Source organism: Ursus arctos, unplaced genomic scaffold, assembly GCF_023065955.2.
Source record: "Ursus arctos isolate Adak ecotype North America unplaced genomic scaffold, UrsArc2.0 scaffold_18, whole genome shotgun sequence".
Lineage (NCBI taxonomy): Eukaryota > Metazoa > Chordata > Mammalia > Carnivora > Ursidae > Ursus > Ursus arctos.
Window position 1 is genome coordinate 58,115,111 of NW_026622852.1, and position 242,133 is coordinate 58,357,243.

The 242,133-nt window shown below is 61.1% G+C and overlaps 1 protein-coding gene and 1 long non-coding RNA gene across 12 annotated transcripts; one reads left to right on the forward strand and one right to left on the reverse strand.

The window, feature by feature from the left end:
- Positions 1-17,419: 17,419 nt before the first annotated feature.
- RXRA (retinoid X receptor alpha) lies at positions 17,420-117,243 on the forward strand. 11 transcript variants are annotated; one of them, XM_048223074.2, is made up of 11 exons: positions 17,420-17,531; positions 89,329-89,573; positions 95,080-95,230; positions 95,386-95,565; positions 103,587-103,756; positions 105,601-105,756; positions 106,448-106,577; positions 108,218-108,350; positions 110,103-110,194; positions 111,810-111,915; positions 113,540-117,243. In XM_048223074.2, the coding sequence occupies exons 1-11, from the start codon at positions 17,504-17,506 to the stop codon at positions 113,685-113,687; spliced, it is 1,539 nt and encodes a 512-aa protein (XP_048079031.1). In that variant the 5' UTR covers positions 17,420-17,503; the 3' UTR covers positions 113,688-117,243. The 11 variants fall into 11 exon arrangements, with proteins under 11 accessions (XP_048079031.1, XP_048079035.1, XP_044245644.1 ...); XM_044389709.3 differs by lacking the exon at positions 17,420-17,531 and adding an exon at positions 19,111-19,279; XM_044389710.3 differs by lacking the exon at positions 17,420-17,531 and adding an exon at positions 20,809-21,835.
- A 9,616-nt stretch (positions 117,244-126,859) lies between these two features.
- On the reverse strand, positions 126,860-130,018 carry LOC130544061 (uncharacterized). Its single transcript, XR_008960007.1, has 2 exons — positions 129,557-130,018; positions 126,860-127,510 (listed from the first exon to the last, which is right to left on the reverse strand). It is a non-coding gene; the product is annotated as an uncharacterized LOC130544061 (long non-coding RNA).
- Positions 130,019-242,133: the final 112,115 nt, after the last annotated feature.

The window sequence follows — 242,133 nt, forward strand, 5'->3', positions numbered from 1 at the left end:
TGCTAGAAAATGGGACCTGCTGCCCCTGTCCTGGGAGAGCAGGAGGCCCGACCTGCCATCCAGGGGAGACTCCTGGGAGGCTCAGAGGAAAGCTTCTGTGAAAAACCAAGTTCAAGGTTGTGTCAACACCAAGCACCATGAAGTGGCAATTATCCAATTAACTTGATTAGTGTAGACAGAACTGCCAGCGTCTGCTCTGCATACCCACTTCCTCCTGTCTCCCAGGCTCGGACAGCTGCAGCAGAACGAGAACGAATATTGGAAAGGAGAGCCTGGGCCTCCAGCCACACCCTGACTGTCCCTCTCTGTGCCTTGATCTCCCTGACTCTGGTTGGAGGTGGGGGGTGATAAAGCCTCCCTGGCAAGTGCATGGTGAGGATTTATGGGCTCCCTGCAGTGAGAGTTCTGGGGAGACCAGGGGAGCAGATGCTTAAAAGGAGGGCACAAGGGCAGGGTGTGGGTAGACCCACTGGCATCCAGGGCCTGACGCTTCCATCAGGGTCAGTATGGGCAAGCTAACCTGTGCCTCGGTTTCTTCATCTGTTACATAGGGATTCTAATAGCCTTGGTCTCAGAGATGCACAGCACAGGGTGAAGGTGCTGACAGTGACGGCAGTGGTGATGGTGGTGATGAGGGTGCTGTTGATGGTGATGGTTGTGGTGATGGTGATGGTGATAGTTGTGATGATGGTGATGATGGTAATGACGATGGTGATAATGATGATGATGGTCATGCTGGTGATAGTGGTGATGCTGGTCATGATGATGATGATGGTGGTGATGATGATGGTGATGATGTTGATGGTGATGGTTGTGGTGATGGTGATGGTGGTGATGATGGTGATGATGATGATGGTGATGATGGTGGTGGTGGTGATGGTGATTGATGGTGCTGTTGATGGTGATGGTTGTGGTGATGGTGGTAGTGATGGTGGTAATGATGCTGTTGATGGTGATGATGGTGACGGTGATGATGCTGGTGGTGATGATAATGGTGGTAGTAGTGATGGTGTTGATGGTGGTGATAATGACAGTGATGTTGGTAATCATGATGATGGTGGTGATGGTCATGATGATGGTGATGACGATGGTGATGATGATGATGATGGTGGTGATGATGATGGTGGTGATGATGATGATGATGTTGATGGTGATGGTGATGATGGTGATGGTGGTGGTGATGATGGTGATGATGTTGATGGTGATGGTGGTGATGGTGATGATGATGGTGATGATGTTGATGGTGATGGTGGTGATGATGATGGTGATGATGTTGATGGTGATGGTGGTGATGATGATGGTGATGTTGATGGTGATGATGGTGATGCTGGTGATGATGATGATGATGGTGGTGATGATGATGGTGATGATGTTGATGTTGATGGTGATGGTGATGGTGGTGGTGATGGTGATGGTGATGGTGATGGTGGTGGTGATGATGGTGGTCGTGGTGGTGGTGATGATGCTATTGATGGTGATGCTGGTGACGGTGATGATGCTGTTGGTGATGATGATGGTGGTAGTAGTGATGGTGTTGGTGGTGGTGATAATGACAGCGAAGTTGGTAATCATGATGATGGAGCTTGTGATGGTAAAGATGATGATGATGATGTTGCTGGAGATGATAAAACCCCTTTCTCGTGGGCTCTCTGTATGGCCAACCAAAGAAACAGCCTTGCCAAACAGCCCCTCCAGAGTGATCCATCCCCCACTGAAAGGCGGAGGCTAATTCCTCTCCCCTTGAATTTGGGCTGGCTCCACAGCTTGCTTGACCAATAGGACCTAGTGAAAATAATGTCACGTGACTTCCAAGTCTAGGTCACATGAAATCTTGCAGCCTTCTTGACCCACAGGCCTCTTAGGACATTCTGAGCACCCTAAGTTTTGACATAAGGTGTCCCTCTGTCCTGAGACACCATCCTGGAGAGGCCACATGTAGGCAATCTGAGTGACAGTCCCAGCTGAGCCTAGCCTTTGAGTTATGCTGCCTAAGAACCACACGTGGGAGTAAAGCCATCTTAGACTCTGCCTGGCTGTCAGCTCAATGCCACCAAGTGAACCCAGCCAATGCCACGTGGAACAGAAGGGTTGCCGAGTGGGACCCCCAATGGCCTACCTGACCCATGCATTGTGAAAGATAGTGAGACACTACGTTCGGGGGTAGTGCAGCAATAGCCAGCTGGAGCGAAGGGTCTGGATGGTTCTGGTGTGAGTCACATTCCAGAGGAGCACGTGTCTACAGGTGTCACAGACCTAGGTCCCCTGTCCTTGTCCTGATATGGGGTCCACTTTAGACGAAGAGCAGTTCAGCCCTCTGACTTCTCAGCAAGGGGGCAGGCAGGTGTATTTTGAAGCTGGTGGTCACAGAGCTGTAAAATGTCACAGAAGGAAGGCCCCGTATGGGCCTGGAAAGAGCTCAGCTCAGTGCGAAACAGGAATGGCCCCCAGGCCCTAGGGGGGCACCACCAGTGACCCCAAGCACGCCCACTCAAGAGCAGGGCAGCCCTGGAGGACATGCCGAAGGGTGCCACCCCAGAAGCCCCTGGTGGGCCCCCATGCTGACCACAGCCTGGCACTTTCTCCTGCCGGGCCCTGTGAAAGAGGGAGCCCCTGGGTGGTCCTGGGTTTGCTGCCTGGGAGGAAAAAGGGAGAGGGTAGTGAGGAGGGAGCAGGACTATGTGCCAGGACAGAGGGGAGGAGGTGCCAACACCCACGAACACAGACCATGGTCAGCCCTGTGCTTGCAGAGCCTCAGAACTGGCTTGGGGGAGGCGACTTCCTTTCCCACCCGTTTAATAGATGAGAGTTTCAGGGGCTGTACCAAAGTCACAGTCCTGGGTCAGGATTTGATCTGGGTCTACCTGACCCCCAGCCCGTGTCCCTTTCCCCAGGGCCAGCTTACCACAAGTCCGAGGGTTTACACATTAAGGGCGAGGGGGCTATTTCTGAGATTTTCTTCCATGGAAGGCCCCAGGTTTTGGCCACAGTGAGGAAATAAGCAAAAGCCCACCCCTTAGGTAAAGTTCGGAGTCCTCTGATCAGATAGGCCCAGCACGCATCAGTAACGGTATTTTATTTTGGGGGCTTGGGGAGAAAACGCAGCCAAGTGCTAGGTGGCCAGTAGAGCCCGCGGCTTGCTGTTTGGGAATGAGGGTATCTTTTTAACACGTACAACCCCCTGCTTGTTCCTGACCTCAGGAGGATGCAAGTCTGTTTTTACTGTTAGGGTGATGTTGGCTATACATCGGTTATTTTTTCTGTATCGTTTAAAAGGAAGCTCTACACCCAAGGTGGGGCTTGAACTCACGGCCCTGAGATCAAGAGCCACGTGGTCCACCAACGGAGCCAGCCACGGGCCCCATTCGTTGCTAATTTTTTACAGATTCTCTTTTGCAATTTGAGAAACTTTGCTTCTATAATTTGCTACCTAATTTTCTGAGAGTTTCCATCACGAATGGATGACGAATTTTGTTAAATGCTTTTCTGAATCTTTTGAAATAATCATATTTTTATATGAGTTTTCTCCTTTCATCTGTTAATAGCATGAGTTCTGTTGGCTGTCTCTCAAATGTTAAACCAACTTTGTGCTCCTGAGTTACAGTTCAGTTGGTCGCTGGGTATCCCTTTTCTATATCGTTGGATTTAATTTGTTAAAAATTTGAAAAGAATTTATATAAAATCTCTGAAAAAACATTTTTAATAAAATCTTTGATAAAAGATTTGAATGACGGAATTCTTCAGTGAAACCGTCTGGCCTGGGGTTTTGAGAGGATATTTTATAATAAATTCGATTTCTTTTATAGCTATAGGGCTGATCAGATTTTCTATTCCTTCTTGTGTCAATTCCATAAGGTCTCTCTTCCAAGAAATGTGTTGATTTTGTCCACATTGTCCTATTTCTTGGCATAACGTTGTCTACAGCACTCTCTCATTAGTATTGGTAGGGCCTGTGCTGATAACCTCTCTCTAATCCTCACACTGGTGATTTTTGCACTTTTAATTTTTTTCCTGATGATCCTCCCCAGGGGTCTGTCAATTTCTTTGATATTCTCAAAGACCCGGTTTTTGGCTTTGTTCATTTTCTCTGTGGTCTGTTTCTATGTCATTGACTTCTGCTCTTTATTTCCTTCCTTTTTACTTACTTTGGATTTAGTTTGCTTTTTTTTCTTTCTTTTTTTTTTTTTTAAGATTTTATTTATTTATTCGACAGAGATAGAGACAGCCAGCGAGAGAGGGAACACAAGCAGGGGGAGTGGGAGAGGAAGAAGCAGGCTCATAGCAGAGGAGCCTGATGTGGGGCTCGATCCCATCACGCGGGGATCACGCCCTGAGCCGAAGGCAGATGCTTAACCGCTGTGCCACCCAGGCGCCCCTGCTTTTTTTTGTTTTTCTTAAATCATCTTAACATGAAACCTTTGGTTGCTGATTTTAGGCCTTTCTTTTTTCCAAAATAAGCATTTAGAGCTATAAGTTTCCCTCCCAGCACTGCTTTAGCTGCATCCATGAATTTGGATGTGTGGGGTCATTTTGGGATTATAAATGTATTGCCTGCAGCCTGGACCCAGGAGTCCCACCCGTGATCCTAGTTCCAGGCTCTGGGAAAGAAGTCGGCCATGATGCCGTGAGTTCTTTGGGCCACTGTGGAGAGGACGGGGTCACCTGCTAGGTGTCTCTCATGTGTGCATTTTTACACCCACCCCACCCATCTCAGACCTCACCACCCTCCTCCTCAGAAGCCGTCCTGCCACCTCTGCTGTGGCCACTGTCACCACCGGCCGCATGACTCCGTTCATGTCATTGTTTCAGGTCACTGGTCACGCCGCCTTGTGCCTGAGTCTGTTCCTCTCTCTGGACCTGTCTCCTCGTGGGTCAAGGCAATGTCTTGGCCTTCCTGGTTGCCATCAGTCTGTTCTTCTTTGACCTCAGAAGTCTGTCTTGCCTCCTCACCTAGGCTGTGGGTCATTACTGTGGCCTGATAATCAGGAAAACGGACTCCTCTTGTCCTCAGAGCCAGCCTTGCAGAGGCCCTAATGTCCCATTTCACAGATGAGGAGTGGAGGCTCAGACAGGCGGGGGGTCTCGTCCAAGCTCCCAGGCACAGGGCTCAGGGGGAGCGGGAAATCCAACAGAGACCTCTCTGCTGCCACAAGCTGTGACATCCCCCACGGACTGGACGCGCTCTTGGTGACCTTCCGCGCCGTTGGCTTGCGGCAGCTGTGGAAGCGGCACGTGTCCTCTCGTTCCAGCTGGGGATGCCGGCGGGGGCAGGCGCGGGCCCTCTGCGTCAGAGGGGATGTCTCCTCCAGAAGAGTCCCCAACAAGGGCTGCGAGCCAGCTGCCGAGGTAGCTGAGAGGTGTGGGCGCCCGGCTCACCAGAGAAGAGCTGGCCTCCTGCCTCCCACACAGGTGATCTGGGGGGTCTCCGGGAGTTCCCGGGTCCTCTTCCAACAGTCGAGTTTTATTTTTATTTAAAGCAAGATGTATGAAGTGTGTGTTCGGTATGTGCACCGTGCCAGGGTCTTTGGCGCTACGACCGCCCTGGAGGGGTACCGCTGCCCCCCTTCTCAGGCGAGGAGACCGGGGCTCAGAGCCAGGACGCAGAGCCAGGCCTGCCAGGCCTCTCAGGACGAGCCACAGCTCCCTGCAGCCCGGAGAGTGTGGGTAACTACCGCACAGAGGTGCTGCCCTTTGGGTTCCATGTTGGGGGGAAGAAGCCAAAAGGGACCTGCGGGTGTCGCCCTGGGCCAGCGGAGGCCAGCCACAGCCCCGTGGGGACACCAGAGGCCAGCCCAGGACTTCCTGGCAGCCCCAGGCAAAGACCCTGGAACGCCCCGGGGCGGGGGGGCACGGCTACAGTACTTTCAGGCACCTTTCATCCCGGGACCCAGCACACCCAGTGCCCATCGCAGGGTCTGCTTTCACAAGACGTGAGGCTCAGATCTGCACCCTCAGTGAGCACCACTGATCCAGGCACAGCAGCGATACTCAGTGGGTAGCACGTACCTACTGTGCGCCGGACCCCTGCGCTGCGGCTCTGAGCTCACACGCGCTCCCAGAAGGGTCGTGAGGCCCTCGATTTGAGGGGGAGGAAACAGGGTCAGGGTGGCCAAGGTGCTCGCCTGAGCCCCGGCGGCCTGTGAGTTGGCAGAACAGGGATTCAACCACGGGCCCAGCTCTCTCTGTGCCCCCCACCGGGGGCCCCCCAACAACAGGGTGGAGGGCTGCCTGACCCACAGGAGAGCTGCCGTCTGTCCGGGCACCTTTGCCTGCCTCCAGGTCAGAGAGGCCCGAAAGCCGGCTTAGCTCTGAGCTTGGCTGTAAATGCAGACGTCCCGGGAGCCGCTCGGGGCTGGGGGTCTGGCCGGAGGGAGGAGAGCCAGCACTGATTCCCCTTCAGAGGGCCGAAGGGGGTAATCGCAGGAGCGACACGGCTGAGAAATCCTGTTAGTCCCTTGCTTAGCTCCCTCGTGTGGAATGGCTCCTAGACAAAGCCGCTCCTGGGGCGGCCGTGCGACGAAGAGCTCAGGCGTTCAGGGAGGGCAGGCGGCTTGGACCCCAACAGGCACTAATCCCCTGCAAGCTCGCAAGAAGGGGAGTTAAAGGCAGCGGGGGCGGAGGGGGGGCAGCCTCACTCAACTCCAGCATCTGCTGGAAGCTTCTGGCCTTGGGCAAACCCCTCCTTTCTTCTGGGCCTCAAGTTCCACTTTCAGTGGTCTGGGGGCATCTTGCTCGCTAGTTCTCTGGAAGGCGGTCTGGGCAAGGTGAGGCCACAGGCTCTTCTTGGGGCTCAGGCTGGTGGGGGCCCAGCCCCTGAGCTACGCTGGGGTGGAGTTGGGGGTGGGGTATGCAGCAGTCCCCCAACCTCCTGCACGGGCCAGCTCAGCCCGGCTTTGCCCCTGGGCACCAGGCTCCCGACAGCGCCCTAGCAGAGCTATGGTGTAAGGCAAGGTCCCTGCCGTCTCGAAGCCTGGCTCCTCCTTGCCAAATGGGGCCAACAATGGCATTTATCTCTGCGAGGGTAGTAGCAGCCAGGCCCCTGCCACCTGAGGGCCGGTGCCCCTGGGCTCAGACTCACCAGACTCCCTGGCCCCTTTCCACAGCACCTTGGCTGGGTGCGCAAAGCCCTTCCAAACCTGAGCCACCCCATGACTCCCTACGGAGCATCTGCTGCCACCATCCCCTGCAATTGTCCCCACCCCACCCACCCAAGTGCGGTCTGACCTCCCTACCCGGAGGCTTTGCCCTCCCATGTCCCCTGGCCAGACCTGGCCTACCTCCAGGCCCTTGGAGCACTGCGCCTGGACACCCGGCCAGAGGGCCCGAGAATGCCTTCTGGGTGTCTCTGACCCTCATCTCTTTCTCCTTGATCTTGGGTCCTGCCCCCTCCCTGGGTGGCCACGGGCTGGTACCGTGGGATCTGGCTCATGGGGCATGTGTCACACCTGGGTGTCACCTGGAGCTGGAGGGAAGAGGGTCCTGGGCTGTGTTCTCCCTCGTTGCCCCCCACCCCACTCACAGGAGGCCCTGCTGAGGGAGGGTGGCATTTGCGGGGTGCTGGGGTCCAGGGCGCCGTCCTGTGGCTCAGAACTTCTGGCCGAGCCCAACCATTCACTGTGTTGGCAACACACAGCTGGGAACAAAAGCCAAGTGCCTCTGCGTCAGCTTTGAAAACCACTGAAATGATCTCACTTGTCGTTCTGTGGTCCAAATATTTTGGCCATTTAGACACAATCTTCCGTGCTTGTGAAATTAAGTGTGTTATTAATCCTGCCTGGCCCAGTGACAGGTGGGCAGATCAGATAAATACGCTCGCAGCCAATCAAGGGGAGGGTAATCGTGTTCTTATCCGTACAAAGTCGACACGGATGAGGCCGTGAGGCTGTCACATGGGGGCCACGGGGGTGGGGGCGGGCTGGGGGCTCTGAGGGGGGGACACAGGACCCGCGCTGGGGTTTCAGACACGTTTCAGACAGGCCTTTGTTGACCCTACTTTTTTCTGATTGTAAAGAAATAAAGGGTCATGACAGAACAGGAGGAAAAGTACAAAGGAGGCTGTGAACACTCCCCAGCTCCATCACTAGGCTCAGAGCTGTGAGCAGGCGCGGAGGCTGGGGGGTTCCTTCCCGACTTCTGTGTTTGCGTTTATAACTGGGGTCCTTCCGTATGGAACTTTAAACTGCTGTTTTTCACTTGGCAATACGTTACTTCGAGCACACGTGTGTAATTAGCAGGTCAACCCCAAGGCTGTGAGGCAGCATGCCACCTCCCCTCGACCCCTGGCCTTCCTCTGAGACTACGTCCTTAGGACCCCGCACGGCCTGGGGGACACCGGGCTCGGCCTCGGGCAAGGTTCCTGCTCTGCTCCAGGTCCCGCCCAGGTGCTGATGACCGGGGCATCCCCAGGAGAGAGTTCTGGAACCCCACACCGGTGGGGAGGCGGGCTTATTTTACGGAGGAGGGAAGCGAGGTTGGGGGAGCGGAACGATGGGACACCTCACTGAGTCTGAACCCCGGGAAGCGACACCAGTCAGACTCTCAGGGTGATAGCATTCCCGCCAGCTAATGTTTCTCTGATCAGTGAGCTGAGAGGACCAGCAGCTGGGCTGTGGCGTGCCAGCCAGCAACTTGGGACCGGCAGTCCCGGGCGTGGGTCATGTGGTGCAGGGACAGCCAGCTCCCCCAGGAGCTCTCAGCCACACTGTCTGCGCACGGGTGTTGCGGTGTGCGGTCGGCAAGAGCTCGCCTCACTGCTGCTGTCCCTGTGCCCTCCAGCCGGCTCGGAACGGCCCCAAGGGCTCATGGGGAGGCCCTTCAGTCTGTCCCCTCCTGCCTTTCCTGGAGTCAGGCTTCTCTAGAGCTGAGACCCAGGAGCCCAGCCAGCAAGGCACAGCTGGTGGGGAAAAGCCCTGAACCAGCTCAGCTCGAAGGGGCCCGAGCCCCATCCATGGGCAGACTCCACTAGAATGGACCTGGAATACCAGGGACCAGCATATAAACTGTGTCACAATCTGGAAATTTCTGCCACGTGGCTTCCACTGGGCAATGCTGCGGCCTGGCCTTGGGCACGTTGCCTTTCCAGACAACTGCTGGGCTCTCGGCTGAGAGGTGCCCTGACCGAAGGTGTGTGGGGAACTGCGCCCCAGCCAGGCCTGATAATCCTATTCGCTGCCCCGTTTATTCAGTGCTAGCCCGGGGCAGGCCTGGACTGGTGGCTTTCCAGACATTATCTCCTTTGACCCACGCTTGAACCCCACAGGGCCAGTCCTATCACCCCCCCCCCTCAGCTGGGGTTCCCTCCTGTTTCAGGTGTCTGTGACTCTGCCGTGACGGGGTGGCCCCTCAGGAGTAGGGGGTGGTGGGCAGGTTCGGGGGCCCCCAGCTGGCCCTACCTGGGGTGTGGCCCCTTCCCTGTCTTCCACCTACCCTCCCACACCAGGGTTGTTGAGGAAATGTAACTGAGCAAAATGTTAGACTCCATCCTTTCTGCAGGTTTCTCTTGGTTCCAGCTGCTGTATTCATCTCTCCAGTCTCCAGCAGTGGGAGTGGGGGTGAGGGTGAGGAGATGGTCCTTTCCAGAGGCACGTTAGAGTGTGTGTTGGCTGGCTTACTTCTCCATGAAAATACTTTATGACGGTAAAGAAAATCTTTTTAGGGGGAAAAAATAGTCAAATGTCATTCAGTGCATCTGAAGCCTGCTGGTCCCGGGCAGCTGTCCAGCCTGTGCATGGGACCGGTGACCCCCTGGGTCTCCATTTCCATCCCTCCTGAGGTTCCATTGCCCCAAGGTGGGTGGGGACCCTGCTGCTTACATCCTGGGGAAGAGGGTGAGGAAAGGGGGCCAGGGCGGCACCAGGGGAGGGCAGCCAGCCCATTCCATGAGTGCCCACTGGGTGCGGGGCACTGGCAGGGTCTGTGGATGAAGTGGAAGGAGCCCGAAGTACAGGGGTCCACTGCTTGAGAGAGGCCCGGGGACTCACCACGTGGACAGCAGGGACTCCTGTCCAGTCCGGTATTTATTGGTGGAGATAGGAGCCCCACACATGACCAGCACTGCTTACAAAGCAGGAGGCTGGGAATATCAGGGGCAGGGGGGCCTTAGCAGGAGCCAGGTCTCCCCGAAAGGGGTAAAGTGAAGGTCTGTGCCAGCAGCGGGGGAAACACGTGCTGTGTGTCCTGCGGCTCATCAGCGATGCTCAGGCCTGCTGCTTACCTTTCCCGTCCTCAGTCCAGCCTCCTCTCCCTGGGTGGCGGGGTGCTAAGGCCAGGTGCAGACCCCAGGCACTGCAAGCAGTTGGGTCTGGGCCCCTCCTCCTGGGCGACCTCATTTCCAGGACAGCCCTGCCCCTCCCGCCAGTGTCTCAGCTCGGAAGCTCCTCCTCCGGGGAGCTGGGACCCTCATTAGTGGGACAAAGGCCAATTGTCACCATGAGCCGGTAAGGGTAATTCGTAGGCCTGGGGACGGGGCTCCCTGACGAGGCTGGGGGCTGCCCTCGGGACCAGGTCGGGTAGGGTGAGGGAGGGTGGTGGTGGAGGGGGGTAATCCTCTTTTGGGCATTTCCCAAAGCAAACCCTAAAAAGCTTCCTGTGAATAAATGCCTCTGGGTATTCGAGGGGCCTTGACTCCCCCAACCCCCATGCTGAAGGCGCATTGCTGGGGTAGATAAGCTGACGTCCTGGGAGGAGAGGATGCTTCTCTGAGTCTAGAAGGACCAGGCCTGGAGACAGAAATGGGGATCCTGAGAACCCACCCCCAGGGCTAGGAGGGGGTGCTTTTTCCTTCCCTCCCTCCCTCCCTTCCTCCCTCTCTCTGTGACCATTTCCAGCTCCCACGGGAGGGGGCGGGAATAGAAAGCTGGTGATCCTGGGTCCCTGGCCTTGGGAACATCAAAGACATAGACACATGGAGGCACATGGGGTACAGGTTGCCATGGGGCACAGAGAAGCCCTAGCTAGACTTGGGGGGCTGTGCTGGGGGAGGGTGGTCGTCAAACTGCCCAGAGGGGCCCCTCGGAGTGGGGCCTTCATTTGTACTATGGGCTGGCCAGCTGTGGGCCACGGTCCAGAAGAGCCGTCCTGCCCTGCCGGCTGGCCTGGGGGGTGTGGCTTGTGGGAAGGGCTGGGTGCTGGCCCGCTGGAGGAGGGGAGGGCCTGGCCGGTTTTCTTAGGAGTTTGGACTTTATCCCTTGGCAGTGGGGAGCATGAAAGAGTTTTGAAGCAGGGAGTGACTGACTTGGGGGCGGCGGACAGAGGGTGCTGCTCTCTGCTGGGTGGAGGCTGGGGACAGGCTGACAAGTCGGGGTCTCCAGCCAGAGAGCGTGGGGCCCGGGCCTGCGGTGGCCTCCTCCGCGGAGACCCTGAGCCTCAGCCTGAAGCCAGGCCGGGCCCCCCAACGCCCCCCCTCCCCGCCGACGTATGCCATGAGCCAAGGGCCCGTCTTTGCCCCCACGTGCTGGCAGTCTGAGGGCGGGAGCCTCGGCTCTCGGCACAGTGTCTCTGGATGCGAGCACCAAGGAGCATTAGGGCAAACTCCTTGGTTACTTTTCCCATTCTTCAGTGCAAAACGACTCCTTTTTATGGCCGCTATCAATAAGGCTCCCGCTCCCTGTTGCCGCAGTGGCCACATATATAATATTTAAACCACATTGGTGGGTGACAGAGACGTACGGATATTTTTAATCCCAACAGGCTATTACGGTTCATATCATGTCTGTCAAATAAATATTATGAATCATTCCCCGTTATCTTTATGTGGGCAAGTTGACTCCATCAGTGAGATTGGGCACGGCGGCTCTCCCTGAATATTTATCCGCCTCTTCTGTATACGTATGTGTGTAGAGGGAGATTCATGGAGCAATTGTCGATAATGAATGCCCCCGATAAAACACACTGCCTTCTTGCGGATGGGCGGCGTCTGGAGAGGGCACGGGGGGGCGGAGCCGGGGAGGGGGTGCTGGCCTCCGGCAGGCGGTCAAGGCTGGCACCGGGCTGGGATTCTGGGCGCGGGCCCCTCCTCGGCTCCCGTGGCAGATTCCTGTGGCTCCCGTGATCGATTTTGCTGCGCACAGGTTCTCCTCATGTGCCAGGAAGGGTCCGTGGCTGGCGGTTCTTCTCTTCCACTTTATCAGGGACCACAGATCAGAGAGGGTCACGTGAGGGCTGGTGGCCCAGCCAGGCGGTGGCCTCCCCTCCCGGGACCCAACCTAGCACCCAGTCTTCCCGTTTTGCTGTCTGGCCCTTCGCTCTGGAGTCTGGCCTTGCCTGGCCTCCGCCCTGCCCAGCTGACCCCCCACACTGTGTGGAGCGGGGTGCTGGAGCCGTTTGCTCAAGGCGGGGTCCAAGGCCAGTGGTTGTCCCGAGGCTTCCCCTATGAGTCTTGGGCCCCTGGTGCCAAAGCCACCGCACAGCCCAGAGCCAGTCACTGCTCCCTCAGCCTCAGTGTCTCCGTCTGTGAGATGGGGAAACAGAGTCTCCGTCTGCTGGGTCAGGTGGTTGGAAGGAGGGCAGTGCCTGGCAGTGCGAACAGACCTGGCACCAAGAGGCTCCTAGGAAGCATCCGTGTTCTCTCCTGACTCGGAACTCTTGGAAGCACGGGCCCCCTCCAGCCTCCTGGCTGCCCCCCTCCCCCCAGGCAGCTCCTTCCAGGAGCATCTCTTCGGAGGGCCCTGGAGGGAACCCGCCGTTCTCCGACATCCTGGTCCTTCTCCACTAGCTGGCCCCTATCCCCTTAGGCCTTAGGCTCACTTGAATGGCTTCGCCCAAACTGCCCTTAGCTTCCTGGAGGTCTGGAACTGGGCTCCCTCCCGTGATGGAAGTAAGTGGCTGCCTGCAGGACTGGGTGCACAGGGCCGGCTGACCTCTGAGGCCAGGAGCTGCTAACAGGTGTGGTGGGGGCACTGCAGAGCTGCAGGCATTTCACAGGGGGCCAGAGCCAGCCTCTTTTCCTCTCCCATGCCCCTTCCTCTCCCCTCCCCTCCCCTCCCCTCCCCTTCCCTTCCCTTCCTTCCATCTCCCCTCCTCTCCCCTTTCCTCTTCCCCCCTGCTGTCCCCTCCCCTCTCTGCTTTTCTCCCATCCCTGCTCCTTCCCTCCACTAAGCAGAACACGCTGGAGGCCGGGTGTGGACAAGCAGCTTTCCCGTGTTCTCCAGACTGATGGAAGGACAGGATATCACCAGGGGTAGCTCCATCAGGCCTCACTGTGATTTTGGGCAAGCCCTTGCCTCTCTGGGCTTCGTCCTCACCTCCCAGCTTGGGTCATCTGTCACCACAGACAGAAAGTGTTCCCCCCAGAGGAGCCATAGAGTCGGTAAGAAAGGGCCCTCTGGCTTGGGTGTTTGGGGACAGAAGCAGGCCACGCACTCATGAGGATAGGTGTGGGTGCCCAAGCCCCAGCTCTGCTTGCTGGGGGGCCAAGGGCCCTGAGCCCCTATGAGGTCCTGCTGGTCCCCCACTCTGGATCACATGGACCCTCTTTAGGGGAAGGAACCAAAAGCAGCCGAGGTACCCCTTGGTGTCCCAGGAACTGCTGGGAGCCGTCCACCCAGACACCAGCCTCAGGGGCCCCTGCCCCGCAGACGTGGGCCTTGAAAAATATTATTCACCGAGTGATTCCCGAGAGTGTTTACAAGACTGTGCCGAGACAGGCACATGAAATAGGCCAAAGTACCTTAAAAAGCATCCCTCAGGGATGGTTTAAAAGAAAAAAAAAGCCCCAAACAAAAAACAAAACCCTCTTAGATCTCAGGTTGTAAATAGATGAATATTACTATAAAAACATTTTTGGCTGCAGAAGCACATGGCAGGAAGGCCGGGGGCGGTTTTTTCCATGGTTAGCTGAGACCTGGCCACTCCAAATGGGGCAGCCACCGTCCCGGGCGGTGTCTTGTGGGAGCATTTCCACAAAGAGCCCCGGCTTCAGGGGAGAGTGAAAAATAGAAATAACAAGCAGCACGGGCATTTTCCATCAAGGAGCTGAGTTTGCCGAGGCCCCCCTGGCCGCCGGCGGTGGCTCTAGGGCGCCCTGCACCCCGCACCCCTGACCAGAAGGCGAGGCTGCGGGCACCTGTGGCCAGTCTGGCGTCTGTGGGCCCTGAGGCTGGATTTTAAGCGGGTCTGTGGTCTCGGACCCCGCATTTCCTCCGCTGTCCATATGAAGGCAGGAGCCCCGGAGAGAGGCAGGGGGCTGGGTGACGGCTCCTTGAATCTCTCTTAGGAACAGAGGGCCCTTCACCCCCTTGCCTCGTCGCCTGTGTGCCTTCCCTGGGGGCCGGGAGCCCATGTGGAAATTGGCCTGCGTGTGGCTCCGTCTCCAGGCCCCGATGATTCCAGAGTTTTCCGTGGAGGGGTGGGGCTGGGGAGGGGCTGGAGCCCCCGGTGCCAGGCTGCCCACTGTCAGAGGTGACTTCAGATGCTTGAGCCCAGCCTTCCAGGCCTCCAGGACCGGCTTTCCTACAGGCGCCCAGCGAGTTCCGACCTGCCCTCCAAGCGGGCTGCCTGCTATTCCTTCCAGAAGCTGAGTAACTCCCACCTCCCGGCCAGTGCTCACACCGGTCCTGCTGCCTGCCCTCTGCCCAATGAAAACTCCCTCCTTCAAAATCCAACTCGAGGACCAGCAGTACCCGGAAGTGCCTGGGGCCCCCGGCTGCTTGTGGCCTGGTGTCCGCACCACTTCCTGTGTGCCCACGGCGCTGTGCCTCCAACCAGAGGCCCCTGTAGACATGTCCTGTCTCTGGTTGGGCGGGGGCTCCCGGAGGGCCTCAGTCATCAGCTGGTAATAATAGTAGCAGTGGTAGACGGAGGAGCTGAGCTCACCGAGGCCCTCCCACGTGGTGCCAGACTCTCCTGTGTTATCTCACTTCATCCGCACAGTGACTCAGGGAGGAGGGCGTGTCATCCCCACTTCGCAAGTGAGGAAACTGAGGCCCAGTGAGGGCATCGACCTGGCCCGGCTACAGGGCTGGAGAGGGGCAGAGCTGGGATCTGGCCTATGCCTGTCCACCTGGGACCTCACCTCCCCCTGAGTTAGGGCTCCACAGATGTTTGTTGAATGACTGAATGATCCACAAGATTACTCACCTCTCTCCTGCCCCTCCCCACCCAGCCTCACCCCCATTCTCTCTGTCCCCAGACCCAGGGCCTTGGATTATGGATAGGCTGTCCTTACAGGACGGTAGGAATGCAGCTTCACTGATGGTCACCAGCCTGTGCAGGCTTGCACCCTTGGTGGCCCAGAAGGTCCAAGCACAGGACCTGGGTTCAAATCCTGCCCTCCCCCTCACTGCTGTGTGACATGTTCCTCTACGTCACCTCTCAGCCTGTGTGTCCTCCCCAGTCAGGTGGCTTGTAGTGTCCACGGCCATGGGTTGTTGGGTGACTCTGTCAAACAAAGGAGTGGGCACTGGGGTCCTGGGGGGCTCTTCTTCCCTGTCAGTTGTGTCCAGTCGGGGCCCTGCACAAAAAGGGCATCTGGCCTCTTCTGTAGTTGGAGGGCAAGGTGTGATGACGGTGCCCAGTAGGCCCGGCTCCAGAAGGGGCACTGATGGCCTACCATAGCCACGGGCACACCGGGGTCTACGGAGGCGGGCCTGAGACCTGGGGCTAGCACTGGGTAGGCTCTCCGTGCACACGCGTCGCTGCTCGTTTCTGCTCCTCGTCAGAACTTTCCCTGTGTGCTTCCCTGCCCCCAGCCCCTGCAGGAGGAAATCAGTTTTCGAAGCTGTGCCCTGGGGAGTGAGGAAGGGTGTGATGATAGTGGCTGAGGGCTGCAGTTAAACAGGCTGGGCTGGAGAGAAGGCAGGGAGCTGCATGGGGGGGGCGGGGGGACGGTCATTAGGGGGCCCAAGAGCCAGCGAAGGGGAGGTGTTGTACAGCAGCGGAGGGGACGGTGGATCAAGCAGAAGCCAGGGGGGACAGTGCAAGCCAGGGCCATGGCTTATGGTTGTGCTGGCTGCGGGTGGTGTGGGGGGTAGCTCTCCAACCAGGCCTTGTTCCTGCCCAACCCCCATGCCCCTGCCCCACGTGGAATGACAGCCTCCCTCCAGGACAGTTCACAGTGGCCCTCCTGCGATCCAGCTCCTGGCCGTCAGGTGGAAGGTGGGTCCTGCTACTCCCCATTTCCCAGACTAGAAAGTGAAGCCCAGATGTGTGGCAAGGCTTACCCAGGGTCACACAGGTGGCAGCCAGGCAGTAGGACTCCCTTCCTTGTCAAGGGCCTCAGCCTCTGGGGGTCTCTGGGCATTAAGGCCATCCACATTCAGTCTTCACCTCCCTCTACGACATCGCCCCTCTGGCCCCAGGACCACCATGTGCAGCCGGCGTGACCGGCTAAGGCCCTCCACCACCTGGAGCCTGGGTCTCCACGCTGAAGACGGGTGCAGCAGAGCACCAGCTTCGTGGGGGCTGGTGGGGAGGGGGCGCCCCTGGGCTACATCTGCTCAGCAAGGCTCACCCCACGCAGGTAACTCATGAAACCCAACTCCTGCCGCGGAGCGGTCCCGGGGCCAGCGTGCTTCCTTTCGGTTTTAAACAAACGAATCAGGAATCTAAAAGTCAGGGGAGAGAAGTAGCCACCGGCCCCCAAAGTCAGCGCCCAACTCACGGCAGCTCCTCCCCAGCCCAGTGCTGCTAAAGAGAGGTCCCCAAAGTCGGGCCAGCATGCAGTGAGCTCGAGCCACCCCCCCACTCCCGCCCCTCCGGGCTGGCCAGTGGGGCCGGCCACTGGGCAGGGCAGAGTGTGTCAGGGGACCGCGGGTTCCCCTGGGCGTGAAAGTGGGGGACGGCCAGGGGACATGTCCAGAAACTAGAGGGCTCGCTGGCGGAGGCCTAGCCCGTGCCCCCGCGCGAGCCCGGGCCCCCGCGGGCCTCAGTTTCCCCACGTGGCGGCGGGCGGGGGCCGCGCGCAGCGCAGCCGGCCGGCCGCTTTGTGTGGCCGCCCAGACAATGGCCCGGCCGCGTAGGACTCCGCCGCCCGCCCGCCTCCCCCTCCGAGCGGAGGGCTGGGGACAGCGGGGAGGGAACCCCGCGCCCGCCCCTCCCCCGCCGCCCCCGCGCGGCTCCCTGGAAGCCCCGCCGAGGCCAACTCGCAAGTTTGCGCGGCGCCCGATCCGCGCTCGCGCTCCGGCGCGCGCGCACTCGCGGGGGCGGGGGGGGGGGGGGCGCGGGGTCCGCGGGGGGCGCGCGCCGGGCGGGGCGGTCGGGCCGGGCGGGGCGGCGGCGGCGGCGCTGCGCCGAGTCCGCGCCCGTCGCGGGCCCCCCGCCGCCCCCCCGCCGGCGCCGCCGCGGTCGGAGCGGAGCGGGCGCGGGCGCGCGCGGCGGGCGCGCGGCGGCGGCGCGCAGCGCAAGTAGTTTACATTGTTGGGCGACTTTTGCAACAACTCGCCGCGCCGCGGCCTCCGCGCGCCGCCGCCGCCCCGCCGCCGCCGGCTCCCGCCGCCCGGGCCCGGCCGGCCGCGCCGGGGGCCGCCGCGGTCGCCCCGCCGTCCCGCTGCCGGCCGCAGTCGCCGCCGACATGGACACCAAACATTTCCTGCCGCTCGGTGAGTGCTCGCGGGCCGGGCCGGTGGGGCGGCGGGGCGGCGGGGCGCGTTCCCGGCGCGCGGGGCGCCCGGCCCGGCCCGCTCGGCCCCGCGCCCTCCGCGCGGCCCTCGCCGAGTTGGGGCGCCGGCCCGGGGCGGGCGGCCGGGCAACTTTTCCCGGGCCGGCCGGGGCGGGGGGCGCGGGTGCCGGGCCGCCCCTCGGTCGCGAGGCGGGAGCGGGCAGCGGGCCGGCGGCGGAGGCGGCAGGGCGGGGGTGGGGGCGGCGGTCGGCTGCGGACGGGGGTCCCGCCCCGGCTTACCCCCCACCCCCACCCCCCCTCCTCGGTTACGCTGGTCCGCCTGCGGCCCCGGGCGCGCAGCTCCCGCCGGGCTGCGCAGGGACCGGGCCGGGGCGGGCGGAGCAACTTGTGCGCTCCTAGCCTGCGGCCGCCCTAGCACCAGGACGGCCTGTGCGCCGCCGCCCGGGCTGCCGAGGCTAGCAGGCCGCCGGCCCTGGAACGCGCGGGACCCCTCCTCCCCTAGAGCAGCCCAGGCGCGGGTGGGCAGGGTCACCCAGGGGCCGTAGCAACGGGAACATCAGACCCGGGGAGGCCCCATCCCAGAAACGGGGGCCCCTCACTCTGGCTCACCGGGGTGTTGTGCGGGGCGTTCTGGGCGGGGGGGGGGGGTGCTGGCCCTGCACTTGGGGGAAGGACACCCTAGAGGCGCGGAGGCTCCGTTTTCCAGTCCTCCTAGTGCTATCCCGCCCAGGGGCTTCCCTGTCCCAGACTGCCCCCCGACTCCAGGCCCCGACCTACGTAGGAGGAGGAAGGGGCTTGGCCAGGGGCCCCCAGTCGCTGCCCTCCCTAGGCTTTGGGAGCCAGTGAGAGGCAGGGAAGGGGGAGGGGGTGGGGAGACTTTATGAACGAGCGCCGGGAAGGATATTAATTTGGTGGTGGGGCCGGCAGCCAGGCTGTCAGGCTGGGTGAAGGATCTGTGCTGAATGGAAATTAAAACAGCTGATTATGAATGAAACCCCTCGGTCAGTCGTCCGTCCCCCCCCCCCCCCCCCCCCCCCGCCTGCCCACCTCCCTGCAGCCTGGGGCGCAGTTTGGCCACCAGGTTGGCAGTCAGGACCCAGCAGAGCTGCAGGGACGTTTGCTGAGATTGGGAGGTGGAGGGCAGCCAGCGTCGAGCTGCCCTCCACCCCCCCAGGGGTCAGGGTGAGGATCTGAGCACCCGCAGACACCCCGCAGCCCACTCACAAACGGGGGTGCCAAAGGGAGACTGGAACAAGGTTCGTCAGGTTTGTGAGATCTAGGAAAACCCCCTCTCTGATTCTGTAAGATGAAGACCTCCAAAGGCCACGCTCAGTGCCCTCCTTGCATGAGCCCGGTCCTCCCCAAGGCCTCCAGGGGTGGGCACTCACGCCCATTTTGCAGATGAGAAAACTGGCTGGGAGAAGCTGAAGCCACAGAATGCAAAGTGGTGGATTTTGGTTTGAACCTCCAGTCCGTGGGTGCCAGTGTGTGTGGAAGAGAAAAGAGACCTAAGTTGTTTCTCCTTACCCCCCCCCCCCCGAGGCTTTGCGCATTCATAGGCACACACGCATGTGGAGCTGGGCTCTCCCAGAGGATGCCTTCTGGATCAAGAATGCGCCGCTCTGTCTTTGACCCCCGCCCCCGACGTGGCAGGGCCCTGGCTGGGTACCGGGGGCAGGAAGAGTCTCTGTCTCTGACGTCCTGGGAGCGTCCTGGGAGACGGCACAGGTACGGCCGGGGCTGCAGGCTGGCGGTGCTGAAGTCCCTGTGGAAAGGAGAGGTCCTGCCTCTGAGCCAGTGTCCCAGGGACCTGGATGGGTCCCTCAGAGACTCAGAGGCTTTTGCTGTGCCAGTCTGGTGGCCTCCCAGCAGCCCAAGCCCCGGGCTTGAGTGGAGAGTCCTGGGCTCTGATGACATTTTATTTTTTTCTGAGCTTGTGACCGGCTCTGAAGTGCAGTAGAATTGAAGGTCCGATTAAGCAGCTACTTGACCAAGCTCTTTTGTAAACACAGCCTAATCCCTCATGGGGGTGAGTGTTGGAAGGCCCGCTCACTCGTCCGGGGCCCGGCTGGCAGCGCAGGCCAGCCCTGGCGCTGCTGGGAAGGCCGCACCGCCCGCCTCTTGGGCTCGCGGGGCCTTGGGCAGAGAGGGCCTCCTCCCCCAGCACCCACTGCCTCAGGGCTTGGTGGATCTGGGCGCTTGCTCTCGCCCACCTGAGAGTCTCCCTACCGCTGCCCGTTGAGCCGCCTGGTGAGGGGCAGGGACGAGCCCAGGGTATAGATCTAGGGGCTGAATATGTGGCCCAAGGCACCCCCTGCTTCCTGCCCCTCCTCCCCAGTACTCCCCACACCAATAGGGGAGGCCTGCATTGGCACCCATCTGGGTGGTGGGGCCAGAAGGCTGGGGCTGCAAGGGAGGCCTGGAGGTCTCAGGCCTGGCCAGACCCCGCTGGGCTGGCAGTGGCTCACTTGCCTGGGGGGAAGGGCGGCCAGTAGCAGAGTGATAGCTCCATTGGCCGTCCTCTGGGGGACTCTCTGGGACCTGAGTGAGCTTGGAAACCTGGTGAGGGGCTTCTGGTAACATCAGAGCCCTGAGGGACCCAAAATAGAGCACATTCCGGGGCCTCCCGAAATAACAGGGTCACATGACTCATGGGAGGCCGGGCTTGGAGTCTGGGCTTGGAGTCCGGCCTGCTGAGGCAGTTCTGTCTCGGCCTGGGCACTGCCGACTGTTGGGGCGTTTGTTTTGGTAAACTCCGGAGGGGGCTCTGTTTGTTGACAGGAGAAGTGTCGGGGCGAGAAAAACAGCCCTCGCTGCGGCCTGACCGTGGCCGAGGCCTTGCAGCCTGCAGGCTTGCCTGGACCGGGCTGCCGTGCCTGGGCCCAGCGTGCAGCCCTGACCCGCTCTGCCCAGACATGGGTGGAATGAGCTGGCCCCAGGAAGAGCCGTGCTGGGAGGGCTGGCGGCTGGGAGCTAGGGTTAGGCAGAGTTGAGCCAGCCGCCCTGCTCACCCAGGGGCGGCTGCCGGGGAGTTCGGGCTGTGCCTCCAGCGGTGTCTGTCCTTCAGGGCCTATGGGGAACTGTGCCTCCTCCAGGAGGCCCTCTGCCTGCTTTCCCTGGCCCCCACCTCCCCCCCACCAATGTCCTCTCCTGGGAAAGGAGGAGAGGGTAGCTGTGGAGTTGTGCAGGCACAGAATGGGTGATCTGGGTGGGTCGCCTGCCTGGGAGGGGCTGGCTGTGCATGCCTGGGACCCTGGCATCAGGAGAGCGGCTCCGCGCTGATTCTAGGTGGCACAGACTTTGGCTGCACAGAGGTTGGCCTGGCAAAAGCCTTAAATGCCCGGAGCCCACGGGAGCCGCCTGCAGAGTTCCGTTTTCTTGGGTGGCACGGGCTCTTTCCACCGTCGGTGTGTTTCAGGGCTGAGGTCTCGAGTGGCAAATGAGGCCCATTCTCTGGGAGAGGAGGCCCCGGGCCAGCTCAGCCACTCTCCACCGGACACGGAGCCGGGGCTGCAGAGCTGGCTCTGGGGCTGCAGAGCTGGCTCCGGCCGGGCCCTGTCATCGGGCTGAGGCTTTGTAAGCCAAGACCTTCCCTTCTCCACTGGCTTCAAGCTCGTCCAAGTTTGTCTTTTTTGTCTTTTGTAGCGGGCCTTGGAGGCCAGGGCTTTGAGGTGTCCATTCCCTTGGGAACTGGCCATCGGCGGTGCTAGGGATGGGGCAGGGGTCCAGGCCTTCGGGACTCTGGGTGTGTGGACTCAGAGCCTTGGTGGCTGGTGAGGCTGGTGCCCGTTTGGGGATCACCTTCGAGACCTTTGTCCTGACGCTCATTAAGCGGATTGATTTGAGGGATGCTACGGAAGGGTGGGGGAGAGGCCTAGTCCCTCCTGTCCAGCCCCTCCCCTGCACTGCCCTGTGCGTGACGTTTATGTTCTGGGAGATGCGGTTCCAGCTTTCTCCCTCCCCTCCGCCCCCTCCAGTCACGCCCCTTCGTCACTTGCTCCCCACACCCCCCGCCTCTGGAATGACCCTGCCATCCCTGGGGTGGAGGGATGGGGGGACGAGCACGAGGAGTGGCACCTTCGTGCAGGGCTGTGTTCTGTTGCTGGGCTGGTGGTCCCGTGCCGGAGGTCCAGTGTCAGGGGTCCAGTCCTTTCCTTGCTGCCGTGTGGGGCCTGCCTGTCTCTCAGAGCCTCAGCTGTGCCTCCGTCAAATGGACTCGGGGGTTGGCTCCTGCCGGGTGCTGGGGAGGACAGTCGGTTTTCTTCTGGCGGCCGCTCTTTGGAGGTGAGGTCTGTGGCCGAGGGCTCCCTGTCCCTCCTGCCTGGGTCGGGGCGTGGCCCGGGTCTGGCGTGCTGGACGGACCCGGACCCTGAAGCAGAGAGGATGGCTGGGGCGCTGACGCGGAAGGGAGGGCGCCCCCAGCCTCTGTGAGCTGAGAGAGCACTGAGGTGGCCCCTCCGCAGGTGCCCTCACCCCTCCTGGGTCTGCACTGCAAGTCCTCTCCCTGAGGCCCAAGACAGGCGGGCGGGACAAGGGGCTCGCTTGCGCCCCCCTTCCCCCAGCCCGGTGCGAGGTGTGCTGAGCCTTGCAGCTGTGCCCCAGCACCTCGCAGACGGGGACGTTGCACCCCGGAGTTACAAAGCAGTTGCGGCGCTCGGCAGCGGAATGAGCGCGAAATGGGGCAGAAAGCAGCTAACTGAAATTGGCAGGGCCGGTGCAGGGGAGAGTGGGGGCGTGCACACGAGTGTGCAGGGCCTGGGTGCATGCACCCTCACACTCTCCCTCTCAGACAGCGTTGGCCGCACCGAGCTCTGGCCCCTGCCGTCAGGCCCTGCCTGGCGCTCTACCCAGAGGTGTTGGTTACGTGTCCCTGTGTCTGTGTCTTCTTGTCCCGGAGACCTGCTTCCCAGTGTCCCCGCATCGCCGTGTCTCTGTGCCTCTGGGTGAGTGAGGGGGCCTCCTGGGGCCTGATTTCCTCATCTTCAGAATCAAGGCGGGCCCCCGTGGTCCTTGCCCACCCCGTTTGTCTAAGCCTCTCCCAGCCTGCTCTGGGCTCTGCTTTGCCCTCCTTGAGGGCGCCAATGGCTGCGGGCTTTGGGCGCCTGCCGTGGCCTTGCTTTGCAAGACCTCACGAGGCTTAACGGAGGCAGGCTCACTGAGCGGATGGGGAAACGGAGCCCTTCTGCGAGGCCTGTCACGGCCTTCGCGGAGCCTCTGGGTCAGAACTGTCCCCCTAGGATGGGAGTGCTGTTTCCCCCAGGCCTGTTGACCCTCCGGGAGCACCGTCAGAAGCCACTTGCCTCCTGGGGCCTGGATCTGTGCCCTGTCCTGGCTCCCTGGGAGCCCTGTATGGATCTTGGGCCCACGGGTGAATGAGTGTTCTGTTCTGTAGGACTCAGTGGAGGCTTGAAGTTTCACTGTGTCCCTTCTGTCCCCTTTTACCCACTGGAGGGCTTCTGGGGAGTGGAGACCCTGATCCTTATCCAGGGTTGTCTTTGGTGTGGGGGGGGAGGGTGGGGGCTGCTGATGTCTGGAAAGCCATGGGCTGGGTCAGCAGCCAGAGGCCCAGCCTGAGGACCCCTGTGGCCTGGTGCGCACCTCCTCCCCCACCAGGACTGTGTGTTTGGCAGCAAATTCCTGAGGGAACTAGGTGACAGGTGGCTAGAATGGCCACACCAGGTCTCCAGGGCAGGGCGGGGCCTTGTCTCTGTGCTCATCTTTCCCAGCTCTCACATGAACGTATGCACACACAGGTGCACGTGTGCACACGTGCACAGACGAACCCCCACATACACGCATGCGTGCGCACACGTGCACACACCCACACCCACGTGTACACACATGTGCGCGCACACACACACACACACACACACACACACACTTGCGAGTGCAGGCACAGATGCACACGCCTGGTCTTCCCAGCCTATCCTAATGCAGCCTTGACAAGCGTTTCCTCAGGAGGACCCAGGCCTGGGGGCATCTAGGATACAGCTGCTGGGTGCTGGCCTGGTCCTGCCGCCCCACGGAGGTCGGTCTGAGGAGCGGAGGGCTGGAGAACCTTCCCGTTGGAGCTGCTTCTGTCATGGGCTCTGAAGGAGAGGCAGGGCTGCAACAGGTGGTGGGGGGAGGGGTCCTCCGGTGGCAGGGACAGTGGAGACAAAGGCCCCAAGGTCCGGAGGCCCGGCTCTAGGCCCGCGTGGCTGCAGCTGGGAGAGGCGGTGGTGTGTGAGAGGAGGCCCGCTATAAGGCAGAGTGCAGTGTGTCTGCGTGAGTGCCTGGGGTGCAGGTCAGGTGTGTGGGGGCCCGGGGGCCACGGGGGGCCGTGCGCGGGGTGGTGTCCCTAGTGGGAGTTAGGCCTCCAGCTCTGTGCAGCGGGTGGGCTCGAGGCAGGCAGGAGCTGGAAGGAGGAGGGGTCCCAGGTGGGCCTGGAACCCGACTTGGTAGGTGTCACTCTGGGCTGCTGGGCCAGTCAGTGCAGCAGCCTCCTGGGGCTGGGGTGGGGGGTCAGGCCAGGCCCTGGGGGCCAAACCACGGATCACTGCTGTCCCTGATCATGGAGATGGGAGAGTAGTCTTTTCCCTCCCAGCCCCTGGATTTCCTCCTGTCACCTTCTCCCTTCCTGGTCCTCGGGCCCTTGACCTGTCCTAGGGGGGGAGATGCTGTCCAGCCTGTGCACCCCTCCTGTCGGTAACTGAGTTATTCTAGGGCCTGGGGTGCTAGTGGGGCTCTGGGAACGATGACGAAACAATCTGGTGATCAAAGGGGCTCAAGCCCAGGTCTAGGAAGATGAGTCCTAGACCCAGGGCACCCGATCAAGTTGGGGGGACAGGCTGTCCATAGGGGGCAGGGAGGCTGGGCGTCCTGGGGTCAGAGCAGGGAGCTGAGGGCCCTGTTGGGACTGGCCTTGGGCCTGGAACCACAGGGCCTCAGTGTGAGGCATGAACTCGAGTTCCTCCCCTCTGGGACGTTCACAACTGGCCCTAGGCTCCGAGTTCATAGGTGACTCTAAGCTCTGTTAGCTGGGGCTGGGGACGAACAGGGGAACTCTTGGTCTGAGACCCTGCTTCTGGGTTGACCCAGGGCCTGGCCTCCCTGCACCTCCGTGCACCCATCTGAGCAGCAGTGGTTTCCAGCCGTGTCTCAGTTTTCCTGCTGTGCTTGGGGCGCAGGGCCGGTGAGGATGGGTCTGAGCAGGGGGAGCCTCCAGCGTGCAGGGGAGGGGAGGGGAGGGGAGTGCGGAGCTGGGCCTGAGCCAGGCGGTGTGTAAGTCCTCTAGCACAGTGGATAGACCCCGTGGAGTTCAAAGCCAGCCCCGGGTGTGGCCTCCTGGCTGTAATGAGGTTACTGATTCAACAGGCTTCCTGGTGCTATGGCCCAGAACCGAGGGAGGCTGGGAAGCCCCGGGGAAGGATCTAAGTATCCCATAATTGACCAATTTAGCTTAAGTGTCCGCACCGGCCCCGGGCAGAGGTCAGGCAGTGACAGCCCAGGTGGCCAGAGTCGCCGCGCTCACGGGCTCCCCATGGACGACCGCCTTGTCCCGAGCTCTCTGGAGAAGCTGCCCACGGGGCCTGGAACCCCCTCTCTCCCCTCCCCACTGTCCGTGGCATCGGTTCTAAAGCTCTGTCCGTAGCCACGTCCTTCTGGGGGCCTGGCTCCCTTCCCCAGCTGGAGCGGGTTCGGCTGGCCACGGCCGTTTGTGTGCAGTGCACGGCACGGGGCGGTGGGCGCAGTTTGGACTCGGTGCCAGGCGCCGCTGTCAGATCCGCCGGCCCTTTGCCTTGCTGTGCCCTCGTGCACCCATAGGGTCATTGTGCTGCCTTGTGGGGACCAGTGCGGATTCGCTGAGGCTAGCTTGGTGGGGCGGGGGCTTGGCCCGTGCGCGCGTCTGATGTGCTGGCCGCCCACCTGCCTCCCTCGCTCCGAGGTTTCCTAGGGCGCGGCCCATTTCAAGAGTGTGCGATCGTGCAGCACCCAGCACAGGGGTCCAGGCCATGCTTGGCTGAGTCAGGACTGGGATGGAGAAGACCCCACGCCCGGCTGTGCGCTGTCAGTGACAGCTGGATACCCGCACTGTGGACGGTGCACCCAGTGCCCCAGTAGGGGGCTGGAGGGTTGGCCCAGTCCCTGCTCCCCAGGAACCCAGGCCCTGTGTCTGGAGGACCCACTTTGCTCATCGTTTGCCCCTCAGAGGCAGGGCCCGGCATTGGGCGGCACTGGTCAGTGACCGTCGAGGTGACCGTGTCGGCCACAGTGGTAGCCATGTACTGAGCTGTCCCCAAGCCGAGCTCCCTGTGTGGACAGGCCCACAAGTGGGGCTGTTTTGGCCACAGTTTTGGGATGAAGGCTTCGGGCTCAGGGAGGTTGAATGACGTGCCCAAGGTGCTCTGGCTGGTGAAGGCCCTGAAGGCTACCTCTGGAATCTAAGCCGAGGTGGGGTCCTTCCTGGAGACAGTTGGTGCCTCCTGTGCACCGCCCTGGGGATTGGCTTTGTCCGGAGTGGCCTTGGGGGGCTCTCAGCAGACGCTGTTGCTGCTGCTCCTGGGAGAGGCTTGTACAGTTGAGCTCTGGGTGGGGGGCGTCCCTTGGGCCCCTTGTCTTGCCCTGTTTGGGTGCAGGGCAGAAGAGCTGCTTCTGTGTGGAGGTGCAGGCCAGGGTGGGTGGTCGGCCCAGGTGTGCTCTCTGACTAGCTTGCTGCACTCCTGGGCAGGCGCCTCCTTTCCTGGCCTCGGTTTCCCTGGGGTTCTCTGGCTGCCAGAGGTCTCTGCCCTTCCCTCCTGGTACCTTGGCCTGGTGCCCATAAGCTGGTGGCTGTCTGATTGGGGTGTCACAGCTGGGGACCAGCTTCTCGGGAAATGGCTCTGTGCCATCCCTGGGTTGAGGGGGACAGGCCCTGGGCTGGAGGTGAGGTGCCTATGTGCTAGGAAGCCACGGGCTCTGAGTCGGCTCGGGTGGGGCATGGGGTCTCTCTGGCGGGGCCTAGCTCTGGGTCTGACCTGGGAGTGTTAGGGTAATGGGGAAATCGTGAACCTTATGGATGGGGGCCTGGCATTGTAGGTGGCAGTGGGGGCATGCTGCCATCACCCAAGGCCAAGCCAGCCTCCTCTCTCCTTGGGCTCTGACCTCCCCCGCCTGGAACTCTCCGTCGTTTTCCATCACCCCCAGTGTGGAGGCCAGGCCTCTGCTCTGTGTCACATGGCCCTGGAGCCTCTCCTGCCTCACGAGGCACCACTTACTGTTCTTCCTTGCCTTCTCGTGTTCACGGGAGAGGTGAGGAGTGAGTGCTGGCTCTGAGTAGGAATCTGTGTGGCCCTGGGTTGGCAGACTCACCTGTCTGGCTTTCAGTTTCCTGTAAATAGCCTGGGGAGGCTTCGCGGGAGAGTTGTTTTGGCAGTTGGGTTTTGAGGCATGAATAGGAGTTTGTTGGGTGGGCTGTGGAAAGGGAATCAAGGTAGAAAGAATGGGTGGACCCTTCCCAGGGATTTCTGGCCCCAGCCAAGGATTTGGAGGGGAATGCCCGTGTGGGTATCGGTAGGGGTCCTCCCTGGAGGATTGTAGAAGAATCTGACAGCATGGCCAGGCTACCATGGCTTGCCTCGCTGGCTGGGTATAGGTCTGTGCTGGTGAGGAAGCATGTGAGCCCTGGCCGGCGGTGGTGGTGGTGGTGTGTGTAGTCAGCTGGTCTGGGAATAATTAACCCTGTGAGGAGTTAGAGTGGCAGAAGGCCTGGCTCTGACCTGGCGGACCCCATCCGAGCTGGTTGCCTGCTGGCCTGATGTCCCCTCTACTTCTCAGGCCCTGAGATGTCCTGGTCTGGAGTATGACCCATACGGGCCCCCCACCTGTCAGACTAGCTCAGAGCTCTGGTTCCTGGGGTGAGTGGCCATTGCTGGGTCCCTCTCTGGGTGGAGCAGCCGGGGTGGGGGGTCCGTTCTTCACCCTGCTTCTCTGTCCCCATATCCTTGGTCCATCCCTGCAGTGCCCCCTGCTGCAGCCCCTGTCCCTTTCCCGGTGGCAGCTAGGTGTCATTTGCCCTGGGGCCTCCTGTGTGAGCCCTGGGCTGTCTCCTCCCTGCACTGAGGAAAAAGCTGATGAGGCCAGAGTCCACGGGAGCTGGTGGAGCCGCCCCCACCCCACCCCTGCCCCTGGACTTTCTGCCCAGGACCAAGGTCGGAAGGAGGGCTGAGAGGTGGGGACCATAGGCATCGGGTGCTAGGCCGTGACCCCTGGGGCAGTGCAGTGCCGGCTTTGGCCTTCCTGGGCCCACATGGAGGGGAGGGACAGCAGGAGAGCAGCCAGGGCCTTCCTCTTCCTTTTTCTGTCTCTGGGGGCACAAGGTCAGGGCTCCAGCCCTCCTGGCCAGCCGGGCGCGAAGGCTGGAACCCCAGGGAGCCTTCCGTGCCAGAGGCCGACCCCTCCAGACTGTGGGCCTGGGAGAGCAGTGGCACGCTTAGGGCCCCCTGACTGTCCCATTGCGGCTCTGCCACGTGAACTTTGCCACTTGGAGCACGTTACTTCCTCCCCCTTTACCGGTTTCCTCGTTGGTCAAGTGGAAGGAAGGATGTTGGAGGAGCTGGAGGTGGGAAGCACGGCGGCGTGTGGCTGCTCCTGGCCAGGACCCTTGGCAGGCATGGCTGCTGGGGCGCGGCTCTGTCCCCCGTGGGTCCCTGAGACCGCAGCCGCCCCTCCCCCGCCTTGGGGTGGCTCCGAGGTCTTGTTTGCGGCCGAAGCCACGGTGCCAGGCGCTGCCCCGGCCTTGCGAAATGTTTGTTGATTGAATTAGTGCACCCTGCAGATGCTCTCCTGCCCTCTGCACTTCAGAGGGGCCGTGGGGGGAGCCTACCCCTCGCCAAGCTGGCTTTTACAGCTGTTACCCGTGTGCAGAATCACCCTTCTTCTGGGGGTCTGCCGACCTCCGAGGGAGGGGAGTCCCTTAGTGTGCAGCCTGGTGCTGGTTCCTGGGAGCAGAGCAGGGAAAGTCCGGGACGATGGGCCGGGAGCCCGCCCTGGAGGGTCCCCCGGGGCCTGTGAGGGTGCCTGGGGCAGTGTGAGTTCCTGCCCACGGGGCGAGCCCCCCGCCGCCCCCCCCCCGCTTGCTTTAGATGCCGCTGCCCCCCCCCCCCCCCCCCCGCTGCTGGAGAGATCTGGCGTCCCTTGGACTCAGACGCCCAGGTGCACAGGGGGCGGAGCCTCAGCCCCAGAGGACCACCCATGTCAGGACCTGGTTCCTTCCTCTGCCGCTGAGCACATCTGTTGAGTGTGGGTCGGAGGGGGTGGCGGGGATCAAGGCCTGGCCAAGAGGTTCAGAGCAAACATCTCGCCTGCCTGTTTGTTGTTCATCCATCCATCTGTCCATCTGACTGGCTGTGTGTCCGTAGACATCTGGCTCTGCTGGGGTGGCAGAGTTGAGTGAGGCCCAGCCCCCAAGGGGGTGAGTGGGGTTTAGAGTCAGAGAGCAGAGCTGGACCCAGTGCTGCGAACTGACAGTGGGTCACCTTGGGCCAGATTTTTAAAACCTTTCTGGGCCTCGGTTTTCTTATGTATAAAGTGGGGCCGATGGCGTATCAGGGCGGTCACGCGTAGTGAGTGTGGAGCTGAGGTTGGCTAGTCTGATGTCATCCCTGCTCTCACTCTGGGGGAGGAGACAGTGTGAATGTGGTGGGAGGAGGGCATACTGAAGGCCGGCAGGGCATAGGAGTGTTACCAGCTTGCCCTGGTGTTTGGTGGGTTGGGCCTTCTGCACTGGGTCCTGAGGGATGCATAGGAGTTTGTCTGGGAGAGGTCAGTGTCTGTATGCTCGGACTGGTGTGTAAGCTTTGTCTGGTCAGGGGCCACCCCAGAGCAGAGCTCCTTGCCTCTGGGTAGAGGGGACAGCTGGAGCTCCAGGAGCTTGGAGCGGTTGTTGCTGCTGTGTGGGAAGCAGGGCTGGAGGGCAGGGTGGGAGAGTGGTAACCAGATGGACATGGCCTCAGTGCCTGAAAGAATGATGTGCCTTTCACCCAATGCAGAGAGCTGTAGAGGGGCAGTTTTGGGGGTGATCGGGACTTTGGTGTGGGATGCGTTCTGACCCCCCAGGAGAGGTCTGGTGGGCAGTGGCCGTGTGGGGCTGGAGGGCAGGGGAGAGGTCAGGGCTGAATGTGCGGCTGGGATGTGCAGCGGGGGAGGCAGGAATGCCTGGCAGCGGGAGGAGGTCACCCCTCCGGCCCCACAGAGGGCAGAGGTAGAAGCAGGCCAGGGCCCCGGCCCGGTCAGTGGGATCCTTGCAGGCTGTGCCCATAGGGTGGTGGAGCTGGGCTTTGGAGGCAAGACCCCCCCTCACCTTCCCTTTTCATTTCTCGGTGCTGCTTTTTGTGGTGGGGACTGCTGGCCTGGGGCTCCCGTGGATGGTTCCCACTGTGCCCCTGGCCCCCGGCTCTTGGATGGTCTGTGGGAAGATGTTTTTGGCAGCCGATGGAAGAGGTTCCTTCCACCTCCGGCCCCCTGCTGCAGCTGGGGGACAGCCGGGGGTGGCGTGTCCTAGATCGCCAGCCTGGAGACTGGGCCCCCCCGCCGCCTGCGCCCGGAACGCTCCTCCCTGGGCACCTGCCTGGTGCACGCTGGGAGGCACCTCAGGCACGGGAGGCTGGTCCTGGGCTCCTGCCGCCTGCTCCCTGTGCCCAGGGAGCCAGGCAGTGCGGAGCACGTGACCTGGCCGAGCAGTCTGGTCGTGGGTCCCAGCTCAGTGTCCGCACCTACCAATCTGGCTCATAGTAGCTCTGGGGTGCCTGAGGATCGCGGGAGGTAGGGAACGGCCTGGATGTGCAGGGCCTCTCTGGGCCTCCCTCCTCGGGCTGGAAGGGTGGGCCGGTATGCAGGCATGGCCCTCGGCCTGGAAGCCCCCACCGCCAGGCGTTTGATTCCTGCCGACTTTTTCTGGCTGCAGTGGGATGGAATTTACGAAGAGAACATGCCGCAGCCTTCAGACGGCCGCCTCGCATCAGGGCGCGGTCTGAGTCCTCCCAGCCGCGGGCCCGTGGGCAGCTCTGCTTCCAGGCTGACTGGCGCCCGCACCCAGGGACTAGGGATGCCTGGGCCCTCTGACCAGTCCCGGGGTCACGGCACAAGGTCACGTCTCCCAGTGCCTTTGGCGGCTGTAGCTCTTGGGGGAGGCGTGCTCCCCGCGAGCGCAGCCTGCAGCCCGAGCCTGAGACTTATCCGCCTGCGGGCAGTTACTGTGTCTCCCGCACTGGGCAGCAGGGCCGGCGGATGGGAGCGGGGAGGGGCCGGCTCCAGAGCCCACGCTGGCCCTGGACGCAGCTGATAAGCCGCAGAGCTCATTATCAGAGGGGCCGCCAGTGCCCCTCACCCCTTCGGCCAGCACTTCAGTCCAGCCCCAAGCCGGGCCCCGTGCTGTGTCCAGCCCTGTGGGCGGGGGGGGGGGGGCAGGCAGATCATGGCCTTGGGGGAGTGATCAGGCCTTGTGGCGGGGTGTCTCAGGGACCCCAGAGTGCGGAGCTGGCCTGCCCTGGGCCTGGGCCTCTCTGCCCTGCTGACTCTTCACCTCTTGGTGTCCCATTCTCTCACACCCCGCCTCCCCTCAGTTTCACAGAACTAGGGGACTGTAGTCACCAGGTCACTGTTGTCCCTCTGGCGGCCTGGACTCATGCTTGGTGCCTGGCAGCCCCCACCAGCCTGAACCCGGGGCTGCGAACTGCGATCCGGGCCAGCGGCCCTGTGCCTGTGGCAGGTGGGCTGCTGGAGTCTCTGACCTCAGGCTTGGCCCCAGGACCTGGAGGTCAGGGGGCCCAGAGTCTCCCTCTTGTCCTCGGCTCCCAGCCACGGGGACCCCCACCTCATGCTTTCTGGCAGGCTCTGAGGGTCTGTCAGCTGGAGGGTGCTGGGCAGAAAGGACCAGGACTGGGTGGTGGGCACGTGGCCCACTGCTCCTGTGTTTTCCCCTGCCCCCACCCTCGGGGCCCCGTCCTCCCCAGACTCTCCTCGGGGGCTTGGAGCCAGACGCACACCGGGCAAGGGACCTGGCAGCCTCACTCCTGTCTGGAGCCAGAGTGCACTGTATGAGTGTGTGAGAGAGCGTGTGAGCCTGTGTGAGCCTGTGAATGTGAGTGTTTGTGAGTATGTGTGAGCACGTGAGCCTGTGTGAGCGTGTGTGCCTGGGAATGTGTGAGTGTGCAAGCCTGTGTGAGCATGTGTGCCTGGGCATGTGTGAGCCTGTGTGAGCGTGCAAGCCTTTGGGAGTGTATGTGCCTGGGCCTGTGTGAGCCTGTGTGAGTGTATGCGAGTGTGCAAGCCTGTGTGAGCCTGTGTGAGTGTGTGTGTGTGTGTGTGAGCGTGCGAGCCTGTGGGAGTGTACGTGCCTGGGCATGTGTGAGCCTGTGTGAGTGTGTGTGAGCGTGTGAGCCAGTGTATGTGTGAGTGTGTGTGAGCCTGTGAGCCTGTGTGAGCGTGCAAGCCTGGGTGTGTGTATGCACGTGTGTTCTGTATGCCCTGGCCAGCACAGTCATGTCCAGGTTGCAGATGGGCCTGCTGTCTTGTGGGCTGGCTCCCTCAGTGAGGGCCGAGCTGACCATGCAGGTGTGTGTGTGTGCGGGGGTGGGGGGACCATGCAGATGGGTGTGTGCGGGGGGGGTGGGACCGTGCAGGTGAGTATGTGTGCGGTGGGGACCGTGCAGATGGGTGTGTGCGCAGGGGGGACCGTGCAGATGGGTGTGTGCACAGACAGGCCTGGACAGGTCTGGGCCAGGCAGTGCTAAGGAAAGCAGCAGGGGCTGGCGGGCAGGTGAGTTACATGAGGAACTGAGGTTTTCTTGTGAGGGCCAGGGGATGGAGAAGGCTGGGAGCCGATGTGTGTTCTAGGAAGACAGCCGGCTGTCATGGGGAGGGTGGTTTGTGGCCGACTGGTGCCGGGTCAGACCGGTTATGTCATCCCCAGACTTCCCTGGCCAACCCCTATAGCCCACTCCAGTTCCCTGGGGAGGGGCCGTGAGCGTCAGATCCAGGGGTGGCCTGCGAAGGCTCCTGGGGTGACAGGGCACTCTGCTGTAGCACATGGGGGCTGCTGGGGCCCACCCACAACACACGCCCACTGCTCCAGGCCCAGGCTGAGTGCTGACCCAGCAGGTGCCTTACTGAACGGGGCCAGAAGTGGAGGGTCCTCATGCTGCAGAGGGTAGGGAGGGGATGGCACGCATGCTTGGGCCCATGTGGACCTTCCTTGCCCTTGGTCTGGGTGTCTCAGCTCCAGGATCAGCTCACTCTCTTCTGCACAATTCTACACCCTGGAGAATGAGCCAGACCTGAAGCCAGGGTCAGTCATGCACACTTTAGTATGAATGAGCCTAGTGCTAATCCTGGACAGGCCCAACAGGAAAGGATAGGAAGGAAGGCTTCCTCTGATTGTTCCATGAGGAAGTTCAGGTCTGATTGCCTCACAGAGAGCTGGGGCCAGCCGGGAGCCAGATCCTGTCTCTCGCTGTAGTCCGGTGCTTTTATTTTCTGACTTCCCATCTTGGGTGGCAGAGTGAGCATACGGATGGGGCACTGGCAGAGGGGAACGTGCCCGGAGGGGAACCTGGCAGACAGGCATGTGGGGGCACCAGAAGCCTTGTGTGGGCTGAGGGGTTGCACCCCTCCCTCCCTCCCTCTGTACCCAGGAGGTGGGTTTGTACCCCATCGATGGGGGAGGGGCTCAGCTCCTTGCCCAGGGTCACCTGGCTGGTTGGCGGCAGAGCTGGGATTCGACCCAGGTCCTTGGGATTCCTCTTTGAGGCTCCGCTGTGTAGTTGAGGTCTTGGTGGCAGCTGGGGGGGGGGACATTCCTCATCTGGGAGGGGCCCGGGGCGAGCCCGCCTTGGGGCGTTAGATGCCTTGTTTCCTACACAAACAACCAGGGCTGGCTGGAGCAATTTTATTTTTATTTCCTATTTTTACTTCCCCGTTGGCTCTTTTTAGCAACTCTGGGTCAGATAGGCCCCCGCCCTCCAGTCTCCACCCGGCTTCCTGGCCCAGGCCTGGGGCCTCAGAGAAGATGAGTATATGTGACTCCAGGGAGGACCCGGCAGCTTGGCTTGCACTCACTTGGCGACGGGGAGCTCACTCCCTCACCAGATAGTTCTGCAGTGGCCTCTTTTCATCCTCTGGGACCAGCCGGGGGGGCGGGGTGTTGGTAGTGGGTGTGTCTTGGTGCATGACTCCGTTTCCTCACACCGCTCCCTGGTTCTCAGCTGGAGGCTGAGGCTTGGGGTGGCATGGCAGAGGAGAAAGGGTGACTGGTAGAGGCGTAGGTGCTGGGTGGGGTGGGCCGTGGCCATGCACGTAGATAAATATGCAGTGTTCCTGCCTTGGACCTGGCTGGACAGGGTGTGTCGAGGGCAGGGCTGGACTTGGCCTTGTTTAGACCATGGCCACCAAGGGCCCTGGGCCAAGCCCCTGAGAGACTGGCTCTGCTGTGGGGTCAGCAAAGCCCACCCCCAGGGCGGGAGTCATTGGAGTGGCTGGCCAGCTGGGGTCTTCCCGATGGGTGCTGCTGGCTGTGGGGCATGTGGAGACCCCAGGTTGGGGGAGACTCCCTAAGGGCTCATGGCCCAGCCCGGGGTGAGGGGTCTTGGGGACCTGGTCTGCCTGTGTGAGCACAGCTAGGCAGCGTGCCGGCATCTGGTCCTGAACTGTGAAAGCAGGCTGGAGAAAGCACCAGACCCCCGGTACTCCTGGGCTCTAGTGGGGTTGGGGTGCCGGATGAGCTCACCGCAGTCTGCCAGGTCCCCGGTGTGGCCTCTGCCAAACCGAGGCAATCCATGTACAGACGAGGCCTGGGCTCAGAGAGGCCAGGCAGATCTTCAAGGTCACACAGCTTGGGGTATGGGGTGGCTGATGCTACACCCTCTCCCTGTCTTTCATGGACGGGGAAACTGAGTCACTGAAAGCCAGAATACTGTTGCCAAGGCCCCACAGGTGGCAACGTGGGACTTTGCCCTGTGCTGCCCTTTCCAGGCCTTCAGTGGAAAGGGGCGGGGCAGAACAGGGTCGGGGGGAGCCTGTAGCGAGGGGGGCAGGGTTTATTCAGGACCCGCCGTGGGCCCTGCACAGGGTGGGGGGCTGCAGTGTCCGGATGGAAGGCCTGGATGGCTTGGATGTCAGGGAGCTGCTTGCCTTGATGGGGCCATGGGATACAGATGGGCCCACCCTGCCAATACTTACGGCGCATGCTGTGTGCCGGATGGCCAACGACCGGAGCGTGGACGGGTGGGTCTGGATGCGGGCTCAGCGGGTCGGGAGGGCTGCCAGGGTGACTGAGGACAGATGAAGGACGCAGACTTGGTGAGGGGGTCTGGGCCTGGCCTGCCCCACTCCGCGCTGGCGAGGCCCACTTTGTGTCTGTCTGTCATTGGCGGTAATGGCAGGTGCCAAGCAGCCATTGATCCTGAACCCATGCTGCCGAGCCCCACTGGTACCTGGGACCCTCTGCCATCCTGGAGGTGCTGGGTGGGCTTCCCAGGTACAGCCTGCAGGACCCCGTTTCCTGCAGGGCAGCAGATGTGGTCTCCCGGGCTGACATGGGCAGCCCTGGCAGCGCTCAGGTCTGTCTGGTGAGGATGGGGGCTTCTGGCCCTAGGACGTGGTGGACAGCACTGGGGGACGAACCCGCCCGGCCTCCCTCCTGGCTCTTCCGGCCCTGGCTGGCCCAGGTGAGCAGGGCAGGCAGCCGTAGTCCCCTGCCAGAGTCCTGCGGTGGGAGTGAGGCGGTTGGCGCATGTGTGCACGTGTGGGCACCGGGATTGTTGGTAATCCCTTGATTACAGGCCAGGAAACCGAATCCCGCAGCCGAGGTGGGTGGGGGGCCACCTCCTCCCTGGAGAGGCCCAGAGCTTACGGGATTTGTCCCCGCCCCTTGGGAGGTGGCGTATGTGGGCAGGGGGCATCTGGCCGGTGGGGCTGCCTTGTTAGCACAGGGTGGAGGGGCTCCTCTTTGTAGCCGAGGAAGCCACGTGTGGGTTGGGTGGCTCTGGGGTGCTGGGGCAGCTGGACTCACAGTCAGGCCTTCACAGCTGTGTGGCCTGGGCCAGCGTCTCCCTCTCGGAGCCCACACTTTGTTTTCTGTGAAGTGGGGTGATGACACTTGCTCTTTGGTGGGTGTGAAGGTGAACCCAAGTAGGGCCAGACCTTCAGTTCTGGCCTGGGAGCAGGGAGGAGTGGTGGCTTGGGGCCCCTCTGAACCTCAGTGTCTTCATCTGCCCAGTGGGGAGAGGAGTTTCTTGCTCTGGTGCTAGGACATGGGGAAGATTGCCCGTCAGCGCCCAGTGGCGCCTGGAAGGTGGGGAGTACTCAGTGCTGGGCTGGGCAGTGTGGAGAGGATATGAGAGTTCTGCTCTCCTGGGAGGGGTGGCTTCGGGGCAGCTGGCTCCAGAACCATCCTGGGGACCAGGAATCCAGGGTCAGGAAGTGGGACCTGTTGCCAGGTGTGGCCTTGGCGTGGACTGGGGGGTTGCGTGGACTGGGGGGTTACGTTTCCTGTCTGGTCCCCGCGGGCCTCTCCCTGGGTTGGGTAGGGATGGGTGTCTGGGTGGGTGGGCTCTATCTGGGAGGGATCCCTGGGTCTCAGGGACCAGCCCCCAACTTGAGTGAGCGAACACTGAGCCCTGGAGTAGAATGACTCTGGGTTCCCCTTCTTCCTTCAAGCAAAGAGGATCTTTCGTAACTGTGGGAAAGAGCATTTCTCCCAGAAGGCGGTGGGGGCGGGGGCTTGGTCAGCAGATATGACGTCCCCCCGCCCTCTTGCTCTCTGCCCTCCTGCCTGCAATGTCCTCCGGCCCTTTGCCAGCCCTCTTGGCCCCAGCAGGGTGGGGTGGGCATGCCCAAGCAGCTCTCATCCCAGACCTGGCAGTCTCCCGTGGGGGTCCCCACGGGCAGAGTGGGGCCTCCAGACGATCCTGGCGTTCCTGGCGTGCCCTGTGTGTTCCCATCTCTGAGCCTGCGTGTGGACGGTGCCCTCTGCCTGGTGCACCCTCCTCGCCGCTGCTCTTCCATCCCTGCAGCCTGATTCCACTGGGCCTCTGTCCCCTTGAAGCTGGTCCCCAGGCCTGAGCTGGGTGTCCCTGTCCTCTGAGGGTCCCTTCCACCCCCATCTGCTCCATACCCCAGGAGGGGATTGGGACAAACACAGACAAGTCCACTTTCACATGCCTGGGCCCTCTTTTCCCCAGCTCCAAGGGGGTCCCTTCCAGCGCTGGGGAGTGAGGGTGGTGTGGCTTATGGTCCTGGGAGGGGCTGCTGCGGTGGCAGGGGGCCAGGAGCTGGCTCACTCTGCCAGGATCTGGCTGGTATGCAGTAGGCGCTTGGCAGGGCTTGGGGCCAGCGGACTTGGCTTCCTGCCCATGCTGCTGCAAGGGTCTGTGATTCGGGTCCCACCCCTGTGTTCCTGACTCAGCAGCCACAGGGTGGGGGAAACCAGAGGTTTCTCCACAAAACCCCAACCCTGGGCATCTGCCACAGGGCCCAGATTTCTCTCCAAGGTGGGAAGTAGAGCCTTGCTTCCTGCCCCTGGGTTCCCAGCAGGACCTTGGGGATGGGGCTCGATCCAGGGCTCTGGGCTCAGCCTGGGGGTGTCTCCCCATCCCCTACCCCAGACTGCACTCCCCCAGTGCACCGCCTTCTGTAGCTCCCCAGTGCCTCCTGGCTTGGCTTTCCTTCTGCCCCCCTGCCCCTCCTGCCACTACACGGGACACCCCCCAGTTCTCAGGAGCCGGGCTGACTTCTGCCTCTGGTTCCCATCCACGCTGCTTATTCACCTGCCAGCTTCCTGCTCTGTCCACACTTCACATTTGCGGCCTCCACCAAGGGCTCTCCTGGCTTGGGTCCCCACCACCCCTTGGCGGCAGTGCCTGGTGTCCCATCGCCCTTGCGGCGGTGGCAGGACGGGGTTCGGAGCCTCGCTCCGTGTCACTGTGGGCCTGACAGTTGGGTGTGGTCGTGGAAGGGAGCACTGAAGCCCTCCGGCAGGGGCCAGCCCTCTGGGGGCTGGGGGCTGCCTGGCGGGGTGTCAGGGCTGGCACTCACAGGGCCTTTGCTCGAGCTCCTTGGATAGGCGCCTCCAGCCCTCTGAGGCTCCGGCTGCCCTAGTGCAGAGGGCCTGTGGAGGAGATGGAAGGGGCTGCACCCCAGAGGCCGTCAGGGAGCACCTGGTAGGGGGCGGTTTGGGGCAAGGGCCTCAGTTTCCACACGGTCAGGTGGGGAGACCAGCCCCCACTGGGTGTCTCGGGGCGATGTCTGCACTGCCTGAGGCCGCCCCTGCTTCCTGGGGGCGGAGGTGCTGGGGAGGGGGTTGAAAGTTTGGGTCGAACGCAGAGATGGGGTTTCGCGTCCCCTTGGCTGCAAGCGGTGGGCGCATGTGGTGGGCTTGTGGCCCTCCGGGGCCAGCGTGCAGGCAGCTGGGCCGGGGTGTGGAGCCTGGGGTCGAGAAGCTTCTGTTGGGTCTGGGTGGCCTCGGGACAGCAGGGACCACCACCATGCGCTGGGGTCTGGGGGGTACACGTTGTTGTCACTCGGACCTTGTGTTCTTGGCCCGGTCCCTCCTGCCGGGTCTCAGTTCAGCGTCTAATGTGCCCCCCCCCCAACCAGGTGCCAGCTGCCTGCTTGAACCCTAAAGGTATTTGTGAAACACGAGCTAAAAAAGGTGCTTCCCCAGGGGGTGGGGGGAGCGCGAGGACAGAGAGAACAATTGAAGCTGAAATTAATTCTGCCGCGCGGTTTTCCTCTTGCCCCCCCACTCACCGTGGATGCATAATGCATGACCAGGGAAAGTGAAAAGTAATTAGAGTCTCGACTCACCCGCTTCATTCATGACTAAATCTGGGTCAGCTCCTGGCACAGATAAGCGCATGTGGGTGCCGCGCGGTGGGACAACGGCAGTGCTACTGCACCCGCATTGAGTGCTGTGCCCAGATGCCCCCCCCACAGGAAGCCCTCCTACATGCCCCCCCCCCACCTTGGGAGGCTCTTTCCCATGCCTGAGGCCCAGTGTCTTCTGTGTCTGATGTTGTCTTTTCCCCACCTTCCCTGTAGGGACCATGTTGGGGGCTGGCAGCAGCTTTTGGGGTGGGGCACGTGGGGGCATGGGTGACAGCCCAGTGGGATCTGCTGTCAGGGACCACTGTTTGCAGCACTCACTTGTTCCAGAACGCTCGACCCCGATCGTGCTGTCCTTTTTAGATCTCTCCCACGCTGGCATGGTCCTTGGGGTGAAGTCCCAACTCTGGCCCTGGCACTGGTCCCTGCAGGGGAGGTGGACCAGCTGTGCCAATCTGCTTCCTGTTGCTAGAATGTTCCCAGCCCTCTCCCTGCTCATAGCCTTTGCACGTGCTGTGCCTCTTGAATGCTCTTCCTCATATCGCCCCGTGGCCCCCGTTTTCTTCCTTCTGATCTCACTTGGGTGTCACCCTCATGGACCCACTAACTGCTGGTGGCCTCTCCCCCACGGTCACCCTCGGCTACCTCAGCCTGCTTGTTTTCCTCTGAGGGTTTGTTGCTGGGGCTCCTGTCTGCCCCCTGACTGGGGTGTGAGCTCTGGGACTGTGGGTGCCCCAGGGACTGCTGGCATCCTCATGTCTTCAGCACAGGGGGTGCAGGAAGAATGTGGCTGAGCCCCCACTTCTGGGGTCTGAGGCTGCCCGTGCCCTCTGTCTCCTCCCATTGATAACCTTGCAGAGACAGTAGGGTACCCTTAGGGAGGGGTGAGGAAAGGTGCTGCCTCTTGGGGACGGTCCTTGCAGCATGGCTGGACTCTGCATAGTGAGAGCTCTTGGGGGGCCCTGGGTGCTTGGGGCAGTGTCTGGGTAGGGGGGCGACAGTGGGGGTTCTGGCCAAGGCTCCACCACCTTCTGACTCTTCTCATCTTACAGGAAGGGAAAACAGGTCTGAGGGCAGCTGTTCTTCCTGACTCAAGGCCGCTGGGGAAGGTTGGGGGGTTATTGGGCTAGACCTGGTCCTTGGGGGAGGATCCTAGGCCTTGGTGGGAGGGCCCCTCTGGCCCTGAGGGTGGACCCTTGGGGGAGGGCCCTGGGTGGTCACTATGGAGGTGACAGGCAGAGGTGAGGTGGGAGCCGAGAAATCACCCTTGGACAGATGGCACGGGCAGCTGGGGGCAGAGCCTGGCAGATAAAGGGTTACAGATCGAGGGAAGTCATAATGTTTCTAATTTTCCCTTGTGATTTAATAAAAATGTAAATCTTGGGCTGGAGGACAACCTACCTCACCACGGTGTTGACCGAGATTAATCGCGGGCTCCTGGTGGTCAGCCTGCCTTTGTCTCCGCGCGCCTGAGCCTGGTGCCTCCGTCGGCTGGATAGCGTGGGGCAGACGCGGCGCCCTCCGCCTGGCCGGATGGGGAGCTGGAATGCGGGGGGCCGCCGCCGCAGAGGTGTCAGGGTGTCTGCTGAGGAGGAAGGCCCGGGAGGAGGCTCCCCTCTGACTCCTGCACCCCCATCTCTGGAGGAGCTCAGGGGCTAGGCTTGGATGACCTGGCGCCTGCGGTGACCATGGTCAAGTCCCGGGTACGTGGGGCTGACGTTTGAGGTGAGGTAGCAGGCAGAGCCTTGGAGGAAGAGCGTTCCTGGCTGAGGGGCGGCGTGTGCAAAGGCCCTGACTCGGGAGTGACCTCGGCCTGCGAGGGTCTGGCCACGAGGTGGGGGCAGGAGTCGGGGCCGGCAGGAGGAAAAGCCAGGTGGGCTGCAGCTGGGCTGGGGTTGCGGGGCCTGTCCTGACAGCCGTGGGAAGCCCTTATGGGGCTCAGTGAGGAGCATGGCCTCTGGTGGCGTCTGGGAGACCCTGGTCACGGGTGAGAACGGTCCAGAAGCCGTGAGGAGGTGGGGGCGTGCTGGTGGACCTGGGCGTAGTCAGAGCCACAAGCGACAGGCCAGGCTGGGGTTCCAGGAGCTCGGGCTGCCTGGGACGTTTGGGCCTGGGGGGTCGTGCTGTTTGTGGGGTGTGGCAGGGGCAGAGTCCAGAGTTCTGGGTGGGCGGTTAGGATGGCGGGGCGGCACAGGGCTGCGTGGAGACTGGACTGATGTCCGGGCTTGAGGGAGAAGCTTGGGTCTCTGGGGTCGATGGTCAGAGCGCGGAATGTTCTAGGGGCAGCATTTTGTCAGCTGACGGGGGCTTGAGGGTGAGGACAGTGGCTTTTGCTGGTGTGGTGAGCACAGGGCCCGAGGGGCATGGGGATGCGGCAGTAGCTCGAGGAGGGCGAGGGTGGCAGGGCTGCCCTCGGAGCTCGGGACTGTCGGGGGGCACCCTGCTGCAGGTTGGTGCGGGTCACGGCTGGCGGAGCCGCACGCAATGGATCCAGGTTCAGCCGAGTTCAGAGGCCGTGGGGACTCTTTCTCAGATGGTCACCTCCCTTCCTGAGAGAGGTCACTCCCACGTATGAGACCCATACCCGGCCCTAGGGTCCGCTGTGAGGGATGCCTCCTGGGATGCTAGACACGGAGGGAGGCAGCTGGGCCCTGGGGGGTTCACGGGCCCGAGTGAGAGTGGCGCTGTCCCCTGACGCCAGCTTGGCCACGTGCGAGGGCAGCGACGCTGTCTCACCACGGAGAGAGGCTCCGGCAAGGGCATAGGCACGGTGGAGACTCAGTGAAGGGAGGCCTGGTGCGGAGGCGGGGGTGCCGGGCCGTGCCCCGCTGCCCTGGCAGAGACCCGCAGTGCCTCTGGGCTCACGGTTGGCGGTGGGGTGTGGGGTGTCCCTGAGCACCGCCCCTGCCTCACGAGCACCCTTGTGGAGGCTTTGCCGGGAGGGGGGATGTGTGGCCAGAGCTGCAGCCCCCAGCGTCCTGCCCCAGCCGGGCCTGAAGCTACCGCCCCGTACGCCGGTGACTTGGGGCCTTTCTCCCCCCGCCGGCCCGGCTTGTGCTCGGTCGCCTGTGCGCCGTTGGTGGTCCTGCTGAGGCCAGCTCTGGGCAGGGGGCACCTTGGCCTGGGCTCAGGGCGTGGCCAGGTTTGGTGCAAGGGGAGCAGTAGGGTGTGGACAGGGCCTCCGGCGGGCTCTGGAGGAGGGGACTGGTGTCTGGGAGCCAGTGAAGGAAAGCAGGCTGCTTGGGCGGGCTGTGTGTGGGTGGACCTCAGTGGGTGGGCTGGGACCTGCCCCTGCGGCCAGGGGGGTGCCAGTGTGCTGGTGAGGTTCAAAGGTTCTGTGGAACTGAGCGAGCTGTGCCCCTGGGGGCAAAGTCCCTGCCCCTGGTGGCGGTGACCAGAGGGATGGGGCTGGGGGCAGGGGTCTCTCAGCCCCTAACGCCCTTCATGTGCCGGGAGTATGCGTGGATCGACGCTGGCGTCTGGTGGGCATGGGTGGGTCAGGGCCAGCAACGTCAGGAGAGCGCGAGCTGGGTCAGATCTCTTGGGCCCACCATCTGGGCTCACGGGGTTGGGGGTCTGTCGTTCTGTCCAGGGCTGCACCCTGGGATTTGAGTGTGTATTTGGCTCCAGTAGACCCCAGAATTACAGCTGCATGGCCATGAATCCCTGGGGCCGAGCCCGTGGGTATCGCCCACTGGGGAAGGCCGCTCCCAGGGGGGGCTGTGGAGGGGGCAGGGGGGCGGGCAGACTGCCCGTGACGCAGCTGCGTGGATAGTGCACGCCATCGCTTTCTGCCCTCAGCCCTCCCCTCTCCTTCCGGCCAGGCCTGCCTGGAGGTCCCTGGCCCTGCTGAGCCCCCTTCGCCATGCCCTGGACCCTCATTCACCCCTCTGTGCAGAGCATGCGCAGGCCTGGGGTCAGGACGAGCAGGCTCTGGGCCGGGCGGGCTTCTCGGCCCAAAGATACCGGGAGGCGTCCTGCCTGCCACGCGCTTTGATTGAACAACCTGTCCGGGGCGACTGGGCAGCTGGTCAGTGTCAGGCTCGCACGGCAGGACGCGCGGAAGCCGCCCAGTGCTCCGCGGGGAGGGAGCGAGGCGGTGAGGGAGGGGACGGGCCACGGGGGGTCCCCGGGGACTGGTGCTGCGGAGCAGAGCGCTAAGCCCAGCTCCGGCCTCGGAGCCCCTGGCCCCACTTGCAGCTGGGGCTCCAAGGGGCCCTCTGCGCCTTTGCCCCTCAGTTCCCTCGTGTGTAAAGGAGGGTGCAGGTCGGTGTGGACAGTGCGCGGGCGGCTGGAGGCTCCCTGGGGCTGCCTGCAAAGAGACTCGTGCTTTCTCGGAGGCCTGTAGTTTCTGCCCTGCAGTGGGCACCTGGCGATGGCACCGGAAGGATGGTGCCCGTGGCCCTGGCTCACTGCATACCTGTGTGGGAAGTGGAAGGCACCTGCAGGCTGGGGAGCCCTGCTCTCGGTGCCCAGCCTGGCTGAGGCCGGGGCCTTGCTCCGCCTGTCCTTCCCCTCCTTCTCCTCGGGCGGGAGTCTCCTGGCCACCCTCGGGGGCTGCTCCTTTGGGATGGTTTTCTTCTCTGTTCAGAGGCGGAGGTGGGAGGGAGGTGGGCCAGGCGTCCTGGCCCCGCTCTCACTGCACGTGGGGACACTTTCCAGGGAACTGGGGGTCCTGGGCCCCTGCTGGCAGTTGAAGCACCTCCCCTCCCCGGCTCTGCGTCCTCGTCTGGACCTCCGCTGGCATCAGCACCTCCGGCTGTGGCTCCGTGACAGGCCGAGGGTGCGCGTGCCAGAGGCCAGGTGTCACATGCCTTTCTCACCTGGCCACGCTCCAATTCTTTGGGGTGGGTGGGCAGAGCTTCTCCTCTCCTGGTCAGTGTCCCCTCCTGGGACACAGGGGCAGCCCACTCAGCCTTCAAGAGAAGCCTTTGTAGCCTTGAGTGTGACTGCCCACGTGCGAGGCAGTCCTGGCCTTAGGGGCCGGGCGCCCAGACATTTTGCTCAAGAAACGTGGTGCTGGGGACAGGGCTGGTCCTTCTGGAGGGTTGGACCAGCATTGGAGGTCCTGCCGTGACAGGACTGGGGCCAGGGGGTCATGGCTGTTGACCTTGGGCCCCAGCATCCTTCTGCCGGGACTCACCCACTGGAGGCCCCCTGACCAGCAGCAGGGTTCCCGAGGCACCCAGAGCAGGGACACAGGGAAGGGAGGAGCCCGTGGCCCCGGGGACATGCAGGGTGCTGGCTGTGGGGCAGGCAGGTGTCCGGCCCCTGCTCCGTGGGCTCTGCTCCTCCAGACTGCCCTGACTTTGTCAACCCAAACTCGTGTCCTCCTGGCTCGGGGAGGCCCTGGAGAGGGTAGGGATTCTACACCTCAGGAAACGTGACCCCCTCCCCGGCTTGTGAATATTTCATCAACGATTAAAAATTGAAGCTGAACTGTCCGCTGCTCGGGGAGGGCAGAGGGGGGGCGCTGCTTCCGTGTCAGGCCTGTTTGAGCATTCTTCTTGGTGACGGAGCCATGTCAATTAGAAATGGCATTGCAGTTTAAAAATGCTGTTCTGTGGCCTTCTTTAATTAAGGCCGAGACGTAATCACCCATCAGCTGCCGTGAATGAATTTTTGACCATCAGAATGAGAGGTGAACGGGGCACAGCACGGTCAGAGTGGGTGTGCAGGGGGCCTCGGAGACATTGGTGGGGGCCACGCAGAGGCTGTGGCCGGGCCTGGGGGTTGCAGTGGGCATGTGAGTTGGTGTGGGCGCTCTGGTCGTGCATATGTGTAGGGTTGGGTGGGGGAGCCTGGTCTCTGTGCGCGTGTGCGTGTGTGCGCGCCCCCCCCCCTCCCCCCGTGCGGGGCTGGGCGGGGCCCGGATGGCTGAGGTCTGGCTTCCCGCTCATCAGGAGACCTGCCGTGCTTGCCGTCCCTGGTACCTGGGGAGCTGGAGCCCTGAGGTCACACAGGCAGCTTGGGGCTCGCCAGGGCCCCAGGAGTGGTGTGTGAAGGATAGGCAGGTCTTGGGTGCAGCAGGGGGACAGTGTTCTGGGCCCTGGGGCGGAGGAAAACAGGGCCCTTTCCCAGGGCTGCACAGGTGGGTGGTTGGATGGCTGGCAAGACAAGACGGGCAGGCCAGCTGACACCGGGCTTCCAGGCCTGTGGGAGCCTGGGCTGGGATGGACAGTGTCACTCCAGGTGGGCGTGTGGGGATCCCTGGCGGGCGCACTGGGTCAGAAGGACAGGGTGGTGGTGGCATCCGGCCAGGCCTGGTGGCTGCTTGCCAGGGCCCTCCAGGGTCTGAGAGGCCACATCAGGGCCCCTGGGTGCATCACAGGCACCAGGGAGGGTGCAGGGGCCCTGCTCTGGGCCCCTAGGCAGGCAGCGCAGGGCTTGGCAGTGCTGCCCTGCCCCTCCCAGCCTCGCTCCTGCCCAGCAGCGGGCAGAAGTGGCCACTCGCCAGGCAGCAGACTGCCCAAGGCTGAGTGTCTGGACCACCCAGCCTCCAGCCACTCTCCTGCTGGGCCTCTCTTGTTTTCCTTTGGCGGATCGGAGCTGATCCCGGCTGCTGGCGGGTGCTGAGCAGCTGCTTGGCAGGCTGGCTGGACTCGGGGCGTCCCTTCCCCCAGGCGCAGGTGCCGCGGAGTTGGCTGGGGGGCCAGTGTGCAGCGCCAGCACGGGGGGCGGCTCCGCGCTCTGTTCTTGCTGTCCCCGTGCCTGTCCCGCAGGGGCGCAGAGAGGGTCCTGCTCGCTGTTGGGTACAGTCAGCTGCGAGAGCAGGGGTGCTCCACTCCCTTTGGGGATGCTGAGGTGAGGCCTCAGCTGGCCTCTCTGGGGTGGGGGGAGCTGAGGGCTGAGTCTCCCGAGGTGGGGGCCCATATGTTCTCTCTCCGCATCTTCCTTGGGCGTGTGGCTGTGGTCTGCAGTGCCGTCTTCTCCCTGCTTTTTTGTCTCTCGTTGGAGACTCCACCGCGCTCCCTGCACGGGCATCACTGGGCAGTGTCCACCTGGCTGGACCCTGCGGCCGTGGGTGGCCGAGTGCGGTGCTTCTGGCCATGTTGTGCGGGCTGGGAGGGGCAGGCCCGTAGCTGGGGGTCCTGGGGGCCGGGGACCCACTGAACTGGCTCAGCTGGGGAGGAGGTGGGCTCGTTTTCTTCATGGGGTAGAGGGCTTCTGGAGGCGTGTTCTCAAATTTCCCCCGAAGGTGGAGTTTCTGGCGGCCCTTTGTGGGGGACCCCGGAGTCTGGTGGCCCGGGCTATGCGCCTGCACACGTGCCTGTGTGTGCATACATCTGTCTGCGTGCAGGTGTGCTCACACCTGTGCACGTTGGGCTGGTCTCCCTCCAGGCATTCCTGGCTTTAAGCAGAGCTTCACTGGCTTTCAAGAGTCCTGACTGCCCAGGGATTCACCATCAGCTTCTTGGAGTCTGTCTGTCCCCGGCGCGCACCGAGCCTTCCTGTCCTCCTCCAGGTGGTGCCTGGCTTACCCCTCCCCTGAGTCAGCGGACAGTCTGTTCAGTCCACCTCTGGGCAGGAGGCTCGGGGTACCCTCTGTGTGGTGATGCCAGGCCTTGGGAAGGGAAGGGGGTGCCTTTGGAACGTGATTCGTTTATAGGGCTGGGTGTACCCTTTTGGGAAGTCAAGCCTCCTGCGATCTGAGTTTCCTGACCTCTGTTGGTCAAGGTGATGTTGGCAAGACCCTGGGACAGCTCGGAACCTATCCCCAAGCCAGGCTGAGGGTGAGTGCAGAGGCTTGGTCTGCGGTTGGGGGAAAGTGTGCCAGAGGCGCTGGTTCAGGTGGGGGCAGGGTGAACGTGAGGTGCTGCCTCAGAGAGCAGTGCTCCCGGGCCCCTGGAGAAAGGGGGCCAGGACTCACACCATGACCGCTCTTGTCCGGGAAGAGACCTCTCCCACCCCTACCCTGGAAGGCAGAGGTGTGTGCAGCCGGCGTTCCTGCTCCAGTTGGCGGAATGGATGGGGCTCAGCGGCGAGGAGTCTGGGCCCCGAGAGTGTGGTGTGCTGTGCTGGCTGGGCGACGTCCGCCAGGGAGGACGGGACAGGAAGACGCACGTGCCGTGTGGGGTGGCCGAGGTCTGCCACCTGCCGCTGCTGCTTCACTTGGACTCCTCCACCCAGAGCTGAACGATGGGGCCTGTTTTTGTCGAAACTTGTGCAGAATTTTGCACCGCGTGTGCCCGGGTTACTCTGCGTGCTCTCTCCATGAGCAGCCTGGTGCAGAAGGCCTGTGGGGTCTGCCGAGTGCTGGGGTGAACGCGTCGACCCCGTTGACTGTAGCCTTGCATCGACCCGGCTGCCGTTCAGGGTCTTGCGCCCGGGCCGCACCCCAGACCAACTAGATCAGCAGCCCTGGGGGCGGTGCCTGGGCGCTGGGGCCTCTCTGCGGCTCCCTGGCGATCCTAATGTGTGATCAGGTGAAGACGCACGGGCTAGGCGCGTGGGGGCCGCATCAGCGGGGGCCCTCCCCCTGGCTCCATGCATGCGCACATGTTCGCGTGTGTTGGGCGTCGCGTGAGGTTTAAGTCTTCAGGAGCTCTGTTGTTGCTTTAAGTCTCAGATCTGGGTCAGACCTCCCTCCTGGGCCCCAGGCCCTCCGTATTCCTCAGGCGGCGCTTATCTGAGTTCTCCATCAGCGGCTTCCCTCCGTAGACCTGTGCACTCAGACTTTCCTTGCCGGCTCCCATGGCCTTGGGTGGCCTCAGGGGCTGAAGGAGGTCTCACTGGGGAGTTTGGCAGCCTGCCCCAGAGTTCTGGGGTGTTTGGACCAGAGGGACCCCCAGAGACTGGCTCTGCTGCTCGCAGGAGGCTGCATGAGTGGGGTCTCCGTTGTAGAAAGGCCCAGGAGACATGATTCCAGGAAGAACGTGCATTCCTCTCTCATCTGCCCAGGTTGGCCTTGGGGTCCGGATGGGGCTGTGGCTGGGCATCCGTGAGCCCTTCTCTGTGTCTGGCTCCCCTTTGCGCACTGGCAGGTCCTCGGGCTTGCGTCTGACTCTTTTCTCCTCCGGCGTCCATCCTCCCCCGGAAGAGGTGTGGGCCCAGGCCCCAGGATCTGTGATGTGGGCTTCCTGGGTTGGTGTGAGCAGCGCTGGGGGGGCCGGGTGGTCTGAGCTCCCCAGCAGGGCCCTGTGGCTGGTCCACCTTGGAGGGGGCAAGAGCCCTTGTCCAGCAGGTCCGGGCCGGCCGGCACTATTAGCCGAACCAGCCCCACCCTCAATGTGGGTCCCAGACGCATCAGGGAACACTCCTGCCCCCACCCCCTCCTAGCCTCAGCCTCCTGGTTTGCCATCGGGAGGGCTGGACTGGTGAGCGGTGCTCAGGGCTCAGCCAGGCCTGGTGGGGGTGACGGTTCCTTGCTTGTCAGTTTCTCAGTGGGGCTTCACTGTCTTGGGTGGGGTTGTGGGGAAGGAGAGTCATGGGCCGAGATTGAGGGGGGCGGTGGAGCCCAAAAGGAGAGATAAGACAGCATGTGTCTGTGGCCAGGGCCCGGTGAGGGCTGCTGAGGGTGGGGGAGGTACCCAGCTTCTGCCCTCTGTGTTCTTCTGCCCGGAAGGCTGCCGGGTCCTGGCAACACCACAGAGACAGGTAGGGACCCAGCCGTCATGCGGCCTGCAGTGCTGCTGGGGACTTTCTCCCAGGGCCCTGGGCTCTGCCTGCCCTGGGCTCTGCATGTCCTGGCATGCTTTGTGGCACCTTGGTCCCAGGGGAGTGGAGGGTTTGAGGCTGGCCTGCTCTCTGGTGTCAGACAAGCCCTGGGTGGGGGAGGCTTGACCATGGCCAGGTTTGGGGACAGCCACCTGCCCTCTGGGATGGCTGCTGGGCCTCGATGTCCCCCCCCCCCAGAGTGGCAGGGCTGTGCTGCCCATGGGGAGCTGGCTGGGAGAGCGTGAACCCTGCTGGGCTTGGTTTCTTCCCTCCCACCCTGGGGGGCTGGGGCAGGCAGGGGTCTTTCTTGGGAAGCGGTCGTGCCCCCAACCGACTTCCCAGCCCCCAACCGTGTGGACTGTGTCAGGCTGTTGTGGGTGACCCCCACAGGGGAGCAGGGGCCCTGGGCAAGTTACTCAGCCAGCCACTCTGAGCCTGGCTTTCCTCCATAGTGAAACCCAGAGAAAAAGTCCTACCTTGGGTTTTTGTAAAGTGGAAAAGAATCGTCTAGCTCACACCCAGAACACACACAGGGCGTGGCAGTCGGGCTGGGCTCATGAGAAAGGTTCCTGATGGATGGCCTGGCCAAGGGGGCTGAGGGATCCCACTGTGCGCGCCCCGCGTACCCGCCACAGAGCCCCGCACGTGAGGGCGGCTGGGCCGACCACCCTCTACCCAGGGAAGGCTGGGGGAGAGTTAGTGCCTCACCCAAGGGCGCGTGTCCCTCTCCCCCTCTCCCCCAGTGAAGGGCCTAAGAGCCCTGGGTGCCAGCCACATGGCGGTGATGATCCTGGTTAGGGGCTCTCGGACTGGGACACCCAGCCGCGGACGGGGAATGGTGGACTCTGTCATCGCGGTCCTGCTGGAAGGACAGGTCACAGTGTGGCTGGTAGCAGGTTTGTTCTGCAGTTGGGAAAGAGCGGCTTTGTCAGGGGGTACGGCCACCCCGCCCCAGCCTCACCCTGCCCCGCGGACGGCTCAGCCCCCACCCTGTGACAGAGGGCGTCTCCCTGGGGCCCTGCTGGCCGGCCTCCTCTCAGCCTGGCACCCAGCAGGCAGGTGGCCCAGAGCCCCAGCGGCCAGGCCCCTGCAGGGTGCCCCCAGGAAGCCTCGGGCCCTGCACAGGGCTGGAGAGCAGTGGAGGCACAGCGAGGGCAGAAACAAAACAAAACAAGAACCCACCCCCAGCCCTCAGCGCACACCCCGTGTCTCCTTATCTGTCCCACAGCCTGTTGCAATCGCTTGCTTGGTGCAGCGGAGAAATGCGATGCAACAGATAGTGTCTGGGCCAGTCCGACGGGTTTGGTTCCTGCCCCAGATGGAGGGGAGAACCTGGCTGGAGGTCACTGCCTAGGAGCGGGCGGCAGCCTCTTGCCTGCTCAGCTGGGCTCCTGGCAGGTCCCAGGAAAGGGGCCTTTGCACCGAGCTGGGTCTGGCCTCGGCCCCGCTCTTGTAGCTGTGATGTCAGGTGCTTCCCTGGAGGGTTGGCGGTGGAGGGTGAAAGAGCTTGCCTGTCTGCTAGGACCATTCACAGCGAGTGCAGACAGGTGAGGCGCAGGCCCGGGGACAGCTGTGTCAGTGGGGAGGGTGGCAGCTTCTGAGGCCCCAGTGACCATCGCCCCCAGCTGTGGCCCTGGCGTCCAGGGGACTGGCTGTGGTGGACATAATCAAGAGCAGATTTTAGGTAGAAAATGCTTTACCTAACCAGAAGTCAGATTTCTGTGAGCCAGAATCTTCTGGAACACAGACATGGGCCAGAAGTAGGCGGAAAGGGCTTCCATCAGCTCAGAGTCTATGTTGTAAGAAACTTGTATGTAAATCATGGTTTCTTAATAAGTTTATCGGTTTTGCCCTGGTGACCTTTGACTTATCTTATCGTAGGACAAGACCTTGGGGACAGTTTGTAGCAAACCCGAGTTTAGCAGGGAGAAGTGACAGCCAAGGAGGAGGCAGAAAATACCAATTGTGACCTGAGCCACCCAGTGGAAAGCTGGGGATGCCTCAGTTGTCCACGGTGCCCCGGGGAGCACGGGGATGTGGCCCGGAAACCGAGCGTGGGTGGCCCTGGGATCTTTCTGACACTCTGGGGCATGGTTGGAATGAGGTGTGATGCTCCTGTGTGTTTTCATGGACAGACCCTGGTTGTCATCTCCTTCACAGCGGTCCCCACGGGAGGCCCTGAGTCGCTGCTGTGAGTACCACCCCAGTGCACTGCCCTGGCCCCCGGCCCCTGGCCCCTGGCCAAGCGTGAGCTCTTTCCCTGGTCAGAGCTGAAATGGTAGGCCCTGCCCAGCAGCCCAGCCTGGGTGTCCTGGCCTCATGAGAATCGTGGCCTAATGAGCCCTGAGCTGGGCAGGAGGCCAGTCAGACTGTCCAGTGGCCACATTCAGGCAGGAGGTAGGTGAGCGTGCAGGGTATAGTTGGGGTGAGGAGCAGGATATGGACAGTTGCAGTCCTGAGAAAAGGCCTCCATTAACTTGGGCTGGGGTGGAGCTTTCAGGAAGGCTTCCTGGAAGAAGCGACAGTCTGCATGTCCAGACAAGGGAACAGCATATGCAGAGGCCCAAAGCTGAGAGAGAAATTCTGGGTTTGTGTGGGGAGATCAAGAGCTGGGGCCAGGCGGGTCTCAAGAGGCCCTGTCTGAGGTCTGGACTGGACCCTGTGGGAACCGTGGGAGCACTGTGTGCGGGAACCAGAAGGTCCAGTTCCAGAGAATTCTCCAGGAATCCAGGAATCTGGCTTTCCAGGCTTCTGTTTGGGTGTGGTTCCAGCAGAGCAGTGCTGCCTCAGGCTGTTCCCCGCCCGGCTCCTGGCCCAGGCTGTCAGCAGGACCGGGCAGGGCGCTCAGCCCTGCCAGAGACAGGCCGTTCCCGGTGCGGGCCTGGGCCAGGGCTGGGGTCTCCGGGAGATGGCAGCGGCCGCCTTGGGAGTGTTGGCAGGTCTGAGCGTGGCCTGCGTGTGAAAGCACGCTGCGCAGGCGGGCGGAGGGCCAGGAGCCCTGCGATTTGCCATGGTGAGCTCAGGGAAGGGTGTGTGTGGGGGGGTCCCAGGAGGGAAGGAAGGAAGAGGTGTCGGTGGTGCCCTTGTGGGCCAAGCCTCCCCCTCACCCCCCGCCACGGCAGAGGGGCCCGTTCAGTTCAGGGAGCATTTATTGAGCACTCCTGGGTATAGAAGCTTGGGGTGAGGCCCAGGAGGAGACCGGGTCTGCAGCTAGAGGGTGGGGGGCTGGGCGGAGGCCAGGCGAGGACCGGGGTGCAGAAATGGCCTTGAAGAGCTGTCCTTGGCTGCCTGGGGTGAGAGCGAGGGGGTGAGTGTGCCTTTTGGGTTGGGCTCTGGGGGTCCCTGCTCCATCCGAGGGTGCCTTAGGGCCAGATTTGAAAGCCACTGATCTCACTGTGTAACTGGGGGAGACTGAGGCCCGGCAGTGGACACCCAAGGGTGTGCGGAGCCTGATAAGGGCGTGCGGGGCTCAGTGGCTTTAACGGGGCTGCCCCGGGGCCTCTTATGTTTTGGAGCATGCCCTGACATAATTATCCGGCAGTAATGAGCCAATTAGTTGCTGTGGTTGCCCCCCCCAACCCCCACCGGGCACTTTACTCTCCTGCCTTCACTTTCCCTCCTCCTGCCTCTACTCTCTCTCTAGTGCTCCTGCCCGGGCATCCGCCCTCCTCCCAGCCCCCCAGCCCCTTATCCTCCTCTCAGGGGACACTGAGCATGGCTTTGTCTGCTGGAGGTGCTGGGCTGCGGGGTGGGACCCTGGAGGAGGTGGCTAACACCCCTTTCCCCATCAGCGGGCCTGGATTGATTTTTCCTGAAGATTGATAAAGATCCCTCACTCACTCTGCTAATAACCCAGTCAAAAACCTAGTAGTCATCTGTGGCCCGCATCCCAGGAGAGGGCAGGGTCCACGTGGTCCTAGGGTCCAGAACCAGCTAGGGTCGAGCCCTGGTGTGAGTAGGTGGCAGGCTGTACCCCCACTCCCACTGGGGTTTGGAAGGTCCCGTGACAGCTTTCGTGCTCGGGCTGCGCCCCAGGCTGCCCTGTCTGTGTCCCTCTTGGGCAGGGCAGCCCGGAAGGGGCTCTGGGTAGGCCTGGCCTGTGAAGGGAAGGAGCTCACATAGCTGAGGCTCCTTGTCACCCCACCGAAGGGCAGGGGAGGGCTCTGGAGCCGCCCGGGGTCCCAGGGCTGGCAAGGGGGCAGGGAGCCAGGCAGGGCAGTGTCGCAGTGACGTCATCCCCAGGGCTGGTTTCCTCTCGGCCCCTCCGAGGAGGCCTTTTCCTGAGGCCTTCCTTTCTCTGTGTCTTGCCTGAGGGCGTCCCAGGGTCCCTGGGCTGGACTGGGAGCTGCTGGGAGCTGCAGGCCTTGCCGACCCGGCCACGGGGTGCTGTGCCGGCGCCTGGCTGCCGCCTGAGCTGTGACACGCTGCACATTCGCTTGTCGCCAGGGGTGGGGGCAGAGCAGGCAGGAAGCAGCTGCTCCTTCCCGCTCCCACCCCTGCTGATCATGGGATCGTGCCCCGTGGGCCTGCACCAGCCCCGGGTTCGAGGGTGGCCCCCCTGAGTCGGCTTCCTTTCCCGAAGGACTGGCGCGGAGACAGTGTGGGCCCCAGGTGCCTCTCCAGATGCTGCCGCTGCGGCTCACAGCGGTGCCCGGGTCTGCCGAAGGCTCTTTAGCAACAGGTCGTGGGCAGGGAAGAGGTGCTTTGGGCCCTGGGCACAGTGTGGGGCCAGGCCTGGGATTGGGGCCACTGAGAGAGGAGTGCTGGCTCGAATCCAGGTCCTGGGGCCCTGTGAGTGGGGGCTGCCCCCAGTAGGGCCACGGCCTGGGACCTCTGCCTGGGCTGGAGGGTAGACACGGGACTGACGGGGGCACACCTCAGGGGGGCTGGGCTCTCAGGAAGTCAGAGCCCCCCAGGACTGCTGTCTGTAGCAGGGAGGGCTGTGGGGAGGGGGTTCCTTCTCTGGTGGCTGTCAGAGTCCCTGCTGAGCCCTGTCTTCCTGGTCTGGGGTCTGGGAGCCCCCTCTGGTGGTCTTGGAATCCAGGAAGCCTGGCAGGGTTTCTGGGGTGCCTCCTGCCAGAGAAGCCCCACACTGTGTCTGGCTGGGCCCACAACTCCCTTTGGTAAGCGCGTCCTCTCCCTGCTTCTGCTCGGCTCTTATCTGATGGGAGAGAGTGGGCCTTTTAGTGTCAGACTTGACTTTCCCACATGCCCTGCCATCTGACTCATCAAATTAATGTAGTAACCATTTTGCTGATTTGTTTATCAGCTAGTGATTCTGGAACTTTCTCTGGGTTAGGCTCCTGGTCCCGGAGCTAGAGGGGAACTTGGAGATCCTGTTTAATGTTCTCATTTCACAGATGGGGAAACTGAGGCCTCCCTCCAGGTGAGTGGCTGCCTCTATGGTGTTCCCATCCCCTCCTGGACACTGCCCTGGGTTCCATGACCAGCTCGAGCTGAGGGTCCACTGTGTGCAGGGGCCTGTTTGAGGACCTGCCCCACTGTCCTGTGTGTCCCACTCTGTCCTTCTCTCCCTGCCCCGTCCAGCCCCAGTCCATCCGATGGGGGGCGGGCAGGTGCGGGTGATACCTTGGGCTGAGGGCACGGAGGTGTTGGGGCTTCTGGGGACCCAACACTTCTTCAGGGACCCCGTGCCCTCAGTGGCAGTGCCATCAACTGTTGGTGACAAGCTTTTTCATGCTGTGATGTGTGTTTCCCAGCTGCCAGGCAAGCGCCTCATGGATCTGATTCAAACCAAAGGGGCTCTGGAGGTTCCTTGTTTGGGAACAGGCCTGTGACTCTCAGGGCTGCCCTCCATCTGCCTAAGTGACCAGGTGGTGGTAGAAAGTGCTGGAACAAGAGCTCAGAGCCTGAGTACCTTGGGTGTCCTCCCGGTCTGACCCGGGTCAGAGATTTCCCCTGCCAGTCTGCAGACTGGGGACAATAGTGTCTGTCCCCTGCAGCGAGCACCCTCGGGAGCCAGGATAGTCCCGCTGCCTTGCTGGGCTGGCGGCTCAGCTCCTGTGGGGACAGCCCCTGCAGTGTGGCCATTGAGCTTGGCCGGCTTCCTGCTGGTGGGAGGAGCTCCAGCTGTGGCCCTCTCCCAGCCTGAGCTCGCCCCTGGCTTGCACCGCCTCTCCTGGCTTTTGTCCCATCTCCCCTGTCGGTCGGCTAGGGAAGGAACATGGTTCGGAAGGGTAAGCTGTGCTTGCCTTCAGTGGGTCCCCATCACTGCTGGGCTAACCCTGCGTCCCTCAGCCCCTGCCCGGCCTGGAGCCTCAGCGCAGGTGCAGGCGTCCCCCAGCCCAGACCACCCCCACAGGGGGCTCCTGCTCCTCTCATGTGTCTCGGGCAGAGGTCTCTGCCTGGGATGCGAACCTCTCCCGGACCCCTTCCCCCAGCTGGGGTCCCCATTGGATGCTCCTGCAGCCCGCAGCATTTCTTCTTTGTGCCTCAAGCTCCATGATTTGGGTGGCTTGTCCCCGCCTGACCGTGAGCTTGGAGAGCGCAGAAGCCGAGCTGGCTTCGTGGCCACCGTGCGCCCAGCAGCCTCCCTGGGGCACACCGGGTGAATGCACTCCGGAGCTCCTGAGCACCTGCCCCGAGCCAGGTGCTGGGCTGGGCATGGATGCATCTGCAGCCAGTTCCTCCGAGGAGGAGAGACGGTGGCGGGGTGGCGGGGGCCGGGCGCTGCTGGAGTGAGACTCAGGGTCTGCCTTGGAGCCGAGCCCACCACCGCTTTTCGTGTGTCCCTTGTCATCTGTGGCTGAGCCAGGCTGGCGGGGCTTCGCTTCACTTCGCTGCACACCTGAGCCCTCGCCCTCCCTCCCTCCCGCACCACTCTCTTCCCATGGAGCTGGTGAAGCGGGTGCCCCTCCCTCCCCCCTTCCCGGGAACTCCTGGGGCTGCTGCAGTGCTCTGCCCAGGGACACAGACCCTCCTGGGGTCACTGTGTCTGGTGATGGATGGACCCCGAGTGGTGGCTGTGGGCCCGTGGGCAGTGGGACCTCATCGCTCTCTGTCCCCACACATGCCGCCGCGGCAGGGCTGCTTTGGTGGCGTCCCCTCCCCTGCAGAGCTGACAGGCCGCGCACCCACCCCTTCCCTGCCAGGAGCAGGGAGGAAGGCGTCCATTTAGAGGATCAACTAATTTCACACCTCACTGGTTTCCCATCTGAGCACCCATCCCTGGTGGGCCTGGGCTGGACCCCGCACTCAGGCTCTCGACTGAGGGCCTGCTGGCCTGCTTCTCGCCCCTCACCCCTGCACGGGCGCCTGTGTCTGTGGCTCTTTGCTGCTGTCTGGCTTGTGGGACGTGCTGGTGCCATTGCCGGCAGGGCCCCAGGTGGTACGCATGGCCAGAGGGCCGTATGACGTGCTGGCGAGGACGCCGCCAGGAGCCCTGTGTCCGAGCCGTGCCGGGTACTCCGAGCAGTCTGCACTTGGCCGATATGATAGTGCCGCTGCCCGTCCTCCCCAGCACGGTCGGCGCTGCGCCTTTCTGACACCCAGAGCGCCCCACATCCGGGGCAGTGCTGATGGCTGGGGCAGGGGGATGGCTTTCGGGCAGGTGCGGCCCTGTGACTTGTGAGTGGGCCTTGGGTCCCCGACTTTTGTCATCTGCACTTGTTTTAGCCGTGTGGGGAGAGCCTTCTATCAGAACTTTCCAGCTAGAAAAACCCAGCTCATCCTGAGAGAGGGTGGCTTTCTCCTCTTCCCATGCTTCTCCTCCTGCCCCCTCTTCTGGACTCTCCCACGGTGGTGACGGGACTGTTCTTGTTTTCCCTCCAAATCTCAAGGTGAATTAAGACAGCTCGTTGAGCCAAGCTTCTGAGGTCCACAGTGTCTTGTTCGTGAAGTCCAGGTGATCAAGGACAGGGTACAGAAGCCCTGGGGTGGGCAGGGCAGAAAGTAGGGTGAGTGTCCGACGTGTGGGCACCGGGAGGCCCAGCCGATCTGCTCAGAGGCTCCAGGAAAGGCCTGGCACTGGTGTCTTTGTTGACAGTAATGACAGCAGCCCCTTTTGGGTCCCTACCTGTCACGGGTCGCAACAGCCTAACAGGGCAGTTTACAGCTTGGAAGCTGTGGCCCACCTGGACCTGGCCTCCTCCAGACCCTCTGGGTGGCTTCTTGCTGGAGGTGACCTGGGCTGGGGTCTGCCGGGCAGGGGCAGGGAGGTGGTGGCCGTAGGGTGGTCTGGGAGTTTGGGGAAGACCATCTGTGGGACCGTGCTTTGCCCAGTTCTGCTTGTGGTGACTGCGGGGCTGTCTGGGACCCAGCCGGGGCCCCTGGTGTTGGTGGGTCAGGAGAGAGGAGCTGGGCGTGTAGGCTCCGATGCCCAAGGCAGGGCTAGCCTCTTGGCCCTGGCTGGTGGCCCTGGCCTTTTGATTGTTACAGATGAGGACATCTATCCCTTCCCCTCTGTGTACCCTGCGTTCTACAGAGGAGGAGACAGGCTGGAGAGGGCCGTGCCCTGTCCCCGTCACCCTGTGTGCAAGGGGATCAGTCCTGCAGTGTCCGGGGGCGTCTCCTACGGTGATGGCTGTGCAGGTTTGGGTGGGGAACGTGATCGGGTTCGGGATACCGGTTGCGCACCAGGCCTTGGGAAAGCATCCGTGTGTGCTGTCTTGTGGGGTCCTCTCAAGAACCCCCTTTAAAGATGAAGAGATGGAGACCCAGGCCACACCCCAGCAGCCCAGCAGCACCTGGCCAAAGCCCCTCTGCCTGTGTGCTGTTTCCTTTGGGGGCAGTGGTGCCCAGGTGGGCGAGCCAAGGAGGCAGTTGGGTCCCAGGCCCTGGGTGTACCCGGAGCGTGGGCTGCCCCTGCCCGTGTGGACGGAACTTGGCAGGTACGCCTGCCCCTAAGAAAAGCAGCTGCACCATTGCTCCCGCGTGAGACCTGAGTGTTCTTGGCTTATCTGTGGCTTTGCACACAGCGGCCTTGGTGCGGACAGGGGGCCCTGGTGCCGTGTGCGGCCAGGCCCCCTGCTCCTCCGGCCTTAGCCATTGCTAGCCGGACGAGGCGGGGGTGCCAATCCCAGTGGCTTGGGCTGTGTGTGGACTGGGTCCTCACTGTCCCTCAGTGGGCCAGTTGGGCTGGTTTTATGTCTGTCCATGGTGGCTGCAGACCCTGGCTGGGGCTGGCTCCGAGGGGCCAGGCAGACTCGTGGAGGGGCACTTGGCACGCTCCATAGAAGGAAGGGAAGATGTGTCAGGCAGAAAGCGTCCCCCCATCCCCGTCATCCTGCCCAGCTCAGGCCCGATTTGGGAGAAGGGTTCCATGTGGGGTGGGGGGCTTGGCCAGCCGTGGAGGTGCGTACAAACACCAGCAGTGAAGCTGGGCCCTCTGTGAGTTGGAAGGTCGGGGTGGGGGGTCAGGCGAGTGCTTTCTAGGAGCATGTCTGTCTTGGCTGGAGACTTAAGACCGTGGGGTTTTTGTCTGGCGCTGCTTGCGGCCCTTCCTTTCTGCCACTTCCTCAGCATTTCAGGCCAGCCCCCGAGAGCTTCAGCGGCAGCCTTGTAGAGGTGCCTTGCCAGCCCCAGAGGGGAGATCGAGGCTCGGAGATGCTGGGGCCCCCGCGGAGTGGCCGTGGTCCTGGGGGGGGGGGGCGTCTCCAGCATCGTGCTGCCTGGGTGGTCTGCGACGTGTGGGGAGGGGGAGCGGCCTCTCCTCTCCCACTGCACGGCTCGCCGCCCCTCCCGGGGCCACGGGCCTTGGCACGAGCTCAGGAATCCCACATTATCTCAGCCGCTTCCAGCTTCCTCAGCAGGGCGCGGGGCTGCTCCCCTCCCGCACCGGCCACATCTGGAACCCATTACCTCGGGGTGTCGGCGCGGCGGGCTTCCGGGGCCGTGCAGGCAGCACTCTCCCCGGCATCAGCCACAGCTGTGCCCCTGGCCCGGCCCCCTCGGACAGGAGAGGCTGGCCTGGGGCCAGCGTGGCCGTGGGAGGGCAGGGAGAAGTGTCCCTCCCCAGTGGGCGTGGGCCTCCCCGTGAGGAGCCAGGTGGGGCTGGAGAATGTCTCTGGCTGGCCTGGTCTTCCAGCTTCCAGAACCAGCACCTGGAAATTCAGTGTCAGGGTCTGAAGGGCCCGGAGGGACGGTCCCCGGTGTGTGGGGAACTGAGGGCCAGAGAGGCGGGTCCCTTGCCTGAGTCCTTGCAGTGCCCTGGGACCAAGGACTGAGCCCTGCCTCCTAGACGGCGGCCCCTGCGCGCTGTGGAGACTGTGCTCCTAGGAGGGGCGGCCGGGGTGGCGGTCTTGGGCCTCAGTGGGCAGGTGGCACAGAGAGTGGTCCAGGAACCCGCCGCCTGGGGACGGGATGTGAACCCAGGCGGACTCTCAGCCTTTGGCCAAGCTGTTGGGCCATGCGGGGAGTGTGTGCTGGGCTTCTCTCAGCGGGGCCTTCGAGGGGCGTCCTGGGCATGGAGTTTGCCCCGAATGCCGCCTTCAGGCCTTCATCGCCCATCAGTGCGGCGAGCGTGTGGGGGCAGATGCACCCGCGGGGGGCACGGAGCCGTCCTCAGTACCTGCAGATGGAGAACTGCGCGGGGCGCTGTGCCATCCTGTCCCTCGGCGGGTGCCACCGAGGACCCGCCCCGCTTGTCCCTGGCAGCCACGCTGGTTCTGGGCCCGGGCTCAGCCCACAGTTTTTGCTGACCCTGCAGGAACTGCTAATTAAGCTAATAGTTCCCAGAGCTCCCTGACATCAGTTGACGGGATCAGCCTTGCTGGAGAGACTCAGTGATAAGACGCTCCCCGCCTGCTTGGTGTAATTTGTTATTAAACAAACACTGCTCGGTTCATTATGAAGCCATCTCTGTCCTCCTCGAGGTGCCGCTGGCGTCGTCGTGCTCCAGGCCTGGGATGCCTGGCCAGGGCACCTGGCTTCCGGGATCCCTGGGAGCTGCAGCGGGTACGGACTGGGGCCTCCCTGGGCCCTGGGGTTTCCTCCCACTCTTTGAGGGGTGAAGCCAGGGGCTTCCCCAGCCTGGGCCAAGGGGTCCGGGGGAATAGCAGCTTGCAGAAGATAAACAGCATGGGGGTGGTCACATTAAAGCTCCATCTTTGGGGCCCCGTCTGAGCGAGCCCAGGTCCCTGGATGGGCCTCCTCCCGGTGAAGGAGGACACGCCTGGCTGTATGGCCCTGCCTGCTTCCGGCTTTGGCTCCTGCAGTGCCCGGTGTCCCCACAGGCTCAGCAGAGGGCTGGTCTGGGTGTGACAGGGGTGTGACCAGGCCTCCACGAGCAGCTGAGGCCCCTTCCAGAAAGGACAGCAGCTACCCTCACTCTGGCGTCCCAGGGCTCGGTGAGGATGCCCTGTGGGCCTGGGGTTTCCCTTCCAGGGCCAGCTAGCCCCTGCCATGTGGGACAGATGCTCCCTGTGGAGTGACAAGGCCTGGGCGGCGGAAGTTTCTGGAGAGCTGGTTGTCCTGCTTTGAGTGAGAGATCAGGTGTGCCATTCTGTGGGTGGTGCACGCGTGTGTGTGTCTGTGCATGTGTGAGTGTGAGGGCCTTTTGGGCCCCGTCGTCCCTGCGAGCTCCCCACAACCTGGCCCTGTCCGGGGCCTCCTTGCTCCCCAGGTGCTTCCTGGGTTTGGGAGTCCTGGGCCCGGTTCAGGATTCCACCTGGGCATCTGGGTGACCTCTGGAAAGCCCCTTCCCCTCTTGGGCCAGGTGGGCACCCATCCCCCAGCTGTACCATCGCCTCCTGCAGCCTCGTGGTTCAGGGGGGAGGGGGAGGCTGAGTTGGGAGGCCCCTTTTCCCAGCACCTGCAACCTTGCTTGTGTCCGCTGCATTCAGCCACACACACGCGCGTGCATGTGAACTCGTGCCAGACCCCCGACTCGAGTGGATGAGCACGGAGTCAGCTGTGCCTCACGGCGCAAGGCAAGGTCCTTTTCCCTCTCAAGTGTTGGATCTTCCTGGGCTGAAGATGTGGCAGGTCGCTGGGCATGTGGTGGGGGCACCTCGTGGCCGGACCCCCTGCGACACGGCCTGGGCCTGGCACTTGGTCTCCCGATGAGGGGGCAGGAAGGAGGATGGTCTGTCCTCACCAGGGGATGACTGCGGGGGCCTCAGCGGGCCATGTGGGGTGACGGGTTTGAATGTCCTCACACTGAGCTTAAACCCTGGTTCCACTGCCGCCTGGCAGAGCCCACCCTGTCCCCTGCAGGCTCCCCTCGGGGCGGCTGCTCCCACTGCCTGGACCACTGGGCCCCCTCCGGCCTGGCTGGCTCCTCTTGGGCCGGGTTCTCCATGAGGCCTTTCCGGGCCGCCAGGACCACCCTGGGCCTCCCTGCCTTTCCACCCCCAGTTCCCTCTCTTATTTGCATACAGGTTCGCCCTGTGTCTCCCCCAGTGGGCTCTCTGCCGTGTCCCTACATCTGGCGTGAGAAGGCAGGCCGGTCTGCGTCTGACAAAGAGCGCGTGGTCACCCCTCCTTTGATATTCGGTGTCCATGTTGGTGCGGCCGGGCTGTGCGGAGCCTTTGGGGTGTCAGAGTGCCCGCTGCAGCGTGACGGCCCAGTCGTCCTTCTTTGTCACCCTGAGCTGTCCCCAGCAGTCGGCTGGGCGTGGTGCTGAACTCCTGGGTGGGGACACCTGGACAGAAGTGTGGCCCCTGGGAGCCCGTGGTGTGGTAGAGCCCCGGGTGAGGCTGCGGGGTGGCTGGGGCCAGCAGTGGCAGGCCCTGGGGGCCTTGTGCGTCACGGAGCTCGGACCATGGAGGGGTGGGCCAGAGGGAGCCCTGATGCCTCCTGACGCACACGTGCTAGGGGCGGTGGTGGCCGCGTGGCTGGCGTCCGGGGGTACCATAGTCATGGAGGGAGGCAGTGGCAGCGCAGTGGCCAGCGCAGTGTCCCCTCTGCTAGCTCATTTGGGATGACTCCCAAGGGCCTGGGGTGAGGCTGCGTCATGCTGGCCGGGGGGTGCCCATGCCGGGACCTTTCTCCCCAGGAGCTGGTGATAGAGCTGGGGTGGGGGGTCAGTTGGCGCTGGGGCTCCTGGGTGGACTCTGGGGTCGGCAGGTGGTAGGGCCCCGGGCGAGTAGACAGTCCCTATTCCCAGGGACCCCATCAGACCCCCACCCCAACTAGAACTCTTCCCCCCTGCTGGCCCCGTGGAGGCAGCGGGGCATGGGGTCAGAGTGGGGGCCCGGCTGCCCTGCTCCTTCAGGTGAGGCCTTGGGTGAGTCCCTTGTCCTCATGGGGCCTCTGTTTCCCCTTCTGTGGGGTGGGACTGCCCTGAGAGCTTAGTGGGACCATGTTACTGGAGCAGGGGGTCCCCCGGAGTAGCAGCTGCTGTCCTCGGCCCTGCTGTTCAAGTTGAATGAAGGCACATGGGCTGCAGGCTGGCTCCGGGCTCGCTGGGCGGTGCCGTGGGGCACGTGTGCACCCGGTTTGAGCGGGCCGTGTGAGCAGTGAGGGGAGCCCATGCTGGCAGCGTGCCCAAGGGCACCAGGCTGTGGGCGAGGTCCACAGAGAACTCTTGTGCTCATAGCATGGCCATGGCACGTGGGCCTGGAGCAGAGCCGGGTGGCTGATTTTAGGCCCGGTACCCCCTGGCTCACTGGGCCTGCAGCCCGGCCCTGGGGTGTGCGACAACAGGCTTGGGGGTGGCCTTTGGCACCTTTGAAATGATCCGACCCTGTCTCTGCATGTTCCTGAGGACAGGGGACGTCACCCAAGTTGGGGGACAGCAAGGGGAGCTGAGAGCGCTGTGCCCGAGGCCAGTTTCTCCCCTGCATGGCACGGCATGGTGGGCGGGCAGGCCGACGGGAGGGCCGTGGCCCTTTCCTGGGTGCTGCTGCGTGTCGAAACTAGTCGCTGACGTGGCCAGGGGTGTTGAAATCCAAGTGCTCATGGGTTTCCCAACATCCTGCCAGCCCGTCATAGGACCCAGTGGTAGGAGCCTGGGTGCCAGGCCCAGCCTAGGCCTCCCTGTCCGAGTGCCCAGCTCCCTGCTTCCTCCCTGGGGAGATGAGGAGAGGCCATTCTCCCCCCACTGCTGCCCAGGCTGATGGTGGTGGTTGTGGCATTAGGACAGGGTGACATGACCCTGGGCCCACGTAGTGTTTGTGACTTGCCCATTTTATGTAGATCACTCGGCTTTGGAGTGGGGGGGGTAGGATTTGAACCCAGGGCTTGGAGTCTGTGCCGTTGCTGCCCTCAGGGCAGGAAGGAGCAGGGAGGGGAAAGGAGGAGCGGAGGCGGTCAGGGACATGGCGCGGTGTGCCTGCACTGGTCTTGTGGCAGATGGCGCAGCCAAGGGCCCTAGCCCCTGTGCCCTCTGACGGCCTGCCCTGGCCGGGCATGGGCCCCTTTCCTGACTGACCCCCTAGCGAGGAGACCATGGGAAGTGGGGAGCCTGAGGCAACCCTGGGAGGGGCGCTCCTCTCCCTTCACCTGGAGCAGGGCCTGGTCCTGGACTGCCCTGCAAGAGGACAGATGGCCACTGTGGCTGCAGTCACTGATCGTCCACTGTGCTCCAGGCACCTGACCTTGGGGGGATCAAGCAGTCTTCCTGTAACCCCTGGGGTTCGCGTTCTGATGCTTGGTGTTCAGAGGTAGAAACAGGTTAGAGAGCCGGCTGACCTGCTGGGGTCGCATAGCCAGTGTGCAGCGAACCGGTGCCCAGGTGTCCAGCGAACCGTTGTCCCTGGGATTCCTCTGGGTCAGACTTGGGGGGACACGGTCCAGCAGGAGAGTGCTCTCTTGGGGGCACATCCCAGCTCTGCTCTTCTGAGCGGGCCCACCTTGGACAGGTGGCCCAGGGTCCCCAGGGGGACACTGCTGGCCTGGGCCTGGAGCTGGTTGAGAACACTTCCAGTACCTGGTTCTGTGGGTGAAGGGGAGCAGGACAGGGGCCCACAGGACAGTGAGGCCCCCTGCTGCGGGGCGGGGGGGCTGGGCTTCTAGGAAACCTGTGGTCAGGCCTCGCCCTGGCTGTGGCGTCTGATTGTCGCTCGTCAGCAGGGGAGGGGCGCTGGAGACCGTCTCTTACGGAGGAGGAAGCAGGTGCCCAGAGAGGATGAGGGGCCGGGCCTGGGCCACACAGCGAGGCAACCGCCAAGCCGGGGGCCGTGGAGAAGGGGGCCTCGGGAGACCCGCGCTCTGGTGAGGTGGACATCTCCGTGGTCGGGGTGGGGAGGACGCTGTGGGTTACCCTCGGGCTGGGAGTGACCCAGCGGGAACTCCCGTGACCCCCGAAGTGGCTCTTGGTTATTGAGCACCTGCCCTGTGCCCGGGCTGTGGTTGATGCCGCCTGCTCCTGTGGGTCTGCCGGGCACCGGGCAACCACTTACGTCCTCACACAACTGCGTCTGGAGGGCTCATCTTCCAGATGAGAGCATCGTAGCCCAGAGGGGTGATGTCGTTTCCTGTAGTCTTGGGCCACGAGAGGGTGGGACTGGACATGGGCCCTCGTCTCAGTGCTTCCTGCTGCCAAGGGTCCCCCTCATCTGTCTGCCACCCTCCCTGTGGCCGTGGCCCGGGGGTCTGTCCCGTCCTCACAGAGTGCAGGGGTCGTTTTGCGGGGCGATGTAGGAAACTACTGTGTTGTAGCTGGAGGAAGATGAGTGGTGCCTCCTACAGAAAGCCCTCCCTGATGTCCGCTCCCAGACAGCATGCCTTTCCTGCTGCTGTGCGTCAGTGATAGCTCTGTGGGCTCCTGGGACAGTCTGTCTTTGGACAGCTCTCCCTGGGCAGGGCCCAGCCTTGGTGATCTGCCTACTCCTGGCACAGGGGCAGTGGAGGAACAGGTGTCCTACTGGTGAGCGCTCCATGACCCGTGCAGGGAGCTGAGCCTTTCCGAGGACCTGAGCCCTCGGACCCAGCGGGGTTGAGTCCCATGCCTGCGGCCCTTCCCGGCCTGGAGTCCGAGTCGGAGTCGTACAGCCAGGAGTGGAGCCCAGGCCTGCTGGCCGTGGGCCACCTGCTGCTTACCACCTGTGGGGAAGGGTGAGGAAAGGCCAGCTTCATGGTCCCTAGTCCACTTCCACTGCCTCCTCCTGGCCACTTTCTTCATATGTGACGGCGTCCCTTTGCTCAGAGAGGTGGCTTAACTGCTTGACTTGCACAGCTTGCCAATGCCTTGGGATCTCTTTAAAACTTGGTGCTTGCTCCGCTGCTTCTTAAGGACCATGGTGAATCCTGCAGTCTGTACTGGCCCGTACCTCCCTTTCTCACCTGCACCCTATGCGTGGATTTGCTAAGTCTACGTGGGACCTCTCTATGCCAGGTCCTAGGCTAGGCTCCAGGCCAGGCCCCAGGGATGCCTGATGAACCAGTTGGGGCTCCTGCCCTCTGGAGCCCCCAGACTTTAGCAGCCTCAGACAAGCTGGCTTGGGGCTCTCTCGGGGCTGTGTGGTAGAGGAGGTCCCTACTCTGGGTGAGAGGATCAGGAAGGCATCCTGGAGGAGGTGTTTAAATTGGGTTGGAGTGAGCCAGGAGACACGTAGGGGAAGTTTCGGCCCAGGGAACAGCCTGTCCAAGCCGAGAGGCCCAAGAGCTGGTGTGTTCCTGGAATGACCTGGTTCCAAGGCTGGGGGTGGAGAGTGGGCAAGCCCGGAGAACACGGGCGAGGGGAGGGCGGGAGGTGGCCGCTGTGGCTGTGGTTGGCCCAGGCACTGCAGGAAACCTTCCCCCCTCCAGAATGGCCCCTGGGCCCTCGCTCAGCTGCACAGTCAGGGTCTGGGAGATGAGGGAGCTTCTTGGACGGAGACTGGGGGGGTTCCCTGGGGGGACCTTGGCCCTTTCTGGAGTTCTGGGGTGTTGCTGGGGGTGTTGGTTCTGGGCAGCTGGTGGAGGCTCCCAGCAGGCCCCGGCCCAGAGTAAACCCTGGTTCATGTCTGGGTCAGCCCAGGGACTGTTCGGATGGGCTGGCGTTTGAGTTCGCCAAGCGGCCTCTTGTCGAGGTCAGACCTCTCATCTTACAGCCGAGGACACAGGCTGGAGGCAGATGGGTGGCGGGGGGGTTGGTGCTGGGCAGGGAGCTCCTGCCCCCCCCCCCCCGCCCCCGCTCCTTCCAGCTCACCTGGGGGCAATGGAGGGGCTCTGGGGGGTGGGTGGAGTTTTGGAGAAAATCAGATCTGCGTTGGCGTGGAGGGGGCTTTAGGTGGGGAAGTTTGTATAAGGGGCTGACAGGGAGATGCTGAGATTCTGTAACCCCCCTCCCCCCGAAACCCCCAAACCAAGCACCCTGTAGCTCTGTCATCAAAGCCAAAGAAACGTGGGAGCCAGCCACGGCGTCCCACCCAGCCACGGCGTCCCACCCAGCCCCGGCTGGTGCTCCTGTCCTCTTGCTGCGGGACGGCCTTTTTCTCGAGTGCAGGTAGATAGTGGCCTGTCTCACTATTTAATTTTAAACAAAAATGCAGTATGGGTTTTTGGTTTCTGTCAAAGTTGGGATCTCCTGTAGGAAGGGACCTGCCCTCTTGGGACTGGCCAGACCTTCTCATGGCCAGCGGAGGACAGGACCAGAGCACTCCTGGAGAGGACCCGGGACCCCAGGGGTCCTGTGCTGGTCAGTGCCCTCCTGTTACCCTGGGGGCATTCCCCGGGGCTGGGGCGTCATAGTGGCTGCTGGGCCCCCCAGGGCGTGCATGCGGGCGTGTGCTGCGTGCCCTGGTGTGCGTCCAGCTGCGCTCCCCTGCCTGAGTGGTCCCCACCCCGCTGCGGGGGTGCCGGTTCCCGCCAGGGCCCCTGATGTCAGCATCCCTGCTGCCCCGCTCTGCTGCCCCTCCTTCTCCAGCTGCCTCCTCCCCTCTCCCCCCCGCACCTTGTGCCCAGGCAGCCTCGGCCTCACTGTCCGGCTTCCGCTGACCAGCTGTGTGGCCTTGGGCAGGTTGAACTGCGTGTGATGGGGCCTCACTTTCCCTGTCTGTAAAAAGACGGTGACCTTGATGAGCTGTGTGCTGTGAAGTGCCCTGTGCTGGGTCTCACGTGTCGGGGGTGTCAGAGGACACTGGCAGCGCCCCTCCCCGGCTGGCGTTTACAGCCCTTGGGCACCGGGCAGGGGCCTTCTGCTGTCTGTAGATGCACGGCCTTTGGGAGGGACTTGCCCAGCTTCCTGCACCAGAGACCGAAGGGTCTGGGCTCTGAGTCCGTATGGGCTGCGGGGTTTGAGGGAGGCAGGAAGCCACAGTGGGGGCCAATGGCACTGGATTTGGGGAGCCCGGGCAGGGCTGCAGTGGGTGGGTGCAGGACGCGCGCTCTTCGCCGGGCTCACTGCGCGGGTGGGCTGGGCTGAGCTTACCTCCAGGCTGGGCCTGGTCTGTGTGTCCTGGCCCCACACCCTCCCTTCCTCCCAGGCACACTTTCTGCTGCCATTCCGGATGGGCCAGCAGCTCCCCCTGGAAGCCCTGAGACCCCTGGCCGAGGGGTGAGCCTAGTGCGGGGCTGGCACTGGGGAGCAGGGACCCTGGCCGGCCTTGCTTAGCGTCTGGGACCTCATGGGAGACAGGACTCCAGGCTCGTTGCTTCTGAGCTGTGAGGCCAGGGGAGCCCTCCCTCTGTTCCTGGGGCCCCTAGGCAGTGTTGGCGGTGACTGCTCTTGGCCAGCACCAGGGGTCATTAGGTCACGGATGGGCTGAGCTGGGTACCCCCCAGTCACCCTGTGCCATCTCCTAGTGCAGGGGTGGTGACCCGAGTTCCTGACTGTCTGACCAAGGAGCCCACTCGCTCTGGGGCTGTCTGTCCGGGTGGGGCCCAGCTGAGCGGGGGGGCCCCCATTGTGTGGCCCCCTGGCAGGAGGCCCCTGTGTGGCACTGCCTTGGGCTTCGAGGCAGAACGTGCTGGCCATAAACGGAATCTCCCATTCGTGTGCAGCTCTGTGGACCTCGGCCTGGGGACCCCACGTGGCTCCATCAACCCCATCACCTGTCTTGACGGCTGTTGCTCCGTCTCTCTGGTTTTTCTTGGATGTCATGTCAAGGGTCACTCGAGTGACCCGTCCTTCCCGAAGCCTTGCCTGTGTGGTGTATGAGCGTTTTGGTAATGAAGCAGGACCGTGCCCGGTGAGGCCCGCTGGGTGCCAGCTGGGTCACCCAGGGTCCAGGCACCGCCACCACCTTCTCCAGCACAGGTGTCTGCGGGAGCACGGGGTGGTGGGGGCCTTGCCCCCAGTGTCACCACCACCAGAGGAAGCAGGGTCCCACGTGGTCCGGTCCACACACACCGTCTCCCCCTGTGTTGGATTTTGGTAGCAAGCAGTGCCCTGTTCTGAGGGTTTAGAGTTTCTGTTCGGGGCTCTGCTTCCTCCCTTCTTTCCGCTCCCGTGTGCGAGTGTTGTGTTGGTCACAGCTTCACTTCTGGGGGGGCGATGGGGCGCTGAGCACGGTGAGCACGGGGCTGGGGCAATGCCAGGGTGGTGGGGCCGGGGTGTTGTGCTGACTGCCTTTGGGGATTAGGGGTGCCTTCAGCTGGAAGTGGGCAGGGGCCATGCGGGCGAGGCCGGGGCGGGGAGGAGGGGAGAGTGCGAGTGAGGAGGGCTGAGCTCCCGGGGGTGCCCGGCCACCACGGGTGTTGCGTGTGATGGTTGTGCACAGGGCCCAGCACCAGGACCCTGCCCCCCCCCCCCCGGTAGGTGGCACTGTCCTATCTTCTCAAGCTGGAGAAGGAAGAGGGAGCCTGCCCTCGGGGGATCCGTGGCCTCGAGGGAATGAGGATGCTTGCTGGCTGGTTTGCGTGGAGCCAGACTCTGGGGCGCGTTCCCTGTGCCTGTGGTGCCGTCTTCTGGGAGGGTGGTAGGTGCCCGGCCAGACTGTGGCAGCGCCCCGTGGCTCCCTCCGCCGCCCCTTCCAGCTCCGGGCTGTGGTTCACCAAGTTCGGCCGACAGCTTGGTCACAGGCAGGGAGCGGGGGCCTCTGACCCCCGGGGGCTTGCCCTGCCCAGCCGCTCCGCTCAGAGTTGGGGTTTGCCGAGGGAGGTCGGTTCTCTGTACCCCGAGGGCTCTGGAGCCCGGAGGTGGCCCGGCCTGGAGTCCCTGGACGTCCTGCACACTGGCAGCCCTCCTGGCCCCCGGCCCGCGCGGTCTGTGTGAGCCCCTCAAGCGGAGCGTAGGGTGGGAGCCAGGCTGCCCTTGGCTGTGACTTTGTTTTGTTTCCTCGAGTCAGATTGTCCTACTCCATCCTGTGACCGGAAGAGAGGCCTGCTTCTGTCCTTGCGCCGGGCTGCGAGCCCCTGGCCTCCCCTCCGTGCTGCCAGTGCTTACCTCCTAGCTCTCCTGCTGACATGGCTCCAGGGACCTGGGGCCAGACCCCTGGGCCCCTCCGACTTCATTGGCCCTACCCTGCACACCTCCGTGCAGCGGGACTGGACGTCACGTGTTCCCTGTCCTACCTGCTTGTCCTTGCTGTACTCTTTCCCGGACCTTTTTCTTTATTTCTCCTTCAGGCTCTGCCCCTGTTCACTTGCACTAAGGGAGGCCCCTTGCCTCCAACATCTCTGCCCACTTCTGTGGGCTCCCCGAGGGCGAAGCCCAGGCCATCTTGGGGCACCTTTGTGACCCGTGCATGGGAGACGTGGGTACCCAGCACTCTGTGCTCCCAGAGGCATCCTGGGACGGGGACTCCCTTGCTCGCTGGCCATCTGTGGGGATGGCCTCTGGGACCTGTGGTCCGGGGGGCGCCAGTGGGGGTGTCTGAGGAGGCCCCTGCCCTCGGGGTGCTGGGGTGGGGCGGTGGATGTTGCTGCCAGGGGCCGCTCTGTGTCACAGGGCAGCTCCGGCCCTTTGAGCCAAGATGGAGCTGCCCCTTTGGAGGCGTTTCCCACGCTCCCCTGACGGCTGGCGGGGCCTTGCCCTCCTGTCTCTTGCCCCCTTCTCAGCACCCCTTATTTGTGGGAGGTGACAAGACACAGACACCCCCAATGGACAGCTGAGACCTTGGTCTGGCCCGAGCAGAAGGCCCGTGCAGGGACTGGGGCCTGTTGACCTGCCCAGCCCCAGGGTGAAGCTCGGCCTTGTGGGGAGAGGCGGCGGCCCCTGAACCTGGATTTGGTGGGTCCAGGACCCTCCCTGGTCGGTCCGCATGCTGGCCTTTGGGTCGTGTTCGTTAAGGAGGCTGCGACCCCATCCGAGTTCTGAGGCCTTTCTCCGAGCTGCTCCACTGGGCCCTTGGGGCCTTTGGGATGGGGGCCCCAGCCCTATAGGGTTGCATTTCCTGAGCCATCTGCCCGAGAATGACCTTCCTGGGTCCCTCCTGGGAGCTCCTCCGAGGCACAGTGCTTGGCTGGCCCCACGGTCTTGGGGACACCCAGTTCCCAGGCCCTCTTGACGTCTGCCAGCATCAAGTCTGGACAGGTGTGTGTGTTCGGGGCGGCTGCCCGTGGTGGGGGCCGGGCGGCATTCCGGCCCTGTGAGTCACACCGATCCTCGGAGCGGGGGTGGCAGGGGCCTGGCTGTGGGGTGGCATGCCAAGACATGCCATTGGCCTGGTACTGGGGAGTAGGAGCGGGATGGGTTGGGGGCCTGCTTGGGGCCTCCTGGAGAAGCTGGGACATAGACTGGATCTATGAGACCCAGCTTCCTACCGGCCTGTGCTGTGCGAGGTGGGGGGCTCTCTCTTTGGGGCCCAGCCCTATAGAGCTAGGGAGGCTGGGTGGCTATGAGAAGCTGGTGCCTCCCCAGGTCAGTGCTCCCCAAGGAGCAGCTGCTGCCTCAGTGCCCACCTTACAAGTGGACAGCACACCCGTGGGGGAAGGGAGAAGGCCAGGCAGGAAGGCTGAAGGACGTGGAGTCCTACCCCTGCATGGCCAGGGGGCAGGTATGGCAGTGTGGTGGGCTGGAAGGGGCAGCCTCTGGTGCTCGAGCCCCCACAGCTGCCAGCCCCGTGCTGGCCCACTCCTGTTCCTGTGCCTGGCAGGCTAGAACTGGCCACCTAGCCTCACCCGGTGCTGGGGGTCAGAGGCCAGAGGAAGGGCCTCCGCAGGGCTGGGGGGCCACCAGTCCCTGGATCAGGGGGCTTAGAGCGGCAGGTGTCCCGAGGTAGATGGTAGCCACACCTCCTGCTGAAGGCCCACTTTGCTGCAGAGACAGCAGAGCCCCGGGAGTGGGGGGTGGGGGGCGGGGGGCTCTGCTCCCCACTGTGAGGAGTGCTTACAGACTGGTGTGGGCAGAGTCAGAGCCGGAGTCTGAGCCTGGCAGAGCCTCTTGCCTGCTGTGACCTGGGCACAGCTTTTCAGGGCAAACCCCCAGACCTTCGGAGGGCCATCTGGGTACCACTGTAAAGAAGGACAGAAGTGGGCTGGGCTGGTGGAGCGAGGTCCTGGGGGAGACGGGGGCGGCCAGAGCAGGTCTGAGGCTCAGAGGCTTTGAAGAGGTAGCATGGCTGGGAGTGGTGACCGAAGGGCCTAGCTTGGGCCGAGGGCTGGGGTCCAGGGATGACCCTGTCAGCCATCAGAGCCTATGGTCTGGGCTGGTGGGCTCAGACTAGCAACTGCAGGGCTGGGGTTGAGTGCTCTGGGAGGGTCTTTTGGGGCTGGGGCTCTGTCTGGCAGGGGCAGAGAGGGCTTCCTGGAGGAGGAGTTCCTGGCAGAAAAACCCAGAGTGAATGACCGTGCCTACTCTGAAGGCCAGGGCTGGGGCTAAGAGGGGTGGATGAGCAGACTGACTGGAGAGGGCTGGGGGGCTGGGCAGGGCCGGACGCCGAGGCCGGCGTGGGGGCAGGTGAGCCCCCTGTGGCCACAGGACCCCTCAGAGAGAGGGAGGTAGGCCGGCCTTGGGGGAGTAATGGACGGAGCCCCCTGGGTAGATTGGAGGTTTCCCAAGCTCTTGGTTATGGGTCTTCAGCGGCCCTGGGCAGGGCTCGGAGGGCAGCTTCCCCACCCATCAGCCCCCGGGCTCACGGGGGTCCTCGGCGGGGACTGCTCTGGGGGCGCCGTTGGGGGGGCCTGTCCCCGGACCCGGGAGGGTGGCGGAGGCCAGCCGGCCTCCACGTCGGCCGCCCCTCCTGCCCGGCCCTCGGCCTGCCCGCCGCCCCCTCGCCGCCGCGGCGTGCGGGGAGGAAGGAAGCTGAGGTCGGGCGGTGTGTGTGTGCTCCGCACGGGGCTCCGGCGCCTCGGCTGGGAGGGGAGGCCGGGGTGCAGCGGGGGCCGCAGGGACCCGGAGCTGGGGGCCGGGCGGGCCGGGCCGTGGGCGGGAGAGGGAGGCCGGGGCGCGGGCGCAGGGGGCGGAAGGCCTCCCGCGCCCCCCAGGCCTCCAGGCCGCCATCTTGGACGTGGCCGGACCGGCCGGGCGGACCAGAGGCGGGGGATGACTTGGAAGGCACAGTAGGTCTGTGGGGCTGGGGGCTGCCGGGGGGAGAGGAGGGGCCTTTCTGGTCCCGCCAGCCCGCCTCCCGGTAGAGATGGGGAAGCTGAGGCCGGGAGGGGGCATCCCCGCGGCTCCGGGCGGGTGTGGCGGGGGAGCTCCGGTGGGTGGGGGTTCCCGGTTTCCGCGCTGTGAATGCTCTGGCCACGGCCAGCCTCTGGCTACTGGGGATGGCGTTCAGGGCCGATTGCAAAGGGATTCGTGTGAGCCAGCCCCCCGAGCAGGTGCAACACCCCCTGGGTGATGCCCCCCCCACCCCTGCCGCGTTTCTGCCCACCCAGAGGGGGCACACACTGCTGCTCTCCATTCTGCTTAGCGCCTGGCACATTCTTGGCACCTGCTAAGTATTTGAGTGTCTTTGGATGGGCCCGCTCAGGGCAGGGCCTGTTGGTGAGACCTCCCCCAGGGGCCAGGAGGCACCTGGCCATGCCCAGGGCCAGCGCTGTGCTGGTAGGACTCTCGGACCCTGTGACCAACATGGATGTGCCTCGTGTGCATATGTGACGGGGTGGGAGGAGGTCTGGCCTCCCCGGGTCTCAGGTGGGCCGTGGTGGGGACTGGTGCCCAGGTTGCACCACCCGAGGCCACCAGTCGGGACAGGCCCCGTGCCTGGTCAGCTGGGCTTGATCTTTGTCCTGCAGGGGCAGGAATAAATCTGTTGGCTCTGGGGGGTGGCCCTGCAGTCCTAGACCCCGCCTGTCACCTGTGGCTTTGAGGGCGAGCCGGGCGTGGCACTGAGCACCTTTCCTCCCTGGCTACCCAAAACAGCGAGCGTTAGCTTTCTGGTGAGGAGACGCTAACTGACCCAGTGGGATGGGGGCCAGGGGTCTTACAGGGACCACACCTCCCTGCCCTGCCCTGGGAGTGCAGCCCGGCCAACCGGCCAGGCCACAGGCAGCTGAGGAGGAGCTGGGGGCACGGCCGACCACAAGCCGCAGCTGAGCTGGCGTTGCCTCTTGGGAAGAAAGCCTCCCGTGGACTGGCTTGCAGTGCCCGTTCCAGACAGGACCTCGCCCCACCTGTCCATCGGGTGAGCTTATCTAGGTGTGGTCACGGCCCTGAACCAGACGGGCAGGCGCTGGGAGGCGTGCAGAGGACTGCATGAGGGATTGCAGCCAACACAGAGGATGGGCGGCAGCAGCCTGGCCCTGTCCGGCCGGGGCCTTGCTAAAGTCAGGCTGCCCCACAGGTGGTTTGTGTCATTATTATGAAAACGACATGTGCATACGGTATAAACCCCAAACCAGATAAAGATGCAGAAGTGCCATCTCTCACTCCGCAGTTGGGAGGCCCGGGCCCCTCCACTCTGCAGTGTGACTGCTGGGGCCTTCCCTCATGACCCCAGAACCCCAGTTGGGCAGAAATGCTGGCGAGGGTGCAGAGGGGGCTGAGATGTGACGTGGGTCCCTGGTGACAGGATTGAGTTGGGGGATGTGAGCACCAGGAGAGCCTTTTGCAGGGGGAGGCCAGGAATCAGGAGTTTGGTGGGCTTTCCGTGGGCAGAGGGAAGGGACTGTCGCAGTCCCACAGCTGGCTGGGTTTCAGGTGGAGGGCGGTATGAGCGGATGGGTGGATAGGTGTGGGGTGCACTGGCACGGCCTGGGTGCAGGGGACTGTCTGGGCCCAGGCTTGAGGACTTTGGCCCCTCTGTAAGAGTCTTGCGGGAGGCACGGCGGGTGCCCAGGGTTCCACATGCTCAAGTGAGGGCAGTGGCACCTTGGGTGCAGGTGCATGGACCATGCCATGGAGCGCTGCCTGCAGAGGGCTTCCGGATGGCGTGGGCCTGAGTGTGGGGCTGCTGCAGGAGACCTCGTGGCCCTCCAGCCCCGGCCACATCTTGGTGGCCCATCCCCAGTACCAGTGATAGGCACGGGGGTTGTGCGGGCAGCATGCGGGGGTGGGTGTGTGTGCTGCTCAGAGCCGCCCACGTAGCCTTGGCCCCTGCCTTCTGGGCAGCGCAGCCCAGCGTGGATAGACCTGGTCGGGCCTCGGGCTCCTTGTCTGGCAGGGACTGGTGGAGCTGAAGGCTGGTGCTGTGGTCCCCATGCCCCCACTCCCACTGCCCGCCCGGGGCCGTTGGCTGATGGGCCACAAAAGGCATTCTGTGCCCTAGAAGAATGACCCGTTGTGTGGCTGCAGAGTGGCTGGGGGCCCGTGAAAGCTTCCTTCCTCCTGCTTCCTGAAGACCCTCTCCCCTCAGAGGCTGAGTTCCTGTGGCCCCCAGAGGCGGGGCCCATCCTGGCCGCTCAGGTCCTGCTTCCCTGGCTGTGGGGCTCTTCGAGGCTCCCCTACGCCTCCTGCAGTCAGGCTTTACCCTGGCCTCCCTCTGTCCTGCCTGGGACTCTCGGCCTCTGGGCCTGCACCTTTGCTGCCCCCTCCTCCTGCGGGACCCTTGCCTTCCAGGGCTCCGTGCAGTGTCTCCTGCCGGGGACGAGGGAGGACACAGCATCGCAGGCCAGGCTGGGACAAGCACCGCGTGTCTGGACCACGGAGCCCTTGCTGGAGGGCATGCCGGCTGTCAGCTTGCGGGGAGCGCGCCCCGTCTTCACAGCAGTGAGCAGCTGGGGAAGGGGGCTGGCCGGGTCACCTGAGCTGCCTGCAGCCAGGGCGCTGGCTGGCAGGGGAGCGGGTTGAACTCAGGTCTACTCGCCCTGGCTGTTCCTCTGTCCCAGGCTCTGGCCAGGCGGCGTGCCCATCTGGTGCACCAGCTGCAGGCTGGCCCGTTGTGTCTCAGATTGAGGAAACAAGGCCGGGGTCCCTGTCCTCTTCCAAGAAGTGCTGGTTTCAGCCAATGGGAGCTGCCTGTGGTCACAGGTGTCTGGGTGAGGGTGGTGGGCCGGGCGGGCCCTGGGAAAGGGGAACTCGCCCGCTGGGCCAGCATGAGCACCACTTGCTCCTGACGCTGGCGGCTGCCTCGTGGAGACGCCGGTCCTCCTGTGTGCCTCCTTCCCCTCCCGGCCCCCCCGCTCCGCTGCTTGGGTACCGCCACGCTGCATCCCCGGAGGCCGTGGGACCCCGAGCCGGTGGGCCGGGGGCTGATGGGGCCGCCCCCGTGGTGGGACCTGTCGCCCACACTCGCCATGAGGCTGCAGCTCCTGGCCTCTCTTTCAGGAGGGGGCCTGGCCTGGCGGGCAGGGGACCACAGGTGGCTGGCAGGTGAGAGCTGGGATTGGTGGGCCTGGGGGCAGCCTGGCCTGGGTGTGGGCTCTGGGTTCTGGGGTGGGGTGAGGAGGGCGGCCAGCTCTGGGGAGGGCCTCTTGGGATCTGGCTCACTCCCCTTTCGCACTGGGAAACCTGAGGTGGGGGCCGTGGGACTAGTCTAATTGGAGAGGGGCTGTGGACAGGGAGGAGGCCGGCGGGGGGTGGGGGGCGGCTTGTAATCCCGCTCTGCTGAGAGGCGAGAGGCTGGAGTAACCCCTTGTGCTGGTGGGGGGCACGTCCCCGCCTGTCCCGGCCCTTGGCATTTCCAGCTTGGAGCAGGGGTGCCCGTGTGGTCAGCACTTGCCCGCGCCAGGGCCCGTGTAGCTGGCTGACTTGCCTTCATAGATGCCCCTGGGGGGACGTGGTCTCCTGTGCCTGGGTTCAGGGGAAACTGAGGCCCCCATGTGCAGTGGCTTTCCCAGGGCCACAGAGGCTCAGGGGAAGGACTCAAACAGACCTGGCCGGCTGAGGTGGAGCTCGGACCACCTTGTTCCACTGGGCCTTTTAAAGTCCTCTGGCCATTTGTGGATGTTTACCCTTAATGTCTCAGGCTCCTGCTTGTGTCTCTGTGTTGGGAGCCGTGGCCCGGCCTGTTGTGTGCCGTGTGGACAGCGCAGGGAACCGTGGGGTTCTGGCCCTGGAATGCGCAGCTGGGCACCTTGCTGTCCTGACTGGGGGCCGCCTGCCCCTAACATGCCCTTGGCAAGCCTTTCCCACACTCCGCGATGTCAGGAACTAAGGGAGGGGCCCGGGGCGCACTTGCCCTGCACCCTCGTCCTGGGGCCGGCCATCGCATGCTGGTGACCCGAGCCCACCCTGGGCATCTCTGCACCCAGCTTTGCCCTCGGTGCTGGGCAGTCCTGGCCGAGTGACTGTGAAGGCCCACTCGAGGTAGGCCCTGTCCTCCTATAGCAAAGAACCTTCTGGTATGTGTCTTGGAACCAGGGGCTCGGTCTTTCTGGTGTTGGAGTTGTCAGTGGGGGTGGGTTCACGCCCCCCTGGCAGCTCTTCCTTGAGGGTAAGAACCGTGTGTCTCTTGTCTGCCTCCACACTTGACCCCGGACTGTCCCTTTTAGTTCTTGGCTCTGGTTTCCACATCTGTAAAATGGACGCATAGAGGATTTTCCAGGTCAGCTTATCTCTTGTCATGACAGACGTTTAAAATCATATAAAATGACTTACACAGAAAGTATCGTGAGCTGTGAGGCCCCTTTCTGGGCTCCTGAACCGGGGCTGGGGGGCCCGTTCCATCTGGCTGGGCGGCTTGCAGCTGGACGTGGCGGGGGTGTGAGATGTGAGCGGGGTACTGGGTTGTGCGTGGCAGGCGGTCATCGTGGGCATTTGGTGACCGGGCCAGGCTTCCTGAGCGTGCGGCAGGGCATGCCGACCGTGTCCCCTGCGGATGGCATGGGCACGTTGCTCTGGCCGCTTGCGGAGGAGCGCAGGTCTGCCTGGAATGTGGACCTGGCGGCTGGGCGTTTGTCTCCTTTTTATTTATTTATTTTTATTTATTTTTTTTTTTAAAGATTTTATTTATTTATTCGACAGAGATAGAGACAGCCAGCGAGAGAGGGAACACAAGCAGGGGGAGTGGGAGAGGAAGAAGCAGGCTCACAGCAGAAGAGCCTGATGTGGGGCTCGATCCCATCACGCTGGGCTCACGCCCTGAGCCGAAGGCAGACGCTTAACCGCTGTGCCACCCAGGCGCCCCGTTTGTCTCCTTTTTAGACTCGTCCCACCGTCCCCTACTTGTCAGCCCTTGCTACCGCGTGTAGCTCCTCCCGAGTCTTCCTTGGAGTCGTCCCCACAGTCAGCGCTGTGTGTGATGCCGCGTCAGTAGGCTCTGAGCGAGGACGGCTTCTGCGAGTCAGATGCATGAAGCTTTAGCCTCTGGATCCGTGCAGCTGTTTTGAGCCCGTCAGGCTTTTGTCCTGGTGTCTGGGCTCTTTCTGCACCTGGACCTGCGGTCTTCGGCTTCTGGGTAGGAGAGGGCATTGTTCCCGAGGCCTCTGACGGAGGGAGGTGGATCCATGCAGTACAGCCGGGTGCTCTTGGGGCCAGGCCGTGAGGGTCCCCAGGCACCCGGCAAGTGGTGTGTTTTCTGCTGGGGGGTCCACGCCCTTTTTCCCACTTGGCAGGGGCTGCTGCCCCATGCACTGTGTGTGGGTTTTGGGAATTGGGGTGGGTCTGAAGTCTTAGAAGGCATGTTTCTGGGCCCCTGCTTCTCTCTCTCGGATGCTGAGGGGGTGTCCCCACTCTCTCTGGATGGAGTGAGAGCTGGACGCTGCAGTCTGCTGCGCTGGCCTCCCCCAGGCCTCTAGACTTGGCCTTAACTGCTGGCTCCCCCCCCCCCAAGACTGGGCCTCACTGAGCCCCAGCTCCTCAGGGGAGGGGGCCGGTCGCCTAGGCCTCTCAGCACGGCCCTGCCACCGGCCGCACACGCTGGTCACCTGACTGGTCCTGTGGTGGCTGGCCCCCAGCCCTGTTGCCCTCCACACCCCTACCCCCCGCCCTAGGCCTTCCAAACTGTATGTCATTTGTAGCTCACGGGAGTTATTTGCTGATGTTCCCAAGGACAGGGACGAACAGCGGAGACATACTTTCCCCAGATTTCCTCCCCCATGTTGACTCTGGCCTCGGCTACCCCGGGGGTTGCTCATGAGACTCAGAGACGTGGACCTTAGTGAGCCAGAGAGGGCAAGGAAAGGGAACGGGGGCAGGGACTGCAAGGGCAGAGGCCCCGGCCCCACTCGGCCAGCGTGGAGGAGGCAGGAGTGCTGGGGTGCAAGGGAGCCTCACTCGGGGCTTGGGGGGTGTTAATGGGGAGCCATGGCAGGTGCTAGCATGGCCAGTCCTGTCCAGTGATCAGCAGGGATGGCCACGGACAGGGCACATGGAAACAGCAATGGCCTGGCTATGGCCAGATCTGGGCGTGGCTACTTGCAGCTCTCAGTCCCAAGGGGGCTGCTGGGACATTTGCGGGGGGCGGGGTGCAGTGCGGTGTGGAGGGAGGTCGTGATCACCCAGAGCCCAGAAGGAGGCTCTCCCGGGCCGTCTGTCCGTCCACCCCCATTCTGCCCAGAGACCCTGTGGGCTGAGAGCAAGTGTGGGTGCTCCCTGCGGTCCCGTCCTGGGTTCTTGGGGCAGCAGGCTGCAGGGGATGGATGCTGCCTCTCTCCCTCCGTGGCCACACCCCTACCCCCCATGGCTGTCAGGAGTCGGCATCCTGGCAACATGGTTTGATGTTTGTGAGGACAGGGCAGAAGTGCTAGGCTCAGCCGGGCCGGGCCCCATGCTTGCACGGCCCCCTCTGGGCCTCTGTTTCCCCTCTCCCTGCTCTGGCTGGCAGCCCAAGGGAGGAAGTGGAGGGTACGGGCTGGCACACGGCAGGTCCCCAGTGGGTGGCTGGGTGGGCAGTTGGATCTCAGCGTGGGATCCAGCCCAGGCCATCAGCATCGCAGACTGAGCCCGTACGGCCAGGGATGCGGCGGGTGGTGGGGTGGGGGTCACACGTCTGTCTGTGCAGGCCCCAGAGGGGGCCCTTCGGGGCGGTTTCTTGCCCAGAGCCGTGAAGAGCTGGCCGGGCTTTCAGCCGGGTGGGGCAGGGGTGCCAAGCCAAGGGCGGACTGTGAAGAGGCCGCTCTGGGTTTGGTCGGGTCCGACGTGTGGGGAGGCGAGGCTGGACGGCTGTGCTGTCCAGGTGAGCACCGTGGAGGCCCCCACCCCTGTGGAGGGGAGGCACCGCTGTGACAGCTGACGCGGGGAAGCCCCACTCTGGCAGGCAGACGTCCTGTTCTCGGTCTGTCTCACGGGTGAGGCCCCGTCTCCGGTCTGCACAGCTCTGCCAGCTGGGCCCCCCACATGACTGGCAGCCTGGGGCTGCCAAGGGGAGGATGCTGTGTGGCCAGGGCTCACGGCACGTGGCGGTGGGGCTCTTGGGGAGCCCTCCGTGAACCCCTCAGAAACTGAGAAGACGCCCTGTTCTCCAGGGACACCTGGCTTGGCCCTGCCCTGCCCCTGCCTGCCGTGTGGCCCCGGGCAACCACATCCTGGGGGCTTTGAGCATTCATGCCAGCATCCGTGGAACGGGGGTGCTCCGTGTGCAGAGGGGAGCCTTGGGGTTGCCCCCAGGTGAGACCTGCGCATGCCGGCCTAGAGGAGTTTCACCCAGAGCATCCCCTGTCCCTGACCATCCCAGAAAGCTCTGACTTGCCGGCCACCTGCCCGGAGGCCCCGACCCTCCTCCGTAGCTGGGTGGGCTGTGGGCAGGCTGAGCCTGGGCATCTGAGCGAGTGTGTCTCGGAAGCCAACGGGGATGCAAATGAAAATGAGAAAAACAGCTGGAGCGGGTAGAGAGCACAGGCGTTCCACGACAGAGCAGGGCCTCCGAGCCAGCCGGGGCAACACAGCTCAAAATGAAACAAGGATCATCTCTTTTCCTGTTGAAGAGAAACTGGCTCAAGCCGCCGGCGGGCTCGGGGGCCCCTCCCGCCTCGAGGTGCCACGCTGCAGGCGGGCTTTCACCAGGAATTCCCCCCTTCCCACCCACCTTCCTCCGCCGTCTGGGCAGCTCCCCGCAGGGGTGGGGGAGAGTTGAGGGGACAGCGGGGAGGGGAGGCCTCGGCGCGTGGGAGCCCCTGCTGGCTTCGGAGAGGTGAGCGTGCTTCCCGCTCCCGGCCCTCCGTCCCCACAGTGGGCATCGCCGTCAGCCACCGGATCCTGGGGTACCTGCAGCTTGGTGCCCGGCCACGCTGCTGGCCACAGGGGGTCCTCGTGGGGGTGGAGGGTCCTGACCGGCTCTCGCTCAGGCTTGGGAAGAGCCTCGCCCCCTGAGCCCTCTCCCTGCCTGCAGAATGGGCGGAGGGGGGCCCGGAGAGCTCCTGCTACGACACTTGCGTGGGGTAGGTGTGCGCTGGAGGCCTGGCTAGGCTCCGCGTGTGCGATACACGGCGTCTGTCTGCAGGGGGCTTCAGAGCCCCCCGGCGGTGTCACGTGGCTGGCTCGTGGATATGGGGAGCTCCGTTTTGCAGTGCCCTGGGTGGTGGCAGTATTGATGCAGGTTAATCATGGTGGCTGCCAGCTCCTCTGTGTTCCTTTTGTCACCCCCTTTCTGTGCCGGTGCCTCCCCCCTCCTGCGGGCTCCCAGCAGGTCCAGGGATGACAACTGCAGCTGCTTCTCGGCCTCTCCGGCGGGCAGCCGAGCCGGGTACTGCCACCGAGCGGGAGGTGTGGCCTAGCTGCCAGGCAGAAGTGTGGGGCGGTCTGCCTGCTGTGCCTAGGGACACGGCTACCCCGGCCCGCCTGCTGAGGGCTCTCTGGCCACAGGTCTGGAGACCAGCTCTGGGGACTCTACGGGACCCTTTGGCATCTTTCTGGGCAGGGAACACAGCATCGTTGGTTGGGGCCCGAGCCGGCTATTGCCAATCACTGCGTTCTCCTGACCCCCCCTCGGTGCTGGCTGGGTTGTCCTCACCTCGGGGTCCCTGGGATGGGTGGGTAGCCCCATCGATGAGGCCCCGTGAAGCCTTGTTGACCTCCCCCACAAGCCACCTCTGGGGTAGAAGGGTGGCGTACCTCTTGGTAAAGTCTGTGCCTTAGAGCGTTCCTCAGAGGACTGGTCTCAAGATTTGGGGGCCCTAGGTGGCGGCTGTGTGGCTTGCACTCCGGGGCTGGCAGCCTTTGAGGTTTCTGCCTGTTGGATGGATGGAGAAATAGCACCCGGAACACGAACCCAGTGGAGCACTCAGGATGGGACTCCCATCCCACAGCCGCTGACCCTATACCACCAGTCCTGACCACTGCTCTTCACAGCCCTGGGCCTCTGGGGCCAGGCCTGCCTGCTGGTTCTCACTAGGTGTGGTCACGTAACTTCTCCTAGAAAGACTCCTCTGCCCGGAGCTCTGGGAGACCCTGGAGTCACAGGGAAGAGGGAGGGGAAGGTGGGGAGTTGGCATTTCCTGAGCCAGTGTTTGGGGGCGTCTGTGTGGTGTGCAGGTCCAGGAGGGTGGTGTCTGTGCCGAAGGCCATGTTACCCGTTACCCTGAAGCCGTGAGCGGCCTCTGGGGTCTTCTCCCTGCAACACCCAGGCACCCAGGGTGGCCTGGTGAGGATGCAGTGGGCCAGAGAGGCAGGGCCCTGGGGGGGAGTCTGGCCCCACCACCCAGGTGCCAGGCCAGGGTATGCCGTGTGCCCCCACTGTGCTCCTCTCCTTGTGCGTGTCTCTGAGCTATGAAGACTTAGGGGGTGCCTGCTGCTCTGGGACCCACAGTGCTCCTCTGCGCCGTGATGGTTTGAACAGTGCTCCCCCAGGTTGAGCATGCAGCTCAGCCCCCAAGGTACCCCAGAGAGTGCCCACCACAGGCCTCCATCAGAGTGCTGCCAGCCTGGTGGGTGATGACCGCGCCTGCTGCAGGAGTTGAGGGGAAAGGGGCAGGTCAGTTGGTTGACTCTGTAGCTGGGCCTGGTGTGGGGGCTGTGGCCACAAGAACCAGGGGCACAGAGGGCAGCCTCCAGCAAAGACCCTGGCCCTTTTGCCCCTGGGCATCAGTGCTGCCACTCCTCAGCTCTTTTTTGAGCGCCTTCCAGGCCCAGGCACTGGCTGGCTGCACATAGGGACCCTCTCCTGGCCACCACCTTATCCTATCGGTGCTCTCTACTTCCCCCGCAGTGGCTGGACTCTGGCTGCACCTGCTGCCACTGGGCCCAACTGCAGCACCCCTTCTGTACGGTTGGCTGGGCAAGGATGGCTGCCCCACTGCTGTTCTTCCACTGCACCTCACCAGCCCCGGCCTGCTGAGTATGGCCGGCAGAACCCCAAAACATGGTCCCTTTCACTACTTGTGGCAAAACCCATTTAGCATCAGTCTCTCTGGGCTTTAGACTTTCATGTGTGCGGTGGGGCAGGATAGGGGTTTGCTTGGGTAGTGAGGGTGAGGATGGTGCTGATGGTGGTGATGATGGTGATGATGGTGGTGATGATGGTGATGATGGTGGTGGTGATGATGGTGATGATGGTGGTGGTGATGATGGTGATTCTGATGGTGACGATGATGGTGGTGATGGTGATGATGGTGGTGATGATGATGATGGTGACGATGATGGTGGTGATGGTGGTGATTCTGATGGTGATGATGATGGTGATGGTGCTGATGGTGATGATGGTGGTGGCGATGGTGGTGATTCTGATGGTGACGATGACGGTGGTGATGGTGATGATGGTGATGATGATGGTGGTGATTCTGATGGTGATGATGATGGTGGTGATGCTGGTGACGATGATTGTTGTGACTGCGATGGTGATGATGGTGCTAGTAATAGTATAGATGTATTTGTCATTGAGTGCTCACTGGATATCAGCACAGATGTTGTCCTACCCCAAGCTTTATTATGGAGAGTGGTTTTCCCTATTAGACCCTTTGGGCCTTGATGGGGCCCATGTCCATGAGGGGCATTGCAAGGGGTGTTCCCTCTGCCCTGGGGAGTTTGACGTTCAGTACCGAGAGCTTTAGGTTGCTCTCTCCTGGCTGGGACCCAGAGGTCCAAATCTTGTGTTACTATTCCTATCCTCACACCCTGGGAGGCCATGAGGGGCCCTGGGGGAGGGGCCTGCCTGGGGCCCTATAGATCTGGGTTGCCGATCCATCCTGTCCCTGCCTTTGTATCGGTTTCCCCCGGGGGGGGGGGGTCCAAGCACCTGACCAGTCGTGTGTCATGCTGTGCGCCCTCCTGAGTCAGGGCCCAGGCCCCCTTGCCTTCGACTTGGAGCTCTTCACTTCCTCTCACTTCCTCCTGTCTCCTGTGCCCCCACTCTGAACCAGCCCTGGATCATATGTCGGGGGCCAGGGTGGCTCCAGGGGGAGCGGGACAAGGTCGGGCCGAGGACTGGCTGTGAGTTCCAGGATCAAGAGCCCAGCTGCATGGCTGCTTCTGGGGTGTGGGACAGGAGCCGAGCCCCCGGGTTTCCTGATCTGAGTGGGGGTTAGTGACCGCAAAGATGGGTTTGACATTTTTGAGTCCTTGAGGTGGCCTGGTTCCCAGGGGCCCTGAGCTCACAGAGGCAGTGGTCAGACCAGAGTCCAGGGGCCCGAGCTGGCCCAGCCCACCCTGGGTCACTCTAAGGCATGGACGCCTGAAGCTCCCAGGGAAGCCCCAGACCCTTCCTGAGTTTTGGGTGGCGCCTCTGCCTGCTAGATCCACAGTCTCTGGTCCGTCGGGGCCCCCACAAGGCCTTGGGGGCTGGGGGGGTCATGGTGTCTATCCCTTACCTAGCAGAGTGTCCTGCCTGTCCCTTGGCCTTTAGTGTCCACGCTGCCTGCTCCCCTCCTCACCCCTTTGCTCCCAGGCCCCTGGGCCTCCCCGTCTGTTGCAGAGGGCCGGGTGGGGCAGTGCCAGGAAGCAGTACTTTGGAGAGGCCGGCCGGTGGTCTCCATGGGACCTGTGGGGGTGAAGTCCCTGTTGGGTGCCCAGGGACCAAAAGCCCTTGGAAGCCACTTCCCGTGCACAGGCGGGGGCAGATGAAGGAACGCGTGTCTTGACTCACTGTGCTCACCCTCTCTCCTCTGGGGTCTGGGTGGATCTGGGCCACCATGGGCTCTGTGTAGAGCTAGGCAGGTCCCGAGTTCTGGCCCCTGTGGGCCCACGGGCTCGCTGAGCCTAGCAGAGGGTGGGTCCCTAAGGCTGCCTGCCTGGTGCACTGCCCACCCATCCTGCTTTGAGGTCCCCAGTGCTTGGGATGCAGGGCAGGAGCAGACGGGGGTTTCTCTTGACCCCCTGTGAAGGCCCAGCTGACCTGTGTCCTCCCCAGCAGGGGCTGAGGTTTGGAGCTGGGACCATTGGTTTGGGAGAGGGCAGGGTGACCCCAGCGGAGCTGTAATTTCAGCCCCAGCCACCTGAGCCGTAAGCTGACACTGGGCGGGGCGGCCATGGGGGGCTGTGCTCCCTGGGGTTGGAGGTGGCAGGACCTTTCCAGGGTAGAGAGCAGGCACAGGGCAGAAGGGGCACCATGGTAGCCTCTTGCCTTGGGGGGAAACAGGCCAGGCAGCGCTGGGCCCCTTGGCCCTGGAGGGCAGGCAGAAGTCTGCTCTTACCAGGGAGGGTGCCTCTCCCTGCACGTCTGCCTGCCCAGCCCCAGCTCCTGAAGGCCCCTCACCCTGGAGGGCCAGTGGAAACTTCCTGCCTCCCCCTCCTTCTGTTCCAGCCACCCTCAGCTTCCCCCAAACCCAGACGCGCCGTGGTCCCCACCACAGTCCTTGCCAGGCGGCCACTTCTCCCTCCCCCGGCGGTGGCAGGGGAAGCAGTCCTTCCGGAAGGCGGGGGCCGAAGGTGGGTGTCCCGGGAAGCTCCTGAAGCCTGTCTTCTCCTTGACGTGTGGTTTCGGTTCCAGGGGGGCGGTGGAGGGGTGGTCTCCAGGCAGAGGCACAGAATTGCAGGGGTGGGGGGAGCTTGTACTCCGAGCCAAGTCTTGTTCTTACAGGGTTCTTCCTTACTCTTTGTTGCCCCTCTTCCTCCTGGGCACCTCCTCTCCTACCCCTGTGCAGTCCTTACGGGCCCTCTTGAAGCTTCTGGCCTATGCTAGCCCTTGGGACCCCTCCCCACGCTCCCTCAGTTGCACCACCCGTCCCTCCCCACCTCTGAGGTTCCTGCTTGGCTGGCCCAGTGCCCTCTTCTTTTCCTCGGGACATGCAGCCCCAGCCTGTGGCCCGCTTGGACCCTACCCTGGTTGGTCCTGCAAAGTAGGGCCTTGGAGGAGCCCTGGCTGCCCAGGAGGGGGTGGAGTCCCGAGGGTGCACCCCCACCCCACCGCAGTGGGGCTGGCATTTCCTGCCACCTGCCCCTGTCTGCCATGTGGGGACCGGAAAGGAGTTGGTGGGGGTTCCCCAGCTTCCTGCTGTGGGGTCCCTCCAAAACCCCATTCCAGAGGAAGCCCATGCAGCTCAGGAATTTTGGAGTGGTGGAGAGAGTCCCTCTCTCAAAGGTCATCTGCTCAGCCATTCCTGAATGGTGGATGTAGTTTCTGCTTGTATGCAGCTGTGACGGGGAGCTCACCACCCCAAGAAGCAGCCCCTGCCGTTGTCAGTCACCAGGAGTGCCTTCTTTACTCTCAACTTCACCCAGTGTAGCTCTTCACCCTCAGGCTCTGGGGCTCAGGGAGGTACTGGGGCTGAGATCCCAGGGCATCCCCTCTCTGGTCCGTGGCTGATACTGGCCTCCAGATATTGGCAGTTTTGAGGCAGTTTTGTGGCCTGAAGTGCTTTTTGTGCCAAAAGAGAGATCTGTCCAGCACTTCTCCCATGTAGCCTTCCTGGACTGAATCTGGCAGCCCTTCAAGGTCTCTTCGCCTGTGTTGGGGCTGCTGGGCATCCCCTCTGGACAGGGGCCTGTCCTTCTTGGAGGTCCCTCTGAGCTCCCCAGCCATGGCCTCCTTCCCCGGTCTCACTGATTCCTCATAGTCCCAAAGGGGGTGTGCGTGTGTGCGTGCGTGCGTGTGTGCATGCGTGTATGTGCGTGTGTGCATGCGTGCTTGTGTGTGCGTGCGTGTGTGCGTGCGTGTGTGCGTGCTTGTCTGTGTCCACGCATTCATGTGCATGTGTGTGCCCGTGTGTGCGTGTGTGTACGTGTGTGCGTGTGTGTGCGTGTGTGCTTGTCTGTGTCTGCACATTCATGTGCACGTGTGTGCATGCGTGCTTGTGTGCGTGCACGTGTGTGCGTGCTTGTCTGTGTTCGCGCATTCATGTGCATGTGTGTGCGTGCATGCTTGTGTGTGCGCGCGTGTGTGCGTGCTTGTCTGTGTCCGCGCATTCATGTGCACGTGTGTGCGTGCGTGCTTGTGTGCGCGCACGTGTGTGCGTGCTTGTCTGTGTCCGCGCATTCATGTGCATGTGTGTGCGTGCATGCTTGTGTGTGCGCGCGTGTGTGCGTGCTTGTCTGTGTCCACGCATTCATGTGCATGTGTGTGCGTGCATGCTTGTGTGTGCGTGCGTGTGTGCGTGCGTGTGTGCGTGCTTGTCTGTGTCCACGCATTCATGTGCATGTGTGTGCCCGTGTGTGCGTGTGTGTACGTGTGTGCGTGTGTGTGCGTGTGTGCTTGTCTGTGTCCGCGCATTCATGTGCACGTGTGTGCGTGCGTGCTTGTGTGTGCGTGCTTGTGTGTGCGTGCTTGTCTGTGTCCGCGCATTCATGTGCATGTGTGTGTGCGTGCTTGTGCGTGCGTGTGTGCGTGCTTGTGTATGTCCGCGCATTCATGTGCACGTGTGTGTGCGCGTGTGTGCACGTGTGTGCATGTGTGCACGTGCATGTACGTGTGTGTGCATGCACAGTGTAGGGCGTAAGGTGCTGGGGTGCTGAGGGTGTGAGACTCAGTGTTAGGGCTTTGCCCCTCACAAGCCCCTCTGCACCCCCCTTGGGCAGGGAGCCTGCTGTCCTGCAGCCCCGGCAGCCCCGCCCGGCGAGGATCAGATAAGTGTGGTGACCAGCCCGTGACAAGGCCCCAGCAGGTCCAAAGTATGACTTTTAAAGAATAAGGCTGATCACTGCCTCTGCTTATCAGTGGGTGGGGGCCGCGGAATGGCCTGGCAGCTCGAGCTTGCAGCACGTGGGGTGGGGGTGGGCAGGCCCTCTGCGGGTGGAGGATGTTTGGGCATTTTTTTGCCTTTTCTTTCTAACGTTCCCTTCCTGGCCAGAGTGTCTCTCTCCAGAAGACTCCAGAAAACACAGCCAGCCCATTGTCACCCAGGCTCCGGGAAAGTGTCTGCTGTAGATGTTCTGTGTAAACAGGAAGCGCCCAGAGCGGGGGGCCTGGGGACAGCAGGGGTCCCGGGGAGGCACGCACTGGGTGGGGGGGGTGGAGTAGCCGCCCCGTCTGGACCCAGCAGCCCCAGGGGGCGCCCACCAGTTAGGAGCGGTTGCTGAACACTTGAGCCTGTGCCGTTGGGGCGGGGTCGGCGTGGGGCTGCTGCAGAGCCGGGATGCCTCCCCCTGCTCCTGGGTCTCAGACTTGGGCTGGGTGCAGGCGGTGCCTTGGGGGGCTGGGAGCTTTGGGGTGCAGCCTGGCGGCTGGCAGTCAAACAGGCCTCCTCCCTCCCTCCTTCCTTCCTTCCGGCCAGGCTTTCTCCTGCCTCTCCCTCTCCTTCCTGGGGGGAGCAGCAAACAAACAAGCAGCCGCTCAGGCCCGTGGGGAGCAGAGTGGGCACCAGCCCCGGCAGCTGTGCACTGGCAGCCGAGGAGGCCCCTCCCAGCGGCTGTGGCTGCTGGCTGCACCCCGCCCCTTGAGGAGAGCCGCCCCTGAGAAGCCCCGCAATGCCCCGCTCTGATTCAGGGCTCCCCGGGCCCCCAGGAGTAGCTGGGCAGGGGGTGGAGTCTAGGAGTGGCTTCTTGGCTTGGCCCTGGCATCCCGATCTCCTTCCCACTTCTGAGAAGAAAGGGGTGTGGGGGTGCAGGGCTGCCCTCCTGAGCCTGGGAAGCCTGGCTGCCCTGGCTGCCTGGCCCCTGTCTTTGCGCTCGCCCGCGGAGGTGTCCGCTGGAGCTGTTCCGCAGAGTCCCTCTTGCTTCCTCCCCGAGGTCAGAGAGGCGCTTCTCCGACTGCGTGGAGGGGGCAGCCCTGGCTGGTCAGGGCCATGGCCCGCTCCTGCAGAGCCGGTGTGCACAGATACGGAAGCCCAGGCTCGGGCAGGAGTGAAGCCGGCGCTGGTCTCTCGTCCAGGGCTGGCTGCAGGCTGGAGAGGCAGGCCACAATGGGTCCCTGCTTGCCTGGAGCGGGGCAGCTGTGGATTTCTGCGCTCAGGCCTTTGAGCGAGTCTCAGGCCAGTGCTCTGTGTCTCCATCTCCGTGTCTGTCTCGGGTGGACAGGGCCATAGGAGCTCCGTGGATCAAGGACCTGCAGCTGGGCCTGGGTCTGCCGTACTCAGACACCTCTCCCTGCCTGTCCTCTCGCGTCAGCCCTGGCTGCTCCCCTAGGCTTCTTGGGGAAGTTACGGGGTTACGGACCTCCAGGCACACGGCGTTCAGGGCACTTCATGACCAACGGGGCGGATCTGCGATACCCACCGACCCTCCAGCGCTGCTGGGATTCCCCGAGTTTTCATTTTCAAGTTCAGTGAAGTGGTTGATCCCCAATTTTGTGAATGGCTAGAGTTTCAGATGGTCCGGAGGAGGCTGCTCGCCAGTGGAGTTAGGGTACAGGCAGGCTCCCCCAGCCCTGGCTGGACTGCGGGATTCCAGGCCGGCTTCCTGTGCCCCTGGTCCCGTGGAGCGGGGAGGAGGAGGAAGTGCCCAGCGGGCGGGGGGCTGCGAGATGGAAGCGGGTAAATGCTCCCAGGGGAGGGCGTTGGCAGGGTGGCATGTCCCTCCAGCACCACCCCACCCTTTGGGCTGGCCACCCCCAGCATCTCCAGGTCCTAAGTCCCTGGGTAAGGGTTTGGCCAGAGTGACGTGTGTCAAGTCCTAACTGGGCCGCTTGGCAGTGCTGTGCCCCACGTGATGGTGTCTGTCCCCCGAGACTTAGGGGGGGCCTTTGGAACACAGCTGCTCTCAAGGTTCAGGCAAGCAAGTGGTCCTGGGGGCCTCAAGGAGCGAAGCCGGGGTGGGCCCCCTGACCTGGGGTGTCTGCGGTCAGAGGCCAGTCCCTTGTGTGAGAGAATAGTGCAGATGGGAGGCCGAGGCCCAAGGAGGGGCCCGGGCTTGCCCAGGGCATTCCGCTGGGTGGAGGTGGAGCTCTCTGGCCTCTGGGCTCCTCCAGTTCCTGCTGGTGTGCCAGTGTGTTCCGCCCGCCCGTGGGCAGTGCATTCACCACCTGAGAGCCTTCCTCCTGGGGAGGCTTCTTCCTCCTGAGCCCTCAGGGTGGGGTGGGAAGGCCTAATTAGCTCTCGTTGGGGCTTTGAAATCGCTGAGATGAAAGCCGGTGTGTGGGAGGTCCCCACCTCTCCCCACAGCCTCTGTGGGCTGGCGCACACCCTGGCCCTGTCCACGAGGCCCACTCGGAAGCAGGCATCTCTCTGGGGCCTCGCGGGTCTAAGGGCCGTGGTCGCCGGGGCGCCGAGCAGGCTTGGGCAGGGGGGCTGTTGGGTTGAGGCCACAGAGCTCAGAGAGAGGGTCAGCCTCCTGGTGGCCGACGGGCTATGCCCCGGGCATCTGCAGGAACACAGGGCCTCGGTTCCTGTCGGTAAAACGGGGCAGTAAGATAACCTGCCACGTAGCTCTCAGCCCCATGTGTGAATATACACCGAGGACACGGTGGGCACTCAGAAAACATCAGCCTCGTGGTTTTTACTGGTATCCCCACACCTTCACCTCCGTCCCTTGAGTGCACGGGCAGAGGGACTGGCGGCCCGTGGTGAGCAGGTCCTCCAGGTGGACAGGCGGCTGTCCGGCCTCCCTGCCTGGCTGGGCATCGGAGAGCCTGCTGATGGGAGCCGTCGGTCTGCTTGTCCTGCATCTGCCTCCCCGGCCCGGCCCAAGCCTCGCGGCTGGGGCCGGCCGCTGTCGGAGGGTGCCTCCTTGGAGGGGGAGCTCCCGGTGCTCTGGCCTTGTGTTGGTGGGAATCTGCAGCATGCACTGTTAGGATCACCGTGGGGGCGCCGGGGCCTGGCTGTCGGAGGGTGCCTCCTTGGAGGGGGAGCTCCCGGTGCTCTGGCCTTGTGTTGGTGGGAATCTGCAGCATGCACTGTTAGGATCACCGTGGGGGCGCCGGGGCCTGGCCTCGCTGTGGTCTCTGTGCCCTGCGGGGAGCAGGCCGGGCAGTGTGGGTTCTTGAACGCCTTCCTCTGGGTTCTTGTCTTGCAGACTTCTCCACCCAGGTGAACTCCTCGTCCCTCAACTCCCCCACGGGGCGTGGCTCCATGGCTGCCCCCTCCCTGCACCCCTCTCTGGGGCCCGGCATCGGCTCCTCGCTTGGCTCCCCGGGACAGCTGCACTCGCCCATCAACGGCATGGGCCCACCCTTCTCGGTCATCAGCTCCCCCATGGGCCCCCACTCCATGTCAGTGCCCACCACGCCTACCCTGGGCTTCGGCACCGGCAGCCCTCAGGTAAGTACAGAGGTGGGGCCCCTCCCGTGGACCCTGGGGGGCAGGTGCTATCATTTCCACCCTTTATCTCTGGGAATCAGAGCCTGGGTTTGAGTCCAGCTCTGGCCGACTCCCCAGCCCTTGACCCACAGAGGTTATCAGCCAAGCTCTCTGCAGCTGGTCATCTACCCCAGGGGGGCCCCTCCTCTCCGGGGACTTCCTGCTCCCGTGGCCTGGCTCTGTAGGTGGGGGGAGCTCTGTGTTTCTCAGGTTTAAACCCACCTCCCTGGAGCCCCTGCTCCTTGTGAGCCCTTCCCTCCTGGCCTCTGCTCAGCCCACGCCAGATGGTTTCAGTGCCCCTGGGCCCAGATCCCAGGGGGATGCGTCCAGGCATCATGCGGATGCACGCTCCTTGGGCCAGGCCCCGGGCCACATGGTGGCCCCAGCTCATCTACTGGGCTTGGTGGTCTTTTCCACAGTTATGTGTTTGGAACGTCAGGCTTTTGGGGTTGTCTCTGAATCGGGAAGCAGCTGGGGCCCGGTAGGGCCTGGCTCGGTCCAGTTCTTGTGATGGGAATCCTGGAGGCCCGGTCCGCCCTCTCCTGGGCACCTCTCGTCCAAACCCCTGCAGAGATGTCCTGAGCTCTTCTGAAGATCCCTGCGTTGTGAAGGGGCCCCCAGGCCCAGCTGGGCCTCGCCCTCCCAGCTCCGTGGAGTCCCCAGTGGATTTCTTGCTGGGTGGACGGGAGACCTACCTGAATCCTACCTGAATCCTAGCTGGGTGGACGGGAGACCTACCTGGGTGGACGGGAGACCTACCTGAATCCCCTTCCTCTCTCTGGGGTTGAGCTGCCCTTCCTGAAATAGGCAGGGCTCCATTACTGGTCTGAGTGCAAGTCTGGCTTCAGCCGTTCCTCCCCCCGGGAGATGAAGGCCCTGTGGTGGGGAGCGTGGTGCACCGTCTCCACGGAGCCTCAGGACAGCCTGCTGGAGAGAGACTCGAAGTGCAGGATTCCCTGCCGAGAGCCGCGCATCTAGTTGTGTCGGGCACGTCCCATGGGCTCCCAAGCCTCCTGTTGCTGTGCCCCCTGCAGGGCAGCCTGCCTGACTCCTGGTGCAGGAGGACTGGGTGTCACTGAGCTGGAGTCAGCCCCTTGCCCATCTGGCTGGGCCTCTAGAGCTGGCCTTGGTGGAAGATCTTTCTGGCTTTTCCAGAGTCACCGTGTCAGCCCTTGGCTGCGGGAGGGGGGCAGAAGAGCCAAGACCTCGGGCATTAGCGCAGAGCTCCTGGGACCTGGGCCCCAGAGCGGGCAGGAGGCTGAGGTGCTGGCATCGGGGAGGCTCGGCTGCCCTCCTGGGCCTGGCTGGATTATTTTTAGCACTGTCACCCCACCCCCATTCTTGCTGGCTGCACAACTCCGTGCAGGGAGCGAGAGAGTCAATGAGGACGTGAGGCCGGAGGCTGTACCTGCCCCCTGGGGACCATGACAGACGCAGGCACCTGCTGACCCTCAGCCCCACGAGGCTCCTTGCCGGTCTCGGGCCGGCCCCCTGTCCCGGACACCCTGAGGGCTCGCGCACAGCAGAGTCTGGGTGTGGCAGCGACGGCCCTCACACCTTGGGGGCGCCTGCCCCTTGGTACTGTTCACCCATCTGGGGGCAGGGGCGGGGCGGTACTGGGAGGGGTTTTTGGGACCACATCTGTCCCGTTCTCTGTTATTCTCTGCACACGGCCAGGTTCCTGGCACTTGGTGCTGATCGAACCCAGGTTGTGTGTGAAAAGCTGATGAGGGGGTCAGGGCAGGAGTTGGGCCCCGGGGGGAGCAAACCCCGGGAGTTCCAGATGGTCATTACTGCCCTGTGGTCAGTCGCCCGTCTGTCCATGTGTCCATCGGTCAGTTGGGTCACAGTGTGTTTTGCCGCAGTCTGAGCCCCCCGTGCTTGGCCTCCCTCTGGCCGCCCTTCCCCGGGTAGGCCTCAGTCTCTCGTGAACCCCGCCGCCACCCCCACACCCCTGTAGCTCCTTCCTGGAGTGAGTGCTTCTGGGCTTCAGCTTGTCTTGGAAACCTGGGGTTCCCCATATTCACGGGGGTGTGGGTGGAGTTCAAAGGGGGGCATGCCCCACCCCTTGCCCCAAAACCACAACCGCGAAGTCCTGGTTGCCGGAACGAGCGAGGTTTTCCGACTTCTGCTGTTGTTGGGGAAGGCCTGGCGCCCTGCTGAGCACTGCCTGCTCGAATCCACACAGCCAGAGAGGGCCATCAGCAGCCGAGTCCACCCCACTTGACCCTGCTCGGAAGTGGTTGCCTGGGGATCTGGGCTGAGCCAAGCTAGATCCCAGGTGCTGACACCCGAACTGCCCCGCGTCTCTTCCTGGTCTGGGGGACCCGTCAGTGCAGGGCCTGGGAGCGTCCCTAGCTCGTCCCCGAGCCTGCTCGCCACGCTGGCCTGCCGTGGGCACACAGCATCCAGGCCTCCCCAGCCCAGCAAAGCTTCCCCGGTACGGGGTTGGCTCAGGGCAGCGGGGCTGCCGGCACTGCCTACTCTTTGTTGGGGCCCGCGGCTGTGAGGCCTCTGGGACGGGGCGCAGGGATGCGAATGCGTGTCACCGAGTTTGCCCCTGCCTTGATGGCAGCGTGAGGCCGGCGAGGCCAAGGACCTGCTCTTGTGTGTGGCGGGCCTGAGCCTTCAACCCCAGTTCTGGTCGTGGGTGATGCCCCCCTCGTGGGTTGGTGGAGGGGGCCTGCTGTGCGCTCAGGAGGAAGGGCGTGATGGGTGCGGAAGAGAGGAGCCACGAGGTGGCAGGAGACCCTGGCGGGACATCGAGGAGGCCGGTGGTTATTTCAGTAAGTCCCGTAGGCTCCGGCGGGAACCGAAATAAATACCAAGGATATGAAAGGGGAAATGGGACCAGGCCCCCACCCTGGCCACAGCACGTGGTCATCAGGCTCCAGCGAAGGGCTGCTGGGGCAATGGGTCTCCCCAGAGGTGGGGTGGGGTGGGGTACAGGTGGGGAGCAGTCCCCCGTAGGTGGGGCGCCACAGAGCTCACTGGGGAGGGGTGTGTGCAAGGCAGAACGAGGCCCCAGGGGTCACTCCGTGCTCTGTTCTGGGAGCTGTGAACCCAGCCCAAGGCCCATCAGCTTGGAGCTGGAGAGGGGGGAAGAGCGACCCCTGACCCCAACAGCCTTGTCCTGGTGGCCCTGTGGGGACCATCTACTAGTTGAGGCACAGAAGCAGAGTGGGTGGTCCCAGGCCCGTGGCAAGTGGGGTCTCCAGCCCAGCCTTTGCCTTCCCATACGTGCAGGGTCTCCTATGCCAGTGTGACTACTCTGCTCATGGGAAGCCTGGGCCCGGGAGGGCAGGGATGCCCCTGGCACATGGCTGGGAGCCACAGCACTGACTGTCCATCCTGCCTGTGGCTCCTTCCCATGTGGGGCACTGGCCATCCGTCCTCACTGCTGGGGCCCTGCCTCAGTTTACCTAGGGCAGGCACCAGTCCCAAGGGCCTGCATGCACACGGGAGGCTGGGAGGGCAGGTGGCCCGCTAGCCGCCCAGCATGGTGTGGGCAAGCATGAAAGAGGAAATGCCCAGGTTCCTCTCCCTGGTGCTTCCAAGTGGACCCAGCCACGTGGAGTCCTGGCTGGGCTCCCACAGCGTGGGGACAGGCCTCCTGCTCCCGTGTACTGGGCGGCTCCCCGCAGTTGGGCCCCTGGGGACCCACCCCTGTCCCCAGCCACACCCCTCTGGTGCCCTTTTCCAAGCAGTCCTTCGGTTTCCCCACCTGCACACTGCGGCTCGGCGGCCCCTCTGTCTGGGACTGGCTGGCGGCACCTCCTCGTGGAGGCCAAGTGTGGAGGCGGCTGCCCCAGTGTCTGCCCCATTATCCTGACGGCAGCCCTCAGTCCTGCTCACGAGGGACCTCAGGCGCAGAGTTACTGAGTGATTTCCCCGGAGTGTCACAGTGAATGGAGGAGGTGTGATCTGGAGGCCCTGCCGTAGCCACACTGCCACCCCCCCCCCCCCCCCCCCCGCTGCATCCCGCCACCCCTTTCCTCCCCGTCCCCACCCGGCCCATGAGCAAGCGCTGTCTCTGAGCACCTGGCTGGGCACCTAGTGAACCGAGTCTGCTGGCTGGGGTCACCGAGTGGCTCTGGGCAAGCTGTCCTCTTGGGGCCTCGGTTTCCCCTTCTGCAGCATGCAGGGGCCCCCTCGGTGCTCACCACCTGCTACTCGGAGGCCCAGCTTGGCCTGCTGTTCTGCCAGGGCCCTGACCTCCTGAGCCTCTAGGTCCGCACCTGGGAAACAGGGAGGGGCTTTCCGCGCTCTGAGGGGCGCACACGCAGGCCAAGCCCGGGCGCAGAGCACTTAGCTGTCCGTGCCCCTTCTCAGTTCCCTGTCTTCCCCGGGGAGCGCTCCTGGGGCGCTGCTCTCTTCTGCACTGGCACCCCACCTGAGTCCCACGGGGGTTAAGTCCTCACAGAGCCACATGGCCTACCCGAGGACTGGCCGGGGGCCGCACAGAGGCCAGTGTGGAAGGAGGCTTTGGGTGGTTTCTGCTTCATGTGCTGTGAGCACGAGCTCTTCCTGCCCCGTGAGAAAAGGGGCGGGGAGGGGGTGTTGGGGGCCGTGGGGAAGGAAGGAGGCGAGGTTCCCGCTGGCAGGAGGGGCCCGGGGCTACCAGGGGGCAGCGTGGCGCCTGCTGCCCTTCCCCAGGGATGTCCGCACCACCCGGTTTCCGCCTCTGGCAGGGGTTTGCAGAAGTGGGGGTGCGGGGGGCTGTGCGGCCGGGGTCCCGGCGCCTGCGGAGACAGGCCGGCCCGCGGGTGGCAGCGGGAAGCACCTCTGGGCCCCGGCGCTGACAGGAGCGCTGGGCTGGACGCAGCAGAACCAAAACTGCTGTGTCACTGCCGCGGCTGTTGCCGGGGTGACTGGTGAGTTTCCCACGCTTCCTCCTGGCTTCGGCTGCAGGCGGGGCGGGGCCTTGTGTGCGCCTGGGGCCATGGGGCCACGTGACCACAGACCCCCACCCTGCCCTCTGAGGCCCCGGCGGGGTGGCCTGCTGACATGGACCCCAACTCCCTTTCCTTGTTTGCTGTGACCGGGCCTCAGTGCCCATCTGTGGGTTGGAGTCCCCAAAGTGCCTGCCTCGCGGGGAGGGTCGCGAGTTCCCACGGTCCTGCCCAGGGCATGCTCGGCAATGGGAGGTGGTTCTTAGCTGAGCTAGGAGCAGGGGGCGTGAGCAGGGCCTGGGGGGGATCCTCCCCCGAGGCCTGGGGTCGGCCATGGGAGGCCATGGGAGGGTGGAGCGCTGAGGGCACAGCAGCCTCCAGCAGCCCGCCCGCCGCTCAGCGGGGCCGGGCCCTGCCCCTCCTGAGCTGTGTGGCCTGTGGCGGGCAGGGCCCCTCTCTGAGCCTCAGTTTCCCTCTCTGTAAAGTGGGGGTACGTCAGCACCTTGCTTACCGTAGAGCTGGTGGGGGGGATGCTGGCTCGTGCCCCCTGGACACCCCTGCTTTCCCCTCCCCAGCTCAGCTCACCCATGAACCCCGTCAGCAGCAGCGAGGACATCAAGCCCCCGCTGGGCCTCAATGGTGTCCTCAAAGTCCCGGCCCACCCCTCAGGGAACATGGCGTCCTTCACCAAGCACATCTGTGCCATCTGTGGGGACCGCTCCTCAGGTAGGCCGCCGCGGGGCTGTGGGACCCCCACAGGCAGGGGGCAGGGGTGCGGGGAGGTGGGAGGCTGGCCGGGCCAAGGAGGGGGCCTCTCACGCTGGACCTCCTGGTGTGTTGAGGAGGGGACGGGGCGGCGTGCTCACGGGGCTTCCCCGCAGGCAAGCACTACGGGGTGTACAGCTGCGAGGGCTGCAAGGGCTTCTTCAAGCGGACGGTGCGCAAGGACCTGACCTACACGTGCCGGGACAACAAGGACTGCCTGATCGACAAGCGCCAGCGCAACCGCTGCCAGTACTGCCGCTACCAGAAGTGCCTGGCCATGGGCATGAAGCGGGAAGGTAGGCGGGGGAGGCGGGGGGGCGGCGCCCCTGTGTCCCACCTGCTGGACAGCGGCACCGAGGTGCTCACTCCCTGCAGAGCCGCTGCTGCACGGTGGGCCTCGCCTGACCCTCGCTGCGCACCTGCTGTAGGCCAGGCCCCGGGATCACAGAGGGGCCCGCGTCCATGCTTCCAGCCCTGTGGCCCACACGCGATGATCAAACCCTCCTCAAGGTCGTGGTGGCCCAGCGCGTGGTCTCTGGGCCCCGGGCAAGGGTGGAGGCACAGTGAGGGCCGACGAGGCTGGAGGAGGTGGGAGACCGGCTGGAGCAGCCCAGGAGCATGTGAGCTGCTTCCGGCTGTCTGGTGAGGGGTGGTTGAGGAGGCCAGGACAGGGATGGCGCTGACGGGGGCGGGGCGGGGGGAGTGGAGTGGAGCAGGGAGCTCCAGAGACCACTGGGATGCGCCCTGCCGGGGGCGCCCTGGGCCCTGCTTCCTCCTGTGGACCTGGCCGAGGTACCCTGCAGCACCCAGGCCCTCAGAGCAGCCAGACTCTTGGGCTTGGATTTGGGTGCCCGTTTTATCGTTTGCTAGGGGCAGGGTGGGGCGATAGCTGGCATGAAAGGTCACACCCCTGAGGCCATTGAACTCTCAAGCGATTCAGCCAGATTTGGGTCTGAGCCCCAGGCCCCAACTTGGCAGTGGGACCTCCGCCCAGCCCCTCACTGTCTGTGGGCCTCAGTTTCCCCATCTCCGGGTTTGGTGACTCCTGCATCCAGTTGATTTGCTGGCTTACAGTCTGCCCTGTGCTGGAATGCAGCGGGCCGGTGGCGGCCCATCTCGCTGGCTCTTGTGCCCGGGGCCTCATGGGGCTGGGGAGGTGCTGTCTGGGTGCTCTGTGTCTGCTCCCATCTGTGCCACCACTGCTCCTGACGGGGTCCCCGGGCACTTCATCCCCAAGGACTGTCCCCTGCGGTGCCTGCGGTTCTCGTCTCATTTCCTGTTTTAGCCCCAGTTATTCTTGTGGCGAAACGGAGACCCCAGCTGGGCCATGCGGTCCTGCAGGATTTCTTGCTCGAGGCTACAAGGGCCAGCAGGACATGGGACGTCCTGCCGTTGGCACCGCTCCCGGCCAGGGGAGCCTCAGGCTCTGGCGCTGCAGGGGCTGGCCTGGGCTGTGCGGACTGTGTGCCCCCAGGCCTCCCGGATCGGGGTGCCTGTTTCCTGTAGTGCTTGCTTCACCCGCTCATGCTCGTGCAGGTGGAGACACTGAGGCCCAGAGGGTCCACGGCTCGTCCAAGGCCACATGCCAGGTGGGACCCAGGCCTCTGGGTCCTAGTGCTGTCCTCGTTCCTTTGGGCCATCATGGGGCAGAGGAGGCGTGCGCCTGGCCCTGGTTCTCTGGATGTCTCTGTAATCGGAGGGTTACTGGAGATGGTCGGTGCAGCGTTGTTGCTGGGATGGGAACTCAGGGCGAGCGTGTGGTGGGCAGCAGACCGCTGTGTGCCCAGGGCCGGGTGCCAGTGTGCTGGGGGAGTCTCGGGCTCCCTGGAGGACACCCTAGCACAGAGCGGGCTTGGGTTCGTGCCTGAGACCGCTCACTTGCCAAGCTCAGCACTCCTGGTGCCAGGCACCCTGCTGGGCACTGGGCACGCGGTAGTGAGCTGTAGGCATGCGTCCACTGAAAGTGATTGTCACACTACCAGGCAGGGCCCCCAGGTGTGGTCAGGGTCGATCGGGGAACCCAGCTGGGGGCAGATGTCCAGCCTTATGCCTAAAGAATGGGAGGGTGTCAGCAGACCGTGAGCCCAGCCGGAAGGCCCAGCATATGCAGAGCCCGAGGACATCGCAGAGAGAGCACCTGCGAGGCCTGGATGCCATTCCGAGCCTCAGAGTGACCGTCCGCGGGTCCCTGGACGGTCCAGTCAATGCTGATCTCTTCCTCAGGCCCCCTCAGCCTGGCCGCTTGGAGCCTGGGCACCCTCAGACTCCAGCTGCCTGACCTCCTCCCCTGCCCCCAGGCCTGGGAGAGAGCGGGTGACGGCCCCGTGCTGTCCCAGTGGGGCTGCAGAGTCCCAGGGCTGGGGAGGCCTGGTCTGGCCCCCGCCCCGGTGCCCACAGTGACAGGGTCTTGTAATGAGTGGCTGTTAGAAGCACCTGCTATGTGCGGGTCCTCACTGGGCACCCCGTCCCATCGGCACACTCACCCTGGCTGCCTTGCCCGTGGTGCTGTGATTGCTGCCCTAAACTTCACAGACAGACAGATGGGCTGCAGAGGTGGGCACTTGGGGGAGGGGGGTTGGTTCAGAGTCACGACAGCCCGTGTGTCTCTGTGGCCTCGCTCTCTTGTCTGATGAATGAGTCTGGTGCTTTGGGCGCGTTCCCGAGGCAGCGCACAGCCCTCGAGACCTGATTTATGGGCCGTTAGATAAATACCTGATCCCGTCAGGACCCACCTCCCCTTTGCCTCGTACTGGATTTATAAGTCACGAACGTGCACTAAAAACCGTCCCACGGAGCGCTCTCGTGCCTTGGACACAGCACGTGAAGCCGGGCCTCTTACCTGTACACGCCCCGGTGTGCGGTTCTGCGGCACGTTTCCTGATGTATGGGGCCCAGTGCACAGCCTCAGTCTTGGGCAGAGGGACCAGTGGCCCCCGTGTGACTCTGGTGCCGGCCCCGCAGGGAGCTGCGCAGTCTCTGAGGCCCAGAGGCCTGTGGCTGGGTGCCGGGAACTGCCCCGTCCCCCCAGAGCCGGTCCTGAAACCGCTCCTTTCCTCTCTGTTGTCTTGGAGACGAGGTGGGGCCCCTGGCAGCCACGGGACAGCATGGCAGCCCGGGGGAATGGGGGCCGGGCGTGCCAAGCCGGTCTTGGCCTGGAGCACACGGCTGTGAGGTGCTAGCTTCCAGGCTGGCCTGGTGCTCACACCCCTGGTACCGGCGAGGAAGCGAGCTCGCACCCGGACGGCGTCGCCCAGCGCAGTGCGTGAAGGAGCAGCACGGGGTTGGCACCTGGACGGCTGACCGCAGGGAGGGCTCAGGAGGGGCTCGCTGTGACTCAGAGCTGACGGGGACCCCTTCTTGGTGCCGGCTGCTGAGGGATGCTGCAGGCAGATAGCATCTCTGTTGGGCAACGCAGGGGCCTGTGCTCACAAGCACCACCCGGGACTTGCTCCGCAGCATTCCCGGGGGAGAGGGTGGGAAGTGCCAGCTGTCTGCCAGGCTGAGCCCAGGCCTGTCTGCTGGAACGTGCGGTGGCAGGGCTGGGGGGTGGGTGCTGCTGGTCTGATGGGGGGATCTGGCCCCCACCTGGGGTGACGCTGACTGGCTGGAGTGTCGCCCCAATGCCCGCCTCTCTGCTTCCTTCTTTCCCCTCCAGGAAGGCCTCCCTGCTTCCTTCCTGCAACCCTTTGCTTTCCGAGCACCGTCTCCTGACCACGCGTGTGTGTGTGTGTGTGTGTGTGCACGTGCGTGTGCATACGCAATCGCCCCACACATTCCTACTGTGGAGAAAGAGCCCAGCTGGGTTCCCGCGCTGCCCTGTCAACATTGAGCAAGTGACAGCCTCTCTGACAGTGGGGGCGGCCGCGGGCTCCCCGTGGGCTCCTTGGGAGGAACAGGGCAGTGGCCACCCTGTGCCTGGCGGTGTGGGGTTGGGGCACGGACAGAGTGTGCGAGTGTGTGCGGTCGCTCCCCGTACCGCCTCCGTGTCCTGGATTGAGTGCCCTGAGGGCAGGAGGGATATGTCCTCAGAGCTAGAGAGCCCGGTCGGCAGGATACCGCTTCCCTGGGTCTGAAGAAGGGGCGCTGGGCCAGGGCCTTTCGGTGACCATCAGTCCTGCCTGTCCTGGCAGCTGCACAAGGGACAGACGAAGGGCCCAGCTGGCTGGCGGTGCCCAAAGCAGAGGCGGCAGCAGGCTGGGGTGCTGCCTCCCAGACTCCCACTTCCCAGCTCCTGGCTTCCTGCCCAGCCCCGGCAGCCTGGAGGGGTGACAGTGGGCACTGCAGCAGGTCGGGGGTTGCCTGCTCTGGCCGAGGGGTGGCTGCCCCCCAGCCCCCACGTCAGCACCTCCCCTGATGCTGGGGACCCCGGTCTCGCTGGGCATGGAGCCCCCCCCTCCCCGCCTGTGCCTCTCCGGTCTTCCCGGGGTCCCGCGGCGCTCAGGCCTAGAGGGATAATGAGGCCCTGTGTTCCCAGACGCCTCCTGCCTGAGGCTTCCCGGCGCCGGCAGAACGTAAGTCAAACATGACTACTTCTAAGAGGTGATTGAGCTGGCAACACATAAATCCCTGGCCTCCCTCCTGCTCCCTCCGCTGTCTATAAATAAAACCATCATATTTATAATGATGCCGCTCGGAGCTGCTGGCCCTCTGTGGCTTCAGAGTGCTTCACAAAGCATTGGCTGATTAATTCGTGCCGCCCCCACGGAGCAGACAGGTGCTGGGGACCCCCACCCGCCGTGGCCCCGGGCACTGCCCCCACCTCGGGGCCACCCCGTCCATACCGTCCGTGCAGCGGGAGGAGATCTGGGACTGGCTGCGTGTGCGGAGCGTGTGAGTGGGAGGCACAGAGGTGTGACTGCCTCGTGGGTCCGGCCCAGGGCCAGTGCGGCGATTCCCCCTGCAGGGCCAAGGAAGCGGGGCCACTCGGCTGTCCAGGGCGGGGCGGGGCCCAGGAGCCCGGGCTGTGTGACCCCAGAGCTTGCGGCTCTGAGCCGCCCACTGTCCTGTGAGCTCAGCCGTGCCCCTCTGCTGCTCTGGACCTGCTACCCCAGCTGATAAGACGAGGCGCCTCTCTGCTGTGTCCTGGCTCTGCCCAGAGCACAGGCCCCGGGGACCACCCCATCCTCAGGGTCTCAGGGACAGGGGCCCGCCGGATGCAGGGATCCGTCACCCTGGCTGCCGTGCCTTGCTGGGGTGGCTCTCCTGGCCTGCCATCCCTGCACTGTGGCTGAGGGGACGACAGGAGGTGCCCTGCCCCCGCCCGGCCCCCCCACCCCATGTTGGGGTCTGGAAGCCTGGCTGGAGAGGGGCCGAATGGTGCCCGGCTGCAGCCATGCCAGCTTCCTGCCACCTGCCTGCCGCCTCGAGTTCCCCCTGCAGAACCCCCTGCAGTCAGAATGTCTGGAAGAGCCAGGCTTGCAAGAACTCTGACTTGGGGCCTCCTGCCGGGCTCCTTGGCCCAGCTGGTGTGGTGTGAAGGCGTTGGCCGGCCCCTGTCCTTGAGACTTGCTACGTGGATGGCGAGTCCCTTGCTTGAGTCAGTGCTCTGGGTCTCAGAGAGTGTGACCTCTGGCACGGGGTTGGCTCTAAGCGGCCACTCAGTGCAAGAGGGACCTGGGGCCTGCCCCCTTCAGGGGGTCCCACGGGTGGTCGATAGGTGTTCGTGTGAACTGTTAAGGAGCTGTGGGCCCTGTTATGGGAACCAGGCAGGTTTGGGGGACCCTGGGGCCAGCACCATTGAGGAGCCCTCCCACCCCTGGTCTGGAGGAGGGAGGGGAGTGAGGGCTTTTGCGGCCCCGGGAGAGGACTGCTCCCCAGGAGCTGTGGGCTTAGGAGGAAGTGGCAGCTGAGAGGACCCTCAGAGTCAGAACGGGGGTTCAGGGAGGGGGTCCCGTGACAGCTGGCATCTGCGAGAATGGGGAACTGTGTGTCACCCCCTAGAGAGGAGGCCGAGCCCCATCCGAGGCCCAGGGGCCATAGCACTTGGGAAGTGCCGGGAGGGGCTGCACCCGTCCGCTGTCCGGAAGGTGCTGCCCCAGGACATTGGATCAGGAAAGAGAGCACTGAGCGTGGAGTCCCACGAGAGTGTGAGGGGGGGAGGGCGGGGTGCCAGGCTGAGGCTCTGTAAGGACGGGGGCGCCGATCTGGCTTTGGGGATGGGTCAGAAATAGGGAGCGCGAGATGGCCTAAGGAAGGCCTGGTGGAGGGAGAGAGGTACCAGCATCTGGCCGGCAGCCTTGGGAGGGCCTTGAAGCCCCTTGGCTGAGCCCGCACCTCCAGGCTGGCCGGAAGCTGGGCCGTGGGCCAGAGGCCCTGCAGCTGTCAGAGTCAGCCAACCTGAGCTGGCTGCCGTGTGGGAGCGTGCCCTGGGCAGGTTCAGCTTCCCGCAGACGTCACTGTGTTCTCTTCATGCTCTGCCCTTGCATCCCCCAGCAGTGGGCTGGGTACCAGGCCTTCTCCATGGTGCAGCTCGGGGTGCAGTCCGGGAGTGGGGTGGTGAGGGTCCAGGAGGTGGTGTGAGCGGCTGCCACGTGGCCTGAGCTCGGGTTGGGTGGTCTGGGCCTCTGTCCAGGTGAAGGTTCTGCGGGGCCCTGGAGGTCTCTTGGGTGCTTGGCTCAGCAGAATGGCCTGCTGGGTGTGGTCTTTGGAGTAGGAGGCTGCCCGGGGCTGCCTCCTGAGGACTGGCTGCTGCCAGCACCCGCCCAGCTCTCAAAGCGCTGGGGTTTCCCGTAAGGGAGTGAGCAGCCCGTGCCACTTGGGGTTCTGTGAGGGACCCGGGCCTGGCCTGTGGATAATCTCCCAGCTCTTGCAAGGAGCCTCTGGACCCAGCGTGGGCCCAGCCCCGTTAGTGCCCAGATCCTCCCCAGGGGTCTCTGGCCTCTGGGCTCTGGAGAGTGGGGCCATTTCCAGGCCCTTCCTCTCCGCTTGGATGGGCTTGTGGACAGAGGTCTCAGGGCTACACTCTGAAGTCACCTCACCAAGCTCCCACTCTTTGATGGGGTTTCCAGGGGCTCCAAGAAGCCGAGGGCCTTGTCTGGTGTAGGGGCTGAGGAGCTGGCCCTTCGGAGGCCATGGCCCCCTCAGGGGTCTGGTGGAGGGGAATGTCTAAACGTCTCTGGCTTGGGAGAGCAGGACCACAGGAGGGTGGGCTTGGGCGGGCTCGGGGGAGGCCTGCGTCCTGGTGCTGCTGTGATGGCTCTGGGGGCCCCTGACATACCGAGCTAGTTCAGGCTATAACAGGGCCATGTAGACAGCCCTTCCCGGCCCCGCACCAGGCCACAGGCCGTGACTTCTCCCCGCTGCTGACACATCTCCCCTGGTCCAGGGCCCTTGCTGCTCCTACCAGAGCAGAGGGGGTGGAGGTAGGGGTCGGCCTGGGAGGCCACAGCAGCCTCAGGAGCCGTGTTGGGTGCTTGTGGGGCTCTTGCGAGGGGCAGCTTGAGCCGCATGGGCTCTGAAGTCTGAGGTCTGTAAACGCCCAGCCACAGGGGTGCCCTGGCCTCCTCCCTTCTGTCCACGTGCGTCTCCATGCGGCAGTGTGGAAGTGAATGCCTCCCTGTCCACCTCCTTCTGTCAGCTTCTCTCCCTGGGCTCCCAGGGACTGGGCCACCCCCTGACCACCCCCGCGCTGAGCCCTCCAGCCCCAGTGCTGCCCCCACACCCACCGGGCCAGCCCAGATCATCCTCGCTCACACTAGGGATTGGCTTCCAGCTTCTGTTCTCCCCTGGACCCCCTCTTCTTTCTGCAGCTGGAGACGTGTGTGCTATCCTGTCTGTCTCCTGTGGCATGTCAGACCCTGTCCAGGAACTCGCCCCCTGCCCCCACTTGAACCCCTTGCAGTGGCTCTCCAGACGGCATGAGAGGTCCATTCATCAGGAGTGGCTCTGCTCTGGCTCTGGGCCTTTGCACATGCTGCCCCCTCTGCCTGAATTGTCACCCTTGTCTTTTCTTGCCACTTCTTCCAGGAAGCCTTCCTGGTTTTGTCTGAGTCCATAGTCCATTGAAACCTTTCTCACTTCATATTGGGACCCCTGCTGAACCGTCAGCTCCATGAGACCTTGTGTGCTCTGGCCGATGTACTTCTGGCCCTGGATAGGGGCTGGTGTGGACATTAGTTGGGTGAATTAATGAGGGGCGGGTGTGCTCTGTGTTCTGGGCGTGCCCAGCTGCTGGAGGCCAGACCTGGGGCAGAGACAGGGTGGGGGTTCGGCCAGCTCTGAGCAGCGCCTCCCTTGGCGGCCCTGGCGGGCACACTGGCTTGCGTCTGGCGCTGCTCGGCCCCTGACGGTGGGCTGACCACCGCCCCCACCCCTACAGCTGTGCAGGAGGAACGGCAGCGGGGCAAGGACAGGAACGAGAACGAGGTGGAGTCCACGAGCAGTGCCAACGAGGACATGCCGGTGGAGAAGATTCTGGAGGCAGAGCTGGCTGTCGAGCCCAAGACCGAGACGTATGTGGACGCGAACATGGGGCTGAACCCCAACTCGGTGAGTGCCACCCCTTGCCCCCATGGCCTCCCCCCAGGCGCGGCAAGGGCCAGCATTGCTCAGGGACCGTTGGCCCCTTGGGGGTATTGCTGGATGGGAGGCCCCAGCTGTCGTGGGCCGTGCTGACAGCCAGCATGTGCTGTCCGGCTCCGTGTGGCCTCGGGCCATTGCTCCGCTGGGTTTTGGGGGGTCCCGTACCTGCCCCAGGCATGCAGGCCACAGGGTGGTTTCACCTGTGCCCCATGTGGGCTCAGGGCTGAGATCCGAGCGCTGTGATCAGCCCTGAGGTCACACCGGCCTCTCTCCCTCTGTCCTCCTCCTGGCCCAGAGTGGCCGCCGCCGTGCTGGACACACCCCACACATCCCCCTGCAACTCCAGGGCCTTTGCACATGCGGCTCCCTCTGATTCGTTCTCAGGCTTCTGTCTGGCCTAAGGTGTCACTTTTCCCGGGGGCTCCCTTCCCCCGCGGCCTGCCTTCATGGCCCTGCGAAGGTGGGTCTGGCCCCGTGACATGGCCTAGTGCTTCCTTCCTGTCCCCTCCACACGGTGGTCAGGAGTGGGGTGCGTGCTGTGTTCATTCTCCCTCCCCGCCACGTGGCTGGGAGTGGCGACTGAGCTGTCGTTCACGGCCCCGCTCCAGCCGGGACCCCGCCTGCCTGTGGGCGCTCACACGCCACCTTTGCCCCAGGCTGGGAGTGTCCCGTGTGCTCGGGAGGCCGCTGTGGCCAGGTGGTGGGCCGTCCTTGCTTCCCCGCACTTCCCTGCACACCACGGCCCCACCAGGAGTCCCGCACGGTGTGACGTCAGGGAGAAGGTGCTCGCGGGCCCGACCCTTCCTGCCCGCCCTCTGGTCCCCACGAGGGGAGGGGAGGCCAGCTTTGAGGCTTCCACCATTGAACAGAAACTTCAGAACGAGAATCGGGAGATGTCACGTAAGGGCGTTGTTAGGAAAAGCCAGAGCTGCCCTCTGCTCCCCGGGTTTGGATGACACAGAGGGGCCGGCTGAGGGGGAGCACGGGTCATCTCGTGAGCACGTGCCTGCCTTTCTGTGTCCGCACCTGCCGCAGCTCCCTCTGCGTCCCTCAGATGGCAGCGTGGCTCACTCGGCATTGGGAGGGTAGCTGGGCCTCTGCCGGGGGTCCCGCTATGGTTTGTCAGGACGTGTTGACCTGTGTGCCTGGCTGCAGAGGCCAGCCTGCCTGGGAGTGGCTCGGACACTGCTTTGGGCCCCTTGTGGGCTCCTGGGGGGCCAACAGCCAGTGGCCAGGGAGGCTCGTTCCCTGGGCTTCAGCTTGTGGCAGAGCTTGGAGGCTTCTTCCAGATTTCCCCTGCATCCCCTGCCTCCCCCATGCATGGCTTCCCCGGGACCCTCTCCACCCGTCTGGGCCTGGACTCTCCCCTCAAGGGACTGCCCCAAGCTTCTGAGGAGCAGAGCCCGGCCAGGGTGGCGCCTGCTGGAACCGGCCCTGGCCTCTGACGTGCTAGCTGCTGGGGGGGCCCCGTGCAGGCCAGCTTCTGTGCCCGCGTTAATCGTAGGGTGGGGGGGTGCTGGGCTGGGGCACGTGGCCCCAGGCTTCTGGGTGGTACTTGCACAGAGTCTGCACCAGGGGACAGAGGAGGAACTTCGGGGTGACGGCCAGGATGGGGGCATTCTGGGTGCTGGCACACAGGGCTGGGGTCCCGTGTGCCGCAGAAGCCCTGGCTGATGCCTCTCCTTGCAGCTCCGTGTCCCCATCTGCACACCCCATCCCCTTCCAACCCGGTGGCCTCTGTGTCAGTTTGTCACCGGGCTTCCCATGGGCGCCCTCGGTGGGCCCTTCTCTCAGACTGCACCTCCCTTTAGGGCCGATGGTTTCTCTCGCGGGGAGCTCTTCCGCGGACAGCCCTGCCACCATGTGTGCTGTCGTCCTTCCCCTCGCTCAGGCCCCAGAGCGTCCGCCGGCCAGGAGCCGGGGAGGGGGCTCCACTGAGGCCTGATGAGGTTTCCTCATCTGTGACGGTGAGGGGAGAGTCTCTTCTGGCTAGAACCTTCTGGAAGGGCCTCTGATGTCCCCATCTGTGTGCCATCTCCGTACCCAGTAGGAAGAAGTGGCCCGGAGGGGCCAGCACTGACCGCCACCCTCAGAGTTCCACCCTAGCTTGGCCCTCACGCCTGTGCCTTGGTTTCCCCGACTGCGCCCAGGGGTCACTCGGCCCCACGCTGAGGGCTTCCAACAGCATCAATTTTAGTCTCTTATGGTCCCGGAGGTCTGGAGTCCACCGTCAGCCTCAAGGGACCAGAGTCGCGGTGTCGGCAGGGCCGGTTTCTTCTGGGGAAGACGCCCCCTTGCCCTTCCCAGTGCTGGTGGCACCACGTCCCGGGCCCGGGCCCTCCAGCGCCAGGCCAGCAGCTTCTCTCCTGCTCACGGGTTCCGTCTCTGACCCCTGCCTCCCTCGGCAGGGACCCCGTCAGGACACTGGGCCCACCTGGCCAGAGTCCCTCCCACCTCAGAACCCCTCCCTCGATCACGCCCGCAAAGGGAAGCGTGAAGCAGCACCAGCCGCAGGCTCGCCAGCCACGGGCTCCGGGGATTAGGGCACAGTCTCTAGGGCTGATCAGCCCGGGGCAGGTGCAGGACGCGGGGCGGGGGGCCTGGTCTGGGCCGTGTTCTTGGCTGGGCGCTCACCGCGTGCCTCTCCCCACCCCCCAGCCCAACGACCCTGTCACCAACATCTGCCAGGCAGCGGACAAGCAGCTCTTCACGCTGGTCGAGTGGGCCAAGCGGATTCCGCACTTCTCGGAGCTGCCCCTGGATGACCAGGTCATCCTGCTGAGGGCAGGTAAGTGGCTGGGTGGCCCTGGGCCGGGGAAGGTACAGGAGGGAGAGGCCAGGGGCCTGGGGGCTTTAGGATGGGCTGGACCCGGGTTCGCCCCTTTCTCCTGCCGTGCGGGGAGCCCTCCCCCTGCCCCCCTCTGGCCTTGCTCCCTCCACCCATAAGGAGGTCATTGGTTTTGGGTCTCCACGTGGCCTTTGGAGGGATCAAGGGCTGTCTGGGGACCTCTGGAGAGCACAGGGGAGCGAGCCCAACACGGGCCGCCCCAGAGGCTTTGTGCTCTACCCTCTCCCCACACCAAGGCCTCCGCTGCTCTGTGTGGGGACTGCAGTGCTGGCAAGGATGGTGGGAGCACAGGCTCTGGGGTTCGGGTCATGCCCGGCTCCGACGTGTGCCAGGCTTGCCAAGTACGGGTTTTTGCAGAGACCGGGGTCCTCAGTGCAGGTTCCTGTCGGAGGGACAGGAGGGACGGGTGCGCCAGCTGTGCTGGTGCTGGGCCTTCAGACGGGGCGCCGGCAAGGAGCACCCCTGCCCCGCCGGGCCATCTGCATGTGCTGGGCTCTGCGGGAATGTCCGAGGGCAGCCCAGCCCCACGCCTGCCGGGCCCTGGGTGTGCTTGGGGCAGTGGGGGAGGTGGTGGCCGGCCCGGAGGCGGGGGGGCTGGGCAGGCCCCGGTGGGGGACGGCAGGGAGAGTGCTCCCACTGTGGAGGGAACAGATGCACTTGGGGCCGGCTCTGCCCCCAGCAGAACTCTCGTTCCCGACCTTGGGGGCCTGGTGGGGGCGGGCGGGGGCGCCTCCTGGAAGAGCTTCACTCCAGCGGTGGCATAACACCCAACACCCAGAGGCATCAGGGGAAGGCGACGGAGGCTGGGGTCCTGACTCACCGTGTGATGGGGTAACCCCTGCCCTGCCCCAGGCCTCAGTTTCCCCTTCTGGAAAACAGGGCTCCTACTTGTTCTAGGATTGTGGTCAGTATGAAGTGGGAGAGCCGGTGTGATGCTGTGTGCCCCGAGCCCAGAGCCTCCGGGCCCAGGGCCGTCTCTGTGGAAGTAGCCTGGGGCTTCCCCGTGCACAGGAGTCGTTGAGAACCCAGCACAGAAATCGCTTCTATTTCAAGTTTTGCTTCCATACTTTTTCTTAACCTTTGACGCCTGCTCCGGGTTTGTCTGTGGGGAGCTCACGTAGAGAGATTGTCCAGTTTGCCTGAGACTCTGACACACCTTATTTCGGTTTAATAATTTACTATTTTGTGGCGCCCCACGTGGCATGCCATCACTGGAGAGTTTGCAGCTTGGACCAGGTTGGCCGCTGCCGCTCCGTGGCACGAGCGTCCTGCCCTTGTGGGAAGACACCTCCCTGGGCACATGGGGTTTGGGAGCACCTGCGTTAAACAGAGCTGAAGAGGATGCTCATGTGCAGGACTTCTCAGGGCCTTTATTGCCCGAGTCTGCACCCAGAAGGAGGAGGCATTTCCTGAACATAGGTGCTCGGGAGCCTCGTTTCTGCGACACACGCTCGTGGGGGTGGGGCCCACAGAGCCCGCTGTGGGTGTTCTGCAACAGCGCGCTGCCTGTGGAGGGCTGGGTGGCAGCCCCATTGGGGGAAGGGACACAGCCGCGTGACCGTGCACCCTCCTCCCTCCAGGCTGGAATGAGCTGCTCATCGCTTCCTTCTCCCACCGGTCCATCGCCGTGAAGGACGGGATCCTCCTGGCCACCGGACTGCACGTCCACCGGAACAGCGCCCACAGCGCGGGGGTGGGCGCCATCTTTGACAGGTGGGGCCCCCGGCCTGGATTCGCGGCCCGCTCTGCACGGGCTCTGTTCACGGAGGCCGTTGATGTGGGAATGGGAGTGCAAGGACAGAGGTTCATGTCTCTGCAAGTGTGTGCTGGGGGCACTGGCCACGCACAGCGGCTCATGCGGATTGGTTTCCTCCGGCTCTTTTCTCTGGAACCCCGTACGGGGGCAGGAGCGCTGCACTGTTCAAACGGGAGGCGGTTGTAGTATAGTTAGGTCTTGCGTCGGCCACCGTGTCTCTCGCGCTGTGACCACGGCATCGGAGCTGCGTGGGTGCTGCCGCACCCCTGTGCTCCCGGCACCCACGCAGAGGGGCAGCGCTGGGGCGGGGGTCGGCCCCGCGTCTCCGTGCTAGCCGCTCTCCAGAAAACACATCCCGCCTGCCCGCTCCAGCACCAGGGGCCTGGTGTCCGCCTTCGCCAAGGGGAGAAGGTGGTGGCAGAAATTCCAGGGAACCCCCGAGTAGAGGGGCCCTGCAGTCAGAGGTGAGCAGAGCGCCCCGCCATCAGCCCCGCGAATGTAAATGCAGGGCCCTTGAGCTCCCTGGGACTTGCCGGGTACAAATGGGGGTTGTGGCCACATCCCCTGGCAAATGCTGATCTGAACAGTGAATAGATGTGTCTTTGCTGCAGGACTTTTCAGGGCCTTGAACAGGTTAACAAATGGTATGTCACCAAAGGGAGTGCGGCATTTTACTGTCCACAGATGTGTCCTTTAGAGAGTACAGCCTCCTGGATCTGCTTTGGTTTAGAAACGCAGCCCCCACCACACTCGGAGCTCTGGTTCTGCGTCCAGCGGCTAGAGAGGTGACGGTGACAGAGGTGCGGGGTTAGACCCCAGCAAGCAACGTCAGAGAAAACCAGCTCCTCCTTGCTCTCCGAGGGAATGGAATGGGGGACTCCTTGGGGCAGCCATCCCCTGTTACTCTGTCCTCCAGGCTCCTGGGGATCTGTTCCCTCCGCAGCCTGCAGACCCTCGGGGACTCCCCGGCTTCTCAGGGTGACTGTCCAGGCCCTCCCCAGGCCACCATCCTTTGTTCCCCTCTGGTCCAGCCTCACCGACCACTTAGCACTCCCTGGGCATGGCCGTTGAGTTTTGGGGGCCAGTGAGCAGGCGGAGGAGGCTGGGGAGCTCAGGCCACAGGGTGTGCAGACAGGCCGGGGAGGCAGGACACCACTTCCCGGAGGGGCTGGGCCAGCCGAGGTTGGGTCAGAGTTCTGCCCTCTGACAAAGTGCTGTGGCTTGCTTGGCCACGAATGCCTGGTGACAAGAAGCAGAACGTGTCCCCCTCCAGCAGCTAGGAAGGAGGAAGGAGGGCCACGTCCTGGGGAGAACGGCTTTCCCGTGGCCCCCAGGGAGCAGTGTGGATGCAGCACCCCAGGGCCCGGCCTCAGGCTGGGGGGGCCCCGGCCGTGGACTCTGCCCGCCGTGTCTGGGTCGCTGGCTCCCCCCGCCCCTGCCATGCAGTGGTCACAGGGCCCCCTGCTGGTAGATCCCACGTGCAGACCGTCCTGAGGGCAGGAGAGCAAGCCCCTCTCTGGGTGGGACGGGCCAGGCCGGGCGGGGAGACGGCAGCATCCCCGCGTGGCCTCGCCCTTGCAGCCGTCTCCAGGTCCGTGCCCGGCTTCCCAAGCGAGGCCCTGGGGTCTCTCCTGGGGTGGGGGGGGAGCCCGGGCTGGGCGGGGAGCACAGTCTGACCGGGCGGCGGTGTTGGCCTGCTTCCCCTGCAGGGTGTTGACGGAGCTCGTGTCCAAGATGCGGGACATGCAGATGGACAAGACTGAGCTGGGCTGCCTGCGCGCCATCGTGCTCTTCAACCCTGGTATGGCCTCCCCCCGGGCGCGCAGCCCGCCCTCTAGCCTCGGCCCGAGCACTCCATCTGCTCCTCACGAGGGCGGCCCGGCCCGGCTACCGACTTCTCGTGGCTCTTGTGAGCGCTGCACGCGGCGGGGCTCAGGCAGCCGCACTCACGCTTCATGGTTTGGGCGCCGCGTCCACAGTGTGGCCCCACCTTGCCCGGCAACCTGGGCTACAGAAGGGGCAGCCTCTTCGTGACTTCTAGTGAGCGAGTCCTGGAGCCCGGGCGGTGGGTGGGGGCGTGGAGGGTTTCTGGGGGGGAGGAGCTGGCCAGCCAGTGGGGAAGACGGGATGGTGCCAGGGCTGGTGGGCCCTGACCTCCTGCCTTCCACCAGCTCCAGCACTGAGGGATGTGGCTGTGGCAGAGATGAGTGTCTTCTCGTGCGGGGAGCCCATTTCCGGGGGCGTTTTGTCCCCCGGGTTTATGCTCCAAGCCTGTGGTCCTGCCGGCGTGGAGGCAGGGCCGCGCGTCTTAGCCCTGCTGGCTAGAATCCCTGTTCCAGTTTTGCGTGGCTTGGCTGCTGGCATATCTTCGCTGTCCGAGGGGGTAGGGCTGTTGGAAGGACGTGGCCGGTGCTGAGGCCCCGCAGGGCCTGGGGGTGCGGAGCTACGGAGAAGCTTGGCACGTTCCCAAGGTGCCCAGGGCCCTGGGCCACCTGGCAGCGTTCGCACTGGACCCCGGTACACCTGCTGGGATGTCAGGCTCTCAGGGGTCAATGCTGGCATGAGCCCCCCGGTCTCTGGCTCAGAGGCGACCTGATGGCAGGCCTGTCCCACCGCGGAGCCACTGTGGGGCCCGGTGGCCTCAGAGGGCAGCAGGTGGGCAGCCTCTGCCCCCTGTGCCGTCAGGTTGGGCCACATTTGGCTGGGGCCTGACCCAGGGCCTTTGAGCCCTAGTGTGACACCATGTGGTGGCCACTATGGAGAGAGAGGGGTTCATCTCTGTCAGCTTGTTGGGTCGTGAGAAACCCCAGGAGACAAGCAGAGAGGAGTGCCTGGCACGGGGGGCTCTGACTGGGTCAGGAAGCCCCGTGATGGCTCACCTGCTTGAGCCCTTGAACGCCCGTCCCTTCCTCCTGAGATCCCACCACTGGGCCCTGGAGGCTTTGGTGGCTGAGGTCCAAGGCCTCTCTGTGCACGGGCAGAGCCCCTTCCAGGCTGGGCTCCTGCCCCAGGGTCCCAGGGCTCTAGCTGGCTGTCGGCCTCTCCCCCACTGCCCTGCGTGGGGCTGGCTGTCTTTGGGGTGATGGTTCTGAGCTTTCCTCCCTCTCAAAGGAACTGAGTCCCCAGTGCAGCCAGGGTCCAGCTTCAACCAGGAGAGGGTGAGGGCGGCCCGTGGCTCTTGGCCCCAGAGGGGAAAGCTGAGTGCTGGGAAGTCCGGGAACGGGCCGCAGTTCCCGTGGCCAGCGAGTGGCAAGCCTGGACTCAAGTCCGGGGCGGCCTCCTCGGGGACAGAGCCTGCCCGGCCGCTGCTGGCCCGAGCCGAGCGGGGACGTGTGGGGCGGGCCTGAGTGCCACTGGGGGTGCCCTGTGCAGCTTTCTGGGTCGCAGCCTCTGACCTGTGGCCCCTCCCCCTGCAGACTCCAAGGGGCTCTCGAACCCAGCCGAGGTGGAGGCGCTGAGGGAGAAGGTCTACGCGTCCCTGGAGGCGTACTGCAAACACAAGTACCCCGAGCAGCCGGGAAGGTGAGCCCCCTGCCCGGCCCCCTCCTTTGGGAGGCCTCAGGGTCTCGTGACCGCCCTGCCCCAGGCAAGACTGCCCCCAGCCCTTCTGGTACCTCTGTGTGAATTAGAAGGCGGCGCCCACCTCCCTCGGTTGTCAGTCGGGAGCCCGTGTGGGGCAGGAAGCACGGGGCAGGGAGGGCGCGCTCCCCCGGCCCCCGTGCGCACGCGTGCACGCTCAGGCGCTCCTGCCGCCCGCCCAGAACACAGGCCCACGGGCAGCAAGTGCCTGTCCTCGCAGAGCCCGGGAATGAAGCCAGGGCTTTCTTCTGCCCCGCACGGGAGCCCCTAGAGACAGGGCCTTGGCGTGCTTACCCCCAGCGGGGACGGACGCCAGCACACGGTAGGTGCTTTGTGCGCGAGCGCAGAGCTGTGTGCGTGCCGGAGTGGCTGGGGACTCATTTCCGGGGCCATGTGCCGGGCACACGGTAGGTGAGAAGGGCAACTGTTGGTGGCTTGGTGCGATCGCAGGACTTGTCCTGATTCCGGCCCCTCCCTCCAAAGGGCCCCTCTCGGGTGGGCGCGCGCCCCCACCCCTGGGCACCTCCCTCTCCCTCCCCACCCCTGGGCGCACGTGCAGCTGCACGCACGGGTGACTGTGCCCTGCTCCCTCAGCCCTCATCTGGTTTGGTTTAAGTGAAACTTGCCGAGGAGGACGGAGGGCCGGCCGCTTGTTTTTCCTGGCTCCCCGCCGTAGCCCATCTCGCCAGCTCAGCAGAAAACAGCTTTCTCTGGCCCCAGTCCAGCCTCTACGCTGCGTTTTTGCCTTTAAAACCTGGGTTGTATGGCGGCCAACCACAGGGCTTTCTCCCCTGAAATACAGACGTCGTGAATAATTAACGAGGTCCCCCAGCCCCTCAAGGGTCCGCGCCATTGCAGGGGGTGGCTGTGGACGTCCCCGGGGGGCACAGGGTGCTGTCCTTGGCGGCAGAGCCGCTGAGCCTGGCGTCCCTCCTCCCAGAGCCCCAGCACCTCCCGTTGCCCTCCCCCATTCAGTCTCCTCCCCCAGGGCCAGGCAGGGCCTGGGGATCGGGCCTCTGGCTCCGCTCCAGCAGAGCTCTTTCTGGGGAAGGGGTGGGCGCTGGCCCGGCACATGTGGGATGCCAGTGTGTTAGGAGCGGAGCTTGCTCGAGCACAGACCTGCCCCCCCGGCCCAGGAGCCGCTCCACCTTGGTCTCCCCGCTGCAGCCAGAGGCATTGCTGATACTCAGATCCGTTGTCGTAGCTCTCTCCACTGCGTAAAATCCTGCTGTGGCTCTGTGTTGCCCTTGGAGAAAGCCCCCGTGTCTTAACTTTCCCACGAGGCCCTACGGGGCCTGCACCAGCCCTGCTACTGTCTTGCCCCTGGTCCTTCATCCCAGGTCTCTACTCCGTGGGCCTGCCTTTGGGGTCACCCCGCACGCCCCTGCCCCCAGGCCCCAGCCTGCTGTCTCCGCTGCCTGAGCGGCCCAGCCCCCCTCTCGGGCTCCGTGCAGGCTGGGCCCTGCTGCTATGGCTTCGGGACTCGGTCCTGGGCGCAGGAGGCTGCCGGGCGCCAGGGGGCAGGCGGGGAGGACGGCCGGCTCGGCCTCACGCGGCCCTCCCGCAGGTTCGCCAAGCTGCTTCTCCGCCTGCCAGCCCTGCGCTCCATCGGCCTCAAGTGCCTGGAACACCTCTTCTTCTTCAAACTCATCGGGGACACGCCCATCGACACCTTCCTCATGGAGATGCTGGAAGCCCCCCACCAAATGACTTAGGCCCACCAGCCTGGCCGCCCCGCCTGGCCGCCAGCTGCTCTTCTCAGCGAGCCCCGTCCCCCGCCCCTTCTCTGCTGGTCTGTGCAGACGTGGGGGCGCAGCCTGCTAAGCCTAAGAGCGTTGCCACCTCGCTGTTTTCAGTGCTCCTCGTCCACGAAGCCGGGCCGTGGCTTTCTTGGGGCGGGAACTGCTGTGAGCCCCGGCCAGGCCTGCGGGCTCTCCTGGGCAGTGGGGGCGGCTCACCCGGTCGCAGGCCCCGCCCCCTGGCCACGCTGGTGTTTGGGACATCCCACGCTCCCCTCCTGTGTTTGGAGTGACCCCCATCACCTCTTGTCAGGCGACCCCGGCCAGCGCACCCCGCCCAGCCTCAGGGGCAGGGCGCAAAAGACCCCATCCACCTCCGGGAAGACGAGGGGTTTCTGGGGCAGTAGGCTTCCCTTCCCTCACAGTGAAGGGTGAGCAGCCCCTTTTCCAAAGATGACTTGCAATGTCGCCCCCGAGCAAAGCAGGACAGGAGCTGACCTCCGTGCAGGGTTCCGGAGCCCCCTCAAGGCTGCAGGGGCTGGGGTCACCCACCTCCCCACCTTGCTTTTCTCTTCGCGTCACCCTGGCTTCAGCTTCTCCCCCTGCACTGCCCCATGCGACCCAGGGTAAGCAGACCCCGGGTACGGCCCGCCCTAGTTGTGTCTGCTCTTGCGGTCTGTGTTGAGGGGCAGGCCGGCCCCCGTCTCCGCAGGGCTAGCCCGCTTCCCGGCCTTCCTGAAGTCCCGGGCCGTGCTCACCTGTCGTGGGCAGAGGTTGGGCCTGGGAGGCCCGCACGGATGGAGGGAGGAGGGTGCTTTCCAGAGAGGGCCTTCAGGCGGCCGTGGGCCCCTGGGGGGGGGGGGCGTGCAGAGCCAGAGCCAGAGCAGCTTGCGGGCCCCTCAGCCCGGCGGGAAGGGGCAGGCAGGTTGCTTCCTGGAGCTGTTGGCTGAGAGCCCCCTTCGCTGGCGGCCTGTTCTGCGTAGGAGACTGGGAATCGGGGACTGTGGCGTGCCGGTGTCCTCGGGCCTGCGCCTCGGGACATCCAGCCCGGCTGTGGTGTGAGGGCAGCCTTACGCGGGGCTCCGTCAAGCGCCTGCTGTGGCTCCCCAGTCCGGCCAGCGGCTGCTCCTGTAGCTTTTCCACCGAGGGGGCGGGGCGGGGCGCTCCAGGCGTGCAGGGGCTCTCTCAGGTTGAACCGGCTTCTTTTGCACTGTAATGCCCTCCCTTTGGTCTGAGTACTTTCCGGTCTTACGCCTCATACTCCATGAACCCGGCGTTTGTCGCTGGTGGGGGCCTGAGCAAGGATGGCAGGTGGGGGTGATGCAGGCGGCTCCCGTCTTCTTGGCCCCCGAGGGGTTGCCCTGTAGCCCTGGCTTCCCTCCTGCGGCCCTCACGAGCAGCCCCGGGTGGGGGGGTGCCTTCCCCAGAGATGGTTCCCCAGCTGGGGCAAGGCAGGGAGGGGCCTCCAGGCCTCCGTGGGCAGGCAGGTGTCCCTGCTTTGCCTTCCAGAACCCCAGGCAAGCGGAAGGTGAGGCAGCAGGCAGCGCCGAGAGACTGTGCAAAGCCGCCTTTCTCTGCCACCTGGCCGCTGTAACGTGCGGGGGTGTCCCTGCCACGTGGGCGGGAGAGGCCGGGCATGGAGGGCCTGCCCAGCACCCAGACTCTCCGGAAAGTCTCGGCAGCCTTTTGGGGGCTCGGCTGTGACAGGCAGTGATGCAGGCACTCTTGGGAACTCCCTCTCGGGGCCCCTCAGTTGTGGGCACAGTAGATTGCCCCACACCCAACACCCCTGGTGCCTTCTGCAGCCGGACGCACCCCGTCACCCAGCCCAGCCCTCTCCATTTCCCTGGGGTCCTTGGGAATGTGGGGGCCTCCAGTAGTAAAAGCCCAGGACCGGGTCTGTTGGGGAGTGGGCTTCTTCTTGAGAACTTCCCCATTGTGGGCCCCGGGGGCCCCGGATGCGTGTCCGTAAAGCACTGAGGCCCCCAGGCTACGGCCTGGAAAGCCCGAAGCCCCCAGCCTCTCCGGCCCATGGGCATAGCACTGTGGGCGCGTGGGGCTGTCCTTGTCTCTTCATCCGTCTGCTGTCCTTGTCACGCTCACGCGTTCAGTGCTGTTGGAGGAGGTGGTTAAGTGGGGAGGTGCACGGGGCTCAGCAGAGAGGTAGGAGTTTTATTTAACCAGACCGTTAGGAGTGTTATCAATCTGGTTCAATTAAGGTGATTTTTGTAATTATTTTTATTATTATTATTATTTTGGTGGGACAATCTTTAATTTTCTAAAGATAGCACTAACATCAGCTCGTTAGCCACCTCTTGCCCGTCCCCGCCTCGGCCTGGCCAGGGTGCTGCCTGGGCCCGGGCGAGCTGTGCCTCCGTGCGTGCTCCGCGGACTCACTTCCCGCCGTGACAGCGGGGACGGGGCTCCTGCAGCAGGGGAGCGAAGACGACCAGGCCCGCGGCTGCAGGGGCGCGGCAAAGCCTCGTATCTCCTTGGGAGCCGGCCTGTCCTGGGCACCTGGAGGCACACGGTCCCCGAGCGGAGATGGCCCCGCGCCCCCGTCTTTCCAAGTCTCAGTGTTCCTGAAGGATTCGGGCTGGTGGCAAGCGCGGCGACCACGCCGGAGCCCCTCGTCTGCAGGGGCCGCAGCAGGGCCCGGCCGGAAGCGTGGCCAGTGGGTAATCAGCTGATGTTGTCCCCATCACGGAATTCGGGCACGTGGCCCCCCCCCCCCGTGCACGCAGGTGCGCGGCGTCACACGTCTGTGCTGTACAGAGACTCTGCGTGAGGCTGCACGCCGTCCACACGGCACACGCGGGGCCGTTACCAACGTTCTGTCTTTATTTTTAATCAAGACTTTCCCCCGTTTTCCTATAAATTTGCTTCGTGTAAGCAAGTATGTAAGGACCCCTCCTTTGGTGAAATCCGGGTTCGAATGAATATCTCAAGGCAAGGAGTGCATCTATTTTAAGATGCTTTGAAGCGAGCAGCTTTATCGGTCCCCAGTTCTTAGCAATGCCTTAGCCGGGACGTGCAGCGAACACTTTAGAGGGCGACGAGTACACAGAGAGTAGAGAGAAAATGTCTAAAGCATCGGGAAAGGTAAAAAAAAAAAAAATCTATTTTTGTACAAATGTAATTTTATCCCTCATGTATACTTGGATGATGGGGGGTGGGACTTGTTTTGTTTCTGCTTCTAGAGATGGAGGAGAGCGCTGTCTCCGTGAAGCGCTCGGACGCCGACGCCGCGCACGGGCTTTGTACGCACCGCTGCGTAGACGTTTCCCCTCGGGCAGGGGTGGCCTCGGACGGTCAAGGGTTTTCTTCCCCTTCTGAGTGATTCTTAAAGCCTTGCTCTGTTCTGCCGCGTTGCCAGCCGGCTTTCCCGAGACTGACTGTGAACTTACTTCCCCGCGTGATTGTTCTCCGATCGCCGCCGCAGGTGCGGGTACGGACCAGCAACGGTGTCAGAACATGGAAAGAAAAACAGAAAAACCTGAGAGGAGAAACAAAATATGAGCGTTTAAAAATAGATGACCATTCCGTTCTCGTTTGTTCTGCCGGGGGCTTTCCTGTCTGGGTCTGGAAGTTGGCCGCACGGGGGTGCTGGCGGGCTGCCCGGGCTGGTGTGGGCATGGGGGAGGGGGGCACCTCGGCTGCTGCCGGACCCGCGGCCGTGCTCCTTCCCCAGACTGCTCGGCTCCACAGCCCTCCCAGAGCCCCTGTGGGCCCCCGCGTCCTTGGGCACTGGGCACGCGGCCACCCGCCCTGCCCCACACTGCCCGAGCCCAAACAGACAAGCGGCGTGCACGGGGCCACAGAGTGAATGATGTCATCCAGCCGCCCCGTCCCTAATGAGGTGGTGACACTCTGTCTGCTCCGTCCCGGGTGATAAACGCTCGTCCTCCCCACGCCGTCCGGGGGCTGGCCGGGCCCGGCCGCTGTTTGGTGATGGTGTCCGTATCCTCTCGTGCTCGCCATCCAGCGGGCACCTTCGCAGGGAGGCTCTTGGTGCCCTGGATCTGGGAGCCCTGAGGGCTGGGGTCCTGCCCTGTGGCACCAGATGGCCGACCGCGGGCGAGGGCCGCTCCCAGCCGGCGTGGGTGACCCTATAGTAGTAGGCCAGCGGCTCCCCTCCCGCACCCCTCCCCGGAGCGTGCTCACACAACTTGTGCACGCACAGGCCACACGTGCACACACACACCCCACTTGCGTGTGGCATAGGACAGGCCCGCTCACCTGCAACACTTGCTCACAATGTCCGTGTACAGGGAACACGTGTGCACACGCAGTACCCGTACCGTTCATACACCAGTACGCCCAGGAGCACAGTACGCACCCGGTGTGCAAGGACCTCAGGGGGCCTCCCCTGGGGGGGTCGGCACACTCCCCCCCCCCCCCGTGCTCCCCCCTCGCAGGCTGGGCCGGACGCCTCGCAACACCCCTGGGGCCCCGGCCGCGGCTGCAGCAGCCTCCCACCGGTGGTGCTCATGGGGGGCCATGCGCTCCTCCGGGTCCAGGCCTTGTCCTTGCCTGTAGGAACTCAGCCTGGACTCCCAGGAAGGGGGTGGGCACGGGGAGCCCCACCTCTCCCCGCAGCAAGCCCCCTGGCCTCTGGGCCTGGCCCGGACTGGCCGGCTCTGCTTTCCGGTCAGAAGCACGTATCGCCAGTCACGAGGGCTGCTTCCTGGGTCTGGAAAGAGGGTCAGGCCTGGGGGTCTGGGGAATTGGGAGGGTTGCCTCCCCGTTGAGGGGCCCCTTGTCCTGCCTTCTGCATGACCAAAGCCACTGCTGAGCACGCTGGGTGGGGCCGCTGGTTCCCCGGTGCTCCGGACGTGCCCCGCCGTCTCAGGTGGGCTGGGGGGTGCCAGGTGTGGGTGTCCCCTTCAGAGAGCAGGCTCGGACAGCTGCAAAGCCAGGAGGGGCGGCTCGGGTCTCGCGGGGATACCAGGAAAGGAGTGTTCCTCACGGGTTTTCAGGGTGTGGCCCTGCCCGGGCCCTGGCCTTGGGGCTGGGAGGGCAGGTCCCCGTCTTCCTAAAGAGCCATGGGGGGGGGGGGGCGGCAGTGCTCAGCCGCTTGACCCGGTCTGTTGGTCTGAATCAGTCAGGGGCGGCCTCGGCCAGAACATGCCAGGGACTGAGATGACCTCCATGGGGGCCACTCCTGCCCAAACCCGGGGTCCTCCCCGCATGCTCCGGAGGCAGGCTCCAGGGAGCACAGCTGGGGAGGTGTGCTAACCCCGGCGAGGGGGAGCCGCGGAGCCAGTGCGCAAGGGGCGAGTGACTCCAGCTGGGTGGGGCTCTAACCCCAACTTCCTGAGATGAGTGGAGCCCCTGGCATCCCCCACCCCGGAATGGGACCCCACGCGACGCATGGGCGCACACAACATGCATGGTAATCTGGCCTCGGGCCTCCCCACTGCCTCCGGCTGCCATGGTGACGCCTGCCCAGGGTGATCCCGCTGGACCAGAGATGCAGGGTTCGAGAGCTCTGTCACCAGCAGGATCAGGTGGTGACAGCCCGCCCAGCAGGGCTGGGGTTTATAACCCAAGAAGCGAGGGTGGGAGCCGGGGGACTTGGGATGGGACATTGCTGAGCACCCACTGTAGCAGGTCCTTTCCTGGCTGCTGGGAGCCCATTGCCAGGAAGGGGCTGGTCCTGCCATTAGCAAGCAGATGGGCAGTGTGCTGGAAACATGGGCATGCTTGGGAAATGAGGGCAGCTACTGGGGAGAGGCCCTGGCACCCTGCCTCGGACGCACAGGACAGGGGAGCTGGTGGCACCGCCGGGCATGAGGGCAGCAGCACCCCGAGTGACAGGAACCCACGGAGGGGCTCAGGGAAGCTGGGGGGACTGAAGGCAGGAAGGGGCTGGCGCAGGGGTGAGTCAGTGAAGGGGGCCATGTAAGGAGCTCAGCCCCTCGTGCCCCAAAGGTCCCATCTGTCCCTAAACATGGGGGCTGCTGGTGACATTGGTGACCTTGTGTTCTCCAAGGGTCAGAGTACCAGCCATTCCTGCGTTTCCAGCCACCTCCGACCACAGAACTCAGAAGGCCCAGGTCAGCCTCCGCGCTGCACACAGCCCCTGGGGAGTCCTCAGTCGGGACCAGCCCAGTACCCCCCCACCCCCCTGTTCCCCGAGTGCCAGGGTGTCAGGACGTGGAGCTGCACTGCCCTCTGCTGGACATGCTGGGGCACAGCCCTCCCTGCTCCCTTGGTCCCTTCTAGTCCTACTCCCTAGAATCCGGGTCCTAATTACCGGCGTGTTAGAACCTCCGGGAGCCGTCCCCCAGCCCATTAGCTTTGGAGGTCTGGGGTGGAGCTGCCATCTGCATCCCTTGTGCGGGTGCCCGGTGCGGGGGGGCAGCAAAGCCGCCGTCTGCTCCGCCTGGGGCCTCAATCCAGAAAACTGCTCCCAAGTCACCACTTCCTGTTTTGTTTTGCTCCAAAGAGGCTCTAGCACAGGGTGCGGACCCGGACAGGGGTGGGGGCTGGAGCCCTTAGAGATCAGCCCCGGGGTCCACTTCCCGAGAAGGCCCGGGCTGTGGGCCCAGAGGTGGGGCATCACTGTGCCCTTGAAGGTACAAATCCAAGGGCAGGTTGGAGCTGCTTTGGGGGAAATCTGAAGGGTGGGGACTTCATTCATTCACTGGGTAGCACCCCGCAACCCCGGCCTCCGCAGGGCGGCCTGGGCACGGCTGTCCCTGACCCTGAGCCTCAGGCCCTATCCTGACACCTGCTGGCCCTGACCTAGGCTGGCAAGGCTGTGGAATCCATGGCCAAAGCCCGTGAAGCCGGCACTCTGCACGCACTGGGGCTGGGAAGGCACATCCACGGAGGGACGGGGTTGTCTCCATGAGCAGAGGGCGGCTGGCAGCTTCCAGGCCAGTGCGGCCCGCTGCCCGGAAAGGACCGTGGGGCGGGGGCTAGAATGGACCAGTCTGATGGCGCCTTCCTCGAGGCCGCCTGTCCCTCAAGGGTGTCCCGACGCAGCAGGGCTGGGGTGCAGCTTGGGGAAGTCTGCTCTGGCTCTGGAACTTCCTCCTGTTTTTTTGATGCCAGCGGCCGCCAGACCAGACCTGGGCCGTCCGGGGAGACGTGACGGTCGGTAAGCCAGGCCCCGGGTCCAAGCCCAGCTGGGGATGTGTTGGGCACAACACTTAGCTCCTGGCCTCAGTCTCCCGTCCGTGGCCGGGTGAACACGGTCGCGAGCGTGCCCTGTGAAGGCTCAGAGAGTCATCTCGCCAGTGCTCAGGTCCGAAATTGAGGCCGGGAAGGCAGGTGACGGCTCAGGGTCGGATCGGCAGTGGAACCCGGGCCTCAGCCTGCAGGCGGCCCCCAGGAGAAGGGCAGGCCCGACGCCTGCCGACCTCCCCTGCCCATCTGCTGCCTGGCCCCACCGAAGGCTCTGGATCCCCGCGGGGCGGAGGGGGGGGCACGCGGCTCTGACGGGCACAGGCAGTCCAGCGGTCACTCTGCTCGGTGTTCACACAACTGCTTTGACAACACGTCCACCCCAAGCCTGCCCGTGAACATCGGTGGCGGCCTCGCTCCTCGGCACTGAGCGTGGAGCCCCCCGACGCCCTCCAGTAGGTGACGGGTACGCAGACGTGGAACTCGGCCGCATGAAGAGAGGAGCTGTTGAGCGGCAGACAGACGGGCGCGTCATAAACGCGGGTCGCTGAGTGACAGGAGCCCTAGAGAGGGGGCGACAGGGCGTGACTCCGCTCACAGGAGGTCCTGGGAAAGGCCAGAGATGGAGCCTGCGAGCAGGCCTGCTTCCCAGGGGGGAGCAGGGGGAGCTGTATGCCGTGTGCCACCCTGACGGTGGGGACAGGACACCGTGGACTCGTCCAAACCCACCGCCCTTGGCCACGCAGACATGGAGCCTCATTGTGAGCAAACTGAGTAGCTCGGGTGGTCCGGAGAAGGCCAGGGCCGATGCCGGGGTGCGCGACAGTCGCCTGTGTGTAGCTCGGCAGACCAGCAACCTCCCTGAAGGGGTGGAGGGAGAGGAGTGGGGTTTGTAGACGTCAAGACAGAGGGAGTGAGTGTGGGAGAGGCGGTTCTCTAGCCCACGAAGCTGCTCCCCTGGCTGGGCTTGTCCCTGTCGGAGTGGGGGTGCCAGGCCGGCGGGGCGGAGCTGGGGAGGTCTGTGTGCACCCTGTCCCTTCCTACAGATGGCCGCGTGTGGCCACGCGAGGAACTGGCGCGCACAGTACAGGCGAGCGTGCCCCAGATCCGCCTGCTTCGCCGGCTGGGGGGGCCAGAAGTCCCCGCGCCCAGACCCTGGTCTCTGACCCCGGCCCCTCGGGCAGCGGCTGAGTCGGGGAGCCGGGGCCTCCGGTGGGGCTGGAGAGGGAAAGGGGGCGAGTCCGCAGAGCAGCGAGAGCACAAGCCTGGGGCGTGCTGGAGGGACACGGGACAGTCCCCGAAGCCGGGCCAGTCAGGATGAGGTCGCGCTGGAGGACCGCTGCCCGTGTAACATGGGTCCTCCCGTGAGCAAGTGATGCGGAGTCGGGCAAGGCGCCCGGTCGTCCGCGTAGATGCCGCGCTGCCAAGACGGGGTGCCTGGGCCCGCTCCCCAGTGCGGCTGTGAAGGGGGACGTCCTGATCAAGGGGACAGTGTCCAAGGGGAGAACCAGAGTGACTCCGCAGTGGAGGAACGTGGCAGCATGATCTCGGCCAGTGACCAGCGCCATCACCACGGGGGGCAGCCACGGTGTCAGCGTGTGCCCCTGAAGCCACACGATGAGCATGGCCCCCCACCTTGTGCCCCACCACCCGGCCAAGCGCAGGGAGCACAGGCAGATGTCCGCTGAGGGACAGTCCTCGGAACGCCTGGCCAGGCCTCCTCGAAACCGGCAAGGTCATGAGACAGAAGGACCGTCAGTCCGGAGGAGCCCCAGGAGACGTGGTGGCTCCGGTCACGTGGGGTCTTGGTTGGGCCCCCAGGACAAGGAAAGGGCATCGGGGGACCACAAAGACAACCCACGTGAAGTGTGGGCATGACATGCCAGGACAGACGTGCCCGAGGGCGCTGGAGGCCCGCGGGGAATGCGGGGCGTGGGGGCGGGAGCGCGGCGCCACCTCCGTGCTCTGCGGTCAGTCTGACACTGTCCTAAAATCCAAACGTTTATTTAGAAAATGGAAGCGGCGTGTATACATAAAAAATGTGGCAAACTGCTGTCTGAGTATTTGCTTGTGGAAACCCCCATGTTTACTGTGAATAGTCCAGCTCTTGGAAATAAGGACTTGGTGTTTCCGAAAAGATTCCACATCAAGCCTTTATTAATATCTCCTATGTAGAGAAGAAAGGGGGGAAGGTGGGGGGAGGGAGGGGGGTAGAGAGGTGGCGGAGGGGAGAGGGGTGCGAGGAGGGAGGGAGGTAGGGGGGACGTGGGGGGGCTGCTGATGGAAGGGTGTGAAGTCAGCTGCCAGGCTGACGGCTCTCGCGGCACCTCTCCCTCTGCCCTCTTTTGCTCCCTCCTGCCCCCAAGGTTAGGGTCACTAACTAGGTCACTACAGGGACCCCACCTTGTGCCCGAGCCCCAGTTTCCCCAGGAGCAAACCTCTGCGGGAACGGGTATGAGCCCAATCACAGAAGCACGTGTGGCAAGTTCGGGTCCCCGAGCAGCTTTGAAGCTGCAGTCTGAAAACCCCCGAGGTCAGCCAGCCCAGGAGCGCGTTGGCCGGGCTGCAGGGGGAAGCCGCCCCTCTCTGTTGGGGCCCACCTGGCGGCCGCGGCCTGGCTCCCAGGCACAGGCTTGTGGACACTGGACACCCCAGGGACCTCAGGGGGCAGGGTCCAGCCAGTCTGGGGGCGGGGGGGGGGGGCAGAGGCCCAGAGCCAGGGGTCCGAAGGGAGCCTCCCACTGGAGAGGCGGGGCGTTGTGCTTTGTCCAGGGTTGGTAGCTGTGGGTATGGAAGGGCAGAGCAGGGCATCCACACGGAGCAGAAGACGTGGGCTCTGCGGAGCTTCGTGGCTGGGCTTCAGTGTCTGGGGGACCAGGAGGCCCAGGCCCTAACTCTGGGGATCTGGAGTCACACGGTCAACTCCCCCGCTCAGCTCTCCAGGCGAGCCTCAGTTTCTGCATCCGTACAATGGGCCAACCCTCGCACTCCCGCATGTGCCGAGCCGGGCTGAGCTCGGTGCTCACGGGCATCAAAGGAGCCCACGGCGAGGGCAGCTGTGCCTGACCAAGGACAAGGGGACCTCCGGGAATCCTCGCCGAGTGTGTCCGCCCAGAAGCACAGTGCTGTGATGCGGGCCGGTGGGGGACACCCAGACCCGGGTCCGGGCTTTCCCGGCTGTGGGGCAGCGTCTAAGCCCGATGCGGGAGTGGAAGGTGGGACTCCCCTGGATCGCAGGGTCCCCGGGCGGGCAAAGTGAAGACTGCCCAGGGGGCCGAGGACCCAGACACGGGGGTTGCGGGAGGGCCATGGGGTCCAGAGGGCTGCGGCAGGGACAGCTTGGAGGAAAGGGTGCAGGGGGTTGCCAGTAAGGACGCATCCAATGAATGTTGGATGTGACAAGTGATACTTTACTCAGGAAAAAAAGCAACTTCCAAAAAAAGTAAAGAGCTACATGAAGCGCAGTGTGGATGGAGGGGCCAGGCTCTTGTCCCACCCAACCGCAGGGCTGCCTGGAGCACTGAGGTCTCGTCTGGCGCAGGAGACGGAGGCCAGCTTGGCTGGGTCTGCGGGGCTTCGGGCGGGTGGGGGCGGCGTGCTTGCCGGCGGGACAGACCGGCCGCAGCCGTGTGCTCTCGGGGCCGGCTGGGGGTGAGGGTGTGAGTGGGCAGCCTGCCTAAAGCTCTGGAGCTAGCCACCTGCGGCGACCACCCCCGTGACTTTGGTCTGGCCCTCTTAGGGCTCTGGAAATTCCCTGGGTCCCTGGCACCCCACCCTACCAGCGGGGGGGAGGCTTTGGGCAGGAGGCGGTACAGCCCCTTGTAAAGCTGGGTTGCAAGTCTCCGGTTGGACAGTGGGTGGCGCTCTCTAACCACTCCAAGCTGAAAATCCCTCGATTTTGCTGCTTTAGGGTTTATAAATAAGCTCTAGAACGAGCGAGTTCAATAAAGCCTGTATTTGCACACTGAGCTCTGCGGATTACAACACCGAACCGAGGCGGGGTCAAGCTCGTTTCATGAGCTCTTGTTATTCCTTGCAAACCACTGACCTTGGCGTGTGGGGCTGCAGGTGAGGCCGACTCCGGCAAAAAGTAACCTCCGTGGAGTACAGGATGGTGGGGAAACTCACCACAACTGGAGAAACCCCTGCGCGCCAGGTGTGATGCACCTGGAATGAGGGCGCACGTCTGCAGGTGCCCCCACCCGGCTGGGGACGCGACAGCCCGGCTGTCAGCACCTGCCGCCGCCACCAGAGGGCAGCGTCGCCCCGCTGAGCGCTCCCCGTCGCCCAGCGGTGGCCCCTGCTGATTGGCTAAGCCTGCCGTCTTCCTGGCCCCTGTCTCCGGCCCGCCCTCGCCCCGCGCCCATGAGCCCCGCGCTGCCAGCGGGATGGGCCTGCCCGAGGTCCGCACCGGGTCCCCACGCCGGGGCCGAGGAGCTGCCCGCCTGGGAGCGTGGAAGCGTCGAGGGGCCCGGTCCCAGCATCTCTGGCTCCACCTCGTCTGAGGGGACCCCCTTTCCTCAAATGCGTGTCTTTCCCACATCCTACCCTGGAAGCACAGGACGGAAAACAGAGAGGGAGCTTTCAGAGCCCAGCAGGAAGGTGGTGGAAACGCTGTGACCTGCCTCATCCCCGCAGAGCCCCTGCGTGCCCCTCCCAGATGGTCATCTTACAACTGGAGGGTAGGGAGGGGTGGGCCAGGCGCACGGGCTGCTGGGGGAGAGGGATGCAGGTCGCAGGGGATCCAGGGCCTGGGCCAGTCCTAGGGGAGGCCCAATGGGGGCCCCCTCCGTGGCCAGACCTTGTCAGATGTGAAGTGATTATGAATTTTGACCCCCTTGGGCCCCAATGTGACACCCCCAGCTTGTCCCCAGAGCCTGCAGAAAGCCCCCAGGAGGGCACATTTCCAGCTGTGGAAAGGTGGGACCTGCCAGGAGCCTGTGCTGGGCATCCCGGGGCTGCATCTGGGGGCCGGGCCGTGTGTCCCAGCTAAGCACTCTGAGGAGTCAAGGTGTGCAGCAGGTGGGAAGACTGTCCAGGTGCACCCCCCGGGCAGGCCCCAATGAGGAGGAGACCCTCCCCACAAAGACCCAGGGAAAGACATCCCAGCGGGGGAACAGCGGGTGTGAAGGCTCCGAGGCAGTAGTGCAACAGGTGTTCAAGGACCAGCTCGGAGGTGAGAGCAGGGGAGAGAAGCAGCCGATGCGTGGGGCCGTGGGTGTGTTCGGTACGGGGCCGGGTGGCACGAGGGCCAAGCTGTCGCACTCCAGCCAGACCCCAACAGCCCCACCGGTCTCCTCTCAGTCCCCTTCCAAACGGCTCTGCCTCTTACCAGCCTCCATGACGGTCCTGCCCGGAGGCTCGGCCCACTCTGTCCCTGCCACTGCCTCCTCCTGCCCCTCCTGCCTCCCCTCCCCTCCTCCTTGCGGGCTCTGGGAGAAAGGCCAGCACCGAGCCTCCCCCCGTACCCCTGCATCCGCCCACTCGGAGCCTCTGGGCTTGGTCAGGGGCATGCTAGGCAACCTGTGAGGCTCCTCCCTCCCTGAAGATCCCCGGCTTCTCCTTGGGGTGCCCCGATACCCCCGCACAGGGCCCAGTGCCCCGTGGCTGAGCACGTGACATGCGGGTTGGCTGAAGATCCCAGAGGAGGGGGCTGTGCTTTGGTAACGTCACAGGTCGTCTGCATGAAGGCAGGACAGTCCTGCTGGGACAAGTCAGAGACTCTGGGGCGCTCGGCCTGAGCACTCACCCATTCATTCATTCATTTGCTCATTCATTCGTTCATTCATTCATTCATTCATTCATTCATTCATTCATTCAGCAAATACTGGGTCGAAACCTGAGCTGGCTCAGCAGTTGGCAGAAACGTGACACGGGCCACACATGGGATTACAGACGTTCTAGCAGTCGCAGCAAGAACCACGTGAATGCTGATAATAGATTTTTATTTAACCCAATATGGTGAATGATAATGACTTCAATATGCAAGCAATATAAAAATTACTAATGAGCTATTTTTCATTTGGTTGTTGGCACACAGCCCTTGAGATATGGTATATATTTACACTTGCAGCACGTCTCCATTTGTGCGAGCCATGTTCCAAGCTCCCCGAAGTCACACGTGGCTCGTAGCTGGCATACTGGACAGTGAAAGTCCAGAACATTCTCACAGGGCTGCATGCAGACAGCACATGTGGGCTGAGCTGTGTCAGGAGGAGGGCACGTTCGAGGTGCTGCGGGAACACAGAGGAGACAGCAACCGGTGGGGGAGGGGCTGGATGGTTCCCCTCTGAGATGGGCACTGAAGGATGAATAGGAGTTCTTGGGGCACAAAATCTAATTTCATCCCTGGTACCCCGGGCAGGGCTCACGAAGATTGAGCACAGTGTGAAGAAATCGAGGACCTTTGATGAGCCCCCAGCAGGCGGTCCTGAAGGGACCCCAGGTTTAAAGCCTCTGATTTCTGCCCGTGAGCTCGTGTTGATGTGTTCCCATCGTCCAGGTACAAACGCCATGGTCTAGGAGCTCAGCTACTGGCAGGTCGCCCACAAATCTCGAGCTGTGTTGGCCAGGGTGCTGGACAGTACGGCCTGGTCCCACTGCTGTGCTTGAGAACCTTCCAGAACCTTGTTTATGTGTTACAGGTGGGGAGTCCGGAAGCATGTCTGTAAACAGGCAGGATTCTCTAGTCACTGCCTGTTGAGTCTTCCTGAGGTCTGGCTGAGATCTCCCTTGCCACTGGGGCCCAGGCCGGCTGCTTGGCCAGGCTGCTCGGATGTGGCCTGCCTATCTAAAAACCTTTAGATACGGATCTTCCAAAATGTTTCTACAGAGAATCAAAAGATTAAGCCTGCTTTGGGGACATCTCTGGATAGGTGACTATCGTGGGGTGGCTGAGGGATGACAGCTCTGTGTGACCAGAGGCACGTCCCTTCCACTCTCTGGAGGGGTCCACGTTCCCTGCTGTTAAGGGGGGGGTTGTTCTGGAATTGAGGTTTGTGGTTCTGAGTGGCGGGGAGGGGGGCAGCAAGCGGGCCTCTCCCTCCCCCAAACCTCCTTCCTCTGCTGTGCACACCGGGGCTTCACTCAGGGGATAAACTTTGCCCCCCCCCGGACACTTGCTGCACCTTCCACAGCGGAAGGGATCCCGTGCATTCCTCCAGGGTGGGGGGGCTGGGGAGGCTGGAGCAGGGCCCAGCAGCGTGGCCACGTGAACGGTGCTCCTGTCAAGTCCAGACTCCACCTGAAGCCGAGGAAGCAGCCCAGGGGTGACTGGGGGGGAAGCCTCACCCACGCAGCCATGCCCGGCCCTGTGTCCGAGCCACAGGAAGCGTGGGCATCCCTGACTTGGGAGGCTGAGTGGGTGCACGGTGTGAGATCGGGCGTGGATTCGGGCTCTGTGACCCCGTCTGGCCTCCACACATCACCTGTAAGGTGGAGGTAACGGCAGGCATCCCGGCCCCCGCGGGGTCAGCCCTGTGTCGGGCAGGGCTGGACGTCTGCCTGGCGCTTCTCTTGCCCACTCTCCCCTGCCTGGGCTCCTTCAGGCCGGTGCCCCCCAATACAGTACACGGTGGGTGGCGGCACTGTGCAGGAAAGGGTGCCCCCAGCCCGTACTTTCCAAAGAGAGGTCCAGCCCTGGCCCAACTCCTGGCAGACAACCTCTGAGCCCTTCAGACGTCCTGCCTTGGTTCCCCGGGGCCTTGGCCCACGCCCGAGAGTCTCTGCTGACGATGGCATCTGTGGGGCCCCTGGGCTGCACGGGGTCGGCTCTGGGGGGACAGAAGACTCAGCTGCATGTATGTGACTGACACCCGGCAAGAACCTGGACACCGCAGCTCAGATGGCTTCCCTGCTTGGCCCCAGGCGTGTTGTCACACGGGGTTTCGGGAGGCCTGACCACCGTTCATGCTAGAGGCCACCGCACAGCTGCTTGGCTGAGCTCTGAGCGTCCTAGTGAATCTCCGAACCTGAGGTCGGGCCGGGGGGGCCCCAGAACTGCCTCTCTGCTGGTTGGCCCTGCAGGCAAGGGAGTGGGGAAGGGTCACCCGCATTTCTGTCCCAGCCCACAGAGGGCAGTCCTGTCCCAGGAGTCCTGGGACGTTTTGCTGAGGCTTCCCTGGGCCTTTGACACCTCTTTCCAGCTGTGGCCCCCCAGGGCACCCCTCTGCATCCCCGAGTCCCCGGGGAGAAGCCCAGTGCTCCAGGCGAGGGGGGCGTCCATGGGCTGGGGAGGCCTGTGCTAAGTCCCCCGCCCCGTCCCAGCTCTGACCCTCCTGGGCACAGGGAAGCGGACAGGGTGGAGGGGACACTGCGTGGCAGAACTTTGGACACAAAGACTTGTGTCGTCTCAGAAGCTGGGGTGCTGGGGGCTGGTGGGGGCTTCCGAAGCCAGCATCTGGGTCTTTCTCCTCGGGCCCTGGGGATACTTCCACGTTGGTGTCGCTAAGGCTTCGGGGAGGTCAGCAGCGCTGGGATGGCCCGGCCTCATCGTGCAGCCCCTCCACGGGCCCTCCTGTGCCAGCCCTCCCAGAGGGGTGTCAGGCCCCAGGCGTGGGTCTGTCCGGCCTTCAGGCCGTTGCTCAACGTGGTTCCCCTGCCTTGACCACTCTCCCCCATCTCTGCCTGGGGAAGACCTGGGCTCCCGTCGGGGCACAGACGCCCCTTCTCCCCTGAGCCCTGCACCCTGCCCTCCCTGTTCAGCTCCACACCTGCCTCCAGGTGAGTCGGTCTCGATGAGGTGCTCCCTGGCGCCAGCACTGGACAGAGGCCGCTTTTAACGAAAGCTCCCAACACGAGCTCTATTGCACGGAAGCAGAGGCTCCGCGTGGAGACGTGGCTTCCCCGTGGCCGCATGCCTCAGCCGCGGGGCTGGGAGTCCCAGCAGGCCAGTCTGAGCCCAAAGCCTGGTCCTGAAGGTCTGCCCTGCTCTTTCCCGGGCCACGGCCTCCCCTGGGCCCCCAGTGTGGCCAGGACCCTGGCATCTGGGGAGAGGGGCCGTCCTTAAGGCCTTGTGGCCCCAGACGGTGTCCTCCCAGGGTCCAGCCCCAGGGCGTGGAGGCAGCAGAGGGCTCGGACCGGACTGGGGCCCGCCGCCTCCCTGGCCTGCAGACGTGGCTGGCCGCCCCCGCCCCGCCACGTCTCCACTTCCACCCGGCCGGCAGGAAGCTGCACGCTCTTGCTCTCTTTTTGTGAATTTTTGGAGGGTTGTTTTTGCAGGAAACATCTGGACGTGGTCCAAGGAACATAATGAAAAAGAGAGAGAGAGAGAGGGAGTGGAGGAGGCAGGGGTTGGGGGAGGTTTGGAAAAACCATCTGATTTCACTTTGCAAAGACAACTGCAATTATGCTCCGTGGGCCTCCCAGCCACCTCGGATTCAGACCATGCCGCTGACGTCAGGGGGAAACTATGAAGCTTGAGATGCTTTTGTGACACACACACACAGAATGGGTCCCAGGCCGGCTCCTGGCTTTCGAATCAGGACAGTTGATGAAACGCGGGGTCTTTTCCAGAAGTCAGAACAGGGGCCCTCGCCTTGGACTTGCGGGGGCGTCTGGTCTCAAACTCGTGGCCGGGCCCTCCTGGGCCGGGCTGCCCCTCTGCGGGAGGGAGGACGGAGGAGGAGCGCTCCACGGGGCTCCCCGCCAAAGTTCAGGTTCCGTCAGGCCCACGGCGAGCCCACGGGCCCCAGAACCCCCGGCGTGGCTGAGCCGTCTCCGCTCTCCCCACCATGCCTTTGGTGTCGAGGGCTCCTGGGCCCGGGAGGGTGCCCTGGGATGCGGGGCTCAGGGCTCCCCGGTTCATTGTGCCCTGGGGTGGGGGTCCGAGGATCGCTGACCTCATGCTGTGCCCAGGTCCTGGCCCTTCAGCCCTGGAGTAGGGGGAGGGTAGCAGCCAACCTCGGTGCCTCCCGCCCTGGGACAGTTCCAGTCTCTGGGTCAGGACGGGCCTGTCCCAGCACCGCTAGACGGGTCTCCGGAGGACCAGGGCCCAGAGCCAGGGGTCTGGGAACATGACAGGAGGGGCATGGGTGCACGGGAAAGGGTGCCAACTGCCGGCCCTCATGATCTGAGGGCTTCTCCATAGACGTCTTCCCCCCTGAAGGTGGGGAGACCCTGATGGAGGCCAGGCCTCCAGCCAAGGTGACCACAGCTCCACCTGCGGACCCCTCCCAGACAGGCCTGCGATCCCCAAGGACCTCACAGCCGGGAGTCTGCCCCGGGAGGGGGTAGCTTAGGGCCGTCTCCATGTTTCGTCAGAAACGATTCTTGAAATAAAACCCCGTGGAGAAGCCCAGTGACATAGCAAGGATGGGCGCGTTTGGGCCTGAAGCGACTCAGGTTCAAGGGAACCAGCTGACCCGTGTCAGACCTGGAAGCAGGGTCCTGCCCTGGGAACCCACCCAGCAGGGCGCCCCCTGAAGAAATCCCCACAGGCTCTTCGGGCCCAACTAGAAACTGCCCCCAGCTCTCCTTCCACGCGACAGGTGGGAGGCTGAGGCCTCAGAGGACGCGGGGTGCGCGGCAGAGGACCGCCGGTGGGGTGCCGGTGGGGTGCCGGTGGTGGGCTCCAGGCCTGCGCAGGGCTGTGGGGCTCGGCCTGGAGGGGGCCCGGCCGGGCGGGGGGCAGAGCCTGGCTCAGGACATGGGGTGTGGGGGGCGGGGGGGCGCCATCTGTCTGGGACACGATTCAGCGGTGGCTGTAGCAGAGCCTTGAGTCATGGGCTGGGGCCTCCTGGCCTCTGGGGGGGGGGGGTCTGAAGACATTTTTTCCATGGAAAGTAGCCGCTGGCTCTCTGCTAAGCAGGGAGCTCTCCATCCCCCTCCCACCGCCTGTGGGGGCCTTGGCCGTGGGCTATGGCTGTCCTTGGGCTGATTCTCTTTGTCGGACTTTCCACGGGCCTGGGGTGGGGTGGGAGCGCCAGGCAGGGGTCAGACGGGCGGGTTCTGGACATGGGTGAGCCTCCAGCGGGCGCCTGCCCTCTGAGCCTTTGCTTTGCTTTCTGTTTGCACCTCACTTTGGGGCGAGGTGGGTCAATGAATGTCAAGGGTCTGGCTGGAAGGGGACAGACCTGACTCCTTGGTTGGCGTTTCAAGGGGACGGTGGGGTGGGAGGGGAGCGGCAGGAGGTGGACCGTCCTAAGACGGAGTGTGGGGGAGTGAAGCTGGTGGGTCCGTAAGTATTTGCCACGCTGCTGAATTCGAGAGCAACCAGCCCGAAACCCGCCCGCCGCAGCCCTGGTGGAGAGACACCGGCCTGCTTTGTGCGGTACCCCCGGCCGCTTCTCCACTGGGGGCCTTGGCCATGAACCTGTGAGTCAGAAGTCCCTCCTCAAGCCCCTTGAGGGCCTCCTCCCGCCCCGGGAAAGGCAGGCATCCCCAGGAGCCCCAGAGCTTTCGGTGCCAGAGGAGCTCAAGCTAGGGGGCAGTGGGTCAGCAGTGATGATCCGTGGCTCGGTGTCACCTGAGAGCAGCAGTTGTGGCTGAACTTGGGAGCCCCATCTCCTTCGTCCTCTCCGTAGCACAGGCGGGAAGGGAGGCAGACAGGCAGCAGGTGTCCAGCCTGGGGGGTTGGCCTCCTGGCTGGGTGTGGATTCGGCCTCGGGAAGACCGCAAGTGGATTATCCCAAGGAGTCTTGACAACATGGCCCTGCGGCTCCAACCGGGGAAGCTCTGTGACCATCCCTGACCCTGCTCCTTCCTCCAGGAAGCCCTCCTGAACCATGTCTGCCTGTCTGAGTTTCTTTCTCCTGTGGAGAAAGACCACACTGTCTGACCTTCATGTGTTCCAGGTTTTTGTGAATAGAAATCTTGTCTCTCTGGAGATCTTGGCTCCTGGAGGGCTCCCCATGAGCCCTGGTTGTGATGACTGAGGGGTGAGTGGGTGCCAGGCATGTGGGCTTGTAAAGGGTGCTGGGGTTGCACACAGATGCCACCCACAGCCTGCACAGACTTGAGCAAGTTGCCCATTGCTCTGAGCCTCAGTTTCCCCTTCTGTGAGATGGGATCATAGCAGCACTGGCCTCACTGAGTTATTGCAAGGACTTAACAGTAATGGATCTCCGGGCCCTGCAGACCATCCAGGTCCCACCCTCCCCCAGAAGGCCCTCCGTCCCTGTGCAGCCCTCAGCCCTTCACCTGTGTCCTAGGAATGCAAATATCTTGGTTTCTTGAACTTTTGCCTGTTAATTTTAGCGTCCAGGGGCTCCTGCACACAGTGGTCACTAAGCACACCGAGAGCTAACCGTGGGCTTCGGGCTGGGTCTGTTTTGTCCCCCTGCGGAGGTCCTGGGCAGCAGGTGTCAGGACAGGTGGACAAGGGCTCTGGGCCTGGACCGGAAGAACCCAGCCGTGCTGTCCTCCACTCTCTGACCTTGGGCAATGACAGACCCTTCCCAAGCCTCAGTTTTCCTCGTCTGTGCCATGGGGCCAGCGCCCACCACAGAGGGTTCTGGCGAGGAATCCGTGAGCTGCTGCCTGTGACCGCGCTCAGGTCCAGGCCATGAGATGCCCAGGAAGGGGTGGCCGGAGGCGGTGGTGGCTCTGAGGCCGTGCACCTGCCCTGCTTCTCTGGGCTGTGAGGGCTTCAGCTGCAGCCACCTCCCTTTTGCTCTTTCCCAAAGGCCACAAGCGCTTGCGCGGAGAGTCCTTCAGAATCCCCCAGAATAGGGGCGCTTGGGGGGCTCAGTCGGTTGAGCGTCTGCCTTCGGCTCAGGTCATGATCTCGGGGTCCTGGGATCGAGCCGCACGTCGGGCTCCCTGCTCAGCGGGGAGTCTGCTTCTGCCTCTGCCGCTCCCCCTGCTTCTGCCCTCGTTCTCTCTCAAAAAAATTAATAAATTCTTTAAAAGCAAACAAAAAATAGTCCCCCAGAATGAGCTGTCGCTCTGCAGTCTGGGGGGACCGAGGCCTGCAGAACCCATCTTCCCCACAGTGGCTGGCTTGTCGTCTTCTGAGGAGGGGCCTTGGGGACCCGGAGATGGTAGGGTCCCTTCAGGAAAGGGACCCTCCATGCACTGGGGTGATTTGAAGCAAGTTTAACGAGGTCACTATGCACTAAGATGGGGGTTGGTGTAGGGGCGTCTCAAGGGCTCGTGCAGGCCGGGCCAGGAGCCGTGGGGCGCCGTCACCAGCGCCCGAGTCAAGGATGGGGTGCGGCCCGGCAGGGGACGCGGAAGGGCTGGGCTACCCCGCGCTGGCTCTCTGACTGGCCGAGCCCCAGGACGCAGGAGGGCAGCCGGGCCTCGGGGCACAAAGCAGGCAGCGGGACATGCACGCAGTGGGTCCAGAGGAGACACTCAGGTCCCCAGAGGCAGGACTTCCAAAAACAACAAAGGCCCCGTTTTTGAGAACTTACTTCAGGAGATTCAAGTAGTGCCCGAGTTGGCCACGGACCCCCACCCTGGGCTTCCTGAGTCCAAAATGAGAAGCCCCTCTGGGGTGGTGGGGGCCCCCGTCGCCTGCGGTGGATAGCCCTGGCGCTGGGCTCCCGGAGTCGGGGCCACCGCCTCCCCCAACCAAACACCTGCCTCCAGGCTCCCGGGCCCCCGGCCGCTTCTTCACGTGCGGGCAGCGTCCTGCTGGGCGGGGAGGTACCCTCGCCCCTCGCCGGTCCGGAGCCGGGCTTCCCGGTGCGCCAGGGGAGGCTCGAGCACCTGGCCTCTACCGCCAGACGCCAGCAGGCGTTCCCCCTGGCAGCAACAACCTCAACTGTCTCCAGCCGTTGCCAAATGTCCCCTGGGGGACAGAACCACCCCCCCATTAAAAACCCGTGGCCTAAAGAAATGAGTCCTCCCCCCGAGTCAGGCGGGAGCCCGACAGGCACAGGTGTGGCCTCCTCCAGGGAGCCAGCCCCCCTTCCCCACAGGCCAAGCCATTCTGGGTCCTGGTCAGGCCAGAGGAAGTGCCTGTTGCCTCCCTGACCCCACACAGGGACGGTGGGGACCCACCGGCTGCCCACGGGGGGGCCAAATGGGAGGAAAGGCCTTGGGGCAGGTGCAGACACCCAGGGGTGGGACGCCGGGGAGGATCTTTCGCCTTCTTTCTCTAGGGAGGAAAGAGGGGCCTGTGTAAGGACCACCCACCACCTGGTGGCTGGAGGCCATGGGACCGGCGGTCTGCTGCCACAGCCCTCGTGGGCCAGGGATTCGGAAGCAGGGGTTCCAAAATCACCGTGTGGTCGGAATGTCGCACCAGGGCAGGGAGAGGTGCTTCCAGCCGCACGCGCCCCCCCCCCCCGCCACTCAGTGGCCTCACGGCGCCGTGGCCGGCCAGGGCAGAGTGGCAGAGCCCCGTGGTCACCCCGCACACCGTGGCTTGCACATGTTCTGCTGTGCCGCGCTGGCTCTTCCCGCTCAGCCGGGTGCCAGCAGTGGTTGTTCTCCCGATGGCTCTTGTGGCACCGTCCCGTGGCCTGTTTTCTCACACGCCTGCCTCCTCTCCTCCACGGGATGCCGGCCTCCAACAGACGGGGTGCGTTCGGTCGGTGATGCAATGAAACTGGGTCTCCGAGCCTCCCAGCCAGGGCAGCTGGGTCCCAGAGGGCCAGTGGGGGCCGTCTTTCGGCTCGGGAGGGGTGTTGAACGTGGTGGTGTCCGTCAAGAGGCACATGCTTTCCGACCCTGGCTGTGTGGCTTCGGGCACATTACTGAGCTCCCCTGGGCCTTGGTTGCTTCATCTGTAAAATGAGGATCCTAATGGAACCCGTCCTCTGTAAAATGGGGTTCCATCAGGAACCCCGGCCAGTGAGAAGCCACACAGAGGCTCCAGCGTGGCCCCTGGCCGGGAGCCCCCACGTGGGCATTGCTACAACGGCAGCTCGCTCCCAGCCAGGGCTGTTCCCTTGGCCTCTGCCTGTGGAGGAGGACCTGGAGGGAACCCGGCAGGAGGACGGAGGCAGAGAAGGGGCACTCACTTCCCAGCTACTGGCCACGTCAGTGGCCGTGGCTGGGGAAAAGCTGGGAAACAGACCCATTGCCGGGATGCTAGGGTAACGCCGGCTGCTGGGCTGGAGGCAGGTCGGCGCTCGGCAACGGGGGAGGGGGAGAGCGAGGCTGGCACCTCTGTAATGGGGCAGGGCCGTGGCAGACGGCTCGTGAGCGCTCGGAGCTCGTGGCTGGGGCGTTTTCTGCCTCTTTAGGGCAGCCGGCTCGCACTCTCTCCTCTCCCGGAGACAAACCAGACCGTCCCAGGGCTCCCCTGTTGCATTTTCCTTCCTGAAGACAGACGGCAGTCTGATGAGCGAGGGCATCAGTTTTGTGCAGTGAGGTGAAAAAATAAACCTTTAAAACAACTCGGCAATAAAAATCCTGGCCAGCAGAATGCCCGGCCTGGCCGCAGGCTTGCGGAGTTGCTGGAATGAGGGGATGCTAGCGGCGGAGAGACGGTGGCCTCCGCTGGTCCTGCCCCGGGCCGCCTGGGGCGGTCCAGGGGCGTGGGGCCCCAGCCCCACCCCACGTTCCAGAAGGTTCCATATTTGTGCAGGTCGCTGGTGAGTGTCTCCCAAACATTTCCGTAGCGATCGCTTTCGTTCCTTGACACCTCTGTTCACGACAAAGCAGGAAAAGAGGGTCAGAAGGATAGCAGAAGGGCTGGGCTCAAAGCCTGTGCGCCACCTGCTTCCACTTTGGAAGGTGCAGGTGTCCCAAGCCCCACACGCCCCCTCCCCTGTCCCCCTCCCCTTGGAGCGCCAGTGACAATGTCTACTTCCAGCCTTGGTCCCCAGGCTTGGCCAGCGTAGGTGTAAGCGGGTCGCCTGTGCTGAGGTCGTGTCCACAGCTCAGTGGGGTTTGGGGGTCTCTCTGGTGGGGCTGGGGGGCAGCTCGGACGCGTGAGGGGAAGTAAGTTGGGCTGATTTCCACGATCCAGCCTACCCAGAGTTTACTCGGAGGAGTGGACGGCCTCTCCCGGTGGTCTTGGCCTGGCCCACGTGGGGCTTAGGTGGCCCCTGGCAGAGCGTCCGTCCTGCGTTGGAAGTTTGAGTCCTCCTGGGGGAAACGCGGGGCGAAGCTGAGGATAGCTCGTGACACTGTGTGCCCCTCTGGGCCCCTCGGGGGGAGGCAGGAGGACACCACAGTGGGTGGGGGGGCCCAGCTCTGTCGCATGCTCATGAGGCCCTGACCTGTGTGGAGGGCATCAGCGCCTAGAGCTCGGATGGGCCATCTTGGAGCTTCCTGGGCAGGAAGAGAGTCCCGCGGGCCTCTGGGGGAAAGAGCTGGAAGGTCAGAGCCGTTGCCTCTCTCCAGGCCCCTGAGCCGTAGCCGCGTCTCCCTGACACTCTGCTCACTTTACTCGACTGGCCTCCCGCACGCCCAGGCTGGGGCCACTGGGCACTCTGATCACCTCCAGCCTGTGTCCCTGGCTTCGGTCCTGACGGGCTTGCTGGCCTCGGCTCACACATCATTTCAGGTCTGGAACTGGCAGAAGGGGTCACCAGTGCTGGCCACCTTGAGGCCTCTCCCTGCAGGGGCTGAGCTGGGGCTGGGGCAAGAGTGGAGTTCAGCTCTGGGGGTCACCGGCAGCCCTTGACCTTCCACTCTCCCTGGCCCCAAAGGAGGATGTGGACTCTGCCACCCCCACTTGCATGCAGGGACATGACCCAGAGCCCAGATGCGACCTGTGAGGAAAGTGCCGGAACCCCGTTGCCAGCAGCCGGCGTTGCCCCCTGATGACAGGGCACTCATGCACTCCAGGAGTTCAGTTGCTTGTCATTCCGGTGGGGCAGGGGACTGCCCCCCCCCCCCCCCGTGATGGCTCCACCCTCCTGGAGGCCCCACCCCCTGCAGCCCTGCTGTCTCAGCACCAAGGCCTGGCCCATCCTCGCGGGGCCCAGCCCCTCCTGCGGGCCCGTGCTGCCAAGTGTGGCCTTCAGCCGGCATGTGACCTGAGCAAGCCCGAACCTTGGTCATAAATCCCCTCCTTGGAGCTACCAGGGAAGACAGACCATGAGGGGGGAAGGCCCCGCCCACACCTGACAGACCGCGACACTGTCATGGCCCCCCTGATTCTCCTAAGGCCCATTTATCTTCCCCAAAAGTCCCTTGTTTCCTTGTAAGCGCCTCTCTCCTCTCCTCTTCTCCTCTCAGAGCCCCTAAGATGGTACATAAGCCCCAAACTGGAGCTGCCCCCTTGAATCATAGTTTTGTGAGCCCCCAAGTACGTACGTACGTGGATAAAAATCAGTCTTTTCTCTCACAGATCTGACTTTTGTTAGTTTAATTTGCAGCCCTCCAGTTCTGAACCTAAGAGGGTATGGGGGAGTTTTACTTCCCGCACTGAAGATGTCCCTGGAGCCCCCACCTGTGGAGAGGAGCCGGGATGAGGGGAGGGGAGGCGGGCCTGCTCCTGCCCCGCGCGGGGTCGGCTGGCCTCCCTTCTGCTGCCTACCGGTGGCCTGGGTCCCCGAACCCCAGCTGTCAGCCGTCCAAGCCCTTCACAGGCACCTCCGTTCCCGCACGAGCTCCGAGCTCCTAGTGCCCTGTGCGGGTCAGGCCCTGGGCCAGGCACTTGGGGCTCACTGAGGTCTCTCAGGGTTAGCAGCCCACATTCTCACTGGCAGGTGGGGAGGCGAGGCTCAGCGAACCCCCAGCTGATGCCTGCCCCGCGCTCCCCAGGCCCACGCCCTTCGATGACCCACACTCCCTGTCAGGGACAACACCTGGGACCCGCTCCGGTTCAGCCATTTGCTCGGAGGTCTGGGAGAGCTCCCCTGCCTCTCTGGGCCTCAATTTCTCCTCCTGCAGCGTGAGGGCCTCTGGCCCAGTCACACCAGTTGCGCTGGGCCCCTTTCTGGCCTCGGGCGTCTACACGGGGCCTGGGGCCACCCACACTGACGCGGCATTGCCACTTAGCCACGCAGAGCCCGCGCACCAAGACGTGTATTTTGGCCCCAAAAAGAGGCCATTGGGAGAGGGCAGACTGGCCTCTCCTGGCCGGGCTGGCGGGAGCGTGGGGAGCTGGAGCCTGGGGCCGGGACGCGGGTCAGACTTGTTTTATGTCAGGATGACTCGGGCCACGGAGGAGGCGGTGTTGCCAAAACAACGTTTAAAACGTCTCGGAAAATGTGCAGCCTCTTCTTTTCCACGGGACTCATACCCGATCCTCCCAGCTCCTTGGGTGAGGTGGGACTGGGCACAGCAGAAGGAAGGGGGGCACCAGGTGGAAAAGAGAGAGCTTTGCCTCTCTCCGCCCCCCCGCTCCATCTCTCTGGGCACCCCTCACCATCCACCCCCGGGCTCCGGAGCTTCGTCTGTTCCCTTCCCCTCCCCGGGCCGCCCTGGGGACTGGGCATAAACCGACTTCACAGACGGGCCGTCAAGGCCCGGGGTGGGGGTGTGGCTGATTCTGACGCACTCAGCGTGAACGCCGGGAGCTGCACCAGCTGCAGAATTAGGGGGGGCCTAGGGCTCCTCATCCAAAAATTAGTAAGAATTTCAAGAGGGCAACCGCAGAGTAGGAACCCAAGCACAGGCCTCCTGAGCATGGGCCTGGGGGTCTCGGCCTTCCTCCATTCTCACGAGGCTGCTCAGAGCTCTCGGTGTGGCTGGCCGCATGAGCGTGGGGTTGTGGGGTGACTGGCCCCGGACCCTGGTCACAGAGCTCCCGCAGAATCTGGGGCCTCCTTCTGCCAGGCTGACCCCCGTGGGTGGCCCTGGACTTTGGAGAGGCAGAGCAGGCCCCCCGAGCTGGGGCCCGGCTGTGGGCAGCCCAGGGGGCTGCGGGGGGGTCCTTCCCTGGGGTGGGGGGCTCCTTCCCCAGGTAGCTTTCATGGCCCAGCCTTGATGGTCTTAAAGATGGAGGGTGCAGGCCTCCAGGGAGGAGCTGGTCCCCTGGTCCCAACTGGCAGAGGGGAAGTCCCAGTACCCATTGCACGGCCCCTGCACTGGGCATTTCTGGGAACACGTGGCCACACAGACCGTTCATTCCCACCTCCCACGTGCCTGGCTTCATCCTCCCCTGTCCTACCACCCGGGATAAGGGCCCTCCTCCAACAGTGTGTCTGGCCTGTCATGTCTGCTCAGCCAAGGGACATGGGGCCCTCTCTGGACCCTTGGGTCCACCCTGCTCTTTAGCCTGGGGGTACATCGGGCTCCCCAGGGTTCCTAGCTAGAATCAGAGCCTGAGACTGGCCCACCTACCACTGTGCCACCCCCGCCCCCGCCATCACCTTTCCCCAGGGAAGGCTGAGTGGTCTGAGTTGGGGGCCTCCCTGTCTCCCCCCTTTGACAGTGCAAATAGCATGTGATAGTTGCCACGGCCTCTCTCCTAGCAGGCCCCGGTTCAACACCAATTGACTGGTAGGCCCTGGCGTCCATGTCCCCCGTGTCCTCCGTGTCCCCCACGTCTAGGGCAGGACGAAGCATGTCTACCGTCTCCCCAGGGAGGCCCCAGGTCAAGCGCCATGCCTGGTGGCACCGGAGGGGAACATGGGGCTGGGATCTAGCTTTGCACGTCTGGTGGCAGCCGGTAAGGGTGAGGCAGGAGGGACTGATCCCGAGTTCGGCGGGAGACCCTCATGGGGCCCACGGTCCAGGCCATGTGCAGTCTTCCCCACTTGCCCTCAGGGTCCAGGGGCGCTCTGGGGGGGTGCAGGGTCCTGTGTCCTCCCTCTCCTTGCCATCTGCGTGGCTTCTCTTGCCATGGATGCCGTGGCCAGCCACACTTGAGAACCACTCTCTTCTGGAATGCCCAGCTTCATGCTGGCCCAGCCTGAACCCCCTGAGGGCCCTGGACTGGGAAAGGCATCCAGCACGCGCTCTGGGCTCCCTCACCTGGACTGGCCCTGGACTGGCCCTGCCGCTGGTCCCCGCCCCCACCGCCACTGGTGTGGGCAGGAGCGAAAGAGCTGGAAGGCAATCTGGCCTCGGTGGTCTTGAGGCCGGGCTGGGTGGGAAGCATGAGTATCTCGGAGGAGAGGCCGGCACCCCGGTGGGAAGGAGGGAGGCCGCTCCGCTTTCCCTCCCCTGGCATGTCCTCTCCCAGCCCAGCCGAGCACACCTGCTCCCGGAAGCCCGCCCTCACACCCCATCAAGAGCGTCCACCTGTCTGGCTCCGTGCAGAGACTGACCCGGACTGAGCCTGGATGGAGCTCCTGGGATCTGGGGGACCACAGCTATCCCCCTGCTCCAGTGCTTGGGGCTGAGCCAAAACTTTTGCCTCTTTTGGGCACTTCCAAGGAGGCCAGGGCCTGGCACCCAGTCGGCGAGGAGAGAGATGGCTATGGAGGGACCAGTAGTGCCCACTAAGGGCCTGGTTTCTTCCTGAGGATAGTGGCCCTGAGCACCCCATCAGTGTGTGCCCCTGCTCTTGGGAGGAGGCTGGGCCCCGTTGACTCCCACCCTCTTCCATCAAACACTCTGCACAGGTGCCCTGGCACGGGGCACTCGCAGACTCTGCGCGAGCCAGGGAGGCCAAAACAGGGCGGCACAGGGTCTGCTCAGACGCCTTCACTGACGTCATGGGGGCAGTGGACGTCCTCCTGGGTCCTCACAGCGGAACTCCAGGGGGAGGATTCAGACTGCCCTGGAGAGAGCACCCAAGGTCAGCCTCTGAGCCACTTCACAGATGTGAGGCCTGAGCTTGCTGACCCGCTGCCCCTCACCCTGCCGTGACGTCCCCTAGGGTGGCCGTTGGCTGGTGCATCTGTCCTCCACTGAGAGCCTGAGCTGCTGAGGAAGAGCCCCAGCCCCTCAGAACCAGGTACACAGCTGGTGCTCAGTGTGCATTTAGTGAGAGGATGGGACATGTACCTGGGAGCCCTGCAGCTGCAGTCGGGGAGCACACTCCTGCCTCAGGGCCTTTGCACCTCCCTGGTCCCCCGGCATCTCTCTGTCATGCTCCACTCTGGTGTCCTCTTCCAGGCAGGGCCTTCTCTGAGGGAGTGTTCGGGATACCCCCACCCTCCCCTGCTCTCAGGTCTCCTCCCTGTGTCTTCCTTCCTCAGGCTGAGAGGCAACTGGTGTATACTTTGTTCTGTCTTTACTGGCCCCAAAGCAGAGAGGTATGTTTTGTTCCCAGGTGTGTTCCTTGTACCTGGGTAGGCCCAGCACACAAAGCCTCGGATTTAGTCCTGAGAAAAAGCCTGGCCTGGGACTGGGGGAGCCGGGGGAGCCTGTTCCTGCTGGTGGGAGAGACCCTCGCATCCCCCATGACTGGCCTCCTGGGACCCTTTCCCTGCTGTCCTGGGAGCAAGGAGAAGTGGGCACGGGTCCCGCTGGGCAAAGGGGTGCAGAGTTTATGAAAGCATGAAGGGAAGGAGCAGAGGGCGTGGCTTTGAGGAGGGGGTGCTGCCAGTCCCAGCAGGCCCCCCCCCACACTGTGTGCCTGCTGGGGGCATGGCTGCTGGCGACGATGTGGGTGCCTGGGAGCTGCCACGTGGACACGGCCTGCAGTCCTCCCTGTCTCTGTGCGTGCTCAGGAAATGGATTTTTTCCTCCTCCTTTTCTGGGCCTCTTCCCTGGGAGGCTGGGCCTGTGGGAGGGGAGGCGGGCCCTGGCCAGGGAGCTGTTCCCCAGTGACACCCCCCCCACTCCATGGGCTGGGGTTGAGCTGGGAGCCCTCATTGTCCCCTCTCCCCCACCCCAAGCCGCACTCAGACGGTGCCTGCCCCGGAGTGTGTGTGCAGATTTGCTGGGAGCCTGGGTTTGGGGATGCAGCCACGGTCAGCTGCACTTCCAGCACCCACACATTCGGACGGTGGGGGTCTCCGGAAACCCCTAGACTCCTAGAGCTCCCTCAGCACAGACTGGGGACACACCCGGGACCCTCTAGCTAGTTGCTCCTGCTCCAGGCCTCGGCTTGCCCACCTGTGTGTTGAGCACGGTGCCGCCCCAGAGCTGCCGGTGGTGGTGAGGTGCGTGTAGATGAGCTGTGGGGTCTGGCTGCCAGGTGGCCGCATCTCGGCTGCGTGGGCTCAAGCAAGTGTTTTTCTCACGGCCTGAGCCTCAGGTTCCCTGTCTGTGGAGTGGGTGCTAGTGAACGGTCAGCCACGGAGGGGAGAACTGGGGCCGCCGCCACTGTGGCTGCCCGTCCAGAGCCCGGGGCTGCTGGTCTGGGGCTTTCTAGAGCTTCACGGCCGGGCCCTGGTGGGTGGCCTGAGCCCTGGGGCTGAGGCGAGCTCCGATCCAGGCTGCAGGACCAGAGCCCCGAAGGAGGGCGTGGGGCTGGCGCCCAGGGACGCCCTTCCCACGCATCCCACTGCCGCTCCGTCTCAAGCCCAGGACGGACCAGCGGCAAGTCTGCCCTGAGCTGTGGCCTGGACGCCACCACTTCTCCTCCACCGAAGGGACTCCGCCTGTGGGAGCCCGGGAGGTGGGCAGGGCTGGCCCCGCAGACTCCTGGGGCCTGGGCCCTGAAGACACAAAGAGCCCTGGTCCTGGCAGGATTCTGCCGGTCCCGGAGCCAGGAGTCTGGGGCAGGGAAGCTCTGATGAAATCAGAGCGAGTGTGGGCCGTTCTGACTCTTGCTCCTGCTCCTCCTCCCCCTTCCCCCTCCCCTCCCCCTCTCCTCCCCCCTCCCTCCCCCCTTCCCCCTCTGACAGGGCTTGACTCATCCGCCCTTGTAAAGAGAGCACACTTTGGAATGGGAGAGAATTTTCGGTCTTTGTGGAGTTTTCTTTAGGAAATACAGAAACCAGGTGGACGTTTGATCTGCATTTAGGCTTCATGACACTTGTGAAATGTACTCAAGAAATGCTCCGGTGCGGCTTTCGATTCTGCTTTCAAGGGGAAGGAAAAGGGCTTCGCGTTCCCTGTTTGAGGGACATTCAGGGCTGGCCCTCGGGATGCGGTTCTAAGTGAGCTCTCGTTGCTTTCCTACAAGGTCAGCAGAAGGAGCTGTGCGAGGGCATGAGCCCTGCCTCCGCCGGGGTACAGGGGTGGAGGGTGTGGGGCTGGGTTTGGGGTTGGGGCTGGGATGCTCAGGCCTTCCATGCTGTCCCCCCAGAGGCCAGGTCCTGGCGGGGCTGCTGCCGTGAACTGCCATCCGGCCTCAGCTTGTGCCCACACCCCGAGCAGACCCACTCGGGCCCCCCAGCTGTGGTTTCCTTCTCCTTCCGCTGTCTGTGGGACCCCCAGATGGCCGAGGAGCAGCTGAGGGACTGGGCCCCACGACAGTGGAGGGTGTGAGGGGGCTGGGCCCGCTCATCAGCCCTGCCCTCTCGGGACGCTGCCGTGGGGGGACTAGGGTCCCGTGGTCAGGCCCTCCGTCTCCACCGGGGCCACGGCGGGCCAGCATTGCCCTTCAAAAGGGACACAGTCTCCACCGTGGATGGGGCTCTCCAGGCCTGGAGTCCTCACTGTGGGTCTCCTGCCAGGGCTTGCCTTGTTTCCCAGCACCTCCATAGAATCAGCCTCTTCCCTAGATGGTTCTAGGACCGGCCCCTTGCTCCAGCACCCTCCGACTCGAATCCCACGTGCTGCCTGAAGCTCTGAACTCCTTGGGGTGCCGGCTCCTCTTCCCTACTCAGGCCCAGGCCTCCATCCAGGGGGAGGTGGGGGGCACATGCTGTCCCAGGCCTGGGTGGGCTGTCCCTGCTGGTGCCGAAGGCTCCGAGGAGCCCGGGAGTGAGTGTCTCCAGATATTCCATCCCCTGTGTTGCGGTCCCAGGTTCTCCCCACCAGGCCTTGACCTTGGCCTCCAGGCCTGCCTGTCGGATGTTGGCTGTCTGCAGAGTCCAGTCACTCTGCCGTCCAGGACTATGGGCTTGGTCCTGGGCGTTCAGCACCACCACCTCCCTGCGGGCCCCCTGGCTTTCACACCTGGGTTCCCACTGCCGGCTCCTGGCCCTCAGGGGCCTCTCGTCTTTCTCTAGAAGGTAAGTGGTGAGTGAACTTCTGAATAACCATCCACACAGACCCTTGCCGCCCACAGCTACCATTCGGCCCCTCCCACATGCTCGCCTCCCACTTGTTCCTGGCAAAGCTGCAACCATGTGACCTCTACACAGACCCCTGGTGGCGGGGGTGGCGGTTAGCGTCCTGGGCTTGTTGGTGCTTTACCGCCATCTTCCCAATGGGCGGGCAGGGCGGCTCCTACAGTGTCCGCTGTGGCCAGACGGGGCCGGCGTAGACGCATCTAGCTGGAGTGCCAGCCTGTGCCAGGCTCTGGCGGCCTCCAGGGCAGTGCTGAATGAGTGCGCCGTGTGGTCATCTGCACGCCCCTTCTGCGGGGTCCCCCCACCCCCATCAGGACTGGGGGGGTCCGATCGTGCCCCTTCTGCGGGGTCCCCCCACCCCCATCGGGACTCGGAGGGCTCCGATCGTGCCCCTTCTGCAGGGTCCGCCACCTTGATGGGACCTGGGGCTCCGATACTGCTCTGAGTCCCCAGGGCGGGGGCTGGCAGGAGATCCTGCTGAAAGGTGAACAGATGATCAGAGAGACCAGGGAGGGGTCCTGCTGCCCCTGGTGGGGTTAAGGGTCCTCCCTTGGGCCCTGCCCGCTGGCCGGGCGGCCCAGAGGGCTGAGTCCGAGCAGGGCGCTGGGTGCAGCTGACAGGGCCTCAGATGCCCTTTCAAGCATTGGGAGGGAGGAGAAGCTTCTCATTTTAGTTTGCTCATGGGTTGGCAGGAGAAGTGGCCTCAGGCAGCTTATGAAGCAGCAGTCAATCCGGACTGAGCCAGGAACCGGCTTCAGGAAGTGTCAGCAAATGGGTGGGAGCCGCTGGTGCTGGCCTGGACGGGGCTCCCTTGGGGCTCGTCTGTCTGCTGGGGTAGGTGGGTCTCCTGGCCGGGCTCTGACTCACCTTGGGGACGGCGTGACCGGACTTCATGGCTGGACTCGGGAGGGCGAGTGGCCACGTGGTGTCTGGGCCTGAGGCACCAGCTCTCACCCGCCCATCCGAAAAGAACCACCCCTGGCTCGGGGCTGGTGTCCCTCTGCAGGCCACAGGCTCACTCCGGCAAGCCTCGGAGTTCCACGTGGGTGAGCCCGCCTCGCTAAGCCTGTTTCACTGCAGAATCCTATTTTCTCGACACCTGTTCCTCTTGCACGCACACGGGTGTTTGATGGGAAACAAGTGTTTGGCAACATTGTTTACTGTCAAAGGAAAGAAGAGAGAAGCCAACATAGAGGGTTGAGGGAGAGACTCCCTTTGTGCTATGGACTGTTTATGCTCCCCCAAGCCCCCCAATTCAGATCATGAAGCTCCATCCCCAGTGGGGCTGTATTTGGAGATGGGCCTTTAGGGAGGTAATTAAGGTTAAATGAAGCCCTCGGGTGGAACCCGCATCTTATCAGTTGGTGTCCTGGGGAGAGACGTGGTCTCTCTCTCTCTCCCCTCCCCCTCCCTGCCGTGTGAGCACACAGCAGGAAGGTGGCCATCTACAAGCCAGGAGGAGAGCTTGCACCAGACAGTGAATTGGTTGCGCCCTTGATCTTGGACTTCCAGCCTCCAGAACTGGGAGGATAAATTTGTGAAGCCCCCGGGGGGGTGGTGTTTTGTCATGGCCGCCTGCGCAGACTAAGACAGGGTGCCCAAGACGGGGTGCCGATGCCCCCATGCTTAGCAAAGCTAATGCAGCATCGTCTGTGGTTTTGGGTGAGCAAATATAACAACAAGGCCCTTGAGCGGCAGCCAGCAAAGAACTTGAGAATCTTCCGATGGTCTGGAAGCTCAGAAAAAGAAAGGCGTGGCATTATCCCAACCTGAACCTGGGCATATTCCCCATCACAGAAATTTGGGTCATGAATCCCTTAAAGGGTCCTGGGAGTCCAGTGCTGTCTGGTATTCGAGTAGGACTTTGCATAATCAGTGAAGGTGTAGAAGTAATTCACAATTCCTCGTCATGGCAGACCTTGGTCCAGATTACTAGCACTGTCTGAGCGCCTCGTGACGAGCGCACGGCCTGGTGTGGCACGCCGTGAGCACGCACTCAGCATCCTGAAGCAGCACACGCTGATCGCCTCACCGTTCCCGGGGGAGGAGTCTGGGCGCAGCTGGGTCTCTGCAGGGCTGCCACGAGGCGTCGGCAGGGCTGGGCTCTCATCTGAAGGCTCGACTGGGGAAGGGACCAGCTCATGTGGTTTTTGGGAGCATGTGGGGCCTTGAGGGTCATCACACGAGGCCTTCAGTCCCTTTCTGGTTGTTCCAAAGCCACTCCCACATTTCTTGGTATTTGTTATGATGGTCCCCACTTCCAGGTACCAAATCCCTTCTTACTTAGCTGGGGGGGGGGTGCCCCAAAATATTACCTCACTCTTAGTGGCTTAGAATGACACATATTTATCATGTTGTAGTCTCTGTGGGTCAGGAGTCTGGGCAAGGCCTAGCTGGTCCTCTGCTCAGGGGTCTCAAAGGCTGCCACCAATGTTTGCTGAGTCCGGGGTCTCAGGGAGGTGTTGACAGGAGATCAAGGGAAGAAGAGAGGAAGGCGACCCCCATTTCTCCCGCCACCACCCTGTTTCCCTGCCTTGTAGGGTTACAAGGAGGCCCTCATCAGGAGGCCCCTCCTCGGTGACCCCAAATTCTCGGGTTCTGGTCCTGATGCTCCCTGCCCACCCTTTGCTCTGGCAGATCTGGAGACGGCGAGGGCTCCCCTCTGTAGTCGCCTGCCTCGAACTCTTCATCTGGACCCCAGGGATTTGTCATCTGTGTCCTTCCAACCCAGGCCATCGTGTCTGGAGTCCCACATTTGAGAGTTCTTGCCCGCCGTGTGCTAACCATCTCCGTTCTCGCGGCTCTCATCATCCATCTTGAAGGAGGTCGCACTGTTGCCCTCGGCCACAGAGATGGGACTGAAATAAAATAACAGTCTTCAGGGTATCTTTTCAAGTTAACACTAAGCTCCCTACTGCGATGGCTGGCTTCCTCAGAGCCTGGCTCGGGGCCCTGTGCACAGTGGGCTCGTGCACACATTCTGAGGCTGGAGAGACCGCCTTTCGTCACCCTTAGTGAGAGGGAAACTGAGGCTCACAGTAGGGAAGACAGCTGGCAAAGGGCAGTGGGCTTGGGGCTGCTCCCAGACCTCTGACTCACCTGAGCTGTATGAGAGGAAGACAGGAAGGGATGTGACAGGGGAGGGGGCCCAGGAGCTGGGACAGCAGGGCCTGGGCGGAGCTGGAGCAGCAGGGGAGGGGCTTACATGCAGGAACCCTCGCCCTGGGCTCCTGCGGGCAACTTCACCCTCTGTATGGTGGGGGCTGAGACCGGCATCCCGGAACTTGAATCTCATTCATTTTACACACCAATGAGTCATATGCAGCCCCTGGGACTTCCTGTCTCCCTCTCCAGGGACCTCATGAGCTCGGGCAGCCCTAGCCTGATCCTGGGCTCAAGGAGAAAGAAGGGCTCACCCTCCAAAGCGGTGCATGACGAGGACAAGCAGGCCGCAGCCTCCCCCCGAGGGCTTGACCTTGGGTTCAATGGGATAGAGGCCAGGGACACACTCTTCCTTCCAGAGCCGGACCTTGTCAGAGTAGGACAATGGCAAATGTCCCACTGCCCAGCTGCTGAGGGGCAGGCAAAGCTGCTCAGCTCCTTTATCTGTCAAATGGGAACAAACACCTGGTTCTGTGTGCCCCACTGGATGGAAGTGTCAGGTGGCAGGATGGCATCCCAAGGTGGGGTGTGGGGGTGAAGGACCAGTACCCACAGGTAGGATCTGTGCGGCAAGGCTGCCTGAGGCCCCAGGTGTCGCGTGCCCTGCTGGGGGAGGGGGCAGCCGCGCAGCCTCACGTGTTCTGTTAAGGATGCTCTGACTTGGCGGCTCTTCTCCTCAGGAGGGGGTCGCACGTGCCCCAGAGACACGCACAAACCTGCTCACCACAATGCTGAGACGGCCCAAACTGAGACATGGCCCACCTGTCTCTGGATGGGAAAACGGATGCCCAAACCGTGGTGTATCAGCAAATGTATGTATCAGCAAATCACAGCATCCAAGAGAAAGGATCTTTAGCAGTCAAAGAGGCAACGCTGAGCCACGGTTCTCGGAGGCAACGCTGAGCCACGGTTCTCAAGCGGAACACAGCGGGGGCAGAAAGGAAGGAAAACAGGTGCCGGGGCAGGACTGAGGCTGGGGAGATGGGGGCATGTGTCTGGGGGAACAAAGTGGTTTCGGAACCATCGGTGGTGTTTTATTTCTTAGTCTTGGTGGTGGGTTGGGAAGCTGACTGCATGTTTATTTTCTGTAGAGTAAGGTACGTCTACACTGTGACCTGCGGGTCTGGCACGTGGGTAGTAAGTACGGAGAGGTCTTTGCACACCTTACCCTCACCTTGTACTCACCGTTGATCTGCAGCACAAGCACCCTTGCTGCCCCCGTGACAGCCTGGCCCACTGGGCTGCTGCAGAGAACCGGCTGCCGGGTCAGCCACACTTCCCAACACCCCTTAGGTCTGGTGCAGCTGAGGTCAGGCCGACAGAATGCAGCTGGACACGTGTTCACACGCCACCTTGACCCCAGCCCCTGGACCCTCCCACACAAACCCTTCCTTCACTAACCGGACATTGATGCCCAGGGTGCCTTTGGGAAACCACACGTCAGCCTCGGTCAGCCTGCGTCCCCAAGCCACTGCCTGGCCTGGAACACGAGGCCACACGTCCCCATGATCACTGGTGTTATACGAACAAGAAGTAAACTTATATTTTCTTAAACCACCGAGATTCAGGCTTTATGTAGGACACCAGGGGTCAGCAAACCATGGTCTGGGAGCTACATGGGGCCTGTCGCCTGCTTGTGTGTGGACCTGAGTTCAAAATGGCTTTTATTTTTCATGCACATTTAATTTTTATTTTATTATTATTATTTTATTTTTATTTTTTTTATTTTTTTTTTTAAAGATTTTATTTATTTATTCGACAGAGATAGAGACAGCCAGCGAGGGAGGGAGGGAGAGTGGGAGAGGAAGAAGCAGGCTCATAGCGGAGGAGCCTGATGTGGGGCTTGATCCCATAACGCCGGGATCACGCCCTGAGCCGAAGGCAGACGCTTAACCGCTGTGCCACCCAGGCGCCCCTATTATTATTATTTTAAAAGATTTTGATTTGAGAGAGAGAGAGAGAGAGCGCGAGTGCCCGCGCACACAGGCTGGCAGGGGGTGGAGAAGAAACAGACTCCCTGCTGAGCAGGGAGCTCAACTCAGGGCTCAATCCCAGGACCCTGAGATCATCACCTGAGCCGAAGGCAGACACCTCACCGACTGAGCCACCTGGGCACCCTGAAAGACTGCATTTTAATTGGTTACAAACCTGTCTACCTATTATCTTCAATTTTGCCTCTTGACTCCTATGGCTTGATGAACTCACTACCTGGCTTGTTAAGAAAAAGTCTATGACATCCAGCAGGACTGTTCAGGGAGGGTCCCCTCAGAAGCAGTCTCTGAGACCTGGCTTCGAGGGCAAGTGGTTTACCTGGGGGCGAGCCCAGGAGGCATCGTCGGGGAAGTGGGAAATTGATCAAGAAGGATACCGCTATAAGAAATTGGGGCACAGGTCACAAGGGAGTTTGGATGACAACGCTGAAGATGTCTCAGAGTGTCCCGTGTGGGGGGCGAGGAAAGCGGGCATTATCCTCCACTTCCATTCCGCTCTGGCTGAGGCTGCCTCCAGGCCCTGGGCCACCTGGCACTTCTATCCTCCCAGCAACGTGGGCTGGGCTTGACGCTGCCCCCGAGGAAGCCAGGAGAAAATCCATCCAGCAGTTTTGGGTCAGAGAGGGCCTTAGGGACAGATGGCATTGGCAAAAACTACCTTAACAGCTAGACCTCTGCTCGACACGTGAGGAAACAGGCTTGGGAAGGTGAGGACATATGCTCGAGGTCTTTAGAGCAGGAAGCGGCCACAGAAGCACGTGCAGCTAGGCCGGCTGACTGCAGTTCCTGGCCTCGCCCCAGCTCCGCTTGTTGCATCGGGGGCCGGCGGTTCCAAGGCGTATCTGTGGCTCTGGCACTAGAGATCACATCAGGGGCTGGCCCAGTGCTTCCGCTCCTTCAAAGCCGAGAGACATATCATTGCTTCAGGAATAAATTCACTGGCCTAAGCCTTTATTAACCTCTCCTCAGACCCAGGGCCCGGAGCCTAATGAGTCCCAGATGCTCAGGAGAGGCCTTCAGATGTGGATTTTCCACGGAAGGCTGGGGTGATTTCAGCCTCGCACCAAAGCTGGGCTGGTGTGGTGGGTGTGAGCGTCACATTCCCACACACTCCTCGGTTCTGGAATTAACTTCTCAGTTCGTGGTCCTGTGGGCTGAAGAGTTTATCCAGGGATAATAACCATGGGCTCATGAAATCATAGGATTCCTGGGGCTGGGTGGGGCCGCAGAGAACCCTCTGCTCCATCTCCTTGGTGGACAGAGGGAGAGAATGGCCCAGAGAGGGGAGGGCATGCCAGTCGAAGAACAACTTTGTGGTAGAATTGAGACTCATTGCTCGCAGGAGCCATTCCCAACAACCACAGCCCCAGACGCCCCATTCAGGGCCTGCTGCCCCCTCTCTAGTTCACAGAGGTTGGGAAGAGCCCAGGGTGGCCTGGGTCAGGAATGGAGGGAGGGGCTGGGCCTGAGTAAGTGCTCTTGGGGACACTGGGAGGACAGGTGTGGTGGCTCTATTCTGCCTCGGAGGACACCTCTCACAATCCAGGACCAGATTCTGTCCAGTGTTGGGTCCTCCTTCTCCGGGTGCCCATGCCACCTTCGAAGAGGTTCCCGCAATGATCACCTCTCTGCCAACTCACTGAAAATTGCTCTTCCCTCTGCAGAGTGTGTGCTCCTTGTAGACAACTCAACCAGTAAAGCCAAGTTCATAATGGAGGGAAAATGGCCGGAATCTGACTACCCCAGATAAAGGCAGCCGCACCTGGATGCCCAGGCCTGGACTACCCCTGCCCGGCTCGAGCTCCTCATGATGGCTGTGCCCACCAGTATTTGCAATGCCATGTCCCCCCGTGGTGAGGACAGGTTGCCCCCTAAGGCAGGGGGGGTCTCAGAGCCCTCCCCTCCTGGCAGGATGGACCAGGGCCACGTGCACGAGGCCTGGACCGTCACCGCCTCCCGCCGGCGCGTCTGAGCGGGCACCGTGGAAGCCGAGCGCCAGCGCCCTCTGCAGGCCTTCGTCTCCATTCTGGGGGCGCAGAGCGCCTAGCTGCTCTGGGCTCCCGCACCGCGAAGCTCGCTGGCACGTGCGGCGCTCCTAGGTCGGGGTTTGAGGCGCAGTAGGGGGTCCCCACGGGCTCTCCGGAGCCCTGTGCCAGCCGGCGTGGTGCACCCTTCCTCTGTGGGGATGGATAAGGGGCAGGGCTGAGCTTGGGCGCTCCTAGCTGTCCCCGCAGGGCCCCTCCAAGGACCGTGCACGTGCTCTGTGGCCACGAGCATGGCAAACTCTCATCTCCAACCATACTGCTGTGGACCCTTGGGTGGTCCCCATGCCTTCAATACGGACTAACGGGCGGGTGTCGGTCCTACCCTCTGGAAACCCCTCATTCCCACCCGGTGCCTTTCTCAGGTCTGACACGTGGACACGCTGACCTCTGGGAAGGCGACCCCCAGGTCCGCCTATCCACACCAGGGCGCACAGCAGCTCTCCCGATTTGTCTCCTTCCTTCCGTTATCAGGGCGGAGGTCTGCTCGGTGCTGCCGGCCGGGCTCAGCCGCTGCGTCGCACCCCTGCCCCTCCCCCATCCACGTTCTGCATGGAGAGAGCATGGCGGCACCCAGGCCTTCAGCCACCTCAACCCGGAAGTGCTTCTTGGCACCTCCCTTTACCTTCCATTGGTGAGGCCTGGTCACGTGGTGGCACGCAGCTGCAAGGGAGGCTGGGAAACGTTCCTGCCGGCGGCTGCGTTGCGGGAGAGTCGGGTTCTCGCTGGCCCGCCTGCCGTCTGCGGTTCGGCCAAGGCTCAGGCTTCCGTATCTGCATTTTGTGCTCATTTTATGGTCAGATGCCGTATTTGAGGACACTTGCGGCCTGCTCTGGGACCGTCGAGCCTCATCTCCCGCACCGGAACCAGGTGAGTGGGGGAGGGGGCGGGAGACCCGGCCACATGCGGGTCTGACTGTGGCGGGACTTTGTGGGTGAGCTGACCCCACCGTGTCCCCAGCCCAGTCTTCTCTCCTGCATGTCGGTGGGGTGCGGGAAGCAGAGCGCGGAGTTTGCACACAGGTGTCCTTCTGGCCGGCGCGGGAGCAGCTGTGCCACCATCCACAGGCCTGTGGCCGACGTTGCTCAGTGGCCACAGAGCCTGGAAGGAGTCTCAGGCTCCTTAACGTGGTGCTCTAGGTGAGACTAAATGAAGGCCGACCAAATGAGAAAAGCGAAGGGTGTTTATTCATGGCTGGTAATAGCAAGAGAGTCGGGTATCATTGCTTTCATTTTGGCAGAAACTCAAGAGGCAGGCAGAGGATCAGGAAAACTTTATAGTGGAACAAGGGAAGGCTTCAGACATGCCCTGTTGGAGGCTGTTGGCACGGGGAACTGTAGGTGGGCTAACTAGAGGCAGCATCCCGTGTGGTGGGGTAGGGGTGCAGGCTTCATCTTCTCCGGTGGGCAACAATCAGTTGCCGGGTATCAATCAAGTCCATTTTGGGCCTGTTGTTGCAGGGGTGGTTTGGTTTCTGGGTTGTTGCTGGAGACAGCAGTAGGACTTCCCACAGGTGTGATATGCGGTGGGCTGCCTTCCTGGGCTGGTGACTATAGATGGTGGGATGGTTTCCTGGGCGTGCTGGGTGATAGACACGGTGGCGGGGGGGGGGGGGCGGCGCAAAGACACATGGTAGAGTCCTGCTATAAAGACATGGCTGAACTCTGCATTCGGGGAGCCCACTCTATGCTCGTGTGGCCCTCCCCAAGGGAAATAAGCTGGGAAGAGAACATCCCATGGTGAGAGACCCCAGCCTTGCGAGATGCCAGCCTGGGCTCACATCCAAACGCTGCTGCCTAAGGTCGGGTCCAGTCTGGGAGCCTGTGTCCCCCGTGGAAGATGGGTGATGCCCCCTCCTTGCACAGTTTGTGTGGGGGGGTGTTGGAGATCGGTGATACGAAGAACCCTGGTGTATGGTAGGTACAGGAATCTGTTCCTTACTACAGATGACTGGGTTTCCTACGCGGGACTCCAGAATCTGTGCTGTAGCTGCTAGGGTCTGCTCCTTGTACATACTGATGCGTAAGACTACCAGGAAGGAGCAGGTCTCTCCCTCAGGACTTCGGGGAGGCAAGGAAAATTGCAAATGGTCAAACCCATACTTCAGCATGAAAACGTGGGGAGGACACTGAAGTCAGCTTAGATGTGGTGACAACCGCCATTTAGAGGAGACAGCCAGCGGGGACATGAGCATAAATGTCAGCTCCTCACTGAGGAGTTTTGGGTTCTGCTAGCCGATGTTGCAGAGGAAGGTCTATGCTCTGGTCTGGATCCTTCTCTTCCACCTGAGTCGTCCTGAGAAAGTAGTTCTGGGATCATCTGGCCTGCTTCGAAATCCTGACTCCACCACCTGGGATCGTGGATGAGTTACTAACCCCCCAGAACCTCCCATTTATAAAATCGGGGCGATGATGGTGCCTGCCCTATTGGGGTGTTGGCAGGAATCCCCCAAGAGAACCGGTGAAGAGCACCTAGCCTGGATCCTGGCCAGGGGGGCTGCTCGGCCAGGGCACCCCAGGATCAAACAAGAAGCAAGAGGCTGTCTCGTTACTGTGGTTCTGCGTGCAGCGTGCTGCCCTGGCCAGGCCTGGCCTGTGTGCACCAGGAGGCTGGGCTCTTTGACTCCATCTCAGGTGAGACTCGCTGGAAGAACCTTCCAGGAGAGCATGTGTGTCTCGTTGTCTCCTCTGACAAGCTCTGCAGGACTAGTGGTTGCCTCCTCGGCCCGTTGTTGTGGAGTAGACACGGCTGCGTAATTCTTGTCTCTTTCCTCATTTGCGCGCTTGTTTCCTGGGTCTGTGTTCTCTCTGTGGATGGAGAAGGGGCTTCATTATAATCTGAGTTAAACACAGGCTCCTTCTGTGGCCAGAAATATGGGCCCCTGGTCAGGGCCACAAGGGCTGGCATTTACTGAGCCCAGAGCCTGGCACACAGAGGTACGCAACAAAATCATTCACGAGCACTGAGAGCTTGGTGGAAATACTGAGTCCACGATGTACGAGTGTGTTTTTTCCTGTCGAGGGAGTGGGGGAGTCAGTGATAAAGCGACTGGGGGTCATGGAGGAGCAGAGTGGGGAGCTGTGATCTGAACCCATTTAACCACTCAGATGCCCTGTCTTCCTCTGTGACAATCAGTCCACTCTCCCAACAATTGAGCTGGAGGACAGGTCATCGCTAGCTTGTGTAAAATTCTATACAAGCCCTCAGAGTCGGGAAAGTGGGTGTCATGGCAGGTGCTGGAGAAGGTGGATTTTCTCAAAAGGCTGATGGAGGTGTCCCTGCCTGGCCATGTCAGAGAGTCTCCTGGGGCCCAGGCTCTCGAGGCTGAGAGCTGAGAGGATACATGGGCCCCAGCCAAGGCCTCCAACAAGTCAGAGAAGAGGTGGCTGTTTCCCATCTCGGGCCTGAGGGGCTGGAGAGCCCAGATATGCCCCTGAAACATGTCACCACGAGCATCAGCAGTCCACGTGTTTCAGGAGCCCTGCTCACGCCCTGCCCAGCATCTGCTACAGATTAAGGATCAGTGGGTTCACCCCCGAGGCCCCCAGCTTTACTGGTTTGCGTGTTGGTGGACGGGATTAAGAAGAGTTCCAGGGTTTTGTGCAATCCTCTCAGATAAGAAGTCCAGTTGGGGTTTTGAGCAGAATTCTTTGTGCTGCCAAAGCATTCCTGAGAGTCCCGAGTCAAAACGAAGCCCGCGCTTCCCGTGTGTGCTGCGTGCCATGACCGGGTGGGGCTCTGGCAGAGGGGCCTAGAGCCCAGCTGGGATGGCATTCCATCCGCTTGCTCACTGAGCAGATAGCCACTGGGTTCCTGTGCTGGGCTGCACCTTGCTCAGAGCTGGGACCTCAGACCCCGCCCCTGAGAAGCTGGCTGCGTGTGTCGAGGTTTAGCCAAGTAACCTGAGTGTGGTTGCCCAGGTGACAGGTGCTGAGTGGCAAGTGCCCAGTACTGTGGGAAGATGTAACGGGGCCAGAACTCAGCTCCGAGGCCATAGGGGGCTTCCCTGAGGAAGTGGAGTTTGAGTCAGATTTTGACGGGTGAGTAGAAGTGAGTGAGGTCAGAGCTGAGGTCACACAGCCTGCCAGGCAGAAGGGGCAGCTTGTGTCCGTGGTACGGGGGAGTGTGGCCATGCCAGGGCTCAGAGGAGGTGAGCCAGGTGGGTGCAGGGAGCGGGGGCCACGTGGAGGAGGGGGGGCAGGTGCGTGCACAGCACAGATTGACAAGGCTGGGTGGAGAGCCGGGCTGGAGTGAGGCTGGGGTTAGCAGCTTAGGCTCTGGGCGCTTTCCGTGTGCAGGAAGGAGAAGGGAGTTGGGAAAGCCACTGTCACCATTCACTGATGGACGAGGTGGTGTTTCATTGTTTGTACTGTGCCCTGGTGTCCCCGTGTCCCAGCTGCACTGCAGCCTTGGGGAGCACTGGAAGGAATTTAAGTGGGAGCAGAGTGTGGGGACATCGCCAGTGGCACCTGGTGCAGCCCCCAGACCGCAGGGGTGTGGAGGGTATGCAGAGGACACAGTGGCGGGGGTGAGGTTTCTGCAGTGCTCTGGGCAAGAGAAGATGCTGGAGGCCCTGGGTGGGCAGGGTGGACACCTTGCTGAGGGGAACGTCTCGGCCAGTTCAAAGGAGTGGGGTCCGTGTTTAGTGATGGTGTGGCTCTGGCTTTGCTGGGAGGGTTAACCAAGCCATTAGCTAAGCCATTAAGGAGGCTTTTCCTATTCTATCAGGCTGGTAGGTTTGGGGTGGCAAGGTGTAAGATGGGACCAGCAGGTCCCAGGGCCATGGTCCCTTTGTCACTCCTCCTTCACCATAACGGGGATCTCTCGGTCTGGGGTGACATCCGTGGGGCCCTTGGGACCCTGTGTTGGCAGATGAGACACTCTGTGAGGCCTTGGCAGGTGTGGCTGGCAGAGGCCGTGGGAGGGGGAAGGCAAAGCCGTGCTGAACGCTGATCCGTACAGGGAGGCAATCGTCGCGAGGAAGGAAGATCTGATGGGTGCTCGTGTACTCGCCTCGTCATAAGGGTGCTGGTGGGTTGCTGGAGGGGGGGCACCAATGGTCACCTTCTCCGCAGAGGCAGAATCTATAAGCAGCCTTGGTGAGAGGAACCCAGGGTCGCTGGGCCAGTGCGGAGCCTCCCACCCCACCCCATGCGGCTCTGTCCGTGTGCGCCGTGTTCAAGCACGGTGGTGAGCGGAGAGGCTGGCTGACCCTCACTGGGTGAGGATCCTGTCCTTCTGGCTGTGTTCACACCAGTGTGCGCACAGGCCATCTCCTGCGGGGCTGGGGGCCCGTGAACCACGGTTCACACGTTGGGAGCCCATCTGTCCTGGAGATCTTCTGCTCTCTGACCTCGTTCTGCCCTTTTGGGCCATTCGCCCCCACCGTGTACCCCAGCCCCCTGCCGCTTCTGCCTCCACGCGAGGTTGGTGACGCGTCCTGCTTGAAGCTCTGCCTTTCCGGGCCACACCCAAGCGAGTGGGGCTTTCGGACGGTGGGTGCTGTGGTTCTGCATGTCACCGGTGTCGGGCAGCCCGTGGGTGGGCTCAGCGGGAAGCTACATGCTCAGAAAACACGAGCTGTGTGTGGAGAGCGAAGCGAGCGGTCCGGCCATGGGGTAGATGGAGGAGAGGCTTAGCCACCACTGTGCTGCTGTCATCTGTTGCATGGTGCAAACCCACAGCTATTTTTTTATTGTTTGGTAACGCTTGAAAAATTTTGCAAGAAACCCTTTCAGCAGCAACAAGCAGAGAAAGCTGAAAGTCATGCTCAATGGAAGTATTGGATTCTTATTTCATCCTCTCCTGAGAGAAGATCCTGGCCCTTTACCTGTATAAAATGGTTGTGGATGTTGCCGTCCAACACGGGGCAGCAGTGACAGCATCGAGGGTGCGGGGACCGGGGGCAAGGCCAGCTGTGCCACAGAGGCGCTTACTGAGGACCCCGGAGTCGCTGGCTCGGGGGGTGGGGGGGGGCTGCAGGGGCGCCTTTCCCCAGGACTCTGTGAGGCCTGTGGCTTCACCAGGTCTACCCTCTGTCCTTGTAAATGAACTAGCCGTGCCCACGGCTAGTTTTAGTGCCCGGATGGTCAGAAGACCTCTGCGAGCCGTCGGTGTTTAGTTGAGCACCCTAGGAGTTTCAAGCAGGAAATTGGTTAAAGTAATTTCAAAACCATTTTGATGTTGTTCACCCAGCCGATGGAGTGTATGTAGGTAAAGCAGCTGGGAGTTTCTTCTGTCCCACGTGGAACATCTAACTTGCTGTCAATAGAGCCGTAAATTCAGGGAGAAAACCGCCTTCGCTGAAAGTCTTGAAGGTGATTACGAGAAGGCAGATTGGGAGGGTCACAGCCCTGTGACTGAAGAATCGCCATCTTCACCAAGTTCAGAAACCCGTCATCCCTGGGGACTTCGTGGCGCACAAAACTCCTTGTTGCGTTGACACCGGCTCGGGGTGGTCGGCAGACCTAGCAGGTGGGGTTGTCCAAACGTACGCATATTTCTACGTACACACAGAGGAGCTGAACGGTGGGATTCGTTTCAGCGGCGCCGCCGTGAGAGACGAAGCGCCTGAGCTCCCTCGTGCCGCCAGCTCCAAGTCCAGAAGCGCTGGGCTGTCGAGCCACCTGCGACGGCGGGGGACGTTTCTGGAAGCGAGTCTACGTTTCGGCACATTTTACGTAAGTCGGAGGTTTTTAAATCGTGCTCTTTGACGAAGGGAGCAGCAAAGCCCTTGAGCTTTTGGGGCGTTCAGGAATCAGAGCGATGGAAAGTAACGTGCGCGGAGCTGACCGCACAGCCTCGCGTCCCCAGAGAGGCCAGGAGACAGAGCAGACTTAGCTCTAGGGGCGCAGAGGGCGTGCGAGATGGAATTGCCAAATGGTGTAATTGTGCTTTGGAAAATTGTACTTGTGGGAAGAGTGTTTTGATGGTGCTTTTAGGTTTAATTGGATAAATTTATATTTGGAAACTTAAAGGAACAAAGTTGAGATGGCCATTGAGAAGGTTCCTGTGTGGGGATAGCTCATTTGAATTTCGCCTATAACCTGTTTGTCGCTGCATAGAGACCCCGAGGCTCTGGATGGCTCAAATGGAGACCTGGAGACGGCACCCCAGAGAATACAGAGAATATTCGTGCTGGGACATTTCCACATTTAAGCAGAGCAAACACAAAAACAACAAACTGCAAACAAATGAGCCCAGGACTGAATCCCCTGGCGGAGCAGAAACCGCTCTGAGCCCGTGGGTCCTCTGAGCTAGAAACACTGCGGTCAGCTGTCGGGCCCTCAAGGAATTCAAAGCGGTTAGCGGTTAGCGGGTTAGCTAAATTTGAAAGATTTGATGGCAGATCTTGGATAGGATAAAAGGTAAGATTGTATTGAAATGAAGCCTAGCAGCCAGCAGGAGAGAGCCTCAGGGCGGGCGCGGGGAGGACAGTAGACAAACCGGATGTTCTGGAAGTGCCTTCTCTCTGAGGGTAGCCTTTGGAGAGAACTGTCTCACAGAGCCTCCGTGATGACACAGCCACCGCTAGGCAAAATGTGCCCCTCAGGCCTCTGTGACTTCACTCAGGGGTGTCCTCTGCTGGGGACGAATCCAGGGTCACCCCCGCTGGGGGAGAGGGAAAGGCAGGCACCCTTTATGGCCCCATCCCCTCTTCCCGGTGCCCCCTCTCTGCACTGGCGGCCCCGCCCCGCAAGGGGACACCTCAACTCGGCAGAGCCGCCATTGGGTCCTGTGAGGGCCCTGCACACCCAGGGAGGTCGCTGCTGGGCCTCCTTTTCTGGGCTCCGGCATGACCCTGTCCCCTCCTTCCTCTGTGCCCAGACACGGGAGAGGGCGGTGGGTGGGGGAGCCTCAGGCTGTGGGAAACAGAGAGCTGGTTGCTCCAGCCAGCTGTGTGACCCGCTCTGAGCTTCTGGTGACTTCCGCTGAGCTTGGGCTGGCTTTGGCCCAGAGGGTTTCCTGGAGGGGCCTCAGGGGTGGGAAGGGGACATGGGGAGAGGCCCAGCTCTGTCTGTCTTGCGGAAGGCTTTATTCCCAGGAAGAGCCCTGGGAGCCCAGAGGGGATGGCCTAGCTGTGTGGGCAGCGGGCGTGGCTGCAGGCCTCGACCCAGCCCGCTTTCCTGCCTTTCAGACCCTGGAGCTCTCCCAGGCTCCTGCTGCCACAGACGTCAGGGCCTGAGCTGGGGAGCCCACCTCAGGGTTGGGGGCCCTCAGGAGGTGCAGAGCTGCCTGGTGGAGGGCGGGAGGTGGGGACGTGGCGTCTGTGGGAGGCCCGGCAGGGCTGACTCATCAGGAGCTGATAGCTGAGCAGAATGGGCCCAGCTGTTCACAGAGCCTTGGGGATATCCCTGTGTTATTGCAAACTGGGGCCGGGAGGGGGAAGGAAGGGGAGGTCTCCTTGCAGCAGGCATTCTGGCCTGGGACCTCCCCGGGAGAGGCCGTCTCAGGCTGCAGGCTGTTGCAGTGCACAGGGCGTGGGCACGGCCATCTCTAGGTCCAGCCGCACTGCCCGGGCCTGGGGAGTGGTTGGGGGACTCGAGCCCTTCCGTGCTAAAGCCAGGAGAGTCCTGGGCACACAGCCCCTGGCCCCCCCCACCCCTTGCTGGGGCTGCACAGCTGGAGAACATTCGCTGTCCCTCCTGATACAGTGGCCTGGAGGGGCGGGGGGTACCGAGGCTCCCAGAAATGAAGTTACAGGCCTGAGGCCCTGAAGTTGTTAGGACCAGAGCCTGGAGTTTCTGAGCGTAGGGCCCGCTGTTTGTCCGAGAGCTTCAGGTCAGCCCCGGTGGCAAGGCACACAGTCAGTGGTGCCCTCTCCAGCCAGCCGTGGGCCCCCTCCAGGACCTTTCCGCTCATTACACCTGGCAGGCATTTCCATCTGATCCTGGTTGGTGGACGATGTGGTGTTTGGGCCTGACGAAGGCGTTTGGAGGCCCTAGTGCTTCTGGGCTCGTACTGACTGGTCGAAGGCAGCCACAGACCTCGCCTTCCTGGCCCAAGCTGCTGCCCAGGGCCCTGCCACAGCTGCCGCCCGGCCTCGCCGTCCCTCTCCCTCTCTCCCTCTCATGCTCCTTCTTTCCCTGCTGGTGGCCGGGGACCTCAGGCTCTGTCCCCACTGCCATGGCCCCGTGTCTCGCTGGGTCTCTTCATCTCGTGAGGACACCGGTCACTACATGAAGGGCCCACCTTAATCCAGGGCCATCCTATCTCAATCCTTAACTGATCACACGGGCGAAGACGCGATTTCCCAGTAAGGTCACATTCTCAGGTCCTGGGTGGACATGAATTTTGGGGGACACTACTCAACCTCCTCACGAGGACGCAGGGCCGCCAGCCAGTGCCAGCAGCTCAGGCCTCTCCAGCTCCCTGGGTTACAAGTCTGGCAGACCGGACTTGGGTAGCGTCGCATACCCGGTGCATTGGTCTCCGCGCTCTTTTACCCGCTGTCCGTGCCCACCTCCTCTTTCGCTCCCGGCGCTTGTCTGGACACACACACAATCTGCCTGGGATTCGCCCTTTAGGATTTCCTGCAGAGACAGGGCTGGTGGTGTGGGCCTTGCTCAGGTTTTACTGCTCTGAAATGTCTTTGCTTTGCCCTCATTCTTGGAAAGCCTTGTAGCTGGGTATTTCCTTCCGGGGTGTTGAAGACGGCCTGTCACGCCTTCTGGTTTTCGTTCCCACGCTCCAGGTGCCGGGTGACAGCACGCCTCCCAGGAAAGCAGGCTGGCTGGCTGGCTGGCTATGTGGCTGCTGCCCGGGGACTCCCTCGGTTTCGCTAAGGCGCGGCTAGGTGTGGGCTCCCTTTTATTTATTTATTAAGGTGCTACTTGGAGCTCCTTGGGCTTTTCCAGGAGATTTTCTGGTGATTCCATCAGCTCTGAAGTTGTTAGGCACCGCCTCCGCAGACGTACCCTCCTGTTTCACGTCCCAGACGGACGGATGGGACAGTGGCAGAACCCTGCTCTTCCCAACCTCTGACCTTAGGCTTCCCACCCCCTCGCCTGACCCTGCGGTCCCTGCCGGCCTGTGACACCTCAGTGTTTCTGACTTCACTGGTGCTCCCTCAGCGGAACTGAATACACTATGAGAAAAAAAATTCCAGAAATAACTTAATTTTAATTGCTTAAATTTAAATTTTTACATTTTAAATTTCCAACTATTTGTTTTTACCATAGCAGTTCATTTTTTAAAAAGATTATTTATCTATTTGAGAGAGAGAGTGTGCACGGAGCAAGCAGAGAGAACACGAGTAGGGGGAGGGGCAGAGGGAGAAGCAGGCTCCCTACTGAGCCAGGAGGCCGATGCAGGACTCGATCCCAGGACCCCGGGATTATGACCTGAGCCGAAGGCAGAAGCTCCACCCACTGAGCCCCCCCCCCCCCGGGCGCCCCTTGAGGCAATTCATTTTTAATAGTTTCCTGTTAACGGTGGATGTTTCAATCTGGTTTTATTTCTTGAAGCTTCACAGGGACAGTTGTTGCAGGACGTGTGTCTGGTTTTCCGGGATCTGAGGTCTCTGGGTCTGCCTCTGCTGTTTCCTCTCCTGTGTCCACCCATTGGCTTTTGTTCCCTTCTGCTCATTTTATGGAGACCTGTTTCTTCGTTTATATGTAAACGTAGAGGCGCTTTGAGGCCCAGGAGGGACGTGCCTCCAGGGGGCAGGCTTGTGGTTGGTCCTTCCGGGCCCTGGCCCCCCAGACGCAGTCCCACACTGACCTGAGTCACCACGTGTGGGTCTGTGCTGCAGAGCTGACTGGGGTCCCCATTTCCCGTGACAGCCGCACCTCCACCCCAGCCCCTACCGTTCCCAGAAGCGTCCCACGCACGAGCCCTTGCACGAGGCCAGTGACCCCAGGCCCACGCAGCACTGCTACAAGCTTCCAGTTACGAGCTTTCTGACGCGGCTCATGGCTCTGTGAGCTTGCCACCGCCCCCCCCCGCCCCCACACTGCAATCTCCTTATTCCTTACTGTCCTATTACCTCTTTGCTTTAGGAAGTTTTTTCCTGCACTTCGTTCCTCAGTGAGAGGTTGGCCTGCCCTTTTCCCAGAGAGCAAGTGTAGGGAGGCGCTCGGTGCCTCTCTGCGAGCTGCTGGGGGAGGGGGGGAGCGCGGACGGAGCTCAGTGGCCTCTGCTGGTGGGGAGCTGGAGGCTGGGGACGGGGTGCACGTCCGGACTCGGTGTTTGTGACTTCATTCATACTGCTCTCCTAAGAGAAAGTACTATTTTTTCTTTTTTAGGTTTGTACCTTTTGACCGGCTTTGCCCCCGCCTTTCACCCATTTCCCACCCTCTGCGTCTGGCAACTACCAGGCTCCTTCTCTGTATTTATGGTTTTGTTTTGCCTTTTGTTTTTTTTTGTTTTATTTTATTTTATTTTGTTTTTTTATTTTATTTTTTTACATTTTACATGTAAGTGAGATGATCTGGTATTTGTCTTTTTCTGTCTGACTTAATTCACTTAGAATAATGCCCTCAAGGTCCACCCATGTTGTCACAAATGGTAGGATTTCCTTCCCTTATGGCTGAATGATATTCCGTTGTATATACACACCACATTTTCTACATCCGTCCGTCGATCGATGGACGCTTAGGTTGCTTTTGTCTCGTAAACTGAGTAATTACAAATTAAGTAAATATCGTAAATAATGCTGCAGTAAGTGTGGGGGTGCAGATATCTTTTCAAGGTAGCGATTACTTCATTCCCTTTGGATAAACACCCAGAAGTGGAATGGCTGGACCGTCTAGTAGCTCTATTTTAGATCTTTTGAGGAACCTCCCTGCTGTTCTTCAGAGTGGCTGCAGCAGCTCGCGTGCCCTCAGCAGTGCGCGAGGGCTCCCCTTTCTCCACATCCTCACCGACACGTGTTGCTTCTGTGTTGTTGGTTTCAGCCGCTCTGACCGTGTGAGGGGTACCTCCCTGTGGTTCTGATTCGCGTTTCCCTGATCCTGAGCGATGTGGGGCATCTTCTCGTGTGTGTGTTGGCATCTGGATGTCTTTGGAGAAATGTTTGCTCAGTTGCTCTGCCCATTTTTAACCGGATTATTTTTCTGTAGAGCTATCCAAGTTCATGTATTTGGGGTGTTAGCTCCTCATCAGACACACGCTCTGCACATGCCTTCCCCCGCTCGGTGTGTCGCCGTTTTATTTTGTCGATGGTCTCCTTTGCTGTGCAGAAGCTTTTTACTTTGCTGTGGACTCACTTGCTTCTTTTTTGCTTTCATTGCCTTTGCTTTTGGGGTCAGAGCCAGTAAGTCATCGCCAAAACCGACGTCAGGGAGTTTACTCTCTATTTTCTTCTAGGGATTTTATGGGCTCAGGTCTTGACGTTCAAGTCTTCATTCCGTTTTGAGTTAATTTGCATGTATCACGTGAGACAGGTGTCCAGTTTCATCCTTTTACATGCGGCTGACCGATTTTCCACAACCGTTTATTGAAGGGATTCCCCTTTCCTCGGTGTATGGGCTTGGCTCCCTTGTCGTAGGGTAACTGGCCATATGCGTGGGTTATGTCTGGGCTCTGTTCTGTTCCGTTCAGCTCTGTGTCTTTCTGCCGGTTTCGATCACAGTAGTTCTGCGACGCTGTGTGACGTCAGGTGGCGTGGTGGCTCCGGCTTCGTCCTTCTTGAGATCGCTCCGGTGCTTAAGGGCCTTTGGTGGCTCCACACACGCTGGAGCCTGTTTGTTCTATTTCTGTGGAGAACATGGTGGAATTTTTCAGGATTGCATTGGATCTATAGTTTGCTTTGGGGAGTGTGGACATTTCAACAGTGTTAATTCTTCCAGTCCACGAATGTGGACTTTCTTTCCATTTGTTCGTGTCGTCTTCCTGTCTTTCATCAATGTCAAGAGAAATTGCTTAGAGCTTGAAAATCCGGGAAAACATCTTTCCTAAGTCGTCCTGGGGCACTGTGTAGCAGGCCTGCATAAGGAGTTTACTTCTCTGGGGAGCCCGTGTTTCACTTTGCTGTTTATTGATAGGGATTCAGATTTGTGAAGGGATGCTCGCTTGCAGGTTTGTATCTGGCAGGAAAGGTAACCCGGAAGGTTATGGTTCTCCTGCCTCTGGGACATTGACCCCTATCAGCTCTAACCCGGCTTGTGGATTTCAGAACCCCCTTCCTGGTCCTCGAACTGCTCTGCGAACGGGCTTTACTCTATTGGTTCCTGTGTTAACGAGCTAGTAAGTTGTTGATGAATATTCGTGTTATATTTGTATGACAGCCATGCTTTTAATTTCCTGAAAATTATGCTCTGCCAGCCTCGGAGTGGTGAGCTAACCATGGCCGTTGGTGCGGTAGGTCGCCCGGCCCCTCTGTGCTGCGGCTCCCCCGTGCCGCGTGCGGCCGCTCTACCTTCTGTCTGAGGTTCTCGTAAGGATTGAATGAGATCCCATCAGGCGCTAGTCTGATGGCTACAGTAAGGCTAATAGCAGCGCGTGGCTGGTCTCTGTAGTTCTCCACCAACAACAGGGAAGGCCCCGTTCGGGGGAGGGGGGCGTCAGGCAGACAGCCCTGGCCCCCCACCTGCTGGATCCTTGCAAATGGGTGGTCCTCAGAGCTGTGCTCTGGGGGGCTGCTCCAGGCCTCTGGCTTATCTGCTCCGGGCTCTGTTGGTGGTGGTGTTTCAAAAGCTTTATGGGATAGAATTTGCACGCCATTCACACTCACTCTGCCCATTTAAACTGTGCAATCCAATGGCTTTAGTACGGTCACAGCCTCATGCAGCCTTTTTAGTCACTCCTAAAGGAAGCCCCATACCCTTTGGCTGTGACCCCCCCCCCCCCAGTACCCTCCCCCACAGCCGTGAGCAACCCCTCGTCTGATTTCTGTCTCCATGGAGTCGCTTCCTCTGGACACTTCATGACTTTGGAATCATCTGATCCACAGTCCCAGGTGCTGCTGGGAGTCCGCAGGACGCGGCAAAAGCCCCACCAGGCGGACGCGGTGGCCCTGGGGAGGGGACTGCAGACGCCCACCCATTCCTCAGTAACAGCCTGGTGGCCTTTCAAGGGTCTGGTCAGTCGGTGTTTCCTGAGTGCCAGCCATGTGCTTGGCATCGTGTGGGGCCCGGGAGGCATCAGTAGCGAGGTGTGCACGGTGCCACCCGGTCTCGTGGCAGAAGCAGACGGCTGTTTTGGCTCAGGGGGGTGGGTCCATGACAGGGCAGCTGTCCCGGCGCCTCCGGTCACCTTGGGCCTACCTGGCGGTGAGCCGTTTGAGAGGTGCCTTCTGAGAGGGGTCCTGGCTAGGGCGAGCTGCTGTCTGTTTCCACTTAGCAGCCTCCTGGGCCAGGGTGATGTCATCGCAGCTCTCAGCCTGGCGGGTGCTAGCGGCCAGCCACCGTGACAGCTCGACTGGGAGCCCCAGCGAATGAGGGGGGCCCTGTGGCTCAGGCCCTGGTGGGGTGGCCGCCTCTAATCCTGGGGCTGCAGCCTGGTCCCTGGCATCTGGGCCTGCCACAAAGTGCAGAATGGGGGACAGCGCAGTGTAACCAGACCGCGGGGTGGGGCCGCTCTCCTGGGCATGGTGAGGGGCCAAGAAGCTGCCCCTGGGGGGAGTGGGCCGGGTGCCGCGCTGCCTAGGAGCCCTGGCCTGGCCTGTGGGCACCCACGCTGTTCTGTGTTGCAGCGGTGCTGTGAGCAGCCTCTACGCCCCCTGAGCGTTTGTGGTAGGAGCACCTCCTGTTCAGCCCTCGTGCTTCGGACTTCATCGTGTCGCGGACACCGGGCCTTGTGTAAAGTGGGCAGGTCCCCTCAGTGGACACTTGCCACGTGCCTCTGCCTGCCAGGAGTGAGCGGACTGGCTCCCACCTTCCCGCCCCCTGTCCCCCGCCCCCCACAGGCTGGGCGCCGCGTAGGAAAGCGGCTTGCCTCCTGCTGCTGGGGGTCTGTCCTCCTGCCACTGCCTGTGAACACAGGACAGGGCAGAGCCACCTGTGGCCTCCCCTAGGCCAAGGGCACACAGCTCCAGGGCCTTCAGGTGGGCTCACGGTGTGTGCAGGAAAGCAGCAGCCCACAAGCTGCAGAGCCCTTATGGGGAGACTGAGGCCTGGAGAGAAAGAGCCCTTGAGCCAGAGGCGGCCTGAGATGCCTGTCTGCGGGGCCAGTGCCGGCTCCGGCTTAGCCCAGGGAAGCAGGCCATCGCACTCGATCCTCCCTGTGTTCCCGGCCCTGTTTCACAGATGAGGAACCAGGCCCAGAGCATCATGCAGAGTGGAGGCTTGACACTCACGTCTGGATTAACCCAAGGCCCCCCCCTCCTGGCCGCCACCTACTTGCTCTTCCTGGCTCTGGGTGAGGAGCCCTGGACACGAGGTCCTTGGCCCTTGCCTTGTGCACACCCCGTGGTTGGAGGGACAGATGTCCTCTGAGCCAGTCTCCTCTCCTTGCAAGGCGGCTTGCTGGGAGGGTCAGAGGAGGTGACAAATGTCCCGGGGACCACACTTGAAGAGCCAGAAGACAGGGCAGCATGGTGAGCTGCTGGTCACAGTGTCCCCCGAGGAGCACCGGGTCTGGGGAGTGTGTCTGTGAACTTGGGTCAGGAAGGAAGATGGAGACCATCTCCTGGGCCTGGCTGGGCCTGCCTGGGGCCTTCTCCTGGGAAATGACTTGTCCCTCCGACCTTCTCTACTTCCCTGGTTGGCCACAGATTTGTGTGTGTCCCTGCTAAACCGAGTGGCCTCTCTGCTGAGTCTCTGCAGAGCGTTCTGGGAAGAGAACCTTTGCACAGGTGTGATTTTAACAGTAGACGCGTCTGCAGGTGTTTGGGGTTGACTACTCCCTCCCCCCATCCCCTACAGGTAGGGAACCACACCTGTGGCCAGGTACCCCACGTCCCTGCCACATGCCCGCACCGACATGGCCTTTCTCCAGGCGTTTTTTATTTACGTGTATTTTTATCGCCTAAAATAACTTCCATTTGCATTCACGCGATCCCTTCCGGGTGGCTCTTTCTGCGCGTGTCTCACTGTGGGGGCTGCGGTGCACCCTGTTCTTCCCCCGTTCCTCAGGTAACGTCATTCCGTGAGCAGACCCCACTGCTGCTTCTCCGCGTCCCCGTGAATGCCCGTGGCCCGCACGGGGCCGATGCTTCCCACAGCCGAACATTTAGGTGTTTTGAGTTTTCCATGATTCTCAACAATACCACTAAAGAACGTCTTTGTACACATCCATTTTTTCCTGCGCGTCCATTTTTCAAAAATGGCCTTTTCCTTAGGGCGGTTTGAGAGGGTAGGAGCCTGCATCTGCCTTGCCCTGTGTCTCCTTGCCCTGTGTTGCTGTCACGGAGCTGGATCCGTCACAGCCCTGCTGGGCCTGCTGTTGGGCTGTTGACGGGCCTCACAGGTGCTGTGCGGAGGCAGGGCCGCCCCCCGTGCCTCGTGGGAGTGTGCCTCCTGTGCTCTGACTTGCCCGGCTTGGTTGAAAGTGGCTTTTTAGAGTTTGAGCTATTAATGGGGGAGTCATTGTGTTGGCTTCTCCCAGAGAAGGGCTAAACTGTCCTCGTGTTTCTTTCTAGATTTAAGTAAACATCTATCTGGGTCAGCTTTGCCCCCTCCCCACCTCCTGATCATCACCTGCTCAGACCCGTTTTTCTAATAGATATTTTTAAGAGTCCCTTTATTGTCCAGAAATGAAATTTGGAGATGATACAGCTACCCTGACACATAATTCTAAGTGTAGTGGGTTGAATACCCCTCCATTCTTGTCCATCTAGAACCCCAGAAAGTGGCTTTACTGGGGCTCCTGGCTGGCTCAGTTGGTAGATCGTGTGACTCTTGATCTCAGGGTCATGAGTTTGAGCCCCACACTGGGTGTAAAGATTACTTAAAAAATAAAAATCTTAAGGGGGAAAAAAGAATGTGGTTTTATTTGGGACTAGGGTCTTTGCAGATGTAATAATTAGTTAAGGATTTTGAGACAAGGTCAGCCTGGATTTAGGATGGGCCCTCAATCGCATGACAGATGTCCTCTAAGAAGAGGAGAGACACAATAGTGGCCATGTGCAGACAGGCAGAGGCTGCAGGGACACGGCCACAGGCCTGGGAACACGGGCCCCCAGGAGCTCCTGTCCTGGAGCCTTCACAGGGAGCATGGCCTAGCATCACCTTGAGCCTCTAGAACTGGGAGAGAATAAACTTCTGTCATTGTAAGCCCCTGGTTTGTGGTCATCTGTTACAGTGGCCACAGGACATTGGCACAGCAAGGAAATAAATGGAAGGTGGGAAGCACTGCTCTAAATGCATGCTCATTGGGTTCCCCCGCGCCTCTGTACACAGGAGCCATTGGCAAGCTCGTTTTACAGAGCAGCTGTCAGGCTCAGAGATGCTGGGTGACCTGCCCGGGGCACACAGCCAGGAGGAGGGACTCCGGGTACCCACCCGGGTCTGTCTGACCCCTGCTCTGCCTGCAGATTTCACCGGTGGTGCAGGGGTGGGTGATGAGGGCCCTTCCTGCTCTCTGAGCCTCGCTTCCTCCCTACTTGTAGGACGCCTGTAGGCACCTTCCACTGGCTGGTCCCGATCCCCTCCTCTCTTTCTGCTCTGGCTTCTGCAGAACTGGAGCTGGTCTTCTCTCTGCTGATGAGGTCACTGCTCTGGGCGCTTAGCAACCAAGACACAGACCTGAGTGTAGGGGCTGGGCCTCCCATTCTGGGCTGGGACATCATGGGCCTATATGGGGTGGGGTCCTCGGGGCCCCAGGCCCACCCGAGGAGGCTCTGGAGGGCTCTAGCTCCTGTCGGGCCAGGGTGGGGGCTGGTGTGGCCTTCTTGTGTTCGTGTGACACTGCGGCACTGGCCCTAACCTGGGGACCTCGTCTGAGCAGATCCGAGGGTTTGCTGGTTTCCTGAGCTCTGTTCTGCCCTGTTGCTCTCTGCTTCTAGGGCCGTGCTGGAACCCCTCCCACACCCGTGTCATTCCGAAGGAAAACAGTGCTAATCCAAGTAATAAGTGGAGCATCCCTGATGGAGTTTGGTTTTGCCCAGAATGTGTTTTCCCTAGAACCCTACTCACATTTTACCTATTGTATTTGGATGTCCGGTGCATGCCTGCTCTGCCCGCTGGCTGCCCTCCTTGCCCAGGCCCCAGAGAGGGGCAGCAGGCTCTGCTGTTGTCTGCAGCAGCTTTCCCAAGCACCCCCTTTGGGCCAGGGTCCTGCTTTCACTCCTTTCTGGCCACCTTCTCCACTCCCCCCAACCCCAATTGTTTTTTATTATGAAAGTTGTCAAACGTTCAACATTTCAAACAAAAATTTCTCCCCCTCCTTCTTCCCCTGTCCTTCCTCTCCCCTCCCTCCTTCCCCCCTTTCTTCCCCCTTCCCCCTCCCCTCCTCCTCCTCTCCCTCCCTCTCTTCTCCCTCCTCCTTCCAGTCCTAATAACCAATTAAAAGAAAGCTGCAGACATCATGACACATCACCTGCACACGCTCTGGCATTCCTGTTTAGGAAAAGGGGACAGAGAATGTCCTCACATATGTGCTGTGGCTCGTCTCTGGTCTGTTTTACTGGAGAACACTCTCCACCCCTTTCATGTTTTCCCACGACACTGACTCATGGAGGTTTTGGAGATTAAACTGGTGGATGTCCTTGGGTGTCATTTTCCTTGTTCCCCCATCCCCTGTATTTCAGCGCCAAGCGGGGGCTCTACGCCCCGTGAGCGTTTGTGGTAGGAGCACCTCCTGTTCTGCCCTCGTGCTTCGGACTTCATCGTGTCGCGGACACCGGGCCTTGTGTAAAGTGGGCAGGTCCCCTCAGTGGACACTTGCCACGTGCCTCTGCCTGCCAGGAGTGAGTGGACTGGCTCCCACCTTCCCGCCCCCTGCCCCCTCCAATCTCCAGCCTTGCTGTGGGGCAAGGTTGTGTGGGGCCCAGTGACCCCCTGTGCTCCCCCCGAGGCCTCCTCATCTGCCAGGCCCGGAGAGGGAACCGACAGTGCTGAGCGTTCTCACCTCACTCAAGCTCAGACAGGAACTGGTGGTACTCAGCTCACGACAGGAGCCTGAGTGACTTCCTCACGCCCTGGGATCGCAGCTCTGCTGGAATGCCCGGTGGCATAGCCCCGTGGCATCGCCTCAGGCCAGCTGGCTGCAGAGGGACCCCATTGCCTGCCCCAACTCCCCCAGGCAGTGGGACGGACACTGTCCAGCTGCTCTGGCCCACTGGACCTTCAGCCTGGATTGGCTGGGCCTGGTCCGGGGGCAGGAGGAGAGGGACGTGGTGGGTTGGGGTTCCCTTTCATGCTTCCGGAGGCCTCATGGGCACTCCTGACAGGACAGGGGTGCAGCTGCAATGGTCAAGTCACAGGTAAAATAAGGCTTCCAGGGCTGAAAGGGCCAGGAGACATCTACATCACCACTCTCCTCTTGCCTCCCTCGCCCTTCCAAGCCGCCACCTCCAGGGAGCCAGCCTGGGTTGCCATGTGCCGCAGGAGAAGGCAAAGCTGGGATCTCTTGTCTAAGATCTCTCACCACAAAGCTATAGAGGACAGCCTGAGACATGCTGACCAGAGGGCAACCCTGAGCTGCATACAAGGCCGAAATCACCGCGTTCCAATCCCAGCCTTGAGACAAAGCCAGACTTGCTCAGATGTTTCCACTCAGGGCTGGGCAAAGATGCCCCAAAGGCGAACGACAGCAAAGAAAAGCAGCAGCCTCCAGCAGCTGGCAGGAAGACCTTCAGGCAACTGCTGTCTGGCCTTAATGGGGGTCTCCTCGGAGCAGCTCCTCCCGCCCACCCACCCGACGGGGCATCGGGGGCTGCGAGCAGACCCTCGCTCGGCCTTTCCAGGATGCAGGCTCCCGGCCGGCTCCTCTTGGCGTCCGTCATTTTGTATTACACAGCGCCTGTCTGCGGAGCCAAGGGGACAAAACTTTTGCGTGTAACCCAGGGAAACAGAGCCCGCGGTCTGCGGCGTCCCCGGGAGCGCTGGTACCCACCGAGGGCCCGGAGCGCAGGCACTGCGGGGCCCGGGGCGCCCGCGGGCGGAGACCTCCGGTCGCCAGAGCTCGGGGAGAGCTGCGTGGCTGGACGGAGGCTGCCCCAGAAGACCTCAGTCCCCTCCACTGTCCATGTGCCCTTGGATGGTACAGGTTTGAGAGAGCCCACACTCAACCCTTTCTCTGCGGGCATTTGCTTAATGAAGTCTCGCCTCTTTCCATGAGGATCCGAGGCAGCTTGCAGGAAACACATGGAGTAAAATACTGAAGTGTGAATACACTGAAAAAACTCAGGGCCAAACGTTCTGGAACAAGGTACTGATGATGGTTATTGCACAACTTTGTGAATCGACTAAATGCCTTTGAATTGTGCATTTTTAAGTGGTTAAGATGGTTAAGTTTTATGTTATGTGTATTTTACCACAATAAGAAGAGGTTCAAACAAAACAAAACAGAAATGAGGGCCAGAGGATATTGTAACTGGAATGGGGAGAAGTGCAAGGTGATCTTTGCCAGAAGCCTGTCCCAGCTGATGAGACGGAGCTGTGATTTGCACCCCGCTCCTGCGTTTGCAGCCAGAGGTGGGGGGAGCACTTCCTGTTCATCCTGAAAATAGAAACCGAGCCCCTCCCGTGTGTCAGCCCTGCATGGGGACACAGTGCTGACAATGAGGACGCCAGTGTGGTCCCTGCCCTGGGGGGGTCCCACCGCTGCGGAAGCCAGTTACACAGCGTGCCTGCTGACGACTTCACAGGAGGAAGTCTGCCTCGGGCAGTGGCCTCTCCAAGAAATTTCACGGTCTCGTGTGGGCACCAGGGAGCAGCTACCAGGCCTGCTGTGCCCAGAACCGGGCGCCACGAGGGACACAGGAAAAGGGACGGCGGTAATCTGTGGACCAGTCAAGGCACACGAGTGAAATGTCTGTCTGGGCCACAGCTGGGTGTGCACTAAAGTGAAGGAGGGCCAGATGCCCAGAGGGAGGAGGAGCCAAGGGGCTGCAGGGCTTCCAGAAACTTCCTGGGGCAGAGAGAGTGAAGCAGGCTCTTGGGGCCGAGGAAGGTCTGCATGTGCAGGAGAGCTGGGTAGCAGATGCGGAAGCCAAGGCTCAGAGATGTTAAGCAGCTCGCTCATGGCCTCAAAGCTGCTGAGCAGCAGAGCTGCGATTGGGTGCGCCTGTCTGCTATCAGAGCGTCTGTCCCTGAGCACCCTTCGATGAGGCTTCTGGGGAAGTCCCTGAGAAGCATGCAGCCTCAGATCCCAGCTCTTTTACCAATACGACGTTTGATTCCCCTCCTCACTGCAAAACACACGTCCTGGGTAAATTGCTGCAAATATCCCTTCTAGTGCGTATATTAACACAGGAGAAAATAAAGCCTGACATTTTTAAGAGTGGGGGATGGGGAATGCATATGTTGAAAATGTAGCTGAACCTGATTCCTGAGCCCTCAGGCTTGCTTGGGATGCTCCCTGGCATCGGGATGGGCAAGGCCTGGGCAGCAGCAGGAGGAGAGCAAGGTTGCAGACTCATGGAGGAGGTCGGGCCTCCGACAGTTATACCCTCCGTGAAAGCGCAGTCTGGTTTCCTGGATAGTTCAGTTGGGCTGTAACTCACACGCCACGTGATTCACCTGTTTAAGATGATCGAATGGGGGCCTTCAGCGCACCGCCACCTCGTGGGGTTAGAGCACATTCATCCCCCACAGGGGACACCGGCATTCCCAGACACTCCCACTGTCCCCCCCCCATCCCAGTCCTGGGCGACCACTGTCCGCACTCAGGATCTACTTATGTGGAAGGGAGTTTGGTGAGGTATTTGGGGGGGCCCGTCCGTGGGGCTGCTTGGGTGTCCTCATAGTGGCAGGTGACACGGTGGCTGGCTTCCCCAGAGTGAGATGTCCTAGAGAGCACAGGGAAGCTGCACTGACCTTTGGGACCTTGTGTGACTCCGTTGAGGGGGCGTGGTGCGGCCGTATCTCAGGGGCCGGCCACTAAGGGAGGAGGGGATGGAGGGGGTGGGAGAAGGGCAGTGATGGGGGGCTGCCGCTGAGACAGGTCTGAGATCAATGGAGGATGAGCGTTCTCAGATTCCAGACTCTCTGTGAAGTCATTGAAAGCAAGCTGCCCGAGACACACCAGAGCCACCTGGTTCTGAAAGCAAAGGGCCTGCAAGCAGCCGCCAGGAAAGATCCATTCCTCATCAGGGTCGCTGTGCCGACAACACATCCCCAGATAGCAACAGTGGAAAGCCAGAGCAGGCGGAAGATGTCTCCAGCAGGCGCCAGGTCACCGCCACCTGTGTCGTGTTCATTCAATGTCATTGAAATAAGAGCTTGTTTTCATTTCTACTTCAGACACAGTCTGGGAGAGCGTATCCCCACGGATCCTTGGCAGCAGCTCGGAAAGAACGGGATTCAGGATGCGGGAGGAAAGCGGGTGATCCAGGGGAGAGGGAGCTGCTAGGCCGGTGTGCAGACGCACGGTTTACAGCCGCTCCCGCGTTCACCACACATGCCTGCGGTGTGCCCAGGGGCTCTCGCGGGGGCCTTCCACCTGCTTCCGTCCTCCTGACCAGTGCAGGCCGGATGGGCCCCACTAGCACGTGTGCACACGCGCATACACACAGGCACGCACACATACGCATCCACACGTGCGTGCACACGTACACAGAGACACACATGCACATATACACACACACAGACCTGCACACAGATACACACTTGCACATGCACTACGCTATACACACGGACACGAGACACACAGAGTCACACACACATGCGTGTATACACACAGACACACACGTGCACAGACACTATACTGCACTACACATGGACACGCACACATGCAGATACAAACACAGGCGCACAGGTACACAGACACACTTGCACACACACAGGCGTGCACATGCACACACTGCACATGCATGTAACACACACACCCACACGTGCACACCCACAGAGACAGATACACACGTGCACACGCATACATATACGTACACAGACGTACAGACACGCAGGCACGCACACAGGCTCCCTGGTGCTGCTGCTGGAAAACTGGTGAGGGACAAAGCCCAGCCTGACTGCCGCGTTGTCGGCGAGGACTGTGTAGAGCAAATTCTGATTTGAGGGCTTGAAGAGAAAGGACTACGGCACCAGCCAAGAATAACCAAGAAAATGGGAGGGCTGATAGGGGTCGGAGGAGCTTGGCCTTCTCTTACTGTTTCGGAGGCAGGTGGAGACACCCCTATTCGGTGTGGGGGCGCACTCCCAGCAGCACTGCTGACGACAAGCACCCGCAGAGCAGGAAGCTGGGCGAGCAGTGGTGGGACCCGGAGGGGCTCCTCACTCCGAGGAGGGGCAGGAGAGGGGGGGGGAGCACAGATGGCTGAGGACAGATGAACACAGAGGGGGAGAGAACAATGTCAAAAACACCAGTGATGACAATCAATGTAAGGGGCCTGAACTTACAGTTAAAGACACGGACAGACCGGAAACAAATGGAAGGCCCAGGGGAGTGCTGTTCACATAGGAAGTCCTCATAAGGAAGGAGAGCGAGACAGAGTCACCAAGGACCCAGGTCCTTCACAGGGGAGGTCCCGGCACCAGCGGAGCCTGTGGCACAGGTGGGAGGGCACACAGAGCCCCGCCTGCGTTGTCCGTGGGCCTCCCCTCCGCGCAGCCCACTCCCTGCCCTGCATGAGCCGCACCTGCTGTGGGCGGGCCACCTGTCTCGGGGGAGCGCGTCCTGCGATGGCAGACACCGCCCACGGGGACGTGGCAGCGCGTGGGCCCTGCGTGGTGGGTGTGAGCTTTTCCACCACAGGGCTAGACGGATGTTGAGGGGCAGGAGAGGGGAATGTGCTGGGTGCTTTTTTTTTTTTTTTTAACTTTATTGAGTAAAATTCACAGACCGAACAATTGACCCGTTTTAACGTATGATTCAGTGGCATTAATGACCCTGTGCCATGCACATGTCCCCACTGCCTGTTTGCAGTCGGTCATCCCAGTGGAAATCCTGGGACTGGTAACTAACTTCCCATTCACCCTCCTCTGGCCGCCTCCAGTCTGCTTTCCACCGCTTTCTAGATACTTTGTGCAAGGATTTGTCCTTTCGTGTCCGGCCTCTTTCCCTGGGTTTCGCAGGTCTCTCCGTGTCGTGCACGGGCCCGTGTTTCTTCCTTCGTGTGGCCGAGCCTGCTTCGTTGTGCGGACGTGCCACATTTTGCTTACGCGTTCATCCGTGGATGGACACTGGGGTCGCTTGAGCCTTCGGCTGCTCCGGGTGCTGCTGCATCTCCTGTGCCCCGACACGTTCCTGTTTGGATCTGTCTCCAGTTCCTTGGGGTGTATCCCCGGGAGTGGAACTGCTGGGACCTGAGGTCACCGTATTTGGCTTTATGAGAGAGCACCCAGCTGTCCCCACAGCGGGGACCCTTCCCCATTCTTGGGTTTAGCTTGTCCTCTGTACCCCCTGTCCCTGCTTCTCGGCCCTGTTCTGGGCCCTGGGAAGTGGCCCTGGGTGGGCTGCCTTGGCTTCTGACCTCAGGTTGGGCTCCGCCAAAGGGTGGGCATCAGAGAAAAGGAGGAGACGAGAGTCAGGACGTGTGACCCCCGTGGGGCCGTCTCAGGCTGCTCCTCTCAAGGTGGGATCCGAAGCGCAGCCTCCCCCCCTCCCTTGCAGCCTGGGATCATGGCCCCCAGCTACTGCACTATGCCCGGGGCTCCCCTTCACCCACACGGCTGCAAATGGTCCTTTTGTAAGAGAAGTGCTTCTTGAAATATCTTGACCTGAGCGAGCCCCCTATTTCCTGAGGGGGCCTGAGCCGGGCAAGTAAGCAGTCAGATCCTCTGCGTCACTGAGACAGAAGCTCCGGGGTGTCATTCACTGAAGTGGCCTGGCAGCGAGCCCCGCATCCAGCCCTTGGCGGGGCTCAGGAGCAACTTTCTGGAGCAATGAAGGAACGATTTCACATTGAAATCAGGTCTTATTTATTCTAAGCACATCAGAGTTGGTGGCCTGGGTCCAGGCTACAGAAGAGACTGGCTTCTCTCCTAGGGGTTTCCCACTAGAAAACAAACCAAGGTGGCTTATGGGGTGGGGGACAGTCCCACAGCGAGCTGGGCGTTCAGCTGGCAGAAGGCGGCAGAGGTCCTGGGGTTGAGGAGAGGCAGCTAGGTGCCCCGCCCACCTCGGGCTTACCTGGGCAGGTGACTTCGCCTCTCTGAGTCTGGCTCCTCGTGTGTAAAATGGGGACATGTTAACCCCCCTGTGACGGGTACGTGGATGCTGCTGGGAAGAGGGGTGCAGGGGACGCCCAGCTTGGCCCCTGCAATGGTGCCACCTCCCAGCCGTGTGGTGCGTTCTTATGGCACCGTGTGCCTGGCCTGGAGATGCTCCTGGTCTGATGGGTGTTGACGTGTCTGCTGAACACGGCCTTCCTCTTGTCCTGGACTTGGGGAAGGGGCACAGGGGCACGAACAGGTTCCAAACCGTGGGTCAGTTTCTGCCTCACCTGCCCAGGGCACGTGAAAGGGGGGCTCAGGTGCCACTGTTAGAAGTGGGCGGGGAGGGCTCCTTGGGGGGCACAGGGGATGCTCATGGGGATGGAGAAGAGGGGCCTTCCTCCTCATGGCAGGCCAGGTGAAGCAGCGTTGGGGGCCCCGCAGCCTGACTTGCGTCCCATGAGCTGTGGGTGGTGAGCCAGCTGTGTTTGGAGCAGGCTGTATTCCCGGTAATGAGCAGAGTGCACAGATGCTCCAGAAGGATTTGCTGAATAAACAGACCCTGAGCGCGAGGGTCCAGGGAGCTCTCGCCTACAGAACAGGAAAGATGCATGAGAATGTTTGTAACAGCATCGTTCACAGTCCCGAAGTGCGGACGCAGCTCAGACGCCCTCACAGGTGACTGGACAGGTGTCCTGTGTGTCCATGCGGCAGGGTCTGACATGGCGGGAGGATGGGTAGGTGATGGCTACGTGTGTCAGCGTGGATGATCAGGACACACTTGCGGAAGAAGGACGGGTCATCCGTGATTGTTCCATGACAGCCAGACTCGCTGAAATAAGCTGCCCCAAATCCAGGGGCTTCAAACCACACATGTAGTCTCTTACGGTCCCGGAGGTCCGGAGTCCACCGTCAGCCTCAAGGGACCAGAGTCGCGGTGTCGGCAGGGCCGGTTTCTTCCGGGGAGGACACCCCCTTGCCCTTCCTGGTGCTGGGGGCACCACGTCCCGGGCCCGGGCCCTCCAGCGCCAGGCCAGCAGCTTCTCTCCTGCTCACGGGTTCCGTCTCTGACCCCTGCCTCCCTCGGCAGGGACCCTGTCAGGACACTGGGCCCGCCTGTCTGGAGTCCCTCCCACCTCAAAACCCCTCCCTCGATCACGCCCGCAAAGGGAAGCGTGAAGCAGCACCAGACGCAGGCTCGCCAGCCGCGGGCTCTGGGGATTAGGCCACAGAGTCCCTGGGGCCGATCCTCACCCTACCACACGAGTGAATGTGCTGGTCTCTGGGGAGGGGGGTGGGATCTGGGCAGTGTGCAGCCTGCTGGTCTGGGCTCTATCGTGTGTCATTATCATTATTTGAAAGACGGGGCACTGCCCTCCCTCCCAGCACCCCCTCCACACGGCCCCAGCCCGGCGGCTCCTCTGGGCCTGAGTCGCCCCAGCAGCCTGATGGCGGGAGTCGGGGAGGTCTGGGCCCCAGCTCCCTTGCCCCCAGCAGGTTCAGTTCCGGATGGTCCCCAGTGTGCCCCGGAGGACTCCCTCCACAGTCACCTTCTGGGGGAGCCGGCTGCACATACTTCTGTTTTTCCAGGTGGGACTCCTCCTTCGAGCGAGCAGTTCAGGGACGCTTGGTACGTTCACAGTGTCCCGCACCCACTCCCTCTGTCCCGTTCCAGGACTCTGTCACCCCAGTTAGCCACCATCCCCCATTCCTCTCCCCGAAGGGAGGGGAAGAAGCCACGAATGTGCTTCTGTTCAGGGACGTGCCCTCTCTGGACAGCTCAGGTCAGCAGAAGCACGTGCCATGCGGCCTTTTGTGTCCGGCTTCGCACCGTGTTTGAGCTCCACGGGCATCGTAGTGTGTGTCAGGGCTTCGTTTCTGCGTGTGGGGGAACCCGGCCACTGCGTGGACAGAGCTGTCTGTTTGTCCATCCCCCAGTTGACGGGCCTTTAGGCTGTGTCCCCCCAGCTGCTATGCATGTGTGTCCGTGGGCTTGTTGCGGTCCTGCTTGGATCCCTTTAGGCAGACCCCTCGCCCTGCCCGGCCCCCACCCCGGGGTTCCCTCCATCAGATGGAGGGAGGACTCGCTGTGCAGTCCCTGTCCCAGGGCCCGACCCTGGAAGCTCAGACTTCACAGGAACGTGATGCACGGTGAGATTTGTTAAGTGTGTGTCCCTCCTCCACACCTGTGCTGACCCGCGGGCAGGGCAGCCCCATCCTGTGCAGCTACCCAGACGTGCACAGATTGAGGGAAACTGAGGTTGGGCTGCGGGTCCTGGGGCCCTCTGTATGCACTTCTGCACGTTGGTCCCGTGGCCACTAAACTGGGCGGGGAAGACGTGCCACATCCCAGTCTTCATGTGGTGCTCTGTTGGGCTGTGCTGCTCTGTACGTTTTGGTGTGTGTGAAATATTTCACACTTTTTGAACAGCGTGCTAAAAAGTCTGCAAACAACAGAAGCAAGCTGTGTTTGGGACCCGAATGGAGCAGATGTGTTTGGGGGCAGAGCTGGCTGGGTGGGCACTGGTATGGGGTGAGCTGACTCGGAGCCCCTGGACTCAGCCTCTCTGTCTGGAACGGACGCACCGAGCTGGGTGGGTCTGGGGACAGGGCTGTCCTGGGGCTGGGACACGTGCCGCGTTAGCGTCCGTCCTGCTTCCTGCAACAGAATCTCTTCTGAGGCCCGAAGCTGGGATGGGGACATGCAGGCCAGGAAGTCACTGGGCTGTTGGTCTAAAGCTCCCCAGATGTCTGTGCAGTTCTGTGGCTGAGCATGGTGGCCTGGAGAGGGGCTTCGAGGCCCTTTCCCTCCTCACCAGGAGTGAGAGCTGGTGCTGGGGAGCAGGGGTTGCGGGGGGCAGCCTGGCTGGCTCCGCATGCCCCTGGGCCTTGGATTCCTACACTCCCTGTCTGTGAAATGAGCAGCCCTTCTGGCCTCTGGGGCCAGGGAGCCCTCCTCCTCCTAGGTCTGGCTTTCTTTCTCATGCATTTTTTAAATTTAAGTAAGATTTCTGGAAAGCTTGCCATGTGCCTCGACCATTTTGAAACACTGCAGATTTTAGCTGATTTAATGTATGGCGCTCCCACGAGACGCATCTCACTTTATGGTTGGGGAACCTGGGGCCGACGGGGTCCGCGACCTGCCCTGGGTCATGCCGTCAGTTGGTGGGGGGTCTGGCTCAGCGTCCTCGTGCGTCACTGCTGTCCTGCAGGGTCTGTCACCGTTCAGTATTTCTAAGCTGCTGTGGAGTAAGAGGGACTCTGGCCCCGGCCCCACCACGTGGAGTCAGTCAGCCGGAGGCCGCGTCCCAAGGCGGAGGGCCACGCTGGTCACCCTCTAACTCTGCAGCGCGGCGGGGCCGGTGGTACTGCCTGTGTGTGCAGGGCCGGCCCGCTCCTGGCTCACGTAGGGCCGCGCGGGGCGACCGCTGCCGTGTCCCGGTCTCAGCAGCAGAGGTGCATGACTTCATCCCGCCCACGCCCTGGCCTCACACTGGAAATGACCCCTGCTATCCTCTCCTTTATTAGAGGGTTTGTGGAAGCCTGAAGGAAATCAGAAACTCTGGACATTTGGAACCAGCTGGACTCAGTGTCCGTCCGGACATAGTGTGTTTGTGGCTTGGTCTGAGACACAGGGCCTCCGGGACCACGGCAGTCTGCTCCCTGGAACGACACTGGGGAATGCTCACAGCGCATTCTAGAGAAGGGACAGGACTGTTGCCCCCTGGAAGGCCCCGTGCATCCTCCAGCTGCCCTGCCTTGGATTCCCCCCCATCCGCTCGCTCCTCTGCTGCCAGGTGCTGGGACTGCAGGCTGGAGAGATTAATCCAGCGGGGTGGGACGAACAAAAACCCAGGGCCAGGTTCTGCGGAGGCGCCAGCGCCCCGCTCGGGCCTTCTTCCCTGGGTCTCCCAAGACCTGTCGTGTGGAAACGAGAACTCCCTTTTCCAGGAAATTAATGAAAACCGCATTTATGAGGCAGCTGTTCTCGGGTGTGAACTTTGGTGGGAGACTGGTGGGTCCAAGGGTGAACCAGAGGGGCCCTCGCCCCGTGCACTTTCCACTTGTACGCGAACCTTGGAAGTGTGCTCCGCGCTCAGGCCGGCAGCTGCAGCTGTTCACGGGCGCTGGGTGCATTCTCACTGGATGCAGACACCCCTGAGGTCGCTCTCCTTTTGATAGGTCTGGGGCCTGTCGCTCTGGGGGCGCACAGGGTTCGCACGCACCGTGCTGACGCGTCAGCAGCCCCTGGGCACCCGGCAGTGCTACTTTGATTAGTAATCCAAGCAGCTCAATGCGTGCTTGGGTACCACATCCCCATTCATGAACTCGGGGTGCACAGTGTTTCCCAGATGTCAGATTTACAGCTGCGTACATCCTAACAGCCTTTGAGGAGGGGCCGCGTTTCACCAGCATCGCTTGATGGTGCTTGTGACATTCTGCACAGTGGGTTCCATTCTGACCCCCAGTTCACAGAAAGGGAAAGCAAGGACCAGAGAGGGGAAGTAACCTTCCCCAGATCACCCAGCGAGGCAGGGAGTCCCCAAGTCTAGACTGGCAACTGCAGCGCTCCCCTCGGGGGAGGGGGTTCGGTGGGGGGTGTGCCAACACTGGGGCAGCCGAGAGTGAAACAGAAACCCATCTGTGGCCGCTCGGCTTCCTTGTCCTGGTGATGTCATCTTCCAGGCCCAAAGCGGGCCCTGGGGGACGGAGGGGGGCCCAGGGCCTTGGTTTATCACGGTCCAGTTGAAGGCAGAGTGTTTTGCCAAAAGCTTGCCCTCTGACCGCACAGCGAACTCATCTTCTCGACTCCCATGCTGAATTGAGGAGTGAAAGGTATTTTCCACGTTGTGTTCAAGTCATCTGTATGGGAGCCTCGTGGGTAGAAATCAAATATTTACCATTTGGAACAAAATTCCAACTAGACCAAGAAGCACTCTAAGCAAAGGATGTGGGGGGAGTGGGGAGCGGTCAGAGGCACACAGCTGCTGCCCAGCTGTGGCTGTGGGAGAGGGGACTGGGCCAGGCCTGCCCTGTCCTTCCCAGGGCCTCGCCCAGGGGCACATCCGCTTGCCCGCCATGGCGGCTCCTCTCCCTTCACTGAGCGCTGCTGAAGCCCCGTTCTTGGACGCTCTCCATGTCCCTTTGTGGGCGTCCCCTCCCCCTCCTCCCTCCCAGCCCATCTTCCTCCTCCCGGCCCCTCGATGGCCCCACTGTGACCAGCTGTCCTCTGTCCCCCATGTCCACAGACACCCTGTGGAGATGCCCAGGAGGCCAGGGGGCCCGGAAGGGCCAGCCGGAGGGGTCTGGAGGAGCCGATGCAGCCAAGCCCTCACCTGGGGAAGCTGAGTGCTGAGTGGGTAGGGCAGAAGTGCAGGGTCGCTCCTGGAGGGAAGAGCTGTGTCCAAGTCCCCACTTTGAGGCTGCTCGTTCCTACCCCACCGCATCTCACTGTCCTTGACTTTGGTGTTTCTCAAGGGATGCAGATGGCCATGCACAACGTGGTCACGGCTGAACTGGGGATAATACCAATTATTTCCTTACCCTTGGAGCGGAGGATTCCAGCGTGCTCCTTGCTTCCCTGGGCAGTCCACCCCTCCTTTCCCCTGAATGCACACACATACTGGCTCCCCAGAGCTGGGTGGTGGGTCTCTCTTCTGTGAGGAGATTCCTGATGTGCGAGTGAGCACTCTTCTCCAGGGACTAGGGAGTCATGTGTGCTAGGTGGGGTGGAGGGTGGACCAGTTGTCTGGAGAGTGGGCGCCCCCCCCCCCCCACGGTCCCTGCCATTGGGCCAAGACATTCCCACCAGGGCCCCTAACATGGCCCCAGGGACCTCCCTTTACCACTCTTGAGGACCCTGGGCATGGTCTGGGGGTGGCTCCAGGGGAGGGTCCTGGAACCCCTCTGAGTGGAAGGACCCAAGAACCAGCATGTAAGGTGTTGGGTAATGCCTTACTCCAGCTGCTGGGGCGCGGAGACCATGACCTCCCCAGGCCCTGACTCCCTGAGTGACCTCCACAGTGCCTTCAGTGACCCAGGGACCCACCACCTCATCTGTGGGACAAACACCCTATTGATTCTCTGGTTCAACTAGAGGGAAAAATCCCCCTGAACCTCCGCCAAGGGTGTGGGGAGTGCGTTTGGAATGGCTCCAGAGCCGGAACCCAGAGAAGGGGGGATACTCCCAACTTTTATGACTTGCTTCAAATAACTTCCTGGAAATGGTCGAGTGCGGCTTGCCGTCCCCACAGTCTCATTGGGGAGCAATGTTCCATGCAGAGCGGGGTCACGGTTGGCCATGGGCTCTGCGGCTTTGCTCGGGAGGGAGACAGAATCTATGGAGCCCCCGGGAGCCCGGGGCTTCAGGCTCCTTCTCAGGACCCTGGGACCTTCCTGTGGTCTCCAGGACGGTCTGTTTGGGACCCAGCAGCCCCACCCAATCTGCCGTCTCACAGTACTGCTCGCCGGTGTCGGGTCTACCCTGCAATTTGCTGTCAGAGTGCTTAGGTAAGCAGAATCAACCTCCAGCTTTGTGGAAGGATGATAGAAATCGTTTCAATAAATACACCGTTAACCGGATCAGATCACCCCGTGATAAGGATGGCGTGGGCCGCGTGCCAGGCTCCATGCCGGGCCCCACCGCTCCCTGCCGTGCGACCCTGGGTGGCGCCCCCGCCTCCCTGGGCCTTTGTTTCCTTGCCTGTATCTCGAGGATGGGGAGGGTGCCTCTCTCACCGGCAGTTTGTCTCTGTCCCCAGAGCCCCTGCAGCGGCACCCACGGTGAGCGCCCTGCTGCTGGGCGACGTCACCAGCACTCCCAGGACTTGTGCCTTTACAAGCAGAGGGGCTGTAAACACCGTTCCCGTGTGTGTCTTCTGTGAGAACAAGTAAACTCACTGCAGGGAGCTCCTCATTGAGAGGCTGATGGTACATTTTAAATGTGGATGGATAGGAGTGGATTGCCTGGCCCACAGGTACACGCATGGCACCCCCACCACGGCCTCAGGCTTGTCCCCTCTCCCAAACCCGCGTCAGTATTGTGTGTCGAAACTTCGAAAGTCTCGCCGGTATAGCAGGTCAAGAATAACGTGAGTTGGGTTGCATGTCTTTTGATGTAACTGTAGGCTCTTTGCTTTTCTTTCCTTGTCTGCGTCGATAGCCTTGTTGACTTATGTACACTCGTGGCTAATAAGGGATCGGAGCCTTGGTCTTTCCGGTAGCAAGACTTTGTTTTTGGCAAGGTATCTTTGTATTTGTATGTACACGTACGTGCACACACATGCACATGTAGCATCCATGGCATCTGTGGGACACGGACATACGGGTGCGTGTGCCCTGCAGAACCCCCCGTGTTACATGTTCTAACCCGTGTTCTCTGAGAGCGCGTTTCTGGGTGCTCCCTAGAGCAGTCTTTGCTCCCCAGGACTGCGTTGTAAATCCGCATGTGGTTTCTCCCTTAGGTTTTCATGGTGCTGTTTTCGTGTTTACAACTCTCTCCTGGTGGAGTTGTTTCAGGGGAAGGGGAGGCAGGAGTTCTGTTCTTCTGTAAGCTTTGTTCCCCAGGCGGCGGGTCCTTTGCCCCACCGCCAAGGATGGGACGTCCCGTCGTCTCCCTCCAGTTTGTTGTACTCTGACAGCCCACCTGTCTCGCTGGGCTCTTTCTGGATCTGCGCGGCCTCGCCGGGGGGGGGGGGGGGGGGGGGGGGGGGGCGGGACGGGGGGTGGGGTCTCGCTCTCTGGCACTAAGCTGTTCACGCTGTCCTGGCTGTAATGTCAGAGGGTTCCCTGGGCTTCGTGACCAGAGCAGCCCTTTCCAGTCTGGCTTCATGAATTCAGTATTTCATGTGAACTGAAAATCGTTTCTCCCCCGCCGCCCTCCCAGCACCTCCACGGAGAATACTGTTGGTGTTTGAACTAGTTGGCTGCCGTGGAGTTAGGGTATAATTGTAGGAAGCAGTTTTACGTTCAACGTATCCCCCATCCATGAGGAGTGACCCTCTTTCCCCTGTGTTTGTCCTACTTTCTATCACGTTTTCATTTTGCTTCACACAGACCCTATGCATGTCTTGTTAAATACGCGTGGTCTTTTTTGAGCTTTGTGCTGTTTTCAGATGGGCTCTGTCCACCCCCACCCCCGCCAGCTGTGGACGGGAGGAGCGTGTTGGCAGAGGGGTTGCCGGCAGGGTCTGCTCATGGACTGAATCCTAGACCTGCTTTGTCCCTTGTCATGCTGAAAGAACTTAGAAGCAGGACCAGGGGAAGGAGGGCCCCCGCGTCGTGGCTCCCACTGGCCGCAGGAAGGGCTTGTACTCAGCACAGCTTCCGGAACTGAGATTGCTGCTACCAGCTCAGCGGAGGCCCTGATGCGAATCCCACGTGGGTGCTAGGCCTGGGGCCCGGGGGCTGAGGGGGCTGGAGGGGGGCCCCGGAGGCTGCATCCTCCGGCCCCAGGCAGGTTTCTTTTCAAACAGCAGCAGTGGAAGGGAATTTTTTTTTAAAGCCCCCCCCCCCCCCGCCCCGCCCCGTGATTATGCAGCAACGGGAGGGAATGCGCCAAGGCCATAGTGGCGACACGGATGGATCCCACACGTGTTGAGCAGGAGAAGGGAGGCAGCAGGCTCACCTCTCGTGGGATTGCACGTGCTCATGGGGCTGGGGGGCTCCCTGGCTGAGGGGGGGGGCGGGGGGCCGGGACGCTTCCAGGGAGGCTGCAGTCTGGAGTCTGGACCCCGGGGGTCCCGGCCTGGGTGCGTACTTTGTGATCCCTCAGTGGGGACGCTCTGTGGATTTGTGCAGGTTTCCAGAATGCACATCCCATTAAAAAGAAAAAGGTTTGAAATGTTCCAATTCATTTTTCTAAGGCACAAAGTCTAAACCGGGGACCATCTGGATTTCCAGGTCACCGGAAATTATGGGCCACGTTTAGAATATCCATGACATGACCACTGCATCCATCAAACACGGAAGTCAAGAACAGACACATCTCTCCAACTGCAGAGCCTTTGCTTTTCCTTGAAAAGTCCTAAAAGATTATTTTTAGCATCTGAAACTCATTTTTCCCTCCTAAAATTGAACTTGGTGTTGCAAGGACATGAGTGAGTGTGTGCCTTCCCCCAGAGAAGCAAGCTCAGCTGAAGTCACAGGGAAGTGCTTGTGGCCTCGCGGGCCAGAAGCAAGGCTTTCCCTCTGGGACTCGCCCCCGGTGGGAGTCTCACTCTGACGAATGAGTGTGCCATGTGGTTTGGCCTGATTACAGACTGCAGCCCATGTCTGGCACAGCGCACATGCTTTCTGTCCTGAGGAGGCTTTTAGGGAGGGAGAGCCCACGGTTTGCTCTGGGGAGACCCTCCTGGGGCGGCGAACCCACGACCGGGGCAATCTCTGCCTTCTCCACTTTCGGGGAGAGCCCTGGAGCCCCATCTGTCAGGTCCCCCAAGGACTGGGAAGAGATTCGGTTGAAAGAGAAATGTGCACCGTGTGCTCGTTCTGGTGGGTTCTGCATTCTTTCCTAGTGAAGTATTGTGCATGGAAAACCAGAATATATGGTCAGCATTCTTCCTATAAACAGAGCAATTGTACATTGTGGAGGAATTACTTCGCGATGACTGCGGGGTTGCCATGGTTACCCTCCCCCCACAGTGTGGTCCCGCGTGCTGCCTACGTGGGACGGGGCAGCCCGGTGCCCAGTTGACACGTGGCTGTGCAGGCACCTTTGGCTTGCTGCTTTTTCTCCGGCTGGGAACTTGCAGGAGAGTGGCTGTCATTATGTGACTGCCTGCCTTCCTGTCCCTTGTGCCACATGATGTCATATGTGGAAGTCCAGGGCACCAGATGGACCACGATGGGGCTGCTTGAGGCAATGCCTGGGGACAGTGTGTCTTCAGTGCACCCTCGGGGCTCCAGAAAACACAGTTGGGGAGCGAGCAAACTCTCTAGTCCCTCCCCAGAGGACCCGCTTCTCACTCCCTCCAGACTGCATTTTGGAAAACGGCTGTCCGTTCTGTGCACATCCAGGCAGGCCTGACTTCACACACGACATCCATTCCTGCGTGAGGATTGTCTAAAGTGTGTACCTGGAGTGATTTTCTCACTGGTTTTCAGTAGAGTCTCAGATGTTTTCCTAGAGGAATAGAAGTCTGGCTCAGGCCCACACTGAAAATCACAGTCAAGAATCCCATATGTACTTTGAGAAGCAGTTTGCCTTTTTCCACGGCTAATGTACGTGCACTGAGTTCTTCCAACACCCCCTTGAAAGGGAGCCAGTGAACAGGCAATCCCCATGACTCTTTTGTACAACTGATTAAAAGCGTACTCACCATATATCAAGATACGCCACGTAGACAAGCCGGCCTCTCCCTAGGAGTTACTTAGGACTCTGCGATTAAAGAGATGACAGCAGCCCACCTCTAGCACAGGGCTCCTGTGTTTTCCTGCCCCTGTCTGCTGGAGGAAGGTCCCCAGGCCCAGAGACAGCTGACCTGCCTAACTCCCAAGGGGTCCAAGTGGGGTGTCAGAGCCTCTCCCAACCTCCAGGTCCTCCTCCCATTGCGGGCACATACGGGGCCCCGCGTCCTTCTCCCCCTCTCCAGTGTGGGCACAGACGGGGTCCCGCGTCTTCTGTATCTTGTCTTCTCTCCCGGCACCTGCTTGTGGCTCCATTCATGCTGGGTTTGGGTCTTCCTGCTGAGGTGTGTCCGGATGCTTCTCTGGGAGCCTTGGAAATGGAGATGTACAGATGGTTTTGGGAGCGTGTTTTTGGGACCAATACCTTTGAGAGTGTGAGGAGCACAGGACTGGGCAGAGGGTGAGCTTGAGTCATGGTGCTGTCAAGACAGGGGCTGAAGCCCATCCCACCAACCCCACGAAGGGCTCTGAGCTGGGATGGCCATGGGGGAAGGGTCTGAGTCTGCAGGTCCTTGCTCGATCAGTCATGAGATGTGAGCCGGCCCAGGGAGGGCAGTGACCTTGCCCCGTGGAGCTCCTTTGGTCCAGAGCAGTTGCCACAGAAGCTCAGCGGTGCTCCAGGCGGGTTCCGCGTGTGCAGAATGAGCGCCGCAGTCTGGACGCAGGCACGCGGTCTGGGGGTACACGCTGGCATCCCCTCCGGGCCACCCCTTGTGCTGCTCACCCACTTGCTCCATGAGGCACATCCCTTCTGGGAAAAGGGCTCCTCTGGGGTTTGGGTTGAGCTCCTTTTTGGGGTTGCTTCACAGCAGCCTCCACCCTCACCTCAGTGGGGCTGGTCTCCTGCCACGCAGGCAGTGACCCTGCCGGGGGCATTATTCTCCCTTCGACAGGCCGGTCTGTTGGCAAGAGGAGCCTGACGTCACCAGGAGATGGCCGTGGGTAGAAGTTGGGGCACTCTTGCTGTGTCTCTGGGAAGCTGGACTTCTGGTCTCACGGGACAAGCTCCCTGGTTAGTCACTGGCAGTGGCCAGGAGTGGGGGCCGCCTTCCTTCCGCCCCTTGGTTCTTAGACCCACGTGGTGACCCTCTTCAGAGCAGCTGGTTGATTTGGGGTGTACGCCGTGCCCCGGGGTAGGGGGCCCATCCTCTCCCACAGGTGTCATCTTCAAGCCAGGGCCTCGGGGGCATCTCCAGAAGGCCTTCCCACCACTCCCTCAGGCCGCAGCTCTGCGCCGTGGCCTGAGTGGTGCGTCCAGTGGCTCGCTGCCGCCGGGGACCTGCTTGTCTCTGCCCAGCTCTGCGTTCAGAGACGTCACGTAGAAGCGTGGAATCCTATGAGGTGGGAGTATTTATGCCACAGAAACTGGCCAGTGCTCCAGAGTGGGCCTGTTGCCCGTGTGGACGTGCGTGCTTCGCAGAGTCGGTGTGTGGAGGTCAGAAATTTCCCAGACTCCCGCGTTTGGGCTGATGGAGGGCCCGGTTGGAGCCCCGGTGCATCTGCCTCTAGAGCCTTCTTGCCCTCACTGCCCCTGCACGTGTGGCTACACTCTCCTCCCCCTGCTGGTGCCCGGCCACTTCTGAGCGCAGAGGTTGGTAGAATCTATCCTCTGTAGCCCTTCTCGTCTGGACAGTCTCTTCCACCTCTTGGAGGGAGTGTCCTGGGCAAGGCAGAGTATCAGAACTTCTTGGGTTCTCACTGATTCCCGGCAGCCATGGGGAATCCCCACGTGTCGTGAAGCCTTGGCGGGGCAGCCCTGTACCTTGCTGAGCGTTTCTGAATCGGGGTCCCACCTGCCCGGTGGGTACCGCTGGGGTGGGGCCAGCGTGGAGGAAACGGACATGGGTCCCTTGGAAGAGTGGGGTGTGGGCTCCAGCAGGACCATTTGCCTCCAGAATCCTTGGGGGTAGTCTGTGGGAGGAGACTAGGCCCTCAGCCCCACGTTGGGCTGAAATAAAGTGACCTATGTCGTATGCACACCGGGCTAGCCAGGGATGCCAAATCGAATTCCTAAAATATAACGTAGTTCTTGATATTTCATAGAAAGCATTAAGATAGTCATTCAGGAGAAAATAAATATTCTGTCAGGCTCCTTTTTCTTATTTTTGTGTACATGCTTGCTTTGCTTTGGACCATAACCTGAGTGGTAGAGGTGAGCGGGCGCTTGCCCTGGGCTATGGGTAGGAGGCCTCTCAAGGAGGCTCTCTGGCTCTCTGGGAGGCCTCGAGGGGACCTCCCTGAACTGGCCTTCCGAGAAATGATTCTGCAGGGACTCTGGCCGAGAGATTCTCTTCCTCTGCATCTTGCCGCTTATCGGATGTTTGGAAACATTCACTCAAATTGCTTGGGCCAAGTTTATATTCTTTTCCCACCATTAAAAAACAAGATTTTTTTTTTAAAAAGATTTATTTATCTATTAGAGAGAACGCGCGCGCACGAGCCAGAGGGCCAGGGCGGGAGAGGGAATCTGACACAGACTCCGCACCGAGCCTGGAGCCTGACGTGGGGCTTGATCTCACGACCCTGAGATCGTGACCTGAGCTGAAACCAAGAGTTGGGTGCTCAACCAACTGAGCCACCCCGGTGCCTCCCCAAAAAGATTTTCTGTTGAACGACAGTTACGTTCTCAGTAAGCCACTGCCCCCTCACCTCTGCTCTGTTTCGGGACCCTGCTCTTGGGGCAGGATATCGTCCTGGTGACCTGAGAGGGAGACCTCAAGCTGCCTCCGCTCTGACACCGCCCCCTGCCCACATCTCCCTGGCTCTCGGGACGCTGCCCACAGCAACTTGACCTTGTGTAGTAAGTGTCGTGGGGTGGCTCGGGGCCAGTGCTGCGGGGACAGGGGGCTCATGCAGAGCCATGCATCCCCGGCCCTGCCGAAAACAAAGCCTCCGCCGCTCTCTGTGACACAAGTGCTCCTCTTGCGCCCAGGGACCGCGTGTGGCCTGTCCCCCAGGCAGGGAGCCCTGGGCGTACCTGCGTGTTCCAGTGTCCTTGACAGAACCCCGCCCTGCCCTGTCCCGGCTGCAGCTCCTGTGTCCCTGACACTCTCGGCCCCGCTTTCGGGAGGAAGGAACGGACGCTTCACGTGAGCAGGAAAGCCGCTTCCTTCTCTGGGGCGGTGCTGGCTGCCGGCCGGGCCACGTCAGGCCCTCAGCCCCGCCAGGCCAGGCCCCCTTCGTGCTCACCTGGCCCTTCTCCTGGGCCCTGGAGCTCCAGACCTTCAAGGGGCATCTTCGGGCTGTGCCTGGCCAGGTGTGAGCTCTGAAGGGCTGCCGAGGGACCTGGTGACGGCCAGGTGCCCCACCTGGGCGCGTCCTGCTCCGTAGCCGCCCTGTCTGGTCCCGTTTCATTCAGGCGCCCCCAACCTGGCGGCCTCCACCTCCCCTGGACTGACTTTCCATTCCCACCCCCTCCTTCCTGTCCTGGGCAATTGTAGCTGTGTGAATGCTCTTCTCCCGATGCCGGGGGCGGGGGGGTGGGCAAGTCCTTGCTCCGTGGGAGCTTCCGTGTCATCTGTGGTACAGAGTGACGGCAGGGGCATGGCTTTCAGGACGATCTGGCGATTACAAGTGGTGCGCTATAGGGCCGTGTTGAGAAGCCCGACTTGCCTCTCCGGGAAGCAGGGCTGTGCTAGACTAGCCACGTGTGTGGTGGGATGGGGGGCAGGGGGCAAGACCCATGTGTTCTTGGCTGTCCGTTCCCTGTTGGCATCTCCAGGTCCCCCCTTTCACTTCCGCGGTGAGGCTGGCATGACAGTGACCTTCGTGTTAGAGCCGAGGCAGCTGTGACGAGAGAAGTCGCGTTCCCCACGGTGGCAGGATCGGGGTCAGCCCGGGGCTGACTGGGGCTGAGCTGTCTGGGAGGGCAGGCAGCTGGCTCTCAGTGGAGACCCCGGAGGTCCTGGGAGCCGCCCCGCGGGGGAGCAGGCTGGGCTGGGGCTGCTTGTTGCATCCACCCCAGGCCCCAGCGGCCGGCGGTCGGGAGCCACAGCGCGTGGGGCAGCGAGTGCACGTACAGCTTTCCGCCAGGCCCCTGCTCGGTGGGCTCCCGTAGGCCGCAGCTGCCTTTATTTAGATCTGGAACTTTCTTTCTCATACGCATTGCCTTTTCTATGCAAGAGGCTTGTTTTATTCATCCTTCGGTACCCATAAGGCTTGGCACAGACTAGGGACGCTGGAAAACCATTTCTGTGGTTGATTTATCTTCCCTTGTCACTAGGAGCTGAGGTGACAGGGACACAAGCTGGTGTCGAGCTGGTAGGGGACCGAACTTCGTGTCCTACGTGCTGGTAGGCCAGGGAGTCCATCCTGCCCTTCATCTCGGGGAGCTCGGGCTCCTCATGGAGACGTACTTGGAGATCCGTGCATCTTCCTCTGACCCGGTCCCCCCTAGTAACCAGTGGCTGCTCTGGGGTCCCCCTGCCACCTACCCTCCCCTCAGCCTTTTTCGGACCCCCCCCCCCCATGCTGCAGAAAAGAGCTCTAAGTCAGCCCTCCTTCTGGGGTGATTAAACAAATCACTCTATTACCAGTTTGACTCACAGTCTAAAAATGTGCTCATGGCATAGTTGTGGCCACTGAGCCTGGTTTGGTGGGACCAGCCCCAGCCTACCGAGCCCGGCCTTTGTGCAGAGGACAGCCCTTTTCCCAGCACTCCGGGCCGCCAGCGCCTTCCTGCCCACTCGCCACCCTCTGCTGTTCCTGCCCCGCCTTTAGCTGTGGGGTTTGGCCCAAGACCGTGGTAGAGGGGGACAGAGGGAGGAAGCCATCTGGAGAGGAATCAGTGCTCAGACGAGAAAGGAAATTGCCCTGAGTGAGTCAAATGACAAGCAGAAGGGGAACCTGGACGGCCAAGTTCAATAGAAGGGAGTGTGGGGGAGGAGCTGGGGTCCATTCCCAGCCGGGCTCTGGGTCCTCCTGCCCCGGCCATCCAGCACCCTGCTCTGCTGACCCTGGAGGCCCATGGGTAGGGCCTGCGGGGGACACCAGGGAGCCTGGCCGGCAGGAGTCCCATGTCTTCTGCCTCCTGGGATCAGCGGGCTGGGCAGATGTGGATGGGAACCCTGGAGCTGGGAAGGGTCCTTCAAGAGCCGAAGGGGGAGGGCAAGGTGAATGTGACCAGGTGCTCCTCCATGTCTCCCACTCACCATGACCTAAGACAGTGTGCATTGCCACAGATGGACCGTCAGTGGCATGCTGGTGCCTCTCCTGGCGTGGTAAGCACCAGCTATTCCCAGAAACCCTCTGGGCCTTGGCATTGTTTGCCCCTTAGCAGAGGAGAAAACCGGGGCCCCACCCTGCCCATCGTGCCCGCATGCCCTGGGGCCAGCCCTGCCCACACTGTGGCTTCCCTGAGGCCAGGGCTGGGGCCTTTTACCAGGTCCTGGCCGCAGGTCAGGGCCCATTGGTGCCTCCAGAGCTTGGAGCTCAGAACAGGCTCTGAGCTTTAGAAGCTCTGCCTTTTGGGTTCTGATTTTGCTGAGCCCTCCTGCAGCATTTTCCTCTTGGGCAAGTGGAAGTGACCGGCTGGGGGCTGGGAGTGGTGGGTCCAATTGGCAGAGAGGATGACACGTCCCACCTGCAGTCAGTGGCCTGGCCTGCCGTCCTGGGCTCCCAGCTCAGCCCTGGGCCTTGCAGCCACTGGGGGCCCCCAGGCGTGTGCAGAGTGGACTGCATAGGTCAGGGGCATAGGGCCCTCCAGTGCCTCCTCCTGGTCCTGGAGTGGTTTCCCTGCTGTCAGAGTGTGGGTACCTGCCTTTGATTTGGGACAGAAGGAGCAGTAGGGCCCTGCCCCGGCACCACGCTAGTGACCTCTGGGCAGAGTGTGGCCACGGCCTTGATTCTCATCCTAGCTCTGAACGCAACAGATACTTCTTAGACGCCTGCCGTGTGCCACCGGGCAGTGTGGACCCGTGTGGCCAGGGCCCATGGATTCCCTTCTGCACTTCACTCAGCTCCGCCTGGACTCCTGCTCTCTCAGCCCCCTTCCTGCCATGTTCTTAGACATTTAGGGAGCCTCCTTGATGATGATAAAGATGGCGGGACTCGTCAGACAGACACACGGGCACAGTCTGTGTCCTTCTCCTGTAAGACGCTGGGTTTCTGCAGCCTCTCTCTGGGGGACCCCAGCTCATCCAGGGGCACTGTCAGAGCCTTCAGGGGCTCACGCAGCTCTGGAAGGTTCTAGGCCTCTCATCCTTACAGGAAAACATGCACGTGGCAAACACGCTTGGTGAGGACAGTGGTGTTTAGTTGTTCCAGATACTCCCCTAGCTTCACTCCGATGCGTTCCCGTGCTGGGGAATTTCTGTCTTCCATACATGTTCTTGCTGAAAGCCATTCCAGGCAGATGGGCTCACGGGAGGCAGAGGAGGGTCGAGAGGGGCCTTCCGTTTCCCCACGAATACAAGTGCCCTGGCAAGGACAGGGCACCCCCGACTTGAGGGGCTTGGGAGGGAGGGGCAGGCAGTGCCCCCGAGGGAGAGCAGGAGTGGAGGCCTGCAGGCCTGGCAGAGAGGGCCAGGGGCAGGCGACAGGGCGGGCACATCCGGGGACCCAGCGAGCAGGCGTGGGACTCAGGTGTGCGTGCGGAAGGACAGAGAAGGTCTGAGGATGCCAGCTGAGGTGTGAGAATGAGAGGTGGCCTGGGCTCAGCCCGGAGGAGGCAGGAGGGGGCCCAACGGAGACTGGAGTCCGAGTTGGCCTTGACTGCTCCCCAGCCCCGGGGTCAGCTCTCATCTGCGACAGCAGCCGCCTCCTGCTCCGCGCCTGCGCCGCCTGCCGTGAGCTGTTCTGGAGCCTGAGTGGACCGGAAGCAGCTCCCTTCGGGGGGGCCACCAGGGTCATCTGCCTTGGGGAGCCATCTGTGAGGAGGAGCGTCACCCAGGCGGGGCCCAGGACTGTGCCCAGCAAGTCCCCGCCCCACCCGGGGCCCGCAGACAGACTCGGGAGGCAACAGATGCCCCAGGAGTCTGGGTGGCCTGCTTTTGTGGCCAGTGTGGACGTCACAGATCCCTGCTCGCTCGTTCCTGCCCACGCTCCCCTCTCCTGCCAGCCCCTGGAGCCACCCTGGTGGCAAGTGAGATGACCTCCGCTGGCTGTCCTGGCTGCGGGTCCACCATGGCCCTGGCTTTGCTGGGACAGCAGCTCGGTGAGCACAGCACGCATGACGTGCGACCTTGGTCTCCGAGGACAAGCTGTGGAATGTGTGCTCTGGGGCAGGATCAGAGCATCGCCTGAGCAGGGAGCGGAGGTCTGGGATCTGGGCATCTGGAGAGCAGACGAGAGGTTGAGCTCATTCCCACGCTGGGCCAGCAGCTCCCCACGAGGCCACGGGAGCGGGTGGGGCTAGAACTACCCAGAAGAGGCCAGAAGGCCTGTGGCTCTCAGGCCGTGAGTCCAACTACGGGGGCTCCCACCTGTTGCTTGTGTTCTCGGGTGCTTTGCACCCGGGGCTTGTGTTCTTGGGTGCTCCCACCCAGGGTTTGGGTTCCTGGGGGCTCTGGGTACAAGAGCTCTGGGGCCTTGGGAAGGCTTCTCAGGTATGCTGTGTGCAGGGGACGACAAAGGCGCTGTGTCCATCCCACTCACCACAAGTGTGCTGTGTGGCCTTGGGCAGGTCGCTTGTCCTCTCTGGGCCATCGTTCCCCATTATGAATCTGCCATGTCTCTTGGTTCTTCCCTCAATGAGCTTCTAGTCTCACAAGGTAAACCAGAAGCCTGTGCAAGCAGAATTGTGGTCAGTTGGGAGCCTTTTTTGGAGGACCTGCTGTGTGCCAGGGAGCTTGGGGGGTTCAGGAATAAGCCCCACAGAATCTACGCTCTCTGGGGGTCCTGCACACCCACCTGAATGGGTCGGTGACCTCACACCATCAGGTGCCAGGGGCAGGGGTTGGGGTGGAGGTGCCCGGGTGTCTAGGATGGTGGGGGGTAGAGAGCAGGGGGCCAGGAAACACTGCCCAGTGACAGCAGCTGTGCACTCCCCACCCCCTCAGCCTCTTGAGTCCTCCTAACAGATTAGGTGGTTTCTGCCACCCCGCTTTATAGATGAGGAAACTGAGGCCCGTGATGGGGCCATGGCTACCTCCCCAAGGTCACATGGCTAGTGAGGGGCACAGCACTTCTGAATCTAGTTTTGCATAAGCCCAGCATGCCCTGGCACTTTACCACTGGGCCAAGTATTCGGGGGCTCCCGGGGGACTGGAACCGGGGAGGGGTCTCTCACTGGTGGCGGCTGGACAGTGAGATGGAGGGAGAGGGTGTGGGCTAACAGTGCTTCCAGCGCTGAACTATGTCAGCCCTGTGCCTGCAGAGACTCTGGTCCAGATGGCCTGGCAGTTTCTATACATTCTGTGTTTGCCTGAGATATGTGGCCTGCAAGGAAACAGATTTACCCCTGAATGCTGGGGGCTCAGGAATCCCCCTGGGGGGATGATGTTCTCATGGGCAGGAAGTGAGCTGGAGCCGGGCTGTGCTCCTCACGCACCGTGATGAAGAGGTCCCCAGCCCAGCCAGCCTTCTGCACAGCCACTTGGCTCGCAGATGTGAGCAGAAGACGGGACGAGGCCTATGCTGGGGGCTGCGAGTTTGTCAAAGGCTAGATTCTTCTTCTCTTCCAGTCCCCCAAGCAAAGCGCTCACAAGCTGTCACAGTGCAAGTTGGTCCTTAGCCGCCATATGCGATCTGGCCCCTGCACATTTCTAAGATGCATTTTTTCCCTGCGCCACTTTCCTGGGTGAGGGCAGCGATTTCAGAGGCCTTTGTGTGGCTGCAAGAACATGTTAGGAGGCTAATGGTCAGAAAGCTTTTGCAGTGGGCCCGTCATGTGGCTCCTCTGCTCGAGTCATGTGGCCTCCTGGCCAGGGTCCTCCCTCACAGAGCTGGCCCCTGAGTGTTGGCAAGTGAATGAAGCCTGTGCCGAGGGGTGGGAGGGGGTGGGGGCAGCCAGTGGGTGAGGTTCCGATGATGGCGTCAGACGGCCTGGGTGCACATCCTCCCTCCACCGCTCAGAGCCGCATGACCCTGGGCAACCAGAAGCCCTCCAGACTTTGGCTCCTGCGCCCCTACAGTTGTGGGGGAATGCTCGTCTGAGCCTGGGCTGCCTGCGGGTGGGAGCTGCTCGTGTGCTGGAGGCCACGTTCACAGGATGCGTCCCACCTCTGCCCAGAGCCTGTTGTGGCTCAGGTAGGACTGACACGGGGCTGCAGCTTTGGGTCAAGCCCCAGGCCCTCCCACGGGGGACCTCAGTGATGGCGGCAGACCGTGAGATCCAGGGAGGGAGCCCACCTGGGAACATGACAGGACCCTTGGAGATGGCAGTCCCAAGACTGGGGAGGACCTCCTGTGAGGGGCGCAGGAGCCAGCAAAGGGGGCTTAGTACTTTGACCTCCATAATAGCCAGCATTTGTTCGGTAGCAGCTTGGACAGACCCCATCCAGCCCGTACTGTGCGTGCTCTCACGTGCTCCTTGTGCCAAGCCCCCAGCAAGTGGGGGTGGTGTTCTTGCTTTGCGGTTGAAGGAGCTGAGACCACAGAGCCGGGGAAGCCACTTGGCCCAGCCGCACACGTCTGCTGGGGTTTGAAGCCCGGGCCATCGGGCTCCCGTGTTCCTGGCTGGGGAGGCCGGCGGGGGGGGTCTGGTTCATGGGGGATTTCAGATACTTCTGTTTTGTGACAAGCGTGTGTTGAAGCTCATCTCTTTGTGCTCATAAATGACTGGTTCTCACGGCACCGATGATTGCAAAGGTTCCACGATTGCATATCGTGGTGAAAAATCCGATGAGTAGCACCAAAGAGCAAGGAACTCCTTCAGTACAAATCTAACAAAATACGCAGGATCCGTATGTGGAAAAGTACAGAACAGGTGACAGACGCGAAAGATCTCACTGTGGAGAGAAAGGACCAGGCACAGACCAGAAGAGTATCCGTGAGTCCTACGGCCGATGAAGGACTTGTCTCTGGGGTATTGACAACCCCTACAGCGCGACAAAACACAACCCGAACCAAAAATGGGTGAGGGATGGGGACAAACATCGGAGAAGATGCCTGGCAAATTCGCACGCGGAAAGATGCCCCGCGTCCTTGGTCAGCCAACACTCGGTTCAGGCAACAGCAAGACACCACTACACACCTATTTGAAAGGCTCAAGTCCAAAATGCTGACGACACCAAGTGCGGGCGAGGATGTGAGCAGCAGGAAGGCTCCCTCAGTTGCTGGCGGGAACAGACGCAGAGCAGCCACGTGTGGAAGACGGCGGGTTTCCCCAGAACTAGCGGTGCTTTTCCCGTGTGACCCAGCACTCGCACTCCTATGTCGTTGCCTGAGGGGCTCGCTCGCGTTCACACGGAAACCTGCCCGCGAACGTTTACAGCAGCCTTCATAGCACCCACCCTGGAAGCAGCCGGGGTGCCCGCCAGTGGGTGGGCGCACCAGCCACGACGCAGCTCGATAATGGAATGTCATCGAGCAGCGGGAAGGCACGCGCTGCCAGTTCATGCCACGGCACGGCCGGGTCTAGATGCCTTCTGTCAGTGAAGGAAGCCTGACCAGAAAGGCTGCGTTTTGTCAGATTCCACTTACAGGATATTCTGGAAAAGGCCAGATGGCAGAGATAGAAAACAGATCAGTGGTTGCCAGGGGCTGGGGTGGGGGAGGCAGTCGACCGCGAGCGAGAGGCACGGGCGTGCTTTGGGGTGGTGGAATGAACTTGCATGGCCCTGGAATGGTGGGCACCACACTACCCTTCTGTCAAAACCCGTACAGCTTTACTGCTGTAGGAGGGAGCCTTCATGTGTGAAGTTTAAAAAAAAAAATCAACTGAAAGGTGAGGGGATCCTAACCATGTTTCAAACACATGATAGAACCTCTCTGAAGGGCATGGGGGAAAGGCTCTGACCTAAGTAGCTAGAAAATCAGAAACTGTAGGGACCAAGGAGCCGTGCACAGACCCTGCGCTAGCTGGTAAGCCTGTGCGTCACGGGGGTGCGCGCTCACGGTCCTGGAGTCCGTGCACAGACACCGCACTGGTTGGTAAGGCTGTGTGTCACGGGGGTGCGCGCGCACGGTCCTGGAGTGCTGTGCATACACACTGGGAAGGAGCAAAAAAATGACTGTGGTGGGCAGTGGAGCCTGGGCTTCTCCTGAGGGAGGGGTTGCAGACAAGCAAGGGGAGGAGTCCAGGGTGAAGTGCGTGGTGCCGGATTGAAGGTGGGGCATTGATACAGACTCATGTTAGTGTAATGTACGTGGGGACGGCCAGACACAGACCTGATGATGGACGTGTGTGTGCACACACCCGAGTGTACAAGGGTACATTCCCTGGTTCTGTGAGCCATGAAGACGGTGCCCAGCCTTGGTCTCTCACACCGCCTGCAATGAGAGGAGCCAGGGCTCGGGCTGGGGCAGGGAGACAGGCGATGAGCCTGGAGCATTTTGCAGGGACTGAAGGTAAGGACATTCTCACAGAACAAAAGGAGGGGAGTGTGTCACAGGGACACAGGAGCCAACCTGAAAGAGTCACCAATGGCCAAACTTGGAACATTTGGGCCACAAAATAAATAATGTAGAATTGGAGTCTAACCCGAAATAGAAAATAAATGTCAGTGATTCCCTACTCATACATGTAAATGGCTGAAGAAGTAAATGGAGAGAAACACAAATCTCTCGCATAGCAGAAGTCCACAAGTAATTTAAGGAGATGCTCTCGCCTACCCCCCCCCCCAGCCTGGAGTGCAGGCTGCGTGGAGGGAAGACAGTGGGAAGGGAACGGGCAGAGGGAGCAGGCCACCAGCTCCGGTGACAGCTGTGGTGGTCGTGTGCACCCCTGAAACGATGTGACGAGGATGGCACCTCCCCTCGCGGTCTCCCTCCTAACCCCACCGTCTGCCCGACAGTGAGAGAAACCCAGGACAGACCTCAAGGGAGGGGGGTTCTCTAAGATCCTGACCTCCCTGAAGCTGTCACATTCATCGAAAACGAGCGAAGGCTGAGAAGTGGTCACAGAGGATGTTAAGGAGGCGTGACCACTACCTGTAAGTGTGGTGACCTGGACGGGATCCTGGGGCAGAGAAAGGACATTCGAGCAGCATCGCTGTGCTGAGCATAAAGCGTAGAGCATCGTTAATAGCCCCCATGTCGCCCTTTTGACAAACAGATGGGGTAATAGGATGTAAGATGCTCCCTGTGGACGACGCTGGGAGCCGGGACTGCTCGAATGTTCTCTACTGTCTTTGCAATTTTTCTGGAAGTTCAAGACTATTCAAAAACGTAAAGTGCATCTTTGCAAAGCACTTGGGCATACCCGTGTGGTGCTGTTTCTGTCTTGCTCCATTATTCCCCGAGTCTCCCCTTTTGCCGTCACATGGCCTCCTGCTCTGTACTGGATCCTGAAATGGAGCAGGTGAGTTTCTCGGGGGCAGGGCCGGGAATGGCTTCCGGGTCCCCGGAGCACATGATGCCCTGTCAGGCACAGACTCGTGCTTCTGCGTGCAGGCTCTGCACATGGATTACCTGGGTCTGACCCCCAGCTGCACCGTTCATTAGCTGTGTGACCTTGCGTACCTTAACCTCTCCGGGCCCTGGTGTTTCTGCCTGTCAAACTTGACAAGTATTGTCCCTCCCTCAAGATGCTGCCTAAGGGTTAGATGAGCTAACACGACAGAAATGCTGAGGACGGCGCTGGGCACCTGGGGCGATGGCTCCAGGACACACCAGCTCTTACTGTGACGTTGGCACGAGCTACGGGTGTGTTGGAGGAGTGAACAGACAGACGGCAGCATAGGACTCCTGCTTCCTCAGCACCACTTGTCACAGGATCTGGCCACTGAGCAGAGAGCACCAGGGAGCGTGCCAGCCAGGTGCACACGGACGGCGGCGCTCGTCCTTGCACACGTCTGTTGTGCCGTGGCCACCTTCACCCTGCCTAGCTCACGGCGCTGTGGAAGGCAGGGCAGAGGGTTGTGGTCAGGTGCGCTGCCCCCCAGCTCTGCCACCTTATCTGAGAAGAGAGACAGGTGCTTTTTCTTTTTATCTCTTTCCCAGGTTTGCGGTGATTGTTAAGAGTAATGGGAATAAAAATAGACCGACACGGGGAGGGAGCACAGGAGCTCTGCCAGGCTTCCGGTTGCAAGAGAGGGTCGTCCTTGGGGTGGCTTCCTCATTCATGGTGCCCTTGGACTTGGCCTTACGGTGCTATAGGACATCGGCATCTTGAGAGATCGTGAGAGAGCCACCAGATGGATGAAAATGAGAATGCCTGTCAGGAAGTGGTGTTGGCAAGAGCGCCAAGCTTCGGGAGCACTTACCCTCTGAGGGTGGGTAGAGGTGGGAAGGTGAGGCCTGTGATCCGGACACCCCATGCCTGGAACCGCATCCTGGCAGCCCGTGCTCACGCATGCTGGGAGATTGGTGTCCGCGCTTCGCTGGAGCCCAGATGCCCATCAGGAGAGTGTAGTGGGTTCATGCGGTGAAATGCCGTTCGCAAAACAAGACCCGCAAAAGCCACACACGGGTGCACATGGATAAACTGAGTTCAGTGAAACAACACAGATAAACCTAAAAACATAATTTCGAAGAGGGAAAAAGCCCAGACATAAAAGAACGCTTACTGTGTGACTCCATTTATATAACATTAAAACACAGACAGAACTAAACTGTATTGTTAGGGCTGCATAATTAGATGGTAAACCTAGGAGGAAAACAAGGAAGCAGTGACCACAGGAGTCAGGGCGGTGGTTACCCCCCGAGGGGTGCAGCGGCTGCTCGGCGGGCACAGGGGAGGCGTCTGCATCTTGACGTGGGCGGGGGATACATGGATGTTCTTTTGCAGCTTGTGTCTCACAATTAGAGTAATTTCAGAAGTTGAGACGTATGGGAGGGCTGAGGCTGCTGGAGTGCCATTGAACAAATGTCCTGGAAAATAATCAGACCCTGGAGCCGCTCTCCAGAACTCATCCCGGCACCGGATCTCTGGATAGATGGAAGAAGGTCTGAACGCTGGTGCTGCTGCTTTGTATCAGCAGGGCCTCCAGCAAGACCCCGAACTTCTCAGAATCTTGGTGCTGATCCATAAAATGGGAACGAAAATATGTACCAGGAAAAACAGTCATAAGGACTGTACCTTGCCCACTGCCTGGCATAGACTAAAGCCAACAGTGGCACCGAATAGTATTGATGGTGATATTTTGACGACTGTCTGGGGTGGCTGGATCCACGGATGGCCACCACCAGTTCCTTCCTTCCTGTACATTATTGTCACCCACCCGTCAAGAGTAAATTCTGCTCCCCTTGAATCTGGACCAGCCCTGTGAGTATGCTGGCCGGTAACACCTGGCAGAAGTATCTAGGAACTTCTGAGTGCCTGCGGAAGGTGAGGCTGGAGGCTCACTGGGGCAGGGTATTCCACCGCTGCAGAGCCTGGTCACAGGAGACGTGGCTCCCCGGCTCACATGGTGCCTGGGTCCTTGGGTGCATTGGGAACCTGGGGAAAGTATTAGTAGAATTAGGAATGTTTCTGCCAAGTGTGAAGCCTGTGAGATGCCACAGCCGCCAGGCATGTTCTTAACCTAATTAGTTCACTGACGTTTCCTGAGTGCAGGCTCTGTGGCGGGCTCCTGCAGCCCTGGGGGGTGCTGTGTGTGGGGTGGGGCTCTGTCCCTGCGCTTGCAGTTGTACTCCATGGAAGATAAGCTCCATAGGCACAGGTTAAGGGAGGGCTTCAGTCCAGGTCAGGGAGGAGCCACACCACCGGCTGCCATCCCCATCAGTGAGAAGGGCAGAGGGACCAATGGGGTATGAACTCAAAGCACGACACCTCCACTTTGCCAGCCTTGATTGGGGTCAGGATGAACGAAATCCCACCAGCCCTGAGCCCACTGTTCATGCAGGAATGCTGGTAGCCTCCCCATGTGCATTGGTATACCCTTTCCAGAAGGAAATTCAACACATCTTCCCAAACTCAGAGGGCTGGATTGTATGGCCCGGAAAACGAGCTTCTAGACGTTCGTGCTGTGGATGTCCTGTCACTCACCACCCAAGAGCCGTGCATGGAAGTATTTATTGCAGTGTCGTGTATGACCAAAAGCCCCCTACTCCAGCTGAACCCAGCCCATCAGGAGGGAGCTGCTTCGGTAAGTTCTGGTGCCTCCCCAGAATGAAATCCTGAACAGCTGGGAAGAAAGCATGAAGTCCCAGGCTCATGGATGGGAAGACTCAGTATCCTAAAGACACCATGTGCCCTGACTTGCCTCATGTGTTCATTCAACAGAATGCCCCACTGCAGTCTCCGCAGGTCTGCATTTGGTTCTGGTGACACCCGATAAGCTGCTTCTAACGTGTGTGTTGCTGAGCGTGGGCCAGGGCAGGACTGTCACCAAAACATGTTTGAAGAACAAGATGGGGGTCCTTTTGCCTTGGTACAGAAACAGGGACAGAGGAGCAGGTAAGCAGACGGCTGGCACAGGAGACTGGCCACGCAGTGGGGGCAGAGACTGATCAATGTGGCAAATGCGGCTCGGTGTCGGTGTGGAAGCGAGATAGACTGGTTCTGACATCACATCACTCTTCAGAGATATGCCCCGATGGTTGAAGACCTGACCTGATGAGCACAACTGTAGCATCTCCAGGAGAGAAAAAAAGGAAGCGTTCATTATTATCTCAGGGTAGGGAGAAGATTTCTTACCTGAAATATGAAAAGGGGCCACCTCATGGCCAGGCCCAGCTCCTCCCAGACCCCTGTATCAGGCTTTGCCCACACGTCATGCGTATTTCTGGCAGCCTCTCACTTGGAAGCCATGTGGAATGAAGGTGTAGGGAGGCACCGAGAGCTCCCGGCTTGTAGAACAGGGATGAATGTATTTGCTTGGCAGAAACAATCCTTTTAACGAATTTCAAACTTTGAATGAGTTTAGAAAGATAAAGACTTTAATCCCAGGCTTTCCGGTGATTACTGTGTGTAACTCACCAGCCACAACTTAGTGCAGCAAACCAGCCCTGCAGGACGAGTCAGCAGCATATGGGGCATCCGGGGTGGCTGTCCCTGCTGCTTCTCACTTGGGGTCTCACTGGGCAACATGACAGTGGGTCTGGGGTAACTTAGAGTCACCTTTGGCCCCCCATGTGGGGGTTGGTGCTGGCAGATGACCTCAGCTGGGACTTGACCGGAACCCCTCCTCGTGGCCGCCCCGTGTGCCTCGGGCTTCCTCCCAGCGTGGCCGCCTCCAGAGAGTCAGCCTTGTCACCTGGTGGCTCGGCTCTGGGCGGTGCCAGCCTTGCGTGGCACACGTGTCCCTTTCTCCACACTCGGTGGGCTGCAGCTGTCTCAAGTCCATCCGGATTCAGGGGGAGGGACGGAGGTGGTGAGGTCACACTTGAGAGGGTGTGTGGGGAAGGAGCTCTTCCTGCAAGCGTCCTCATCGAGGCCGTCTGCTACATCCTTGGACACACAGAGGCTCCGGGGACCTGGCCCATAGGACAAACATGGGATTATCGACTGGCTGTCCGTCCCTCCTTCCGTTGCTGCTTCCGGGGAGCTGTGCCGTTCCCCATTCCACTCCCGGCCCCCCATTCCCATGATCGAATGTTTTAAAGGAGCACGTTTCAGGAACCTACTACTGCATTCTTCTAAAAATTGTCAAAGGAAACGCTAGTATGACTTTTAAGCTCAAGTATTTGCAGTAGTCACCAGATGGGCGAGACCCGCTGACGATGTGGATTGAAACGTCCGAGTCATGGGGTTTGTGGGGGTTCCCGGGCTGTGGCCGGCTTCTGGACTCGCCAGGGCTGGATCCCCACTTGTGTGAATTTGAGAAGCTTCCGGTCCGCCTCATACCTGCCTTCTCTGTGCACGGGCAGGGTTTGCACTGACGTGCCCTTCCCTCTGCGCCCTTTCTCCTCGCCGCCGCAATGGCTCTGTGGCAGGTCTCTTGCCATCTCTAGCCACTGCCCCCATTCTTCCTGGCAGGGCAGCCTCTGCCGTGCTGGGCCAGGCCCCGGCTGTGCTGGGGATTGCCTTGTGACCCCATGAAGCTCCTTCTCCTGGGCCTCAGTGTTCTCATGGGTTCCCTGAAGGGCCCGGCCAGAGGCCTGCACCTCCCCCGGGCCGCGGCTGTGGTACCAGGACCCACTTGGTGCTTGGGCTCTCTTTCCTGGCACCCAAGATACCCTTCTCTGCCCACCCACAGACTTTGGAGAGGACTGGGTCATAGGACCCTTGTCCCGGGGTCGGTGTGGGTGGGTGCTGGCCCAGGTCCACTTCGTGTCAAGGGAACGAATGAAGGTGGGACAGGTACCAAGGGCTCTGGCAAGCCTGTGTCCAAAACAAGGCATTGTCTTATATTTCATGACATTGTTAGAGCCCTAGATCCTCTGTGGCCCCGATGTTACCCCAGCCAACCCTAAGACCAAGGCGTGGGGTTAGCCTGTTTGGTAGAAATGTAAAAAGTAAATATAAACACATACACACACTTCAAAATTGTCATTCGTAGCTACTGATTCCAAATATGTAATATTTTGCTATTTTTCTTCTGTGGTATGTAAAATAGAGACCGAAGTAGAATCCAAAGCTGACTCTCTTGATATTTTAAACATTCACCCTGAAGTAACATGGGGTGTGGGAGCAGCGATGAGCCTGGAAGCGGGAAATGTGCGTGTGCTGGGCTGGTGCGCGGCGTCTGTGCCCGCAGCTCCCGGCCCGTCCCCGAGCGCTGCCGCCGACGTGTGCGAGGACCCCCAGGTACACGGTCGAGTCCAGGCCCGAGTCTCACACGCACAGACATGTCACAGGCTTCTTGAAGGCTTAACGAGAATTGTATGCTCTTGCAGAAATGTTTACTTTGGAAACGTTAGTATGTAGGAAATTCACGGAGTATTTTGGCAAAAGACGAGACCAAATAAAAAACAATCTGAAGGGTGCCACTGACTCAAAGAAAATACGTGAAGAAAGACAAAGGTGATTGAGGAATAAAGCATCGCTTGGATAAGTGGCACAGATGGGACACAAATCACAAGTGATGGAGACCCCGCACTTCTGGATTGAAAGGTGGGTGACCAAGGCAAGCACGCTTGCCCAGAGTGAAATACCCGTATTCTTGGTAAATAAGGACTCGCCGGAGTCATAATTGCATTTTGCAAAGGAGAAAAATAAAGAACAGAGGAGAGGAGACCCAGATGAGCGCCTGCGTGGAGCCCCACGCCTGGCAGCCAGGGGGGCCTTTAGTCGGGGTGACGCCTTGCAGGGGGCGCTCAGCGCTGCCCGAGCAGCTGCCCCCGTGCGCGTCCGTGCACAGGATGTCGTCAGCAGTGAGCACAGGCGCTCCGGCTGTGGGCTGCGGTGTCTCCTTCCTCAGAGCGCTTCTGCGGTCCAGGGAGACGGATGTGAGAGCAGCCCTGCTGTGGATCTCCGGCAGCTTAGAGTCAGGAGCTGTCTGGCCCTCAGAGCCACCAGCCCGTGTGTCCCCAGTGCAGGCAGACATTCCCACAGGCCCGGGATGGCATCAACCAAACAGGGACAACATGCCCGGGTTCTCAGCTGCATTTATCCCGTGTTTGGCAGTGTCCTTCATTCCGAGGTGATGTCCTTGCTACTGTCGTGAGATAGGAGTAATGGTCAGTGTGTTTTAAAGCTGGCAACCCCGAGGTACCTTCTAATTTTTTATCTGATTGATAAGATCCCCAAACTTGGTGGTCCCTGAGCTAACCCGCTCCCCTCTGGGTGCACAGGTGAGCGTGGGGAGACAGGACAAAGGGGCAGGGAGTCAGCCAACGACAGGTGGACACTGAGCTCTGAGCCAGGATGGCGGCTGTCTCCCCGTGCAGCCCTGGCTCTTCCGTGACTACTTGCTCTGACCTGGGGGCGCGAGTTCCGGGCAGGTTCTGTCTGCCCTCGGATGGTCTCACCCACCCATCTGGTGCCGTCAACACAGCAGGTGCAGGCTGCCCCCAGAGGAGCCAGGGCAGTGCCCTCCTCCTGGGTCCTGGCTCTCCTTGGCCTCTCTCACTGCTGTGGACGCACCGTGGCCTCGGCCTCCACGGCACCTAGGATGGCGGCCAGCACACGGAGAGGCTGGCTGGAGAGGTGGACAGGCACAGAAGGGTGAGCCATCGCTGACTTGAATTAATTGGGAGACTGGCCAAGCGGGGTTTTGGAGGGGTCTGAATAAACTGGCCGGTGTAGGCACCGTTTTCTGGCTTGGAGTGCCTGCTGGCTGCTTGGGGAAGGTGTGTGTCAGCCATTGGAAGTCGTCCCCTGGAGAACTTGAAAGGGCCGGGCAAATAACTAGGGTGGATTTGTTCTTGCTTCTGTGTAAACAGGAGAGGTTTTGAGAGCATGTCCATGTTTTCTCAGACTTTCCAAAGGCTGGCTTGGTGGCGGTGCTGGGGACAGGAATTACCCGTGAGGAAATGCTTCGTTCAGAATGGCCCCAGGTTTGCAAAATCAGGATTAGTGAGCGTGTGTAGTTCCTGTTTGGTTTGACCTTACATAATAAAGCCGTAGGAGGTTAGTGCTGTAGCAAAGTGTCAGTGTCGAAAGGGATAGCTTGGGGGTCAGGACCACGCCCCCTGTGGGACCTTGGGGACCTCACCCCTGCGGGAGGCTGTAGGCAGCTGGGGGGGGTCATTCTGTCCTTATACTTGGATGGGCGCTCGGTGGGTAGCTGTCACTGCTGCTCGTGTCGCTGTGATTACTCTTCCCCTTGAACGGTGGCAGCCCATGAAGTACCAGGTCCTCGAGCTCACCTCGTCTGGGTTCCAAGCCTGGGAGGAGGCGCATCTCTCCGCGTTACGCCACCTGGGATGGGGGTCAGAGTCCTCAGAGTCCAACACAGGAGTGTCGTCTTTGCCCTTTGCTCAGGGAATCTAGCTGGGTGCTCTCATGTTGAGACAGGGCCCAGGGAGCCAGTGTAGACGGCCTCCTGCATGGGGTGTCTACACCGCACCTCGCTCCTGAGCCTGTTTGGCTCCTGCCCCGTGTTCCTCCCCGCCGCGGGTGTATGCCTGGGCTGCTGTAAGAAATGACCCCAAGCTCAGTGGCTAAAAACGTTTATTCCCTGATAGTCCTGGAGGCCAGAAGTCCAAAATCAGTCTCTCTGGGCTATGACTGGGGGTTCTTTTTGGAGGCTCTGGGGAGAATACGCTTCCCTGCTTCTCAGCTTCTCCATATTCCTTGGCTCATGGCCCCTTCCTCCCCCTTCAAACACATACTTTAGGTCCCTGCTTTCTGAGTCAGACCCTCCTCTGACTCTGACCTCTTGCCTCCCTCTTATCAGGACTCTTGTGATGACATGGGCCCACCTGGGCCACCCAGGCTCATCTCCCCTTCTCAAATACGCAGGCATATCTGCAGAATACAGGGTGACATCCACAGGTCCCAGCACTCAGGATGTGGGGGATATTGCGGATGGTTATTCAGCCGACCACACCCACCCATGGTTGTTCACTTCCTCCGGGAAGTTCCCAGGACAGGGAGTGTGGGGGACATGCCCATGCCCCCACACCGCTGCGTGTGCTGCTGGCTGAAGGTGAGGCCCAGGGAGGGTGGCCCTGGGGACCCCAGCATCCTTCCCTGTGTGCTGGCTTTCTCCTTCCTAGACGTCTGCTTCCCCTTGGATGCTCATAGCTAATGCTGCAGCTATGGAGTTGGGGGGCCAGAGGACCCAGGGGCTGGCCGTGCGCCTCTCCCCATCCCTGCCTAGCTCCGGTGCACCTCACCACCACACCCCTAGTGCCTAGAAGGCTTGTTCGGGGGCATGGAGTTGGTGCGGTCCTCTTGGCCCTCTCCCAGCAGTGGGCCCGGGGTCTGGGCTGTCTGTGGACAGCAGCTGATGGGAATCCAAGAGGTGACCCTGTAGTGAGCCTTCTTGGGGCCTGCACTCAAGCAAGCTGGGGGAACCAGGGAGGTGGGGGGATCTCCTCTCCCAGACTGCACAGAACCCGGGGGCTGGCGGGGGTCTTGAACAGGCCACCCAGCCATGGCTGTCTCTGTGCCTGAACATGGGAAGAGCAGACTGAAACGGAAAGAAGGGAGGAATGATAATATAATTTGAAGGCAAACCAGGAGGTGGAAGAAGCTACTGATAGCACGTAGCCGACAAGGGACTCAGGTCCAAAATCTCTACAGCCTCTGGCAGATTGGTAAGAAAAAGACTCAGGTCCCGTAGAAAAACGGGCAAGAGACTCGAACAGGAACTCGAGAGAGGAGGGTATTCTGAAGGCCGAGAAACGTCTGAAGCGGTGTTTCACACACTAGCAATCCCGAAGATGCCGTTCAGGTCCCCGTCAAGAGGATGACGGTCCATCCATACCGTGGAAGATGATTCAGGACACGCACTAAGCAATGATGAGTCTGGAAAACATGAGTAAGTGGAAGAAGCCAGACACGAGAGGTCACGTACGGTGTGATTCTGTCTCTGGGAACCATCTAGAGCACACAGGCAGGAGTCACAGCGCCTTCAGTGGCCCCCAGGGCTGGGGGGAGGGCAGTAAGAGCTGCGTAGAAGAGGAGGGTTTTGCCTCGGAGCCGTGGGGATCTTTGGAGCCAGGCAGGGCTGGTGGGTGCACAGCACTGTGGATGTCCCACGTGTGTGGGCCCGTCGTTCGCTTGTAAGTGGTTAGTGTTAGGCTCAGGAAATGAGTTTTCTTTAGTAACCACAGTGACACACTGCAGCCCCCCCCCCCCCCCCGCAATAGCTCGAATTGAGAGTGACCGACACCCCGTGTGCTGAGAGCGTGGAGCAGCTGGGCGGCCCGCACCCTGTGGGTGGGGGTGCACACTGGTGCCGCCGTGGGGTGTCCGGAAGCCGCCACCGTGCACACCTGGGGACTTAGCACTTTCACACCTGGTGCACACCTGATGGGAACGCGTACACAGACACAACAACGCACAGGTGCAAGAATGTCAGCTGTAGCCTTTCTGTGATCGCTCAACGCTGGAAAAACCCAGTGTCCGTGCACATCAGAACGGGTCAACAGGCGGCTGCCCTCGGCGCGGTCTGAGTGCTTGGATCGCAAAGAGAACGTAGGGGGAGAAAGCTTCAGGCAGAGATAAAAACCAACAAAAACCCCCCCAAAAAACGTGTGATTCCATTTATATGTAGCTCACAACAGGTGCATTTTAACCCATGACGTTTGAAGCGAGGACAGTGTCACCCTTGGGGGCAGGGGGACAGTTTTGGGGGCCGCAGGAAAGACTTCTGAGACACTCTGTGACGTGTTATGTAACAGGACCAGCGCCGCGCGGAAAGCGATGACGGGACAGCCCCCGTGAGAGCAGGAGCAACAGCAGGAGCCGACGGGAACCGACCGCCCTGCCCCTGCTGCAGGGCGAGCTCGTGCCCGTGCGCCTAGCGCCTTCATGCCTTCGCAAATCCTCAGTCACTAGAGCGTGCTGGGACCTCTGTGCGCTGGGGAACCCAGGCGGGAAGGCACGGCCCCTGTGCTCCAGAGGCCGAGGGCCCGCGGGGACGGCTGGGCAAATAAATAATTACAATACGGGTAAAAACAGCTTAAAGCAGACAGCATCGGGGAGCACGGGTGGGACGCGAGTGGGACACGGAGACCTCTTGCAAATGCCCACTAATGGCCTCCACTGGTGGGGTGCTCCACAGGCTTTATCTTTTCAGTCCCACTACTCCTCTCTGGGGTGGATCTCCTTGGCGTCCTGCTGCTAAGGAGAGGGCATGGGGTGGCACACAGGGCAGCTGTGGGCTGCAGCACCGTCTCTGGGTCTCTCTGGGAGGACCTGCCCAGCAGTTGCCCTAGAGTGTCCTGCGTACAGACCCCCGTTCCCGCTCTGGGGCCTCCCCTCCTTCCCAGGTCTGTGTATGGCTGGCCTCGTCTCGGGCAACACAGGCAGACAGAGTCTGCGTCCAGCTGGAACGCTGCCCAGCGCTGCCCTGGGGACTCCAAAGCTGTTCCTGGACTGTGGCCACGCTTGGCCCCAGAGACACCTTTCATACCCCTTCCTGTCTCCCCGAGATCTGTGGGAAGAGAGCGATGGGGCCAGAGCAGATGGCCTTCTCAATGTGTCGAGAGGGGCCCTGGGGAGGTAGAGGCGTGCCTCTGGGCCTGAGGGGTGCACGCGGTCTTCCACGCGCCAGCTGATGGCACCCTGTGGTCGCCGCTAGGATAAGGGGCTCTGAGGGGCCCGCCATGGAGGTCCTGACTTGTGGAGGTTCAGAGGTGGACGTGCCACCTCCCCCGAGAACCCAGGAGGCCGCACGCAGTGACTTCCAAGGGCCTGTGGCCCTGCTTCCTGTGTGGCTGCCCTGGGACGTGGCGCTCCTCTGGGAGGTGAGGGGGAGGAGATCAGGACACGAGGCTGTGCGGCTCCCTGTCTGGCCCTCGGCACCTCCCTGGTGGCACGATTGTCCAGTGGGAGCAGCACTTGGATCTCAGAGTGCAAGGCTGGGCTTCGGGGTGCTGGGAGCCCGTGGTGTGTGCACTTGGTGTTCTTCTGGGGCAGTGATGCCAAATGTTCACCAGCAGGTCAGAGCCCCATTTTGGTGTCCTCCATACGTTTTATGGGTGTGCTGAGCTGTCGGTTGCTCCCGCCAAGCCAGTGCAATCAGCTGTGGGTGCCTGGAGGGGTCCGCGGGGGCTGCGGTCGGGCCTGGGGAAGAGACCCCACCTGCTGCTCTCTGCTTAGAGACCACAGCCCCACTGAGTCTCAGTGGTTTCCACTCTCCCCCAGGGACTCACACAGGAAGCCAGTCATGCTGTCTCATTCCGTGGACTTTCCCCCGGCAGAAATAACGTTGGAGAATGTTTCTAACACAGGGTGTGGGGGCAAAGCCCTGGCCTTTCTCGAGGAGAGCCGACTGGCTGGGTGGGAGCGGCCAGGCACGGGTTTGGTGTGGACTACTGCTGGCTGCCTGAGTCCTAGGTGCACCTAGCCTCACCTGGCCGGTGGCGGCTCAAAATCAGGTCTTGTCATCTCACCCGGGGTCTGCTTCCGACTGCGGTCAAGCCCTGGGGCGAGTTGGAGTGCGGGTCAGCCGTGCGGAGGGGCACGTTCCGCCCTCTGCTGCCGCTCTGATGGGCGCGAGGAACGGGCTTAGGGTGGGGTGGACAAGGAGGGTGGCAGAGAAGAGTTGGCCGCGGGGCTGTGGCTTGGGCCAAGAGAGGACAGAGGGCCCGCTGCCAGAGACAGCGCAGGAGAGAATGACACGGGTGAGAGGCCTGGGGCACGGCCAGGGTCCGTGGGAGGTGGCGCGGGTGCGTCTCCAGGTGCGAACTCAGGAGAGGGGCCGGAGCAGGAGGAGATGGGGACCCAACCTGTGCATGCTCCTGGAGATCCCCCAGGGCATGGCAGTGAACGCAGACCAGCACCAGGACCAGGCCACAGGGACTGTGCAGGGAGGAGACTCCCTGGAGCCCCAGGGCAGGCGAGTCCTCGGGCCCGGGTGCTCTGACCAGAGAAGCGTCCAGCTGCCTGTGTTAATCACGTTTTTTATTTACCAGATTTTAGGATGCTTTCACATCTCTGGGGCCTTGCCAGCTGGGGAGAGATTGTCCCTCCCCGGGGTGGGGAGCTAATTCCCAGGGACAGCAAACAACTCCCCTGTAAACACGCCTTTCCTATATTGACCAACCAATCCAGAGCCTGCACCCGCACCCACCCCCCTGTCTGGCTCTCACACACGAGCCCGTACTCCCCCTGCCCTAACTCACCCAGGCCAGGGACCAGACAGCTGGGGGCACGCTGGTGACCCAGAGCCCGCTGCAATTACTGAGACCCGCCAGTGCTGAGCTTGCTGTGACTTGCGTCCCGGGCCTGGCCCATTCCTTCCCCGGGAAACCACAACCCAGGCTCTGGTGGAGCTCTCCCTGCTCCTTCTGCCTCCCGACCAAGTCTGGTGCTTTGCCACGTGCCCTGCGTGGTGTGGCGGGGCCCCTCCTCTTGCAAACTGTAAGTAATAAACCTTCTTCAATGTCACGGAACTCTCCATGTCATCACTCGGTCGCCTCCATACAAGAAATCTGGGGCGGATCACAGAACGCCTCCGAGTTTGCCCCTCCTGGGCGTTGACGCGTGTGCCCCGTCCTGTGGTGGTCTTGCTCACAGCTGCGCCCGAGCTCCCCAGCCCAGTAAGCAAGTGCACCTGAATGAGCCCGATGTGGTGGGAACACAGCCTCCCCGCCCGCCCTCCCACACCCCTGCTGGGCCTGCTGGGAGCCCAGACACTTACTGACTCTCGCCTGGTTTTTCCCTTAGTCTTTTGGCCAAAGAATGCCCCAGGATAATGAAGAAATCTATTTACAGTAGCGATATTCAGTCTGGTGCCTTCTGGAATGAATTAGCCACAGGAGAATTCGGGTGTTTTTTTTTTTTTTTTTCTATTGGTGCACCGTGCAGCCGGTGTGGGAGAGAGCTGTCGGCGGAGCGTATGTGAGGTTCCCATAGACGAGCGGGACCCACCGCGGGAGCCCCCCAGCACCGCGTCTCCGAGCCCCAGCCCTGGCTCACGCCCCGCGCTTGTCGCGACCACAAAGCTGCTTGATGACCCTGAGATCACAGGGTGCCCGGTCCCAAGAGGCTGCCTCTCGGTCCCTTTAATTGTGACCTTCGCCTGCCGGACATCCACGTTCTGAAAGCGACTTATTTATATCTGCTTCTCAAGGCAGGCGAGCAAGACGCCGGGCTGGCGGTAATCCTCGGCCCCTAATCTGCGGCCGACTGCTCAAACAGGCTTGGGTTCTCAGAACAGAACAAAACTTTCTTCATTTCAGATGTTCACTAATTCAAACTGGCCCTGGGCCACGGCCACGGGCGGTGCAGCTCCACGGCCTTTGTCTGCAGCCGGCCCTCCCCGCCCCTCCCAGGGCCTCCCTTTGGCGGGAGGGTGTAGAGGCGTCGGCGGCCGTGAGGCCTGCTCTCCTGCCTCCGTGGATGAGTGTGTAATGAGAGCCCCACATCTGCACTGACTCACTGTGCAAACATCCTTCGCCCGCGGCCGCAAAGCCCCCTTGGGTTCCCAGGCGCGGGCCACACTTGTGCAACATGGCCCAGGACTCGGGCTCTGGGGGGGGGTTCCCCGCATCAAGGAGCTGGGCGAGGCTCTGAGCCAGCGGCCTCTGGTTCTGGAAGCCCCTCCTGCACTCTGTGGGGCCCCTGGGTTCCCCTGAAAGAGAGGGTCTCTTTACGGCTGCTTCCGGGGCCCGGAGAGGCCTGGCTGTGGGTGGGTATCCTTGTTCCAGGCCTTCCTGTCCCCATCCTCCTCCTCCACTTTTGCTCCCCAGGATGCCCCCCTGAGACGTGTCCACCCCTCCCTGACCCGCCTGGCCCCTCCATACCAGGCACCACCTTTGGGGACCCCCACCGTTGCTCCCCGCAAATCCTGCCTTCCCTTTGTGCTAGTATTCCTGTGGCCATACGGCTGCTGTCTGCCCAGCATCTCCCGACTCAGCTGTGGAACCCCCTGCCTTCCAACTCCTCAGGCCTCCATCAAACCCGCCACTGGCAGGGGAGACCGGGAGAGCGAGCCTGGGCAGGGATGGTTCCTCCTCCTCCTCCCCCCTTCCGTCCTCCTTTCTCCCTTCCTTCACTCCCTCTCTCCTTCCTTCCTTCCCTCCCTCCCTCCCTCCCCCTCCCTCTTCCTCCCTCCCTCCTTCCCTCCCTCCTCTCTGTCTCTTTCTTTACTTTCTGGTTGGTTTCCCTAGGGCTTAGCATAAAGTTTAACATACAAAATGTGCTCCAGAATCTTTGTTCAATGACTGATTCAGTGAAGAGGGCTTGCAGGAGCCCCCTGAGGACTGAGCCCTGCATTCAGCAAATATTCAGGAAGCGTCTCCTAACTGGGAGGTCGTACATTCGAACACGCCAGCTCTGCCGCTCTCTAGTTCCCGGGGGCACCCCTGGGTCAGTCCCAGAAGGGCTGGTGGGGGGCTGGGGTCCGTATGGACTCACACTGCAGGGTCTGCTCTGCTTATGGGTCTCTGAGGCCACCCCAGGCCAAAAGCTGACTTCAGGAGAATTTCTTGGGAGTGGGCATTAGGTATTAGGAACCTTCTCCCTGGCCTGGGGGGCTGACTCCCCACTTGAGTCCTTTGATGCTGGGAGCCTAGTTAGGTGCATGTTCCCAGCACTGGTTGGGGGCAGATGCCCCTCCGGTCAAGGCAGCTGTGCTGTGAGGCTGTGTCTCCCAGGCAGCACCTATGGAGGACCTGCCCCATGCAGGGCTGGTCCCGGGACCATGTCCTCCTCCACAGAAGATGTGAGGACGTCACCCATCCGTTCCAGCTGAGCTAGACCATGGGGGTCCTGAGCCAGGGCTGGAGGGATGGCAGGTCAGGGAGGAAGCCAGAGGCGCTCCAAGCTGGATTTACCCCCGCCGTAACCTAGCGCCGGCCCCGGGCAGGCAGTGACCTGCTGTGGATGTGGGATGGGCAGGAGAGAAGCTCGAACATGGCTCCATGCAGGACCCCAGGAACTGTCACCCCCGTCTTCCTGTGTGACGACTGGACCTGACCCCCAGGAGACACCTGCCTCGGCCAACGCTCCCCAGGAGGACGGGCTGGATGGACCAACTCACAGCAGTCCTTCCTCCACCGCCGAACACCACACATGCCCGAGGAGGCAAGTCCGAACCCCAACGCTGCCCTGTTCCAGCCCCTTCAGCCTCCTGGGGACCATGCCCGGCCTCGAGGTCACATGCCCTGTGGCTTCCTTGCTCCCCACAGTGAGAGTGAGCGCCCGGCTCTGTCCACCTCGGCAGCATTTCTTACTCATCATCCTGAACTCGGCTGAAATGTCACTTTCCAGAAAGCCTTCCCTTGCGCCTGCCCGTTGGGTCCCCTTGCCGTGTACTTCAGGGTATCCCACCGCCTGGCCCTGAACGAATGAACATCTAGCGCCCGCCTGGTGCCCAGCGCGGAGGCTCCCCGAGGGCCAGTGCGTGTTAGTCTCACCCGCCTTTGCCCCCACACCCTTTGTGTGGGGGACCGTGGCCAGCAGCTTGGCACCCAGGAGGGCGCGCAGTCTGGGGACTTCCTGCAGGAGTGGGCCTGAGGGACGGCACCCGAGAGCTGCTCCGTGGCTGGCTCAGCACCAGGGAGGCTGGATGAAGCTGAGATGATGCCCAGCCTCAGGCAGGCCTGAGCCGTGTGAACTTGGCCCAACTACTTGTCCCCTCCGGGTGTCCACGCCGTTATCTGTAAACCGGGTAACATCAGGACCTACCTGACTGGGGCTTGTGATGGCCCCACTAATGTGGGAGAACCCCAGACACAGGGCCCCCAGAGTGGATGGTGTGTGCCCGACTCAGGTTCACTGTGGGTGATTGTGCAGGTCGTGCACTGCACAACTCTAGGGATCTGGAGACCCCCATGTGACTGGCGCCCCCTAGAGTTTACAGTGACAGTCTGCACCCCTTCAGTGGTGACTGTTGAATCTTCCCATTTCCATCCAGGAGCACTGAGGAGCCAAGGATGGTGCTATGGACCCGATGTCTGTGACACTCCCAGTTTCATGTGCTGAAGCTTGAACCCCCAGTGTGATGGTATTGGTGGGGGGGCTTTGGGAGGGGATTAGGTTTAGTTGAGGGCATGTGGGTGGAGTCCCTGCGGTGAGAAAAGTGTCGTTATAAGCCTAGGAAGTGGACCAGTGCTCTCTGGCCACCAGTGAGGGCAGTTGGGGGTGACTGTCTGCTGGCCAGGAGGAGGCCTCTCACCAGGAACCGAATCTTTGGGCACGCTGGTCCCAGGCTTCCAGCCTCCAGAACCGATGAAGCGATGCTGGGCCAGCTGCCCAGGCCGGGGGGTCTTGTGGCAACAGCCTGAGCAGACGGATGGCGTGGCTGTCAGTGGCCACCGTGCTCCTACTTGTCTCCACGTCACTATCTGAAGGGAGCTGCACACCTGTTCCATGGCCCTTTGCTCTTTCCTCAGAGAAAGTTCTAGACAAAGAGTGAGGAAACAGTACAGAACCACAGCCGTATGCAGGTCAGCTCTTAGGGCTGCCTCAGTGTCTCCACCTGTAAATGAGACGAGACGCTGGCCTGGGGTCTCCCCGTGTGGAAGGTCTGCCTCCGCGATCGCAGAGGAGTCGAGAGTGAGTGCCCACCTTGCGGACAGGGGTGCGGCTGGTGTGTGTCTCTTGGGACACACCTGCCCCTCAGCCCTCATGCTCGGGCTCTCTCTGGGACAGACCGGGGACGTGTCCGTCCCTGCCGGCGCCCCGGAGGGCTCAGCCTGACCTCGGACAAGCAAGTCTCCCCCTCGCTTTGGCTCCCCCTTGTCTGGCCAGGGCAGAGAAGCCTGCGATTCACTGACTTGAGTCTTTGTGCGGAAGCTGGGATGACTCTGCCCCATCTTCAGACTTCTCTGCCTTGAAAACCTATTCAAACAAAACCAAGATCAAAAGGAACGTACATTTTCTGGCCTTGGATCCTGCTTGATTCCAGGCTCCCGGGCGGCCCTCTGGTTCTGCATGAGCACGAGCCATGCACGTCTGGTCCCCGTGAGCTGCTGGCTGCTGCGTTGGGCACGGATGCTCGCGTCAGGCCCACCTCTGCCCCAGCGCCATGTAGGGAACCCACACTGTTCGTCCCGTGCCCAAGACGCACCTCGTTGCACTGGAGCAGCCAGTGTGCTTGCTGGCCATGGGATCCGGGGTGCGGCCATTCGCCCGCGTCACAGCCCACGCGGGAGGGGAGCGCCCCACCACGTGTCTCCAGCGGGCAGATCTGGACCACAGTGCAGCAAACATGACGGCCTGGAAGTGGGGACGGTGTCCTGTCTGTGTGCCCAGACTGGCGGTGCCAGCACAGCCTGTGATTGTCATCAGTCTCCGTCTCCAGGGGATGCTGCCAACTTGTTCCCAGGGCTGCCTGGCGGGGATAGAGGCCCGCGGCCTCCAGGGGGCCGGTTGCCATGAGTAGGAGGGTCTCTGGGCGCCAGGGGTTTGGAGATCCCAGGGGCACCCAGCTTGTAATTTCAGGGGTCTCCCTACTCCAGGGAGAAGGTGAACCCCCAGATATGGCTCGTTCTATCCCGTTCCCATGAGAAAGAGTGTAGCTCTTTTCTGGAACACCTACAACATGTGGATTCTGCAGACACAAGTTGGCTGCTTGGGCTGCGAGTTACATCATGCTGTTGTCTGGCTCGAGAGAGGGAACGGAAGAGACGGGGTGGGGAAGAGACAGAGAGTGAGAGACGGGGTTGGGGGGCGACAGAGACAGAGTGAGACACGGGGTTGGGGGAGCGACAGAAACAGAGTGAGAGATGGAGGAGAGGGAGAGACAGAGACAGAGAGATGGGGGAGAGACAGAGTGAGAGATGGAGGAGAGGGAGAGACAGAGACAGAGTGAGAGATGGGGTTGGGGGGCGACAGAGACAGAGTGAGAGATGGAGGAGAGGGAGAGATAGAGAGATGGGGAGAGACAGTGAGAGATGGAGGAGAGGGAGAGACACAGTGAGAGATGGAGGAGAGGGAGAGACAGAGAGATGGGGGAGAGACAGTGAGAGATGGAGGAGAGGGAGAGAGAGTGAGAGATGGAGGAGAGGGAGAGACAGAGATGGGGGAGAGACAGAGATGGAGGAGAGGGAGAGACACAGAGTGAGAGATGGGGGAGAGGGAGAGACACAGTGACAGATGGAGGAGAGGGAGAGACAGAGTGAGAGACGGGGTGGGGGAGAGACAGAGTAAGGGAGACACCCGGGGAGAGACAGAGGCACGCACGCGCAGAGGGAGAGACCACGGGTGTGAAGTTGCCTGAGACGCCGTGTCCTGCTCCAGGGGCTTTTCACTGGAAACCACCCTCCAGCCTGAGTTCTGTTCCATCTTGAGCTTCAGACAAAAAGAAGTTGTTTTAAAGATCGAAGGGACCTGGGATCTAGAAGCTGGCCAGGCCCATCCGTGCCAGGTCACAGGCCACCTCTCTGGGGGGCTGCGCCTGGTACCCCCCGCGGCAGAGGAAGGCCCCTCCCTGACCTACACGCATGAAGGGGGATGGGAAGAGGACCCTCAACGGGCGCTGGGAAGCCAGCGGGAAAGGGGCCCGGCCACACAGCCCTCAATCCTGCCTCCCCCACGGCTCTTTTGGGAGTGTGCACTGGCCCAGCCACCCTCAGGCACCGCCATCCCGTCCTCCACCCGGGGCGGGGTGGCCCGCAGTGCAGACAGCTCCATCCCTTACCATCCAGGCTTCCCCAGCTTCCCATAGAAGGTAACTGTGCGGTGGAGTCTGCCAGGGAATCGTCTGGTGGCCATTTGGGGTGCGTGGCTGTCGCTGGGCCTGTGCACACAGTACCTCCCTGTCCCCGACCCCATCTCCGGGGGTCGTGGGATCCCGCTTCTGAGCAGGGGCAGCAGGAAAGGTCATTTCCCGGGCCATGGAAACGGGCACTATTCCGGGCAGAGCTTCGAGCAGCTGCTGGGGTCACTGCGGGACGCTGTTAGGAGCTACGTGGAGCACGAGAGAGCGAGAAATGCTTCCTTCTCGTTTAAACCCCAGAGATGTTGGGGATGCTTGTTTCTCCGCATAACCGTGCCTGTGCTAACAGATGCTGGCAGAGAACATTCTTTCCTTATTAAAAAGCAGTGAAGTGTGCCTTAGGAAGGCGGGGTGACTTCTCAAGGTCACAAGCCCAATTAGTGACAGAGCAAAGTCGAGGCTGTCTGACCCAGGCCTGGCCCTTGTTGCCAAGCAGGGCCCTGGGAAGCACGGCCGGGCTGGGCTGATTTGTTCTTCATTTCTCACGGGAACCGTTAGGCCTTTGTGTAACAGTTCGGTGCTCGTGGGATGAGGAAAGGTTATTCACAGAGGAGCAAAAGTCAAGTCAGTCTCAAGATTTCTCTGTAGCCAGAAACGCCAGCAGGGGTTACAGCGCACTGATGTTAGAAGGTACAGGCTGTGACCCCAAATGCTGTGCCCAGCACGCTGTCACTTTCCCAGAAAGGCAGCCTCCCCCGGGCAGCGTGTCCCTCTGGAAAAGTGTGCCTGGAGGGTACACCCCGGCTGTGTGAGACAGCAGGTCGGGGCGAGGGCCTCAGAGGTGAGCCGGCCCCATGTCAGCTCTCGCACATTTGGTTATAAAGCTGAGAACGCACTCGTGTCTGCACATGGTCCTTAAGGAGTAAACCTGGTGATGGAAATTTCTAGGCTAGACGCATGTCACGTGGCTTGTGTTGTGTAATGCTCTAGGACCTGGGGGCGGGGGGGAGGGGGGTCCTTTTCCCTGTTTGGGACTCAGTTTCTCTGTTTTCCAGAGGAAAACATAGCCTTTTGTGTCATGAGCGTCAGCCTGCCCACAGCTGGGTCGCCAGGACACCCTGACTGTTTGGGAAGGAGACGCCCCCGTCCCCTGGCCTCTCGCCAACATCTCGAATGTTTTATGTGATAATTCACCGCAGGGATTTTGTGCTCATGCTTAAGGAGCAGTTCTATTCTGGGAGTTTCGGGGCACCCCTGGAAATTGTTTGGGACCGTGGAGCCAGGAGGCAATGGCTGTGTCCGTGGTTTGAGAGCATTAGTGGCCGGACCCCGATTTCTGGGAAAGGTAGGCTGGCTGTCCCCCAGTAGAGCTGAGAGGGACTGCGATGGCCAGCCTCCAGAATGGCCCCCAGGTCCGCCGCCCTGTCCAGGCGGCCCCAAACCTCCCTTGGCTTTGATTCTGCAACTTTTTCCAAACCCGAAGCATGATTCACGTCCCAGACCAACTCTCGGAATTTCTGAAAACGAGAGCAGAGGCATCCGTCTGTGCTTCGGAGAGGCTCCCCAGCTCCCACCTTTGGGGGCAGCTGGAAAAAGAAGCTGGGAACGAAGGCACCACATTCTTCCCGGATGAAACAGTGTCCCCAGCAGGGAGGAAGTGGTGGCAAACGGCCTGCATGAGTGACTCCAGCGTCTCAGCGGCTCGGTGAGGTCGCTTGGACAGATCCTGTTGGACAAGCCCCATATTTGTGGGGGCCGCAGGACAGTGCACAGCCCCTAGTCTTGCCATTTGCTGACAAAGACCGCAGGCTAGGTCTTCTTCCCCACACTGTTGCTTTCCTTCCCAGCAAGAGGAGAGCGGCTTTGTCCCTGGCCTGGCTGGGACACCGCTGTCCCAGATAGGCGGCCCCGGGGCCCAGAGATGAGGAGCCCCTGCCCTGTCCGGAGGGAGCCGCTGCTTTTCTCCTCTGGAGTGTTTTATGGGCGGGGGCATCACCCTGCCCCCCAGCCAACCCAGGACAGATGAAGGCCACAGAGAAGCAGCTGGCTCTTGGGCTCTGGAGTCATCAAGGGAGTGTGAAGGCCACGGGGTTTGCGCACATGAAGGGTGGGAAGGGGCCCAAGCAGAGGGAGCATGGGGAAGAGCCATGCTGGGGGGACATGGGTGTGGGGGCGGGCAGGAGGCTGTGTGTCCTCCTGGGGGGAGGGGACAGGGACGGTCCATGGTCACAGAGATTCCCCCCACATGTGTGCCTGCTGTAGTCCTGGGACTTAGCAGACACCGGACGAGTTCATGAGTAAACGAGAGAGAGAGAATTTTCTGAGCAAATGCGATTCTCTCCTCCCAAACTACTTGGCCTTGTGACCTCCACCCTTGGCTTCCCCCGCTCCCACTCTGGGAGCAGGTCGCTGGCCCGGGTTTGTGTGGTGGGATATGGCTTGTGATGTGGACGTGCGCCGCATCAGTTTCCCGCACCCCAACCAGGAAGAGCGAGGGCACGGCGCTTCACGGCCTGCAGACCCTCCAGCTGCCAGTGCTCTCCTACAGGTTCCCTCCTCGCTGTCCTCCGTTGGCCAAGGACGCCATGTGTAGAGAGGGGCTGGGTCGCTGTCCAGGGCTGAGCTCCTGCTCAGAGCTAGGATTTGCACGGACTTTGCTTTGAACTTGGAATCTACTGATTCACACCCCATCTCAGTCCCTCCCAGACCCGCTCTCCCCCCTCTCACGCTCATGCATGCCCCAGACTGGGGTCCTCGGTGCCCAGCGGGGTACACGATACAAGTCGGCGGAGCGGGTTAACCCATGCCATCTGCTCGGACACTGCTCCTGTCACGACATGCTCTAGCGTGTGTGTTGTCTCTGCAACGGAATAGCCGTCGAAGCCTGGTTTTTATTCTATGTTATGTCATTTCATTTCATTTCATTTCATTTCATTTCATTTCATTCATTTTATTTTTGGTTAATAACATTGACAGTTTTAGGTTCATAGCGAAATTGAGAAGTAGGGAGATTTCCTGTATTCCCCTGCCCCCTGCCCCCAGGCACAGTCAACCCCATCACCCACATGCCCACCGCCCCCAGCTCATGAACCTTCACTGACTCATCACTATCGCCCAAGCACATACCCCGTCGCTTACCTCAGGGCTCGCTCTGGTGCTGCACATTCTATGGGTTTGGGCAAATGTAGGATGACACACATCGCCCCTTACCGTGTCATGCAGACTACTTGCACTGCCCTGAAATTCCCCTGCGCTCTGCCTGCCTACTCCTGTCTCCTTGACCCCTGGCAACCACTGGTCGTTTGACTGTTGCCTCACTTCTGCCTTTTCCAGAATGTCATGGAATTGCTCCTTTCTTTTTAGTGCTGAATATTGCTTCCTTGTCTGGACAGACCACACCCTACTTACCCATTCACTTAATGAAGGACACCCTGCTTGCTCCCCAGAGCTGGCAGTTATGGAAAAGGCTGCCGTCAACACCCTTGTGCAGGTTTTCGTGTGACTGTAATCTTCCACTCCTTTGGATAAAGACCGAGCAGTGCGGTTGCTGCGCTGTCTGACAGGAGGATGCTTAGCTTTGTGAGAAACTGCCAAAGTGTCTTCAGAGCGGCTGCACTGTGCTGCGTTCCTACCAACAGTGAAGGAGAGTTCCCGCTGCTCCACGTCCTCGCCAGCCACTGGCGTCGGCGTTCCAGACCGGGGCCGTTCTGTTACACGTGTAGTGGTGCTCGCTGTGTAGCCTGTCCCTGATGACGTGTGACGGGGGGCGTCTTTTCATGGGCTTGCTCTCCCATCTGTGTATCTCCTCTGCGAGCTGTCTGCTCGTGTCTGTTTCCCATTTATTTTAATTGCAGTGTAGTTGACACATGGCACTCTATTAGTTTCGGGTGTCCGACACCGTGATCCCACGGTTACAGATAGTGACCATCACGAGAGAGCTAGCTGCCCTCTGTCACCATACGCAGTAATTACAGTGTTATTAACGCTCTGCCCTGTACTGTGTTCTTCTGGCCATGTTTAATCAAGTGGCTCGCTTTCTGACTGTCGAGTTTTAAGAGTTCTTTGTATATTGAGGGTAACAGTCCTTTATCAGCTGTGTCTTTTGCAAATATTTTCTCCAAGTCTGTGGCTTCTCTTCTCATTCTCTTGACGTTGTCTTTCCCAGACCAAAAGATTCTAATTTTAAGGAAGTTCAGGTTTGTTTCTTTCATGGACTGCATCTGTGGTGTTGTATCTGAAAAGTCATTGCCAAACCCAAGGTCATCTGGGTTTTCTCTTATGCGACCTTCTAGAGGTCTTAAAGTTTTTCATTTTACATTAGGTCTGTGATCCATTTTGAGTTAATTTTTGTGACGGGCGTAACATCTCTGTCTGCAGTCACTGTTTTGCTTGTGGGTGTTCTGTTGTTGGGCACCATTTTTTGAGACTGTCTTTTCTCCATTGAATTGCCTCTGCTCCTTTGTCCAAAGCTTTATTTTTAGTATCTGATTCACCATGTGTTGTCACCTCTGGACAGACGGTGATACATTTAGCCGGTTTTCATTTGGGTATTGATTTTGAGTTTTTTAATCGTTGTGCAGGCAACAATTATCATGCCGTGTATTTGCCCAGGCCTGCCATCCTTGGGATGCCATTCTACAAGGGGAATCGTGACGTCAAAGTGTTGAAATGCTTTTGTAGTTCTTAATACAAAATGCCAAATTATCCTACAGAAGTCATGAATCAGTTTACTACCATCAGCGTGGGAAATGCCCATCTACCCAAAGTTTGCCAGCACTGAGGATTATCCCTGAAGAATCTGGATGGAACATTTATATCACAAGTGTGCTGAGTACGTTTTCTGCTCATATCTCATGAAACCCATGTTTTATTGATCTGTGAAATTCTTCAAAGGCAAAGGATGGGAATTTTTGTCTCTTACAATTTCCATGTATTTTACCCAGTTTATCTTTGCTTTTTACTTTGATTCACCATGTTCTGTTATGAATAGAAGTTTAAGTGGTTTAAAAGTTTCTTTAATGTCTTCTGCCTTTCTTTTTATGCTTACAATGTCTTTCCCACCTGGAGACTGCATAAATATTGCGCTCTACTTTTAATGTTGTTCTGTGTCTTCACTTTTAACTTTTGGCTCTTTGATTCATCTGGACTCCATTCTGGCATAAGATGGAACCCTAACTGACCATTTTTCGAAAGGAGTAACTGATTATATCCAGCCATTGGCTGCTCGTGGAACAGTTCTTTCTGTCCCACTGATTTGAAAAGCTACTATCACAGGGCCTATTTATAGACCTTTTATTCGTTTTACTGATCTCTGGTTGTGACATAAGAGGGGGCCACACGTTTAAACGTACTGAAGATTTATATCATGCTTTAATATGCATATTAATAACGATTCGCAGAGAAACAGAACCAACAGGATACATGTGCAGATAGATAAGTGTGAGAGGAGATTTTATTCTAGGCATTGGCTCACCTAGTATGGAGCCTGAGAAGTTCCAGGATCTGCCTTCAAGCTGGAGAACCAGGAAAGCCAGTGGTGTAACTCAGTCCAGGATCAAAGACCTGGGAATAAGGGGGCTGATGGTATAAGTTCCAGGCTGAATCTGAGGGCCTGAGATGCAGGAATGCTGATGGTTGAGGGCAGAAGAAGATGGTTGTCCCAGCTCAAGCAGAGAGATCAAAGTCTCCTCCTCCACTTTGTCTTCTGTTCAGGCCCTCTGCAGATTGGATGACACCCCAGGGCATTTGGGAGGTTCATCTGCTTCACTCAGCCCACTGATTCAAATGGTGGTCTCTTCCAGAAACACCCAGTATAATGTTTTAACAGCCAGTTGGGCATCCCTTAGCCCAGTCAGGCAGACACCTGACATTAACCATCACAATGTCACAACTCACTACTATTTTTCCCAAAAGACCTTGACTATTAGTCTTAACCTGTTTATTCTTTGAGATTAATTTTTAAAGCACTTCATCAGAGTTCCTTCTTAGCAAGAAAAAAGGGATTCTCTGAGGCAAAATAACTCCTTTTGAGCGGGAACCTGTGCACAGGAATGGCCCTCCACCACAGCGACATTGAGTGAACATTAACTTCTGTGTTCATGGCCTTCCGGGAGCCAGGGGACGGCCACAGTGTGCCCAACAACAAGATTCTAAGAGAGTCCATCACTGGGACTCTGAGGGACTCCTGTCAGTTTGATTAGACATACCCACATGCCCTGGGGCAGTCAGGAAAACCGTTTATAAAGAATTTGGCACTGAGTGGAGAAGAAAATTCTTCCTGAGAATTCATAACCACAAGCCAGTGCTCACGTGGTTTGCAGCCCAAGTTCACACTACCTGGGTGGTCCAAAGAGCCTCAACCTGAATATTTAGTTTGCTGTGGCCATGAATTGGCAGCACTTTGAAGTACTTGACAGAAGTGAGTATAAACTCTCTCTGAGGAAACTCACCTTCAGATGAGGTCTCAAAGAACCTCCCCCAAGTGAAACCACTTCAAGGGGTTTGGGGTCTGTAGTCAAAATCACATTATACATGAGGAAACATGGCCTCATGAACAAGACCCAACAGAAAAACAGAAAACAAAACATAGCAACTAGAAGAATCACACTTCATTTATTGGAAGTAGTAAACAGGAGTATATAAGTATGTTTGATACATTTAGAGAAATAAATGAGATTAAAATAGGAGTAAGGAGAGAGTATGAAAAAATGACCAAGAAGGTTTTTTTAAAGATCCAAATATAGGGGCGCCTGGGTGGCACAGCGGTTAAGCATCTGCCTTTGGCTCAGGGTGTGATCCCGGCGTTCTGGGATCGAGCCCCACATCAGGCTCCTCCTCTAGGAGCCTGCTTCTTCCTCTCCTACTCCCCCTGCTTGTGTTCCCTCTCTCGCTGGCTGTCTCTCTGTCGAATAAAAAAAAAAAAAGATCCAAATATAGTCACAAAAAATGAAAATCATTCCAACCAAAATTGTAAACTCGGGTGAGTTTAACCACAGATTAGACACAACCAAAGAAAGAAACAATAAACTAGGAAATGGAGCTATAAAAATTACCCTGAGTGTATCACAGAAAGGAAAAGAGTGTACCGTCTAAAAGAGAGATGAGAATGATAGGAATTGAGTGAGAAGGTTGAACTCACATCTAATCAGATGGAGAAGAGGCAATATCTGGTGAAAACAAGGCCAAGAACTTCAAGAACTGATGAAAAAGACACTAATCCTCATGTTCCCTGAGCCTGTCAAATCCAAAGCAGGACAAATAAAATCCACTCGGCACCCAGAGACATAGTGAAAATGCAGAACCCCAAAGAGTAAGAGAATGTCTTAAAAGTACTAAAGCGATGAGGCAAATTTCCCACGAGAATGACAGTTACACTGACATCCACCTTGTCCACACCAACAGCGGGAATCAGAAGAGAGTGGAATCATTACTTTCATTACTTTCTTGGGGAAAAAAATCACCCTTGAGCGTGTATACTGAAAGGAAATAATCTTTCAAGAATAAGGGAAAAATAAAAACATTTTTAGACTCACAAGAATTTCTCTTTCAACAAATCTTCCCTAGAGGAGACTCCAGAGGCTATATGTCAGGCTGCATGGCGGTCATCTCAGGTGGAAGATGAGCAGAAGGAGAAACGATGACCAAAGGAAGTGGTACCGATGAGGCAAACGCAATTAGACGTTGGCTGTGAAAAAAAAATGTGCTTTATAGAGTTTTAAAAATTAATAGAAAAGTCAGAAAGTGGGAAATGGTTTGAAGTAGTATTTTAAATCTTCACTGTTTGAAAGTAAATATGTTGATGGATTTTGAATTTTAATAAGTTCAATGTATATGTTAAAACGTTTAGGGAGCCACTGATAGTAGAAAAGTTTACGAAACTATGAAGGGAAAATTGAAATAAAAATCAACAATAGGAAGGAAGTAGAAGAGAGAAGACAAACAAAAGAGGCAAGGTAAATACAAAATAAAAGACAGAAATGAATCCATGTATCAGTGCTTAAAATGAATATAAAGGGACTAAAAGTTCCACTAAAAGATAAAGATTGCCTAGCCGTATTCTTTAGAAATCCAATTAGAAGTTATTTAAAAGAGAGATATCTAAAACATAAGGGTAGGTTGAGTAAACACTAATAATTTAAAAAATGACAGAATGATATCAGATGAGCAGACTTTAGACAAAAGAATCTTTACCAGGATAATTCCCCCCCCCCCCGCCAAATGCAAGAACTTGACACCAGTTTAACTCCATTACACCCGTACTCTTTGTGCTATTGTCACCATAACGTTTGTTCTTTCCTGCATTGTCATACCATTTCTTATAGTGTATGAATGCTGGTCACAAACTCTTGAAGCTCTCCTCTTATTATATGAAAACATCTTCAGCAGTGCCTGGGGGGCTCAGTCGGTGAATCATCTGCCTTCGGCTCGGCTCATGATCCTGGGGTCCTGGGATCGAGCCCTGGATTGGGCTTCCTGCTCAGTGATGGGTGTGCTTCTCCCTCTCCCTCTGGCCCTCCCCCCAGCTGATGCTCTCTCTCAAGTACATAAATAAAATCTTTTTTTAAGAAAAGAAAGCATCTTTATTTTATCTCAATTTATGAGACTATTTTCACTGGTTATAGAATTCTATATTAGCACTTTTCTTCTCCAAGCATTTTAAAGATGCCGTTCCATTGTCTTTTGGTTTCCATAGTTCTACTGAAAAGTCAGCTGTCATGCTTACTGCTGCTCCTTTGAAGATCTTGTGCTCCTCCCTCCTGCTGTGCCCCACCGGCTGCTTTTAAGATTCCATTTATGATTTTTAGTATTTTGACTATAATGTGCCTAAGAGACTGTAATACATCAAGAATCCGTATTGCAATTTCTAAAGTATCCATTTAACTGAAAAGCGGATACAGGAGAACAATGGACTGACAAAAGGATTTTTATGGAGACTTATAAGTTAATTCTAAAATTTAGATGGAGACACAAAGGGCCTAGAGTAAACAGCAAAATAGTTTTGGAGAAGAGAAAGAGAATTTACACTCCCTAAGTTCAAGACTCATTATAAAGTTAACAGTCATTAGGGCAGTGGGACTTTGGTGCAACAAAAGACAGTTTGATGGACTAAAACAGAGGATCTAGAAATAAGCTTGCACAGGGCCAGTTGAATTTAGTTCAGAAATTGAGAGGCATTCAGTATCATTAATAATGGGAAAGTGCAACCGAAATCCAAAAAAAAAAAAAAAATGGTACACGCTTTCACACCTATTGTATTGGTAAAAATTAAAAATTATAGAAATACCAATTTTGGCAAGGCTGTAAAACAGGAAACATTCTTACAATTGCTCCTTGGAACATAAATTGGTTCCACTGTTGTGGAACATAGTGAAGGTATGATGTCATGTTGAGTGGGTACACATCCTGTGACCCAGCAAATCGATGGAGGATGTGGCTTTAGGACGTACGCCCATGAGCGCTCACAGAAGAACTGTTCACAGTCACAAATTGTGAAGATCGTCCAAATATCCATCAACAGTGGAATGGGCACAGAAATTGTATTAGGTTCCTAAAATGGAATATTATACAAGAGTGAAAACGAATGACCCAAAGCCCCATTCAACAAAATAGATGAATCTCAGGAATCAGTTTGGTCCAAAATGCAGCAGGAGGAGAAATACACAGCAAGAGTCCACCCGTCGATTTCAAGAGCACGCAAGTCCAAGCAGACGTGAGGGGCAGGCACCTGCCCGCTCTGGGGGGCGAGAGGGAAGAATCTATCCGCTGGCTCTGCTGCCCTTGGTCATATTGGGATGAAAGGGTGTGAGGTAAAGCACCACGGGGGTGGTAGGATGAAATTTGGGAGCGAGTTCCCTCTGAGGGAGAAAGCAGAGGGCTGGGAGGGCACAGAGGTCATGTCCTGTGTCCTCCCCTGGGGGTGGGGGTGGGGGTCTTTGCTGTACATGTGACAATTAACACAGGTAATTTTTCATCAACCCAATGTTTAATGAAACCTTTTTTTTTTTTTAATTTACAAAGATAGGAACGACCCCCTGACACTCCCACCTGGTTCTGGTATATTAATCTTCTAGCATGTTACTCGTTTGATCCCCTCCTCTTTTTATTTGGGATTTTTCCGCCTAAATTCGTAGGTGAGGCTGTTTGTTGTGAGGCAGTGCTTTACAGAAATTAAGGCCACAGGCTCTTGTGTGTTCCCTCCAGGTTTGAACTCTGCTCCTGACGCACACCAGCTGTGCCTCAGTTTCCCTTATGGAAGGTGGGTGACAGTAATTTTACCCGTGCCATTCAACAAATAAGATGCTGCAGGCAGTGTCTGACCCACAGGAGCACTCCTACACTAGTGTTTACTTGCCATTGTTTGATGTCGACGGAAGGATTACTCAGTTCCGTAAAGTGAATTGAAACGTTTGCACTCCATCTGTGGTTTGCAGCCATGTTCGTAGCCTGGGAATAGAGCATTCCAGTGTGATCGAATCCCACTAAGGATTCAGAGTGCTTGAAAGAACTGTCATAAAACCATCTGGGCCCAGAGCTTTTGTCTTCTTTAAGGCATTGCTCGGACACGCTTTTCCCTTTCGTTCCTGTCTCTCGGACTCTGGCTTGCTGAACTACGCCGTGTTAGCAGATACCGTTAGCTGCCTCCCACGTGTCTCCTGTTGACTGGTTTGCTGGGGAGCTGGCCCTCCTCTGTGCCGTCCATGTGCTCAGGGAACGCGGCTGTGCTAGTTTGAGGCAAAGACCCATGGGATACGACTAGATTTGGGGCCACAGGCCCCTGGAGCAGACGTGAGGGGCAGGCACCTGCTCGCTCTGGGGGGCGAGAGGGAAGAATCTATCCGCTGGCTCTGCTGCCCTTGGTCACAGGGTCCCCGTGGGGCATCACTGTCTGCAGGTGGAGCTCCAGGTTGCTTGCCTTTGGCACTGAGTGGCCTTCACAGCGTCCTGTGCCTTTGCCTGGACCGGGAAGCCAGAGGTAGGAGGTAGGAGGCACACAGCTTGGGCTTGAGGAGTGGCAAGGTCGTGTGGGCATGGCCGAAGTCCCTCAGGGTCCAGAGATCTGGCTCCTCAGCAGTGATGGGACCAGTAGACAGGGGAGGCCACGAGGGGTCTTTGGGGACACCATACTGTGGCCCGCTCCCTGCCCCAGCCAGTCATGGTGATTTTGCTCCTGTTTCCTGTAACTGGGGTGGGAAGGGCCGGGGGGGGGGGGGGAATTGTGGCTGGGTGGCTGTCCTGGGAAAGATCCTGAGCTCTTCAAACAGTCCTCAGAAAGACCTAGTACTGTTTGGCCTCTGTGTGAGGTGTGATGCTGGGGGCACTGTGTGAGGTGTGATGCTGGGGGCTGCCTGGGGCCCAGGAGGCCAGCATGGAAACCTGGAGGGCACCCAGGCCTTGGGGGTGTCCCCGAGCTGCCGAATCAGCCAGCCGTGCAGCTGCCTTACCTTAGCCCCTCCCTGCCCCCTGAGACCATAGTGCCCCTCGGCCCTGGGCCTTTAGCGTGACTCTGGGACTACAGACAAAGCCTCCTAGTGGGTCAGACTAGAGTTCCTTCCCCTGCCACCTGCAGAAGGTCACGCTCTCCTGTCCTGATGGTGAAACCCTGCAGCCCCTTCCTTCTGCCGGCTACACCGCCTCCCGAATCCCAGGGCCTGTCAAAGGCCTGCTTGTCGTCCCCCTGCCTGAAAGAGCCCATCTCGAGTTCCTGGACATGTCATCTCTGGAGAGGCAGAAGGGAGCAGACCCTCCCCTCCCTGCCCCTGTGGCCACTGATGAGATCCCAGACAGGTGGCCTGGGAAAGGCTGAGCTGCAGGGCCTCCTGCACTGCCCTCTCTCCTTCACCCCTGCACGGCTGCACTTTCCAGCCTAGAACCGGGGCTTTTATGAGCGTCCTGCAGGCCTGCACAAGTGGAGCTCATCGGCCGGGATGCTGAGTGCTGGCTCCCGTGCCTGATGCTTAGACCAGCTGCTCCGAGCCCGCCGGGCCGACCGGAACCCTCCTTGGCTCTGCTCAGCCCTTCTCTTGGTTCTCCTGCCAGAGAATGGAGCCGATGTTTTCCATTTCCTCAAGTTCACCGACATTTGTTTGTCCTAAGGCTCGTTCACTTCCCTTCTTTGGGACTCTCAGACGTGCCTCGCCTGCCTGGCCGCCCGGGGACCAGGGTGGATGTGGAGGCCGGGTGGTTCCCAGGCAGGGTCCAGGCCCCTCGCCCACCTTGCTCAGAGGGCAGTGTGGGCCAACCCAGGCAGTTCAAGACCCCCATGGGGCCTTGGCGTCTTCGTGGAGGGGAGAGGGGCATGCAGGCTTTGGGGATGGCCCTGGGTCCTGGACGGATGGTCCAGTTTCCGAGAGAAGGGCGTGAGCAAGAGTAACACGCGAAGGATGTGTGGAAGTGGAGGTAGAGGGCCTGGTAGGGTGCGTGGCGAGCGGGTGGCTCTTCTGTCCTGGGCCCGGCCCCACCTGTGCCCCTGCCTCCTGCTGGGCGTTCACTGCCCGGGGGGCCAGCCTTGCCTCAGGCTTCTCCGTTGAGCCCCCGCCCTGGGCAGTGCTGGTCTCTGCCCTGAAACCCGAGGAGGTGGTGGGAGGACCACGACACCAGCCTGCAGTCAGTGGCGGAGTTGGGGTTCACCCAGACCTCACAGTGTGCCCGCTGCTGACTCTTGTCTTCACCACGGCAGACTCTAACCATGTACAGGGGTCCTGGCGGGCGTGTGGCCTTGGACCCCCCCCCCCCCCCGTAAGCCCCAGGAGCTCGCTAGCTGCCGCGGAAACTGAGCTGGGTCGGGATGGGAGAGGCCGGCCTCATCCTGCAAGTGTGAGGGCTGGCGGGACCCAGGGACCCAGGGACAGTGTTCATGGTACCCTTTTGTCGGCTTCGATGGGACATGGCAACGTCTAGCCTCCCCCCTCCAGGCGGGGCAGGATCACCCGGGGCGGGTTCACTGGGTGTGTGGGCAGCCTCCCGCCTGCACCTCCGGTGTGGGGTGGAGGGACCTCGACCTCTGGGAAGACAGGCTATCAGGATGGGGCTCCCCTGCCCTATCAGGAATGCCCCTGACACGTGCCAGGTTATGGGAAGCACTGCTTTGTGGAGACCAGACCAAATGGGGCCCTTCGTCGGGCCAGAGGGGCCCAAGAGGAGGCTCGGCCCTGGAGAGGTGCCCCGTGCCAGCTCCAGAGGTGACCGGACACCACCCACTGGACAGACGTCTGTGGGGCCCTGGGGTCTTCCTCACTCACAGGCTCATGGAGGAGATGCCCTGTGGGACACATGGGAGCCAGGATTTGAACCTACAGCTGTCTGAAGCCAAAGCTCACCAGTCGCCCATGGACGGTCCTCTCTGATGTGTAGGGTCGGGCTTGAGAAGGACTCTGGGGTGGGCTCAGCTGGCTGTAATGCTAGAATTGGACTCCAGACCACCTAGTCCAATTGCCCCTTGTAAGGCCGAGAGAAAGCCAGCCCAGAGCAGCTGACTGGCGTGCCCGGGTCCCTAACCAGCGGGTTGCTGGCACGGTCCCGGGCCTGACTTCCAGCATCCTGACCCAGGTGCCCCTCACCTGCGTCCCCATCACCCCCAGGCTTCTCCGGTGTGGTGCGCAGCGCAGTGGGTGCTGTTTTTAGGACACACTCGGCTCTTTATACCGACAGGGAAATCCTTCGCAAGAGGCCCTGCATCTCGTCCATGCAGAATCGAGAGCGGGCGCTCTGACAGCGTGAGTGGTAAGCAGACATGCATTTCTGGCCTCTTGGCCCTGCATGGGGAGCTGCGTCGTGTACATCTGTGTGGCATGCTGGGGGCAGAGCCTGTGCCGTGCCCAGCACTGCACATGGCAGTGGGGCTTGGTCAGGGCATCCCAGGTCCCTGCTAGCGTCCTGGGTTTTGGCTAGTGGAGCTCACCCAGGGCTGCCTGGGCCTCGTCTTAGAGGCTGCCGGCCCACGCGACCTCTGGGACTCCACCCTCGCCCACAGCTGACGTGTCCTGCCCTTGGATGAAGCCCTGGGTTGCTGCCTGCCTGGAATCCTAATTGTGACCCCACCTCAGCAACCCCAGATGGAGAGTCTAGTAATTGTGGTTCTTGGGACTCTCTCTGCTGCCCTACAAGTACCGGTTTGGAAGGGCAGATTTATGGATGGGCGTGAAATTGCCATCTTGAGAAGGCCCAGGCAGAGCTATAAATAGGGCAGCCGGTCCCCGGAGGGTAGAACCCTTTTGGGGTGAGGGTGTCACGGACCAGCGTTGTGCTTGAGGGCAGGACGGCAAAGCTGCTGAGCCGTGCCTGGCAGACGAGTTCCCTTCTCTCCGGTCAGATAGGCCGAGTGGCCCCGCTTCTGATAAGCAACGGCGCAGAGGCTTTCCGGACATCACTGTCACGTTTCTGATGACCTTTCTCACCACGCGGGATTAACCCAGGCCACTAATTAACCCAGCTCTTTTCCTGTTAACATCCATCCCTTCCCACTCGTCTGTAGACACCCCCTCCCGCTCCAGGGAGAGAATTGTGTCTCCAGCTTCCAGTGTGTCCTGGGATGCAAGGTGACGGGGCTGAGCCCCCTCCCGCCGTCAGGGCACACGATCTCAGGACAGGCCACAGTGCGGCTTCGGGGTACTTATCTCAGGAAGGCCACCGTGGCGTCATGAAGGGACAGACCGCTAGCATGGCTGCAAAAGGCTGCTCTTGGAGGCAGGGTCTGCAAACCACGGCCCATGGCCCAGATCCACCTGTGGCCTGCGCGTGGGCCCTGGGCTACGGATGGTTTTCCATGTTTAGCTGGTTGGTTCAAAGAAGAAGACGGAGACGAGGACTATTTTATGACACAGGAAAATTCTATGAAATTCAGATTTCAAGGCCTATGAATAAAGTTTTGCTGGAACATGGCCATACCCTTTATTATCTGGGACTGCTTTCCTCCTACACCCACGGAGCTGTGTAGTTGGACCAGATTTTTGTGCGATGCCAAAAATATTTACCATGTAGCCCTTTACAGAAGTTCCTGATGCTTCTAGATTACGGGTCTGAACTCGTAAGGGCTGCGGGCCTATAAGCCTCTACCCGTCCTTCTCCCTGGAGAGCACCCTGTGTGTGAGCACATACCCGTGGACACAGCTGGAGGAGGGGTGCGACCCTCCAGAAAGGCCGGCCAAGGACTCACCCCAAATCTGGGGCAATCAGTGGCTCCCAGCTGAAGCATTTGGCCTCCAGGGGACATGCGACCATGTCCGGAGAAGGCTGTGTCTTGCCTCGAGTGGGAGCTGCTGGCATGTAGTGGGCACAGCTGGGGATGATGGTCAGTGCCCTGCAGTGTGCGGGGCCGCTCCCGACAGTCGTCTGGCCCCCGCGTCCGTAGCACGAGGCGGAGACCCTGCTGTTGAGAAACATGGTTCTAGTCTGTGCAAGAGTCAGGCCAGACCTGCCTCCGGGGACGTGGCAGAAATGGACCGTGGGGCGGAGGGGGGCCGACCCTGCAGGGGCTGGGGCCGTGGGCTCAGGAGCACCCAGGCTGCAGAGTGACGAGGTGCTCCCACCCATGGGTGTTCTGCTCAGTCTGGCTCCCGTGTGCCGGGCCCTTTGCTTGACCCTGAGGAGCAGGGGTGAAGAAGAGAGCTGGCTCGTGCTTCCGGATCATTTTAATGCCAGTTAGGGGACAAAAGTCACACCGTTGGGGGCAGACGAGGCCCTTTGTGGCTTAAAGCCCCACAGCCACCATCACTTCCTGTGCCCTCTTGTCCTCAAAAAACGGATGCCCGTACAGTGCCCTGGATGGCCTTGTTCACACCTCCGCAACCCCACCGTCAATGGGGTCTTCTCTGCCTCCGGCCATTCATTCGGCTTTCTTCCTGGGAAAGCGTCCTTCACCCCTCCCCCCTCCCCCCTGCCCTTCCTTCCCCTCCCCCTCCCTCCTCTCCCTCCATCCCCCTCTGTCTTTCCTCCCTCCCTCCCTTCTTCCCTGTCCTCCCTCTTCCCCTTCCCTCCTTACCCCACCTTCCTCCTCCCTCCCTCTCCCCCTCTCTCACTGCCTTTTCCCTCTTTTCCCCTTCATCTCTCACCCCTTCTTACTCACCTCTTCCCTCTTCCTCCCTCTCTCCCCCTCCCACCTCTCTCCCTCCCCTCCCCCCTCGTCCACTTTACCCCTCCCTCCTCTTCCCACTGTCCTCCTTCCCCCCTCCTCCTCCCTCCTTTTCCCTTCCCTTCCCTTCTTGCCCCTTCCCTCCCTCCATCTCTCCCCTTTCCCCCCTTCTTTTCCTCCTGCCCTAACTCCTTCCCTCCCTCTTTCTACCAGAATTAGCTTCAGCCTCCTGTGGACACACCCCACTTTCTTCCAGCTTCTCAGATGGGACATCTTGGGGTGCACTGCAGTGAGCTGCACACTGAGCCCCTCAAATGCAGGGCCTGGGCTCTGTGCCACTTTGTAGCTGCAGTGCCCAGCCCTGGAGCCAGCCCAGGAAGATGGTCCCCAGCCCTCTGATGGCCAAAGGGAGCCCAGAGCCAGCTGACAGCATAATGGGCATGTGGTCGTGTGAGAGGGGCTGGCTGTGACGGGGACCACCGTGAGCTCCAGTAACTGAGGAAGGTTCCTTGGCCGTGGCTGGCCAGCTGCAGGAGGAAGGGCAGGGTTGCCCCGGCCTGGCAGGGCCAGCAATGGACATTCAGAGCCCTCCTCTGGGTCACACTGATGAATTTTCCAGAACTCAGATGAATCCAGAGCAGACTTTACAAACTCTGAATGGACAGAAATAAGCATCAGTTGTGCAGAGACCAAGGGCCTGACTCAAGCCAAACTCTATGATTCATTTTCAAGAAACTGGTTTTTGGCTCCCTTGCCAGTTCTCTGTGTTTGAAAGTCATTTCCATTAAAACATTCTGGAGGGCTGAGGCTATTTTTCAGTGGACAGGGCTCATGCTGAGCTCCATGGCAATTACTGTGTTTCTGAGCCACTGGTTTGAACATGGAAATGACTCCTGCACTGCTGTGTGCCCGGAGTGCGCCGCGGCCATCCGGGGCGGCTGGGCCCCTCCCGCCCCGCGGACGTGGAAGCCGCAGACGTGCACATGGAAGAGTGACCGAGCCTGTGGGGCCAGCCCGGCCTGCTCGGTGGATGATGAACACCCAAAGCTCCGCGAGCGGGGGGCGCATTCAGAGATGTGGGGCGTGGGGTGATGGGCGGAGCGCGTCTGTTAGTGCAGTTGGTCACTCATCAGATTCACCAGCTTCTTAAACATTCACATCCTGGGCTTTAGGATCTGGGCTCCGCTGAGCAGAACGTCAAGGGATAGAACCTGTGCCCTGGCTGATGGTGGGCCTGTTGAGGTTCTGGACCTACACTGTCCGGAGTCCGGTAGAGCTCTGTGCATGGCTGGGAACCTTTCGTATCTGTGCTGTGCTGCTGGTGGCCGCCAGCTGCCCGCGGCCATCGGACGCTTGATGTGTGGCTGGTGCGCCTGACAAGCTGGATTTGAATTTGTGTTTGATTTTAATGAATTTTAAGTTGACATCTCACCAGCCACGTGTCGCCAGCGGCCACGACATCGTGCAGCTCAGCTGTGGAATCACAGTGCTGGTTAGGCCCGGGGTCTCAGGAGGCACACTGAACAAGGGTTGGGCATGGATTTTGCAGACTGTGCGCTCTGTGTTCCGCACGGGAGAAATGGACCACGTGAGCTGTTCCAGTTCATCCTCACAAGAACCCAGGAGGGAGAAGTTCAAGTTCAGAGGTGATGGTACATTGTCAAGGCCACGAGACCGGTCAGGATGTACACACAGGATTTTGTTTGCCTGTCTCTCAAACCACTTGAAGATTCCCGCTACAATGCAGGAGTAATATCGTTAGCTGTTCCATGTTTGGGCATTCAGATTCAGAGATTCTTTTTTCAGAACTGGGGGGTGGGGGCGCGAGAACCCAAACACCAAACTGTATAAGAAAAAAAATGGGACCAAAGTATCAGCCGGCCATCTGGTCTACCTCTCGTAGCATCTATGCACAAAGGAACCGTCTGCTTTCCAGAAGCCTCCAGGATACTTCAGAGGTGCTCCAGCAGCTACTACGCCGTCTCAGGAAGGCTGACACCACCCAAGCTTACCTTCTGGCATTCTGCTCAACCCGACTCCATGTTCCTCCTGTTCTGCACCATGAGGCTCTCCCAGTTCAGGGTCCACCTGCCTCAAGATCTGTGTGGCTCCATCCACGCCCCTTAGTCACCGGCTGGCCTTGCCCGTGGGGTGTGTGACATGGCCTTTGACTTGCCCTCACTCCGGCCGTTGGGAACAGTCTGTCCCTGGAGGGGACGGGAGCTGTCTCAGTGCCTCCAGATGCCCCGATCCAGGCACAGCTGCTCAGTGCCCAGAGTGACAGGGACTTTCCTGCCCATTGACTCACTCAGCCTGGAGGGTACGGCACATGGGTGCAGAGTCTCGCTGCAGCAGTCAGTCTCACCCCCACGAGGAGGAGGAAAAGTAGGTCAGCCATTTGAATTAGGCAATGAGCTGACCCCACGGGCCCTTCTGTCCCTGAAGCTAATGCTTTCTCGGAGAGACCCAGCAGCCACTCAAGCTCACAACTCCATGTACGTTGGAACTCAAGCCTGCCCTTCCCTTCTGAACGAGCAGCATGCTTTCCCGGACCCTGGCTCAAGCCTGTGGAGCTGGGAGGCTGGTCCGAATCCCAGACCGCACACTTCCTTCCCTTTCCTGAGCCTCGGGTTTCGTTCGTGAGGCAGAGGTGACAGCTTGCACATTCTAGGCTTGTTGCAAGAATAAAACATAAAACAGGGTTTTCTGTCTCGAGAACCTACACGGTACCGCGCAGAGGGCAGACGCTCCGTTCCTGGCCTCTCTTAGTTTGCCCTGTGCCCTGACTTGTGTGTCTGCGGGGCAGCCATTCATTCTCCGTGAGAACAAGGACCGGCGCAGCGGCCGGGAGCCCCGGGCTTCGGGGTGCTGGTGCCGATGTGCGGCTTGCACGCGTCTTTCTTGCTCCTCCTGTGAGGTTCTCGAGAAATGCATGAGAAATGGTGTGTTCGAAAGCACCGTCCACACTGTCAACAAGCAAACAGAAGGAGACCTTTGCACTCCTTGGATAATACCTGTCCCTTTTTTTCTGTGACATAAACTTGAGACTGATCTTCAAGGGCATCACTGTCCCCTCCAAAGACGGCCAACCCAGTTTACAATCCGCTGTTGTTTTAACCTGTTGAAAAAGTAGACAAAACGGGACAGCATGCGTTGTGCCTAGTTGTCCTGCTGGTCTCAGTGAAAGCCTGTGGTTTGCAAACAGCCCCAGACCCCACGGGGCAGGTGCCAGCGGGCCTCACTGTCCCTGGTGCCTCGGGCAAGGACGGTGACAAGGAATCCCCCTCCACAGGTGTCTGCCGAGGACCTAAAGTGATGGCCTTGGCACTTAGCCCAGCTTTGAGGTTCCACAATTTGATGCAAGTAAGGGGCCTGTTGGTCAACGTGCGCTGAATTCCTGCCGCACGTGGGTGGCTGTCAGGAGGGGGTGGGCACGCCTAGCAGGAGAGCACAGGAGGGATCCGTGCCCCGCGAAAGTATCTCTGGAAGTAGGCTGAGTTTGGAGAGGCTCTCAGACCAGAAAATCCCCCAGAAGGGTCTCTGTAGCTCTGAGATACACGTGGAATGAAAGGGCAACGGTTCCCCTCGATATCCACCCAGTGCTGCTTCTCTGCTCCTCGGCTTCTCTGCGCAGATGGAAGAACTCCTTTTCCATGGGACAGTCCTTCAAATATCTGAAGACAGCTGTTTAGAGAAGACAGCTTCTTAGGAAAGCAGATGGCCGCCCCACAGGAAATCTGGGCTTTTGAAATGGATAAGGGGAAGATCCTGCCTTCCATCCTCCCCTGAGGGCTGGCGAGAGCACTGAAAGCTCCTGGGCAAAGATGGCGGCCACCTCCTGGGCCTCCAGAAAGGAGACCAAGGTCACGTACCCGCCCAGGGGCACTGGCGATGGTGAAAGACCGAGTCTTTAAGGAGAAAGGCCCAGATTTTACCATCTGCCAGTTTCCGTGGTGTAGAGACTCCCACCGTGGCCGATTTTAAGAAGCCAGCTTTGCCAGTCTGGACGCACCAGTGCCAGCCCGCCGCCGAGCCTCTCCTCACGTATGTGGCAAGTGAGCAGACCTTGGGACAGACAGGGTCAAGATGAGATTCTCCAGAGACTGCAGAAGTAAGAGAGAGGAGCTGTCCGCTGGACAGGGGGAAGGGGCCTGGACAGGGGGTCCCGCTGAGATGATGACCGGTGCCCAGCCCGCAGGGGTCTGAGGTGTGCCTGCAGGCCAGCTGGCCAGTTCAGAAACAACCACTCCCCGGGGCCTCCCTGTTTGACTCCCACCTCCCGGCCAAAGCCTGACTGACGTCAGCAGATGTGGGCCCGTTTTATCTCCCGAGAGATCCTCAGGACCATCCCCGGAGGGCTTCTGCTTCACAGATGAGGCCGAGAAAGGTGAAGCGTCCTGGCCAGCGTGTACGCGGGGCTCCTAGGAAGCACTTGGGTTCCGGCGCCTCTCTCCCCCCAGCCGGGGAAGGGGGTCAGCCTGTGTTCCCCCAGGGGCAGGGCAGCCAGAGGCCGTGGCGGAGGGGTGGTGGCCGCAGAGGGCTCTTGTGTGGAGTGGCTGGGGGCCAGGGCAGAGACCTGAGGTACCTTCCCCAGCCTCCTTTCCCCCCTCCACAAAATTCACAGCTGTCCTGCCTGGGGGGGATGCTGCAGTGGAGACCGCGGGAGGGGAAGAGTCTGCAACCAGGGGTTCTCCTGGTTCCCATTAAAACAAATCTCCTTGTTGACAAAAATAAAGGGGCCCGAATCAAGGCCAGTGTTTGCCCTCGGCCCCGTTGCTTTTATTCTCCTGCACGGAGCTGGATCCCAGGTTCCAAACTGGCGCGGGCCCTCGGGCTTCAAAGGGGAAATTCCTAAGCGGGTAGGGGCTTTGGCGGGATGCCCTGCTGAATGAAAGTGCCCCCTGGGGGGAGCAGCCGGAGATGCCAGGCCCGGGGTCTCATTAGCGGCTCACACATTCTGTTTCGTTTTCCTTGGCGCGGAGTCTGGACTTTCCTTAGCGGAGAGGTGGGACGTGAAGGCCGGGTGGACGGTCGTGGCAAGCTCGGGCTGCAGAGCCAGCGTTTTCGGAGCTCAGGCGGGTTGGCCGGCCTGCGGAGCTGACGGTGGGCGTCGGGCTCACGGTGCCGCGCGCTCGGGAGGGTGGACCCCGTGTTGCCCCCGGCTGAGGGGGGCGTTCAGCTGGTCTCTCGGATCGTCGAGCTTTGGGTCTGATGGTGGGGTGTGGGGGACCTACCTACCCCGTGAGTTTGCGTCCCACAGCTGCCACAGCAGGGCACCATGGGCTGCTGGCTCACACTAGAGCTCCATTCTCTCCCAGTTCTGGGGCTGGAAGTCCGCAGTCAGGCACCTCCTGACCCTCCCCCCTCCTGGGGCCCCAGTGGTGTCCTTGGGCTGTGGCCGCATCATCCAGCCTCTACCTCCGTGGTCTCTCCCAGTGCCTCTCCACCACGTGACTCTTACCAGGACACTTGTCATTGGACGTAGGGCCACCTCTTGCCTCTCTGAGCCCACCCTCTCCTCCTCCCAGGCTGGTGCTATATCCCCGGCACATTTAGGGTGGCCCAGTCCCAGTGCCTTCTCCCATATCCACCCCATTGGCCAAGGGAGGGGACAGGTGCCCTGGGAGTCACTGGGCCACGTCAGTGAAGGGGCCTGGACACAAGCCACACCTGCCACCTGGTCTCCCCACTTCCCCAGACTCCCTCCAGGTGCCCCATGCTCTGGGTCTGCCCATCTGGCCCGGCGTCCTCAGGAGGCCAGTGTACTAGTGTGCCACGTCTGTTGTAACGAACGACCACACAGACTCACGTCCCCCCAGCTCTGGAGACCAGCAGCCTGAGACCAGGGTGGCTGCAGAGCTGTGCTCCTGGTTGAGGCTGCAGGAGAGGGAGCTTCTTCATCTCTCCCAGCTTCTGCTGGCCCCAGATGTTACGTGGCTTGTGGCTCATAGCGGAGTCTCTGCAGTCTCTGCCTGCGCTGTCCTATCATCTTGCCTTCTGTTTGTCTGTCTTTAATCCCCCCTGTCTCCCTCTTCCAAGGACACTTCTGTGGCATTTAGGGCCCAGCTGGCCAAACCAAGATGGTCTCCTTATCTCAAGGCCCTTAACTCAAGCACATCTGCATAGACCCTTTTCCCAAATAAGGTCACATTGTAGGTTCTGGAGATTAAGATATAGAATTGTTTTTGGGAACCACTTCAGCCTCCCACAGCCAGACCTCCTGGGGTTCCCCATTAGCTCTGCACCCACTCCTCGTGCACACTCCTGTCCCCCCCTCCCCCGCCCCTGAGGGTCAGGGTGGATCTGATCTGTACTGTTTCTGCGGGAAGGGGCGTGGTCAGAACATGCACCCTGGGGTGGACGGGCCTAGAATGGGATCCTGGCTCCTCCACTGACGAAGCTGACGGTGCTGGGCACCCATCTCCAGAAAGGCTCTGAGCTTGAATTCTGACCCGCACGTGACGTGACGTGCGTCCTTGCTCTGGCCTGGCTCATGGGCTCGGCTCAAAGGTTCTGAGGAGCAAATGAGTTTGATTTCTGGGTTGGACTCCAGCTTGGGAGACTCATTCAAATTTCTATATTCCCTTTTATTTCCTCTTATGGAAGAAAATTTAATGCAGGAGCTATTTCCATTAAAAACATTGGTTTAATACTAAAAATGAAAACAAATAAAACTAGACCCTACTGGAAAAAACAACAATTCCAAACGGTGTTTGGCACGCCCGGGCAATGTGCTGTCGCATGCAGGGTTCCCCGCGCTCCCTTGTCCTCTTGCCAGCTCGAGCCCGCTGCAGGGGACGTCCCCTGCTCTCAGGACACGGGAAGTACAGGGGGTTTTTGGCAGGGGCACTGGGCTGCACGGCAGGCGCCACTGACCCCTTGTCCCACACCGTGGGTGGCTCCCATGTCTTCTTGGCCTCACCAGTGGGGACGACGGGACAACTCCAGGGCTGCGAGGAGTTGATGATGGCCCCTGGAAATGGGACCTTGTTTGAAAAGAATGAGGGGCCGAGGTCGGAGTCAGCCCCGCACACCCAGAAGGCCCTCTGCTCTGGGCTTCACAGACGCCCCTGCCTCCCAAAGTGGGGTGGTGTGCTGGGGAAGATCCCATGTGGGGTGCCACCGCAGGCACCCCAGAAGTGCTACTTGAATCTGGGCAACATCCCGCTGACCACCGGGCAGCTCTCTCCACCGTTGATGCTTCTTTATAAGAGTCAACTGAAGAGATGCTTCCAGCGGACATTTTTCCTGGGCTGCAAACCCAGCTTCTATCTATAAAACAGTCTCTGGGAGGGTAGTCCAGCTAGTCACGGTCTGGAAGATGCGTATCTGCATCCCACTGTCTGGACGATTGCAGACTCACTCTCTGTGTTTAGAGTTTTATCAGGTGTCCGTCATGGGCTGTTTCGCCTGGAATTTCTATTATTTTGTAAAGTCGACTTGGC

Coding starts and splice junctions, on each gene's coding strand:
- RXRA (XM_057313823.1), top strand. CDS start 50,486: ATGGACAGTTGCAGTCCTGAGAAAAGGCCTCCATTAACTTGGGCTGGG. Junction 51,060..89,328: donor GAGCCCTGCGATTTGCCATG/GTGAGCTCAGGG, acceptor CTTGTCTTGCAG/ACTTCTCCACCCAGGTGAAC. Junction 106,578..108,217: donor GGTCATCCTGCTGAGGGCAG/GTAAGTGGCTGG, acceptor TCCTCCCTCCAG/GCTGGAATGAGCTGCTCATC.